Source organism: Myxocyprinus asiaticus, chromosome 10 (assembly GCF_019703515.2).
Source record: "Myxocyprinus asiaticus isolate MX2 ecotype Aquarium Trade chromosome 10, UBuf_Myxa_2, whole genome shotgun sequence".
Classification (NCBI taxonomy): domain Eukaryota; kingdom Metazoa; phylum Chordata; class Actinopteri; order Cypriniformes; family Catostomidae; genus Myxocyprinus; species Myxocyprinus asiaticus.
The window spans coordinates 4856313-5144670 of record NC_059353.1 but is presented as its reverse complement, the minus strand read 5'-3'; the positions used below and the strand labels follow the sequence as shown (position 1 = coordinate 5144670).

Here is a 288358-nt window from a genome sequence, read left to right as displayed (position 1 = left end):
AGTCAGTAAAAGTGTGACATTCTTGAAAAGTAAACCTTTTAAGTAGTTTATCTTGATCTTATACTGTAAGACGTGAATCAGTTGTTTGGTTTAAGCAACATTCAGGAAGCCATTTTGTTGTCATGTGACAAGCAAACCAGAACACAGGAAATGATATAATGGAGGACCCCAGTAGATCCTTATGAAGCTCCTTAAAAATAACTGATAATTTGACCTAATGACATAGCAAGTGGGTATAACACCAAAATAACTTTTTTAAAAAGGTAAATAAAAAATACTTAAAAACATGTACACTTGCATTAACTGAAGGTAAGCAAATGTAAGCGAAGTACTCCAAGGCCCCCCCCATTGTCCAAGACAATATTCAAATAATATTCCGTCCCCAGATCTGCTGATCAATTTCTTTTTAACAGAAGCTAAGAATGTCAATAGATTAATTAAAATAATTAACACGACTGTGATTTTAGAATTTCAATAAAGTATGTTCAATAAAAACAGTTGTACGAAGTTGCTACAAAAAAATACGGAGCGACAATTTGCACTAGGTGTAAAAAGCACCTGCCACACATTGCGGTTATTTGCACTCCAACAATTGAAAACTAGTTAAGTAACCTTCTGTATACAGATTGGGAGGTTGAACAGCTGGCTCACTGGTGTAGTCAATACAACCTGGAACTGAACACGCTCATAACGGTGGAGATGATTGTGGACTTTAGGAGGAACACCCCAACTTTGACCCCCGTCACCATTCTAAACAGCACTGTGGCAGCAGTGGAGTCATTCAGGTTCCTGGGCACTACCATCTCACAGGACCTGAAGTGGGAGACCCACATTGACTCCATTGTGAAAGGCCCAGCAGAGGTTGTACTTCCTTCACCAGCTGAGGAAATTCAACCTGCCACAGGCACTGCTGATACAGTTTTACTCAGCAGTCATTGAGTCTGTCCTCTGCACTTCAATAACTGTCTGGTTTGGTATAGTTTCAATGCTATTAACCACGGCATTACTACAGTAATATGGTGTTAATATATTAACCATGTTTATTTTTCTGGTTTCTATGATTATAATACAACACCATGGTGATACTATGGTTACTGCGGTAAAACCATGGTGTAGGGAGTCTGTGGGACTCTACATAAACACATTGCAGTGACTGACTGTATTTTAGTATTTAATTAGGGGTGTAAATAGTATCTGCCATAGCATCTATCGCTATTTGCACTTAGTGCAAATAGCCTCTTCCAATAAAATGTCAGTTTACATGTTTTACATCTTGATTTTAAGAACTTTTTTGCATTTTTAGATTTATTATAGCAAGTTAGGTTATTTTAGAGCTCATTTACTTATTTTAAATAATTTTGAGTCGAGTCCCTCTCAGTAGTTTGCGAAAGTCCCCGACCCACTGGTTGAGAACCAATGTTTTATAGTAAACCAAATGACATTTTTAAAAGATGATAAAATCTTGTTACTAATGGTATAAACGTTTTTCTAAAAGATGAAAAAACATGAATTAAGATTAGATTTCTAATAACTTTGCACATGCATTTTAAACCAGATTTTCCAAAAGAATTGATCAATTACATTGGAAATCCTCATTCATCACTGACCCATAAGAACAAATTTAAAAATGGCACACATTTTATTCAAGTACTACTGCAATACATTGCGCAGTTAACACAGCGTAAAAGCTTGTTGGAAAAGCACAAGTACTGTTCTAAAAGTAACCAATACAGTGCAGAGATAAGAACACTTTTCCCTTTAAAAACAATCTGCTTATACATTTAAAACAATGCAAATTTAAAGAGACATGTAGACAACTCCAAAAAGTCTACTCAAATGAAAAACTTGGGGGGGCGTTTAAGGAAGCTCTTTGAACCATTCAGAAATATTTATAAAAAAAAAAGAATAAAGACTTGAGAATGCCAGTTACGGTTGAAATCAGGTTGAAAACGGTCACCCACTTTATTCACTCTCCTCCAGTTCCTTCTTTAAACTGTGGAGAAAGAAATCAGAAGTTAAAATGCAGCATTTTATTAGATTTAATAAAATGCATTTTCAAACTAAAAATGGATAAGTGTGAATGGTGCCTATAGGTTGGCAGCTCAATCTTATGAGCAATAGTTACTACTTATAATAAACATACCTTTTCAGATAAGAGTGGACATTGTCATAGCCATGGTACTTGGCCAGATACACAAGCACACCTGTAGCACAGCGCCCCTCTCTGGCACGGCAGAAGCTGCAGTTACAGATACCCCTGCATGGGGGACAAAGCCATTCCTAGAAGAAATAAAATAAATAAAAAATACCTCAGCAACAAGCTCTGCCATGCCTTAAACATCTTTAACAGTTTATAGAATTACACTAGTGATTGTTGCAATGGAATATCTAAGACTCAAGAGCTTTTAAAATGCAGCTGATGTTCCGCCATATTGAAAGTAATGTTACGACAAACTGTTTACAGTCTGTGCTACTAAATAGTGCAGAACAATGACTGACCGGGTTCAGGAGGGCATCATGGACCTCTTCTCCATAGCGGTTTCGGAGACAAGGCCCACAGAACTGTCCTCGTACACCCACACATTCAGGGTTACGGCAGTTAGTCTTGGTGTCAACAGTCTTCTGACGACACTGATGGCAAGTGGAACCCTGATGAACAAAAGCACAACCCACATCGTCATGTTCAGGCTCATTTCACTGGGTTGCAAACAGCTGTTATGCAACTGGATGTCTAGGCTAGTGTTTACATCTGGTATTAAAATCAGTCTCAGATGATCCAATCACAGGTGGTCACAAAATTCTCGATATTAGGTGTACACGGGGCTTTAAAATATGATTTGGTGCATCTAAAGGAGACTCACGGTGGCACGGTTGTAAACCTTCTCTCTGACGTTGACACAGATGTTTTCCAGCTCCGCTTTAGTGATCTCCTCCACACGCCGCACCACATGAGGAATCGTCAGAGAGCTGTTGTAGCTGCGCCGACGTGGCTCTCTCTGCTTAAACACACCAAAGAAACTCAATACTGACTCGTTCACCTTAATGCATACAATTGCAAGAAGAAGCTATCATGAAATAATAAAAATGAATATCCGAGTTCAAAGTTAAACCCAACTAACAGAATGAGTGGCATAAATATTTAAGATGAAAAAAAAAAGAATACGGTGAATGGGGCCAATTTTGGAGGGTATACTGTTAAGTCAGAAATGTGAAGCTTATTTTATAAGACCGCTTACATTTGGCAAGTGATTTTATCACACTAAAATTATGTTAACACATTGTTAACATCTTGTGGCTATACTTTTGAAACAGTGAGTATGTTAACATTTACGGATTGGCCCCATTTACTTTCACCGCAAGTGCCTCACTCTGACCCAGATTTTTTCTTTTTTTAAAGAAAAGGAGGGAAATGTCTAAAAATATGTTTTGTGGTAATCAAGATTATGCCACAAATGCTGTCGATTGAGCTTCACTTGTATTGAACCAAGAATATTACTTTAATTACAATATTTTCCCTTACCTCCTCTTCGTCATCATCATTTCTGTGTCTGCGGACCAAGCTGAACTTGTCATCAAGTTCCTCCTCTGGAGTGGGGGATGGTGGTCCATCCACCAGCGAGCGTGAACGTGTATGAGGGCGAGACGTCCGTTCTGGGTTTCTTCTGCGAGTTGCACTGGTTTCCATTGAGCGGCGCGGAGCACGACGAGGCTTTACACACACACACACACACACTACATAATTACATTCTGAAGGTTAAAAGAACAGGGAAAATAAACCAGGGAAGCCCAGTCCTGAAACCTTACCGTGTTGCCCTGAGACAAAGAAGCCCTCCTCGAAATGAGTCCAGGAACTTTATCCAGTTCAGCCATTAGTTTAGCAAGCTAAAAGAAGATGGAGAGAAAAAGTTAATAAAACTAGTTGCGTGAATGCCGAAACACACCTAAACTGTAAAAAGGTGAGGTATTGTATGTAAACGGTCATCGATATCTAAAGTGAACATAAACAGCGTTTTAACTCTAAAACACCAACAAATGTTTACTTTGGAGCTATATAATGCAAGACTTATTTCTTATGAATAATCTTTTATTTTGCGTAAAAAAAAAAAAAAATTTAACAAAATAGTCATTACCACCATTTGGTATTGAATTTTCAGGCAATGTAACTGATATGTACCATATCCATAATATAAAATTACTCCTAATGTGATTTGGGTCAAACCGCCCACCCTTACGAACACATAAAATTATATATGTTAGATGGGGAAGATCCAAAACATTTTATATATGCATCATATGTAAGAGTGAGTGTATGAGTGCACATACTTACCATAGCTTTGTTCTCTTTAATATTCAGTGCTCTCTTCAGCATAAAGTTTTCACTCTCAGAGTCGGACTCTGGATCCTTTGGTTCAGGTTTAGCCTCAGGTTCAGGCTTGGGCTCGTGTGCTGCAGGCTTTGAAGGACTGGCTCGTTTGTTCGGGAACTTCATGGCTACCCTGAGCGTGAATGATCTGCGAGTTTTCCTGGGAGGTGAACAGGTCTCAGTGTCAGAGTCCATATTCTGAAAAGACATGATAAGGTGAATGAGTGCCACCATTCAAAAGCCATTTTGATAAAGAAGTACAAACTTCAGGAATATTCACTGTGGTTACAAACCATGTCGGTCATGTCATCATTCAGGTCATTGTCAAATCCACTGCACGCCACCTCCTCAGTCACAGGTGGGATGTTAAACACATTTTTACTTGGAGCAGAGCTTCTTGTCTGTCTCGTTGGTCTCTTCTATACATGTATACATTTAAAAAAAAAAATTTTTACCTTTAGCGACTTAATGAATGTTACAGGGTCATTCTACAAAACAACAAACATTTGTGCTCTGTACACACACACACGTACAAAACTAAGCAAAACTACACAAATGAAAGTGCATGTCATACCGAGTTCCCAAAACCATCTGATCCAAAACTGTCACAGCTGTCATCTGATGAGGAGGAGGTTTCCATAGGAACCACAGCGGTGCTCCTGTAACTGCGCAGGTTCATTCTGGTGGAGGTGGGAGATCCCTGCTGCCTCTAAGAAAAGAACAGTATTAAGAGTCATTATAAAGAAAGTGGCATTAATAGTCCAGAAATCACCCCCCAAAACCAGCTTACATCAGTTTTGCCTTGTAGCAGAGAACAGTTAGTCTTAGTTTGCTGTTTGGAAACAATAGTGGCTCTATTATGTGCAAGGAGATGTCATTGCTAATAGTATATCCATTTTATTTGACTCAGGGGCACAGGTAGTTATAATAGTTGTGTAATGCAAACAACTTTAGTGCCAGTACCGGCAAGTTTGGACTTGATTAATCTCGGGGGCAGGAATATTGCTGTAGTCCCTTCCAGTAGTTTTTAATCATATCAAAAAGAATACAGTGAAAATCAAATCTGTTGGTCAACATTTATCAAGACCAGTTTAATCTACATGCAGCTATGTTGACCGCAAGCGTAGCCCTTTCAATGTTAAGTATTCAATGTAAATCTTTTTTTGAACATACATGCAATATTAAATCATGTTTCAGTTTATTTTTATTATATATATTAGCATAGTTGATTTCTCTTTTTTTTTTTTATTTAGTTTGTTTATTTTCTTAAAGTTGTGAGTCTATGCCCTCACCGTGATTTACACCTTTACTCTCTACAACTTCACAAAACCAACAAACACTTGAAAACAATCATGCCCTCGATAACCAGAAAAATCCATAACCCTTCCACACACACACACAAAAGAAAAAAAAAAAAAAAAAAAAAAAAAACACGGACATTACGAGTAATAACACTTTTTGTAAAACGTTTTGTTGAAATGATTGACACGCTGAAAGATCCTATATTTGTTTAATCCAAAATACAAGACGGCCAATAAACAGCACACTGCTTGGGTGAGACAGGAAAAATATATATTTAATTTTACCTTAGAACGCATCGTGTTGTGTTGTAGTTTGCTGGTGTATGCCTGAGCTTCCTCTGTGTCTCTGTGTCTCTGTGTCCTGCAGCGGGGAGTTTCGTCTGAAAGTTCGCGGGTAATTTGTAAAGGAGCGTGGCTCTCTTGCGCGCCACAGTCGAGTCCTGAAAGTTGTATAAAGTTAATAAATTAAAAACATACTTGGTTTAAAATTCTGGAACGGTGTGATCCGTTATATTATAAATTAAATGTGTTTTTGCAGATTAAATGCTATTAGAACTCTGGAAGTACCTGCATGAGGGCGACATCATGTTTATTAGACATTAAATTCGCTTCCAGGATCTTTAGCTGTGCCGCCAAATCTCAGAGCTCATTTGCATAAGGACGCATAAATCGCGCGAAATGCTTTTATGACTGAAACCTTTTGACTGTTACTTCAAAGTTACATTTTATTAGCAGTTTAAAAATCGACGAAATGTATCCAATATAATAATAAATAAATCTTAAAGAATAACAGATAAATGAAATAAGCCTCTATAATACAACATAAAGCTATAACCACATTTGATTGCTGGCAGACATTAATGACACAGTGTGATAGAAAAGGCCCATGAGTATGATTATCATGAAATATTCAGCATATTTCGAAAATAAAACTCATAAAATGTTTCATAAATTGGCAAAAAGCAAAAGGCAAATTCAAATTTAAGCCCTGAGAGTAGTATACACTTTATGATATTTCAATATTAGAAAATATGGACTTTTTAAAAAAAACAAAATTCTGAAAAGGCTTCATAATTTAATACATTTAAGATGTGTGTTTCCAATTTCATGATACACTTTTACCTGTTCTTACAGATGTTCTTGTCAATAAATAAGATGTTTTTATTGAAGTGCATTTACAGTACACTAAAAACCCCCTTAGAACAATTGGGGTTAAGTGCCTAATGAACAATACTGACAAGGTCATCTCCAACCCATTCCTACCACAGCCTTGCATCACTACAAACCCTCTACAACCCACTTTGCAAATCCTCAACATAGGCCACGCCCACCTCCTCTCCCTCTGCTCAGTGGACGACCTCTGGCCGGCTTCACTTCCTGGTGTTTATGATCCTGTTTATTAGATTTCTTATTTCTACTTTAATCCACTCCCCATCACTGACCCCACCCTCTTCAGATGCCCCTTTGTACTTTGGCCCTTCAGTCACCATTGACATCCCTGGTAATCTCAGCCAGATGCCGTTATATAAGACTGGCTGTTTCATGGTCGTCTGGTGTGTAGGAAGCCTCTGGATCCTTTCTGTGTCACCTGATTATACCTTTTGGCTTCTCCTCTTCCTCCTCCAGTGATTTTAATTGTGTGGTCATAATAGCTTTTACTGTTGTAGTTATGTTTAGCTCCTGCGCTAGGTCGGAGCTCGAGCTCGGAGGTGCTCTCTGACGTTGTGCTGGATGGGCTGCTGCCCTTTGACCCCAGATGTATGGTGGAGAGTTTGACTGAGAGCGTGGGGGAGGAACTCCATGAGTCTGTGCACAGAAAGGGCTGCGATTCGGTGATCTCCTCACAGCAGCAGCGTAAAATGATTGGCTTCCGATGACAGATAGAAACTGAGGTAGTGTCTTGTTTTCAGGCCGGCTTGTGGACTCCTGGGTGGCCTGCTCTCTTGTCTGCTTCATTCTCAGACTATAAATCTATCTGGGATCAACACTTGATGGAGAAACACAAATAATAAAAGAATGACAAAAGAACAAACCAATAATACATACAGTATAGGACCCTATTTTCGTACTTGCATTAGGTGCAGAGCTGTGCATTACAACCAAGCACTTCATTTTATCCAATTTTAATGAGAGCACTAAATCTAAGTGCAATTTACATACCTAGGCAACATGCAATTGGCTGTGTATGGAGTGTTCACAATATTTGGGGCATATGTGCGCAAACAATAGGTGTATTCGTAAAAGTATATGGGATGCAAAATTTGCTATTTTTGTAAGAAATAAGTAATTGTGTTTAATACGTCTAAGAACTACATCTATTCTCAGCACAAAGTCTAAAATCAGTCCGTGCATTTGCAGTTGGGCATTCCACCAGCAGGGTGCTATCAAAGTACATGTCCAAACTCTGGAATTACAATTATATCACTTGCGTTTTGCGCACACAATTTGCTCTAACTCACTTACGCCTAAACTTAGTGCATGCATTCACAAAAGTGACGCATAGTTGAACGCTCAGCCTTTCAAAGTATACTCTTTTGACCGCGACCACCATAAGGACGCATTCAACACATATACACTATGACTGCTTTGTGATACTCTTTAGGACAGTCAATGCCAGGTGCACGCACAGATGACATACACAGACATGACTGTCTGGGTTTCTAGAAACAACAGTATGCGCGGACTGTGCACATGAGGAAATTAGTGGCATGCAGACAACCGAAGTTAACAACAGAATTTTTTTAATTAGCAGGATACTAAAGTCAAACTACATTGGAATTAATTGCTAGTCGAGTGTTCCATGCAGAGTGCTATTTGTGTAACGTGTTGCTGCCTATGAATAGCGTTTCAAATAAGTCATTTGAGAGTTTCATCCTGCGTTCTTTGTTTTAATACCTCTCTGTTTGTTCTTCTCTCTCACTATCAGTCTCACACACAGCCAGGTGGAGCGTTGCACAGACAGATATTTACATGTCATGGTATAGAAGGTATAAAACAAATCTCTACCGGTTGGCACTTTATACAGTCGCCATTATATACACTCACCAACCACTTTATTAGGTAGACCTGTACGTGTACTTATTCATGCGTTTATCTAATCAGCCAATCATGTGGCAGCAGTGCAATGCATAAAAGGCCCATCCGCCTCAAGGTTCGATGTGTTGTGCAATCTGAGATGTTATTCTGCTCACTACAATTGTACAGAGGGGTTATCTGAGTTACTGTAGCCTTTCTGTCAGCTCGAACCAGTCTGACCATTCTCCGTTGATCTCTCTCATCAACAAGGCGTTTCTGTCAGCAGAACTGCCACTCACTGGATGTTTTTGTTTTTGGCACCATTCTGAGTAAACTAGAGACTATTGTGCATGAAAATCCCAGGAGATCAGCAGTTACAGGAATACTCAAACCAGCCCGTCTGATACCAACAATCATGCCACGGTCCAAATCACTGAGACCACATTTTTCCCCCATTCTGATGGTTGATATGAACATTAACTGAAGCTCCTGACCCATATCTCCATGATTTTATGCATTGCACTGCTGCCACATGATTGGCTAATTAGATAATCGCATGAATATGTATGTGTACAGGTGTTCCTAATAAAGTGGTCAGTGAGTGTATATCACCATCCTACCCAGCCCTACTCTGTAACATACAATCAGTAGTGGGTAGTAACACACTACATTTACTTGAGTAACTTTTTGGGAAAAAATTTCTTTTTTAGAGTAGGTTTAAAAGTGGGTACTTTTTACTCTCACTCAAGTAAATTTCTAATGAAATTTTTGTACTTTTACTTCATTACAATGGGTGGCGTTCCTGTCATTACATTACTGGGTTTAATTTTAGTTAATGTGTAATTTATTGAGAGATTATAAAATGGGACTTTTACGACAGCGGAAGTTCACACAGCTGCGCGTACTGACACAGACTGTCACTCAAGATGAGTCCATTACTGCTGCAGTATCATGCTCTTCTAACTAAGAGAAACACTTTCTTCACATCGGACAGTAAAAAAAAAGAATAGTTTTGTCATGCAATGCCTTCTTTTAACACCAAGACAAGTGGATATTTCAAGATTAAATTTGCAGCTCCAACTTAAGGCAGCACGCTGTGGTAAGTTTTGGCTCTAATGATAACGCAAGCTTTTCTGTGACATGGTGATGGTCATTTTCATGGTGATTCTGTAAATATGGTGACATCAGTTTTTAAGTGTACATTTTAAAATCTGCAGCAATATATAAATGCGCTTTGTCCTGCATCCCACATGTCATAAGCAGTATTTACGCATTAAACCCGTGCCCTCGCGGGGATACTGGAAACTATCGCAGCTACTTTGGGCTGATTAACTGTATAAATCCATGTAAACATCCAAATTAGGTGTAAATGCCTTTTGCTCTGCTGATCACAATATTGACAACTGGAGCATGAACAGACAGCATTTCTGCACGTGGTTCCCTACGCAGGCTGCGTACTCTGTGTTTAGAGAGCAGCGGTACTGCTGTACAGAACTAATGATCTAAATACTTTCGACACTGAAAACTGTAACTACACTGAACTTACAACTAAAAGCTATGAAAAAGCAAAAGTAGGCATTAATAAAACATGATCTTGCTTTGGTTTATATTTCAGCATTATATGTAATATCCCTGTGAGACATTGTTCACGTTTTCACTGTAATAATTTCTAGAAAGTTTTCTAAACCTCTCTTCTTATTGACAAATTCATCCAGATCTGACAAGAGCCCTTAAAGGGATAGTTCACCCAAAAATGAAAATTCTCTTATTATTTACTCACCCTCTTGACAGATGTGTATGACTTTCTTTCATCTGCTGAACACAAATGAAGATTTTTAGAAGAATATTTCAACTCTTTTGGTCCATACAATGCAAGTGAATGGGTGCCAAAATTTTAAAGCAAAATAAAAAATAAAAAAAATCACATAAGTCAGCATAAAAGTAATCCATAAGACTCCAGTGGTTAAATCCATATCTTCAGAAGCTATATGATAGGTGTGGATGAAAAACAGATCACTTTCACATTCTTCTCCTTGTGTTTTTGGTGATTCACTTTCTTCTCTGCATATCACCCCCTGATGGGCAGGGAGAAGAACTTCTAGCAAAAAAATGACTTAAATACTGATCTGTTTCTCACCCAGAACCTATCATATCACTTCTGAAGATATGGATTTAACCACTGCAGTCATATGGATTACTTTTATGCTGACCTATGTGATTTTTGGAGCTTCAAAATTTTGGCACCCATTCACTTGCATTGTATGGACATACAGAGCTGAAATATTCTTCTAAAAATCTTCATTTGTGTTCTGCAGAAGAAAGGAAGTCATACACGATGGCATGAGGGTGAGTGATGAAAGAATTTTCATTTTTGGGTGAGCTACACCTTTAAATTGATAGCTCAGACATAATTTAATATTTTTTCATCATTTCCCAACCCTCATGTTGTTCCAAACCCATGTGACCTTCTGTATTCTGTGGAATATAAAAGATGTTAGACAGAATGTTAGAGACTGACAGTCTCGGTCACCATTCACTTTCAATATATATATATATATATATATATATATATATATATATATATATATATAAAAATTCACTGAATGCAAATGGTGACCAAGGCAAACATTCTGTCTAAAATCTCCTTATTGTGTTGCATGGAAGAAAGAAAGTCATGCGGGTTTGGAACAACATGATGGTGAATGATGACAGAATTAATAATAATAATTCTGTAATACATGTTAAATGTGTATTATGTAATGGAATGTAGGGAGTTAACGTCTATTATGTCATTTGTGAAAGTAACGAGTTACTCACTACTTGAGTACTCTTTTAATTTTTAATTACTCTTACTCAAGTAATTATTTATGCTAGAAGTTTTACTTCTACTGGAGTAATAATTTTTTTTAAGTAATTGTACTTTTACTTGAGTACAGTTTTTGGCTACTCTACTCACCTTTGCATACAATTTAAAAAAGAAAAAAAAGAAAAACTTGAATAAAACATTTTAATCTGTCACCAAACAATCCCTCTAGTAATCATCAATGTTTTACCTGAGTTGGACCTGCTTCTGTTGTATGCTTCTCTGATGGTTTGTGCCGTTTCAATGACAAGCTCTACAGGTTTGATGATGTCCCTCTCACTGTCTGGACTCCACTGCAGTGTGTGCACATGCCTCGTGCACTTAGGAGATCTCACAATTCTCTGACAGGAAACCAAGAAGAAGGTAAAAATAATGATGCAAATCACTCATGTATCACAGCACATAAGTCCCTTATTCGTCCATGGCAGGTTTAAAAATGATGCCTTCTGATTGGCTGAACAAATACCCATTTTACTTTCTTAACCGGACATATTTTTGAGTAAAACAGGATACGCAATGAGAAAAATGTAGGCTTGATCTTGATTTCATCCATCTAATTGATTGGATCATGAAAAGTGGTTTTCAGGGTATCTGCAGGTATCAGCACATCCAATTTAATACTTTTTAATACCCTTTTTAAGACCTTTACATCAATATTTAAGACCTGTACATCACTTCAACCGCTATCGGGGTTAATGCATATATTTACCCACCACTAGATGCAATATGAAATCACATATTAACATGACACGTAGCTAATGCGAGAGTAAAGGAACATTTGAATATTATTTTATTATATTATTAATAATATTAACATTGTGGGTCCCAGTCAAGTTTATTATTATAATATAAAATTGAATTATTATAATTTTAAGGGTTAGATTTGTTTGATATAATAGTAATATACAGGTGCATCTCAATAAATTAGAATGTCGTGGAAAAGTTAATTTATTTCAGTAATTCAACTCAAATTGTGAAACTCGTGTATTAAATAAATTCAATGCACACAGACTGAAGCAGTTTAAGTCTTTGGTTCTTTTAATTGTGATGATTTTGGCTCACATTTAACAAAAACCCACCAATTCACTATCTCAAAAAATTAGAATATGGTGACATGCCAATCAGCTAATCAACTCAAAACACCTGCAAAGGTTTCCTGAGCCTTCAAAATGGTCTCTCAGTTTGGTTCACTAGGCTACACAATCATGGGGAAGACTGCTGATCTGACAGTTGTCCAGAAGACAATCACTGACACCCTTCACAAGGAGGGTAAGCCACAAACATTCATTGCCAAAGAAGCTGGCTGTTCACAGAGTGCTGTATCCAAGCATGTTAACAGAAAGTTGAGTGGAAGGAAAAAATGTGGAAGAAAAAGATGCACAACCAACCAAGAGAACCGCAGCCTTATGATTGTCAAGCAAAATCGATTCAAGAATTTGGGTGAACTTCACAAGGAATGGACTGAGGCTGGGGTCAAGGCATCAAGAGCCACCACACACAGACATGTCAAGGAATTTGGCTACAGTTGTCGTATTCCTCTTGTTAAGCCACTCCTGAACCACAGACAACGTCAGAGGCGTCTTACCTGGGCTAAGGAGAAGAAGAACTGGACTGTTGCCCAGTGGTCCAAAGTCCTCTTTTCAGATGAGAGCAAGTTTTGTATTTCATTTGGAAACCAAGGTCCTAGAGTCTGGAGGAAGGGTGGAGAAGCTCATAGCCCAAGTTGCTTGAAGTCCAGTGTTAAGTTTCCACAGTCTGTGATGATTTGGGGTGCAATGTCATCTGCTGGTGTTGGTCCATTGTGTTTTTTGAAAACCAAAGTCACTGCACCCGTTTACCAAGAAATTTTGGAGCACTTCATGCTTCCTTCTGCTGACCAGCTTTTTAAAGATGCTGATTTCATTTTCCAGCAGGATTTGGCACCTGCCCACACTGCCAAAAGCACCAAAAGTTGGTTAAATGACCATGGTGTTGGTGTGCTTGACTTGCCAGCAAACTCACCAGACCTGAACCCCATAGAGAATCTATGGGGTATGTCAAGAAGGAAAATGAGAAACAAGAGACCAAAAAATGCAGATGAGCTGAAGGCCACTGTCAAAGAAACCTGGGCTTCCATACCACCTCAGCAGTGCCACAAACTGATCACCTCCATGCCACGCCGAATTGAGGCAGTAATTAAAGTAATAGGAGCCCCTACCAAGTATTGAGCACATATACAGTAAATGAACATACTTCCAGAAGGCCAACAATTCAATAAAAATGTTTTTTTTATTGGTCTTATGATGTATTCTAATTTTTTGAGATAGTGAATTGGTGGGTTTTTGTTAAATGTGAGCCAAAATCATCACAATTAAAAGAACCAAAGACTTAAACTACTTCAGTCTGTGTGCATTGAATTTATTTAATACACGAGTTTCACAATTTGAGTTGAATTACTGAAATAAATGAACTTTTCCACGACATTCTAATTTATTGAGATGCACCTGTATTTCTGTATTATTACTTCACCTTCACTTGGACCTTTTATTTTGCCAGACCTGGAGCCTTTATCTTGGCGGAAAGTGCAGTGTTTATTTAACAGTTTACATTGTTCCTCATTTAAAAATCTGGTTAAACACTGACATCTCTTGCTTTTCTGTGATACTGTGTTGCGTTTTTAGGTTTGTATGATATCTTGGCTTTGACTTTGGCCTTCAGGACAGCCAATGGAACAGTACCCTCCTACTTCAATTCACTTCTCCAGGTCTATGTCCCCTCTCGCTCCCTGTGATCTAAGAATGAGCGATGCCTGGTGGTTCCATTGCAAAGAGGCACAAAGTCACTCTCCAGATCATTCCCATTCTCTGTTCCTTAGTGGTGGAATATCCAACAAATATCATATATATATTGTTCAGCTATCACAAACATAGTTGCTTTTTGTTCCAAATTGCATATAGACTGCGTTTAATATGTACAGAGTTACCATTAGCTATGTAGCAGATATTAAAATTAATCTTCAATTATTTATTTAAAAAAATCATATGAATGTAAAGTTAATTCCACCATATTGGTGGAGTTCCTAAAATAATCTGTGTTGTAAAATATATTATTTTAACACTGTAATACATGTTCGTATTCATTTCAAAATAAGTTAATTCATAGTGGGATTTTTATTTTGAAAAATGATGTCACGGCATCTCATCTCATTGGCTTAGCCAACGCAGAGTGAAAGCACAGGACAGCGCCGGTTACAGCTACATATGCACAAATTCTGACAAGTTCCATCATTTGAGTCAGATGTATTTATTTTATTTTTGGGGGGAGAAACACGATTTTAGTTTAAGCTTTCAAATGATGACACTTTTATATCGAAATTCAAACAATAAATGTTATATTCATGGTTTTTAATGGTGCATGTGACAGATTGCGGTAGCTGGCCATTCAACGCTCTCACACTCCAACTTACAGCACACACAACAAAAAAAAAAAAACATGAATGAACATCTAAGTGTATGTTGAAACTTGTGTCTTCTCTCAAGTAACCGCCCAGTCTGTTAATGATGAAATGTCAATGGAGAAAATTAATGGGGAAAATCTCGAGCCCCGGCGATGTACACTAAACACACATACACCAAGTGAAAATGGCATGCCAACTCTATCCTCTGATATCTGCGAGGCGTGGAAGGTGTTCATTCATAAGGTTTTTATTCATCCTTACACACCAAGGATGGAAATGTAAAAATAATATTACCTCGGGAAATGTAATTTAAGACTTTTAAATGGCCTTCATTTTCACCAAATTGATTTATTAAGTTTAAATACTTTTTAACGACGCGCGGATACCCTGTATATAGAGTGCCCATATAGAAACAAATTGTTTTTATTCCATTGCAAAATATTAAAATATATACAAATATATAAGTACATAGTTTGAGAATGTAGGGTGACCGACTCGATTACGTAATTGACAGTGCGTCACTGGAGTGGGATGGTCGCTGCAGAGCTCTTTTGGTGCATTTTGTCTGCTGCGATTCTCTGATTGGTAGATCTTTCTCTTCAGAATTATGGGTAGTGTATTTCTTCACCAAAAAAATTTTATGATAAATGCAATTTTTTACAAGTTTAAATAACGTGGACTGATAGCTTCAACATGTACCATCGATTAACAACTTTGGAGCTCACAGTAGGTCTGTCTTTAAAAGTTTAAAGTTATTGTAAATAATCAATTCACCTATGGAGAAAATGAATAGGATTTTTACTTACGTAACCTAACTGTTGCACTTTATTACAGGTGGTTATATGGGGTTGGTGATGTCAGCTATAAAGTCAAGTCATTTCAGAGGCTGAGCAAGATTTTGATGAAAGATTATGAGGACAAATGTATTTTTCTTTGGAATAACATGCACTGATGAAATGTTCACATTGTATTAAGAAAGTAAATAGGGTACATTTTGATTTCACAGTGACGTAAAGTCAACAAGAATTAAAAAGTTTTAATAAAAAAAAAAAAACTTTTGACAGGTACATACCTCATAGTTTACTATGCAGTCAACAGTTTGTGTGCCTGATATTCCGACTATCCATTTATCCATCACAATTGGAAGCTGCACAAACAGTAAAGCACATCAGGCATGACAGTATTATAACATACTCAAAGGTCTTTCTACTCATGAAACATTTAAAACTTGTGTTGGTGGAGTGAACATCAATTGTGAGGTATAAACAGCTTTATGACACAATCATATCAGCTATACAACAGAAACTCCACTAATGTCTTGTCTCCTGCATTCCTCAAAACCGAGTGCAAACGTAATGGAAATATAATTGACAGTGATATATTGCATCTTTCACCCTGGTCATCTTTAATACATCTACATCTGGTCTGTTAGCATTAAAGGTCAAGTCTTTGATATACGCTATTGCCACCTCATCTCCATCATGCTCCATGTACATTTTCCATTTACAGTCCTGCTGAGGTCACAGAGACAGAGTGAGATACAAATGAGACATCACCTGATAGGATGAGGTTAAAGTGTAGTGTCTTATGCAGGTAAAAGTGGGCATACATATGATGCTTGTTTTCAACAAACAGATATATAGACCTGTACATTTATTAGCTGTGTGAGTGTAATATAACCCAACAGCACAACCTAGAGGAAACATTGGGTATTATCAAAATGTTTACATTTTCCAAAGAAAATATGAGTAGCGCTTGCCTGGGCAAAACTCACCTGCACAATTCTAATGTGTTATGAGTTTTTTTTTAAATGTGCCTATGCATTATGTCAAAATATCGGATTTTTTTATTTTTTAACTTCACAGTCACAAGGGTCTAAAGAGGTCTTTCTCTGTTTTATATTTTTCAAATGAATCAGGCTACCTGCATGTTGATTAGACCACCTGACTTTGATTTGATGGACAAAAGTTTCTTAAAATATTAATTATATTTTAAAAACTTTAAAAATAATTAAAAAAGTTTAAAAAAAAATGTAAATAGCATAAAATAATGTACACAATATAAAAAAATTGTATGCATAATTTGAGGACTCGAAGCTACGCAAGATCAGAGTCCAGAGAACTGAGCGTGTTCGTTTCTAAGGCATGACAAGAGCCTGAGACCCTAACATCCATTCTCATTCACATTAGCAATGGAGATAAGGCCCCTTACTGCGAGGGCACACTACAAATGACTGAGATGCTGGGCCGAGTGCTACACGCTGACAGAGCGGTAATGATCTGTCCAATCTTCCAGCTTGCTGCTCAGGTCAAAGGTAACAGCTTAATGCACGTGGCCACTGCTGCAACAGTGCATCCAGTTTACACTATACACTTACACAGTCTCACGGCAAAAAAATAAAATAAATAGACCTCTGTATTTTCGTCTTGTTTTACACTAAAAATATTGTAGCATCATTAAAACAATTTACATTTACTTGAGAAGCAAAATTATATACAATATTATGTCTTGTTGACACATCGGTTTGCAGAATGTTTTTAATCTAATTAGCCATGATTTACAGTAATAAAGACTTTTTAAATGTATACCCTACTTTGAGTGTCTTGGACTACCAGTTTAGTATAATAATTTATAGAGGTTTTACAATGCCCCTCAGAGGACAGGGAGGAAATGTATTATCTGTAATAGTTTTGCAATCCCTCACAATAGTTGTGCATTCCCTCGCAATACCTTTATCCACCCCTTCAGAAAGTTAACTATGGTTTACTACAGTAACCACAATTGAACTATGGTATTTGTAGTGAAACCAAAGTAACTACAATATTTACCATGATACTATGGTATTTGTAGTTGGTAACCATATTCTAACCATGCTATTCATAGTAAAACCATAGTAATAGGCTTAATACAGAAAAAACAAAACTATGGTTACAAAACCTTTTGCCAAAAGCCATGGTTTCCACCAAAAAACATGCCCTTATGAAAATTAATAATGGTTTCACTATAGTAAAGCTGCAGTAAACACGTAGAATGATAATGATTTTTATTACCACATTATTACTACGGTTAAACCACGAATATCATAGTTAAAATATGGTTACTACAGTAAAATCATGGTACATTTTGTAGTTACTATGGTTTTCCTACAAATACCACAGTTCACCTGTGGTTACTGTAGTAAAAGCATGGTTAATTTATGTAAGGGATGGATAAAGGTATTGTGAAGCAACTTAAAATAATTAAGAGGGAACCTATTGCGAGGGAATGCAAACTATTGGGAAGAAATTTAAAACTTATTGTGAGGGAACAAACTATTGTAAAGGAACACAAAACTTTTTGCAAGGGAACACAAAACGTATTGCTTGAGTATGCAAAACTTATTGCAAGGGAAAGTAAACTGTTGCATAGGAACACAAAACTTATTGCAAGGGAACACAAACTATTGCGAAGGAATGCAAAACTTATTGCGAGGGAATGCAAACAATTGAGGAGCAACCCAAAACTTATTGTGAGGTGAACTTAAACCTTATTGCAAAGGAACGCAAAACTTAACATGAGGGAACGCAAACTATTGTAAAGGAATGAAACTATTGTGAGAGAGCGCAAAGCATTTTGCGAAGGAACACAAAATGTATTGTGAGGGAACGTAAACTATTGCGAAGGAACACAAATCTTAACATGAGGGAACAAACTAATGTGAAAGAATGCAAAACTACTGCGAGGAAATGTAAAACTTATTGTGAGGGAACACCTATCTTATTATTAAGGAATGCAAAATGTATTGTGAGGGAACGTAAAACTTATTGCGAAGGAATGCAAAACTTAACGAGGGAATGCAAACTATTGCGAAGAAATGAAACTATTGTGAGGGAACGCAAATGATATATTCATTGGAAAACAAGACAAAAAGACTGAGATTTTTTTAATATAGTCTTAAGAGAGCATGAGCGCATGTCAGTGTGTGAGGTGAGTAGGGAAAGTGTGAACAGAGAATCGTGAGAATGTGTTTGGTTGCTTTTGGAAGGGACATAAAGGCATCGCTTCCACGCATGCGCGCACTAATACATTGGCCAGCACAGACCAAGCATTTGCCAAACATTAGCCATGCCTAATAACGGCAGCAGAAACAATGTGCAGTAATGACGGCCAGCGTGGTAAGCTTCTAATGACATCTCATACATAATTCAGCACCTTTCCAGCGACTAAACCCTGATATCCTCATTAACAGCAACACTCAGTGCTGTCAGATGGGCAAAGCACAATCGCAGGGCCTCATTTAGGCATTGAGGAGTGCAGCTGGTTCCGCGACACCGCCAGAAAGAGAGAGAGAGAGAGAGAAGAGAGAGAGAGAGAGCGAGTGAGCGAAGAAGGCAGAGCAGAGCGGGTTTGTTTTATTTAGTGCAAAAAACCTTGCAGTTTGTAAAAACAAGGCTGACACGAAGGCTGACACCAGGCAGAGGAAAATAATTAGCTCTCATTTTCTCAGGCTCCTGTTTCCTTCTCCCTGCTGAGCTTCCTCCGAGCCAAACCACCACATGTCAGGAGAAATGGGAGGCAATTAGCGGCTCCACTTCAGCCCCGCCGCACGCATTGAAAGGGGACTATTTATGATGGGACAATGAACAGCTGAAAGATTAAATAACATTTGCCTTTTAAAAAGAAAATGACTTCTGGCTAAATTTTTGATTAAATTCAAATGGCAAGTGCAGACACAGTCGTTCTCTAGTGTCAGGGGCCTGAACAAAGGCTTCCTGGCAAGAGGGGGTGTATGCTATGCTTCACTTTAGATTAAAAAAATATGTATTTATCTTCTGCTTTTTTTAAGTGAAAGAAAAGTAAAAAAACGAGAGGCTTGGGAAACGAAAATGCATTTAGCGAGACAGTGGTCAGTCTTCAATGGGGCGATAACAGGCATATTTACTGGAGGAAGACAACTTCCAATCAAGAAGCTTTGCAATCCTGACAAAACATATCAGTTAGGAAAAGACATAACATATCCAACAAAAGCCCCTGTTAACACAGGAACTGATGTCCAGAGAGCAATGCAAAAGTAATGACAACAATTAACAATAGGGTTCAGAACCGGGAACCGAGGTTCTTGTTCGGAACCGGTTCCATTCTTTAAAAAATACCGGATTCGTATGATCTTCGTGACTTTCGGTTCCATTAACGGTTGTCCAGCGTGCAATTTTCCGCCGATGTGGCTGGAACACTGTCCTCAAATACTCTGACAGTGTTTCCAGCAGCGCATTTCTGCAGCAGCGCGGCTCACTACTGACTGTTCTACCAGTGTATTTAATTCCCAGTCAAACGAGTCTCGAGCCGGCTTTTTTTACAGTGCGAACAACACATGCACTTCCGGTACAGTTCGATTCCCGAAATAATTATTCAAAGAAGCCAGTTCTTTTGAATCAACAGCGCAAAACATATGGTGCTTCCAGTATAGTCTGATCCCGAAACCATTCTAATGAGCCGGTTCTTTTGAATCTACAGCGCGAAACATACAGTGCTTCCGGTATACAAGCAATCTTATACTGATGTGCAAGTTATGAATGTCCAACTCGAAATTAAATAAGAACTGTTGAAGTCTCACAAGTCTGTCTCTGGAACAGTTACTGTTTATTTAATGATGACCTGTGTCTCTATGTCATGTGTATTTTGTTGATTCATGTCTTTTATTTTGAAACGTTTAGTTCCTGTTTCCCTTGTCATGTGATTTCTGTTTTCCCTCCATGTTCATGTGTCATATTTTCATTGGTTTATTGTTTAATTATCTTGTTATCAGTTCTGTTTGTTCATTGGTTTATGTTCCCCCATGTCCATGTATTTAAGCCTCATGTTTTCCATTGTGTCTTGGTCAAGTAGTGAATGTGAATGTGAGTATAGATGTTTATGTCGAGCCACGTCTATGTCAAGCCAAGTTTATATCAAGTCAGGTTTATGTCAAGTTCATGTTTATGTTTATGTTTAGTTCATGTGTATAGTTAGGGCATTCACTTTTGTAAATAAACTGCATTTGGGTTCTTCATCTTCACGTCATCTTCATCATTGCCATCATTGTCAGCAGCCAACATAGTTACAGAATACTTGACCGAACCATGAACCCAGCAGTTCGGCTTCTGCGCCTACGTCAGGGGAATCGTCCCCTGGAGGACTATGTGGAGGACTTTTGCGATCTGGCCTTCCAGGTGGACTTTAATGAGGTTGCATTCAAAGACTGTTTCCGGTTTGGACTGAGTGAGCCAATCTCCATTCTGATGCCAGCCGGTAAGAGTACCCTTACCCTCGCTCAGTATATCGACCTCGCCCTGCAGATCATTGGTTCCACGTTCACTGTGGGGGAGGCGGATGCCGAGCCAGAGGTCCACGACATGGCCGCCAATCCAGAGTTCCTAGTCATGGTCGCTGAGCTAGCACCATCTTTTGCTCCATGCCACGTCACAGCAACGCCTCAGCCTGCTCCATGCCACGTCACAGCAACGCCTCAGCCTGCTCCATGCCACGTCACAGCAATGCCTCAGCCTGCTCCATGCCACGTCACAGCAATGCCTCAGCCTGCTCCATGCCACGTCACAGCCACACCTGAGCAGTTGGACCTGGAGATGGTTCCCACCCTTATACCCACCCTTCGTTCTCCTGAGCAGGCAAGCTGAACTTTCGGCCCTCCGACCCCACCTGGACCCTCCGAGCCCTGGACTTCGCCTTGGCCTGTCAGTCCCTCGACATTGCCTCAGCTCTGCGTTCCCTCGGCTCCACTGCGGTCCTTCAGCCTGTCGGCTTTGACGGGGTCCCTCGTCCCTCTGGCTCCTCCTTGGTCTGTTGGTCACCTGGCTCCAATTTGGCTCTCCGATCCTCTGGCTGTGCCTCGTCCCTCCGATCTGTCAGCTCCACCAGGGACCTCCTTCCCTATGGCTCCACCTTGGTCCTCAGTCCCACCGGCTCCACCTCAGTCTTCCAATCCCCCAGCTTCGCCTTGCTCCTCCGAGCCTCTAGCACTGCCTTGGTCCTCCCTGCCATCAGCTCCACCCTGGCCTTTCGAGTCTTCGGCTACTCTCCGGGCACCAAGTTCCATGGCTCCACCCCTCGAGCCTCTCACGGCTCTGCCTTCCATGGCTCCGCCCCTCGAGCCTCTCATGGCTCCACCCTCCACGGACTCTGCCATGCCTCAAGACACCCTCCCCACCCCCGCTCCCTACAGAACTTTGAATTTATGTCATGTTTTACGTGTTTTGTTTATGTGTTGGGGTGTCGGGAGCCACCCCTTAGTGGGGGGGATATGTCATGTGTATTTTGTTGATTCATGTCTTTTATTTTGAAATGTTTAGTTCCTGTTTCCCTTGTCATGTGATTTCTGTTTTCCCTCCATGTTCATGTGTCATGTTTTCATTGGTTTATTGTTTAATTATCTTGTTATCAGTTCTGTTTGTTCATTGGTTTATGTTCCCCCATGTCCATGTATTTAAGCCTCATGTTTTCCATTGTGTCTTGGTCAAGTAGTGAATGTGAATGTGAGTATAGATGTTTATGTCAGGCCACGTCTATGTCAAGCCAAGTTTATATCAAGTCAGGTTTATGTCAAGTTTATGTTTAGTTCACGTGTATAGTTAGGGCATTCACTTTTGTAAATAAACTGCACTTGGGTTCTTCATCTTCACGTCATCTTCGTCATTGCCATCATTGTCAGCAGCCAACATCGTTACACTCTATTAAATCAAGCAGTGCAGTTACTGACTGGTTGTTCATATGACAATGTATAATTAATGATACACAAATTTTGTTGTAATAAGTGGAATTTTATAAAAAAAATAAATGCATTAATGAAATATGCCATCACATTTCGTGTTGGTTTAGATTTCTTTATTTAAAATAGAGTAAGGATATATTATTGGATTGTATTTATGTCTCTAAAAAGTCTGCAAACACATCTTTTACAAGAACTGTATTAAAAGTATTTCTGATTTGTTATATCTGCTCTGTACAAATCTGAAATGATCTCATTATTTGGTAACAGACAGCAGAGGGTAGTAAATGCTTTCTTAAAAAAAAAAAAAAAAAGTACTAAAAGTATTACTGGAATCGTTACTGGAACCGTTAAGAGGAATCAGAACCGGAATCGTAAAATTCCTTACGATTCCCAACCCTAAATAACAAAAACATCTACGAGCTTACATACATTAAAGATAATTATTTGTCAATAAAACCACCATAGGCATTGAGGGGCAGGGTTGGGAGGGATACTTTTGAAATGTATTCCTCTACAGATTACAGAATACATGCTGTAAAATGTAATTTGTAATGTATTCCGTTAGATTACTCAAGGTCAGTAATGTATTCTAAATACTTTGGATTACTTCTTCAGCACTGGTAGGTTTTTTCACTTGTTTTGACTATAAAAACTCCGCCAGTACAGTAAGACAAAATACACATTCTCTGAAAAACCTAAATATCTTATGTAGTGTTGTTTCTAAAACAAGGTAAATCAAATTGATCTTGTTTTAAGGATTTTTTGATATTTTTACAGGAAAACAATACAAAAATTATCAAGAATATGATTTTTGCCCTAATATCTGTTGGGCCTCATGTATTCAGATAGAAGACAAAGGCAGGTCTAACAGTCAAAAACATTCCTCAAGCCCCCTCCTTCTAAGTCGTAAATTTTACTGACAAAAATCGCGCCAAAATCAAACAAAGTCCAAAACAGACTACAGATCCATGAAGCCTTGCCCACTAAAGGATCGAGCACTCAACTCCTATTGGATGAGGCACACAACAGAACGTCCCTCAAACATGACATCATCAGGACTTCAAATAATTCTGAAATGCTTCCAAAGTTGCTTCCAGCGACTTAGTTCACCGAATACGGACGTAGCTTTTTGCTGCTCTCCGGTGCAACCTCGTGGCTTAAGGAAGTAATGTCCGACTTGAAACTGTAGCCATACAATCTCCATCTCGCTGGACGAGTTGAGATTACTCTGTGTTCAACCGAACACTCTAACGGATCCGAAGGAGACCGCCGAGCAATTCGCACACAATCAAGTCGACATTTCTGAGTTCTCCGCCAGCCCGCCGAGATATCAACAGCCGTACTGCCCGCCGACAGCGCGAGGAAACGGCCCCCGTCATCACCCGAGCCTCAAGGAACCGGGTCAAAGTTAAATGACGGAGGAAAACACATTCTACCTGTGTCCTCATGCGATTCAAGTAAGAGGTTTACGTCTGGGCAGAGATAGAATATTATAGTGTGTTATTCTTGTGTTTCAAGGATTTTGCTTGTACAGTTTACGGACCGCCATGTCCGCTCATTATTAATACTCAGGGTATTAATTATCACGAATTTGTTTTGCTGTATTGTGGTCCAACCAAATTGGACTGTTGTGCATTTTCGCCATCGCGGGTGAGACAGCAACTGAGTTCATCCATTAAAGAGTCAAATAACAAGGGACTTTTACGAGCCCCGCTCGTAAAACCGCGTCTCTGAGTGATGAACACGGCTGCTTTATCTCCAGCTATCGCGAAATCAGCTTTCGGGCTGTCACTTAATCTCTCTCTCTCTCTCTCTCTCTCTCTCTCTCTACTAACTCACACTGACACACACTGACACACACACACACACACACTGTCACACACACACCTTATGTGTTATAGGATTATTTTTATTTCCATATCTAATCATATCACTGTTTAGTTTGTAGTTGTAAGTCGGAAGTTTATTGACTGCATCGTATTAATTATTAATTGATATTACTGCATAAATAAACTTTGTTTATATTACAAAGAGAAGTGTTTTGGTTTGTTTTGCATACGCCTGTGTCATGCTGACGGGATGTCAGTGCTCGGATTCAAACCTTCATTCATTGTTTTTTTTCCCGAAAATCGATATTCTTCGGATGTCGATTTTCCTAAGAAAACAATCTAATATTGAGACTGTTTTACTATTTGGTTATTAGCCCCTGATTTCAGGGTGGTGCCCCATCAATGTTAATCCTTATTAATATTCTATTGATTTTTGATAATTGATAATTATCTTTGATTGAATTTGAATGATCAACAAGCTAGTGTTAATTTTAATTAATGTTTCATCGATGTTAACAATTAAGGATTATCTTTGATAAGTGTTGATTTTAAAGGATTAAAAAAAGCTAACATTGATTCTCATCAATGTTCTATTGATTTTTGTAATTAATAATTATCTTTGATAATTATTAATTATTGCTAATAACCAAACTTGCTCCTAAACGTAGCACACTACATTTACTGGAGTCCCATATGAGGTTTTAATGAGTTAGATCCAATTAATTAATTTAAATATTGATTAATAACTACAGAAATAATTACCAATTATTTCTGATAGTAACACTGATCTAAACAACCAGTAAAGCCCTACATATCAAAGGTCTTACTAGAAAAAAAGAAATTATGATCTAATGAGAATTTTCTTGATAAAAAAATTTGATCGTGCCTGGTAACGTGCATGTAAAATGGCTAGAAATAGTATTTTAGCTTAGCGTAAAGCTGACAATTTACACAAGGTTTATTTCTATTTCTTCTGCTCCAGACTTACTTCAAACTTACTTCTCTGTCTGCTCATATGAATGTAACACATCATAAGAAAGTGTTTCACCGCTGTTCAAATGCACTTTGGATCGCATCATTTATATGTATAAATGTTTTCCATCTGAAAGGATTAAATATTAAATGAAACAAATGACAATAAAATGCAAAGTAATCTCTTCAGTAATCAAAATACTTTTTGAATGTAACTATATTCTAATTATCAATGATTTAAATTGTAACTGTAGTGGAATACAGTTTCTTATATTTTGTATTTTAAATATGTAATCCCGTTACATGTATTCTGTTACTCCCCAACCCTGTTGAGGGGTGTATGTCTCACCCAATATTCAGGACTCTTTGGACTTGGACCAGTAAGTAACCACTCACACCAGCGTAGCACAACCTAGCAACCAAGTGTAATATCATTTATTTCAATAAGCTGTGAATTATCATATCGGTAACATTGACCGATTAATTATTGGTTTTATTGTATCGACCACAATGAGCAGTGAATTATTGGTTAACAGTATCGGCCACAGTGAGCTGTGAATTATTGGTTATGATATTGGTATCAGCTACAATGATCTGTAAATGACTGTGTAACAGTTAAAGGGACGGGCAAAGAGGAGGCGGAACCAGCTGAACAGCCAACATAAACTTTAATGATATAAATGAAATTAAAACAACGTAAAACATAAGGACACAGACACACATGCAGCGTGGCCACGTGTCTCTCTCTCTCTCTCTCTCTTTCGCTGGCGTGGTTCCTCCTTATATCGCTCTCCCCAGTGCTTACTGCAGTCAGAAACAGGTGTTAGACATTATAGTGCTCAGGTGTGTGCACCCTTACTGCTTTCTCTCTCTCTGGACGAACACGCCCCCACCGCCATATACTGGTTATCGTATCAGCCACAATGAGCGGTGAATGATCGGTTATTGGTATCAGTATCAGCTACAAGGTTTGAACAGACCACCGCTTCCTTTGATTGTTTTCGGAAATGTACGGTCATTGAGAGGCAAGATGGAGGAGCTTCACATTAACAACAGACTGTGTTATAGGAACTGTGAATCCAGCCTCATGGTGTTCACAGAGACCTGGTTACATCAAAACATTCCTGACACACTAGTTCAGCTGGAAGGACGCTCCCTGGTTCGTGCGGACAGAACGAAGGCGGCTGGAAAGAGCAGAGGAGGAGGCCTCTGTATCTACATCAGAGACAACTGGTGTAACAGTATGTTCAGTGTGAAACACGTGATCGAAATATCTTGGATAAATGTTATGGCAACATAAGAAATGCATATATTGCTAGACCAAAACCTCCGTTTGCAAACTCTGATCACAATATTATTCATTTAACTCCAATATACAAGACGGTTTTTAAATCTAGAAAGCCAGAAGTTAAGACTGTTTCTGTGTGGTCCAAGGACAGCATAGAAAAACTTAAGGGATGCTTTCTGTGTACTGATTGGGATATGTTTCACAGTTTGGACATCAATGAGGCTACTGACACTATCACAGAGTATATAAATTTTTGTGTGGATAATGTGCTGGAAAAAAAGTGTGTGACCATTTATCAAATAATAAGCCGTATATCACAAAGGAGATAAAAGACTGCATTAATCGGAAAAAACAAGCCTTTTGGGTGTGAGATTAATACAGAAGGAGTTGAATGGTATGCTAAGAAAGGCCAGGGGAAGACAGAAAGAGATTTTGGAACAGAGTTTTATTTCAACTAATCCTAAGAAATTATGGGACACCTTTAAAGTTATGACTAATATGAACACAAATCATAAGCGTCTCATCACTAATGATAACCTGAGGGAAGCAAATGAGTTAAATGATTATTACCTCAGGTTTGATACACAGGACCGTACACTGGAATGCAGGGAAGTTTTGGAGTCAATTGTAATAGAGGATACATCTGATAGGGGTCACTGTTGAACCACAAAAAGTTTGTTTAATTTTCAGTCGACTGTGTACTAAAATGTCCACAGGTCCTGACGGTATCTCAGTTCTATTGTTAAAATCTTGTGCAGAGGAACTTACTGCTGCATGGTGTCCTATTTTTCAGCAATCTGTGGACTCTCATATTATACCTGATCTCTGGAAAAAATCAATTATTGTTCCATTATCAAAGAAACCAGGTTTGAGTGAGAACAATGATTTTAGGCCAGTAGCCTTGACATCCTGTGTAATGAAAAGCTTTGAGAAGTATATGGTGTCCATTTTAAAGGCAGAAGTTAATCCAGTTCTTGACCCATTACAGTTCGTGTATAGGCAGGGACGTAGTACAGAAGATGCGGCTAATACGGTTACCAATTTTGTTACTAAACATCTGGAAAATACAAAAGCCTATGCACGGCTATTATTTGTGGATTTTAGTTCTGCTTTTAATACGATTAAGCCCCAACTTTTAATTCATAAATTAAAAACATTGAATGTGAACCCATTTTTAATTAGGTGGTATTTATCATTCTTAACTAATCGGACACAACAGGTTAGAGTCAACCATACTTTATCAGACTTGAAAAGTATTAGCACAGGTGTTCCACAGGGATGTGTCAGTTCTCCTATACTTTTCACATTGTATACCAATGAGTGTTCGAGTTGTAATCAGAATAATTTTATTGTAAAATTCTCAGACGATACAGCTGTACTTAGCCTTCTGTATGAGAATTCTGATCCATCAGTATATTTTTTAGAGGTATCAAAGTTTGTAGAGTGGTGTGATTTAAATCATCTTATTTTAAATACAAAAAGACAGAAGAGATGATTTTTGACCCCAGATCAGTAGGCGATCATACACCAGTGATTATACATGAAACATCGGTTAGGCAAATGTGTTCCTACAAGTACCTTGGTATCTATATTGATAATACACTTAGCTGGGGGATTCATGTGGACACAGTTTGCTCTCATGTGCAGCAGAAACTGTATTTTATGCATAGACTTAGGCTGTATGGAGTTGATCAGAAAATGATGTGCTTATTTTATCGGGCAGTCGCGTTTCTAGGTCTTGAGGAAGTTCGGGGCATCATATGAACTTCAAACAAAATGTAGCAATATTATTGCGTAGCCTACATTTAAAATTACATTCGGGGCTACAGTCAAAACATTCGGGGCTGAAGCCCCGGAAAAATGACCTGGCGACGCTGATGGGCAGTCGTAGAGAGCTTAATTAGATATGGCATCACAGTATGGTTTGGTAACCTTATGGTTCAAGCAAAATCTAAGCTTGGGCGCCTGGTTAAAATTGCAATGAAGATTGCAGGGAAAAGGGAATATCAGGCCCTTGAGTCACTGTATGAACAGTTGGTTCTCAGGGAAGCACATACAATTTTAGCTGACCCACTGCATATATTGCACTCAGAGTATGAATTGTTACCCTCTGGAAGATGGTACAGATTGCCAATGTGTAGGTATAATCGTTTTAAAAATCTTTTATACCTACCTCTATTAAAATGTTAAACAATGAGTAAAAAAAAAAAAAAAAAAAATTTAAGGTTAGGGATTTATGTTTTTATTGTATTTATTCTTATTTGTATTGCTATTTATGATCCAATGAACTTGTCATTGTAAATGCACCTTGAGTCCAAAACAAATTTCCCTCTGGGGACAATAAAAGTGCATTTCATTTCATTTCATTTCATAATGAGCTGTGAATTAATGGTATTGTATCATCCACAATGAGCTGTTAATTATCGGTTAACAGTATCAGCCACAATGAGCTGTGAATTATCATACTGGTAGCAGCCACAGTGATCTGTGAAGTACTGGTTATCGTATCAGACACAATGAGCTGTGAATGATTGGTTATTGGTATCGGTATCAGCCAAAGTTATCTGTGAATTATCAGTATTGTATCAGTCAAAATCAACTGTTAATTATCAGTTATCAGTTTTGTTATCAGCCACAAAAAACTGAATTATCAGTTATCAGTATCAGCCACAATGAGCTGTGAATTAATGGTTCTTGTATCAGCCAAAATGAGCTATGAATTATCACTTATCTGTATTGACCACAATAAGCTGTGAATGATCAGTTATCAGTATCAGCCACAATGAGCTGTGAATTGTTATAGTATAGCTGCAGAAATTCCATATCCTCCATCCCTACAAAGAACTCTAACAACTATACAGCAGTGCCCTGGCAACCAACACCCTAACACTGTGATTGTTTGAAAGCACCACTCACATTTTCTTCAGACAATGTAAAAAATCCAGTTGAAGTTTTGTATAGTGCCAACAAAATACTTTCCTAATACCATTAAAAAATTGAAATCTGTCTTGTGAGTGATATAAAAATATAAGACCAAAAATAAAGATCATGTGGATAAATGTTTACAACATAGGCTAAATGGATCCTACACATAATAAAGTGGTAAGTAATGGTGGTGTAATTTACTGTAGGTCCTGTGCCTGCTTTCCAGTGATATCCAAACACCAACTCCAGATTTACAGTTTTCCTTAAGTCCTCCTCTACCTCAGTGGCCAAACCATCCTGAAAGTGGACATTAAGAACATTCAAATAAATTTAGATAGATAAATAGATCTAGTCTCATAGAATGAACGTTACTATAACTACATTTTTGCAGTTTTACATCCCGCCTTCTACTATTCGCTGCAGTTTCCTGGTGAAATTTACACTAGAGGCACTACAACAACTGAGCGTTTTATTCACTTTCACACAAATCATGAGTACAACAGCTGGTTATGACTTTATAAACATGTATTTTTGCACGAAAGTGTCATTGAAGCTACATTTTCATTACGCATTTGCTTTTTTGGACACTATCAGTTAGGTTAAGGTGTTGGTTTAAGGCAAGGATGTTTTGTTTACCTCTCATTTTCTTTTTAGTTTAAAGCTTTAGGTTAGGGAGGTGCGTTTTCCTTGGTAAAACCTCAATCTAATATTCACCTTTAAAACCTTGTCTGATTATGACACTGCTTCTAGGCATGTCATAAAATATTGATATATCGATTATTGTTTGGCATGTTATTTTATCCATTTATTTTTAAGGTATCGATATATTAACATTTAGCAGACAATTTAATTAGAAGCCTAATTTGCATGCTTTACAATTCACTCAGTTGGGCTTCTACTGAATGTTTGGCGTAATAGCATTAGGAGACCACAAGGGGGTGAAATAACATTTACTGAAGCAGGTCGCAAGGCACAGGAATCACAACATAGGATTGGTATTTTAGAGCTCCTTGCACAGGATGCTTATACGCAACAGTTACAAAGGTTTTTGTACTTCAAGAATGAAAGTGACATTCATGAGTTTGCAGGTTAGTGTGTGAAACGGGTTTAAGTGCGCAAACTGAACGATTAGAAATTATTATGGGGGCCTGGGTAGCTCAGCGAGTATTGACGCTGACTACCATCCCTGGAGTTGCAACTTCAAATCCAGGGTGTGCTGAGTGACTCCAGCCAAGTCTCCTAAGCAACCAAATTGGCCCGGTTGCTAGGGAGGGTAGAGTCACATGGGGTAACCTCCTCATGATTGCTATTAGTGGTTCTCGCTCTCAGTGGGGTGTGTGGTAAGTTGTGCGTGGATTGCAGAGTTTAGCATGAGCCTCCACATGTGGAGTCTCCGCAGTGTCATGCACAGCAAGACACGTGATAAGATGTGCGGATTGACAGTCTCAGAAACGGAGGCAACTGAGGGTACGTTTACATGACAACGATGCACTAAAAACAGAAAAGTTTTTCCTTTGCGTTTTTGAAAAGTTTCGCGTACAGACAAAAACGTTGTCAAAATGATCCCCGTTCACACGGATCCGCGAAAACGACTAAAAATGCTGTATTATGCATGCCAGGCCAGTAGTTGGCGATGTCACTTTGTAAAGAAACACTACGCGCCTGCGTACATAGGCATTCTTCCACAGAGCGGTGAATACAAAAAATTATGATGGCGAAAGCATCGAGCAATTTTGTCTGGACTGATGATGAGGTTGCTTTATTACTACAATTACTTTGCTGGAGAAATGTCAATAAACTCAAAATCTTGAGCAGCACAAACGCAGTCCTGTAGTCCGCCATTGTAGTTTTGAATGTCTTGCGTGTTGTTTTGAAGTACTCGCGCGCATGCCTATAGACTGAACTTTCAAGATTATTCAATAAACTCTGTTCATTTTTACCATCACTTTGTCTCCTGCCATCTTCTGTATTCCCCCTGCTGAGTCTTGGGCTGGTAGGAGAGTAAGTTAACATAACAAGCTGTTGATGTTGACTGGTTTTGAACATCTTCTGATGGAGAGAGAGGTCTTGTGTACACTGGATCTAACATGCATTTTCACGGCCTCATGTTTTCATATTCTAAGCATATCATTGAATACTGTACATGGCATCACATCTCTGTCTATAGGCTATATACATAAGCGGTGGGTGAATGAATTGCAGGGTAAAGGTACATCAAATACAATTAAGTAAATAAATAAATAACATTTAAAATACAAATACATTTTTCTCATCTGAATCCATACATTAATTTCAAGATTTTCAAATTGCAGGTTCTGCCTACTGTACAATGTTCACACTCCATACAAAACACTCCAAATGAATAAATTGTTGACTATTGTTATTTGCACAGACACCAGTATTCATATTGATAATTATACATCTCAAATTGATGCCTATCAATCCATCAATCTTTATATAACATGTAATAAGTGTGCACGTGACGTCATCGTTTTCACAAATTCGTGTTTTTGTATGTTTACACGGAGACGATAACGGCATAGTTTTCAAAAACGTGCACTTTGAAACCCGTTTTCAAAAGTTTGCATTTTCAGGCTCCAAAACGTCGTTGTCGTGTAAACGAACAGCCAAAACGCATAAAAAGTTTTCAGTTTTTAGTTGAAAACGTTGTCTTGTAAACGGCCCCTGAGACTTGTCCTCCGCCACCCGGATTGAGTTGAGTAACCACACCACCACGAGGACCTACTAAAGTAGTGGGAATTGGGCATTCCAACATTGGGAGAAAAGGGGATACATTTTTTATGTAAATTATTACGCAATTTCTCTATGCTCCGTGGCACTGCAGATTTTAGAGCAGTCTCGAGAGATGGCAAGACCGTGCTGTGTATGTACCTTCATAGAAAATAATTATTTCTAATTTTAGAAAACACCATGTCATCCACCAGACAGTCTGGTGTGCAACCCCCTTTAATGTACCCTGCAGCTCACACTTTACCAATGTTTTGTTGAGAAATATGTTTGAAAAGACAAAGACTATTGTGCAACGGCTATTCCTATTTATTTCTGAAAAAATCCTGATATATATCAATAATCATTATTTTGATATTTCGATTATCAATGCGTGAAAAAGGCATCGATCCCAAGCCTAAACATTTCTCTCTCTTTTGGCGCCCACCACTGGACATTTCACTGGGAAACTGCAACGTGTAATGAAGCACGTAATTTCGTTTAGCAAAATTGTTGCCACAGTCACAATGTTCATGAGATCAGGCCTGGATGGATGGATGGATAGACAGACCACATGCCTTGATCAATGGGGGAAAGTGGAACAGACTCAGGTAGTCGAGGGTAAGTTTCTCAATTTCAGTCTGCAAAAAAAAAAAAAAAAAGATTTGACAATGTTTAAAACATTACAAGATGGATTTATGAAGGGGTTATGCAACGCACTGACAATCAGCCAGTGACCAGCTGTGTGTGAATGTAACATAATTATTACCTGTTAATGGACTTAGAGCAGCAAAACAACAATTAATACCACTGTGGATCACTTATGAACATGTAATTCATACTCTGGGATATGCCATATACATCTAATGTAATTCATTCAACTAATCATGCTCTCTATGGAGCTCACATACTAATGCCTTACAGGTTCAGATGTGTGCTGACAGTTACTAGCATTTTCCTGGGAAAATGTAATGCTCAGTGGTTGCTCTTTCACAGCTCAAGAGATTTAAAGGGATAGTTCACCCAAAAATTAACACTGTCATCATTAGCTGGGTTTCCATCTAAATGTTTAACATTTTTTAAGCGCATTTCTAAAAAGTTTCCATCCACTACATCATGCACTTTATCTGGAGGGGGCCCGCCTTGTCTTGATGGAGCAGCTGAATGATCTCTTTGCTACGGGGAGAGTTTTATTCACAGGATCAGAGCAATTTTACCTCGTTTTATTAAATGCTGCAAGGAGACACCACAGAATAAGTGTAATATCTGATATAATAAGGGCTGAAATGGATGCGATGCCCATACACTGCCAGCCTCTGCATACATGGGAACGCCCGTGCTCAAAACTGTTCTGGCGGATTGTGAGGACCCACTTTAAAAACCAGCTCTGGGTTAAACTTCGTTATGCCAAGGGAATGAAGAATTGTGTGCCAAGGTTGGACCTTTCGTTAGGCCAGTCACATCGAATGGTCAAAAGTAAAACACATCGTTTGTGAATAAACCATTCAATAAGGTTTCCATCACCTTAATGTGCATTTTAACTAATGCAAAAATCCACCTCCTCCTAGCGCATTAAATGTTATGCAAATTTTGAGAGTTTATTTGCATATCATGCATTTCCAATTTCTTATGCGCAATTTGAAAATGAGCATAAAAATGATTGGATGGAAACCCAGCTATTTACTCACTTCCATGCCATCCCAGATATGCATGACTTTCTTTATTCTGCCGAACACGAACTAAGATTTTTAGAATAATATTTCAGCTCTGTTGGTCCATACAATGCAAGTGAATGGTGATCAGGCATTTTGAAGCTCTGAAAAGTACATAAATGAAACATAAAATTAATCCACAAGACTCCAGTGGGTAAATATATGTCTTCAGAAGCTATATAATAGGTGTTGGTGAGAAACTACTAAAAATTATCCTCCTTGCCCAGTAGGTGGCGATATGTACAAAGAATGTGAAACAAAAACAAAAGAAGAAGAATGTGAAAGTGGAGATTTATAGTAAAACAAAAGGACTTAAATATTGATCTATTGACAACCTTTGTGTTCAGCATAAGAAAGAAAGTCATACACATCTGGGATGGCATGAGGGTGAGTAAATGATGAGATCATTTTAGTTGTTTTGTTTAATTATCAACTTTGTCTCCGTTTCTCCAAAAATTCCTTGGGAGAGATAAAAATAAACACAAATGAGACAAATGCTGACATATGTAGAAATATTTGATTTCTTATTAAACTCTCATGACTTTTGATTGCAGAATTTGGTATCTTGGCAAATTTGAGCATAGTGAGAAATCATTTTTTTTAAATCTTGAGAACAAAATGCATAAGTGAATTAAGGTTAGTGTACTACCTTGAGGTGTATAGTGTGTCCTTTTGATGTCACACCCAGATCTCTCATGTCACTCTCTGACAGCAGCAGCGGTCTCTGTCCAGTTATGTGATTCTGCTTAAACACATCAGCATATTGCTGCAGTTCACCATCACCTGCACGAACACACACACACACACTGTAAAAAGTCTTCAGTATGAGCCTATAAACACTCTCAAATAAAATCTCAATAAAAGAGTCAATAAAAGAAATAAAACAACAGAATCTTACCTCCAAAGATCTGCTGCATCCAGAAATGCTGTGAATGAAAAATAAAAAGATTTAGATGCAAATCTGAAAGTAAACTACAGTTGTGCTCAAGAGTTTGCATACCCTGGCAGAAATTGAGAAATTTTGGCATTGATTTTGAAAATATGACTGATCATGCAAAAAAAGTATTTTATTCAAGGATAGTGATCATACGAAGCCATTTATTATCACATAGTTGTTTGGATCCTTTTTAAATCATAATGATAACAGAAATCACCCAAATGGCCCTGATCAAAAGTTTACATACCCTTGAATGTTTGGCCTTGTTACAGACACACAAGGTGACACACACAGGTTTAAATGGCAATTAAAGGTTAATTTCCCCACACCTGTGGCTTTTTAAATTGCAATTAGTGCCTGTGTATAAATAGTCAATGAGTTTGTTAGCTCTCACGTGGATGCACTGAGCAGGCTAGATACTGAGCCATGGGGAGCAGAAAAAAAAAAAAGTCAAAAGACCTGCGTAACAAGGTAATGGAACTTTATAAAGATGGAAAAGGATATAAAAAGATATCCAAAGCCTTGAAAATGCCAGTCAGTTCAATCACTTATTAAGAAGTGGAAAATTCGGGGATCTCTTGATACCAAGCAAGATTTCAGCCACAACTGCCAGAAGAATTGTTCGGGATACCAAGAAAAACCCACAGGTAACCTCAGGAGAAATACCGGCTGCTCTGGAAAAAGACGGTGTGGTTGTTTCAAGGAGCACAATATGACGATACTTGAACAAAAATGAGCTGCATGGTCAAGTTGCCAGAAAGAAGCCTTTACTGCGCCAATGCCACAAAATAGCCCGGTTACAATATGCCCGACAACACCTTGACACGCCTCACAGCTTCTGGCACACTGTAATTTGGAGTGACGAGACCAAAATAGAGCTTTATGGTCACAACCATAGAGCTATGTTTGGAGAGGGGAAGCATGGTGGTGGCTCACTGATGTTTTGGGGGTGTGTGAGCTCTAAAGGCATGGGGAATCTTGTGAAAATTGATGGCAAGATGAATGCAGCATGTTATCAGAAAATACTGACAATTTGCATTCTTCTGCACGAAAGCTGCACATGGGACGTTCTTGGACTTTCCAGCTCGACAATGACCCTAAGCACAAGGCCAAGTTGACCCTCCAGTGGTTACAGCAGAAAAAGGTGAAGGTTCTGGAGTGGCCATCACAGTCTCCTGACCTTAATATCATCGAGCCACTCTGGGGAGATCTCAAACATGTGGTTCATGCAAGACAACCAAAGACTATGCATGACCTGGAGGCATTTTGCCAAGACAAATGGGCAGCTATACCACCTGCAAGAATTTGGGGCCTCATAGACAACTATTACAAAAGACTGCACGCTGTCATTGATGCTAAAGGGAGCAATACACAATATTAAGAACTAAGGGTATGCAGACTTTTGAACAGGGGTCATTTCATTTTTTTTTCTTTGTTGCCATGTTTTGTTTTATGATTGTGCCATTCTGTTATAACGTACAGTTGAATATGAATCCCATAAGAAATAAGATAAATGTGTTTTGCCTACTCACTCATGTTTTCTTTAGAAATGGTACATTATTACAAATTCTCCAAGGGTGTGCAAACTTTTGAGCACAACTGTATATATTATTCTTACTATTTCTGTTAATAAGAGAACAAATTCTACCAACCACATGCTCTTCTGTCCAGGAGTGTAATCGCCAGGTTTGGAAGAAGCTGAAACACAGAAGAAGAGAGAGACTTACATTTCAGTTAGTTTCTCATATAAAGCTAGCACAATGTTTAAGAAGAATTGGAATATAACACAAGTCGTTTGGACAATGTTTATGGTGCTTGTCCATTTTTTAGTTTAAAGGGGTGTTCACACATACAGCTACTGGAAATCATTCATTTTTAATGAGAGATGGTGATTTCCAGCGTCAAGCGCAACAGTACCCATTGGCAATGCAACAAAGTTGAGCAGTTTTCACGCCTGATACAGCTAGATATTGCAGTCGAATAGAAACGCCTACTAAAAAAACAAAGAACCTCCAGTAGTTTAACTGCTGTAATTGTGACCACCCGTTAACAGTTTGAATCATCAACCAATTCCATAGAAAAGAGCAGCCTAGACATACTGCTAGATAACTTGTTTTGTGTTTCACAGATGATGACAGAAGTTAAATTTTTGGGTTACAGTTATTACTCCTTTGCTTGAAATTTATACTAACAGGGATACAAAGATGGATGGATGGATAGACAAATGGACAGATGGATAGGTGGATGGCTGGCTGGATGAATGAATGAATGGATAGATAGATATAACTTGTTTTGTCAGCAGCAATATCACCCTGGAGTTCTAGAATTGTTACCCACTAAAGCTAAGCAGGGTTGAGCCTGGTCAATACATGGATGGGAGACCTACTGGAAGAGGAGTTAGTGAGGCAAGCAGGGGGTGCTCACCCTGAGGTCTGTGTGGGTCCAAACACCCCAGTATAGTGACAGGGATACTATACTGTAAAATGGCACTGTCCTTCGGATGAGACAGAAAATGACAGATGGATATATGGAAAGATAGATGGATGGAGGGACAGACGGACAGATGGTTATGCAGATATACAGAAAGATAGAAGATAGATGGATGGATCAATGGAAGGACAGACAGATGGATGAATATGTGGATATATGAAAGATGGATTATTGGATGGATGGAAGGATGGATGAATATGTGAATTTACGATGGATGGATGGGATAATGTCTTGTTTTTTAGTATATATTTTTCACAGGTGTGAATCCTCGTGATCACAGGTATGAATCTTTTACCACTGACTTCTCCCGACCTTGCTCTCCAGAGACCTGCACTCGACCACGCCCCAACCCCCCCACATATACGCTTCACATTTCTGCCTTTAAACACTCCAAAAATTGGCCCCCACTTACATTGTAAGTGTCTCACTGTAACCTTGATTTTTGCAGGGTTTTTTTTAAAGAAAAGGTGGGACGAGTTGAAATAATTTGTGGTAATCAACATTATGCCACAAATGCTGTTGATTTAGCTTAACTTGTATTAAACCCAGAATATTCTTTTACCATGAGAGGAGTTTCTCATTAAGACATTCTAACAGAGACTTTTTTGTGTGAAAATATTCTCATCACGTGGCTTGTTGAGTGCGTTTCCGCAGAGACATAACGCATGTGGAGGCTTCACGCTATTCTCCGTGGCATCCACGCACAACTTACCACGTGCCCCACCGAGAGCGAGAACCACATTATAGCAACCATGATGAGGTTAACCCAGCGTGACTCTACCCACCCTAGCAACCGGGCCAATTTGGTTGCTTAGGAGACCTGGTTGGAGTCACTCAGCATGCCCTGGATTCGAACTTGTGACTCCAGGAGTGGTAGTCAGCGTCTTTACTCGCTGAGCTTCCCAGGCCCCCTGTGTGAAAATATAAGTAATAGAAGTTTGTTATCAACACTAAAACTCATGTAGTAACACTTTAAAGGTTTCATTAAACAATGTTTCAACTTAAATCTATAAGGCTGTTTTGGGGATTACTGTAGCAACGTCCATATAAGTGAAATGAATCCCAGAATTAAAAGACTGTGTGTTATACAGTTTAGACAGCAAATACAGACAGAATGAATGAATAAACAAACCTAAATGTATAAATAGTGCTGCAAGCAGCAATTACTGGGGCCGTGCACTTTAGGAGCAGAATTAGCAGCTTAGCAAGCATTGCTGGCCCATCCAATGAAACTGTAATGATAAGTCAACGGAGTTGAGATCCATGTGCAGCTTTAATCATAATAGACGTAGTAATACAGACAGGCAGGGGTTCAGTCACCAGCAACAGTCCTATCAAAGGAAATCCAGAGTGGTAGTAAATAAACAGGCAAGAGGTCAGGGCAGGCGGCAGACAATCACAAGTTATATTAAGGAAATCAAGGCAGTAATAGTAGGCAGGCAGCAACGGGTCAAGACAGGGTAAACGGACCAGGATCATACACAGATAATACAGAAAACTCAGAGACCGCTTAGAAATGTCAGCCAGGGCAAAACAAGACTTTGCAATGACAGAGAGTGAGTGTGAGACTTAAATAGCTGAATAGATTGGAAACAGGTGAACAGGTAATCATTGCCAGGTACGGGGATTATGGGAAATGGAATCCAGAGAGTTAAAGTCAATCTCCAGGTGATGAAGCCCTCTGGTGGTGAGTGGGAGGAACAACAAAGGCGGGATTCATAACAAAGGCCAAAATCATAATTTTAGATCAAGCAGTATAAAGGCAATTGGTACATAGAACCATTTATGATAACTTCTGACCACTAGATGACACCATCCTGAAACTTCATATGGAATCTCAGAGCAAGATCATAAGGTCAAATATACATTTTGGTATTAGTGTCATAATTTTAGCCTAAATTACTGAAAAGAAATGGTCCAAAAAAGCAATTTTCCAGATTTCTGCACCACTAGGTGGCACTGTGCCCAAAGTGCTTAGGTACCCTAAAGGCATGGTGGTGAGGACATATACCAAGTTTTGTTTCAATATGACAGTGTTGCTGAGGTACAGCCTCAGATCATTTTTGCCATCTCTCGGTCGAATTCGTAGATGTTTTATTCAATAACCGCCTTGTCAATCGAAAAGCTTTTTATTACTTTTTGTCAGGAGGATCCTTAGATGATACAGATCCTTAGAAAATTTTGTGCAAATCGTACATACGGCCTAGGAGGAGTTTGAAAAAGTAGGTTTTCAAGAAGTATAGTGGACCATGGCAAATGTGGTATCATCATGCTCAGCATGACCCAAGGAATCTAACAAAACAAGTCCCATAAAAATAGGCCAAAGTAATCCAAAGTTATAAACATTTAATCATATCTTTTGAATACTAGGTGGCGCTGTTCCCAAACTTTTTGAGTACCTACAGGCCATGGCCCCGATGACACATACCCAATTTCTTAATGATATGCCAATGCGTTCAAAATGGCCAATGCCTACTATGGCCCACATAAGAAAATGTGGTATCATTTGACTCGTTTGAATCCTTAAGGAATCCAAAGAGACCAGCCTCATAATTTTAGGCCAAACTATTCAAAAGTTATAAGCAAAAATAGCCATTTTTTTATATCTACAGACCAGGAACAAGACGTGTGTATGTAACGTCTTTTATGAATGAATTATGCATCCCATGAAACATTGTGGGCTGTATTTTCATGACCGCTCTGGGGGCAGCGCTAAGCGCAAAAACCATGCGTTATGTCTTATATAATTTTTAAAGAGCTGATTCTTAGTGGAAATTTCATTAGAGCGTGCCAGCGCAAAGTGCAAGTGGATGGGAGTGTTTGCGCTATCTGCGGGTGTAGGCGCGCAAACTGTGGGTGTATTGTATGTTAATGAAGTGGCGCAAAGCGCAATTTTCTATTTTCCTGAGAAATAGGAAATTGCACTAAGATGTTTGAGATCAGTTCTAGGTCTGCATTTGCAGTTTAGGGATTCCACCAGCAGATGATTTTCAAGAGCTATAGATCACTTTTAATACTAGCCATGATTTGCTAAAAATTATAATTATAATAATGTTTATTTTGTATAGCTTCTTTCCAAAGCTCAGATGCTGTACAAAAATAAAACATAAAACGAGAAACATATAAAGAGAAACATATAACGAATATACATTACAAAACAATTAACAATGGGAGAGAAGCAAAGCATATTTCAAGCAGGTGAGACAAGGGACGAGCAGGAAGAGAGCCAACAGTCCCAAAGAAGCCGATAGAGAACATACAACATATACATCATGGTCTGGAGCAGCACAGGTGACAAACAGAGCAGGGGATGCATTGCATACAGCCCATTTACACTACCAAATTCTTAGAAATAGGTTGTCTTCATTTATATCGACGTTGCTTGACATGAAATGGAATATATAATAGGACGCAGATGATTGGTGGATCTCTCGTCAGGATTATGGGTAGTGTAGTTTTTCAATGGGAATTCAGCTATTAAACACAATTTATTAAAGATGAAAAGGAAATCATACTGACTTGTGGCTTCTACAGAAGTATATGGGTGTTTCTTCAACTTTGGGCAGTTTTAGCACTGCGTACTTCAAGAAAGCATCCATAAAACATGGTTTACACTCTCACTCATTTTTTAAATGAGTCTACTAAAAATGTCCAACAGTGTACTGTATGTACATGCTCCACAAGAGATTTATGTAATTTCTCTCATGAAAATTCCCATCACAGTGTCAATTCCATCACATCTCAAATTCTGTATTGTGTTTAATAGAATTCTATGCTGGAAATGATGCTGATGGAATTTACATTTTTAAAGTTTTTTTAAATCAAACAGCCAACTCTCTCTGTCTTGAGGTTAATTTCAAAGCTAACATTTTATGTATCCTTAATACACACAATTAAAAATATTTGTTATACTTTGGGTAATTGGGAAATGGCTCCCAATAAAAATACTTACAAGTGATATTTACCTTGATTTGTCTATGTTTTCTTGTTTTCTTCATACGTCTCATATTTCCTCTCAAGCATGCTCTTCACTGACACTTTTGTCAACTTGGTTAACAAGTACACTAACTTTTGAAAAAAACTGTTGGGTGTGTTGGAAATTACACCACAACTGTGGGACAATAGTTTGTTTGTCTTTTTTTTATAGATAGATATAATTTTCAAACAATAAACATTGAAATGGTTTTTATTTAAATGATCATTGTTTTAAAAGTGTAATAATTTGTATTTTAATAATGGACTTTCAAAGTTTATATATTACATATAATATTGAAAGTCTGGGTCTAGGCTAAAACAATAAAATGTGCACATAATAAACATGAAAAATACCAAAAATAAATGATGAAGGCCTGGTAAAAAGTTTCAATGAGTTTTAATGAGACCTTCATATGAAAAAAAAAAATATAATAATAATCTGTTTATTTTAATCAAAATCAAGCTCTAGAGCATGAAAATGTCTAAAGTTGAAGAAACACCCACACATCATTCTTTATGGTATCAAAGCTTATGGTAGATCTTTTTTTCTATTATTATTATTATTTACACTTCACTTTTTTTTTTACATTGTAATTAAAAATGTATTTCTCTATGGAGAAAATAAATGGAGATTTTACTTCTGGAGCCTGACTGTTGCGCTTTATTGAGCTTTATATTTATTGAGAAAATAAATGGATGCCCAAACACAGTTTGTCAGTGTCCTAATCGCTGTCGTTGGACCAGTCAAATGCAGCCATGCCCAAAGGCATGGTGACCTGGCATCCCTGTCTAAGCGAGCAGGTCTTGGAAGAGTTCTCTGTTGTCCTCATATGGACCTGTATGCCCAACTGCTGCAGATGAACCGAGAGAAACTCCAGGGGAAACATCACAACAAACCCCCTCATGACGGCCTGCAGCGCCAGACCACCAATCTCTTCATCAGCACAGCCGCTGAACTCACACGTCACCTCTGAACTCGATTCCTCCACACTCAACTCAAACAACAACCCTGAGCTGATTGCTGCGGCCACAGGAAGAACTGAGAGGAACGAGAAAACGAGGAAGGGAATAGGAAATTAGAGAGAGTATGATGAAAAGAAAAAGAGAAAAAACAAAAACAAGAGGACAAACATAGAAAAAGAAGAAAAGGAAGAAGGGAATTTAGTGTGGCTTATAAAGTCCCGGTAGACAGACAAAATCTGAATTTGAAAGAAAATGATTTCAGAAGGAAAGAAGTGAATTTGAAGAGCATGAAAAAGGTGTAGACGAGCAGCCAATGAACACACGTTTACCTAAATACTTAAGACTTCTATTGTTTTTACATAAAGCTAATTGGGTCAGTCTGTATCAACACAACCAGAGGTCCCCGACTCAACATTTAGTTATTGATGATTTTTTTTAATGGAAACCCCCCCCAAAAAATACATAAATGATGGAAACCAAAATGTAAGGAAATTTTTTTTTTCTTTCAATCTATGGACTCACACCATTGGCATATAATGCAACTAGGGGAGCTGGAGTCAACTGATTTTAGTAATAGACCTACCGATATCTATGTAAAAATAAAAATAATGACGCTGTTAACTATGGGATAAGTATAGTATCAAAATTATTCACAACTGCGTAAACACATCCATCAATTCGATAAAAGTCATACATGCATCTTACAATCCACACTCAAATGCCTTTCAACTTGTGTCTGTGAAATTCCGAATTAAATTAATGTGCAGTGATTTGTACAAATAGATTTGTGAATACAAATGTTACCTTTTGAATAAATGTAACACAATTTGCATGTCTAACCAAAGGAAGATGTTCCAGATTAAACACAAAATGGCATTGTGAAGCATTGAATGTGCATTTGTGGAACGCGTGCATTCATTGACATGTTTTTGTGTCTATTCTGTTTTGTTAATTTGAATTTTTAGACTTTTGTTTAGCTGTTTTTACCATGGCTGTTTTTACTTGTGTCTGTTTAATTTATTATTAAATGAATGTGCACCTATTTGTACAAATAGATACATATTTGTGAATATAAATGTTTCCTTGTGAAAGAAATTATAATAGTTAGGTATATTAGAACATTATTATTCATGTATAAAATACTTAAGCTAGAAAATGCAATGTTGGAGCTGCCCTGTGTTGTGCTTATGGGTTGACATGGATGACCAGTCTGTTTTTCAGGCAGAAGACAATATCTTCTTGTTCATACTGCTAAGGTTCCGATTGTTGTGACAACCTGTTCGCTCAAGGATATACAATACATCCCTAACAAACATTTTGTTGCGTCTACATCACATGAAAAATCTGCTGAGGTCAAAACACATGTAACTTGGTAACAACCGATATAAGCCTACCATGTGTGTGTGTTCGAGAGGAGCCACAGGAGCTTCTCCATCCGGCCGGGTGGTATGAATAAAGCACTGAGGAAAAGACTGCACTGTGTCCTGTAATGTGTTTGGAATACTCTCACTCGTGTGAATTCTAGGTGGAGAATTTCCATGACAATGTGGCGACGAGGATGGGATCCTAACTCAGGTTCGCCCTAATCTATAACGACAGATAAAGCTGTGCAGCCAGGGACTGGGTCCATGATTCAGAGTCACACCCCGACGTAGTCAAAGGGGTTTGTGTAGACGGACGCCTGTAACATGTAGATCATGGAGTTCCTGATACGGTATCCAGAGGACAATAGAATTCTGACATGGGTGAGGACACAGTCCAGCAATAGGGAAATCTCACATGAGCTGATGAGCTACCAATGATGGTCCGGGACACATTGGTTGAGTGACTGTCTGGGATGGTATAAGGTAAAAGTAGACTGGCTGTTTGGAACAGCAAAACTCGAGTTGCGGTCCGGGACCGTATAGATTGAAATAATAATTATATATAACAGGTTGTGTGCACAATTACAATTGTGGGGGTTAAAGTCCCTGAGAAACCTGAACCTCCCCTATAAAAGAGGGTGAGAAGCGGGAACCTGAAGCCTGAGGACAGGGTCGCCTCAACAAAGGTGACCTTTCTGGTAAGAAAATTCCACTGTGATTCTCAATAGATGATCATTTTTATAATTGTTATTTAGTTGAGGAAAGACCAGGGTTGGAATAGCCGGTCTGAGACCGCAACAGAAATTCCACTGTTATTCTTAATTAGGGAAATGTAAATCTTTAATTAAGGAAAGACCAACACTGGAATAAAAGGGATTCTAAATAATTGATAAAATGATTTTAACCGACAGGTTACTAGGGCAGGTTTGGAACTGCTAGGGAACCGCCTATCTGCAGTAAAAAGAGAAAACGGGATCGAATTCGAGCAAAAATAATGACATTAATAGAGGTCCAGACCTCTGTCCAGATACGGATGCTCCAAATTGTAAATACATATTAACTAAATACGGACCAAGCAGCTGCGCTCAATGAGAGATCTGGGTAGCCGAATGTGGTTTTCCATAGATTGGAAGTTTTAGCACAAGACAGATGAAACAGATAAAGGAAAAACTGATAGAGAGGGAAAAAGCAAGTTAAGAAAAACATGAGACAATGACTAAGAAAGAATAGAAAAAGCATGAGTTATTTAAGGGTAATTGGAAAGCATTTTCTGATTGGTAAACTGAAGCAAACCTGAGGGACAGGGCCCTCTAACAAAATCTCTCAGTGTCTGAAATATGTAGGTGACCCAGACCTGGACTCGACCCCCTTCGGATGACGTCGGGACCAAGATGAGGACCAACATGATGGTCAATAGGCTGTGGGCGGAGAACCAGCGCAAGACCCAGTTCAACCGAGAGCACCCCAAGCATCACCCCCTGAGTATGTAGAACAACAGCTGTACCCGCCAGCAAGGCGTAGAAAATCATGCTGTGCACGCTAAGAAACTTTTGAACGAGAAAACACAGAAGAAAGAGAAAGCCACTGCTGACAGACTATAAATGGCACAGTTGCAAGCATACAAAGCAAAAGACCAGCCCATGGGAGGAAGAGGGTGTGGAAGAGGCAGAGGCCGAGGGAGGGGCAGAGGAGGAAACAGGGGGGTAGACATAGGCACTGCAGATGGATGTTTCAACTGTGGGGCAACAGATCACTGGATCAGAGACTGTCCAGAGATTAGAAAGGACATTAAGGAGTGCCCAAAGCCACATATACATCAAAAGGAGGACTGACTCCCTGGGGGCTGAGGACAGGGGATGGTGAACCAAGGGCATGGGAGTCAGAATCTAACACACACACACACACACACACACACACACACCAGGAAAACATGATGTATGCAATGCTTTCCAATTCAGCCTATAAAATGATGCCTACCATCACATTGACAGTTGGAAACAAACCAATTACTTTTTAGTGTATTCCGTTGCCACAGAATCTGTAATCATGAACAAAGAATTGATACCCCCTCCCAAATTTAGTAATTGATACATTAAAACGATTGGGGCAACTGGTGATTCAGTAAAAGAGTTTTATACGGTGCCACTTTCGATCGAAGATGATGTGAAGGGCACCATAACACGTTCGTTCCGACTCTCAAAATGCTGCCCAATAAATTTTTTGGGATGAGATTTAATGTGTACCCTAGGCATTATGTTAAAGGCTAACGAAGCAGGGGTAGTACTGACTCTGAAAAGCACTCACACGCTTACACCATGCTAACAAACCCTGTCCCCACCCCCATTCTTTAGGCTTATGAATGGCACCTCACAGAAGCCTCACGAGAAACAGTGGGCAGACAGTTAAACACGCACACAAACACACACCACAGGGAACACTAGGTTTCCCACAAGAGGGCGATTGTTTGTACTGCTTATGTGTCCGAAGGAAATGAGGAAGACTTTGAGAAAAAAATGGTTTGGTGTTCAGCTATCAGAGCCTCTAAGAGCCAAATTTTACAATGTTCCAGGGGCTAGCCCACATATTTCATTATCTAAATCAACTGACGTCAAATAGGAAGATTTAGGATCGTGGGTGCGTAATTGTGTATTCGACACAGATTGGCAAGACACCTCTAAAAAAAGAAATAAAAAAGGGTTCAACACAATGTTAAGCATGCTACTCACAGATTACAGATGCCCTTAGGCATAACTATAGACAGGACTGTTCAGATTGTTGAGGAGACATGTTTAATGGTCAACCACACGTCAGGTGAAGACCCTCCTGAGCTCTCTGAAGTTCTCTTTGGGCCCAAAGTAAATATGATGTGGGATTAATGAAAGGCGCTGAACCGGTTGTGATCACTCCAAAAACCACTTTTTGGCCATAAAAAACTGACAGCACATGACAGTAGTTTGGACTGAAGGTGGCTTTACAATCAATACCCACATTGGGACTGATTGACATAACTAAGCCTTTTGTGCAGACTGTGGACGAAAAAGGAGGTTACATAACTTCTGTTCTGTCACAAGACCATGGGGGAAATTAAAGCCAGTAGCTTATCTCTCATCTAAATTAGACACAGTGGCAACTGGGCTGCCCAAATGCCTTAGAGCTGTTGCTGCTGTAGAAAAAGCAGTGCTTGCTTCCAGAGATTTGGTAGGTTATCAACATTAGACCCTACTGGTCCCACATGCAGTATCTATCATACTGTTAAAACAAAAAACAACTCGCCTGTCTGCAGCACGATGGTTAAAACACAATGCTGTATTATTGGAAATGCCAAACATTACTGTTAAAATATGTACAGTTCTTAACCCTGCCACTTTTCTTCCCACAGCAGATGATGGTGAACCACATGACTGATTGCTTCAATAACAGCCATTTGCTCCCCCAGGCCAGACCTCAAGGATACACCACTCTCCAATGCTGAGTTTGAACTATTTGTTGATGGTTAAATGCACAAGCAGATATTGCAGCAAAGAAAACTGATCAACAGGAAGTTCAAAACCACAATTTTGTTTCTGTTCTGCAAACTGACACACACACACACACCAAATGCAGATTTAATTGATTTACAGAGCAGAGTCACAGCAGAGGAGAAAGCTGCCTGGAAGAATGATGGAAGAGACTGTTCAAAGCAAAACGGTATTTGGGTCGGCCCAAATGGTAAACCATGCCTGCCACGTCATTTATTTCCACATTATGCTAAATTGATACATGGTGTAGACCATGTGTCAAAAGGAGGGATGTTAAGTGAAATAAATAGGTACTGGTTCACAAATAAATATGTACTGGTTCACAAAGGGGTTTTCCATTTATGCCCAAATATTTTGTCAAAAATGTATAATATGTGCCAAATTAAGAAGGCAAAAAGTATTGCCTGGTGATTGTAGACATGTTCTCCAACTGGGTAGAAGCGTACCCCACAGAAAGACATATGCGAGTGCAGTGGCAAAAATTCTAATGCAAGAAATCATACCCAGATGGGGCATTCCAGGGAAAATTAGCAGTGACAATGGAACCCACTTTGTGAATCAAGCCCTACATCACAGCGGTCAGTATTTGAGAATTTATATGACAACACACTGCGCCTACCACCCTAAGAGTTGGGGAGCAGTGGAAAGAGAAAATGGTACACTAAAAAAACTAACTGGGCAAATGTTCTGTTGAAACTGGACTATATTGGGTTCAAGCACTACCACTGGTGTTAATGCTGATGCGGGCAAGGCTCAGGAAATGAAATGGTTTGAGTCCATTTGAAATTTAATTTGGCAGGCCTCTTAACATGGGAATTGGACCACAAAAAAGGCAGTTGCCTGATACTGAACAGTGTGAGGATGAAATGTTGCATTATTGTGCAACCTCTCTGCTGTGCTTTGTGATATTCATAAACAGATAAAAGCAGCGCTCCCCAGGGAGGCAAAAGGGAAATTGCATTATCTGGAGCCAGGAGACTGGGTGGTGGTGAAGGACTGCAAAAGGAGAAACTGGAGGAAGCCTAGGTGGACCGGGCCCTACCAGGTGCTGTTAGTAACCAACTCTGCAGTACAATTCGTGGAGAGGACTACTTGGATCCATGCCAGCCACTACAGGAAGGCCCTGTCAAGCCAAGAGGAGTAGAAAGGATCGGCAAGCACCTCAGTGGGGCCAAGGAAACTCAGCTCACACCAGGCGTGCCTCTAACTTTGACAGAGCCAGAAGAGTCCCTTAGGGGGACCAACGAGGGTCAGAAAAATTGAGGGGGCCCTTGGATTGGGAGTAGGGCAATGATCAGACAAGAACACAATACAACCACATCATAGAAGGGAAAACACACCAAGGACGTGGTGGTATAAACTTTTTGGACACACACAGAACTGTCCAAAGTGTGACCCAGACCTGTATATGGTTTTCCTTCTTATCTGAATGGTCATGAGGTGTCTAGAATGAACAAGTAATCAAATGTGTTTTAAGAAACAGTGTAAAAGAGATCTTTACATAAATTCAACAGATGGATTTGTGGGACTAGCTCTCTTTTTGTCTGAAAATTTATAATTAAATTTATATGATATGATTACTGAATGATAATTTAATTTAATTAATAGCTCAAATAAAACTACTGACTGAAATCATAAAATGGTAGATTACCTTATGGACAAAACTGGAGGACTGTGTTTCGCTAAACCTCACAGGAGATTCATGTTTAACTCTGTTAATGTTTAACAATTCAGATAATAACTAATGTGACAACAGCCCTAAAGAAAATTAGGGATGCATTTGGCCCATCTGAATCTGCAGGATCTAGCCATAATAGGTGGATAATAGAAAACTTTTGAGCCTTGGGGGCCATTATAGCGGAGGTCTTCCTGCCTATGATTGTGGTATTGGGCCTTACAGTACATCCAATAATATGAGTAGCATTAGATTATTTAAAAAAACGTTTTTTTAAAAAAAATTTATTTTCACATTCCAAAGGTTGTAGTAATTTCCCAGTAGATAGACTGACTTACTACAGGTGGAATTTTTACAGTTAGTCTATCCACTGGGAAGTTACTATAAACTTTGGAATGTGAAAATAACATTTTCAGGAGTTTTTAATGATGTTTATCCTAAAATAATCTAAGTCTGTACTCATATTATTGGATTTACTGTAATAATCTCACCTGTCGTAAATTAGTTTATCTACTGGGAACTTACTACAACCTTTGGAATGTGAAATAACATTTTGGTAATTTATTTATTTATTTATTTTAAATAATCTAATACTGTATTAATATTATTGGATTTACTGTAAAAATCTCACTTGTAGTAGCTCAGTCTTTTAACTGGCAACCTACTACAACATTTGGAATGTAAAAGTGTACTTTTAATGTTTTATGCTTAACATGCACGTCAGCTGAATGAGTGATTGGACACCGACTGCATTTAATAGTGAGTGGAAGTTTCAGACTGTCCCTTAAGTACTCTAAGAAATGAAAGCGCATCGGAGCATTTTTAGTCATAATTCTTCAGCCACACCAACTGACAGTTCTGAGCAGGGCCTTTACCACCATAGACATTTGGGTTTGTCCATGGTTAATTATTAAATTATTACATCTGGTCCCCCTCAATCCTGAATATGTGGTTACATCCTTGGTTCTGAGTGCAGTATTTTATGTCTGTATATTATAGTTATATCTGATTTATTTGTTGTTATTATTATTATTTATCATTTGTTATTTACTGTTGTAGCTGTTATAATTCACTGGCATGAATGCTTATCTGTCTTGGATGCACCCTGCGTTAAGTCTGTATATTCCCTGAACCGCATCTTGCTTTGTTCATTGCACTGTAATATATAGAAATGAAAATAAACCGATTCTTTCAATACTCTTTGATAATTTCTAATTTAAAGAATGCACGAAACACTGATGTCAATTTAAATGCTTATTTAAAGCAATAAAACTATAGCTGCCTTAGACTTATTATTAGGACAAAAGGTGTCCCAACCGTCCACGTGACGAGGTACATGGCTTGTAAAATCAGGACTGTCCCCGGTTTTAAAGTGACATCTGGTCACCCTGACTGCGAATGCCACACCCAACTGCAGCCGATTGTCCAGTGCAGTGTAGACCACCAGTGCTCAACTGATCAGCTGCACTGCATGGTAACACATAAATGAATAAAAACAAGTTGTGTGGCACGAAGAAGGATAACAGTGAAAGACATTTGGCATACAGAGCGAGGGATTAATCTTAATAAACATCTTAGTGTGTGTGTGTGTGTGTGTGTGTGTGTGTTTTGGAGAATAAATTTAATATTAACTGAGACAAATTCATGTGAACAATTAAACAGCAGAGAACTTTTATTCTGTCTCAGCATTGAGAAGACGGGGCAGGTTGACCAATCAGAAGAAAGGGGCGTTTCAGGTCCACCCATATGAGCGAATCAAATATTCACAGCATATATTAATGAAATCAAATAATCAAAACGCAGTGTCCCGTGGTTATTGTTCCATTTTTCCTATTTTAACTTACGAAAAACAAGTTACTATTTGTTTTTTTAATATTGGTTTTGTAAACGAACAATGAAATAAGTCGTTTTTTTGTTTTTTCGATTTTGAATTCCTAAATGAATATGAAATGAACAAATGATACACAGATTCCTTTCCATTGGTCTTGCCTTGCACGATCCACACGTAACTTTGTGTAATAAAAGTAGTTACCACTAGATGGCGGTCTCATTTTACAGATGTACCATCAGGCGGAGCGGGGTTTATTCACAAGGTCACTCGTCATGCACAGTTTACAAGCGCCACTTCAAACAAACAGTGTCTGAGATCAGCAGAAAGAATCAAAGGTTTGTCTCAATTTTTCTCATATATAACCAAGGATAATGTCCTGTCACAATGTCAAAGGCGAAAAAAGTCAATTTTAGAGTGTAAGTCCTGGTGACAATACGTTTGTGTGACATGTCAGTAGCTTTCTAGCTAATAGGATTCCTACACCTGGCTCACCGGGTCTTTGATCCATGTCAGTGTTAAAGTTTGTTACTTCAATCTTAACTAAGTTTCTAGACTGAAATTCCTGTCTACACAATAGGAAATATCTGTTCGTGTAGTCAAAGCATGAGTACAGATCTTAGTATTGTAATATCCAATAGGGCTGGGTGGAATGGTGATATATAATATATATATCATAGCGACGGAATAAAGTGTCAATCGGTAGAAATGTTTCTATATTGTCTATATCATGGTATGCAAATCTGTGCATGCAATGCTCCATTTGGCCTAAGGTGAAACTGATAGTGAGAGAGATGAACAAACAAACATGGAGATAGATGAACAAACAGAATGCAGGATGACTCTGAAACAAGTCAAATGCAGGATGAGGAATATATTTTTGCATTAAAAGGTGCAGTCTCACCTTATTTGATGAGAGTCCTGTTTATGATGCATTTGTACACAGCGCGCCTCAGCTGCTGTTAATTAATTACCATTGACACCTTCAAGCTTTCCTACTGACTGGTCTCCCGCAAGCACAATCACAATTACATCAGGAATTAATAAATTACATCTTTGTCAACAGTGCATTTATTTCAAGTAGACTATATAGTTACCAAAACAGTTCCAGTATCTAATGGAAGGCAAAATCCAAAACAAATCAGTGATTGAGGGCTTTGCTTCAGAATCAAAGCAAATGCTTATATTCAAATAGAAAAACATATTTGTGCTTGTGTTGAAAAGCGATGCAGTGTAGATAAAACAGATCAAATATTATTTTGAATATTTATTTATTGATAAAGTTTTTTATTGTAATGGACATGACAGGTCTTCCATTAGGCTACATTGGGCATCATTTTAAATAAAACATTTGTATTATATTTTCATAATTTTTTGAATCACATCCATCAAAATGTCTAGGCTATATTCCATATCATACATATCATTATTGACTAAAAATGTAAATAATATTACCATATACTCTGTTGCTTATATCACCCATTTTTCCCCATTCTTTGACCGTCAACTTCAAGCACTGACTCACCTGCTCCCAAACTAGGGATGGGTGATACCACTTATTTTCTTTTCGATCTGATACCTAGTACTTTTAGGCCAGTATCGCAGATATCGATTCCAATACCGATACCTCTATTAAATTGAATTTTTACGAATTCTTTGGATAAAATGAGTAACTTTATTATAACTTTATATATATATATATATATATATTTATAGGCCTAAACAAAAATTGTTTACCCTTTAAAAATGAGTTAGTATAAGCTACCTATTAAACCTTAAAATTTACCATAGATATTATTATATGGTTAGTTACTATTACTAATACCAAGTTACCATATGGATACTACAGTAATGCTGTTGTAAAACCATGGTTAATTGTATCAAAACCTTGGTTACAGCCAAAAAAAGAAAAAGAAAACATGGTTACTACAGTCGTGGTTACTAGTCATGGTTAATACAATATTACTACAGTAAATTCATTGTAAGTTTTCATAAGTGTATCATTTATTAATGAGGATTACAGATTATCAATGTTTTAACAACTCTGAATTTAAATAAACCTGTAAACATGGTCAAACAAGCCCTTTATAATACATGTCACATCTAGGTTTGTCATTACTTGGTGTGAATAACTCCAGATGCTGTTTTTCTGTCATTACCTCAGGAAAGCACTGCTCTCTCTTTGAACGAGTGCTGTGACTGAAAGTGTGAGCGCTGTCTGTGACTGATAGTGTATTTGAGTACATTTCTACGCATCAAGACGAGCGGAAGCAAAAATAGTTCTGGTGCCGTGCAACAATTTGCTAATATAATTCTTTTTTTCCACTTTGAAGCTAATGAAATGCATTAATGCTCATGTAATCTAAATAATAAGATCACTTGTTAAAAAAACAAACTTCAGAATCTATATTTTTATGTGAGGATCGATATTCTTGATACCACATCAGTATCGGTCCGCCCATCCCTATCCCAAACTCAGTGGTTCCAGCTCCAATACAGGATACATTTTAAAATGTATAATATACTCCTTTATTGTTCTATGATGTGAAGTCAGACTTAAGTAATAATTTCATGGATTCAAATGAAAGTGCAATAAACAGTTACCTATATAATTAACATTGTCTTCTTTTGGCTGCACTTATAATTGTACACCCAAAAATGAAAATTGTCATAATTTGCTTACACATGTTGTTTGACCCTTATTGTTTTCCCTGGCAGAACACAAATTGTAAATGCTGACATTGCTTTTATTCCCATGTAATGAAAGTGAATGGGGACTGAGGCTGTCAAACTCTATAAATACTGCCTAACATTTCCTTTCTTGGGATGTGCGTAAATAATGACAATTTTCATATTTGTGTGAATTATCCCTTTAAATCTGTAACATTTTTGTTCAGTGTTTTACAAAGACATTTGAATTTAGTAAGGTTTTAAAAAAGTCAATATAAAAATGACTCATGCAAGTCTATTGGCTGAAGAGGTATTTAATTTATATGCACATATATAACATTTGAAACTCAGCTAATGAATGCAGGTGCACATCTGCAACTTAATATCCATAGAAAAATGGGAGAAAAATGCTTGCACAATGCTAACCTTTCAGTTTAAAGACAATGTTTTGACCCTGAATTAGTCTTTATCAGGTCAAACAAAATGAAATGTTTAATTCTTTTCTGTTTGGGTTGAAACAATGTCATTAAACTACACATTTAGTGTCAGTTGTCTGGGACTGGAACTGGTACCTGTAGTCGGGGCAAGAGCAATCTGTACAGATTAAAATAATAAGAACATTAAAAAACGAGATAAATCCTGTATAAAATATAATAGAAAGAAACAAGATTGTTGCCATGAAGCCTTATGTCTTACCAGTTGCACAAAAGCCCTGCAGCTGTGTCCATCTTTTTGTGATGCAGAGACCACAATTTCTCCAATCTTTGATCCTCCTGTAACTCACAGCCAAATACCTCCTAAGTGAATAAATGTAATATACATTGTTTGCAAGGTTAATATAACATTTGTATTTCTAATGAATAACACTGAGCCAGTCTGCCATCACAACACAAAAGTGTTAAAGAATGCTTTTGAAATTATTTTTATAGCCTTATTGGAAAAATAGTTTTCATTAAATACATTTACATAACATGAAAAAACAAATCTTACAACAGCAGATCTTGTTCAAACCTTAATATTAAGATATTTATGGTATGTCTGTTGTCATGATTCATGTTTTGTAAAGGCTCTTCTAGCTGTGCCGCTGTTCTTCTGCATTAATGCTTTTTATTTCTCTTAATAAATACAAAACAATGCAGTAAGGTTTGGATAATCTTACAGTGTTATATGAGACCAAGATGTAACAGCTGGATGTGATTTAAATAATTATGAAAATATAATAAAAATGTTTTATTTAAAATGATGCCCAATGTAGCCTAATGGAAGACCTGTCATGTCCATTACAATAAAAAACTTTATCAATAAATAAATATTCAAAATAATATTTGATCTGTTTTGAATCCTATTAGCTAGAACGCTACTGACATGTCACAAAAACGTATTGTCACCAGGACTTACACTCTAAAATTGGCTTTTTTCTGCCTTTGACATTGTGACAGGACATTATCCTTGGTTATATATGAGGAAAAATTGAGACAAACCTTTGATTCTTTCTGCTGATCTCAGACACTGTTTGTTTGAAGTGGCGCTTGTAAACTGTGCATGACGAGTGACCTTGTGAATAAACCCCGCTCCGCCTGATGGTACATCTGTAAAATGAGACCGCCATCTAGTGGTAACTACTTTTATTACACAAAGTTACATGTAGATCGTGCAAGGCAAAACCAACGGAAAGGAAGTCTCAAAATTCAAATGAATGAAACAGAAAACACACAAAAAGACATCAATGAATGCACACGTCACTTGATCCACAAATGCACATTCGATACTTCACAAGAACATTTTGTGTTTCATTTGGAACGTCTTGATTTGGTTGCATCCACAAACTGTGATTTATTTGTACAAAAGGGAACATTTATATACACAAATATGTCTCTATATGTACAAATAGCTGCACATTCATTTAATAATAAATTACACAGACACAAGTAAAAAGACATTTGTTTTAGTCTAATAACATGTATTTGTGAATTTCCCCCAAATTGGTAGGTAGATGTAACCACACTTATGGATGAATTTAGGACTTATGCATTGGTAGTTGTATGAGTGTGGGTCGGCCATGGTAAAAACAGCAAAACAAAATTCAAATAAATAAAACAGAACAGACAAAAGAACATGTCAATGAATGCATGTGTCACTTGATCCACAAATGCACGTTCAGTGCTTCACAAGTCCATTTCGTGTTTAATTTGGAATGTCATCTTTTGGTTAGACATGCATTATACAAAATGGAACATTTGTATTCACAAATATGTCTCTATTTATACAAATCGCTGCACATTCATTTAATTCTGAATTTCACAGACACAAGTTGAAAGGCATTTGAGTGTGGATTGTAAGATGCATGTATGACATTTATCGAATTGATGGATGTGTTTACGCATTTGTGAATAATGTTGATACTATATTCATCCCATAGTACAGTTTTTATGTTATTTTCTTTTTTTTACTTGTAGTTTCACTCCAAAATCATATGTGAAAATTCTTATCTTGACCCCCCCCCCCAAAATAATGGATTTCTCAGTAAATATTGATCCATAGCATTTAATTTCAGTGTCTTCATTGACCTGTTGAGAGAGAAAGAAAGAATGAGGGGCACTTACGGGTGTGTTGGACTGCTCGGTGAGTTTCCTCTCCCACATTTTCAGTCGTCTCTCTCTCTCTTTCAGCTCTTGTTCTTTAGTGCTCAGATCTCTCTCCAGCCACATCAGACACTCTAGAGTTGCCTCGATCTCACACCTACACACATAACAACGCACACCATCATATTCATCAACACAACATCACTCTACATAAACATAACAATACAGAAACAAATGTTTTTGACTTCTGTGATCAGTCAAAATCAAAAGTAACAGTCAGTGTCTGGTGTGGCCACCAGGTGCATTAAGTACTGCAGTGCATCTCCTCCTAATGGACTGCACCAGATTTTCCAGTTCTTGCTGTGAGAAGTTACCCCACTCTTCCACCAAGGCACTTGCAAGTTTCCGGACATTTCTGGGGGGAATGGCCCTAGCCCTCACCCTCCGGTCCAACAGGTCCCAGACGTGCTCAATTTGATTGAGATCTGGGCTCTTCGCTGGCCATGGCAGAACACTGACATTCCTGTCTTGCAGGAAATCACGCACAGAACGAGCAGTATGGCTGGTGGCATTGTCATGCTGGAGGGTAATGTCAGGATGAGTCTGCAGGAAGGGTACCACATGAGGGAGGATGTCTTCCCTGTAACGCACAGCGTTGAGAGTGCCTGCAATGATAACAAGCTCAGTCCGATGATGCTGTGACACGCCGCCCCAGACCATGACGGAACCTCCACCTCCAAATCGATCCCGCTCCAGAGTACAGGCCTCGGTGTAACGCTCATTCCTTCAACGATAAACGCGAATCCGACCATCACCCTTGGTGAGACAAAACCACGACTCGTCAGTGAAGAGCACTTTTTGCCAGTCCTGTCTGGTCCAGCGAAGGTGGGTTTGTGCCCATAGGCGACGTTGTTGCCGGTGATGTCTAGTAAGGACCTGCCTTACAACAGGCCTACAAGCCCTCAGTCCAGCCTCTCTCAGCCTACTGCGGACAGTCTAAGCACTGATGGAGGGATTGTGCATTCCTGGTGTAACTCAGACAGTTGTTGTTGCCATCCTGTACCTGTCCCGCAGGTGTGATATTTGGATGTACCAATCCTGTGCAGGTGTTCTTACACATGGTCTGCCACTGCGAGGACAATCAGCTGTCCTTCCTGTCTCCTGTAGCACTGTCTAAGGTGTCTCACAGTACGGACATTGCAATTTATTGCCCAGGCCACATCTGCATGCCTCCATGCAGCATGCCTAAGGCACGTTCACGCAGATGAGCAGGGACCCTGGGCATCTTTCTTTTGGTGTTTTTCAGAGTCAGTAGAAAGGTCTCTTTAGTGTCCTAAGTTTTTATAACTGTGACCTTAATCGCCAACCGTCTGTAAGCTGATAGTGTCTTAATGACCGTTCCACAGGTGTATGTTCATTAATTGTTTATTGTTCATTGAACAAGCATGGAAAACATTGTTTAAACGCTTTACAATAAAGATCTGTAAAGTTATTTGGATTTTTACAAAATTATCTTTAAAATACAGTGTCCTGAAAAAGGGATATTTCTTTTTTTTTTTTTTTTTGCTGAGTTTATATATATTCACTTGAGGCTAAAAGTTTGGAATAATGTACAGATTTTGCTGTTTCGATAGGAAACTGGTACTTTAATTCACCAAAGTGACATTCAACTGATCACAAAGTATAGTCAGGACATTACTGATGTAAAAAACTGCACCACCACTATTTGAAAAAAGTCATTTTTGATCAAATCTAGACAGGCCCCATTTTCAGCAGCCATCACATGAGTAATCATGCTAAATTGCTAATTTGATACTAGAAAATCACTTGCCATTATATCAACCACAGTTGAAAGCTATTTGGTTCGTTAAATGAAGCTTAACATTGTCTTTGTGTTTGTTTTTGAGTTGCCACAGTATGCAATAGACTGACATGTCTTAAGGTCAATATTAGGTCAAAAATGGCAAAAAGAAACAGCTTTCTCTAGAAACTCGTCAGTCAATCATTGTTTTGAGGAATGAAGGCTATACAATGCTTGAAATTGCCAAAAAAACTGAAGATTTCATACAAGGTGTACACTACAGTGTTCAAAGACAAAGGACAACTGGCTCTAACAAGAACAGAAAGAGATGTGGAAGACCAGATGTACAACTAAACAAGAGGATAAGTACATCAGAGTCTCTAGTTTGAGAAATAGACACCTCACATGTCCTCAGCTGACAGCTTCATTGAATTCTACCCGCTCAACACCAGTTTCATGTACAACAGTAAAGAGAAGACTCAGGGGTGCAGGCCTTATGGGAAGAATTGCAAAGAAAAAGCCACTTTTGAAACAGAAAATCAAAAAGAAAAGGTTAGAGTGGGCAAAGAAACACAGACATTGGACAACAGATAATTGGAAAAGAGTGTTATGGATCTTAACCCCATTGAGCTTTTGTGGGATCAGCTAGACTGTAAGGTGTGTGAGAAGTGCCCGACAAGACAGCCACATCTATGTCAAGAGCTACAGGAAGTGTGTGGTGAAATGTCACCTGAGTATCTGGACAAACTGACAGCTAGAATGTCAAGGATCTGCACAGCTGTCATTGCTGCACATGGAGGATTTTATGATGAGAACTCTTTGAAGTAGGATTAGGGTTAGGATTATTTTTTTCAAACTGTAATAGTCATTTTTCACGTTATTAATGACCTGACTATACACTGTGATCAGTTGAATGCCACTTTGGTGAATAAAAGTACCAATTTCTTTCCATAAGAGCAAAATCTGTATATTATTCCAAACTTTTGAACACCAGAGTGTATATATATATATATATAATATTTTTTAAACTCCACTGGGCTTTAGGTCAAGAATATCAAAAAAACACTTAATGTATAGTCACATATACACATTATTTTGTTTATTACATACTGTATGTAATAACACATGTTGGAAAATTCTTTCTATATATTTCAATCATATTGTCCAAAGATTCAGTGTATGTTACTACATAATTATAAATTATATAATAAAATAACATTTCAATTAAATAAAACAATTTAATAATTAATTTAATTTTAATTCAATATATTTAAATGAAACATGTATATATATAATGTCTAAAAGTCTGAAAACATAATTTAAATGTTGTTACTCAAGAGGAAAAACAAAGAATATCAAACCAATCAAAGTTTTCAATACAAAATATATTTTTTATTCAAATTATCTACTAATATTTACTATTTTATGTTTCCACATGCTCTAACAAGTTAGCAAAAATGGTTATGAGGTCTTATAATTTAAATTTGGTGTTTCTACCTGTCAAAATAACACCACAGAAAGATCTGAAATATATGGGGAATATGGTCAAATGCTGCCAAACAATTAGTCCATATGTTCAAATTTTTTCTGCTGGTCTATAACTGTTTGTGTCAAATTACCCAATATATATATATATATATATTTTTATTATTATTATTTATTTATTTTTTTAAATTGTAGGTGAGAACAGTCAAGCCTGATAGTGATTATTAGTGTGTGATATTTGACTAAACCAGCAGAGGGAGCTACCCACTCTCTTTTGACAACAGTTATTTATAAATGGATGGAAACCAAGATCTCAAACACCTTCAGTTGGGACCATCCCCTTATTTGGCCCACCCTCTCTATTAGCCCCGCCCAATATAACCTGATGGACTCCACTTCCATTTCAAACTTCCTGTGTAAATGATTTCTCTGTCTGTCTTTTTCCTGACAAATGCTGTTGAAATTTTTCATTCATATATGCTCTCAATTTCCCCTTTTTCATACATTGCATTTCCTCTGCTTAGTCATTCTTTTTCTTTCTTTCTTTCTGTCTGTCTCTTTCTTTCTTTCTGTTTGTTTCTGTGTTTAGTTTTAGATATGGAGGGAAAGTTACAATTTCCTAGCTGACCTCCAGAAGGTCTTAATATAGCATCAAATACCCAGAACTTTCAGGACCACCCTTCTCCAGAGTGTGTGAAGGGACAAACAAAGGCTGTATCTCGTTTGGAAGGCTGCGTGCTAGGTAGGACGTGTCCTTTGAAGGCTGCAGTATACCGAGTGTTCTCCTTTAAACAAGCCTCATTTAAACGAGATGACCTTCGTAGGACAAACAGAAACGGAACGTAACAAGGTTGCTATGACAGCACGCCACTCTTTACCAAGCACAAGTGCTTTGAGTGAGAAGGGAACAAAGTCCCTCTGGAAGGGAATGTATGAGGTACATTTTAGGAGAGATATAATGAGGTAAAGAGAAAGAAAATAGATTTTACCGGTGTACTTTTAGTCTAATACTTTATTTTAATTATATATTAATATAATTATACATATTATATACTCTGCACCCATCTACTGAGGAACTTCAACTTAGGAATTAACATTCCTTGCATTTGAACATCATATGAACATAATTTTTTAGACATTTCTGTTGAAGCAAAGAATTGTGGGTTGTGAGTGCCCACGAAGGATACACCTCATGCATTCTCCGAATTCCCATAAAAGAAGTTCGCATTTGAAGGCTGCATTCGAAGTGTCCTACTCGCTTTTCTGAAACTACACAGCCTTGATGACATATGTGACATATGTGAAAAAAATTTTATTTTAACGTTTAAGGATTGGCCCCATTCACTTCCACTATAAATGCCTCACTGGAACCCAGATTTTTGCTCTTTTTACCTTCAAATGAGTTACTTCAAATGGCACTGCCATTCAACTGGTTGTGTTATTATTCAGGTAAGTTGCAATAAATATATTGAACCTTATTCATGAAACTTTCGTAAATACATGAGTAAATTCGGAGTAATTTGCGCATAAAATGGGCCTTCCCGAAAACTTTCCACCGGATTCACAAACGCTTCGTACTCCCCAGATTTGTTTGTGAAATGTGCGTATGTTAGTGAATTCCAAACATTTATAAAGAGGGGGCATGTGCATATTCATTTGCAATTATCATAATCTACGCCCATGGAAACGCCATATAATGAAGGCACCAAACTCGCTAGTAAATGCTGTTAACATCCACAGTATGTGAAACAGTAATGAAATCTTTTTATAAATTAAGTGCATTCACACTGTACAATTTTGATTTACCAAACACAACAGTGTCTCAAAGAAAGTGACTTACTGTCATCGCATATTTTTGCTGTAATATTATGCTCTTTTGTGTATCAAACAGTTAAATTCCAGAAGTAAATAAAAATGGTTTGACATGAGTGTAAAAAATGTTCAGATCACGCCGGGAGGAGGATGTCCTCCACCATTAAACTTCTCGTGTAAATCATTATGGTAATAGTGATATAATTGCAACTGGAAGAATCTTCAGAGAAATTAATAGAATGCCAGAAGATCTTTGACCAAAACGCTGCAAAATATTACAGATTTGCAAGTTATACGACAATGTGCGGGCTTTTTCAATTTTTTCCTCGTTGTATTGTGTATGCAGCTGCCCGCAATGTGTTTATTTATGGATTTATCAGCATTAGCATTGACCATACGTTATCAACTGAATGTGATTTACAGATGTCTATACAAAATTATGAAACCTAAATTATTGAGTTTATATCAAATAAAAAACTGTCCAACCAGTCACGTTAGAGTGCATACATTTTTTTGAGAAAAATCAAGCACTTCTGCTGGAAAAATGATAAGCAGAGTTGGGCAAAAAAATAATACTTTGAAAAAATAAATTAAAGCAGTAAGGAAGCGTTTCTAAATAAGTATAGGCTATGGTTTAAAAAGAAAACAAAGCTTTTTAGTTTTTTCTTGGTTTTTTACTGATTTATGTTATTTTTTATGGTTAATTACACATTTAATTATTAGTTAATTTTTTAATAACTAATTTAATTTCACTTCTATCAAAATGTAGTCATGACAGTTTGCCTGAAAGAACACAACATGTTCGGATGTCTTACACACGATTCACACATGGTTGGGAGCAGGTGAAGGCTACATTTTGTTCGTACCAACTAACGTACAAAAACTTTCATGAATCCGATAATTTACGTCAGAACAGCTTTACAAATGATTTACACAAAAATTAGTTCTGCTCGTGTTTCATGAATGAGGCCCAATTACTTTAACCAGAGGCTATTTAACCCCAGAGATGGAGCACTTCATGGGAGAAATTGGAACACCCAGTGTGGCGGAAAGTTCCGCCTTAAAGGTATAAGAGCCAATCACCTTTTAGATACAGACAACGCCTGTCAGTTAACTCCAGAACATGCATCCACATTTGTTGAACCACCTGAAAAATACAAGTTTTTTTTCCTTCATCTGAGATAAAATCTGGAGATTTCAGTCTTTCCCCATTCAAGTATATAGGAATTGTACTTTTATGCTGCTTGTATCCATAGAAAATAGCTGCCCAGGAGAATTCCCAAGATGGCCGCCAAGTTGACTGTCTTGGCTTGAAAGGAACTTTGCTTTGCAATATTCTCTTCAAACTGTTAATTTGCCATGACAGTAGTTAGCTTGAAAGAGAAAACTCACTGTAGAAGCAGACTAATGTCCAGAATAGCACCCCTTGAGACAACACTGAGACTTGCGTTGAGTTATTAATTGCCTTATGACAGATTTTGGAATGTGTAGAGTATGTTTCAGCCAGTCAAATGCACTGTAAAAATGATTCCATCAATATGTTAAAACGTCTTTCTTTCCATTCATTTAACTCCTCAGAGTGATTTCTGCATGCTTTTTTAAAAGTACAGTGCATCCGGATTTTGTTATGTTACAGCCTTATTCCAAAATGGATTAAATTCATTATTTTCCTCAAAATTCTACAAACAATACCCCATAATGACAATGTGAAAGAAGTTTGTTTGAAATCTTTGCAAATGTATTAAAAATAAAAAACAAAACAAAAAATCACATGTACATACAGTGGTGTGAAAAAGTGTTTGCCCCCTTCCTGATTTCTTATTGTTTTGCATGTTTGTCACACTTAAATGTTTCAGATCATCAAACAAGTTTAAATATTAGTCAAAGATAACACAAGTAAACACAAAATGCAGTTTTTAAATGAAGGTTGTTATTATTAAGGGAAAACAAAATCCAAACCTACATGGCCCTGTGTGAAAAAGTGATTGCCCCCTAAACCTAATAACTGGTTAGGCCACCCTTAGCAGCAACAACTGCAATCAAGCGTTTGCGATAACTTGCAATGAGTCTTTTACAGCGCTGTGGAGGAATTTTGGCCCACTCATCTTTGCAGAATTGTTGTAATTCAGCCACATTGGAGGGTTTTCGAGCATGAACTGCCTTTTTAAGGTCATGCCACAGCATCTCAATAGGATTCAGGTCAGGAATTTGACTAGGCCACTCCAAAGTCTTCATTTTGTTTTTCTTCAGCCATTCAGAGGTGGACTTGCTGGTGTGTTTTGGATCATTGTCCTGCTGCAGAACACAAGTTCGCTTCAGCTTGAGGTCACAAACAGATGGCCGGACATTCTCCTTCAGGATTTTTTGGTAGACAGCAGAATTCATGGTTCCATTTATCACAGCAAGTCTTCCAGGTCCTGAAGCAGCAAAACAGCCCCAGACCATCACACTACCACCACCATATTTTACTGTTGGTATGATGTTTTTTTTCTGAAATGCGGTGTTACTTTTACGCCAGATGTAATGGGACACACACCTTCCAAAAAGTTCAGCTTTTGTCTCGTCAGTCCACAGAGTATTTTCCCAAAAGTCTTGGGGATCATCAAGATGTTTTCTGGCAAAAATGAGATGAGCATTAATGTTCTTTTTGCTCAGCAGTGGTTTTCATCTTGGAACTCTGCCATGCAGGCCATTTTTGCCCAGTCTCTTTCTTATGGTGGAGTCATGAACACTGACCTTAACTGAAGCAAGTGAGGCCTGCAATTCTTTGGATGTTGTTGTGGGGTCTTTTGTGACCTCTTGGATGAGTCGTCGCTGCGCTCTTGGGGTAATTTTGGTCGGCCGGCCACTCCTGGGAAGGTTCACCACTGTTCCATGTTTTCGCCATTTGTGAATAATGGCTCTCACTGTGGTTCTCTGGAGTCCCAAAGCTTTAGAAATGGCTTTATAACCTTTTCCAGACTGATAGATCTCAATTACTTTCTTTCTCATTTGTTCCTGAATTTCTTTGGATCTCGGCATGATGTCTAGCTTTTGAAGATCTTTTGGTCTACTTCACTTTGTCAGGCAGGTCCTATTTAAGTGATTTCTTGATTGAGAACAGGTGTGGCAGTAATCAGGCCTGGGTGTGGCTAGAGAAATTGAACTCAGGTGTGATAAACCACAGTTAAGTTATGTTTTAACAGGTGGGGCAAACACTTTTTCACACAGGGCCATGTAGGTTTGGATTTTGTTTTCCCTTAATAATAACAACCTTCATTTAAAAACTGCATTTTGTGTTTACTTGTGTTATCTTTGACTAATATTTAAACTTGTTTGATGATCTGAAACATTTAAGTGTGACAAACATGCAAAAAAATAAGAAATCAGGAAGGGGGCAAACACTTTTTCACACCACTGTAAGTATTCACAGGTGCATCCTGTTTCCACTGATCATCCTTGAGATGTTTCTACAACTTGATTGGAATCCACTTGTGGTAAATTCAGTTGATTGGACATGATTTGGAAAGGCACACACCTGTCTATATATGGTCCCACAGTTAACAGTGCATGTCAGAGCACAAACCAAGCCATGAAGTCCAAGGAATTGTCTGTAGACCTCTGAGACAGGATTGTATCGAGGCACAGATATGGGGAAGGGTACAGAAACATTTCTGCAGCATTGAAGATCCCAATGAGCACAATGGCCTCCATCATCCGTAAATGGAAGAAGTTTGGAACCACCAGGACTCTTCCTAGAGCTGGCCGCCCTGCCAAACTGAGCGATCGGGGGAGAAGGGCCTTAGTCAGAGAGGTGACCAAGAACCCGATGGTCACTCTGACAGAGCTCCAGCATTTCTCTGTGGAGAGAGGAGAACCTTCTAGAAGAACAACCATCTCTGCAGCACTACACCAATTCAGGCCCGTATGGTAGAGTGGCCAGACGGAAGCCACTCCTCAGTAAAAGGCACATGACAGCCCAACTGGAGTTTGCCAAAAGGCACCTGAAGGACTCTCAGACCATGAGAAACCAAATTCTCTGGTCTGATGAAACAAAGATTGAATTTTTTTGGCCTGAATGGCAAGCGTCATGTCTGGAGGAAACCAGGCACCACTCATCACCTGGCTAATACCATCCCTACAGTGAAGCATGGTGGTGACAGCATCATATTGTGGGGATGTTTTTCAGCGGCAGGAACTGGGAGACTAGTCAGGATCGAGGGAAAGATGAATGCAGCAATGTACAGAGACATCCTTGATGAAAACCTGCTCCAGAGCACTCTGGACCTCAGACTGGGGCGAAGGTTCATCTTCCAACAGGACAACGACCCTAAGCACACAGCCAAGATAACAAAGGAGTGGCTACGGGACAACTCTGTGAATGTCCTTGAGTGGCCCAGCCAGAGCCCAGACTTGAACCCGATTGAACATCTCTGGAGAGATCTGAAAATGCCTGTGCACCGACGTTCCCCATCCAACCTGATGGAACTTGAGAGGTCCTGCAAAGAAAAATGGGAGAAACTGCCCAAAAATAGGTGTGCCAAGCTTGTAGCATCATACTCAAAAAGACTTGAGGCTGTAATTGGTGCCAAAGGTGCTTCAACAAAGTATTGAGCAAAGGCTGTGAATACTTATGAACATGTGATTTTTTTTTTTCTTCCATTTTTTATTTTGAATACATTTGCAAAGATTTCAAACAAACTTCTTTCACGTTGTCATTATGGGGTATTGTTTGTAGAATTTTGAGGAAAATAAGAAAAACAAGAAAAAAGTAATTTTTTTGTGATTTTTTAGCAGTTCCTTAGGCTGAGAGTCTCAGAATGTATCATAATCTATATCATTAACAAATTTGAAAAGTTTTCTTTACAATGATACCAAACACTTGACCTTTTTTTTTTTTCACCCAATTTGGAATGCCCAGTGCGCTTTCAAGTCCTCGTGGTCATGTAGTGATTTGCCTCAGTCTGGGTGGTGGAGGATGAATCCCATTTGCCTCCACATCTGAGACCATCAACCTGTGCATCTTATCACGTGGCTTGTTGAGTAAGGCATAGCGCGTGTGGAGGCTTCACGCCACCCACCGCGGCATCCACGCTCAACTCACCACACGCCCCACCGAGACTGAACCACATTATAGCGACCACGAGGAGGTTACCCCATATGACTCTACCCTCCCTAGCAACCGGGCCAATTTGGTTGTTTAGGAGACCTGGCTGCTTAGGAGACCTGGCTGGAGTCACTCAGCATGCCCTGGGTTTCAAACTAGCGAACTAGCGAACTCCAGGGGTGGTAGCCAGCGTCTTTTACCACTGAGCTACCCAGGCCCCCGTCGAGTTATAAGTCTTTAATTTTGGGTATGCTCCTGAAACATAGTTTAAAGGGTTAAAAATTAGATTTCAGTCAGGCTAAAACAGTAATTTGTCTTTAAAAAATGTCATGTAAACATTTTAGTCTGACGGAAAAAAACATCGGCCTAAGTATTGTGCGCATAATCTGAAAGATAGAGATGACGCCCGACTAGTTTTTCCAACAAGGAATTGTCTGTTTAGGGACCAAAATAGCGTTCCGTATTAAATCCTTACAGGACACACCCAAAACACCCTAGAAAGTTTTTCTTTTTTTTTTTTTACACTTTCCTTGCGATAAACGTTTCTTACTGCCAGAGCAACAAATCCACTATTTTTGCATTAAGCGTTTTCTGCTTCATAAAACCCCATAATATGTTTGCTCTACTAAGACAGGAGCATTTTAGTAATTTTTTTATTTCTTAGCACATTATTAGTCATATTTTAAAAGCAAAGCGTGTTTTGTTGAGCTTCAAAAAATGTATAAGAAATGGTGTGATGCGCTTATAGGGAAGAAAATGCTTCTTGAAGCATTGAATGAAAATGGAAAAATATTATCTTTCTCTCCTCTATCTTTCTATATCCCTGGCACCCCTGTCGCATATTTGGCTGGTAGAAAGTTGGCAACCCTACACGCGACATGTATTTAACCTGACGTCCTTCCTTCAAATATTCGATAAAGCATTGTTTCATGTATACATGGGCGGAAAAATTAAGACCGTGGCTCGACTATGCAAAAACCTGCTGTAGCTCAATTATAACTTACAAACTATCAGTTACAGAGGATCAGGGTTTGGCTGTGAAGCATAGCCAGTTAACTCCTGCTGGTAGATGCCATCACTACACCATTATGTGGGCAAACAGCATCTTTTTCCATTGACAGCTATTTTTAAGTAGCCGTGTATTCTTTTTTTTTTCTTTTCTTTTTTTTTTAGAACAAAATATGGGAATACAACATAAATACAGAACAAACAAACAATAAACCAAAAACAAACAAAACAGGTTTTGCATGTGATTATGTGAAGTGTAGGTGTGAGGTTGTGCTGTGCGTGTGTACATCTCTATTCAGTATGTATGTAAATATATATGTAAGGCAAGCTGTGGAATAAAGAGTAGAGAGGGGGGAAAAAAAAGAAAAATTATGTATATATAATAAACTACGAAAAAATAAAATACAAAAATAAATAAAATAAAATAAAATAAATAAATAAAGGGAGGATGCATACCGAGGAGATATGGGGATGGGCCACCATTCGAGGGGAATCAATTTTTTTGCAAGCGTAATTCTGGGGCTGCATGCACCAGTCTTGGTCTGTTAGCTTTGAGGCCATCTATATGCTTGTTGAAAAATAAATGTTTATACATCAAGAGAGAAACTTGCATTTGTCAAACAACATTTAAAAAGCAGACTGATGCACAGTACGGTAGACTGACTAAACTTTCAATCTGAGTGATATTTTTGAGCTTTATAATATTTGTCTCTGGCATGCCCAGCACTCTCTGTGTGACAAGCACATGTCAGTGCCAGCAAACACAAATTTATGAAGCTCACTAGAATGAGTGTGAGCATTTGGGAGAGATGTGCGACCTAATAGAGCAAAACGAAGAGGAAAAGACAAGCCCTGAAGTGAATCAGGAATTACATGACCTTTGATTGGGTTGATTAAAAATGTCAAACAGGAAGAGAGACAGTCATTTATTAATAAAGACAGCTGTTATTACTGTTCTGACCTAACAACGTGTAGCGCAGCGTAGTTCTAGCGGGAAGACTAGCAGCTGTACATCATCGCACCATTAGCTAGGTAATTCCTAGCCAATCACATGTAAGCCATTGCTTTATAAGTTTGCTCACAATCTATCACATTGCTGTTTCAGTGTGCTAACACGGCAACCTCCACCACCCCACCGCCACCAGTTGAGTCCCGCCCTGCATGGGGGTAGGCTCCTCGCCCCTGCCTCCTATCTCTGGCAGGATCTGACAGTTCCGAGTACAACTTCTTCGGACCACCAGATGGGGCTTACGCCAAAGAAAGACATTACATTTTTGTTTTATATTCATCAAATAAATGTCATCTTAAATTTCACTCAAGTCTGCGAGTCTTCCTGATAGAACTATAATTCACACAATAATAGTGTTCACTTTTACACAGAGTAAATACCAATCTAATTAACCACTATATAATTACTGTCCTAGAATATTGCTACACATTGCTAATGCTTTGCAATGTATGTAATTATCCCAGGTTTACTGTGTGGTTGCTATGCAAAATCAAAACCATAACAATCCATATATTTGCTAAAGCTGATCTAACACAGTCCATCATAACCTATAATAGGTGGATCAAATCTCTTATATGCTTAAGCATATAATAACTGGTACTGCAAAAGATTTGATACACCTACTATAAGTTATGACGGACTGTGTTATTAACTGTTGGATAAGATTGTAAGTAGGGGTATTGTGTGTATGTTTACTTATCTATACTTTGAAGTTAGTTAAATTTGACCAAAAAACAATTCATACATTTATTTCATGTTTTTTTCAGTAGTAATTATAATTAACTTTTTGTAAAAACAATATAAGTCTATGTCTGTCCTCATTTAGATAGCTTAGTAACCGTGTGTACGTGTGTGTGCTTACTTTCGGCTCTGTCAGCCAGCAGCTTCTCATCAGACAGGCGAAACTGGCTGGACAGCTACTTGAAATAGTCAACCTCTGCAAAACATAGATAACACAAATGAAACACACAAAACTACTGAAAACAATAAATTAGTGTCATGCTCTCTGATGGGAGCCTGTCAGATCGTTCTGTTACCTCGTTCTTCTCGACCACCAGCCAGGCCACCTGCAGCCCCTCCAGACCTTTGAAGGGAATTTCACGCGTCAACATCTCCCACAGGACCTGAAAAAACACCACCACCATATGACGAAAAACTAATGGTAATCAAGAGAGAGGCTGAATGAACATCATAAAACACAACGCTTTGACCTATGGGTCAAGGATGTGTGTGTGTCATGGGATTCTCTTATAGCTCAGTCACAGAAGGTCCTGACTAGGGATGATAAAGTAATGACTTTAAGTTCAGTCATGAAATTCTGTAATCAACTAGTGTACTCTCTCTTTGTTTAGCATTTAAATCGCCTTAGTTGTTTGCAGGTAAGCAGAGTTTTCTCTTTGAAACCCTTCTCCTCCTTATAGACATTATTCTGTATGTCTATAAATAATCAAATGTAAAGTTTCCAGTCTTTCTAAAGTACCAGTCATATTGAGAACTCTGCTAAAAAGGTAAAAAGAGTAGGTTTTGTCTTAAGTGTATGTAAACATGTGAGGCAAAAATGAAATTTGTGTCAAAATATTATATCTGTGCATTAGGACTTTTAGAGTAAATGCAGTCTAATAGACCTACTGACAAGAAAAAGAGTTCAAAAGTAGAGCTGTCAAAATTAAAGCATTAATGCATACAATAAATTTAAAAAGTTTAACTTAAATTTTTCTTAATCGCATTTACCGTTAATACAGCATAAACTAGCATAAACACTGGCTTGCAGGGCAGAAACTTTGCGATGTGTACGCCTGGATTCATCGCACTGACACACAACACACACAATGATTCAGTGTCAGCGATAAAATGATGGAGAAAAGAGCTCTAAATGCTATTTGATGTACAAAACAAGCCCAGATGGGACTTGTGATAGAAATCAAGAATTTTTCAGCCTATGTAAGGCACATTTTAATTACCACAGAAGCACGGCAAGTCTTAATTATCACCAAAACGCAGAATGAGACGTGTTTGTTTGCAAGCTCTTTTCATGTGGAGTTCAAAGCGGTGCTGGGCGCTGGCGCTGACGCCCTGACACGAATCGTGAATGCGGCTTGCTGTAACAAAGCAGATAGCCACAGTCTGCAGGGTGTTTTAATATTGTGGAGGATGAGTTTAAGAGATTTAATGTCCATTGCAATGAATATTCAACCTATGTGGAGACTAGTTCTTTCAATAAGTCAAACTCTCACTTAGACTTTGACTCACACTTAAGAAGCGTTTAATATTACTTGAATTGGTGATATTTTAGTGCGTTTCTATCTTTATACTGTGGAAGGTTTTGTTTGGAAAATGTTAATAAAGCATTATATTGTTACATGTTGTTTTGTTTTCTTTCCTAAGATGGAAATAAATTCATTTTCAGTACTTTCAAAATCTGCGATTAATAGCGATTAACTATGAAAAATTATTCGCGATTAATATTTGAATTTTTTGACAGCATACAGCATTGACTAATGTTAATATTTACAACTTTCAATTTAAAAACAATTAGTATATTTTGAAATTAACATTAATCCCTTAAACTCTGGTGCATTTTTGTGCTGCCACCCACAATTTTTCACACTCAAATTTAAAAGCTCATCATTAATACATAAAATCTCATTTTTTCAGACATCCTCCCCTGTAACGTATGTTGGCTGGAACTGCTGACAATGATGACGATGACGAGGACGTAAAGATGAAGAACCCAAGTGCAGTTTATTTAGAGACCGTGAAAACCAATAACCCTGACTACAAACATGAAGCAATAATAACATGAAACTTGACTATAACCAGACTAGACTAGACTAGACTTGACTTGGCTTGACTTGACTTGACCATGGCTTGACTTGACCGTGGCTTGACAAACACATCCGATAACATTCAATCCTCGACAAATAGACAATGCAAACATGAGGGCTTAAATACAAGACATGGGAGAACATAAACCAATGAACAAACAGAACTGATAACAAGATAATTAAACAATAAACCAATGAAAACATGACACATGAACATGGAGAGAAAACAGAAATCACATGACTAGGGAAACAGGAACACATGACATGAAACAGGAACTAGAATTTCAAAATAAAAGACATGAATCAACAGAATACACCTGACATATCCCCCCCACTAAGGGGTGGCTCCTGACACCCCAACACATAAACAAAACACGTAATACATGACATAATTCAAAGTTCTGTAGGGAGCGGGGGGGGGGGGTGTCTTGAGGCGTGGGGCGTGGCGTGGCGAGAAAGGGCAAGGGGCATGGGATCAGGGCAAAGTCCGTGGGAGGTGAAGCCATGAGAGGCTCGAGGGGTGGAGCCATGGAAGGTGGAGCTGTGAGAGGCTCGAGGGGCGGAGCCTTGGAACGTGGTGCCCGGAGAGTAGCCGAAGACTCGAAAGGCCAGGGTGGAGCCGATGGCAGGGAGGACCAAGGCGGTGCTAGAGGCTCGAAGGAGCAAGGCGGAGCTGAGGGATCGAAAGACTGAGGTGGAGCCGGTGGGACTGACCAAGGTGGAGCCGTAGGGAAGGAGGTCCTCGGTGAAGCTGACAGATCGGAGGGACGAGGCGCAGCCAGAGGATCGGAGAGCCAAAGCGGAGCCAGGTGACCGACAGACCAAGGAGGAGCCAGAGGGACGAGGGACCCCGGCACAGCCGACAGGCTGAAGGACCGTAGTGGAGCCGAGGGAATGCCGAGCTGAGGCAATGTCGAGGGACCGACAGGCCAAAGCGAAGTCCAGTGCTCAGAGGGTCCAGGCGGGATCGGAGGGCCGAAAGTTCCCCTTGCCTGCTCAGGAGAACTAAAGGTGGGTATAAGGGTGGGAACCATCTCCAGGTCCCACTGCTCAGGTGTGGCTGTGACGGGGCATGGAGCAGGCTGAGGCGTCGCTGTGATGGGGCATGGAGCAGGCTGAGGCATCGCTGTGACAGGGCATGGAGCAGGCTGAGGCGTCGCTGTGACGGGGCATGTCGAGGATCAGTAATTACGCTGATTTAAGTCTCACCTTATGCACAAAACACAGTAGCAATTTGTGGTTCATTGTAATTCAGACTTGACAAAATTTATGACCAGCTGATAAGAATCATTTGTTTGGGAGGTAACATGTATGGTCCATTAACGGAACCGAAAGTCATGAAAATCATTAAATTCTGGTATTAAAAAAAAAAAAAGAAACGGTTCTCAGTTACTATCCCTAAACCCTACTCCCATCTCCATATATATTTATTACAGTACAACACACACATGCACACAAATACACACTCACCACTCCATACGAATATGTGTCACAAGTCTCAGACACAGGAAGGCTCTAGATAACTTCAGGGGCCATCCACGGAAATATGCCCACCAGAGACATGTGGGTGGTGTGAGAATGAAACTTAGATGCCCCAAAATCACAGATCTGATGGAATGGAGAGTCAGGGTAATTGTCATTTTCATGCTGAGCTAACAAAATGTATAGAATCTTCATTGTGTATGTTTATGAGAAGTCAAATACCTTGAGTACTTTATCTGCTGTCAAGACAACTGGAAATAAACACATTAAAAGAAGATCAGGCCATAAAAACAGTATTCATGATGTGTCTAATTTAACTGGACTTCTGCTGTGTTTGTATCTAAACTGAACTAAAAAAAAATACATAAAGAGCTTCTGCAACACTATATTAAACAAGATAATACATCAATTGTCTGAGTAACAAACCATTGAGGGATTTAAGGTCTCTGTGGATAACTTTGACAGGGGCCTCAGCATGCAGATAATGCCTATGGAAAGCAAAACATAGCATTAATGGATCTAGTAAAATGTCAGTAAATCTGATATGTACAGTATTTAATATGATATAGTGTGTGTGTGTGTGTGTGTGTGTCCAGGTATTCCCTATGTTGTGGGGACCAAATGTCCCCACAAGGATAGTAAAACCTGAAATATTTTACATTGTGGGGACAATCAGTCGGTCCTCATGAGGAAAACAGCTTATAAATCTTACTAAATGATGTTTTTTGAAAATGTAAAAAAGTTTTGTGTGAGGGTTAGGTTTAGGGGATGGAAAATAAAGTTTGTACAGATAAAAACCAATATGTCTATAGAGAGTCCTCATAAAACATCAAAACACAACAAGCTGTTTTAGACCAGTCTTACAAGTTAGTTATCTAAAATTTTGGTCTTAACTTTTTCAGTCAGTTGCATAAAAACTTAGATCGTTCTAATTTAAGACAAAAAAATGTAAGACTGCAGACCGCTAGGCTAACTTTCATTTACATTCCATGTTGCCATGGAAAATAACTGTCAGCTGAGCCAGTGGGGACTTCAGTTGAGGGCTAAAAGGATTTGAGTTGAGACTTTGTAGAAGATTTGACTTCTACGATGGTAACAAAATTGCTTACGTTTTATTTTTTTTTATTTATTTTTTTATCATTTGGTTAAAATCACTAAATTTGTTCATTACAATCGATTTTGAAGCATTGCATTCTTCTAATAGGCAAATATTTTCCAGCAAAGGAAAACTGTGTTGAGCGCCCACTGTCGACCATTTTATTTAAGCTCATTAGTGTCTTTCGTTTCCCACAATGCAATGCCAATTAGACTGTCTTACTAAAGACAACTGTGAGCTTGTTTTATGCAATAGGTGCAATATGGCATCTTTAGCTAGTCAAACTAATTGTTAGACATATAGTAAGTTAATGGCTATGTTTTTGCAACTGGCCCCAGGGACTAAAAACAAAATGTTTTTTATTTTGGTTCGTTCTGAGCAGAAACAGTATTTTTTCGTTCCGGTTCCAATGTTCCGTCACCTCCTTTCTAATTGGTAACCGGTTAGAATGAAATCATAGAATGGTTAATAAACTTTTTTTTTTTTTAAATGTCAGTACTCTGTGCTAAGGGTGTATGATGTACCAGTTGCAGTGTGTAACACACTTCAATGGAAAGGAGGAGGGGAGAACGGACAATATAATTAATATTTTAATAATAAACTTAACCAAAAAGACAAACACACACAGGTGTCAGACAGCTGTTCGTAACTCTCTCTCTGTCGCACTGCCGTCTCCGGTCGGCTTTATCCCTCTTGGGCATAATCACCCTAATTAGGGGCTGGGTGTGCGGAATCACGACATGGCCCCGCCCTCTGCCCTGCCACATTCCTCCTTCGTTCTTTCAGGCCGGGGAGCCCCTGGCATGACGTACATCCCCCCCCATTTCCCTGGGGGGAGGCGTGCCTTTCCAGCCCCGTCTGCCGGCAGGTCATCCCCGCCTTCCTGTATCTGGGAGGGTGACAAGGGGAGGGAAACAACAATAACAAAAACACGGTACATACACACCGTAACGGCCGATGATACCAACTTAATATAATAATATTTAAAAAGAGAGGGAAAGGCCAACGCGGAGCGGCAGCGGGAGAGAGAGAGGAGAGAGAGAGGGAAAAAAAAGAATTTACTCGCCGTTTCTCCGATACGCCATAGCCTGATCCTCAGCCACTCCTCCACCCTCTAGTGGACGACAGCCGCGCCTCCCCGGGCAGATTGGAGGCAGTCCTCCGGCCCCTGGTGGACGGAACGCCCCGCCACGTTTCAGCGGCTGGTAGGGGTCTCCTCCACCCCTGGCAGTGGCCCTGACCACTCCAGGCAGTCGGTTAGGAGCCCCTCCTCCCCTCGCGGTCGGCGGCTATTCCTCCGCTCTCAGGCGGCCGGGCTCCTGCATCCCCCGGCGGATGGCCGCGGCTGCTCCGCTGGGGTGGATGGTAGTGACAAGGACTCTATTATGGCGCATCCCTCCTCCCTCCCAGGTTTCGGCACCAGTGTAACACACTTCAGTGGAAAGGAGGAGGCGAGAACCGGCTTGACAATATAAATAATATTTTAATAATGAACTTAACCAAAAAGACAAACAAACACACACACAGGTGTCGGACAGCTGTCCGTAACTCTCTCTCTGTTGCACTGCTGTCTCCAGTCGGCTTTATCCCTCTCGGGCTTAATCAGCCTAATTAGGGTCCGGGTGTGAGGAATCACGACCCAGCCCCGCCCTCCGCCCTGCCACACAGTGTTACCAGATTTCTCAAGGGACCTGGTCTGGAAATTATCAGCATTAGAAATCATAACAAGCAAAATATACAGTAGCCTATATAAAATAACATCTTTTCAATAATGTATTCTTAATATTAAATATATACCCAAAAATATTTTAAATATTTAAAAAATACATCTGACCATCTAAAATCAATTTATAGCTAAAATCTCTCTCTCTCTCCTGCATGCATATACACATTGTTTGAGCATGTTTGAATTAAAAATCATCTTATCGGGCCGAATTATTTTATTTTTAATTATTAATAATCATTCATAATTATTATTTTATTAATATCTGTATCAATACATGACATCTAACAATAATTCAGTGAAGACCTGGAAACAAATGAGAAATGTACTTTTCCCCTGCATCTGGATTAATCATGCATATATATTTATTATATACAGTAGGGTTGTCACGATACCAGAATTTTGAACTTCGATACGATAAAAGATATTTTTCACGATACTCGATACCAAGAGAAAAAACACCTGAACACGCATAAGAGAACATTCCTTTAGTAAACAATCTTGACTGTAGGTCAAAAGGTGCAGGTGCAAGTAATTTGCATATTATCACTTAAGACAAATTAGCACATGTCTATATTTCAATAACCATTTAACTTAATTTCTATTCAACAAACTTAGAGGAAGAAAAAAAAAAAGAGTGCCTTGGCATCTAATGTGGTCAATTGTTAACACATGTTTTGCTGATTTATTTAAGCTTTTTTGCAATTGCTAGGTTCCTTGAGAGAAACACAAGCATATCGATGTTGTCTTGGGTCAGTCTTGATCGTCTTGGACTGCAAATTAAGCCAGAGGTACTGAAAACGCACTCAGATGTACAGCTTGAAGCTGAAATACACAAATACTTTCTGGCAAACTGTGAGAGCAGACGTAGACTTTTTTCATTTGTTCTCCACCAAACAAGTGGATCCTCTTCAGCACATCCACTTCAGAGTTCCGCCATTTTGCTATATATCAAAAACTCACTGGCCAGTTTTTCTTGTGGGGAAGGCTGTGGAGTTATGGATGGGTTCTCTCCTGCCCACTGTGTTTGTTCACCTTTCTTTTCACATGTTTTGCTCAGTTTGTCTTTTCTTGCTTTCTTGCCCTGTATTTTCTGCTGGCTGTGTTGATTGCTGAAGCATGAGTTCCTCCTTGGCAATATCTATTTGCCCCAGAAGCCTATGCTTGACCTCTGATTCCTTGTTCACAAAACTGTCCTTAAACCTTGGATCATGGAAGGTAGCAGTGTTTAGAACGATTTGTAAAATTCTGTCTGCATACCGCTGCTTCAGATCACTCCCTATTTTCTCCTTTATTTCATGTGCAAGGGTGCTCTCAGTCTCAACATGTGTAACACATGAAAATATCCTCCATGTCAGAGGAAGGACAGAGGAAAGAGTGCTGTGTCTTTCTCCACTTAGTGCATCAGTGAATGTACTCAGTTGGGCAAGCGCATCTCTGACCGTCTCAAGAATGGTGATGTCCGAATCCTTGGGCATGAAGTGCCATTTCTTGCGGTCTTCTGCAAGCACAGAGCAAACGGCTTGTTGCTGCTCCAGGAATCGCTCCACCATTCCATAAGAAGAATTCCACCGTGTGGGCTCATCATGAATAAGTTTATGCACTGGTAGATTTAGGTCTGTCTGCTTTTTTACCAGTTGTCTTAACAACTTGGGTGATCTAGTGAATGAAGACAATGTCTTGCGAAGCCTAGATAAAGCTGCAGAGACTCGATCAATACCTAGTGCTTTGTTGACTGCCAGGTGTAGATTATGTCCAAAACATGGGATCCATGAGTAGTCCTCAAATGCTTTGCGATTGTTTGAGGCATTGTCAGTTGTTATGCCAGCCATTTTGTTCATGTCCAAACTCCATGCATCTTCAATGAGCTCCTCCAGTGCCTCTCTCAAACTCTCTGCAGTATGATCAGTGTTTAGCCCAGCACAGCCTAAGCACCAGGCTTGCATGTCCCATGACTCCGTGATGAACTGAAGAGTTACAGCCATAAATGTGTCTGCTGCTCTGCTGGTCCATAGATCTGTTGTGCATGAATAAAATGGTTTTCCTGCAATTTGCTGACTCAGTACGTCTTGTCTCCGTATACAATTTAGGGATTTCGGTGTTTGAAATAATTTCGACTTGGAAGCTCATATTTACAGTTAAACTGCTCAAGCAGTTGCCTGAAACCATGCTTTTCAACTGTATATACAGGGACCTGATCCATACAGGTGAACTCTGCCACTGCCCTGTTCAATCTCTTTGCCTCATTTGAAGTGCTTTCATATTTTCTTTGCTGCTCAAACACTGCTACTATGGTAGGCTGCATCAATGTAGGGGTCTCCCTCTCAGCTGGTTGCTGATGCTATGAGAGAACAAATCCATAATGAGGTTTTATGGTGGAAAATTAGAAAAAAATAAATACTATAAATCGCTCCAATACTAGAGAACAACATTATAACGTACACATTAGCGCTAAGTTAGCTAGCTCGTTCTCTTAATTTCACATTAATCCATATGTTTTATTGAGGACATGTACTTATAACTTATATGTAAGACATTATTTCAATAACCTACGCTGTCTCTAACCTGTCGGAATTATCTGAAGAGGTCTGGATGCCTGTCGGACAAATGCTTCGCTAAATTTGAGGTGTTGCCTCCTTTGCTTTGTACTGTCTTAAAGAACTATTTGGAAATGGGCTTGGTTGTATCTTTGGCTTTGCCCTGCACATTCGCTTCATAAGCAAAGTATTTCCACACCGCACTCCTGCTGATCTCTTTTTCTAACAGTGCGAGCTCGTGTGCCTTCCATCGTAACCACTGCTGTCTGAATCCCGGCTATCTCGTTGTTTCCAACTAGAGTGTATGGTGTCCCTGCAGGATTTTTTTTTTTTTAAAGCAAAAACACACAATTTTCATTATAGAGTACAGAGTGCTCAGATACTTGCAGTTTTTTCGGTACTACCGAATGCTAACTTAATTAAGCTCAGAACCATTTTTGAAATTTGGTATCACGGTAGTATCAAAGTATCAGTATTTTTGACAACCCTAATATATAGTTGTCTATAAGGTCTTCAGCATGTCACAGAAGGCTACATCCACAATGTGCATTAAAGCAAAGAAATGTGTGATGCAGCAGTTTCCTTCAGAATCAAAGCACATTCTTATCATGTTCAACTAAAAAGAGAGAAGCCTCATTTTTTGTGCAACAGGAAGTGGTGTGATTCAGAAAAATTACTGTAATAAAACATTTATACTTTGGTTTCATGAAAAAAATTATCGGAATGAAATGAACCGGATATTAACTGGTTACCAACATTTAAAAATAATGTTTTTACTGCAGAACAAATTAAACGGACATTGTTGCCTTTTTCGGTTACATTCTGAATAAATTTTTGTTCGTTTTCATTTTTTGCTTTTGTACCTTGGAACATTTTCAGTCCCTGCATAGAATAATTATGCACATTAAAATGCAAACAAATCTAGAACATTTCATAAAAATTATAGATCGACATTGGGGTGAATTCACTAAAAAGTTGCACCAACAGTTGCATGTGGTATTTCAGTGCAGTTACCTCCATCATATTCACTAATTACCTGCAATCCAGTCTTACCAGGCGCAACCTGCTGTAGTACAACAGCACTGCATCATGAGTATTTAAAGAGAGTCACTGTCATTCTTTTCCATGCAAAAACGCCTCCATTTTTTGTCAAATAAGCTTATTATAGATTGACTCTATTTGCCCTATTTGCTGGCTGAAATTAACATTGTGCTGTTAGTGCCCATGAAAAGTATACAGTCAATTGGAAAATCCAGTTTAAAATCCAAAAAGTGAAAAATACAAAGCATAACACATAACACAATCACTAACACATACATATAAAAACATATGATCCCTCTGTAAGCTCTGGACTTTGACACTCAGACCTTAAATCATAATTACTTATCTTAATCATATTATATCTTTACATGTACATGACCTTACTGATATGTGTTGACACATGTGGACACATGACAAATTACTAACATAAGGATAATTAATGCATAACATGTCCATGGACTGTTTTTTTTTTTCTTTTTTTTTTTTAACTCAACATTATGATTTAAGCTCAAAATGTATAAAGATGCATAAGGGAAAGTGTATTTTAGGAGCTGTAATTGTCACCCTTTTTACTTTTTTCACTATTTTTCATCATCTTTTTGCCTTCACTAGTTCATTAGTCCTGCATAGTTACAATGCTTTTTGAAAGTACAAATATTCCAACTCTCAGTCTTAAAAGCTGCGTGAATACTGTAATTAAATACTGTAACAAAATAAAAAGCAAAATGCTGTATAAAATAGCTTTAGGTTGATTATACAATGTCATATTGTAGGACATGTCCACTTCCTAAAGTATTTCATAAACGTTTGTACACTTTGGTGTCCCTAGACTTTTTTATTTTTTATTTATTATTATTGTTATTATTATAATTTTTTTGAACTATTAGATTAGCTAGTTAAGCTGTTAAATGAAATGTTATCTTCATTTGGAACTATTAATGACTATGAACTATAAACACTATATTTATTAAACTACTAATATCGGACCATTATTTGTAAGAAAACATTTGTAAGAAAACAAAAAAATTTGTTTTTTACTTTAATTTATGGGTTTATCAATAACTAAAAACCAACATTTGTTCCCAAACTAACTAGCCCCCATCAGTGATAGCTTAATTTAGGCTAAATGTTACTTGCAACCCTGTTACCCAATCAGATGTAGGTTGCTTTTAATTTGATTAATTGTTACTATTTATTGTTAATCTTATTTAATATTTATTGCTGAAAAATCACACAAATCAGGGTTTAAAACGTCCTGGTTACTTTCGTAAACTCCATGCCCTGATGGAGGGAACGAGACGTTGTGTCGATGTAGTGACACTTGGGAGCCCGAAACACCTCTGATCTTTGGAAAAAGGCCAATGAGAATTGGCGAGTGGAATTTGCATGCCACTCCCCCGGACATAAGGTATAAAAGGAGCTGGTATGCAACCACTCATTCAGGTTTTGTGCTGAGGAGCCTAGACCAGGTCCCGGCCATTACAGCTGGTAGTTCAGCGTTGTGGCAAGAGGGACACAACGTCTCGTTCCCTCCATCAGGGAACGGAGGTTACGAAAATAACCAGGACGTTCCCTATCTGTCACTCACTTGATGTTGTGTCGATGTAGTGACACTAGGGGTCCCTATACAAAATGCCACAACTAGCTGAACTGTGTTACGTGAAGTGGCGGTGTGTGACGGGCAGACTGCTGTGTGCCTCGTAGCCAGTGTACCATGCCATCACGTAACCTCCCCCAACACTCTTTATGAGCGTCGAACAGTCCTTCAGGACAAGTCAACTGCTCAACAAATAGGGACAGGCTGGCCCAGCCGGGGCCTTTTTTCCTTCTCTTTTCTACCCAAAAAGAGTGGAATTTGTTAACTGACTGGGAGCCCCAGTGCCTACGTCGGGGGGGTGTCACTCCCAAAGGGGAAGACACCGTGGAGACCACACCCCGCCCAAAAAGGGGGGGGGGGGGTACTTCAAGTGGAAATACATCACATGGTCTTACCGAGTTTTGTCAGAAGTATGTCATGTGGAGAGTCGCATGGTAGGTCCTACCCAAGGGGCGAGGAGTTTCTACAAGCATGGCGACCGGAGCAGAGGGCCCTCTGGACACAGTAATGCCAAGGCTGGGTCTGCCTGCTCCTGGGGCAGCCCTTGCAGGTTCACCACCTGATCCCTAAAAGGGGACATGGGAACCTTGGGCACATAGCCCGGTCGGGGTCTCCGGATCACATGAGAATAACCCGGACCGAACTCCAGGCATGATTCGCTGACAGAGAACGCTTGCAGGTCCCCTACCCTCTTGATGGAAGTGAGCGCAGTCAGGAGGGCAGTCTTCAAAGAGAGTGCCTTAAGCTCAGCTGACTCCAAGGGCTCAAAGGGAGCTCCCTGTAGACCCTGAAGGACTACAGAGAGGTCCCACGGAGGAACAAGGCACGGTCTAGAGGACTTCAACCTCCTAGCGCCTCTCAGGAACCTGATGATCAAGTCGTGCTTCCCCAAGAACTTACCATCTACTGCATCGTGATGAGCCGAAATAGCGGCTACATACACCTTCAAGGTGGAGGGGGACAGTCGCCCCTCCAACCTCTCCTACAGAAAGGAAAGCACTGATCCAACTGCACATCTCTGGGGGTCTTCCCATCAGGAAGAATGCCACTTAGTGAACAGACGCCACTTCAAGGCATACAGATGCCTCGTAGAGGGAGCCCTAGTCTGAGTGATGCGGTAGGCCACTTAAGTCCTCCACTTCCTGTCCAAGGGCCAGACGTGGAGATTCCAGAGGTCTGGTCGTGGGTACCAGATGGTGCCCCATCCCTGAGAAAGAAGGTCCTTCCTCAGGGGAACTCCCCAGGGGGCTGTCACGAGGATCGTGAGATCCGAGAACCATGTCAGGGTGGGCCAGTAGAGTGCACTAGGATGACCTGCTCCCCGTCCTCCCTGACCTTGCACAGGGTCTGTGCAAGTAGGCTCACTGGGGGAAACGAATACTTGCGTAGTCCAGGGGGCAAGCTGTGTGCCAACGCGCCTATACCGAGAGGTGCCTCGGTCAGGGTGTACCAAAGCGGGCAGTGGGAGGATTCCCGAGAAGCAAACAGGTCTACCTGTGCTTGACTGAATTGACTCCAAATCAGCTGGACCACCTGAGGGTGGAGTCTCCACTCTCCCCTGAGGGTAACCTGACATGACAGCGCGTCCGCTGCGGTGTTGAGGTCGCCTGGGATGTGAGTGGCTCGTAGTGACTTGAGGCACTGCTGACTCCAGAGGAGGAGACGGCGGGTGAGTTGTGACATGCAATTGTAACGTTGTTGGCTGGAACTGCTGACAATGATGACAAAGACGAAGATGACGATGACGTGAAGATGAAGAACCCAAGTGCAGTTTATTAACAAATGTGAACCAAAAAACCCTAACTAGAAATGTTAAATACAAAACAAAACATGAACATGGACTTAACTTGACTTGACTTGACTTGTCTATGGCTTACCAAACACATTCATCACATTCAATACTTGACAACTACACAATGGAAAACATGAGGCTTAAATACAAGACATGGGAGAACATAAATCAATGAACAAACAGAACTCATAACAAGCTAATTTAACAATAAACCAATGAAAACATGACACATGAACATGGAGGGAAAACAGAAATCACATGACAAGGGAAACAGGAACACATGACATGAAACAGGAACTAAACATTTCAAAATAAAAGACATGAATCAACAGAATACACATGACATATCCCCCCCACTAAGGGGTGGCTCCTGACACCCCAACACATAAACAAAACACATAAAACATGATATAAATTCAAAGTTCTGTAGGGAGCTGGGGGGGGTGTCTTGAGGTGTGGGGTGTGGCATGGCGAGAAAGGGCGAGGGGCATGGGACCAAGGCAAAGTCCGTGGGGGTGGAGCCATGAGAGGCTCGAGGGGCGGAGCCATGGAAGGCGGAGCCGTGAGAGGCTCGAGGGGCGGAGCCATGGAACGTGGTGCCCGGAGAGTAGCCGAAGACTCGAAGGGCCAGGGTGGAGCCGATGGCAGGGAGGACCAAGGCAGTGCTGGAAGCTCGGAGGAGCAAGGTGGAGCTGAGGGATCAGAAGACTGAGGTGGAGCCGGTGGGACTGAGGACCAAGGTGGAGCCGTAGGGAAGGAGGTCCCCGGTGAAGCTGACAGATTGGAGGGACGAGGCGCAGCCAGAGGATCGGAGAGCCAAAGCGGAGCCAGGTGACCGACAGACCAAGGAGGAGCCAGAGGGACGAGGGACCCCAGCACAGCCGACAGGCTGAAGGACCGTAGTGGAGCCGAGGGAACGCAGAGCTGAGGCAATGTCGAGGGACCGACAGGCCAAGGCGAAGTCCAGGGCTCGGAGGGTCCAGGCGGGATCGGAGGGCCGAAAGTTCCCCTTGCCTGCTCAGGAGAACTAAGGGTGGGTATAAGGGTGGGAACCATCTCCAGGTCTCACTGCTCAGGTGTGGCTGTGACATGGCATGGAGCAGGCTGAGGCATTGCGGTGACGTGGCATGGAGCAGGCTGAGGCGTTGCTGTGACGTGGCATGGAGCAGGCTGAGGTGTTGCTGTGACGTGGCATGGAGCAGGCTGAGGCGTTGCTGTGACGTGGCATGGAGCAGGCTGAGGCATTGCTGTGACGTGGCATGGAGCAGGCTGAGGCATTGCTGTGACGTGGCATGGAGCAGGCTGAGGCCTTGCTGTGACGTGGCATGGAGCAGGCTGAGGCGTTGCTGTGACGTGGCATGGAGCAGGCTGAGGCGTTGCTGTGACGTGGCATGGAGCAGGCTGAGGCGTTGCCGTGACGTGGAACTCTGGCTCGACGGCGGCCGTGACGTGGAACTCTGGCTCGGCGGCGGCCGTGACGTGGAACTCTGGCTCGGCGGCGGCCGTGACGTGGAACTCTGGCTCGGGATCCGCCTCCCCCACAGTGAACGGGGAACCAATGAACCGTAGGGCGAGGTCGATATACTGAGCCAGGCTGAGGGAACTGCGACCGCCAGGCATCAAAAAAGAAATGGACTCATTCAGTCCAAATCTGAAACAGTCTTTGAGGGCAACCTCATTAAAGTCCACCTGGCTGGCTAGACTGCAGAAGTCCTCAACATAGTCCTCCAGGGGACGATTCCCCTGACGTAGGCGCAGAAGTAAAACTGCTGGGTTCATGGTTGGGTCAAGTATTCTGTAACGTTTTTGGCTGGAACTGCTGACAATGATGACAAAGACGAAGATGATGATGACGTGAAGATGAAGAACCCAAGTGCAGTTTATTAACAAACGTGAACCAAAAAACCCTAACTAGAAACGTTAAATACAAAACAAAACATGAACATGGACTAAACTTGACTTGACTTGACTTGACTTGACTTGACTATGGCTTACCAAACACATTCATCACATTCAATACTTGACAACTACACAATGGAAAACATGAGGCTTAAATACAAGACATGGGAGAACATAAACCAATGAACAAACAGAACTCATAACAAGCTAATTAAACAATAAACCAATGAAAACATGACACATGAACATGGAGGGAAAACAGAAATCACATGACAAGGGAAACAGGAACACATGACATGAAACAGGAACTAAACCTTTCAAAATAAAAGACATGAATCAACAGAATACACGACAGCGATGGGAGCGTAGACCACCTTGGTGGTTGATGTAAGCTACTGTCGCTGTGTTGTCCGTCTGGACCAACACGTGCTTGCCCTGGATCAATGGCCGAAACCTCCGCAAGACGAGCAGTACTGCCAACAACTCTAGGCAGTTGGTGTGCCAACGCAGCCGCGGGCCAGTCCAAGAACCGGCAGCTGTGTGCCCGTTGCATACGGCACCCCAGCCCGTCTTGGAGGCATCTGTTGTAACCACGACTCGTCTGGAGACCTGCTCTAGGGGAACCCCTGCCCGTAGAAATGCCAGGTCGGTCCAAGGGCTGAAGAGGCTGCAACAGATCAGTGTGATGGCCACGCGATGTGTCCCGCAGCGCCATGCCCATCTCGGGACTCGAGTCTGAAGCCAGTGCTGAAGCGGTCTCATATGCATCAACCCAAGCGGTGTGGCCGTCGCTGAGGATGCCATATGCCCCAGGATCCTCTGAAAAAGTTTCAGTGGAACCGTTATCCTCCGTCTGAACGCCTTCAGACCGTTCAGCACTGACTGAGTGCGTTAGTTCGTGAGACGCGCTGTTATCGAGACTGAGTCCAACTCCACACTGAGAAAAGAGATGCTCTGAACTGGGGAGAGCTTGCTCTTTTCCCAGTTGACCCGAAGCACCAGTCGGCTGAGGTGTCAAAGCATGAGGTCCCTGTGTGCGCATAGCAACTCTCGAGAGTGAGCTAAGATCAGTCAGTTGTCGAGATAGTTGAGAATGTGGATGCCCACTTCCCTTAGTGGGGCAAGGGCTGCCTCCGTGACCTTCGTGAAGATGCGAGGGGACAAGGACAGGCTGAAGGGGAGGACCTTGTACTGGTACTCCTGACCCTCAAAGGCAAACCACAGGAAGGGTCTGTGTCGAGGTAGGACTGAGACGTAGAAGTACGCATCCTTCAGGTCTACCGCTGCAAACCAATCTAGATGTCGGACGCTCGCTAGAATGCGTTTTTGCATCAGCATCTTGAACGGGAGTCTGTGCAAGGCCCGGTTCAGTACTCGCAGGTCCAAGATTGGTCTCAACCCACCGCCTTTCTTTGGTACGATGAAGTAGGGGCTGTAGAACCCTTTCCTCATCTTGGCTGGAGGGACAGGCTCTATCGCGCCCATGCTCAGGAGGGTCGCGATCTCCGCACACAAGGTAGCGGCATTCTCGTCCTTCACCGAGGTGAAGAGGATGCCGCTGAACCTGTGCAGGTGACTGGTGAACTGAATCGCGTAGCTGAGTCGGACAGTCCGGGTCAGCCATCGCGACGGGTTGGAAAGCACGAGCCACGCATCCAAACTCCGGGCGAGGGGGACCAAGGGGATAATCTTGTCGGACATACCGGCGGGTGGGGCCTCGCGGTGGGGTGGAGCTCGAGGTGCCACGTTGAGGGGACTCAAGCCCCATGGCTGTGCTCAGTCGAGGGACATCGAAGCACTTACCTGGCTTCTGCCGCCCACCATGAGATTGGCCATGGAGGGGGGAGGAGGAGTCTCGTCCCCAAGGTCCATCGGCACTAATCCCATTTGGGGGCATTCGTGCCACAGCTGGGAGCCCAGGGGCAGGGGGTCAACCACTGGAGCGCCAACCCTGCCAAAAAGGGTGACCCAGGAAACAAGGAAACTGCTCTTTTGCTGAACCTTTGGGTACCGCAGCCTCTGGGGCATGCGGCGAAAAAGGAAACAAAAGATTCTCCTCCTGGCCCTCCACTGGGGGATGGAGTGGTCTGTGCACCAGCTCCAAAGAGATGGGTCTCCTTGCCCCTGGATTGCCCATCTTAAGGGCGCTTCGAAGCTTTCCTTGGGTTCTTGGCCGCTGGCCATGAGACGGGGGGTGTCTGCTTCCTGCGATGGGCTGCACGCTGGGGCCGGGCCACGGGGGCGGGCTGCGGCAGAGCCGAAGATGTTGCTGCAGGAGACGCCCTTGGCGACGAGCAGACGGGGTGCGGGATCTTGAGCCGCGCCGGGGCAGGATGTGCTTTATAGCCTCCATCTGCTTCTTCACCATCGAGAACTGCTGGGCAAAGTCCTCGACGGTGTCGCCAAACAGGCCAAACTGGGAGATGGGGTGTCAAGGAACCGTGCCTTGTTGGCCTCTCGCATCTCTACCAAGTTGACCCAGAGGTGGCGCTACTGGACCACGAGAGTGGACATCGCCTACCCGAGAGACCATGCTGTGACCTTCGTCGCCTGGAGAGTGAGGTCGGTCGCCGAGCGCAGTTCCTGCATCAATCCCGGGTCAGAACTACCCCGTGCAGTTCTTTTAGCGCCTTGGCTTGGTGTTCTTACAGGAGAGCCAAGGCGTGCAGGGCAGAGGCGGCTTGTCCAGTGGCACCATAGGCCTTGGACGGGCGCTTCGGATGCCCGCGCCAAGTGGTGGCGCTCTGCGGGCATAAGTGCACCACTAGCGCCTTTTCCACATGGGGATCACCGAATACCCCTTGGCCGCTCCACCCTCGAGGGTAGTGAGAGCGGGGGAGCTGAAAGATCGGGACCGGGCAGTAAAAGGTGCCTCCCATGAACTTATCAGCTCCTCATGCAATTCCAGGAAGAAAGGAACGGGGGCGGGGCGTGGCTGTGAGCGGCACCGCGAGCCCAGGAACCAATCGTCGAGCCGTGAGGGTTCAGGGGAGAGCGGTGGGATCCACTCTAGCCCGACACTCGCGGCCGCCCGGGAAAGCATGTCCGTCATTTCCATGTCGGCCTGAGACTGGGCGATCGTTCCCGAAGGAGGAAGCCCAGCCGAAGCCTCAGCGTCAGACGGGACGAGCCCACTCTCCGATGCTGCGCTCAATAACTCATCATCTTCCGGGGCGCCAAACGAGATGTCGAACTCGCCCTGAGACGAGCCGGCGATCCCATCCGTGCACGTGATCGGGGCAAGTGAGCGTGCTGGGGAATGGGAGGTCCGTGGGGGGATACCCGGCGGAGATGGTCCCATTGAGGTCCCCAAATCGCCCCCAGTGCTAACCGGCACAGCCTCATACCCGTAGGTAGAAGGACCGAGGAGGAAGGGTGGCTTGCTTTCTTACGAATGCAAGCCGTGACCGCAACGTTGCCATGGTCATGTTTCCGCAGTGAGGACATGATCCATCCACGAACGATTTCTCTGCGTGGGCAGTGCCCTGACACATAAGACCGTGGCCATCGGAAGGGGAGAGATAGCGACCACAACCAGGAATAACACACAAACGGAAAGACATCTTTAAAAAGATGTTCCGTGTGTGCCGCTCTTTTATGAATGGAAAGTATACTCTTTTTAGAATATACTCTTTTTTTCCCAGGGGTGTTCTCTGCACTGTACAGGCACAGAGGGGGAGAAGCCACTGAAATGCGCCGTCAAATCCAGCAGTCTTTAGCGAGGTGAGTTTTTCTAGAGGAATTGAATTCAGTGCACTGAATGCAACCGCTCGGCTCCGAAGAGAAAATCTGAATGAGTGGTTGCATACCAGCTCCTTTTATACCCGTATGTCCGGGGGAGTGGCATGCAAATTCCACTCGCCAATTCTCATTGGCCTTTTTTCAAAGATCAGAGGCTCCCAAGAGTGACCCCTAGTCACTACATTGACACAATGTCGAGTGAGTGACAGATAGGGAACTGAATTCCGACATGTTTCAAATTGGTTAGGTTGCAAAAATAACAAACCTTATATACTGTACATGAATAGAAAATAAAACAGCTCATATAATATGTAGTTTGATGATTTTTCTGACATTTTCTGAAGATTAAGCACCTCCTTTGTCTGACCATTTGTAAAAAAAATAATAATAAAAAATATATACTTTTTTATTATTTTAAGTTTCAGACCCCACTTTACCCTATTCATGGAAAGTGCCTAATAATCTTGAATATTGTTTTGTTTAGGTCTATTTCAGCTCACTGTGAGTACATATCATATCATACATAATGCTCAGGTTATCAGGTTCAAACAGAGATACACATACAGGGGAAATTAATAACCTGGTCATAATCATCTCACTCCTTTACCTGCTCTTAATTACATTTACTTTTCATAAATACAGCCACAACTGTCTCTCAGTGCTGCAGAGCAAACACACTTTACACAACACTTCTACAATCATCACAACTTCCTGTGCTAATTCACTTTCACTCACAGCAGAGCAAAGAGTTTATGTTCAAACAAGCCGAAAGCATGTGAGGAAAATCATTACAGAGAATATTTTAAACCTACAGCCATGCAGATTTTATAGTGATTTTACACATGTAGTGAAGGATCAATATTCTATTAATGTAGCTCATTAAAACGGTTATTTTAACATGAATATTTCTTTAGAAAACATGGAAATAGAAGATACCTTTATCCAAACTTTCTGTGTGTTACAGTGAGAAAGAAAAAAAATGATCATTATCATTATGACTATGATATCAAATCAAATTCATCTCATTTCATTGCGAGAATTGAAAATAGCTCATCCAAGACATGTCAAAGAATGACAACTGAGTATGAACTAATTTAAATGCTTAGGCTTTTTATCAATAGTTCATTAAATAAAGGGAAGGAATATTCCATAAATGTGTCCCCAAATGGATGGAAGACATAAATTTCTGATGTCTAATTTAGGGATGCACCAATACTAGTATTCCCGATCCGATCCGATTCCGATACCTGAACTCTCTGTATCAGAAGATCCTGATCCGATACCAGAGTTGTTTATTTCTTAATCAGTTTAGATTATCTACAGTATACCACACTGTGTGGAACTGATTGGGGGATCTCTTTTAAACATCTATCTACATATTATTTCATTATAAAATAGAGAATAAAAACAATTACATAAAAATGTGTAGCCTATTAAGAAACACTTTATTTTTAAATAGTCTACTTGGTGGTATTTACACTTGGTCACTTCGTGCATTTTTACTGATCTGATTGCTATCTGACTGAAAAAACACATTCCATTTACATTTAGCCACATAAATATATCTCTGCCAAACAAATATGAATCCGATCACCAATTCCCGTGCTATATGCAAATAAAACAGAGTTCACTTCTGTGATTATGTTAATGCCGGGCAGCGAATTTAAAAGAGGTGATTTATTATTTGATTCTAAGAGACTTTGCCCTGCGCTTATCTGTGTGTGTGCGCATGCACTGTATTTTTGCCCTCGGGGCTTCTCGTAGGTAAGATGTGTCATACTGCGCTTATTGTGTTCTTTAGTTTCAGTTTAGCCAGCGATCTGCATCAAATAAATGATTTTTTACCCGTTTTATTTTTTTTTTTTTATTATTATTCAAATGGATTCTTTTTTTGCTCATTTCAGTTGTAATAGAATATTAGTCCACTTTTCGGAACCCAGTCAAATATTATTGTATATTATTAAATATGAAAGTTAAATACTCCTGTAATTTAATATAAAAAATAATAATAATTATAATAAAATAATAAAAATATTGTTGTTATTAATAATAACAATAATAATAAATATTAGGATTTTAATATACAATAGTAATGTATTTCAGTCGTAATTTCTTAACTTTAAAATCCTGGGGCTATTTTGATGGAACACTCCAGGAAGGCGGTGACCTTTAGGCCCTTGTATACTTAGTTTTTCTCCATTCCGGATGGGATCGCATTGCCTTTCAAAGTATACTCTTTTGACCGCAAGCGAATCGATGCATGCGTACTGCAACTGCTTTTTGATACTTTTTATTACAGTCAATGACTGGAGCATGCGAAGCGTCGAGAAAATTTGGACTGCGTGGACATTCCGCACAGACTGTGCTGATGACGAAATTTGCGTCACGCATACTGTGTGCAGAGCGATCAGCAATGTGGACAACCAAAGTATATTTTGGTCTTTTGAGTGTGTGTGTGTGGGCTAGTTCACAGTAGTTTATATACTTTTCATTCAAAATCTGGTAAATTGCATGTTATAGGGGAACCGAACTATCAAGCATCTACATCTGAGGTGTAGTTCGTGTGTAGCGCTCACATATTGCAAGCCATTCATCATACCGTGCGTGCTATGTGTGTGTGATACAACAGAGTACTGCTCTTACTGAAGCACTCTGCTCATGCAGACTTTATATTTATTTAATAAATGCAGCTTTTTGAGATTCACAAAGCTATCATATATTTTCAAGGGGAGCTTGACGGTAATGACCATGACTAACACACAGTGTTGGAATTGGATCGGGCTCGTAGGACAGATACCTGATCCTGTTAAAAATGTCAATATCAGAGATCGATACCAACCAGGTATTGGATCGGTGCATCTCTACTCTAATTTTCATTAAGGTAACACATGGTTTCATCAGTAGATTCTTTGTATGTCTGTGATTTGAATCACTCATGTTACTACATCAGCGAGAATGAGTTTATCGTTGTTACGATTCAGTTTTAACCATTTATAATGCGGTATCTATTTGCAAAAAAATAAATAAATAAATAAAATAATAGTTTTAGGCTTCTGTTTGGCATTTGGTGAGTTTTAATTTTGTTCCTTGTGCACAGTTATGTAAGGGATAATCTACGGTCTGCTGCTCATTATTGCCATATAAACCCTGACAGGGTGATCAGAGTGATCTTGTATGGGTTTATTTAATGAGAATGGCCAGCTGACTGTAGATTATTAGGGGTGGGACGTTATGGTTATCTCACCATTCGGTTCCATATATGATATAAGTTACATGATTCAATATAATTTTGATTAAATATTAAAACACTTACTGTAAATGATAAAGTCTCAAAATGTGTGTGCCCCAGTAGTAAATATATATATATATATATATATATATATATATATATATATATATATATATATATATATATATATATATATAAATTATTATCATATGTTCCCTTTCAAGTCAGCCACTGCGTCAGTAGTTGATGCTATGGGAACTCCTTCCAAGAGTGACAATCTCTGAAGAACTTTAAAATCACGCCAGTGTATTGGCAGATGGTGCTTGATGCTCCGCCCATGATGCACGTATCATTGAGGACATATAAACCAGAGCACAGCGCCATTTCATCTAAGTTTTCTCTTCAGGGTCGCAAAAACATCTCTTGTGCTCTGAACACCAGATTATTTTCTTTGTCTTTGAAACTGCACACCTGAACAGTGAGTGGATTACTACTATCTCCCTGCTTGTGTTTCGACAAACAGCGTTTCCTTTATCACTTCTGCATTTGCAATGTCAATGATATTGTGATTGTTGTTGTGTGTTTTATTGCAGTTTAAAGCACATATAAGAGCCCTTTGTTTAACAACGTCTTTTTCAAGATGGCAAATGTTTTCCTTGTGAGTGTTATGTTCCTCTGTTAAGTCCACATGGAAGCGGCACACTTTGAGACTAATTGTGTCCATTGTGAATGCATGAAACTCAAGATGCTTTGCTCGCGGCTCGCCCACTTTCTGAAGGACGATGTCGGTCCCTTTCCCTCCCAGCATTCTCCTTCTGCGGATCCCGACTGACTGCATGAGGGAGGCGCACAAGGACAAAATATCGAGTGCGGAGAGTTTGAAGAGGACTTGTTGCCTGAGCAAGCCTTTCATGCCTCCCCGGCTGCACTACAGGCATCTTCGCCCATTGAATTCACCAGTGAATATCTGTGCCCCACAATAGGCACATGGTGCGATCATGTTTTGGTGATTTTGATGACAACGGAGCTGCTATATCGCCCGCAGCATCTGAAGGTGAGGTCCTGTCTCACTCAGCTGATGAGTTTGTTTGTATTTCCCCACTATGGGGAGGAATTCCATCCAAAAATCTCTGATGGTACGACTCTGAGTCACGCCGCCTGGTGCTGCTTGACCGTGCCATGCAAAGGTGTTATACTGAGATCCCCCAGTTGAACAGGCAGGTGCGCCCATCCAAGCCATGTCAGCTCACATCTTCGCTCATAGGCAAGACCTGCTTTAAGACATGGATGAGACCGGGCCAGAGCCCGAATCTTTTAAGGAGCTGTGTTGTGCCACTGATCTGGTGCTCTGGGCTACTAAGATCACCGCCCAAGCCATTGGCTGGTCTATCGGTAGCCTGGTGTCCATAAAGCTTCATCTCTGGCTCAATCTGGCAGAGATTCATGATAAGGACAAGGCTGTTTGGCTTGATGCTCTAGTGTCGCAGCAGGGCCTCTTCAGTGATGCTATGAGTGCCTTCACTGAGCGGTTCCTAAAAGCTAAAAAGCTTTTGCCAAGGTGAGGTGCTTTTGTGTTGCAGCAGGCTCTCTCGTGCTCTTCCTCAGGGCAACGCCCTGCTAAGCTTAGTGCTCCTGCCCAGTCAGCTCCCCAGAAAGTGGGGACTGAGCCAGTGGTCAGGCTCCAGCAGCCTTGACCAAAGCCGAAAACCTCCATCTGCGCAAGGCAAGCGTTCCTGATGGTTCAAGTACCATGAAGCAGGGCCCAGAGCCCACAGAAATGTCTACTCCGGCTCCAAAGAATGCACTGACCACTTCTCCGTGCTCCCACAGAGTTTTTCTCGCTCTCCCCGCCATTGTCTGCCGGGATCAAGAATATGTTCACAACACTGTTACTGTTTTTAATGACCAAATTTCAGCCAATCACTAAGCTGATAGGTTTTTTGACTTGTTATCTTTTAGCCAATCGGCTTGCTCACATGTGACATGTTAGGCCAATCGGCTCACAATTGGCTACCTAGTTATCAGGTAGCCAATCATCTTGCATCTCTCTCCTTGTGTTTAATTTAAATGGCTCAATTTTGCAGTTAAACTGGTTTCTCTGTAGCACGCTGTGAGTTTTTTCTCTGAAAATACAATTTGTTCAGGTAATACAGTTTTCTCAGGACAGCACAGTTTTGTGCTGCGTGAATGGGCTTAATTTGTTTTCATAATCCCTTTAGGCTGGGTAAATGCATTAATTCATATGATTCAAATTATATTTGCTCAGGTTGTTCTGGGGCTTTTTTCTATCATCTTGCACAGTAAGGTCAGCTTTGGCCATGACACATAGAGGCATGTCTTAATAAGGTAAACCTTAGCCAAATCTGGCTGGCACACATCGCTATCTTAGGTCATTAGATTTAATAAATTCACACATAGCTAGTTTAAGTCACTAGTTAAATAATCTTTGAGCTTTCCTAGCTAAAGTACACATTATGAGTTAGGTCACTAGTGTTTAAGCTATTCATAAAAGCAGGTCGATGGACACATGGAAATTTTGTTTCAGGAGTGTTACACCATTTCCACCATTTCACACATCCCTAGCTAGCATACACTTGGTGCACATGGCTCTTCGGAGCAGCAGCAGTACATATGTCTTGGCGACATATCTGCTTGGTTGGGGGGTTTGTGTTTATGTGTTATGCATTTGTGCAGCTTCCCTGCTTTGTTGGGGGATTTTTTTATGTCTATTTGTGCAGCAGCATGTTACACATGCTCAATGCAGCATGTCTTGCGTTTTGTCTCATTGTGCAGCAGCAGCAGCATGTCCACATGCTAACTCGGTATGTATGTGTTTTTCTAGCAGTAGCAACTCTCCGTACTTGCTCTACAGCAGCAGCAGCAGCATAGCAGATCTAGTCCGCCAAGACCAATATCCTATCCTATGTCATACCCACGTTCACATGCTAAATCTTTCCGAGAGTTGGCATGACTGAACTGTTGTTGACTCCATGCCAAATGTCTGTCAAAGTCCAATAAAGTTGTCAGAACTCGTTGCAACTGTTTGAGGCTCAAGTACGTATAAGCTCAAAAATATGCTTTTTTCCAGTTCCCAGTCTGAACTCAGTTATACTGCATGACCGCTGTTGTACAGGCAATCCCCTGTGTCCCCTGGCTTGCTATGTGGAGGCGCGGCCTTTCAGGTATTACCAATTGGCTACTGTACACAGTCGAACACAACTACATGCTTCATTTCGCAAGGCGGCCGCCTCGCTTCAATGCCGTTCTGTCCTCCACCGTGACGATGCAGGACGCACCTGTATTGGTCTCAGAGATACAAAGTCTCCTCACCGAGGATGCGATAGAAACAAATACCAGCGTTTGACGCACAGAAAGGCTGTAATAGCCATTATTTTCTGGTCACCAAGAAGGATGGTGGCACATAAATCACCTTAAACTGTTTGCTGTCTTCCTAGCTCTAAGAGCTTGTTGGTCAGTCGTGCAGTGCTTTCACGTACTGATCCGGACAGACAATCCTGCAGTGGTGGCATACATAAACCAAGGGGGGAGTGTGGTCGCAGCCAATGTTGAGTTTGCTGTGCCTTTGTGCTTCATCTCTGGTGGGAGAAGCATCTTCTGTCGATACGTGCAGTGCACATCGAACTGTGGAGTGGATGTTGCTCTACCGTCAGGGAATTAGTCAGGGTGAGTGGAGACTTCAACCTCAGAGAGTTCTGAGGATTTGAGAGGTATTTGGGGAAGCCAAGGTGGACCGGTTTGCTTCCCCGAGACCACACACAGTGTTGTCAATTAACCACCCGGATGTGTGGTCGTTATTTAGAAATATCAGACCGCTAGATGCCACGATTGACCAATGAACAATGAGTATTCCAGAATTCTGTGTATTCCATGTGATAATTGTTTATAATAAACTGATAGCAAACAAAACTGGTTTGACGTCAATGAGCCAGTGACAGGATTAATAAATGATTGTGATTCAGAGACGAGTAGAAAGCTAGAGGGAGATGCATGTTGTACTGAACTGTAACAATTCCATAGTTGGGTGCTTCCAGAATCGCTCCATAAAATTGGATAATATTTCGTTGGCTTCAGAGAAAAAACAAAGAAATTATCAAAAAATATTTCTAATAAGGCTGCTAAAATTTATTTGCATACTTCTTAAAACACTTATATGGCTTTCCATATAAGAACAAGGACATGTTCCTATAATGTGAAGTATATGGACTTGCTGATGATTCTTTTGCATGATTTTACAGAATTTTGATCAGTTAACCCCTCCATCCAACTATAACTTTAAAGATAAATGTTATAAAACTAATTCAAACAGTACAAACCCAAACACAACCAAATCCATTATGCACTAAAATCACTATGTAAAGAACAAAGAAAACAATGAATGTAGCACTTAAAAGTTAATACACTTCACCCTAAAGACAAACACTGCACTCAGCTGAAACTAATATGACTTAATTGTGTGACAATTTTCTCTTAAAGACACAGTCTCTGAATTTCATTTCACAAAAGACACTGTGTGAGAGTAGATGAAGTGGGGCATAATCTGAGTCGTCACACAGAGCAGCAATTAAAATTATTATCACACTGACAATTAAAGCATGTGTATGACTGTGTCTCCCACCTCTTTCTCAATCTTTAGAAGCTTTTTCACTGCCACCTCTTTGTCCTGGGAAAGCCAGCGGGCATGATACACACTCCTAAAACTCCCACCGCCACAGTTTTTGTAGAAGAGGATGTCACTGAATTTGATTTGCACAAAGGAGGCACCCAGAGATGCCATTACATACTGCCACTTTCAAACACACTTCTGTCCTGAAGAAAGAAGAGAAAAGGATGAGAGGAGAATCAGGGATGAAGCTCCTCAGAGGAGATATGTTGTGATTTGATAAGTCACTGAGAGATATGTTCACTTCTAATGCAATCACCACACACACACACACACACACACACACACCACTAGCTGTCAGACAGAATGGACTCACTGACACTAAAAAATTTAACTAAATTCTCACAGACTAGTGTGAATGTAATGTTTGGCTCAATGTGTGTGTATGTGAATGATATCACTGTTCCCTGTCTGTCACTCACTCGATGTTGTGTCGATGTAGTGACACTAGGGGTTCGATCTTGAGAGCCCCAATCACCTTTGCTTAAAATAGAAAAGGCCAATGAAAATTGCCGAGTGGAATTAGCATGCCACTCTCCGCCCCGGACATATGGGTATAAAAGGAGATGGCGTGCATCACTCATTCTGATTTTTTCTTCGGAGCCGAATGCATGTGTGTGTGTGTGTTCGTCCTCTCACCTCTTGCTACGCTGCTGGATTTTTACGGCATATATTATTGGTCACCCTCGCACAGTTGAGTGCTGTGCTTCCCCTAGGTGCTTCGGCAGCCTGAGTCTGCAGGTGCTAAAAGAGTATATTCGAGAAAGAGTACATTTTCCTTCTAAAAGATCTCACGCAAATGCTTGGCGTCTTTTTAAAGATGTCCTTCCGCGTTCACGCTACTGGATGTGGCCATTATCTCTCCCCTCTGGATACCCATGAAATCTGCCTCGAGTGTCTGGGTCGCCAGCACGCCGAGGCGGCTTTCGTGGAAGGGTTGTGTTCTCATTGCGAGAACATGCCCATGAGAACGTTGCAGTCACGGCTCACTTCCTTCTTCGTGAAGCAAAGAGCCACCACGGCTGCTCCCCAACCTGGTCCGTCCTGGGCTGAAGCTCAGCCAGCCGGGTCAGCAAGCACCTCAGGCGATCTGGATGTGGACATGGGAGCGTTTCCGCCGGCTCAGCCCCCACAGACCTCCCATCCCCCAGCACGCTTGTTCTGTCTGGACGAGCTGTCGAGCAATGCAGGCGGTCTGCCTCACGGCAGGTTTATTGTGTCATTTGCGGCTCGCGACAAGGATGAGCTTTCAGTCACGGCATCGGAGGGTGGGCTTCTGCTATCGGAAGTGGATGAATCTTCTGAGCTCCCACCCACGCGTTCGCGGCTGGATGATTGGTTCCTGGGCTTGGAGCACGACTCACGGCCACACCCCGCCCCGGTGCCTTTCTTCCCGGAAGTGCACGAGGAGCTAACGAAGTCGTGGAAGGCACCTTTTACTGCCCGTACACGCTTCACGGGCTCATCCACTCTGACTACCCTCGACAGCGGAGCAGCTAAGGGATATGTCGAGCTCCCCCAGGTAGAGTATGCCATAGCAGTGCGTTTATGCCCACAAGGCGCAGCCACCTGGCACAACCGACCAAGGCTCCCTTCCAAGGCCTGTAAGTTCTCTTCCTTTTTAATGATGAAGGCTTGCAAGGCCACGGGTCAGGCCGCTTCCGCCTTGCACGCCATGGCCATCCTGCAGGTCCACCAGGCCAAGGCGCTAAAAGATCTGCACGAGGGTAGGACCGACCCAGGGCTGTTGCAGGAACATCGCACTGTGACCGACCTCGCCTTACATGCGACAAAGCCCTGGGCCAGACGATGTCCACGCTTGTGGTCCAAGAGCGGCACCTGTGGCTCAACCTTGTGGAGATGCGAGATGCCGAGAAAGTCCGCTTTCTTGATGTGGCCATCTCCCAAGGGGGGCTTTTTGGTGACACCGTTGAGGATTTCACCCATCAGTTCTCGACGGTGAGGAAGCAGACCAAGGCAATTAAACACATCCTGCCATGGCGCGACCCGGCCGCCTTCAGGCCACCGAGGTCCTGCATTCTGTCTGCTTCTCACCAGAACCATTCCCCTGTGGTGCCGGCCCCAGCTCCTGTACCATCGGAGCCCGCACGCCGGCCTCAGAGAAAAAGATCCTCCCACGGGAAGTCAGCTCCACCTGCCCGTCAGCCGGCCCCCAAGAACCCCAGATGGGCTTTGAGGCGGGCTTGACATGGCCCACCCAGGGATGAGGTGACTACTCCTCACCAGTCTGACCCGGGGCATCTCTCCAGCCCCATCATCGCCCCTGGGCCAGCGCGTGGTGAGTATAACATCGCCGAGTGCCCTCTGGGCCTCGGAACCCACATGGTCAATAAAAGAGCAGTTTCCTCATTCCCTGGGCCAGCGCACTCGCAACTGCAGGCACTGGAAGTCTTTCCCGTCAATCAGGCGAATGCAAGTACTTCCTGTTCCCTTGTTCTCCATCGAGAGACAGCTGGCAAACAGGTAAACGTGCTGGTCTCTGGGGCCGCTCGTCCGCCCCAGTCACAGGCCACTGTTGTGGGCTTGCAGGGGCAGCACGTCCCCCCTGGCTGTCTTCCAGGTGGGGCGCCTCCTCTGACTTGCCGCAAACCACCCTGCCCGGGCACGGTAAGTCCAGTCATCCCCTTGGTGCCGCTGTCACGGAGACTGAAGGCCTGGTTAGAGCTCTCCAGCCCCTCGCGGTGGCTCGTCAGGACGATTAGCCTCGGCTACGCGATCCAGTTCGCCAAACGCTTGCCCCGGTTCAATGGCATCCTCTCCACTACGGTGCAGGGCGATGGTGCCTCCGTCCTCCGGGCAGAAGTTGCCACCCTTCTGGTGAATGGAGCAATAGAGCCTGTACCCGTAGCCGAGTTGCGCATGGGCTTCTACAGCCCTTATTTTATCTTGCCCAAGAGAGGGGGAGGGTCGTGCCCAATCTTGGACCTGCGTGCCCTGAACAAGGCCTTACACAGGCTTCCGTTCAGGATGTTAATGCAGAAGCGCATCCTGATCAGTACGACATCAGAATTGGTTCGCGGCCATCGACCTGAAGGATGTGTACATTCACGTATCGATCCTTCCCCAACACAGACCCTTTCTTCGGTTTGCCTTCGAGGGACGAGCATACCAGTACAAGGTCCTCCCCTTTGGTCTGTCCCTGTCTCCTCGTGTCTTTACCAAGGTTGCAGAGGCTGCCCTGGCCCCGCTGAGGGAGAATGGAATTTGCATTCTCAATTATCTCGACAACTGGCTAATCCTAGCTCACTCGTGAGATCTATTGTGTGCGCACAGGGACCTTGTGCTTCAGCACCTTGACCGACTCGGGCTTCAGGTCAACTGGGAGAAGAGCAAGCTCTCCCTGTGCAGAGCATCACTTTTCTCGGTATGGAGTTGGACTCGGTCACTCTTAGGGCCCATTTTATGACCGAATGTGCTCAGTCAGCACTGACCTGCCTGAAGACCTTCAGGCAGAAGGTAGCAGTGCCAGTGAAACAATTTCAGAGGCTCCTGGGGCATATGGCATCCTCGGTGGCGGTTCTCCCCCTCGGGTTGATGCATATGAGACTGCTTCAGCACTGGCTACAGACTCGAGTCCCGAGGTAGGAATGGCGCCACGGCACCCGGCATGTGACCATCACGCCACGGCACCTGGCATGTGACCCTCACGCCACAGTGCCGTAAGACTTTCAGCCCTTGGTCGGACCTGGTGTTTCAATGGGCAGGTGTTCCCCTAGAGCAGGTCTCAAGGCCAAATCAATATTTGGTGTGACCACCTTTGCCTTTAAAACAGCACCAATACTCCTAGGTACACCTGGACACAGTTTTTCTTGGTTGTTGGCAGATAGGATGTTCCAAGCTTCTTGGAGAATTCACCACAGTTCTTTTATTTATTTAGGCTGTCTCAATTGCTTCTGTCTCTATATGTAATCTCAGACTGACACGATGCTCAGTGGGGGGCTCTGTGGGGGCCATGACATCTGTTGCAGGGCTCCCTGTTCTTCTATTCTGATCTTTTCTATTTGCAAAAGTAAAGTTTGGCAGTCTAACATTTATATTTCCTATTGATACACTAAAGCAGATGATATATATAACCATCTTAAGACAAATGCTTTTGTGAAACATCTTATATGCCTAAGACTTTTGAATAGAACTCGCATTATAAATTCACTACTGTAATATTCTATTTTAGTCTTGAAAGTGTGATGGTGAACATCAATAAAAACTTGGTTTATAAATCAACAAAATCAAAATTGATGTTTGTTTACAGGCAAACATCACAGAACATCAGCGTTATGAGATGCTTATAAACTCCTCTTGTTAAAACAGACACAGGGGCATTCTGCATTAGAGGAAATTGTAGCTCTTGTACAGTATTGTTCATGAAATTCGGCAGTGTAATTATGTTTTTTTAGAGGACTGTGCTGGGCTGCTGTGGTGCTCAGCGGGTTTAGCTCAATTCTCACAGAGGGACGCCGCGGCTTTAGTGCAGTCCAAACCGATTCGTGCTACAGTAGCTTGTTTTGCTTGAAAAGAGTGCTTGGAGAAAAAAGTTCATTTAATGATTGATCTAGAATCAGTTATATATTTGAGCTGTTCTATTGTTTGATCTAACATTTTATCAATTCAATTAAAATGATTAAAAAACAGTGGAAACAACATTTAAATTGCAAATCTGTCTTACGTTTACTTGCATCTAGTTACATTAACTTAAATTTAGTTCATTCTATATATGAACACCAAGTTAAGTGAACTTAATTTGACAAGTTATGGAGACGCCTAACTCAATTCAATTAAAGGAACGAGTCAACTTATTAGGGTTTTCAGTGTACAAGTGTGACTTCAGTGTCCAAATATTGTTTTTGGCCACTGAATTCTTTTCTGATAGGCCATCTGATTTTCAGTGTATTTCCTCCTTTTATTCTTAACAAATAATATGACAGCAGCATTCCTCCATTCATATCTCAACACATGGCCTCTACACTGAATAACAGGGATTTTTCTCATTCATGTGAGAGTAAAGGCCTGTGTATTCACACATGTCCCCTACATAATGCAGCATACAGTAGACAAGAGGGCGAGTTTTAGCTCTTTGATGAAAACAACTCATCAACTAAAACCTCATTAACATGAAATCACTGAAACAGATCCATTTCACTTTATTTCTGGTGCCCTATTTGCTTGGTAATACATATTAAAGCATTATTACATTATAACTACAATGTAAGTACATATTATTAGGCCTATCCTCATCAAAGATACACTTTACATGAATTGAAAGCTCCAAATGAGCGCTACCTCATTTTTAGCTATCACTAAAAACATACAATGGTAAAAATTGTATTCTGGACATGTACTGTACCATGGTATTCTTTGAAATACCATACATATCTTGTAAAACATTGGAACATTAACAAGGTAATGAAAACAGTACCCCTGTATGTCAAAGTATCACTGTATTACCATGTAATACCATCACTGTACACTATGGTACCGGCATGCACTTGTTATACAGAATGTATCACATTTTAAGTGGTGAAGTTTGACAGGGTCAAATCAGTTGGCTAAGTTGAAACAGGATGCATCTTCACAAAAACAATTCAATGTAACGTATAAAATATAAACAGTATACAATATTACAGCGAGCATACAACGTGCAAATATAACCCTGGCTGTTTAAACCACACGTGCTTTAATTTGTCAGACTTTAAAGCTTTAGAAATTCAATGCTGCAACAATTCAATAATAAATGACCATTACTGGGAGTATGCAATCCCAAGCATTCCCTGTTTGGAATGAGATGATCGGGAGCAGGTCCAGGCAGATCCCATCAGATCCACTGATACACGAGCACTTACACTATCACACTGTCTTTGTGGATACAGTAATAGTGTTATTATTACAATCAATGTAACAACATTACACACAGCACACATACCCGCTCCTGTGTTCCGCTGTCAGTTTTCCCGAGACAAAAGGACGGCAATCATGAAGATCTTGCAGTAAGCTTGTGACTCGGTGTCAGATATTTCTAGTGTACGCTCAATTCGTCCTGATCTTAGCTGTAAACACACATAGACACAGCCCGCGCCGTACTGACGCTGCAGAAACAGAAAGAAACAGCGCCGCCTGCCGGACGTGTGCAAACACAACTTTAAACCTGTTGCGGACAGACACCCGAATGTACAGATTTTGAAAGTTATAATTCGTGCAAACGATTAAGCTGCAGTCCTAAATATATATTGTATATATAACTAATTAACCCTTGTGCGTCAATTTAACAAAGTTACTCAGAGGTCCTTAGAGGACAAAAATGTCTGCGTCAAAAAACTGCCATAATAATATTATGATATATTAATATAATTTTCCACTTTCAGTGAGTACATTTTTTTAACAAACATCAATCCTGATCATAACTACCAAATATTCATTCATTTTCAGGATTTTAACCCTTTAAATTCCCGTTTGTTTATATAATGCCACTGTTGTTTTTTATTTAAAAAAAATAATAATAATATTATTATTATTATTTATGTATTTTTTTTCAAATACTAAATGCTAAGGGGATTTTTTTTTTTTTTTTTTTTTTTTGGATTATCACAGTCTGTAATATGTCAATAATTAGCAATAACTATTTTTTGTGCAGTGTCAGATTTAAAAAAACAAAAAACAAAAAACTCTCAGGAACTTAGAGGTCAAAAATGTCCATGTCAAAAAACTGCCATAAAAATATTATATATTAATATTATTTTCCACTTTCACTGACTTTTTTAACAAACATCAGTACTGATCATAACTACCACATATTCATTCATTTCCATGATTTTAACCCCTTACGTAAATGCCAGTTTGCTTACATAATGCCACTGTTGTTTTTTTTTTTTTTTACACACAAGCACACATTTCTCAATACACACATACAAAACACACTCTGACATCAATAACAACACACCCACACAATTTTAGCTGCATCACTTATTCAACTGGCCTGCAGTGCTCTATAATACAGCAAACAGAAAATAGGAAAAAAGCATGTATTTGCTCCATAGGCTAAACATGAGAAAAATGTCACCGTCTGGTGGAAAATATAACGATGAATGAAAGCATAATATCATAGAATTCATGATTTTATGCTTCAATGGCACTGGGATCAAATACTGTAGTTTTAATGGGTTTCAATGAGGACATTTTTGTCCTTAAGGTCATGGGTGTAACTATTTTGTGTACACGGTGTATTACAGATGTATTATAGATGTATTTTAGGAACTGAGGTTGAAATATCAAAATTCCCCAAAAAATACACACCTTTGGCAAAATGTATGCCCTTTAGTGTAACCATCAAAATGATCCAAAAAAACAAAAATGAAAAAGACAAAAATGTCCCGAAGGTCGCACAAGGGTAAATTATATATTAAGTTATATATAATGTTAAGTTATAAAGCTATATTGTTGTACCTTAGCTTATTTATAATAATTACTGTTATTACTGTTTTTTTGTATAACTCAAACAAGAAAACAAAAATGATTATTACTTATTTATTTTTATTTTTCTCTCCCCTTTTCTCCCCAATTTGGAATGCCCAGTTCCGAACATGCTCTAGGTCCTCGTGGTGGCTTAGTGACTCGCCTCAATCTGGGTGGTGGAGTTGCCTCCACATCTGAGAACGTCAATCCGCGCATCTTATCACGTGGCTTGTTGAGCACGTTACCGTGGAGACATAGCCCGTGTGGCGGCTTCACACTATTCTCCACGGCATCCACGCACAACTCACCACAAACCCAACCGAGAGCGAGAACCACATTATAGCGACCATGAGGAGGTTACCCCATGTGACTCTACCCACCCTAGCAACCGGGCCAATTTGGTTGCTTAGGAGATCTGACTGGAGTCACTCAGCACGCCCTGGATTCAAACTTGCAACTCCAGGTGTGGTAGTCAGCGTCTTTACTTGCTGAGCTACCCAGGGCCTTCAAATGATTATTATTAATAATATTTTTATTATTATTATTAAATGGGGTTATAATTATCTAATAAAATTTGTTCTTAAAGATATATTGTATTCATACAGTAATTATGTTAGTAATAAATAACATGACATAATATGATAGAATAGAATAGAACAGAAAATAATTCGATTACAATTTAAGTTGTATATTAAGTTATATTATATTACATTATGTCAACAATTATTACTATTATTATTTTTATATAACAAAACAACAACAACAATTATTAATATTATTATTAAATGGCATTATTATTGTGTATTTCTTTAAAACAAACCTTTAAGTCTCTAAAAAATTAAAAATAAAATTCTAAAAAATATACAGTATATTCATAACAATGTTAGTAACATATATAAAGTGACTTATTACAAGCACACGATTAAGCTTCAGTCCAAAATATATACCATATTTGGAATTAAATTATATTTTAAGTTATATTTAATGTTATATTAAGTTATAAAGCTATATTGTTATAACTTTATTATTATTATTATTATTAAATTATAATTATGTATTATTCATAATTTGATCTTTAAATCTCAAAATAATTAAGAATAGAATTCTTAAAAATATATATGTTAGTAAAAAGAAATATAATGAAATAACAAAAACATATTATAATATAATATAATTTATTATAATTTGATTATGATTAAGCTTCAGTCCAAACAAATATATATATATATATATATATATTAAGTTATATTATATTACATTATAATGTTATTGTTATAACTTAACAATAACAATTATTACTGGTACCATTGTTTTTGTATAACAAAAAACAACAACAATTATTATTATTAAATGGTGTTATAATTATTTCATTAAAATAAACCTTTAAGTATCTAAATAATTAAAAATAGAATTCTAAAAAATATATATGCAGTATATCCATAGCAATACTTACATATACACCCACAGCCACAACATTAAAACCACCTGCTTAATATTGTGTAGGTATTCGTGCCGCCACAACAGCGCCAACCCGCATCTCATAATAGCATTCTGAGATGATATTCTTCTCACCACAATTGTACAGAGCGGTTATCTGAGTTACCGTAGACTTTGTCAGTTCGAACCAGTCTGGTCATTCTCTGTTGACCTCTCTCATCAACAAGACAAATGCCTTTAACTCTTGAACGGTATGAGATATTTTCACAAAACTCTGGAACTTGTGCACTGAGGCAAAGCCTGACAGACACAGATGGAACATTGTTATGGACCATGCGCGACACGGACTGGTTAAGCCGTTGCGCACCATCTCCAGGACACGAGCGGGGTCTGAGTTGGAGTGGCAAGTGGGGTGAAAAAAACCTAGATCTTTTTTATTTGGAATGGCTATAATAGGGAAATTTAAACAGATGGGTGTTGCTTAGTTTACCCAAAAGCCAATAACTCCTAAACAAAGGATCCGATTGGAATCAAATTTAGTACACAAATGAAACGTGATTCCAAAGAAGCAAGCACAATTTGGTGTTTCAGACAATAGGTTGTGCTATGACAGTCAGACATGTTAAAAACATTATATCTCTATCGTTATTAACCTGAGATTGCTGAAAATTATATTGCTTTATCTCTATTTTAAGTGCTTACAGGCTATCAGAATAATTCCTTTTTTTAAATCCCCTTTTCTCCCAATTTGGAATTCCCAATTCCCATTACTAGTAGGTCCCCGTGGTGGCGCGGTTACTCACCTCAATCCAGGTGGCGGAGGACAAGTCTCAGTTGCCTCCGCTTCTGAGACAGTCAATCCACGCATCTTATCATATGACTCGTTGTGCATGACACCACGGAGACTCACAGCACGGGAGGCTCATGCTACTCTCCGCGATCCACACACAACTTACCATGAGAGAGCAAGAGAGCAATGGAGAGACCCATTGAGAGCAAGAACCCCTAATCGTGACAACGAGGAGGTTACCCCATGTGACTCTACCCTCCATAGCAACCGGGCCAATTTGGTTGCTTAGGAGACCTGACTGGAATCACTCAGCACACCCTGAATTCGAACTTGCGACTCCAGGTCTGGTAGTCAGTGTTAATACTCGCTGAGCTACCCAGGCCTCCTATCAGAATAATTCTTAAAATGTTTTAGCACATGCACTTAAAGGCCCTATGCGGCTTGAACCCCGGTAATTACTGTGTGCAGCAATATTTAGGGGACCAAGCAGCGAAGCTGCTGGAACCCTATTGTATTTGTACTGATTTTTAGGGGTTCAAGCCCGAAGGGCTAGAAACCCTATTTTTTGTAATTTTTCTGCTATAAAACTGATCATGCAGACCAAACAGTAAGGCCTAGAGACTTGAAATATGGAATCAGTCCGATTGGCCCATGGGTGGTGTTATAGTGAACTATAGCGAAAAAAAATACCAAATTTTTGACCATAACTCTTGAACCATAAGGGCTAGAAACAAAATTATTTTTTACTGTAATTCCTATGATCATTTTAAGCTCTGGCCAATTTAGGATTGGAAACAAACCAGTGCAGAAAGATTCAGCAGAGTCCCAATATGAAAAGTTATTAAAAAATTGTATTCATCGCCAAACAGTAAGACAAAACGTACGTAGTGGGTGTGGCCTCTTTTACTAAAATGGTTATAACTCATATAACTCTATGAATGAGATATTGTCACCAAATGTGGCACATTTATGTATGGGCTCATTCTAAGGACATACAAAAAAAAAATTGGTGGAGCTATAATAATAAAAAATGTCAAAATGGCTCTAACTATGGAACTGTCGATCTGATCGACTTGAAATTTTGAATGCAGTGTCTTTGTCCAAGGCCTATGAGGACAGTCGCATATCTTGAAAAGCATGGCTGCCACTGACCAATCAGCTCTCAGCAGCTTTTAAATAGGGTTAAATAAAGCTGATCGGAATGAAACCTGGTAGGCGTATTAGTCCCTTGGCCCAAGAGGTCTGTGCAAAATTTGAAAACATTGGCCACCAGGAGGCGCTATCACGTTTTACATGCGTGCAAATCATTATATTGACCTCTGTGTTTCACAAAGAAACATGTTGTTCTTAATGTAATATAGATCTCCTCATTCTAAACAACTTTGCCTCAAGAACCACTGGTGTGAATCAAATCGTCCATTAAATATTTGAGATTATTTAAAAAAACTACTTTTTTGAACTAGTCCTTGGCCGTTTGCCTGATAGAAACAAGACCATTGCAGATAGATTATCTGGAGTCCCAATATCAATAATTATCAAAAAAGTTGGAACTTTCCATGCATCATTGCAACAATACGCCAAAACGTATGGAGTGGGCGTGGCCACTTTTTCTTAAATGGTCAGAACTCTTGAACGGAATGAGGTATCATCATCAAATATCAAATATTTATGTAGGAGGTCAGTCTGAGGACACATGAAAAAAATTGCCCACCTATGCCTCTTGGTGGCGCTGTAACAGTCAGGAATGTAAAAAATACCATATCTTTGTGCTTCCTAACCTGATGTTTCTGAAAATGAAGGCACTTCATCACAGGGGCAAATTATGACTAGCAAGGGCCCCGGGGCCAATTTTCTTTTATTTCATAAATATTTTTAAGGGAGTAGGAACTTTCTTTGCATAATTTCCATGAAAAAAATCACTTACAGCACCTTTAATCTGCTTTAAAGTGCTCTCTTCTTTTTTTCTTTATTTCTTTATTTGTTTCTTACTGTTAAACCTGTAAAAATTTCTAACTCCAAACATTTAAAACTATTTGAAACTTTCAGACAAGGTTTTGTCAGACCAACGTTGTAGTTTAATCAATACTTTTGAACCACACAGTAAAATATCAATATTTTCTTTTTCCCAACCACCTCAGCCAAGTTATTTTTTGCAATGTCGGGCAAACATGCAGTTGTAGCCATGAAAAGTATAATAAATGTTTTTGTTCGACAGCACTTTTATACAAGAAATAAAGCTTAACCATATAAAGCCTAACATATGAAATAATAGTCAGAAAATTATATTTTTTAAACCTGTTTAAAACTATTTTTCTATCAAATAATGAAATTTAAAGCACATGTTGCTTGAATTCAATAAATATTTTTCTGAAATATCAGTAAAAATATAAACGTTATTGTTAATTTTACTTTATCAAAATCAGCAAAGGTTTCACTTAAAAAAGATGAGAGCATTAAAATATGAAGGTAGCTATTTTGGCAATTATTTTACAAGGTGTTCTATTTCCAGAAGAGCATGGCAATTTTCACCAGTTGGCATTATAAGATTAAAGAGCTGCTCAAAAAATGTAATTAGAAACAGGCAGGCAAAAGGGTCCTATAAGAGGACTGGGGCCCATCATAGTCACAGGGCCCTGTCGAGGGGGCATTGTATAAACTGTAGGGCCCACATATTTAAGCATATACAAATATTTGTTTTCAAAGTTGATGGGCCATGAGACCTTGCAGCCCCTGGGCTCCCCCGGGCCCCTGGTAGTCAAGGGCCCCAGAGCACTGGCCCCGCTGGCCCGGTCCATAATTCACCTATGCTTTATCATTGTTTTAGGTGTTAACAGACTGTCTAATTAATACTTGATATCTGTTACATATGTGCTTAAATGACCTTAAAGACTTGAACCCCGTTAATCGCTGCTTGCAGCTATATTTAGGGGGCCAAGCAGCGAAGCTGCTGGAATCGTATTGTATTTGTACTCATTTTCTTATTTTTCTTATTCTTATTTTATTTTATAAATTTTGTTGCCCTAAAAGTATCTGGCCGTCAGAGACTGTAAGTTGTGGAGACACCAAACTTGGCAGGATGGTTCCAAATCCCCCCCACTACTCAGGCGCACAAACGCACACCCATCTAGGTGGTGCTATAATAAACACTTTTACTTTTTGGCTCATATCTCTGCAACCATAATGGCTAGAGGGCTAAAAAATGTGTATCTCTGTTTTCATTTCTGTCTATAATTGTTTTCCGTCATTTAGAATTTTTTGAAAAACTTACTTTTTCAAACTCCTCCTAGACCATTAGTCTGAACGGCACAAAATTTGGTATACATCATCTACAGACCCCCCTGACAAAAATGTTTCAAAAGAATTCTGGTCCATCAAATCTTTCTGAAGATATTAGCGATGCAATTCCTTCAGTTTAACTCGATTTGAGTAATTGATCAATATCTACTCAATGCAAACTCCAAACGAAACCAAACTCATAGTCATAGGTGCACATAGTCAATAGGACGTTTAGATGTCAGCAAAGTTTCATACAAGTCCACCCTTAGGGGGCGCTACAACTAAAAAAAACTGTGATAACTTTGCAGCCGTTTGAGCGACAAAGTAAAAATTAAATATGCATCTTCTTTAGTTCAAATGCAAACATATTCTTAAAACATCAGTTCGACAAATTAACAAAAATGGCTGCCAATGGCCAATCAAATTTCAGCACCTTATAACTCGTATTGGGAATGGCCGAGGTCTATGGAAATTACTATACACAAACAGGGTATCTCCACAAAGCTGCATATCAAATTGTGACAATCGACAATACAGTGGTGCTATAATTAGCTAATTTGTGTTTTTGCTAATAACTCCGGAAATGTATAAGCTACAATAAAAATTTATAGCTTCTCTGAATCCACCAGTGCCCCCAAATCATATGGTCACTTGAATTTCCATTTCCACAAGAAAAGTTTTCTTTTTTTGATTTATTTGGATAACCTACTTTTTCGAACTCGTCCTAGGCCATTTCCCCGATTCTCATGAAACTTGGTATACATCATTTACAGACCCTCCTGACAAAAAGTTATCAAAGTAATTTTGGGGCGTGGCCTAAAATTAGCCTGTATCTTGTGAGCGCAATTTTCATAACAAAACTTTGTACACATAGACAAGAGAAGACTCTTAGATAACATGCCGAGTTACGTACATTTTTTATGCTAGGGGGTGCTATAACTTAAGAAAATCCCAACTGTACTCAAAGCAGTTGAATTAACTCCAAAACCATATAGGATAAAATTATTTTTTACTTAAGTTATATATTATGTTATATAAACTTACTGTATATTAAGTTATAATGTGATATTTTACAACTTAACAATAACAATAATTATTATTATTGGTATATAATATAATATAATATAATATAATATAATATAATATAATATAATATAATACAATACAATATATGGGCAGTATGTGCAGTTTTTGAGCATTTGATAGAGCTTAAGCGGAACCTATACTACGGGTCAAAAGTTTTGAAACACTCATTCTTTATTATAATTTTTTTTCACATTTTAGAATAATAGTAAAGTCATCAAAACTATGGAATAACATAAATGGAACTATGGGAATTATGTAGTGACTAAACAAAATCCAAAATAAATCAAAACTGTGTTATATTTTAGCATCTTCAAAGTAGTCACACTTTGTCTAGAATTTGCAGACATGTACTCTTGACATTTTCTCAACCAGCTTCTTGAGGTATCACCCTGGGATGATTTTTAAACAGTATTGAAGGAGTTCCCATCTATGTTGGGCACTTATTGGCTGCTTTTCTTTATTATTTGGTCCAAGTCATCAATTTCAAAATGTTAGTTTTGTAATGAAATAAATTAATATGGTGGCACAATTATATTTTTGTCTACAAAACTAATTTCAAACACTTAAGCATACACCTTCAGATCAAAAGATTTTTAAGATCATGAGAAACATTTCAGACAAGTGTTTAAAAACTTTTGACCGGTAGTGTATTTATAAAAGGATATTTTTGTTAAAGCTGTAAATTATGAAAACTCAAAGTTGGACAAAGACATCAAATAGTCATCAACACATTGTTAAACACATCACATCGAAAAGGTCAATTTATGTAAAAAAAAAAAAAAAAGAAAAGAAAAGAAAAAAAAATAGACTTTGACAATTTCAGTACATATGCATCTTCTGGCAAATTTATTTACACAATGCACACAGAGGTATAAACTTTGCAGGCAATCCTTATGTCAGTATTTAGTCTATTTACTTCATGCTTATAATTATATAAATACCTTAATATAATTTACATTAAAAATTCCATAATCAACATTTAAAAAAAATCTCATTTAAAAACAAAATGCTTTGTTATTATTGATCTCAGATCAACAAATTCTACATGCTCAGAAAGTCCTTCTTAAAAGAATGGTTAACCCATAATGAAAATTCTGTCACCATTTACTCACCCTCCTGTCATTCCAAAAGTCAATGACTTGTATGACTTAATCAAAACACTTTTTAAGAGTTTAAAGCTGACAAATTGTTAAAAGATCATTTTGAAAGAGGCAACATCATAACTGTGGCAAAATATAACAAAAGTCACAAATGTAGGTCCAAACATCCTACAGAATGATTGCCTTCTGAAATAAAGCAACATTTTCAAACGACCAGCCCAGAACAACAGAAAGCCCTTGTTTGAAGCATGTTCATCTGTAGTGTGAATATGCTACAGGGGAGGAAGCTATAGCTTATTGACTGGCAGAGGAAAAGCAGCACTGATATAGTTGTTCATTAGTGGTATGAATGTAGCTCAGGTCCGGGGTGGCTCCAACCGATGAGAGAGCTGTGATAAGGTGCACTGGTTGTCAATCACACTTATGTGACGCACATACCTCTGCACGTCCTGATGGTTCTTACCGGTCACCTGAGGTGCTTCTTGATCTGACAAATGACAAAAGATAGGGAAATCTATTGAGAATCAGCTGAATCAGTTCAGTGATTAGCTGTTTCTATACTATGAAATGTAGGGGGTGAATATGAGAAAGTGGAACAATCTCCTGGCACTTTAAATGATAATCCAAATGCCATATAACTTAACATTATACCTTTATAGAAAGTTTAGGATTAAGAAATACCAAATACTGGGAAAAATAACCTTTGAAGACCCTCTTTTGACAAATGCCAGATTTTTTCAGGCAATTCTTTTAAAGTGGGACAGTTAATTCCCCCATTTTGATAACTTGACATGCTGTCCCACTTTACCAGTATCACCCTGTCCCACTTTGCCAGAGGCATATTGGTAAAGAGGTCAAATTATTCTATATTAGATCAAATTACTTTGTAGAGGTAAAATTATTTTATAGAAAATATCTTCAAATAATTTGGAATTACTGTCTACATTTTTAACAAAGAATTTAATTTCTTTTTTTACTATAAATTCTCCTCCTTGCCCAGTAGGTGGTGATATGCACGAAGAATGCAAATCGGCAAAAACAAAAAAGAATTTAAAAGTGAAAGTGGAGATTTATAGTTAAAAAAAAGAAAAAAAAAGGACTTAAATATTGATCTGTTTCTCACCCACGCATATAATATCGCTTCTGAATATACATTTAGCCGCTGGAGTCGTATGGATTATTTTTATGCTGCCTTTGTGATTTTTGGAGCTTAGAAGTTCTGGCCACTTACATTGTATGGACCTACAGAGCTGAAATATTCTTCTAAAAATCTTCATTTGTATTCTGCAGAAGAAGGAAAGTCATACACATCTGGGATGGCATGAGGGTGAGTAGATGATGAGATAATATTCATTTTCGGGTGAACTATCCTATTAATTGTCCCTCTTTACCCATATTCCCCCTATTTGCTGTATTTTATTGTGCTTGCTAAGGCAAGCAGCACTATTGCTGTTGCTCTTTGTTCATTATGACTCAAATGTCAGTCCGTTCCTCACACAAAGCTACTGCTACAGAAGACTTGGAATAAAGTACAAAGGGTGCAAAAGCACCGATAAAGTATCATAAACGATACTTTAATGGTGCTTTTCCACCCTTTTTTTAAGATACTGTAGAAAGTCCCAGTCCTTATTGGTTGGAAAAAAGCACATTCGTTAGAGTTTGGAATGACATGAGAATGAGTAAATGATGACAGATTTATAATTTTTTTCTTTAGAGAATATAAAAACAATTTTTACTTATTAACTGACTTACCGAAAGGCTGGCTTCTGTAGTGTCTCACGATTCTAACTGTATTAGCAATCATTCTCTGGAAAACAGGGGAAAAAAAAAACATTCTACAAGTCTCATTTAAACAGTTAGAGGTGGTGAGAGAGATTCTTAGAAAACTCACCATTTTTTCAAAGTTCACCAATCTTTCAATAAACGTCTTGTTACCCTCATGTATGAAAGTCATGTCTGAAAGGGCAAAAATGAGGTTAGCCAATTTAAGCATCTGTATATTTTAAGGTGTGGTTCCCTTTAAATTATAATTTTTGTCTCCTGATTTTCATTAGAATCTTCAGTTAGCATTAGCAAGTAATGTAATCTATGTCTGTATGTACTGCATATATATAATTTTTACATTAAACCATATTTTGTATTTTAATTTATTCCAATTTTGTTCTATTTTTGCACCTTACCTCATTTAATTTGTTTATTTTTTAACAGATTTTCTTGTATTCGCCCTTCATTTTATTTATTCCACTTGTATTTATTTTCTATATTATCTATTTTTGTTCTATAAGTAATACAGTATCAGGGTTGGGGAGTAACGGAATACATGTAATGGGATTACGTATTTAAAATACAAAATATAAAATCTGTATTCCACAACAGTTACAGTTTAAATCATTGGTAATTAGAATACAGTTACATTCAAAAAGTATTTTGATTACTGAAGAGATTACTTTGCATTTTATTGTCATTTGTTTCATTTAATATTTAGTCCTTTCAGATGGAAAACATTTATACATATAAATGATGTGATCCAAAGTGCATTTGAACAGCGGTGAAACACTTTCTTATGATGTGTTACATTCATATGTGCACACAGAGAAGTAAGTTTGAAGTAAGTTTGGAGCAGAAGAAATTTAAATAAACCTTGTGTAAATTGTCAGCTTTACGCTAAGATAAAATGCTATTTCTAGACATTTTACATGAACCCGTTACCAGACACGATCATATATTTTTATCAAGAAAATTCACATTAGATCATAATTTCTTTTTTTCTAGTAAGATCTTTGATATTAGGGCAAAAATAATATTCTTGATAATACTTTTTTATTGTTTTCCTGTAAAAATATCTAAAAATCCCTAAAACAAGATCAGTTAGATTGATCTTGTTTTAGAAACAACACTGCATAAGATATTTCGGTTTTTCAGAGAATGTGTATTTTGTCTTACTGTACTGGCAGAGTTTTTATAGTCAAAACAAGTGAAAAAATCTACCAGTGCTGAAGAAGTAATCCAAAGTATTTAGAATACGTTACTGACCTTGAGTAATCATTACAAATTACATTTTACAGCATGTATTCTGTAATCTGTAGTGGAATACATTTCAAAAGTAACCCTCCTAACCCTGTACACTATATTTCTGTACTATACTGTAAATACTTTGGCAATATTGCCAAATGTTAACTTTAACTCCAAAGTTGCAATGACATTTGTAACAACAGCTGGGTTTTAAGGGTTTGCAGTTTTGTTTACTTGGTTTGTAATGTTTACTGGAGTATCATAAAGCTCACCTTTAATTAATAAAGGCATGAAAGGGATGATTGGTGGTTCTAACTTGGCCATTGTTAGTCTATATGCTCTGTGATTCCTGGAAGGATCCTAATGAGAGAAAGACAGAGAAGATATCTTTGATTTTCAGTAGAAGATAAAATAGCTGAATCTTTAAGTGAATAACATATCAAATGGTTGGTCAATGGATTTACAGTGCCCAACCACTTTTTCAGCTGTCTTGGTTGTGGAAGAATTTTTCCCATTAATTTCTCCAACAGGGATTTCATAAAATCCTTCATAAAGGAGTTATAAGCCATAAACCAAACCAACTAGTTCCAAGGTGAATCACAACATTACAAACTTCGATTTGAAGCAAAAAAGTATCTAAACAATCGGAGGGAATGAACTATAAAATTCATATAAATACAACAAATATATACACTTGCGGCCAAAAGTTTAGAATAATGTACAGAAGAAAAAGCCACTTTTGAAACAGATAAACAAAAAGAAAAGGTTAGAGTGGGCAAAGAAACACAGACATTGGACAACAGATAATTGGAAAAGAGTGTTATGGATCTTAACCCCATTGAGCTTTTGTGGTATCAGCTAGACTGTAAGGTGCGTGAGAAGTACCCGATAAGACAGTCACATCTATGTCAAGAGCTACAGGAAGTGTGGGGTGAAATGTCACCTGAGTATCTGGACAAACTGACAGCTAGAATGCCAAGGATCTGCAAATCTGTCATTGCTGCACGTGGAGGATTTTTTGATGATAACTCTTTGAAGTAGTTTAAGGAGTTCTGAACTTTTTTTTTTTTTTTTTAATTGTAATAGTAATTTTTCACGTTATTAATGTCCTGACTATACATTGTGATCAGTTGAATGCCACTTTGGTGAATAAAAGTACCAATTTCTTTCCATAAGAGCAAAATCTGTACATTATTCCAAACTTTTGGCCGCCAATGTAAGCAGTTTGAGAGTGTAGTGAGAGTGACCCGACTGCGAAATTCACAGTGCATCATGGGAGTGGGTGGTCGCTGCAGAGCTCTTTTGGTGGACTTTGTTTGCCACAGTTCTCTGATTGGTGGATCTTTCTCTGCTGGATCATGGGCAGTGTAGTCCTTCACCAGATATTTCAATATTAAAACGATTCTTTAAAAATGAAGTTGAAAAAACACAGACTGATTGCTTCAGCAGGAGCATATACCATTGATTAACAACCTCGGAGCTCAAGGTAGGTCTGTCTTTAAAAGTTAATAAGTTATCGTTAAAAATCAATTCGCCTACAGAGAAAATTCATGGGATTTTCACTTCTATCAGAAAAGACTCTGGATGATTTAAATTATTACGAATGTAATCCTACGGTTCAGCACTCAGATACTTGCTTGAACATCAGATCCTGCCAGAGGCAATGACGGCAGGGGAGCAGAGCTTACCCCTTAAAACAACAGAAGTATGTGAACAGTAGAGACAGGAGTGTAGGCTTATAAAGCGGAGGCTGTATTGTGATTGGATGAGATGCCTGATTGAATGAAAGCACAAGTCTTCCTGTTAGAACTACCGACTCTTCGACATGTTAAACTCACCATCAGATTTTCAAACTCTCCATAAAACTTCTTGAACTTGCTGGGCAGTTTCTGTGAGAGAGCAAAATGTTTAAATATATTGAAATTGAGAGATCTGAATCAATGTTACATTTGCCAGGCCACTACATTTTTTCATGATGTGTATGTGTGTCTGAATAGGTATGTATGTATTGTCTGTGTGTCAGTATAAACAGCTTACCTCCCATGTTTGACTGAGTCTGCAGACAGCTGGGTTTCCCAGGCCCATGGCAATGGCAAAGAATGAGTTCAGATTCTTAAACTCTTTACAGCTTAAAAAAAAAGAAGAGCAAACTCACACAAATCAGTTAAACACAGTCTGTGCTAAAAACACTGGAGAGTTATGTGTATACTGACTTAAAGGGATAGTTCACCCAAAATTTTTAATTCTGTCATCATTTACTCACCCTCATGACGTTCAAAAACCATTTGACTTTCTGTCTTCAGGGGAACACAAAAGGGAGGTGTTTTGTAGAATGTTCATGGTGCTTTTTTCTAGGACTAGGTGACATATTGAGTATTCACAATATAATCGCAATGACAATAAAAGCAAAAACGTGAGTATCGCAATGATTTAATGCGCTTTTTATTTGGCCACTACGTTTCCTAAAGAGCGTGTCATTACTAATTTCATGATCCTTCGTGAGTTAATCAAAATAACATTAATATTGCAATATGGTCATATGTGATTTATAAACCACAAAAGGCCGTGATTAAAGACAAATAATACATGATCTGTCTGCGCTTCCGAGTGAACAGACGACGTGCTGATCTGTGTGCACACACGGGGCTCATGATACACTGTTTTCAGCAGTCCAAGAGTGGTTCCCATGCATTGTGAAAACAAAAGCTATTATACAAATCTAAAAAGGTGACACAGTAACACAGAAATGGAGATGGCGGCTGTTACGTCCACGCATGGAACTGGCATATGTGTCTGTTTGTGTTTCTCTCCTCTCCGTTTCTCACTCTCTATTCATTTTCACAGACACTCGTCATTGGTCCCGGTTCCTGTCAATCTTGATTAACCATCGCCCTACTCTAGCCAATCAGAGTAGACCACATCGTTATAAAAGAGTGTGCCAAAGCTAACATGGAGTTCACTTTGCTCACCTGCTCATAGCTATTCACAACTCTGTTCAAATTGTTATCAATTTGCTAACATTTGTCACTTTGTTAATATAGTGCTGTGTTGGTATTGTATGTTCACTTACTGTTGTTACCAGTCTCTTGTGGTGTGGTCCAATGTCTTCAAACCTGTTATGTGTAAACCTCTGTGTTATCATAGATGGGAAAAAGAGGACAGGCAAGAACTGTCACGTGACATACATTGCGCAACACTTAGGCTCTTTGACTTTGTATAGATTCACTAGGTTTAGGGGCGAGTGCAACCCTCTGTAATTTTTATTTCTCGAATAGTTAGGGTAGTATAGATAAGGCATCGCTGACGCTGAAGACTCTTTTCTTTATTTTCTCTAGTCAGTTTAGAGGTATAAACATGAGACAGAGTGTGTTTTGTTTTGCTTTGTTCTTTTCTCTGGCACCGTCCACTTCCCTTTTCCCCTTTCGCTTAGTGTGTCTTTGTTAAAACCTTTTTTTGTTTAGATTTGTATATATTGTAAATATTTCTTATACACTTTATTGCACTTACCATTTAAGTCATGTTGTATAAATAAACTCAACATTTTTGGTACATCTTGGTTCCATCTTTGCTTCCCAGCACTCAAATAGTTTCCATCTTTATTTTTATTTAAATGTTATTCCGCTGTTACCCCTAGACACAAAAGGGGGTCATAACATTATTGGGGGCTTGTCCGGGATTTTCACCACGAGGATAAATACACACTTCACTTTCCTTTTTTTGCCAAAATAAAAGCTCAAGCTGAAGTAAATATGACAGAAATATATTACTATTTTATAAAATAAATCTAATCCCTAAATAATAATAATATTAATAATTCAGTATTATATAATAATAATACAATTTACTGTGTCCCACAATAAAAATTCAGTATTATAACAATATTTAAATGGGTTCCAAAATATAAGTTTGTAAATTGTTTTGCACACCCTGTTCATTCACAAATTTTTTAAAGGTAAATAATGTTTTTTTATAACTATGTGTTGTTGTAATAGGTGCATATAAAAAAGTTAATTTAGTGAAAAACGGTGTAAAAACTGACTTTACTATTTTTAACTAGGTTTCAACATCATGCTTCAAAGCTGTTTGATTTAAAAAAACAAAAAAAACTAAAAAACTTTTAAGCCATTTCAGAGCAAATGCATAATTATTGATTATATTATTCAATATATATTACTGATATATATATATACTCATATATATATTTATATATAAATATCATCAATAGGCTGAAGAATACTGAGATACAGTTTCTGTAGCCATATCACCCAGCCCAACTCTTTTCTATTCAATGAAAGCGAATGGGGACTGGGGCTGTTGAGTTCTAAAAATGATGAAAGAGCACCATAAAAGTGTCATAAATGTAGCTCATACAACCTATGCACTACATTCCAAGTTTTATGAAGCCATATGATAAGTTTGTATGACGAACAGACTGAAAGTCATTATTCACTGAAAATTCTCTTTCGTTGTAGCCCCTTAAAATCACATTTGCACATATTCAAACACATCATGTCACAATTGGTTACAAAACACAAAAGAACCAATACTGTTTGTGTCATTGATGTCAAACCTCACACGTCTTGACATGCCGGAATATGTGCAAGCGCAAATGATTTTTAAGAGCTTCCGTGGAGGGAAAGATGTTGGCCTGTTCCCCACACAAAGTTACTGTATGACTTCTGAAGACTTGGAATACAGTGAACCAGTCGTATGGACTATGTTTATGGTCCTTTTTGTAGCTTGACACCTCCTGGTCACTGTATGCTTTCATTGTATGAGCAAGAGCAGTGTGTGCATGCTGCTAAACGTCTCCTTTTGTGTTTTTTGAGTGAACTATGTCTTTAAACTTTAATACACATCTCACAATCTCTACTGCAGCACACATTTACACTACACTACAAATAAAACAAGATTTGTACACACATCCAGCATTAACCCTCTGGTGAACAAAATGATTCATCACACACGTGCACATCATGCTGTTTTATAAGATGATGTAGTCTCACTGTGCAGCGATCTTGATGAACTTCTTGAGCAGTTGGACTCGTTTGCTGAGTGTGGGACACAAACACACCTCTGTCACGACCCACAGCTGGATCTCATTAAACCGCCGCAGGAACAGGTCCAGATTAGCCGTGGTCTTCTTGAAATGCTTACGCCCAAATGTGTGATAGATCAGCTCATGCTAAAACAGAATTGTGTTCCATGGAAGAAAGAAAGTTATATTGAGTAAATTATGACAGAATTAAAATTTTGGGTGAAGTATCCCTTTAATAAAGCTGCAGTAGAAATCTGCATTCATAAAAAAAAAACTTCTAGTAGAAAAAAATACGCTGATCTGAAGAACATATAATGAAACATCAATAACTGTTCATGATAAGAAAAGTGTTCTTTGCTTAAGGTATTTTTAAAAGTAGAGGGACAACACTTAAAATGACAACACATGTTCAGAGGAATTTTAAAACAAAAGCGGAACTGTGTATGTACCTCATGTACACAGTCAAAGAGCTCCCAGTCATAGAGGGTCATCTGATGAGCCAGATCTTTAGAACTCATGAGCTCAAACGTAGACATGGATCCTACAGATGGTCCCTCCTGCTCAGGTAGTGGAGACTAAATGAACAATCAATCAACAGATCAGTCAATCAACCAGCCAAAATGTCAATGTATGTGTGTGAGTGCAGTGCCTCTCACACACCAAAGAGTTGAGCTGATCTCTCGGGCAGACAAACAGACGGCCATTAATGCTCAGTGAAGAGAAGACAGACACATCACATGGCTTCAGAAGCACTTTATCTGGCAAAAGCACACATTACACAGTGTTATAACACAAAGTGATGAAAGTATTCTACTCATACTTTTGTTTAGACTTTCTGTCCACATATATAAACAACCATTATCACCTAATTTTACATTCAGACATCAACTTCAACCAGCAGCCAGTCGCATCAGTTGCTGAAACACCAATTCTAGTGTTTTTCACTTTTTAAATAGCACATCATTACAAACACACACTGCCCTCGACTCGAGCTGACACCAGGATCATGAAGGGTGTTATTGCGTCTGGTTGTCATAACAGTGTATTTGCTTATTCCATTAACAAAATTGAACCTTCACCCTCCTCTTCATCATGCAGTGTGACAGCAGTGATGCATCTGCATAATAATAAGTGCTGATGCCAAAGATATATACACATACAAACAAGCATACAAATACTGTATACTCATACCCAAACAGGCCACTTCTAAAGCAACACTGTAAACAATGTTCCCTATCTGTCACTCACTCAACGTTGTGTCGATGTAGTGACACTAGGGGTCACTCTTGGGAGCCCCAAACACCTCTGCTTTTTTGAAAAAAGGCCAATGGGAATTGGCGAGTGGAATTTGCATGCCACTCCCCCGGACATACGGGTATAAAAGGAGCTGGTATGCAACCACTCATTCAGATTTTCTCTTCGGAGCCGAGCGGTTGTATTCAGTGCACTGAATTCAATTCCCTCCAAAGACGCACCTCAAAACTGCTGGATTTACAGCGCATTTCAGTCACTTCTCCCCCTCTGCACCCGTGGAGTGCAGAGAACGCCCCTGGGTGCTTCGGCAGAGCGAAAATAAGAGAGTATATTCTAAAAGAGTACATTTTCATTCACAAAAAGAGCGGCACACACACGGAATGTCTTTTTTAAAGATGCCTTTCCATTTGTGTGTTATTCCTGGTTGCGGTCGTTATCTCTCTGCTTCTGACGGCCATGATCGCTGTCTTACATGTCTGGGCACTTCGTTCGTGGAGTCATGTCCTCATTGCGAGAACTCACGCCGACACGGAAATGACGGACATGCTTTCCCGGGCAGCCGCGAGCGTCGGGCTAGAGTGGAACCCTCCACTCTCCCCTGAACCCTTGTGGCTCGACGATTCGTTCCTGGGCTCAGGGCGCCGCCCACGGCCACGCCACGCCCCGCCACCGTTCCTTTCTTCCCGGAAGTGCATGAGGAGCTGACAAGATCGTGGGAGGCACCTTTTACTGCCTGGTCCCGGTCTTTCAGCTCCCCTGCTCTCACTACCCTCGATGGTAGTGAGGGTGATCCCCCAGGTGGAAGCTCCCATCCAGGGCCTATAGGTTTATGTCGTCCCTGACGACTGTGGCCTGTGGTGCCGCTGGACAAGTCACCTCCACCCTGCATGCCATGGCTCTCCTGCAAGTACACCAAGCCAAGGCACTAAAAGAACTGCACGAGGGTAGTTCTGACCCGGGATTGATGCAGGAACTGTGCTCGGCGACCAACCTCGCTCTCCGGGTGATGAAGGTCATGGTACGGTCTCTCAGCCAGGCGATGTTCACCCTGGTGGTCCAGGAGCGCCACCTTTGGCTCAAATTGGTAGAGATGGGAGAGGCGGACAAGGCACGGTTCCTTGAAGTCTTCACAACCACCGTCCACCGTCCCATTTTGGCAGGTATGGCGCATCAGTGGTGGACCCCCTGCCCCTGTGCGCCCAGCTGTGGCACAAACACGCCCACACGGGATTGGTTCCAGTGGACTAGGGGGATGAGACTCCTCCTTCCCCCTCCTCGGCCAATCTTATGGTGGGCAGCAGGAGCCAGGTAAGTGCTTTGATGTCCCTGGACTCAGCACGGCCACGGGGCTCGAGTCCCCTCAATGTGGCACCTCGAGCTCCGCCCCACTGCGAGGCCCCCCGCTGGTACGTCTGACGTGATCATTCCCTCGGTCCCCCTCTCCCGGAGTTTGACGCATGGCTTGCGCTTTCCAACCCGTCGCAATGGCTGACCCGGACCGTCCGACTCGGCTATGTGATTCAGTTCACCAGGCGCCCACCCAGGTTCAGTGGCGTCAACTCCACCTCGGTGAAGGGCGAGAATGCCGCTACCTTGCATGCGGAAATCGCAACCCTTCTGCGCAAGGGCGCGATAGAGCCTGTCCCTCCAGCCGAGATGAAGAAAGGATTCTACAGCCCTTACTTCATCGTACCGAAGAAAGACGGTGTGTTGCGACCAATCCTGGACCTGTGAGAACTGAACCGGGCTTTGCACAGACTTCCGTTCAAGATGCTGACGCAAAAACACACTCTGACGAGCGTCCAGCATCAAGATTGGGTTGCGGCGGTAGACATGAAGGACGTGTACTGCCACGTCTTGGTCTTACCTCAACACAGACCCTTCCTGCAGTTTGCCTTCAAAAGCCAGGCGTACCAGTACAAGGTCCTCCCCTTCGGCCTGTCCTTGTCCCCTCGTGTCTTCATGAAGGTCGCAGAGGCAGCCCTTGCCCCGCTAAGGGAAGTGGGCATCTGCATTCCTCAACTATCTCGACGACTGGCTAATCCTAGCTCACTCTCGAGAGTTGCTGTGCGCACACAGGGACCTCATGCTCCGGCACCTCAGCCGACTGGGGCTTTGGGTCAACTAGGAAAAGAGCAAGCTCTCCCCGGTGCAGAGCATCTCTTTTCTTGGTTTGGAGTTGGACTCAGTATCCAACTGTATCCATTCTGGCCCGTGGCTGCGTTGGCTCATCAACTACCTAGAGTTGTTGGCAGTACTGCTCGCCCTGTGGAGGTTCTGTCCGTTGATCCAGGGCAAGCACGTGTTGGTCCGGACAGACAACACAGCGACTAGCATACATCAACCGTCAAGGCAGTCTACACTCCCGTTGTATGTCACAACTCGCCCGCCGTATCCTCCTCTGGAATCAGCAGTGCCTCAAGTCGCTACAAGCCACTCACATGCCGGGCAACCTCAACACCGCAGTGGACACGCTGTCACATCAGGTTACCCTCAGGGGAGAGTGGAGACTCCACCCTCAGGTGGTCCAGCTGATTTGGAGTCGATTCAGTCGAGCACAGGTAGACCTGTTTGCTTCCCGGGAATCCTCCCACTGCCCGCTTTGGTACGCCCTGACCGAGGCAACCCTAGGTATAGATGCGCTGGCACACAGCTGGCCCCCTGGACTACGCAAATATGCATTTCCCCCAGTGAGCCTAGTTGCACAGACCCTGTGCAATGTCAGGGAGGACAAGGAGCAGGTCATCCTAGTAGCAACGTGGTTCTCAGATCTCACGCTCCTCGTGACTGCCCCCCAACAAATTCCCCTGAGGAAGGACCTTCTTTCTCAGGGACGGGGCACCATCTGGCACCCACGACCAGACCTCCATGTCTGGCCCCTGGACGGGACGTGGAAGACCTAAGTGGCCTACCACCCACGGTGGTAGACACAATCACTCAGGCTAGGGCTCCCTCTATGAGACGCCTATATGCCTTGAAGTGGCATCTGTTCGCAAAGTGGTGTTCTTCCCGACGCAAAAACCCCAGAGATGCGCAGTTGGAACGGTGCTTTCCTTCCTGCAGGAGAGGCTGGAGGGGTGGCTGTCCCCCTCCACCTTGAAGGTGTATGTAGCCGCTATTTCGGCTCATCAAGATGCAGTAGATGGTAAGTACTTGGGGAAGCACAACTTGATCATCAGGTTTCTGAAAGGCGCAAGGAGGTTGAATCACTCCAGACAGTGCCTCGTCCCCTCGTGGGACCTCTCTGTAGTCCTTCAGGGTCTACAGGGAGCTCCCTTTGAGCCCTTGGAGTCAGCTGAGCTTAAGGCACTCTCTTTGAAGACTGCCCTCCTGACTGCGCTCACTTCCATCAAATGGGTAGGGGACCTGCAGGCATTCTCTGTCAGCGAATCATGCCTGGAGTTCGGTCCGGGTTACTCTCACATGATCCTGAGACCCCGACCGGGCTATGTGCCCAAGGTTCCCATGACCCCTTTTAGGGATCAGGTGGTGAACCTGCAAGCGCTGCCCCAGGAGGAGACAGACCCAGCCTTGGCATTGCTGTGTCCAGTGAGAGCTTTACGCATCTATCTGGATCACACGCGGAGCCTTAGAAGCTCCGAGCAGCTCTTTGTCTGCTTTGGTGGACAGCGGAAAGGAAGTGCTGTCTCCAAACAGAGGATCACCCACTGGGTCATTGACACCATTGCGATGGTATATCAGGCTCAGGACATGCCAGCCCCTGTGGGGTAATGAGCCCACTCTACCAGGAGTGTGGCGGCCTCCTGGGCCCTGGCCAGTGGTGCCTCTTTGGCAGACATCTGCAGGGCAGTGGGCTGGGCAACACCCAACACCTTTGCGAGGTTCTTCAATCTCCGGGTTGAGCCGGTCTTGTCCCGTGTATTGGCAGGCACGAGCAGGTAAGTTCCGGGACAGCTGGCCGGATATACCGCTTGCGCATAGCACCTTTCCCCTCCCTTGAGGTGAAGACATGCGCTCTTGACTTCCAGTCGTGTTCACAGACTGTAATCCCTGGATGACTTTCCTCCTTAGCCCTCTGGCAGATGAGTTTGCGTAGAAACTCGCTGACCAGCACAGTATGTGCGCTAATGAGCCCCTGTACTGAGGTAGGTGCTCCACATGTGCTGGCTCCCTGAAGGCGACCCCATGTGATATCTTCTGCAAAATTGTTTCCCTGATGGCAAACTGTGTCTTCCTTGGGCAGAGGCCCTCTGCCCCCGGTCACCATGCTCTGTAGAAACTCCTCCCCCTTTGGGTAGGACCTACCATGGGACCTCTCCACGTGACATACTTCCGACAAGACTCGGTAAGACCATGTGACGTATTCCACTCAGAATACACCCCCCCCCCCTTTGGGTGGGGTGTGGTCTCCACGGTGTCTTTCCATTGGGAGGGACACCCCCCGACACAGACACTTATGGCTCCCAGTCAGTTAACAAATTCCACTCTATTTGAGGAGAAAAGAGAGGGAAAAGGGGCCTCAGCTGGGCTAGCCTGTCCCTATAGTTGGGCAGCTGACTTGTTCCTAATGGACTGTTCGATGCTCATAAGAGCGTTGGGGGAGGTTACGTGATGGCCTGGTGCGCTGGCTACGAGGCACACAGCAGTCTGCCCATCACACACTGCTAGTTCACGTAACACAGTTCAGCTAGTTGTGGTATTTTGTATAGGAAGCCCTAGTGTCACTACATCGACACAACGTCGAGTGAGTGACAGATAGGGAACATCCTGGTTACTTTCGTAACCTCCGTTCCCTGATGGAGGGAATGAGACATTGTGTCACTCTTGCCACAATGCTGAACTACCCACTGAAATGTCCAGGACCTGGTCTCGGCTCCTCAGCACAAAACCTGAATGAGTGGTTGCATACCAGCTCCTTTTATACCCGTATGTCCGGGGGAGTGGCATGCAAGTTCCACTCGCCAATTCTCATTGGCTTTTTTTCAAAAAAGCAGAGCTGTTCGGGGCTCCAAGAGTGACCCCTAGTGTCACTACATGGACACAATGTCTTGTTCCCTCCATCAGGGAATGGAGGTTGCGAAAGTAACCGGGACGTTTTGTTAGATGACCTAAGCATGTACTTCATGTGTAAACTAATCTAAATTTGAGACTTTTAGGACCAGTTCTACATGTAGCAGCATGAGTAAAGGTGACTCTTTGTTTGTTTTGTGAGGTCAGCACTGGGTCACAGTGCAGTATGTGTGTGAACTGGCAGTGAGTCTGGAACATCTGTATCACACAGACCAAAACGGAGCAGCAGCATTGAGCATCATTGCTATGAGAAGATGGGTGTCACACAGAGCTCGGACTGTCAGCCAGAGGTCAATGAGAACTGCAAACATGGGGTTAATAAAAATTAATCAAACACAAATGTAAAGATAGGAAATGCCTGTCGAACCAGAAATAAGAAAGGAAAGGTGTGTATTTTCACCTCCAGCTGAGCTCATGTGAATGAGCAGAAGGTCATCACCTGACCCCAGTTTATCGGTAACCACGGAGATGACCTCTCTGACAGATGCAGCGACAGGCACTCTGATAGTGGTGTAGGTGTGATCACTGCAGTACACTTTAAAGAGGACTAAAACAATACAATGCACACAATTAATCGGAACAATCCAATGTTGAAATCATTTTTAAAAGAATAAAAGAATAAAATAAGCATTTTTAAATAATTCAAAATATTTTATATTTTATAAATAACGTTCTAACATTTCAATAAATATAGTAATATAATATGATCCTTTTAAGTTTGCCAGAAACCTGCTGGAAGAAAAGAGTGGGAAGCTGGTGATGGCAAAAGAGGAACTAGAAGACCACGTGGAACAGCAACTTGGTGACCCCTACAAAGACAACCCGCTTGGCTCCCCTGGATATGTCCCATGGCCAGTAGAGACAGTAGTGGAATTTGATGTAGATCTGCCTACACTGAATGAGGTGAGGCAGGTGGTCGAAAAAGCCAGGGCAACTTCAGCCCCAGGCCCAAATGGGATACCATACAAGCTGTATCAGAAGTGCCCCATGGTTCTTAAAATGTTGTGGAGACTGTTGAGGGTTGCCTGGAAGAAGCAGTGCATACCCGTGGAGTGGGGAAGGGCACATCTTCATACCCAAAGAGCAGGGATCCACTAGCATCAGTCAGTTTAGGAGCATTGCTCTATTGAACGTGAAGGGAAAGCTTTTCTTTCGGTGGTAGCAAGGAGGATGTCTGACTACCTCCTGAAGAATGGATACATAGACACAAGCTGCCAGAAGGCAGGCATACCAGGTTTTCATGAGTGTGTGGAACATGCATCTGTAATATGGGAGCAGATCCAGTCTGCCAAGAGTGATAAGAAATACATCCACATTGTCTGGCTGGACTTGGCAAATGCCTATGGATCAGTTCCACACCAGCTTTTTAGCTATGCACTGGAGTTTTTCATGTATCTGAGTGCATGAGGAGCTTGGTGGACAGCTACTATGGGACCTGAAGATATGTCATGCAACAGGACTACACAACGCGATGGCAGCAACTGGAAAAAGGAATAGCAATGGAATGTTCAATCTCTCCCATCCTGTTCACAGCTTCATTCGAGATCATCCTAACTGGTGCAAGACAAATGGTCCAAGGAATCCGTACACAATCTGGGGTGAGATTGCTAGCTCTGTGCAGTTATATGGATGATGTCACAAGCATCCTCCAGACTGCTGCATGTACTAACTGGCTCTTGAAAAGGCTGGAAGAGCTATTGGCACGGTCCACAATGAAGATTAAGCCAACAAAATCACGTAGTCTTTCTATTAGAAAGGCAGTGAGGGATGATTGGATTTCGTTTGAGGTGGAGGAGGAAAGAATCACAGTGGCAGAGCAGCCTATTCGAAGTTTAGGGAGAGAATACACAGGAGATCTTTTTTAGACAAACACATGGCAGAGTTGGTCCTGAAGCAACTGAAAGAGGGCCTGGATAAGATAGACAATTCTCATCTCCCAGGCAAATTCAAGATTTGGTGTTACCAATTTAAATTTTACCATTGTCTGATGTGGCCACTTTAAATGTGTGAGATTTCTGCAGCAGCAGTGGCAAGGATGGACACCAAGGCCAACAGTTATTTCAGGAAGTGGCTAGGCCTGCCACATTGTATCTCAGATGTAGCATTGTTTGTAAGAAATGCTTTACAACTGTCTCTAAAATCACTCACTCTGGGCTACAAGCAGGAAAAGACCAGGCTTGTTTTTGGAACAACGGGAATCGACAAACCAGGCAGTGAGGGCAGGTCAAGTCCAAGTCCGAACAGGCAGAACTTGGAAAGCAGAGGAGGTTGTAAACCAGGCAGTTTCATGACTGAAGCATCAAGAGATTGTTAGAAGAACACAGTCAGGAAGAACAGGCCTTGGATGGGGGGTGGCTCCCAAACTGTGGTCAGCAGCCTCCCAAAAAAACAGAGGAAAGCAATGGTAGTTATGGAAGTAACTAGGGTGGAAGAGGAAGGGTATAAGGTTAGGGCAGTTAACACAGAGTGTTAGGATGGGCTGACCTGTGGAACATACCCCAGGCCAGGCTAAGTTTTCTAATAAGATCCACCTACGATACCCTACCAAGCCCTGGGAATTTGTCTCTGTGGTATGGCAAAGAGGAAAGTTGCCCCCTCTGTGAGGCCCCAAGAGCAAACTTGCAGCACATATTGGTTGGGTGCAAGACTGCCCTGGCACAAAGACTGTACAGGTGGTGGCATGATCAGGTCCTGCGGAAGCTGTCAGAGATCCTAGAGGTGCATAGAGGAAAGACAAACAAAGGCAACCATGCTCCCCAGAGGCAGGGTGTTGATTTTGTTAAAAAGGGAGGTGCCGCACAAGGCACAGCATGGAGGGAAGCCAGATCAAGCTTGGTGCCTGGAAGTGATTGGTCAATGATGGTTGACCTTGGCCATCAGCTAAAATCTCCTACCGAGGTTGCCATTACCTCCTTAAGGCCGGATGTAGTGTTGTGGTTGACTTCAGCTAGGAAAATAGTAATGATTGAGCTTACTGTTCCATAGGAAGAGGGTCTGGAGAAAGCCTATGAGAGAAAGAAGCTAAAATATGCTGATCTGGCCGCAGAGTGCAGGGAAAATGGATGGAGGACTGCCACCTACCCTGTGGAGGTTGGTTGCCGAGAATTTATGGGAACATCAATGCAGCACCTATTTAGAGACATTGGCATCGTAGGAGGAAGGAATTGGCAGAGGAAGCTGAGAAAGGGAGTTTCTGGCTGTGGTTAAGAAGGAAGGACAAAAAGTGGGGGGTTCAGAAGTAGGAAACTGAGGAATAGGGAACCTGGGTGATATGTGGTGAGGGCTTATGCTGAGGTAGTATGCCATATGGAACCAGTGGCACTGAGTTACCGAGAGATATGGTGCCAGTGCCAGTAGGGCACTGAGAACGCATCTTGATGCCAGTTGGCCAACGAGCTGGCGCATATGGTCGGGTCAAGGTATTATGACATATAGAACCCTGATTGCAAGTAATTTGTGAAGGAAGGATGTCTGGATTGGAAGACAAGGATGAGAGGCATTGGAGGGGATCCGGTGTACAGCTGCAGGGGTTGGCAGGGAGATGTCCCTGACCACTGCCCCACCACCAGGAGATGTTCTGGGATTAATGGGGCAAAACACTGAAGATAGGTGGCTCCTGGCTAATGACCCCGCAGCTGGGCTGAAGGCACTGGTGGAGGTGCGGCGGGCAATAATTCCCGGCAGGTTATTACAGCTACCTGTGCATCTGCTTAATGATTACACAATTAATTTATTGATTGCTTAAAATCTCCGCATGTTCACTTGTTATTTTTAATTTATTTATTTTTTGTTATTAACCTGTAGCATTGTTAAATGTTTAATGATTATACTTACAATTAGTACAATTATTTTGTGAAATGTGATTTTACATATATTTACATATATATCTATCATAGGTCACTCTTGAATTGTGTAGCAGACACTGGCGCACCCTGATGACTCACTCTCATCTGTGCTCCAGATTGGCTGTCGCTTCTGCAGCCTGTCATTCCCCATACTGAACTGACGCAGAAGAACTTTGTGCTGAAATGAGTGAGAATCATATGACACTGATTCAGTACTGATTCAGTTCCATCACAAGACAAACTGTAGAATCACTGGATTTGTGTTTATTTTCCTCTCACCTTTTTCTGTGAGGGCCTGCCATCATCTGAACTGTGCATACATGCAAAGTGAATGATAGTGAGTGATAGTGGCATGAGATATAAGCAAAGTAAAAGCTTTCTGTGACTGTTAAGTGAAAATCTCTCTTATATATAAGAATTTTTCTCACTTTTGCTTGATGATCTTCTCCAGTTCAGACAGCTGATCTTTCAGAGCTGGGATTATTCTGTAATCTTCACATACTGTCTCATAGAATTCCTGCAACACAAAGGCACTATTTGAGAAAGAATACTCTGGGCTGAAACTCAGATTTTTCTTCTTTGTGTATTGACTAGATTTAAAGGGGTCATAAATAATTTCTGATTGCAAAATTCAATAATATCATCTGATATTCATATATTTAATTAGATGTAATAACTTAACCGTGGTTTTATTGTAGTAACCATAGTTTAACCATGGTATTTGTAGTCAAATCATTGTAACCACAAATTTAATCAGGGTTACTACAATTTTACTATAGTAAAACCATGGTCACTATGAGGATCCTACAGTATTACTGTAGTAAAACCATGTTTAATTGTATCAAAATGTCTCAGTTACTGATGTAACCTTGGTTCCCTGAAAGGAGGGAACAAAACTCTGCATCAGTAGCTGATGTTGTGGGAGCTCCTCCTACAGACCTGATGTTGAAACACTATCCCATCATGACAATTTGATTGGCTGATGATGCTTGGTGCTCCGCCCTATGCATGCTTCATTGCAGGTATTTTCAGAAAGTGGAGGAACAATAAACCATATGGCTTGATGCCTAGACAGAGACATTAGCCATACTAGGTAGTGGTCCAATGTTTCAACACATCTTCTCACTTAGTGGGAAGAAGGGGAGCAGGGCAGTCACATGGCAAGGGGTTTGGTACTATGACACTAGCCAACAGGGTAGTATAGCATTGCCCTCATGCTCCCATTCACACCAGTAAGAATAGAGAAAACACAGCTGTTGTCTAACACCTAATACGACAACACTAACCAAGTGGTCAGTAATCACTGGATAATCAATCCTCTTCTTCTGTGAAAATCTAGAAAGATACATGCAGGTTATAAAACCTGGCAAAGGTGTTAGGGGAAGCCCAACCTGCAGCCAGACACGTCTTCTAGTGACACGCCTTTTGTCCATGCCCAAATTAGGCCACATTCCTGGTGGAATGAGCTTTAATACCCACAAGACACTGTATGCCTTGCGATTTATAAGCAAGTGCAATGGCATCCACGACCCAGAGGGAAATTCTTTGCTTAGAGTCAACAATCCTCTGGGAACAGCCTCCAAAGCAAAGACATAGTTGTTTCAATACCCCAAATTGTCTCGTTCAGTCAATGTACATGCGTAATGCCCTCATAGGTCAGAGCATGTGTAGTCTCTTAGCCTCATCAGACTCAAAGGGAGGAGAGAACAAGTTGGATAGAACACCTGCAGGGTAACAACCTGAGCCCTAAAGAGTGTTGCCAGCACTGTGGGCACATAACCCTCTCTAGGCTTGAGAATGGCCTTTGACAGGCCCGGTCCAAACTCTTAGAAAGAGTTGCTGACCAAAAGGCCCTGAAGGTCCTCAAAACATTTTACTGATGCCAAAGGAGTAGCAGCAAAGTCTTCAAAAGATTATGCGTATGCTTAATGCCTACAGTGGCTCAAACAGGGAACCCGTAAGCATGTTAAACACCAGTACTAAGCTCCAGACTGGGATGGAAGCGGAATGAAATCTGCTGTCCAGAGGGTATTTCCCTATAGACTTCAAAGGTCAGGAGTGGTCAATATTGAAGCGAAATCAACCTTGACTTAGGATACAGTGAGTCCTGCATCCAAACGCATTAAGGAGAGTATGGTCTGCACAGGGCATTGCTTTGGGTCCTCATCCCTGGAAGAGCACCAATCAGTAAAGAGTCGACACTTTAAGGAATACAGCCACCTTGTTGAAGGGGCACTAGCCTGTAGTATGGTGTTTAGCATCGGTTTGAACAATCATATTTTGTTATACAAGCCCCATTCTGAGGCCAGACATGCAGTTTCCAAAGCCCAGATCATTCCTCAAGCCTTCAAGATCAGATTTGTTGGCTTAAACAGCAACTAGGAGGCGAAGTTGACTGTGTCGCCAAGCATAATGAGGTACCATCGGGCTTAGCCATCACTGGAGAGGTCTCATCCATAGCAAGCCTAGCAGGGTAATGGTAGCTGCAGCAGCCATAAAGCCCAGTGCTCGATGGTACTGACAAAACGGCAGGGTTCTCCCCAACTTGAACCTTGTGAAGTGTAGGAGAATGGACTGCACGTGTTCATCAGTCATGATTACCGAGTTAAGCTCCATTCTTAAGGAAACTTGCTGACTGGCCACCAACATGCTCTTTGTCCAGCTGACCTTGAGGCCCCAATGTATGAGCAACAGGTCTCTGTGCTCGCACACTTGTACCTTCGATTGAGCTAGAAGCAAATCAAATTTGAGGTAACATGGCCACCGCTCAGCTTCTGCAGAGTCTGTGTCGAACTGACACATTTTGTACATGTGGTAGGACCTTTAATTGGAATGCAGTCCCCTGTAGGGGGAAATCTAAAGAATGGCCTCCAGCAAGGGGTTATCTGCACATACAGTATGTGTCTTGCAAATCACTTTATGTCTAGCATGGGCCATAGCCCACCGACCTACTTGGAGACCAGAAAATTAGCAGCTGTAGAAGCGATTCTTTGCCTTATACGCCAGTACTTCCTCTATTGCATCTTTGGCGAGGAGGTATTATAACTCTGAGCATAAAATCACAGTGTCCCACACTGTACGGTGAACAACAGAACGCCTTTGAGGTGAGGCGGTCACCCTACGAACTGAAGCAAATAGCCGTGTTCAACTTTTGGTCAGTTCCCAGCTGGAGACCCACTTGCGAGTCAAATGCGATGTGTGTTGAGTTTCATGTGTTCGCCATGAACACAATCATTCTCAGCAAGATTTGTGTCAGCGAGGGCTCAGCTCAGGCTATATACAGTATTCATACTGAACCAGCAAAACGCTTAATATGGAGAAAAAGGAGGTAGGAATGCTTGATCCTGCGACAAAGCCTCCTAAAATCTCTGCACTCTATATCCCATTCTCTCGTGTCTTACTCATACTCTCCCTCCGGAGCTGCAGAAGAGCAAGCGGAAGGAGAGGGGAGCAGCTTCGGCTTTCAAAACAAAAGAAAGCCGCTAGAGCCAAGCACTCACAGTTAACGCAATCAGTCTAAATGAGTACTGCTAGAAAACAGCGCTCATGCCAGTGATTTATTGCTCTCAAGGTGGAAAACCATTGTGAAACATTGCTGGTTTAAGAAACGTGTTTCAGCAAGTGACTCTTTTAGTTTTCTTCCAATATACTTTTTAAGGAGTCCAGTGTAAACACTGCAAACCTGGAATAGTTCAGCTAGCATTAGCTACTGACACAGTGTTGAAGTTACCTTCTTGAAAGGGAACAAAATATTACATTTAAAAAAGAGGGTAAAGTCCCTTTAAGACTGCACAGGGTTTAAGTGAATCACTGAATCATTTACTGTATGTGAACTAGTTTATTTACATGAACCGTCCAAAAGAAAATTAATTGAATTTCCCAACACTAAATATAAAGGAATCGATAATTTTTACCAGTTTATTTACATGAACTGTCTGAGCCAATTCACTTAAATAGTTAGGTTTTCCCAGCACTACATGAGAGAGAGAGAGAGAGAGAGAGAGAGAGAGAGAGAGAGAGTGACAGCGAGAGGACGGTTCAGGTGAGTGCGATGGATTACTCCCTCGGTTCCACTGCTGTGTTCAAAATACAATGTGACAAATGTAATGTTTTGTGATGCTACAGCACTACTCAGCAGAAAATGTAGCGCGCTACTGGAAAAGCTTTACTACTGTGAAAATAGTGGAACTACTGTCACGCCACTGGAAAATGCAGTTAGTAGCATTGCTAGTAACGCTTTACAATGAGGTTCCATTTGTTAATATTAGTTAACAACATTAGTATAAATGAACTAACAATGAACAATTCTTTTTCATCATTTACTAATCTTGGTTAATGTTAATTTCAACATATAGTAATATATTTTTAAAATCAAAAGTTGTGTTAACATTAGTTAATGCACTATGAACTAACAATAACCAATTGTATATTTATTAACTTCAACAAAGATTAATAAATGCTGTAAAAATATAATGCTGTAAAAAATATATTGTTCATTGTTAGTTCATGAACCTTAAAGCATTAAACAACGCTAATGAATGGAGCCTTACTGTAAAGTGTTACCGCATCACTAATTTTAGTTAACTACTCCTCAACACTGAAAAAAATATGTAGTAAAGATCATTGTGCCAAAAACAGTCAAATTTTAGAGCTTCTTTTTTGCTGCTGTGCCTTTAAGAAACACCGCCTTGACATGTAAAATGAGCAACAACATCGAACATGATCGAGTTTTTAATCCTTCAATAACAGCCTCTCTGCTTTATACTGGGACACATTTACAAGGCAATCCACGGCAAATGTGCTGCTCAAACTGTTCCGATTAGCTTAAAATGATCAGGGATCTTGTTAAAAATAAACCTCAGCCACTCATTTCTAACACTGGGATTCTTTAGAAGGAACTGCAGAGAGGCAGGTGCTACTCACAACCAGAAACAGCACAAAGTTTGACATCTATCCTACTTTCTCCTTATTACCTCACTTTTCAATAGGTGTATGTGTTGATTTGGGTGGCATCTGTTAATGTATTAATCTCGCTGATGAGTAGTTTTGCAGCTTTGTTTCAATAAATGGTCTGGACTGAGGAGAAGTTTTGAGTAATGAAAGTTACAGGATGTTTTCATGGTACAATTAACACTTTTATCTCCAAAAACCAATTAACATTTGATTCTTCATCATATAACCCATTTAAGCCAACAAAAATTGGAAAAGAGCAGACCTGAGTCAGGCGAAGGTGCTGACCTGGAGGAAGTTGTATGAGCTGTCCTCCTCCTGCAGATGGTCTGTGTTGATGGCAGCCCACTCTAACACCAGATGAATCACCCTGCGTTTGTTATTGAGTGTGTAATCCATCTGCTCCTGTTCACTGCCCTGAGATGCCTCAGCATGATAGGTGCATCAGCGCTAAGGACTTTAGAAATCAAAACCAAACCTCAGTGATTCTTTCACTCACCTTCATGTCATTTCAAACCCGTATGACTTCCTTTCTTCCACAGAACACACACACACAAAGGTATATATATATATATATATATATATATATATATATATATACACACACACACACACACATACACACACACATATATATATATATATATATATATATATATTATATATATTAGGGGTGTAATGGTACATGTATTCGTCCCGAACCGTCACAGTACTGACGTCATGGTTCACTGCATGCAGTCAGACGAAGAATAACATCTGAGTCAGTCACAGGTGATCCACTCCAATCCAGAAGGGGGCGCATGCGGTAATGCAACGCTGTTTGCTAACCACCACAACAGGAAAAAGAGCACAAGAAGAAGAGACCATCTATGCACCAACCCAAAACAAGAATGGCTTCTCCTAATGCACAAGTTTTATTTTTCATTATTCTATTTATTTTTTACTTTTATAACACGAGATATGCTTTTCAGTTTTGTAGCTGATTGTGACCAAATACCTTTTGTTTTTTTATCAACCCAACAAAAAAATATCGCCTATGCAAGAGTGCATTCTGTTTACTGCTTAGTGCTTAATACACTAAAGGAGGCTGTACTGTACCAACTACCTCAGGTGGGACTAAATGCCACTAGGTGGAACAAACTGTAATTTGCACTACTGTCTGTTCAAAATAAATGAAAAGAAACCTAGCATTTGTGATTTGTTGCTTTTTCCTGATGTACCGAACTCGTATCGAACTGTGACCCCAAAACTGAGGTACGTACCGAACCGTGACTTCTATATACACACACACATACACACACATACTGGCGGACAAAAGTTTGGGATTTTGCTGTTTCGGAAGGAAAATGGATCTTTATTTGTCCAAAGTGGCATTCAACTGATGTAAAAAACTATTTGAAAATAGTGATTTTTTTATCAAATTGTTGGGCCTCATGTATTCAGATAGAAGACAAAGGCAGGCCTAACACTGTCGTAAAACCTAACTCAGGTCCACATACCAGGTCATAAATCTTACTGATAAAAACCACGCCAAAATCAAACAAAGGGAGTCCAAAACAGACTACAAATCCCATGAAGCCTTGCTCACTAAAGAATCGAACTCTCAACTCCTATTGGATGAGGTACACAACAGAACGGCCCTCAACCATGACATCATCAGGAGTAGAAATACCTCTGAAATGCTTCCGGGATTTGCTTCCAGCAACTTTGCTCGCTGTGCGTAGATGCAGCTCATCGCTGCTCTCAGGTGCAGCCTTGTGGCACAAGGAAGTAACGTCCGACTTGAAACTGTGGACATACAATCTCCATCTCGCTGGACGAGTTGAGATTACTCTGTGTTCCACCGAACACTCTAACGGATCCGAAGGAGACCGCCGAGACTGCCTGCAGAAGTGAAGAGATAAAAGATTTCTCTTCCATCATCAATCAAGTCAACGTTGCTGATTTCTCCACCAGCCCGCCGAGAATCAGCAGCCATACTGCCCGCCGACAGAGCGAGGAAACGGCCTCCCGCCATCACCCGAGCCTCGATGAACCGAGTCTGAGTTAAAGGACGGATGAACACACATTCTGCATCCTCATGCGATTCAAGTAAGAGGTTTATATTTGGGCAGAGATAGAATATTATAGTGTGTTATTCTTGTGTATCAAGGTTATTGCTTGTACAGTCTACGGACCACCGAGTCCGCTCATTGCGGCTAACACTCAGGGTATTAATTTTCACGAATGAGATTTGCTGTATTGTAGTCCAACCACATTGGACTGTTGTGCATTTCCGCCATCGTGGGTGAGACCGGCACACTGAGTTTATCCATTAAAGAATCAAAGACCGCGGAACGCTTTACGAGCCGTCCACCTGAGTGATAAACTAACAGCTGCTTTCTCTCCCACGATCGCGAAATCGGCTTTGGGACCGTCACTTTATTCTCTCTCTCTCTCGTACTAACCACACACACACACACTCTCACACACACACCCTCACGTGTTATAGGATTATTTTGATTTCCATATCTAATCATATCACTGTTTAGTTTGTAGTTGGAAGTTGGAAGTTTATTGACGCATTGTATTAATTATTAATTGATATTACTGCATAAATAAACTTTGTTATACTTCAAAGAGAAATGTTTTGGTTTGTTTTGCATACACCTGTGTCATGCTGACGGGATGTCAGTGCTCGGATTCAAGCCTTCATTCATTATTTTATTCCCGAAAATCGATATTCTTCGGATGTCGATTTTCCTAAGAAAACAATCTAATATTGAGACTGTTATACTATCTGGTTATTAGTCCCTGATTCCAGGGTGGTGCCCCGTCAATATTAATCCTTATTAATATTCTATTAATTTTTGATAATTGATAATTATCTTTGATGATTGTTGAATTTGAATGATCAATAAGCTAGTGTTAATTTTAATTAATGTTTCATCGATGTTAATGATTAATGAATATTTTTGATAATTGTTGATTTAAAGGATTAAAAAAAGAACACTGATTCTCATCAATGTTCTATTGATTTTAATAATTAATAATTATCTTTGATAATTAATTATTGCTAATAACCAAACCCGCTCCTAAACGTAGCGCACTACATTTACTGGAGCCCCATATGAGGTTTTAATGAGTTAGATTTAATTAATTAATTTAAATATTAATTAATAACTAAAGAAATAATTATTAATTATTTCTGATAGTAACACTGATCTAAACAACCAGTAAAGCTCTACAAAATCTAGACAGGCCCCATTTCCAGCAGCCATCACTCCAACACCTTATCCTAATCATGCCAAGAGTAATCATGATAAATTGCTAATTTGGTACTAGAAAATCACTTGCCATTATATCAAACACAGTTGAAAGCTATTTGGTTAATGAAGCTTAACATTGTCTTTGTGTTTGTTTTTCAGTTGCCATAGTATGCAATAGACTGGCTTGTCTTAAGGTCAATATTAGGTCAAAAATGACAAAAAAGAAACAGCTTTCTCTAGAAACTCGTCAGTCAATTATTGTTTTGAAGAATGAAGGCTATGCAATGCTTGAAATTGCCAAAAAACTGAAGATTTTCAGTATACGCTACAGTCTTCAAAGACAAAGGACAACTGGCTCTAACAAAGAGATGAAGAGTCTACGCTCACTCTCCCCTGAGTTCTAATTACACGCACCTGCACATCATCAGCGCTCTAATCAAGGACTGCATATATACCCCGCTCTCACTCACTATCATTGTCTATTGTCATCAATGTTATACCTGAGACTACAGACTATTTGTTGGTACTTACCTGTTTGCTACTTATTATGTTCCATGTTCTCCTTGTCTTAGTTTGTTGTTGTGCATTCCCATGTTATATCCCCGGTGTTTGGATGATCCTGTGTTGTTTACATTTCCTGAAAGGCTCAAAGGACTTAATGTGAGTTACCGATCATCTGTACTTTGTTACACAACCCTGTGTGGATCTTTCTCACCAGACTGTTATCATCCCATCTGTTCCTGGATAATCTCACCTGTCGTTTACATTGTTGAAACACTTCAACTGTTCAGTAAACCCTGCTACTGAGTTCATCTCTCTGCTTCTGTGAGTTTCTCCATGACAGAAGAACAGACCAACCTAATGGACTCAGCAGGGACTTCCAATCATCGACCAACACAGACGAGTGTTATATTAGAGGAGCTGGTTAACAAACTCCGTCGAGTTGTATCACCATCTGGGTGCAGCGGAAGATTGCAGCAGATTCCTGTTGCAGTGTTTGCTGATGCTCGAGATGCAATCTTAAAGGTTCGTTACAGAGAGCGAAAATCACCTATGTCAACTCATTACTTACAGGGCGTGCATTGCAGTGGGCAAACACCTTGTGGCACAAGAATGTACCAGTCACTCAGTCATTAAACGCCTTCCTCACACACTTTAAGGAGGTCTTTGGATTACCCGTTGGTGATTCGTCGGTGAGTGAACAACTTTAGCATCTCAAACAAGGAAAGAAATCTATTACAGATTATGCCTTGCAGTTTTGCAAGCTTGCAGCCGTGAGTGGCTGGAATGAACCTGCCCTGCTAACAACCTACCGACAGGGACTAGAACCTTCGCTGCGACTGCAGCTGGCAGCTCATGACGACTCCATCGGCCTCGAAAACGTGTGTCCCAGCGAATGAAGACTTGCATCAGTGAACAAAATGCTTTGTGATCCCCGTCTGCACAACATAATCCACGCCCTCCAGAATCTGTGGAAGAACCCATGCAAATTGATTCATTCCGATTATCCCCACTCGAGGGTCAATGGAGGATACAAGGACAACTATGTTTGTATTGTGGAGCTGGAGGGCATGTGATCGCTGAATGTCCAGTTAGTCCCTCATGACTAATGGTGAGTCACACCTCTTCCTTGCCTTTGATACATGCTCCATTGTCAACTATGGTTTCAGTGACTAGTCCACATGTCTCTCTCTCAGCCAAGGCCCTCATTGACTCCAGGGCGGCTGGCAGTTTTGTCTCGGAAAAACTCTGCCACCAGCTCCAACCCCGATCTCCATCCACTCAATAATTGGAAAACCTCTGGGAAAAGGAATCATCACACATCGGACTCAGTCAGTTATGCTTCGAGTGGGTTACACACATTCTGAGGAGATTTCATTTCTGATTCTGGAGGGTTCCACAGCTGATGTTATCCTGGGACATCCTTGGTTACAACTACATTCACCGCAGCTCTCATGGACTACCAGAGAATTTGTGGCTCGGGGTAAGGAATATTTCCACAGTTGTTTACAACTTCCCCATCCTGTATGTTCCAGCAAAGCTTTGTCTGTGTTTGCCACTTCTGTTGAGAATCCTGCTAATGAACTTCAAGTTGACGTACTCCAGGAATATCATGCTTTCAAGGATGTTTTCAGTCCACAACAAGCAGCCAGTTTACCACCTCATCGACCATGGGATTATGCCATCGACCTTATGTCAGGATCACCATTGCATAGGGGATGGATCTACCCACTTGAACTTCCTGAGCAGAAGGCCACGAAGGATTACATTGATGAGGCTTTGAAGCAAGGTTACATCTACCCTTCTACTTCCCTTGCCGCTTCCAGTTTCTTCTTCGTGGCCAAAAAGGATGGAGGTTTACGACCCTGTATTGACTACCATGCATTAAACAAAGTGACTGTCAAGTTCAGGTATCCTCTTCCCCTGGTCCCAGCAGCTCTAGAACTCCTAAAAGGAGCCACTGTGTTATCCAAGCTAGACCTGCATAGTGCCTACAACCTTGTTCGTATCCGGAAGGGGGATGAGTGGAAGACTGCTTTTGTGACACCAACTGGCCACTATGAATATCGGGTTATGCCTTATGGCCTGGCTAACACCCCCTCCATGTTCCAGAGCTTTATGAACGAGGTGTTCCGGGAGTATCTTCATTGATTTGTAATTGTCTACATCAACGACATCCTCATCAACTCCCGGAATGAGATCGAACATTGTCAGCACGTAGCATCTGTACAAGAGAAACTTAGAGAACACCAGCTTTTCTTGAAACTAGAAAAGTGTGTTTTCATCAGTCATCCATCCAGTTCCTTGGATACATCATTAGTTCCAATGGCGTGGAAATGGACCAGGGGAAGGTAAGTGCAGTGCATACCTTGCCAAAACCTACCACCATACAGGAGCTTAAAAGATTCTTAGGGTTTGCAAATTTCTATCGACGTTTCATATGCAACTACAGTCTTGCTCCATTAACCTCTCTGCTCAAGTTTAAACCCAAGTCCCTGATCAGAATCAGTCTGCCTTGGAGGCCTTCCAACACCTGAAAGAAGCATTCATGACAGCTCCCATACTAGTCCATCCTGACCCGGAAAAACCATTCATTGTGGAAGTTGATGCATCCACCTCCGGCGTTGGAGCTGTGTTGTCCCAGCGGCAGGGGGATCCACCCAAGCTTCATCCATGTGCCTTCTACTCACAGAAGCTTACACCGGCAAAGCAAAACTATGACATCAGCAACCGGGAGCTGCTCGCTATCAAATTGCCGCTGGAGTGGCGTCACTGGCTGGAGGGATCACGTCATCCGTTCCAGGTCATTACAGATCATCGCAACCTAGAATCCCTAAGAGAAGCTAAACGGTTGAACCCCCACCAGGCCCGGTGGGCCTTGTTCTTTACTAGGTTTAACTTTTCTGTATCTTATCGTCCAGGGTCCAAGAACACTAAGGCGGCTGCTTAATCACGACTGTATGTAGCAGAACCTCCTTGTGGAACACCGGAGTCCATTCTACCTCCACCGTTAATCGTCAGTCCCATCCAGTGGGCTCTGGACGGGAAGAAACTGCTCCGCCTGGGTGTCCTGAAGGACGCAGACACATCCCCTCATGCCTTCGGACTCCCCTCATCACATCCGTCCACTCCTCCCTGGGCTCTGGTCATCCTGGCTACCATCAAACCCTCTCGCTTCTCCAAAATCGCTACTGGTGACCTCGTATGACTCCATACGAGGAAGTCCAACGATACATTCAAGGCTGCCCGGAGTGTGCCGTCTCTAAATCTCCATGCCATCTTCCATCTGGTAAGCTCCTTCCTCTGCCCGTTCCTCAATGCCCCTGGTTACACTTGGGGGTGGACTTTATAACTGATCTACCTGCCTCAGATTCCTTCACCTGTGTATTAGTTGCTGTTGACAGATTCTCCAAAGCCTGTCATTTGTTTCCTATGAAGGGTCTCCCCGCAGCACTGGAAACTGCAGAAGCCTTATTCCATCATGTCTTTTGGAGCTACGGCCTCCCAGAAGACATAGTGTCAGACCGTTGTCCCCAGTTCATCTCGCGAGCATGGAGATCCTCCTTCTCTCTCCTGGGGGTATCAGTAGTTAACATCCACAGAAAAACGGGCAGATGGAGCAGAAGGATTCAAGAGACTGGCCGTTTCCTGCGAACCTACTGCCATAACCACCAGAACAGCTGGAAACGTTTCCTACCCTGGGACAAGTACACACAGAACTCTCTCTGTCAACCAGCCACCAGACTCACCCTGTTCCAGTGTGTGCTTGGTTTTCAACCTCCCCCTGTTTCCCTGGTCGGGTGATCCTTCTGACATTCCTGCTGTGAGCCACTGGTTCGAGGAGAGCGAGAGGGTCTGGGACTCAGCTCAAATCCACCTGTAACAGGCAGTTCGGCACCAGAGGAGCCAGGCCGATGCGAGAAGGTCAGAGACTCCTACATACCATCCTGGGCTGAAGGTCTGGCTCTCCACTCGGGACATCAGGCTCCGGCTGCCTACTGTCATAGATCCACCGGGCTCTCTCCCTCACTGCCGACTCTACACTCACTCTCCCCTGAGTTCTAAGTACACGCATCTGCACATCATCAGCACTCTAATCAAGGACTGCATATATACCCCGCTCTCACTCACTATCATTGTCTGTTCTCATCAATGTTATACCTGAGACTACAGATTCTCCAGTTCGTTGATACTTACCTGTTTGCTACTTACTATGTTCCATGTTCTCCTCATCTTAGTTTGGTGTTGTGCATTCCCATGTTATATCCCCGGTGTTTGGAACATCCTGTGTTGTTTACGTTTCCTGAAAGGCTCAAAGGACTTAATGTGAGTTACCGATCATCTGTACTTTGTTACACAACCCTGTGTGGATCTTTCTCACCAGACTGTTATAATCCCATCTGTTCCTGGATAATCTCACCTGTCGTTTACATTGTTGAAACACTTCAACTGTTCAATAAACCCTGCTATTGAGTTAATCTCCATGCCTCTGTGAGTTTCTCCATGACAATATAGAGTGTGTGTGTGTGTGTGTGTATATATACATTATATATATATGTAAAAAGAAACAATGTTGAAAGCCCCTGGTCACTTCATTGCATGGAAAAGAGCACTGTGAACATAGTATCACATTTTGTGTTTAACAGAAGAAAGTCATATGGGTAAAGTCATATTTGGAACAAAATGAGGGGTTAATAATATTCTAATATTTGAGTCCCACACAAAAGCAGACAATATTCCTGAAACTGGCATGCAGTATACCTAAAATCCAGCTTTGGACACATTGGTACCCCCTGAAGGTTTAACTATGTGAATGCAATTCTTCTGTTATACCGACTGGGGACACAAAATGAATTTAGATCAACAGAAGGCACATCAACTTTGTCAAACATCATCCAGCACTGATAAAAAGGAGTGTGCGAATGTGTTGTAAAGGATATTGGGCCATGAGGAGAGGACACAGCTGAGCATTTGGAACAAAAACACAGTGCATAAGCAAAAAGTCATCCAGAGCCGGATCTACAGAGAGAGAGAGAGAGAAAGAGAGTTGGTTAGTTAGTTAGGTGAGTTGAAGGCAGCTACAATCTCTAACATGATGCAAATAATGTACAAATGTTAAGAAATCATCATTTTTACATCCATTTTAGGGTTTACAGCATTCCATCATCATGACAATGAAGTTGTAAAATTGGATATATCTACACAGAAAAGTTAAGTAAATTATTTTAGTACACTAAAATCATGTTAACACACTTATAATATTTATGTCTTGTGGCTTTACTATTGAAACAGTGAGTATTTTAACATTTACGGATTGGCCCCATTCACTTCCATTGTAAATGCCTTGCTGTAACCCAAATCTTAGCTTTTTTTAAAGAAAAATAAAGAATTTTTTGTGGTAACAACATTATGCCACAAATGCTGTCGATTGAGCTTAACTTGCATTGAACCTGGGAAATTCCTTTAGTTCTATGGTGATTATTGTCTACCAGTTGGCACTAGCTGTGCTGTTGTTTTGAGGTAATATGAGAGTATTTGTCGAATAGGAAATTTGTCTGCTGGAGATGAGATGTCCTCTTCTTCAACAATAAATTGTGGTGTTCCGCAAGGATCCCTGTTAGGGCCAATTTAGTTTTCTCAATATATGTTAACCTTTTGGTTCTGTAATTCGAAAATACAACATAAAGTTTCATTGCTATGCACATGATCTACAGTTATATATTTGTCATTGAATCCCAATGATCTGAATAATTTAAATGTTCTTCAAGCATGTTAGAATATATAAAAACCCTTATAAAAAATGTAAAGTTCTGGCAAACTAGATGCAAACTTGCCATAAATTATTTTCACATGCAAATGAGCTTTGCAGCTCTTCACTGGTAATGGTGAACCTGAAGCAAACCTTTGGCAACAATGGACAATTTGCTGCAAATTTGCCATGAACTCTCGGTTTTTGTAAGGGAAGGCATGTACATGGCATGTAATTTTCTTCAGTTAAATACTTTTATTGTATATAATACTTTTATATAGGTTGTTATAATCGTTCATGGTTTTAAAAAAAATGTCAGATTGAGTCAGCACTTAATCAAGTGGTCCCGAATATTCAGAAGGTGATGAGAAATTTAGGCATCTATTTTGACACAAATCAGGAAGTTAGTTCAGTCATGTTTTTATCAGTTAAGGAAAATTTCCAAGGTGAGACAGGTTTTGAGTTTTAGGGATACAGAGAAGCTTATTCATGCTTTTATTTAATCTTGCCTAGATTATTGTAACGCCTTGTTTTCAACTTCAAATCAATGCACTTCAGCACGGCTACAATCAGTGCAAAATGCTGCAGCCTGACTTTTGACATAAACTAGGTCTTTTAATCATATTAATCCAGTTTTAGCTTCTTTGAAATTGTTACCAATTCATTTTAGGGCTGATTTTAAGATTTTATTAATAAAATATAAAGCATTACTTGGTTTGGTGCCAGATTATTTAGCAGAATTTATGAAAGACCTTATGAAACAGTTAGACCTCTTATATCTTCTTGTCATGAACTGTTGGCTGTTCCAAGATCCAAAACAAAAGGTGATAGAGTGTTTATAGTGCAGGCCCCATGATTATGGAACAGCCTGCCCTGGGATATTAGATCTGCTGAATCTGTGAACTCATTTGTATAGACTTGCTTTTGGTACTTTAGTGAATGTTTGTTTTTATCTTGTGTCTTATTGAGTGTGCTTTGATTTTATGTTTTGAGAAGCATTTTGTGCTAAATTGCTAAAAAGTGCTATATAAATAAAGGTATTATTACCTGACTCTATGAATTGGGAATCAAGTTTCATTGTCTCCAGGAGGTGTTCCAGAATCTTCTCTGGAGTTCCTGACATCACAGTGTACCTGGAAAACAGGTGAGTCCAACCGATCAGATCCTTACTTGGATAATCAGTAAAATATTTTGATTATATCAGGGATGAATAATTTAACATGTTTCAGGTTTCAGGGTGTTGATATACAGTGGCCCCGAATAGTATTTTGACACTTAAGTCACACTTAAAAGTGTATAAATATCATTGCTGTATGGTTTATAGTTTATCCTTAGTAGAGAGTCTACATTTCTGATATTAAATTGAGAGAAGACAGATGTACTTGAGAGGAGAGGAACTGGAGCTCCTGCTGTTACTTCTCTCCAAAACTAACACGTCCTCTTCATGCTCTTTCAGACGCACTGTGTTTGCCTCCACATCCTGAACACAACAAAAACATATAGTTAGTTGAAATCATACAGTATGTAATAATAATATATTCCTATGTGGTCTATTACTGACTCAAGAAGCAGATCTGTTATTTAAACAAATACTTTAAATATAATAATAAAATTATTACATGTTTAAAATAAAATAATTCAGCCCACATAAGATAAAATTTAGTCCAAACACGCCCAAGCAGTGTGCGCATGCAGGAGAGGGAGATTTAGGCTCTTAATTATAGATGGCCAGATGTATTTTTGAAATACTTCAAAAATACTTATTTTACTTAAAAAACTTATTTTACACACCACTTAAGTGTGTGTACACAACAATAAAGGATGCATATCACTCCTTCCCTCGAGCAGCTTTGGAACTCTCTGATCCCTGTCTGGTTCATAATCATCTAAACCTGTAGTAAGGACTGTAAAAGATGGACCAATGAAGCAGAGCTGGAACTACAAGCCTGCTTTGACTGCACTGATTGGAGTGTTTTTGAGGCTGCAGCCACAGACCTGGATGAGCTCACAGATACTGTGACATCATATATCAGTTTCTGTTAGGATATGTGCATTCCTACTAAGACTTATTTAACATACAACAATGACAAACCATGGTTTACAGCAAAACTCAGACAGCTTAGTCAGGCCAAAGAGGATGCTTACAGAAGTGGGGATAAAATCTTGTACAATCAGGTCAAAAACAGACTGACAAAGGAGATTAGAGTGGCTAAAAGTAAAAGAAGCTATTCTGAAAAGCTGAAAAACAGTTTTCAGCTAATGACCCTACATCAGTGTGGATAGGCCTGAAAGACTTTACCAACTACAAGAAACCATCCCGCAACACTGTAGCAAATCAACTATTGGCTGACGACCTGAATGTGTTTTACTGTAGATTTGAAAAGCCCAGTCACATACCCGCTCCGACCTTCACAGCACACAAACATTTATACCTCCTGCTACTCAACCGGCACTTAAAATCTGTGGAAAGGATGTGTGCCGGGTCTTCCAGAAACAGAAGACAAGAAAAGCACAGGACCAAGTGGTTTCACCCACTTGTCTAAAATCCTGTGCTGACCAGCTGGCCTCCATCTTCACACAGATCTTCAACAGATCCTTGGAGCAGTGTGAAGTTCCCTGCTGCTTTAAACACTCCACAATCATCCCCGTCCCAAAATCACAGGACTTAATGACTAGAGAACCGTCGCTCTGACGTCTGTGGTCATGAAGTCATTTGAGAGACTGGTGTTGGCCCACCTGAAGGACATCACTGAACCTTTCCTGGATCCCCTGCAGTTTGCCTACCAAGCAAACAGGTATATGGATAATACAGTCAATATGGGACATACTCTGTCAATATGAGACATACATACTTCAACATCTAGACAGACCAGGGACTTATGCAAGGATACTATTTGTTGACTTCAGTTCAGCTTTTAACACCATCAACCCCGCTCTCATATGGACTAAATTAACCCAGTTCTCGGTTCCTGCCTTCATCTGTCAGTGGATCCCCAGCTTTCTGACGGACAGGCAGCAGCTAGTGAGAATGGGGAAATTCACCTCCAGAACATGTACAATCAGCACTGGTGCCCCCCAGGGATGGGTGCTCTCTCCACTACTCTTCTCCCTGTACACAAATGACTGCACCGCCAAGGACCCCTCTGTCAAGCTCCTGAAGTTCGCAGATGACACTACAGTCATCAGCATCATCCAAGATGACGATGAGTCTGTATACAGAAGGGAAGTTGAACAGCTGGCCATCTGGTCCAGTCAAAACAACCTGGAGTTGAACACACTCAAAACAGTGGAGATGATAGTGGACTTTAGGAGGAACACCCCAACATTACCACCGCTCACCATTCTGAACAGCACTGTGGCAGCAGTGGAGTCATTCAGGTTCCTGGGCACTACCATCTCACAGGACCTGAAGTGTTAGTGAACAGTTAAAACTGCCCCTAAATACTTTCCTTTTGTCAATACAACCACTTGCAATATTCAATCCATCCATTCCTACTTATATCCATATTTCATTTATATTCTTTAACATATCCTACCTCTTCTTTAATACATCACATCACCTGCACATAATTGTATATCTGTATATAAAATATTCGAACAACATTATTGCTGTATTGTATATTTCTCTATTTTATATGTTATATTTTATTCTTTTATTTTTATGTCACTATATGTATATATGTTTAAATTTATATGTTTGTATGTATGTATATATGGCGGCATTCTCTTTGCACTGGAAGCTTCTGTCGCCATGACAATTTTCTTGTGTGTGTAAGCATACTTGACAATAAAGCTCATTATGAATCTGATTCTGAAGTTACTAGTGTTGCTAATTTTAGGTAACTAATTCCCAACACCACTGAACACTATACACTCTAACTCATCCATTTAAAAAAATGCTAATTTTTTTAATTTTATTTTTATTAATATATTAGCACAATTTACATTTGTCTACAAAACTAATTCCAAGCACGTACCATAAGCTTTTAAATCATGTGAAACATATTCAATAAAAAAAATTAAAATAAAAATCCAACCCTTTGCCTAATGTTTATATGATTAATAGATATAAGTTGATTCAATCATTTATTTACATTTATGCATTTGGCAGACACTTTTATCCAAAGCGACTTACAGTGCACTTATTACAGGGGCAGTCCCCCCCAGAGCAACCTGGAGTTAAGTGCCTTGCTCAAGGACACAATGGTGGTGGCTGTGGGGATTGAAGTTCTGATTTGAAGTAAATCTGCTTACAAGTTCTGTGCTTTAGACCACTACGCCACCACCACTCTGGGCATGTTGATTCAGTTATATTACATTAATAAAATTTTGGGCTGGGATATCACCAAATGTTACCACATGAAATCCATTTTAGAATACTGTAATGGGGTAAGGGATGGGCACGGATGTGGCGGGAATCGGCTAAACAGTCAACGTAAAGTTTAATGATAAAACTCAGCATAAAACAAACATAAACAAACACAGACACACATGCAATGTGGCCGCGTGCGTCTCTCTCTCTCTCTCGAACTGGCGCCTCTGGCTAGTCTTTATCCCCCTCCCAGCTGATTAGCCCGATTCAGGGCCGGCCGTGTGTCCTCACAGCCCGGCCCCACCCTCCTCCTCGTCACAAATACCTAATGAAACATTTTTACTGTAGAAAATTTGTTTTGTTTTGCTCTTCAGCACACATTGTGAATATTGACCCCTGACCTTGAGGATTCTGTTGAAGTCTTCTTTATCCACTCTCAGGAAGTGACAGTTGTCCTCTCTCAGTACAATGGATGCCGCCCGAGGAGAATCATTCACCAGAGCCAGCTTTCCAAAGTCATCACCCTCATGAAGTGTGCACACTACACCCTGCAAAGAGACACATACAGGTAGGTATAATAATTAGGTATGCTAGGGGCCTTATATGTACAAAAAAACATGTACAAAAAGGGATTTAGATTTACTAAGCTGGACATTGAAAGGGGTAATGTCATGAGGAATCAAATTTTCCATGATATTTCGACATATAAGAGGTCTTTCTACAATAAAAACATACTGTAAATTTCAGACTACCCTACATCACTAGGGGGTCCATTAATTCATGACTGCCTCTACAGCAAAAAACATCAACGCTTACTTAAAATCATCGCACCCTTTGCCCCGCCCACTGGTGCTCAGTTCGTACTCAGAGCAGGACATAGGCCTACTGTGGTCTAACTATTCCTGAACACCAAAGGGGACCCATCTGGACTATTTTGGATTATTTTTGTATATATTCATGCACTAGACAGACATATTTGACCGCTTGATACATATCTCGGGCCACTTTTAAAATACGCAGTGTCAAGTTACAACTCTGAAAAGGAAAAGCCATTATCTTTTATCGAGCTTCTCTGTCTCTTGCTGTAATCCCTGTTCATTGTCTTCCGACTGAGTTTCAAATATGGCTGATTTTTACAGACTGCAGGCTATATCATAACAGTGGCAGTTAACTTTGAAGTTTTAAGGAGGAACTTAGGAGGCATTTAAGGAGCATTTCAGACAGAGGGCCAGAGACAGGGTGGAAAATGATCATATATTACTAAATTATGACTGTTTTGGTGTAAAAAAAAAACCTTAATAACATTATCAGTGGTTCCCTATCTGTCACTCACTCGACATTGTGTCAATGTAGTGACATTAGGGGTCACTCTTGGGAGCCCCAAATACCTCTGCTTTTTTTAATAAAGGCCAATAAGAATTGGCGAGTGGAATTTGCATGCCACTCCCCTGGACATACGGGTATAAAAGGAACTGGTATGCAACCTCTCATTCATATTTTCTCTTCGGAGCCGAGCGGTTCTATTAATTGAAGCTGCATTAATCCGCGAAGTTCATTCACCTCATCTGCTGGATTCTACGGCGCATTTCAGTGGCTTCTCCCCCTCTGCACCCGTGGAGTGCAAAGAATGCCCCTGGGCGCTTCGGCAGAAACCACTAAAAGAGTATATTCTAAAAAGAGTATATTTTCTTTCTAAAAGAGCGGCACACACGGAACGTCTTTTTAAAGATGCCTTTCTGTTTGTGTGTTATTCCTGGTTGCGGTCGATATCTCTCTGTCTTACGTGTCTGGGCACTGCCCTCGTGGAGACAAAAACATTGCAAGAACATGACCATGGCAACGTTGCGGTCATGGCTTGCACCCCAGCAGCTCCCCGCACCGGTCCTTCTACCTACGGGTTTGAGGCCGCGTCGGTTAGCACTGGGAGCAATTTGGGGACATCAATGGGACCACCTCCGCCGGATATCCCCCCATGGACCTCCCATTCCCCAGAACGCTCGCTTGCCCCGATCGGGCTCTCGCACGAGACCGGCGGCTCATCTCAGCGTGAGATCGACTTCTCGTTCGGAGCTCCGGAAGACGATGAGTTATCAAGCACAGCATCGAAGAGCAGGCTTGTCCAGTCTGATGTAGAGGCTTCGGCTGGGCTTCCTCCTTCGGGAAGGGTCGCCCAGTCTCACGCTGACGCGGAAATGACGGACATGCTTTCCCGGGCAGCCGCGAGCGTCGGGCTAGAGTGGAACCCTCCACTCTCCCCTGAACCCTCGCGGCTCGACGATCGGTTCCTGGGCATGGGGCGCCACCCACGGCCACACCCCGCCCCCATTCCTTCTTCCCCGAAGTGCATGAGGAGCTGACAAGATCGTGGGAGGCACCTTTTACTGCCTGGTCCCGATCTTTCCACTCCCCCGCTCTCGCTACCCTCGATAGCAGAGCAGCCAGGGGGTATTCAGTGATCCCCCGGGTGGATAAGGCGCTCGCGGTGCACTTGTGTCCGCAGAGTGCTGCCACCTGGCATGGCCGCCCGAAACTCCCATCCAGGGCCTGTAGGTTTACGTCATCCCTGACGGCTAGAGCCTACGGTGCCGCTGGACAAGCCACCTCCGCCCTGCACACCATGGCTCTCCTGCACACCATGGCTCTCCTGCTAAAAGAACTGCACGAGGGTAGTTCTGACCCGGGATTGATGCAGGAACTGCGCTCGGCACCGACCTCGCTCTCCGGGCGACGAAGGTCATGGTGCAGTCTTTCAGGCAGGCGATGTCCACCCTGGTGGTCCAGGAGCGCCACCTTTGGCTCAACTTGGTCGAGATGGGAGAGGCGGATAAGGCACGGTTCCTTGACATCCCCATTTTCCAGGTTGGCCTGTCTGGCGACACCATCGAGGACTTTGCCCAGCAGTTCTCAGCGATGAAGAAGTAGACCGAGGTTTTACAACATATCCTGCCCCGGCATGGCTTAAGACCCCACACCCTGTCTGCTCGTCACCAAGGCCTTACTCCTGCAGCAACAACACCGGCTCCACCGCAGCCTGCCCCCGTGGCCCGGCTCCGGCGTGGAGCCCTCCGCAGGAAGCAGATGCCTCCACAGGAAGGCTTCGAAGCGCAACCCAGGGGCAAGGAGACCCAATTTTCTGGGGCTGGTCGACAGACCACTCCATCCCCCGGTGGAGGGCTGGGAAGAGAATCGTTTGTCGCCGCATGCCCAGGAGGCTGTGGGCCCAAAAGCCTGACAAAAGAATGGTTCCCTCGTCTCCTGGTTCACATATCCGGTGCACGCGGCTGTCATCACGACCACTGTCCACCGTCCCATTTTGGCAGGTATGGTGCTCCAGCAGCGGACCCCCCGCCCCTGTGCGCCCAGCTGTGGCACAAACACGCCCACACGGGATTGGTTCCAGTGGACTACGGGGACGAGTTTCCTCCTCCCCCCTCCTCGGCCAATCTTATGGTCTAGCGAGCGTCCGGCATTAAGATAGACGGTAGACGGTAGACCTGAAGGACGCATACATTCACATCTCGGTCTTACCTCGACACAGACCCTTCCTGTGGTTTGCCTTCGAAGGCCAGGCATACCAGTACAAGGTCCTCCCCTTCGGCCTGTCCCCTTGCATCTTCATGAAGGTCGCAGAGGCTGCCCTTGCCTTTAGCGGTAAGGGAAGTGGGCATCCGCGTCCTCAACTATCTCTACGACTGGCTAATCCTAGCTCACTCTCGAGAGTTGCTGTGCACACACAGGGACCTCGTGCTCCGGTACCTCAGCCGACTGGGGCTTTGGGTCAACTGGGAAAAGAGCAAGCTCTCCCTGGTTCAGAGCATCTTTTTCTCGGTCTGGAGTTGGACTCAGTCTCGATGACAGCGCGCCTCATGAACGAGCATGCACACTCGGTGCTGAACTGTCTGAAAGCATTCAGATGGAGAACAGCGGTTCCACTGAAACTGTTTCAGAGGCTCCTGGGGCATATGGCATCCTCAGCGAAGGCCACACCACTCAGGTAGATGCATGTGAGACCGCTTCAGCACTGGCTTCAGACTTGAGTCCTGAGATTGGCATGGCACCACGGGACACATCGCGTGACCATCACGCTGATCTGTCGCTGCCTCTTCAGCCCTTGGACCGACCTTGAATTTCTATGGGCAGGGGTTCCCCTAGAGCAGGTCTCCAGGCACGTTGTTGTTACAACAGATGCCTCCAAGATGGGCTGGGTCACCATATGGAACAGGCACACAGCCGCCGGCTCCTGGACTGGCCCATGGCTGCGTTGGCACATCCACTGCCTTGAGCTGTTGACAGTACTGCATGACACGACTCGCCCGCCATCTCCTCCTCTGGAGTTAGCAGCGCCTCAAGTCGCTACGAGCCACTCACATCCCGGGCGACATCAACACCGCAGTGGACACGCTGTCACGGCAGGTTACCCTCAGGGGAGAGTGGAGACTCCACCCTCAGGTGGTCCTGCTGATTTGGAGTTGGTTCGGTCGAGCACAGGTAGACCTGTTTGCTTCTCGTGAATCCTGCCACTGCCTGCTTTGGTACGCCCTGACCGAGGCACCCCTCGGTATAGATGCGCTGGCACACAGCTGGCCCCCTGGACTACACAAATACACATTTCCCCCAGTGAGCCTACTTGCACAGACCCTGTGCAAGGTCAGTGAGGGCAAGGAGCAGATCATCCTAGTAGCACCCTACTGGCCCACCCAGACGTGGTTCTCGGATCTCACGCTCCTCGTGACAGCCCCCCCCCTGGCAAATTCCCCTGAGGAAGGACCTTCTTTCTCAGAGACGGGGCACCATCTGGCATCCACGACCAGACATATGGAATCTCCACGTCTGGCCCCTGGATGGGACACGGAAGACCTAAGTGGCCTACCACCCGCAGTGGTAGACACGATCACTCAGGCTAGGGCTCCCTCTATGAGGCGCCTGTATGCCTCGAAGTGGCATCTGTTCGCTAAGTGGTGTTCTTCCCGACGTGAAGACCCCCAGAGATGCGCAGTCAGATCAGTGCTTTCCTTCCTGCAGGAGAGGCTGGAGGGGTGGCTTTCCCCCTCCACCCTGAAGGTGTATGTAGCCGCTATTTCGGAGCATCACGATGCAATCGATGGTAAGTATTTCGGGAAGCACGACTTGATCATCAGGTTCCTGAGAGGCGCTAGGAGGTTGAATCCCTCCAGACCGCACCTCGTCCCCTCATGGGACCTCTCCGTCGTCCTTCGGGGTCTACAGGGAGCTCCCTTTGAGCCCTTGGAGTCAGCTGAGCTTAAGGCACTCTCTTTGAAGACTGCCCTCCTGACTGCGCTCACTTCCATCAGAAGGGTAGGGGACCTGCAGGCATTCTCTGTCAGCGAATTGTGCCTGGAATTCGGTCCAGGTTACTCTCACATGATCCTGAGACCCCGACCGGGCTATGTGCCCAAGGTTCCCACGACTCCTTTTAGGGATCAGGTGGTGAACCCGCAAGCGCTGCCCCAGGAGGAGGCAGACCCAGCCTTGGTGTTGCTGGGTCCGGTGCAAGCTTTACACATCTATTTGTATCGCACGCAGAGCCTTAGAAGCTCCGAGCAGCTCTTTGTTTGCTTTGGTGGACAGCAGAAAGGAAGCGCTGTCTTCAAACAGAGGATCGCCCACTGGGTCATCAATGCCATCAAGATGGCATATCAGGCTCAGGACATGCCACCCCCTGCGGGGTTACGAGCCCACTCCACCAGGAGTGTGGCAGCCTCCTGGGCCCTGGCCAGTGGCACCTCTTTGGCAGACATCTGCAGAGCAGGGGGCTGGGCAACATCTAACACCTTTGCGAGGTTCTTCAATCTCCGGGTTGAGCCGGTCTTGTCCCGTGTATTGGCAGGCACGAGCAGGTAAGTTCCGGAACAACTGGCCGGGTGTACCGCTTGCGCATAGCACCTTTCCCCTCCCTTGAGGTGAAGACGTGCGCTCTTGACTCCCAGTCGTGTTCACAGACTGTGATCCCTGGATGACTTTCCTCCTTAGCCCTCTGGCAGCTGAGTTTGCAGAGAAACTCGCTGACCGGCCCAGTGCGTGCGCTAATGAGCCCCTGTACTGAACTAGGTGCTCCACATATGCTGGTTCCCTGAAGGTGACCCCATGTGATATCTTCCACAAAAATTGTTTCCTTGATGGCAAACTGCATCTTCTTTGGGCAGAGGCCCATCTGCCCCCGGTCGCCATGCTCTGTAGAAACTCCTCCCCCTTTGGGTAGGACCTACCATGGGACTATTCCACATGACATACTTCCAACAAGACTCGTTAAGACCATGTGACGCATTCCACTCAAAATCCCCCCCCCCCACCTCTTTTTGGGTGGGGTGTGGTCTCCGCAGTGTCTTCCCCTTGGGAGGGACTCCCCCCGATGCAGACACTTATGGCTCCCAGTCAGTTAACAAATTCCACTCTTTTTGGGGAGAAAAGAGAGGGAAAAGAGGCCTCGGCTGGGCTAACCTGTCCCTATAATTGAGCAGTCGACTTGTTCCTGATGGACCATTCGACACTCATAAGAGCATTGGGGGAGGTTACGTGATGGCCTGGTGCGCTGGCTATGAGGCACATAGCAGTCTGCCCATCACACACCGCCAGTTCACGCAACACAGTTCAGCTAGTTGTGGCTTTTTGTATAGGGACCCCTAGTGTCACTACATCGACACAACGTCAAGTGAGTGACAGATAGGGAACTACCCGCTGAAATGGCCGGGACCTGGTCTCCGCTCCTCAGCACAAAACCTGAAAAAATGGTTGCATACCAGCTCCTTTTATACCTGTATGTCCGGGGGAGTGCCATGCAAATTCCACTCGCCAATTCTCATTGGCCTTTTTTCAAAAAAGCAGAGGTGTTTGTCAATGTCAAGGTCAATGTGAAAAGAGCATTTCATGACCCCTTTAATGTGAATTCATACTTAAATATTTTACAGTATAATTGAATGTACACGCACAATTTCCTGGCAGAGTTTCTGCATGCACTAGCCCTATAACTGGCTCAAGTGTGATTGTTTCCCCCACATTAAAATTTGAATTGGTCTGTTCAATGTGAAAGCATTATTGAAGAATGACCAATCTGACCTTCCCATAGATCACCACGTTAACAGAGCCCTTCAGGATGACGTACCACGATGTGCCCTCCTCTCCTTGATTAAACACTAGAGACACAAGAAATCAATATTTAACACAAAACTAATCTGATTATAATCTCACAGAGACATATAATAGAACAAAAAATACAGATTAGTCAACAGCAGACCGATAATCTTGGATTATCACACTGAAAATCAGTAATTGTTTAAATCAGTTTAGCATGCTCTGAAGGGTTTGATTTGATGAATTTGTGAGGTTAAACAGGTTAACGGTACAGTAGCTTTGACACTTACACACTGTGCCTGCTTTTGAATGGGACTCAAATATTAGAACGCCAGTCAATTCCCTCTTCACCTGAGGAGAAAAGAGAATAGAATTTTATCAGTAATGAAACCAATGTCACCATGTAATTATTTAAACAAAACAGTTTGACAGAAAAAAGCCAGCTGTTCTTGCATTAAATAGTTTACTCAAAAATGAAATTCTGTCATCATGTACTCACCCTAATGCCATTCCAAAACCGAATAAACACAAAATAAGAAGTGTTTGCCGAATGTCCAGAGTGCTCTTTTCCATCCTTTAATGAAAGTAAATGGGGACTAGGGCTGTCACGATCCAAAAAGAATATAAAAGTAGTCCATATGACTCGTAAGCTATATTCTATGTCTTCTAAAGCTATACAATAAGTTTTTGTGATGCAAGATTGAAATTTAAGTAATTATTCACTGATAATCTGAATAACGACTAAAACGATAACCTCTCCACCGTGGCTCTCAAATCTCATTTGTGCTCGCATATATCCTAATATGACATGTCACCGAGTGTCCAACAAGGTTTGATTTCAGTAATGATGTTTGCATCCAAGTTATGGATTTCCTTTATGCCCAAAATCGGAATATCGCAAAAAAAAAAATAGCTATTAATGTGGTTAAGAGAACAAAATCATCACTTCTAGGAAAATTTAAGCAAAACAGAAATTAAAATGGAAGTTGATGCCACTGTGGCTCTTTCATTAAATGTAATGAATTACTTGTTTAGAGCACGCAGACAAAACGCTCTTACAAACGTAATTTTTGCTGGTGTTCAGTGGCAGATGCCTTATGTCTTGAGTGAAAGCATGTTACCATTCTGGGAGGTAATAGCAGCCAATCATTTTGAGGACAGTTTTTAGCTTTACACATGAAAGGTCACAAGATTTTTATGCAAATCTAGATTCTACATAAATTCTATAGGAATATATTTGGTAAATGTTTCTATGCACATGTCTTCTTGGCGAATAAAAAAGTGAGCGTATATGTTTTAATGCGCATTTTGCAGATTTTATTTGCATCTGGGTGTTTCTATCCAGAAGATTTGATGCAATATGCCAAGATGTGAATGGAATCCAGCTACATCATTGGTTCTTGCATGTATTGTCACTGAAGTCACACCTGGCTCAATCCATATTGGAATTTTGTAGTGAATTATTGTACATTTCAGTCTTTTCCTCACTTAAAGTCATTGTATGGCTTCAGAAGAATAATGTACTGTAGTACACAAGTCATATGGACTACTTTTACAGTATGGTACTTTTTAGTTCATTTTGGAGCTTGACAGCCCCAATCCATATTCACATTCATTGCACAGAAAAAAAGCAGCGCTAAGATTTTCCCAAACTTCTCCTGTCGTGCTTCACAAAAGAAAAAACGTTTTATAGGTTTGGAATGAGGATAAGTAAATAATGGCAGAACTATTCCTTGATCTAATGTAATGTGGTTTATTCAAAACTATAAGCTTATTTTGAGCTGACTTACAGTTGTGGAAAGATGAGATAAGGCTTTAATATGCAGCAGCTCCTCATAAATGATCTCCAGTTCATCTAATGTCCTCTGGCCAGGCCTGCAGAGAAGACAATGATGTCATCCAATTGAGATGACTTTGAAACTTTTTCTGACATTTTAAAGTTTTTATAAAGTTTAGTTTTGGTGCATATATTACTTCCCCAAGCACTCTTAAAGTGCATGTTGTAGTCTAATCTCTCATTAGAGAGTTTCAGGCAATCAGTAATTTGGGAAAGTTGAGAGAAAATCAGGCAAACAGAGGCAGACGCACATCTGATCTCTGTGAGCCAGTTATCTGTAAGAGCCAGAACGCACTGTTTCTGCAGGATCATTCGCAGATGGGCATCAGGTCCAATCTGAGAGAGAAGGAGGAGGGTGTCCTGCAGCTCTTCATCACTCTCTTTCTTCTCATCCTCACTGGGGAGGGAAGTGTCCTCCATCTTGTCTTCCAGGAAGTGATAGAACAGATACTTATCTTGGAAACTCAGCTCCTGGTCAACTACAGAACATTATAAGCCAGTTAAGAGAGCACATACAGGTAAACTTATAAAAGCATACAAAACACAAATCACAAAAGGGGACTATTGACTTCACCGATCCACTAACAACCACTAAAATAGAAACCCCAGCTAGACGGGACTCATTTCGGGCCGGTTCGCGTAAATTGTTTTTCTTTTAGAAAAAAACAATTATTTTTGCAATTTTGTTTGCTGACTCTAGTGGTGCAGAAAATACACACTTCAGCTTTGAGAGTTGCTTAAAACTGCTGTGTAGACAAAGTGCTGAAATATTGTGCTGTGATTTACTGCATTTATGAAATGCTCACCGTGGTTTAACACTCCCTCCTCCAGCAGCACCTGCCACATGCCCACTGCCTGAACACGAGAGTGAACACAGGACGTGTGCTGCAACAACCAATCAACAAGCTCTGTGCCTATACAGCACTGCCTACAACTCAAATACATAAGAAGGTAGAGATTATATGCAGTGTTGGGTGTAATCTGATTATAAAGTAATTAGTTACAGTATCCTAATTACTTTGTTAGTCAAAAAGTAGTTACACATTACATTTCTACATCCTATGCTACATCCATGCTTTTAAATCACATTTTCCTTGATCTTTTGAGATAAAACAGTTCACTGACAACAAAAACATGTAACTTTCTGTAACTTTCAAAACATTAAAATTTCTACTCAATGCAAAAAGAGCAATTATTGAAAGTAGGTGAAAAATCGCAGCCTGATATCCAGGGCCACATTAATGCACGGGTTTTCCTGGGCTTAAGACCTCTTATGATGTAAACATAGAGAGGGTACGTGATGGCTAAACCCATCTGTGTAGCGCATGACCATTGAGTGAAAACGTTCCACTCTACTAAATGTGTCATAATCAGACAAGGTTTATAAAGGGGTCATGAAATGGAGAATCAAATTTTCCTTGATATTTAGACATTTAAGAGGTAACTGTCCTACAACCCCAATTCCGAGAAAGTTGGGACAGTATGAAAAATGCTAATAAAAACAAAAAGGAGTTATTTGTCAATTATATTCATCCTTTGCTATACTGAAAGCACTACAACTACACATTATATGATGTTTTTCTTTGTGAATCTATTTTTTTTTCTTTATATTATTTTTTTTATGTACAGTAATTTTAAATCAGATGATTGCAACACGCTCCAAAAAAGTTGAGACATTTTAAGACTAATAACAATTTGATGAGTTCAAATAACAAGGTGATGTGAAACAGGAGATGTAAAACAGGTGAGGCAATCATGTCATAGTATATAGGGAGCCTCCAAAAACAGCCTAGTCCTTCAAGAGCAAGGATCATTCGAGACTTGCCAGTTTGCCAAGAGATGCTTCAGCAAATAATCCACCACTTTGAGAACAATATTCCCCAAAGACAAATTGGAAAGATTTTGGGCATTTCACCCTCTACGGTGCACAATATAGTTAAAAGATTCATTGAATCTGGTCAAATTTCGGTGTATAAAGGGCAAGATGAAAACCATTTCTGAATGCGCGTGATCTCTGATCCCTCAGACGTCACTGTCTTAAAAATCATCATTCATCTGTAATGGATATCATGAACATGAACATGGGCTTGGGATTACTTTAGTAAACCTTTGTTAGTCAACACCACTCACCGCTGTATCCACAGATGCAAGTTAAGACTTTACTATGCAAAGCAGAAGCCATACATCAACACTGTCCAGAAGCACTGCTGACTTCTCTGGGCTCAGTCTCTTCTGAGATGGAAAGTAGAATAGTGGAACTGTGTTTTTTGGTCCGAAGAGTCCACATTTGAAATAGTTTTTGAAAAACACAGCCGTCGTGTTATCCGGGCCAAAGAGAAAATGGACCATCCAAGCTGTTATCAGCATTAGGTCCAAAAGCCAGTGTCTGTTTGGGCCAGGGGTGTGTCAGTGCCCATGGCATGGGTAACTCGCACATCTGTGAGGGCACCATTAATGCAGACAGATATGGACAAATTGTGGAGCAGCATATACTGCCATACAGCACCGTCTTTTCCAGGGACGTCCTGGAATTTTCAGCAGGATAACTTCAAACCACATACTGGCCGAATAAGAAGAGAGTGCAGATGCTAGATTGGCCTGCCTGCAGTCCTCACCATCTCCAATTTAGAATGTGTGGTGCATTATGAAGCGCACAATACGGCAATGAAGACCCCATACAATTGTACAATTGAAGACCTGCATAATGGATGAATGGGGGAAAATTCCACTAGTGAAACTTAACAAACTTGTGTCTTCAGTGCCTAAATGCTTAATAAGTGTTATTAGAACAAATGGTGATGTTTCACAGTGGAAAACACTCGACTGTCCCAACTTTTTTGGAGTGTGTTGCAATCATCTGATTTAAAATTACTGTACATTAAAACAAAAAACAATGAAATTCACAAGGTAAAACATCATATCATGTTTAGTTGTACTGCTTTCAATATAGCAAAGGGTGAATATAATTTACAAATCACTCCTTTTTGTTTTTATTAGCATTTTTCATCCTGTGCCAACTTTTTCAGAATTGGGGTTCTACAAAAACATACTGTACATTTCAGAACTCAAAACTTCCTCCACAGTCCAAAAAGAGCATTTATAGTTGCCACTCTGCTGGAAAGTCTCATTTTGAAATTGGTGTGTTTGTGATGTCACGAGACATTACTCATTCGCATGTACACAGCCCAAAACATGCATCATCATCGTGGGTGCACTGTAAAGGAGAGAATGGCTCAAGTTATCGTTGTGAGGTGAGGGTGACCAGTATCAGACATTATTACGTACCTGAATGTGGAGAAACGTCACCGAGGGATCCCAGCAATAGAAATAAATGGTTTAAGTTTATTTTTAATGATATGCCTGATTGCTACAATGGGCGATTACTTGTTAGTTCAACACATTTTACAGCTGACTCTTTTGTGAATCACTCACAATATGCTGCAGGCTTTTCAATGTTTCTTTTATTGAAAGATGCAGCAGTGCCAACTTTATTGCACCCTGCAGTAATGCCGGTATATAAACCATTTATTTCTAATCTTTCATTTATCACTGTGTTTGTGATAAATAGTAAAGCATCCTTTATCGTTAAGTAATCTCTGATTAGGACACCAACACCAAGCGTATCATTACTACACTGTTGTGAACCCTTTAAGGTGAATATTAGATGGAGGTTTTAATGAGTAAAACGTACGTACCTAACCTAAAACTTTAGCCTAAACCTAACCAATAGTGTCTTAAAAGATTAATGAGAGGTGAAGAAAACAGACATCACTAACCTTAACCAACACCTAAACCTAACCAACAGTGTTCATCAAGATAAATGAGAGGTAAATAAAACAGACATCCTTATCCTAAACCAACACCTAAACCTAAACGATAGTGTTCATAAGGATAAATGAGAGGTGAACAAAACAGACATCCTTAACCTTAACCAACACCTAAACCTAACCAATAGTGTTCTTAATGATAAATGAGAGGTGAACAAAACAGACATGCTTACCCTAAACCAACACCTAAACCTAACCGATAGTGTTCTTAAAGATAAATGAGAGGTGAAGAAAACAGACATCCTTAACCAACACCTAAACCTAACCGATAGTGTTCATAAAGATAAATGAGAGGTGAACAAAACAGGCATGCTTACCCTAAACCAACACCTAAACCTAACCGATAGTGTTCTTAAAGATAAATGAGAGGTGAAGAAAACAGACATCCTTAACCGACACCTAAACCTAACCAATAGTGTTCATAAAGATAAATGAGAGGTGAACAATACAGACATCCTTAACCTTAACCCACACCTAAACCTAACTGTTAGTGTTCATAAAGATAAATGAGAAGTGAGCAAAACAGACATCCTTACCCTAAACCAACACCTACACCTAACCGATAGTGTTCAAAAAGATAAATGAGAGGTGTACTCTGGAGCGGGATCGATTTGGAGGTGGCGGGTCCGTCATGGTTTGGGGCAGTGTGTCACAGCATCATCGGACTGAGCTTGTTGTCATTGCAGGCAATCTCAATGCTGTGCATTACAGGGAAGACATCCTCATGTGGTACCCTTCCTGCAGGCTCATCCTGACATGACCCTCCAGCATGACAATGCCACCAGCCATACTGCTCGTTCTGTGTGTGATTTCCTGCAAGACAGGAATGTCAGTGTTCTGCCATGGCCAGCGAAGAGCCCGGATCTCAATCCCATTGAGCACATCTGGGACCTGTTGGATCAGAGGGTGAGGGCTAGGGCCATTCCCCCAAGAAATGTCCGGGAACTTGCAAATGCCTTGGTGGAAGAGTGGGGTAACATCTCACAGCAAGAACTGGCAAATCTGGTTCAGTCCATGAGGAGGAGATGCACTGCAGTACTTAATGCAGCTGGTGGCCACACCAGATACTGACTGTTACTTTTGATTTTGATCCCCCCTTTGTTCAGGGACACATTATTCCATTTCTGTTAGTCACATGTCTGTGAAACTTGTTCAGTTTATGTCTTAGTTGTTGAATCTTGTTATGTTCATACAAATATTTACACGTTAAGTTTGCTGAAAATAAAAGCAGTTGAAAGTGAGAGGACGTTTCTTTTTTTTCTTCTTTTTTTTTGCTGAGTTTAGTAACATTCATTCTATGAGACTAGGTTGAAAAAACAACTTATTCTGAACTTCTGCAACTTTGTGACATCACACATATAAATACATCAACACAAGACTGTCCACACTGAAAAGTCAGCGAAGCCTGTTGGGCAATTAAAATCTTGGCTTGTCACGGTGAAGTAATAAGGAGAAAGCAGGATATACACAATATTATTCTTAAACATCAGAAGAACCTGTATAAGGGTAAAATGAGGGAAAGTCAGTCAAAGTTTGTGCTGTTCCTGGTTGTGTGTAGCCCTTGCCACTCTGCAGATCCTTCTGATGAATCCCAGCGTAAACGAGCAGTTGAAATTTATTTTGAAAAAATTATTCCTGATCATTACAATCTGATCTTAACAGTTTATTTGGCACATTTCCACTCAAGTTATTTTTTATTTTTATTATTTTATCAATTATTTATTTCAATAATAAAGAATATATAGTATGACCCCTTTATATTTGATGTTTTTAAATATTAAGGACATTCAAATACATTTTAAAACTACTCCCCCTTCCCAACCCACTCACCTGTATGTTTTCAGGTGGTACTTCCTGTCTCTGATCATGTGAGGTGCTCGGGACAGGATGGTCTTTCGTAACACTTTACCTGCCTGCAAGATCTTCTCTGATGCCATCTGAGACAGAGTCAGAGATAAAAACACAGCCACACAGTTCACCGATGTGATTGACAGCTGTCAGTCTAATAACAGGATGGCTGTAATACCTGTGTAATAGATTTGGGGTGAAGTTTGATGTGATTTTGAATGAATGATTTCTGGAAAACAAAACACAAACACATTTAAAATGGAAATGCCAGAAAAAAATTAAAAATGAAGGAATGGGTCTTTATGTTAAGCAGTTTTAGCAATATAAATTCACAGTGAAATATTGTCAGACAGTGCTATTGTATGTTGTTTTTGGCTGACTGTGTATCATCACATTTCCCACAAGACCTTATCATTAATAACATCATGACTCTCTTACATAACTAGTTTCACTGTGTTTATGTCTGTTTAAAAGACATTTGTTGGAACTGCTGTAATCTTATTATTATAGTAACACTTTACATTAATGTTCCATTTTTTAAGGGTTATAAAGTGGTTATTTAATCACTAATAAGTTATTTACAAATGCATTATAAATAACTGACATGCAATTATAGCAACATGCATAAAAAGTGAAACCTTTATCCAGTACTTGGCAAATAGTGAGCATTTTAACTTACAACTATAGTGTAAATTATTAATTAATACACTTAAACATATTTGGTAAAAACTTCAAATGCCCTAATTCATTATTTCTGCAGCAAAAATCAACTATTGGGATTATGTCATTTTGTTTCTGTCTACTTTGTGTATTTATTCATTATTGTAATGTCTTGACTTGTGTTGTCACTTTCCTTGTCTCATTGATGTCAAAATAATGGTTTTAACTAGTCCTAGTTACCTAAAGTCCTCTGCAAAAACACTTCATGCATATTCACAGCATATATCATATAATAAAGCCTGATGACCATTAAACCATACTGAACTTTATGTACATAGGTTTCTAATGTTGAAAACTCCTTAATAAATGCTTCATATACACTTTACATTAAAATACATTTTCATAGGCTACTAATGTTGAATAAGTGTTATTAAGCATTTATAACATGTCAGGTAAAATGGTTCACTCTTTGGCAAGTATTGGATGAAAGTCACCCTTTTTTATAACTGCATAACAATGTATTTGTCATTAATTAATCTCTTTATAATCCCCTTAACAAAGGGAACATTGATGTAAATGTTACCATTATTAACTGCCTCAACAGTAAGGCTCTCATGGCAAAACACATTGCAGAATTTCAATGTCCAGCTATTCATTTCTCCCCTATCAACATAATAAACAGCCATAAAAATGCATTTCATCATGTCAAGTAGGACTCGTGTCACACTGCAGTCTTTATGAATGAGTAAGTATCCCAAGCAGCTATCCCAGCATGCTTTGTGCAGCAGGCCTCCTGTCACTCTGGAGAAACAGCTCTGGACTCGGTCCAGTGTGCTGCATTCTAAACCAAACCTTTTGAATTATTCATTAACATCTTCACACGGGCTGAACATCTACACCAGCACGTGACCCACAATCAAACTCCACACACTGAGCCCAAATGCACAATGAGAGATGGCCTTTAACAGAACCTCTCTCTGCAGATGAAGGTCAATGTGATTCTGTGCTGTATGAGAGTCTGAAGTACTGCACTACACTATCCTGTACTGTAAAATTAGTACATCATTTAAAGGGGTCATATCATGAAAAATCAAATTCCCCTTGTTCTTTTGAGATAAATGAGTTCAATGTATGATGTTAACATACTCAGAACTCAAAACTTCCTCTCCAGTCCATGAAAGACCATTTATTGAAACCAAGCTGCAAAAATTATTTGTTCTAAAAAATCTGTGACTCTGCAATGTCACACAGATGAATAAATTAACATGACATTACCACATCAACGATTTGTCATTGGAAGTTATTGGACTTACAATTATTGCAGACAATAATATGGGCGGAGATCCGATCAAAAATTACCATTGCAAAGAGCCTGGTTTAAAGGATGGGACCTGCAGCCTGTAAGTAAGCATTGCTACTCATTTCACATGTGAAAAGGTTACACTAAAAAACATGATTTAGTAGGGAAATCATTATAGCAGAAAAGATTAAGTACCAATAAGTACTGAATAAGTTAGCTTAAGCATGAACTTAAAAATATAGAGTAAATTCTACATTTGTACTCAATTCCAACATATAATATTATTTATGATTGTTTTTAACTTTACAATGCGTAATCATGCTCAAATCCTAAAATAGAAAGTCTAGTCATATTTACAGTTGAAGTCAGAAGTTTACATATACTTAGGTTGAAGTCATTAAAACTAATTTTTTAACCACTCCACAGATTTCATATTGGCAAACATCTACTTTGTGCATGACACAAGTAATTTTTCCAACAATTGTTTACAGACAGATTGTTTCACTTTTAATTGACTATATCACAATTCCAGTGTGTCAAAAGTTTACATACACTAAGTGAACTGTGCCTTTAAGCTGCTTTGAAAATTCCAGAAAATTATGTTGAGCCTTTAGGCAGTCAGCCAACTAGCTTCTGATAGGCTAATTGGAGTCAATTGGAGGTGTACCTGTGGAAGCCTCTTTGCTTGGCATCATGGGAAAATCAAAAGAAATCAGCTAAGACCTCAGAAAAAAAAATTGTGGACCTGTCTGGTTCATCCTTGGGAGCAATTTCCAAATGCTTGAAGGTACCAAGTTCATCTGTATAATCAATAGTATGCAAGTATAAACACCATGGGACCACGCAGCCTCAGGAAGGAGACACATTCTGTCTCCTAGAGATGAACGTAGTTTGCTGCGAAAAGTGCAAATCAATCCAAAACTGTTTGGCCATAATGACCATCGTTATGTCTGGAGGAAAAAGGGTGAGGCTTGCATGCCGAAGAACACCATCCCAACCGTGAAGCATAGGGGTGGCAGCATCATATTGTGGGGGTGCTTTGCTGCAGAAGGGACTGGTGCACTTTACAAAATAGATGGCATCATGAGGAAGGAAAATTATGTGGATACATTGAATCAACATCTCAAGACATCAACCAGGAAGTTAAAGCTCAGTCGCAAATGGGTCTTCCAAATAGACAATGACCCCCAAGCATACCTCCAAAGTTGTGGCAAAATAGATTAGGGACAACAAAGTCAAGGTACTGGAGTAACCATCACAAAGCCCTGACCTCAATCCGATAGAAAATTTGTGGGCAGAACTGAAAAAGTGTGTGCGAGCAAGGAGGCCTACAAACCTGACACAGTTACACCAGTTCTGTCTGGAGGAATGGGCCAAAATTCCAGCAACTTGTTGTGAGAAGCTTGTGGAAAGCTACCCAAAACATTTGACCCAAGTTAAACAATTTAAAGGCAATGCTACCAAATACTAACAAAGTGTATGTTAACTTCTGACCCACTGGGAATGTGATGAAAGAAATAAAAGCTGAAATAAATCATTCTCTCTACTATTATTCTGACATTTCACATTCTTAAAATAAAGTAGTGATCCTAACTGACCTAAGACAGAGAATGTTTTCTACAAATGTCAGGAATTGTGAAAAACTGAGTTTAAATGTATTTGGCTAAGGTGTATGTAAACTTCTGACTATCAACTTTATTTGATAATTTGAGTACATTTCACAGGTAAATGAAATAAGTCAATTTTACTTTTCAAAGCTGGTGTTCTCAGTAGCACCAGGCTTGAACAATAAATCACTTGCATGGTTTTACGGTTTGCAAGTTTTTTACACAATTTTTATTGTTGATTTTGTTGTTATATTTAGAAACTTCATGTTTTGTGCAGTCTGAAGTTCATTTTCTACTCAAAATGACCCTTTCATGATCAAAAAAATTATCTGTTGATTGTTACCGTCATTGTGTTTTGTGCACCAAGTGCTCAGGTCTGCGTGCGCAGCTCTGGATCTTGTTTCTATCCCCATTTAAGCTAGATGATGTTGTCTAATGTACTAAAAAGCATGCATTAAGCTTCCCTGTGGAACTTAAGGCTTCCGTGTGCCATGTGGTACATGACTAAGTGCGATAAAAAAGCACTGAAATGTTAGTACACTTTTAAAAGCATGGCTTAATTTATTGCTACATTGTTTAAGTAAAATGTACAAACAAAGAGTGAGTAAAACTGACTTGAAACAGAGTATGGCAAAGTAAAATTTACTGGAGAATTTCTAATTAAAGCCACTAAGAACTGTGTGTAGCCTTTACTTTAAAATATGGTCTGTTAAATTTACTAGCAATTTCTGAGTGGAAATTGTTTCCTTATTTAAAAAAAAGTAAAGTAAACCCCACTCCAATTTTTTTCAGTGTAGTCAATCATAACAAAGGGATTTTACATATAAGCCTTTACATAGTACAGCAGCAACAACGGACCATTCCATGCTACTGAGAGTCAGGGTTGGAAAAGTCATGAAAAACAAATTTTATATATATATATATATATATATATATATATATATATATATATATATATATATATATATAAACCTTAACTAACATTTTAAGAAGATGTAAGGGAAAGGCTATAATGTATGATATGGCCCTATCATTATGGCCATCCTACTCTAGTCTTGAATAGCCAGACCATTGACCAATGGAAAAATAGACCACACTGCAGCTTATTCTGTCCAAGGGCCGCCAACTTAGACAGGAAGAAATGTGGATATCTAGTTTATGCTTGGGAATATTTAGATAATGTCCTACAAAGCATCTAAAAAAAATCCAGCCAATTAGATTAAAGCTTGGCAGGTAGAAAGTGTGGACTGTGTATGACTTGAAGGAAAAGTGTATTCTTGCATTACATAACAATGGAACATTCTGTAAGACTGATTCTGCTCTCTGTTAACCAAATGCACTGTGACTTAAAGTGAATTTAAAAAAAAAACAACAGTATTTTGCAAAGCACACAAACTTAATTGTGGCTGATATTGCTAGAATATTTGGATGAACTCCAACAAAGCAAAACAAGAATAAGAAAAAAACAAACAAAGGACTTATGATAGTAAATATGAGAAATGCACAGAGCTGTGACAAACTGTCCGAGCACAAAATGACCTGAGGTCAAAAGGAACAGGAGCGCCACACATAGACACAGAAATTGAAAAGAGAGGATTCCTTAGCTGCCTAGTTTATGTTAACATGTCAAACAAATGTTGTTTTCTTGTGTTGTTGAGAAGGAAGGATGTAGTATTATCAGAACAGATGCAAACAGAAGAAAAGACAAGAATCAAACTCTCTTCATCAAGTGAGTCAAGTTCATCTGACACATAAGACACTGTCTAGAATGGATTTTAAAGAACTTTCAGGAGAAATTCTTTCTTTTCAGTACACATTTTCAGATATTTTTCATGTCTGTCTGCAGTATAATGTTTTTTAAAGAATTATAATGTAGACAGCCATTAACATGCACAGACATACACTGCGATATAATTACTTTATACTGTTCACCCAAATCCATCAATCATTTACTCATCTTCCTGTCATTCCAAACCCGTTCGCCTTTCTTTCTTCTGTGGAACACAAGAGAAGATTAGCAGAATGTCCTGACTGCTTTTTTCCATATAGTAAAAGAAAAAAGGGGACTGGGGCTTTTGAGCTCCAAAAATGACAAACAAGCACCATAAAAGTATCATAAAAGTAGTACATACAGGTACAACTATTCAGCCGAAGAAAGAAAGTCAGATGGGTTTGGAACTTTCATTTTGGTGTGAAACTGTTGTTTTAAGACTTTGAATGGTCATCGAGAATTAAGAAGACAATCACAGAGACTGTCAGCAGATGATCATGACCCTAGACGGTTTTCATGTGGCCTGATTGAAGGATGAACATCGGAAGATTTCAAAGATGGAAGCTTGTGTTTGTGGGTAAAAGCAAACCTTATTGAAGTGTTTGGACGATGATCCTGGGGAATTGTTGCTCAGATTCTCTTTGTCAGGCATTCCTATGGAAAAGAAAAGAATACATAAATTGAAGAGCATATATTTTAAAAGCTATTTTCAATCATTTTAACATTAATCATTTAGTCAGAAGTCAGAAGGAGAGTAAAATACTCTCCATTATCAACCTTGAAACATCAAAGATTATCAGAAACACTGATGGAAGAGGATTAAATTAAGTGTAATCTTCAGTAATGGGTCCTGAGGGGTCGCAGGGAGCAGGCCTGGGTCACCACCAGCAACACGAAAGCTTTCTACTTCAGGAACAATAACCCTCTTAGACTATCTGGTCTTGGAACGCTTTTCTCTCACATAAAACACCACATCCTCTTATATAAATATAGAAGTCATGTGGCTTTAATTCAGATTGTTTCTAGTTATCCTTCATTGAGTAAAAAGAGAAGTCATCGTGGACTCTTTGAAACACCAGCACACAGATAGTTTTCTAAAGAACCAAGGCATTTACTAAAGTTCTTCTATGGTATCGGGCTGTAAAACCCTTTATGTTTCTCAGAGCAAATTCAGAGCATATCTGCATATTTTCAGAGCATATGACACTGAAAAAAGTGCTAACCTACAATTGTTTCCCTTAAGCATTAATTTTCAGTTGATCTAACCCATAAAAAATACAAATACCTAATTTGTCAGGTCACTTTAATTAGATTAGTACATTTTTTTAATTGAAAAACAGTTAATTTAGATGTTACCACATGAAGCATATTTTCAGGTTACCTGACAAAATATTTTTTACAGTGGCTTCAGATTATATTTGATTTTCTTTACATCATCTTGTTAAATGGTTTCAAATGCCATTTGTGTATGTATTCATTAGGGCTGAAACGATTAGTCGACGTTATCGACAACGTCGACAATAAAAAATTGTCGACAAAAATTTTAATTGTTGAATATTCGTTTGATCTCATTTAACGTAACATGAGATCACATTAAACTCTAATGATGACACGTGAGAGCAGCACTGCAGCTCACGCCTGACTGAGGAGAGGAAGAATTACACAGCTCACAGTAAGCACGTTTAATATTACCTTTTAAGTCGGGGCACAAGCTGAATAATCGGTTACGAGTTAATGATTAGTCGTTGCAATAATCGTAGAATAGTCGAATAATCGTTAGATTAATTGATTATCAAAATAATCGTTAGTTGCAGTCCTAGTATATATATGATACATTTTGCACATGAAGATGGTTTGATGTCACTAATGCAGACTGCCATTCTTTTGTTTCATGTGAACAGTTGCAACATGGTAAATTTGAAAACATGGAAGCTTTGAGGGGAAGATTATCAGTGTTTCTCTTCCGGCCAAAAAGCTCAGGAAAATCCATGACATCACACAGAGGTTCAGAAACCTTTTCTAATCAAATGCTTTCTAGAACGAGAACGCATCCTCCCCCTACAACTGTTCAGCACGCCTGGCTGTGTTCTAACTGGCACTGATCATGCCTTCGCAGGGCACTTCGAAGGGGACAAAATCCATGCTGTACGGTCGTTCCAAATATATTTTCCCATAAGAATCACTTAAAAAGTGAGTTCTGACTGACCGTTTTCACCTTTCAGCCATCTGAAGCTCTTACAGTGGAGGGTAATTGTCTTCAAAAGGAATAGGGCAAAGGGATGATCACTTCTGAATGGGACGCACCAATGCGGGTGCTGGAAGCGAGGAAAATTGTTTGAGCCTATTTATGTAAACTGGAAGTTTCTTGGGATGTACAGCTCGAGTAAGTGTTTTTTATTCTTTATGCTTAGAGTATTATGATTCAAAACATGTATATATTCTTTTTAACTTGCTTGTTTCTCATTTAACTTTACTGGCACTCCAGACTCATTGTAAGTAAAGAGCGCAAAGCGCTGTATTTGTTTTAGGGCTTGTTGTGCAGTAACGGGTTTAGGTAGATCATCGTTCTGTTCTCAAGTCTTTGGAGTTATATATGTGCCACAATTCTGCATGTGCAAAATTAGATTTTGAGCGCACAAAAATGTTCTGCGTGTGCAAGATGAAATTTTGAGCACACAAAAAGTTATTTTGCACGTGCAAGATGATATTTTGAGTGCAATAAAAAAATTCAGTTTTGTAAAGAAATCTTTTTGCAATATTGGGCTTGAATACATTTTATTTGAATGTGAATTTTGTTTTCTCCTCCTACCCACTCTGCATGCAAAATAACTTTTTGCGTGCTCAAAATATCATCTTGCGCACTCGGAAAATTATTTGTGTGCTCAAAATATAATTTTGTGCACGCACAATTGTGGCACAAATATAACTCCATATAATCAGCTCAGACATGAGCAGCACACTTTGGAAAGAGGTATGTGTGTGTATGGCTGTACACTAAAGCCTATTGGCTATTTTTTTTAAATGTGACGAGACGTTCGACATGTCCCGCACCCACTTCCTGTTTCAGTAGGAAATATGTCAAAATACCAAATCAAATCGCGCTCATCAAAGCACTTCACGTGGACTTTAAACACTGAGCAAAGAATGTTTGTTCTTACTATCAGTGTGTAGTCCACTCTCAATAACACCATAGGGAGGAACCAGTAAACCAGCCATACACGGACGATACTTCTGAAAGACAGAAATACTTCAATCACGTATGACAAATAGCACAAAAAACATTGTATACTGTACAAAGATACATAAATGATTAAAAACGGACTTATTAAAACACAACAAAATAATATGAAAAGAAAGTATGACATACCAGGTCAAAGAGTTGGCCATATATTTTTACATTCCCTAAAGAAACTCCCCACCACAATGCTAAGGTGTTGTGGGTGGTTGCCAATGTATTGCTATGTGTTTGTAAGGGTGTTCTGAGTGGTTTTAGTGGTTTTCTTACTAACCCTATGAGCAAAAATAATAGTGATGCTTGCAACATGCACTCACTCATGCTCAGTGTTATCTAAAAGCTCTATAGTCATCTGAGACAGATCTGACAGCATGAGCTACACACATTACACACATGAATAAAACCATGTACACATATCACATTAATATTACACACTCATTACACAGACCACAGAGCAAAAATTAAGCTTTTATTTAAATCATTACTGTAATACAGAAAAAAGGTAATGCTTTACAGTAAAGTTTTGTTAAAATTAGTAATAAATGCTTTAAAATATTGTTCATTCCAGCCAGGACTCCTAAGCAACCAAATTTGCCCGGTTGCTAGGGAGGGTAGAGACACGTGGGGTAACCTCCTCGTGGTCGCTATAATGTGGTTCTCGCTCTCGGTGGGGTGCGTAGTGAGTTGTGCATGGATGCCGCGGTGAATAGCGTGAAGCCTCCACACACGCTATGTCTCCGCGGTAACACGCTCAACAAGCCATGTGATAAGATGCATGGATTAATGGTCTCAGACGTGGAGGCAACTGAGATTCGTCCTCTGCCACCTGGATTGAGGCGAGTCACTACACCGCCATGAGGACTTAGAGCACATTGGGTATTGGGCATGCCAAATTTGGGAGAAAAAGGGGAGAACAAAAATATATTGTTCATTGTTAGTACATGTTAAATCATAGTGTATTAAATAATGTTAACAAATACATTTAATTTTAAAACTCTATTAGCAGGCCTAACATTAACTAAGATTAATTCATTATTTCATGTTAACTATTGCTTATTGAAAAGTGAAAAGTGTTACCTCCAAATACTGTAATACGCTACATTTTAATTAAAAAAAGTATTAATAAAGGCAGTGCAACACATACAGTACTATCAAGATGTATAAATATCTAACCATTAAATAATATATTATTATTTTATTCATATTATAGTAATGATTTTATTAGGTAATCATTTATATATATATATATAGAGAGAGAGAGAGAGAGAGAGAGAGAGAGAGAGAGAGAGAGAGAGAGATATTACAGTAATGAGAATATTTGGGAAATGTGCTTAATTGTCATGAAAATATTAAAATAAATACAAATGTCACAGCACAATACTTCTTAATGGTCGTATTTCTTTAAAATATTATTTATATATATATTTTTTCCTTTTCATTATGGGGTGAAGTATGCTCAGAACATGATCTTCACAGGTTATAACTTGATATAATATAATATAATATAATATAATATAACTTTATAAAGTCTAAACATATGTAAGGAAAGCAGAGGAAGTATTTGTATGCAGGAATGCATTATCTGACTGTGTGATCTCTTTAATCAGGTTTGACTGCATATCAGAAAAGATTACACTGCATGGATTAAACCAATATTTCTCAGTCAAACAGCATTCACACAGGTCACGCAATTTAACATGTCACACACAAATGACAATTTGAAATATTCCTCTCTTTTTATTTTCAGTGCTATTACAGGTGCCACTCCTTATTTGTGACATATACAGTATACTGACAGTCAGATGAGAAATGCACGATAATCACAGACCACACAGTCAAACTTACACAAAGACAGTTGACCATTTAGATCTACCACAGACATCAGTTTCTAAATAGACAGACAGATAGACAGACAGATAGTGCCATTGATTGAGGCACTTAACGTCAGTTACTTTATATTGCTTTGGACAAACAGCATCTGCTAAAGATAGACCCAAGAGAGAGATTAGTGCCCATTTAGCATCAGTGGGCAGAGCAGAACATCCTGCTCATCTAGAGAGGTCAGATAATCTATTTAAGAGTCCACCACAGACATGATTCATTCATCCCTAAAGACCATATTCAATATGTCATTGACTTCTGCTTTGATCAATACAACTCGATCCACAACAGAAGACAACAAAGCCAACAAACAAGAACTTTTTGGTGAAATCAACCTACGAATGGCTTAATTATAGTTGTCTTAGTATTTAAATATTAATACACTTTAGCTTTAAATATCACTGTCTGAGACTTTTCATAGAGGAAACAGTGAGGAAATACAACACAGCAGCAGCTATTGGATTATGAGTAATAAAAATCCATTTATGAACAAGGAATGTGACAGACTGAGCTGATTTTATCAGAGGGAGGGAGGTGCCAATAAATGGACCACTTAGACGCATTAACCAGGACACCTGGGACAGTTAACACAGCCTTAGTGTTGAGCAGATGCGAATCGTTCTCCGGGGATTTTAGGTCTCTCTGTGACCTCTGTGGAAACCTTGAAGCAATGGCGTTCCCCATAATAAGGTGTGTCATGCACCTATGTCTTTTTTTTTTTGTTTTGTTTTTTGTTGAGGGGTCACATAAATTTTTTTTGACTCCACTGATGGTTAGGTTTAGGGTTGGGGTTTGGTTTAGAGGTTAGGGTTAATAAAGGGTCGGTTAGGGTTAGGGTATTTGCGTCTAATGGCATTTTTTGTCATATGTCACTCCGAGACATCTTGCAGGTCACCTGCCACAGTGGCAAGCAGAAAAGCAAAAGAACCCACCTCTGGCATGAAATACCCACTTTTGGCAGATTGACATGTGTTAATTTCAAACCCTGGTTATTTCAAATATGTCAAATAAAGGGGAAAGCCCTTTTCTTATGAATATAAAATGACATTGACATGACTAAATTGAGTTTTTGACTCTACATATATACTGACCATATACAGCATGAATATGCTATACACAAAGACCTAAACTTTGTACAAACAGCAATATAACAACAAATTAGCCCACACTGCCTGTAGCTTTAGTGGAGAGCTGTGATTGGAGAAGACGTGACAGCCCAGGGGTGCTTGGTGGACACTGATGTACAATTACACACCCTGATGAACATACACACACAAACAAAATTGCATACGTATTAATACAGTCTTTCTGCAGCATTACATATAAAAACCATTATAATTGGGTCACTGTGGCTAAGCAGCGCAGTCCATTTAAACAAGCAGCCTGCTGCTCAAGACAGCGAGTTTAAGTTAAATTGAATTTCCAGTAGTAGGAAAACACAGACCCTCAATACACACAATACAAAATAACACACACAAACACAGCACAAAGCTGGAAGGAGACATCGAAATACTGTATGTGAAATACATGTAAATAAATGTCACTCACTCACGGCCACTCACTCCAACATATGGATGAGACAAAATCAATGCAATCACATTAGACAAGCACACATGACACACAACACAACTGATAACTGACACACATGTGCTGTATAGAGTGATATTAAATGTGGCAGGGTTTGTTTCTTTAAGTTGAAGGCATTCAACCTGACCACAATGAGGAGTAATGAAGCGTTCATGCTCAGGGTGTGTGAATATCTCAAGCATACACTTACATAACCCTCTACACTTACACAAGCTTCTGAAGAATCAAACCTTACAAACAGACAGAAACAGCAAGATATCAATCCGTTCTCCAGATTAGGACAATTATAGTTACACTATAGTCTTACACATATCTGTGATCCTGTAGAACAAATTTCTGCAAAAACCTTATTCTAATACTGGGACTACTTATAGTCATCTTTACAACATGTTTATTTCACAGCTGATTATAAATTGTTAGGATGAATGCACAAAAAAAAAAAAAAAAAACTGCTGACTATATTGCTGACTATACTACAATGGTCGCACTGTAGATTTAAAAGAACTGACTCATTAGATTTGTTTGTTCAGGAATCGGGCTACACTGGTCGAGCTGTATGTTTCATGCTGTAGATTTAAAAGAACCGACTCATAAGAGTCATTCGTTCAGGAATCGGGCTACACTGGTCATGCTGTATGTTTCGCACTGTAGACTCAAAAGAACCGACTCATAAGAGTCATTTGTTCGGAAATCGTGCTAAACTGGTTGAGCTATATGTTTCATGCTGTAGAATCAAAAGAACTGACTCATAAGAGTCATTCGTTCGGGAATCAGGTTAAACTGGTCGAGCTATATGTTTCGTGCTGTACATTCAATAGTACTGACTCGTAAGAGTCATTCGTTTGGGAATCAGGCTACACTGGTCGCGCTGTATTTTCCGCACTGTAGATTCAAAAGAACCGACTCATAAGAGTTATTAATTCGGTAATCGTGCTACAGTGGTTGAGCTATATGTTTCGTACTGTAGAATCAAAAGAACCGACTCATAAGAGTCATTCGTTTGGGAATCGGGCTACACTGGTCACGCTGTATTTTCCGCACTGTAGATTAAAAAGAACCGACTCATAAGAGTCATTCATTCGGTATTCGTGCTACTGTGGTCAAGCTGTATGTTTCGTGCTGTAGATTAAAAAGAACCGACACACAAGAGTCATTCAATTGACTATTTTTATTTCTAAGTAGGAATTTTAGGACAAAAAACATCTGAAACAAAGATGATACGAGATATTAAAGAGATCTCATTTGTGATTTGTCTTTCCTATGGGAAGTGGTTTTTCTTTGCTCTCAGCAGTCTCTGTCACTCTTTCTTCCAGATTCTGACATCAGTCTTGAAAATGGTTTTGCATCTTCCTTTCACTGTCTCAGAAATGCTTCTACTACCTTGTTTACTCGCATATAATTACTGAAGTTAAGACTAGTTTGAGCTTTGGGAACATAATTAAATCTCGACTTTGTAATTTCCTCATTAGTTCTGCTTTTCAAGCTCATCACGTATTACATGAGTACAGTAGATTACATTGGTATTAATGCAGAAACCTAATATATCAACAGGAAATTAAAGCATTTCTCACTGAACTAAGCCATTGTGGAGATGGTTTGCACAAATCTTGTAAAAAAAAAAAAACAAGAAAAAATGCTTATGAAAGACCGAAGACCAACTCTCTGATCTATGCCACTCTTACGCCACACTGATCATAAAATACAGAACCAATACAAGTGTCCCATCGCCATGATAACTGCAGCCCGCTTTGTTCACTGAGATAATTAGAGTTTAACTTTGGAGTTTTTTGACTGTACATTGAAGGAATGTCTCCAGCATCGGCGGTGCATCGCTGTGAAGTCAGACCATTAACACACGCCCTTATTTAAACTGTGATTGATTACATGCTGTAAACAAGAATATAGTTCTTTGAACAGATGCAAAAAGGTCTGATTGACAGTAACTCGGCAGATACATTCGATAGCAACATGTCAACTTCCTGCATGATCATGCTGGAGATAAAGTGAAACAAATGTATAAATCAGGAAGAGGGTAAAACAAGTGTTAGACTGTTCTATTCTGCAGTGTTGGTTTACTTATTAGGACATGAAAGCTAAAAAGAACCATGTAAAAAGCAAATCTGTAGTCTGCAATCTGGAGGCAAAAAGCACAATAATGACACAACTGAGATGTTGGAAAAGATAGTGTATGAGATGAGACCAAGACAAAGTTGTTTGGTCAAAAATCTAAGAAATATCTGTGGTGCAAATCTTACACTGCCCACACTGCCATATATATTTATGGGGGGTGGGGGGGCGGGGATTTCAATCCAAATAGAATTCTATGGCAGTACAGTGTTTAAAAATTGTGGTACAAACAAACTGGAGCAAAGTTGGCAAGAATCATACCTGAACAACCTGGGTAGGGAGGAGAAAGAAAAATGGAGGGATAAAGCAAAGGAAAATAATAAATAAATCATATTTGCACAACAGCCAAGTAGGTGGCAATATGCACGAAAAATGCAAATCTGCAAAAAAAAAAAAAAAAACAGTAGAAGAACTCTCTTGAATGCACATAGGAGGGTTGTGTGAAAGTGGAGATTTATAGTAAAAAAGGACTTAAATATTTATCTGTTTCTCACCCACACCTATCATATCGCTTCTGAAGACATGGATTTAACCACTGGAGTCTTATGAATTACTTTTATGCTGCCTTTCTATGCTTTTTGGAGCTTCAAATTTCTGGCCACCATTCACTTGCATTGTATGGACCAACAGAGTGGAAATATTATTCTAAAAATCTTTTTTTGTTTAGCAGAAGAGAGAAAGTCATACACATCTGGGATGGCCTGAGGGTGAGTAAATGATGAGAGAAATTTCATTTTTGGGTGAATTATCCCTTTAAGAGACAAACCCACAATGTAAATTTTACCTTCAGGTAAAGAAACTAATTAGTACCTACAAGGAAATTAATTGTATTTTAGAATACATTTTATTCCACTGACGATTAGGTTTAGGGTTGGGGTTTGGGGGTATGGTTAATTAAAGCTTCTCTGCATAAATCCATTATAGAGCGCAACAATCTGGTTCCAGAAGTAAAAATCCCATTAATTTATCCCATAGACTAATTGATTTTAAACGATAACTTATAAAACTTTAAAGACAGACCTACCATGAGCTAGGAGGCTGTTCATTGATGGTGTATGCTTCCGTTGAAGCCATCCGTCTGTGTTATCTCAACTTAATTGTTTAAAAATCATATCTGAAGGGGCCTGGGTAGCTCAGCGAGTAAAGACGTTGACTACCACACCTGGAGTCACAAGTTCAAATCCAGGGTGTGCTGAGTGACTCCAGCCAGGCTTCCTAAGCAACCAATTGGCTCTAATGTGGTTCTCGCTCTCCGTGGGGCACGTGATGAGTTGTGCGTGGATGCCGCAGAAAATAGCATGAGCAACTTATACTTATAATCAACAACCTAAAATCAATAGTTTTATATATTCCCATTGTTTTTTTATTCAATGACATTATTCGCAATGCTTCATGAGATTGAAGTTTGTGCCCCCATGAAAGACGGTAAGTACACATCCTTGTATCTTTGTCTTTTTGCCTGATTTTCATATACTATTTTGCCTCAAAACAAAGTTTGTGATGTTGTGATTCACCTCGGAGCTGGTTGGTTTGTTTCATGGCTCACAACTCTTTTATGAAGGATTTTATTAAAAGTCTATGGAAGAAATGAATAGGGAAAATAAATCTGGAACCCAGACGGCTGAAAATGTGGGTGGGCACTGTTGCGCTCTATTGAGTGAGTACATTAAAAAATCCATATTCAAAACCCTTTCCATGTGTTACTTCGATTCACTACGGTAAGCCTTCAATAATAATTCATATTTTGAGCTGTCGAGTCAGAATTGTCGCAAAATTGCAGGCTTAAATCATTCGTCCCTGCGTGTTTACGTCATGTCCACAAGGAAAGAGAGAAAGAGCTGGCTACAGTGTCACGCAAAGTCTCGTGTGTGTCGGCTGAGGAAGCAACGGCTGTTTAAGGCAGTTCAGGACGGCGGCGGCAAGACATCAGTTTCCAGATGGATGTTTAACTGTTAACTGTTTGCTGAAGTTGTTTACTTGCTATAATGCTTGGATACGTTTTCTGATAGGGTTGTTGAAACTTATTTTGCTTGTCATGCTTTAATGAATCGAAAATTACTCAGGGAATATTGTGTTTACTGATCACGATGTATTTAGTACGCTACATTTTCCGGTGAATTTATTGTAACGTGTTTACTAATATTCATGACTTCTGAGTATTTTATAGCATTACTGTAGTTTCGAGGTTCCCGAAATGTGTGTAAGTATGTGCCGCTATTTTCTCCTTTATTTTCCCTAAGTCAAAGAAATGCACAAGTTTGTGTCACTTTCCATTGCCCTTTTAGCAGATAGTCTGTTTAAATGTCTTTATTGGTAGGCTACAAGTTACTAGAAGGTAGATTCCCATGATTGGTATACTAATCTCAAGTTATTTATAATGTATAATATGATATTATCAAACACATCCATTATGAGTGCTTCAATTGAGCTGGCATCAATACCCAAGTAAGACAATAAGAAATTCAACATCACATTAATGTGCCATCATGAGAGAACTACATGAAATTGACAGAATCTCTCTCTTTCATGTTTGAAGAAATACAAATGCATCTGATAATTGTGCTTCACTGCAATTTATTGCCCTGAATTATTCACTCAGATTACATAATTCACATCAGAACCATTCTCAGTGTAACCTTTTGTCCTCAATCACAACATACCATAAGATATCTCATCTAATCAAAACTTCCTTTTAAAAATCAAACTTTAAAAATCAAACACCAGTAACACACACACACACACACACACACACACACACACACAAATCTGTGAGTACAGAAAAATCTCCTTATTTCATCCTAACTACAAAAATAACAACAACAAAAATACTTTCAGTAACCTCTGAGTAACAGGACCAAATGGAAACCCCAAAACAAAGCAAGTCAGACATAATGACCAAGAGAGACTTACCTACAGTAGTGAATGCCCTATGAGTGAATAACTGAAACAGTCAGTGCTACTCTGTCTATTCCTCTCTTACACACATACTCTCACTTTCTCTTTAGCTTTTAGTGTCTCAATACCAAGAGCATTTCTATACAACTGCTCAAGCATGCTTTAGTGTCTCTATGTGTATAGGTGGCGAGCAGCATCCAGAAAGTGTCTGAGTGTGTGTCAGGGAGAGAGCTGAGGTGAGTGTGTATGGGGCTGAACAGGCAGCTGACCCCTCCTCCATTTGAGAGTGGAATGGTTGCTAGGTGATATGAGTACTACAATAATTATGGTCTGATGACTACTGACTGCCCATGCCCACATACTCACACATATGCATAAACATAAATACACACATATACAGACTGATATACTTAGATATTTTTTTTTTTTTTGCCCAAACAGGCTGAAGGTCTCAAGACTTCAGAAAGAACTCATATTTTCAACTTATTTAAGATGAACACTCACACAAACAAAGTTACACATAAAAACAAGCCTGTTCACAACCTTCTCTCAATAATTCAGTGTTTTCAAGTTATTTAAGAATAACTCAGAAAGTGAGAGTACTCTGCTTACTGATGTATAATAAATGAGACACTGACTCATTCGCAAACATATGAAAAATCACCTAGACACTGGACCACTTTATCACAGCTTATGTAGTAAAACCAACACAGCCAAGCACAAATTTAGAGGAGACCAGTTGTAGTTGTCACACTTTATTCCCCATTGAATATATCTCAGGGATTATTTTTAAAGGAATAGTTCACCCAAAAATGAAAATTTGCTGATAATTTACTCACCCTCAGGCCATCCAAGATGTATCTGAGTTTCTTTCTTCATCAGAACAGAATTTAAGATTTTTAGGATTTCATTTCAGGCCTCCTCCTTTAAACAATGCAAGTGAATGTACTCCATTTTTTGACGGTCCAAAATGCATATTTAGGATGAATCATAATAATCCACACGACTCCAGTCGACAAATAAAGTTCTTCTGAGTGCAAACGACTGATTATTTTTAGAAACAAAACAATACTTATATACTTTTTAACTACAAATGTTCGCTTCCATACATCTCTGTGAAGTGCGCTCATGACAGGGATGACTTAAGCTCGTTGGTAATGTCACGTGTCACGTGGAGGAGGAGGCAGGAAGCGCGTCATTGTTTACAAGAGAAGGAGCGCTGTACAAAAGTTGAATTGTCTTTGCTGTAGATTTGTATTTGTTTAAGTGTATTGTTCAAAATGTTCGTTTGGTGTGTGTATCCTGGATGCTTCAAACTTCAGAAACCCCAAAGAAAATGTACGCCGGGAAAAATATTAACTTTTCATCGATTGCCTATACATGATCATGAGCGATTGAAGCTCTGACTTATCACGCTGAACCTGGATATCAGTACATCCCTACATTCTTTCAAATATTGGAGGGTGTGCTGTGAACATTTTACCCCTGAGGTTTTCAGACCATCTAAAGACACAACGGGTTGATATCTGAATTCATTGGCTGTGCCCTTGATGTTTTTCCAGCAAACTCAGGTATGTGTGAAAACTTTGTCATGTCACACCTCCCTCGGGCTCTGCAACTCCCTCAGCGCTCCGCTCATCACCCGATTTCTAATTCACCGCATCTGCACTCAATTCACTCGCTCATCACTGCCTGCATAAATACGTTTGTGAAGCTTCTCTTCTGTGTGATATCACCTGTACCATTGATCTCATTGTGAAAACCCTGTAAATCCTGTGAATCTCAGTAAACGGTCTCGCACTTGGTTTCACTAACTACAACTTGTGTGGCTTGAATTCCTGACAGTCATATAGCCTATATATTTCTGCTAAAGAAAAAGCACATGTAGATAATGCAATGGCATTGTTCTGAAATAAAGGATGGTTATTTACTGCAGTAATGTTTTTTTATTATTATTTGGAAATAATTTTTTAATTTTATGACTGTTTTGGTTTGTGAGCGGCGCTTGGTCTGTGCAAGTTTCTCTTGTAAACAATGACGCACTTCCTGACTCCTCCTCCACGTGACATGTGACATTACCAACGATCTTACGTCATCCCTCTCATGAGCGCACTTCACAGAGATGTACAGAAGTGAACATTTGTAGTTAAAAAGTATATAAGTATTGTTTTGTTTCTAAAAATAATCAATCGTTTGCGCTCAGAAGAACTTTATTTGTCGACTGGAGTCGTGTGGATTATTTTGATTCACCCTAAATATGCATTTTGGACCGTCAAAAAATGGAGGACATTCACTTGCATTGTTTAAAGGAGGAGGCCTGAAATTAAATCCTAAAAATCTTAAATTCTGTTTTGATGAAGAAAGAAACTCAGATACATCTTGGATGGCCTGAGGGTGAGTAAATTATCAGCAAATTTTCATTTTTGGGTGAACTATTCCTTTTAAGTTTAAAGTTTTTAAGTCAGTTTCTGTGTATGAACATGCAGTACCTTTAAGTCTCACCTACAGAAAAGCTATTGAATAATTCCACCGTTATTGCCTGGAAAAAAAAGATGCCATTCGTGAAACCCCCTGTCTCACCACAGTTTAAAAAAATGCAAGGGAGAGTGGGTGTGGTCAGCAGCCGAGTGAGGGGAGAATGGGGAGGGAACACAGTAATTGTCTACCTGATCCAGTCAATCAGCTTTATTTCACTAATGCAGTAAATTGCAACAAATATTCTTACAACTGCTCATAATAAAATGCACAAATAAACTATACAATCTTTTGTAAGCTCACAATACATTACACAGAATCACACTGGTCATTTTATATATGTAATTTATACGCAAATAAATGCCAAGCCATGTACTCTGTATTGAAAATATGTGAATGATTTTTACAATTTTATTAATCTTTGAGACTTATTCCAAGACATTGATTCACAAATAGAAGTGCTTATATTGGTTAATATATTCATGACCTCAAGACTAGATTGTTGTAATGCATTACTGGGAGGATGTCCTGCAGGTTTCATAAATAAACTTCAGTTAGTGCAAAATGCAGCAGCTAGAATGCTGACTAGAACCAAGAAATATGATCATATCAGCCCAATCTTAGCGTTGCTACAATGGCTACCTGTTAAATTTCATATTCATTTTAAAATACTTCTAACTACTTACAAAGTTTTGAATGGTCTAGCTCCACAGTACTTATGTGACCTTCTATTACGCTATATCCCATCACGTTCACTAAGATCACAAAATTATGGCTTGTTAATAATACCTAGAAAATCAAAATCCACAAAAGGAGGTAGATCCTTTTCCTATTTGGCTCCTAAACTATGGAATAGTCTTCCTAACATGGTTCGGAACTCAGACACACTCTCTCAGTGTAAGTCTAGACCAGGGGTCAGCAACCTATGGCACGCGTGCCAGCATTGGCACTGTAACACAACTTCACAGCAGAAGGGAAGGAGAACACAGGGAAGTGGGTTTTCCAGGCTCAGGTAAGACTTTTAATCGGCCACTTCAATGCTTTACAACTTCACAAACTCATCAGCTTCACAGGCACGTAGACTCTTAAACACATTAGCTTCACAGGCACATAGTTACTTAGACACATCAGCTTCACAAACACAACAGATTAATCGCAACAGCTTCAGGAGCACCGTGGCCTTCCTTGTGCCAGACTCTCTCTCTTCCTCTCTGCTGGTCGCATGGCTGCTTATATGCCGCTCTCCCCATGCTCACTGGAATTAGAGACAAGTGTTAAACATAAACTAGCTCAGGTGCCAGCGCCCTTACCACTTTCTCTCTCTCTGGACAGACGCTTGACCACCCCCCACTGCCACATATCCCCACTGCCCAACTCAGGCCGGGGAGACATCCGGCCTGTCTACCACTCCCCCCCATTTCTGGAAAGGAAGTCGGCGACAACCAGATGCGTTCCCGGTCTGTGGACCACCTTGAACTTAAACAGCTGAAGAGCCAGATACCAACAGGTTATCCACGCGAGACACTCCTTTTCTTAGTCTCCCTCAGCGAGAGCTTGCGGCTAATGTACAGCACCGGGTGCTCCTCCCCCCCCCACCACCTGTAAGAGTACAGCTCCCAGCCCTCTGTCTGAAGCATCCATCTGTTAAATGATAGAGAAATCGGGTGAATGTAAAAGCGGCCCCCCACAAAGTGCGGCTTTAACCTGCGTGAACGCCTGTTGACACTGCTCCGTCCACTGGACCGGGTCTGGAGCTCCCTTTTTAGTGAGATCAGTCAGCGGGCTGATGACATCCGAATAATTAGGCACAAATCTCCTATAATAGCCAGTCAGCCCCAGGAACTGTCTCACCCCCTTTTTGGTCTTGGGCCTCGGCCAGGTCGCAATCGTCGCACCTGCCCGTGGCCTAAGTGGAACCCCAGATACCGTACCTCCACCTGCCCAATCGCGCACTTCTTGGGGTTTGCTTTGAGTCCCGCTTGTCGCAGCGATCTCAGAACCACCCTCAGATGCTGCATGTGCCGCTAACAATCATTGATGTCATCTAAATAGGCAGTGGCGTAAGCCGATTGCGGTCTGAGGATTCAGTCCATGAGACACTGAAATGTAGCCGGGGCTCCAAACAAACCAAAAGGAAGCTTCTCAAATTGGTGTAATCCAAACGATGTGGAGAAGGCTGTTTTTTCACGGGAAATTGGTGTCATGGGGATCTGCCAATAACCCTTTTTCAAATCCAGTGTCGAATAAAATCGAGCAGTACCTAACCGATCAAGCAACTCATCAACGCGAGGCATTGGGTACGCGTCAAATTTAGACACCGCGTTGAATTTTCTATAATCCACACAGAACCGTACAGACCCGTCGCTCTTAGGAACTAGAACAACCAGGCTGGACCAATCGCTGTGGGATTCCTCTATTACCCCATATCGAGCACTGAATCCAATTCTTCCCGGACAATTTTCTTTTTGTGCTCGGGCAATCGGTAGGGACGGCTACATACCACCACCCCTGGCTCGGTCTCGATGTGGTGCTAGATGAGGTTTGTACGACCCGATAGAGGGGAAAACACATCTGCAAACTCCTATTGCAATTTGGCAACCTCTGCAAGCTGATACGGTGAGTGGTGGTCTCCACAAGTGACCGGGGTGAAATGATTGTGTTTTGTATTCTCCTCCGGCCCGAGCTACACCCTCTCCAGAACTACCATTGCCAATGGCACAGGGACCGCCTCCCTCCACAATTTCAGGAGGTTAAGGTGATATATTTCACATGCGCCCCCTCTATCGGTTCGCTTTACCTCATAATCGAGATCCCCCACTCGTTGTGTGACCTCAAAGGGTCCTTGCCACTTGGCGAGTAATTTGGAGCTCGATGCCCAATAATTCGTAAAGCTCATGTAGTGTCCATGACATAAAGTTTGTGCCCTGATCTGTGAGGATTTCTTTCAGAATCTCCACCCGGGAGATTATTTTGAAGAGTGCCTCTGCAACACTACGTGCTGAGATGCTGCATAGAGGTTTTGCTTCCAGATATCACGTTGCATAGTCCATTCGGACCAATACAAAGCGATGTCTGCATGCTGACTGCTCTAATGGCCCAACGAGGTCCATGCCAATTCTCTCAAAGGGGACCTCAATCAAAGGAAGGGGTCTTTTGGGGTGGCCGGTGGATTCACCAGCTGACATTCATGGCAAGCCGCACACCACCTGCGGACATCGCCGCCAATGCCCGGCCAATAAAATGACCCGCCATGGGATTATAATGAGCCGCCTGGAACACCATTTCCCGACGGCTCCGTGGTATTAAGAGCTGGGTTGTATCTTCCTCTGTTTGAGCGTCCTGCATCACTCTATACAACCGCTCATTTCTAATTGCGAAATAGGGATATGAAAGTGTGACATTCGGCTGGAGTTTTTGACCATCAATCACTCTCACTTGGTCGAAGGCACGCTTGAGGGTTTCGTCTCACGACTGCTCCAAAGGGAAATCCCCTTTGGGAAATCCCCTGAGGATGGGAGGGGCTGCAGCCTCTCCCCCCCCACGTCATCCTGACATGGAGCAGACGAAGATGGCCCTGGCTCCGATCCCCTGCCAGAGCATCGCACATTTCACATATCATTGCTTTAGTGCAGGACCCATCCACGCATATTCCCTTTAATACATTTCTAAATTCAGGCCAATTAGTCCCCAAAATCAGCGGATGGGTGAGACGGAAACTAACCAGGCCTCCACTCTATGTTTTGTTCCCCAAAATGTAATCACAAGGATCACCACAAGTTAGTTGTGAATATCCCCATGCACACACTTCACCCTCACCCTTTTGGTTGTGCCCAAAGCCTCACGTTGAACCAAGCATTGGTGGATAGTGGTTTGATTACAACTCGTGTCCACCAATGCTTGGTGAGTACCCCCCTTGACTCTTACCGGTATCCGGTATGCTCTGGCCCGATCGGGGGCAGCCTGCGAAGTTTCGGGGACCCGGACCACCGTCCCCAACTCAACCACAGGGAACTGATCCCGGAAGCGTCCCGGATCCCTGCAACTCCAACAGACCGGCCCAGGCTCCACGCCCGCACCTGCGTCGGTGGACACTTCCACCTGAGGGAGAGAGTGGCGGGGCACTGGCTGCTGTAGGCAGTGCAAACCCCTGCACGCGGGGAACTGGCTCCGGTGGTGGGACTCCTCGCCTCCGCGGGGCAGAAATGGGCTCTGGGGAGAGAGCAGATTGAGAAAGAAGAGGGGAGGGGGAAGAGAATGGGGAAAACATAGAGGGAGGGGAGAGAGAGTGGGAGGGCTCTTCCACCCTCGGGTACGCCGTCATCTGGTCCTCTGCCAATTGGACTGCTTCATCCAGTGATGCCGGGCAGTGACACTGGACCCATTCTGCCGTCCTCTCCGGTAGTCGCTCCAATGCCACCTGGTCGATAATCCCCTCGATGCCACGGTCCCCCGCCAGCAGCCATTTTCAGCAGGCGTCTCAAAGTCGTTGGGAGAATGCAAACGTGCGGCCGGACTTTTCCAATTCCATGGACTGGAAGAGCTGCCGGTACTGTTCTGGACTTCTGCCAACCCGTTGCAGTATGGTCTTCCTTAGGACACTGTAGTCCAGGAGACTAGCCGCCGGCAGTTGTTGGGCTGCGAGTTGGGGCTCCCTGGACAACAAAGGAACAAGCCGGGCCGCCCATTGAGCTCGGGGCCAGCCCCAGATCTCAGCAGTCCACTCAAAGAGATGAAGCTCAAGCTGAGGTATCAGACTCTGGAGACTAGCTAGTCCTCAAAACAAACATAGTGGAGACTGAAGTTGCCATTTGTTGCCACCACACCCCCGCTGCCACAGGCACACAGAGGGGTAATCACTGGCACGCCAGCAACGGCGAGAGAGGAGTAGACTATTTTATTTATTTAAATTCCACACCTGCATTTTAATCTACATCTTGATGTAATCCTTCATCATGATCACGCAGCGTGTTTTCATGAGCTGAATGGGAGGCTAAACAAAAAGTTAAAATGTGACGAGTCTGCAGTATACCCAACAGACTCATGCAGCGATTGCAAGCCATTTGCGCATAACGAGCCGGCAGCGCTTCACTGTTGGTTAATCGTGTGAGTAAACGCACTGCTTCGCTTCGGTCAGGCTGCGTAGATGACAGCCTACATTCCGTGTTTCATTTGTTTCTTTTTGCTTTCAGAAAACACGTGATGTAATAAGGAAAACACCACTATTAATCCTTGAGATTTCCAACCCAGCATACAGGTACACCCTCCTTAAACTATGGTCACACTCAAAATGACATTAAACAATTAAAAGAGAAAACATAAACCCACATGGTGCGGTTCAAAAATCTGAGTCTATTCAAAATATAAATTAAACTTGGAAATAACATTTTTGGATTTTGCAGGTGCGATTCACCAAAAAGGGCTAAGTAGTTGATCGGCTTGTGATGCGCGAATGGCTTGCACACGCAGCGCGAATCTCATCAGACTTTAACAGTGTTTATCCTCCCATTCAGCTGACGAAAACAAGCTGCGTGATCATGAGGAAGGACTACATCAAGATGTAGATTTATATGCAGGTGCAAAAAACTTCATGTAAATAAAATAGCCTGCTTCTTTCTCGCTGTTGCTTACGTACTAGTGATTACCCCTCTGTGTGATTTTGAAAAATGTATGACATAATATAAGAAATATTTAAGATTCCACACAGTTTCGTGATCAGTTCTCAAATAAGCAAATTTGTGACATTAACCGTGTTAACTCATTTTGTACAAAAGGACAGGTTTTCTTTCATTAAACCACTTTCACAAGAAGCTCTGTGAAAATGCACATATTTTTCACATGCAGGTTTTGCACAAATATACGCTAATATTATTCTATTTTTTTCTCTGTCTTAACCTCGGGATACATATCCTGAGGTTACCAGAGCCTGCCAGATCCAGCTCTGGTCCTGCCTGATGTTCGACTCCCACTACTTCATGTTGCAGAGTTATGATGCCTAACTGCAGCCTGTGCCAGCCAGATATCAATTCAGTCTACTACAATGGACTTCACAGAGGATAACTAACTGCAGTCTGTGTCAGCCAGATATCACTTCAGTCTACTACGATGGACTTCACAGAGGATGAACTGATGCCAGCACCAACCGTCAGACATGGGATACTTCACTGGACACTGCCTGAAACTTGGATTTATGATGGACTCCACTGGAAATTAATCTGCCACAAGCTTACAGTCTAACTGCAGTGCACCTTACTGACCTCTGTCTGCATCACCTTGGTCAAAGGATGGACTCCGCTCTTAAAATGAAATACATAGATAATAAATACATTGCAGCCTTCATCAACCAAATAATTAAAGACAATTCATTTGTTTGCACTTTCGAAGTTAAGAATGTAAATTCTAGGGGGGCCTGGGTAGCTCAGTGGTAAAGACGTTGGCTACCAACCCTGGAGTTCGCTAGTTCAATAGTTCAAATCCCAGGGCGTGCTGAGTGACTCCGGCCAGGTCTCCTAAGCAACCAAATTGGCCCGGTTGCTAGGGAGGGTGGAGTCACATGGGGTAACCTCCTCATGGTCACTATAATGTGGTTCGTTCTCGGTGGGGCACGTGGTGAGTTGAGCGTGGATGCCAAGGTGGATGGCATGAAGCCTCCACACACGCTATGTCTCCGTGGCAACGCGCTCAACAAGCCATGTGATAAGATGCGTGGGTTGACAGTCTCAGATGCAGAGACAGCTGGGATTCATCCTCCACCACCCGGATTGAGGCGAATCATTACGCAACCAAGAGGACTTAAAAGCACATTGGGAATTGGGCATTCCAAATTGGGAGAAAAAAAAAAAAGTAAATTCTAAGACTTTAGTCATTAATCTTAGTTGATACAAAAGCTTTTTGTTTAAACATTGGCCCCTAACACTTACTTAGTTTACAAATTTTAAATCTTGACTTATACTATACATAAATAACTAATATTGGCATTATATTCAAGCTGTTTAGCCAGAGGGAAACTGGCCCCACAGTGAGCCTGGTTTCCCCCCAGGTTATTTTTATCCATTAACCAACATCTTATGGAGTTTTGTGTTCCTTGCGACAGTCGCCTTAAGCTTGCTCACTGGGGGTCTAAATAAAAATATAATTATCTTCTGTTATTTATTTTAAGGCACAATTTACAATCATGTTTTTTTTATTAACCCGCACTATTATGACTCGAAGACATTACTATATTACAGCATTTTCTGTTAAAGCACAATTTTCTGTAAAGCTGCTTTGAAATGATGTTGTGAAAAGTGCTATACAAATAAAAATGACTTGAATAAAAAATATTGGTTTATTATATATGTAATAAATGTTTGTTGCTCGAACATTTAGAAAGTTTCACAATTGACTGAAAGCCTGTCCCTCTATAAGCATCATGGGGAAGCTGTGCAGTCTTGAATACTCACGGTCCAGTATCAACTCACTCAATAGCCGCGTTTCCACTATCAGGCCAAATGAGGGCGTGCTAGTGTGTGCCAGGGCCAGCTGCATTCCCACTGCCATTTCCGGGGCTTCATCGTGCCTCCTAGGGGCTTCCTCTGGGCCAACAGCCAAGTGCCTTTGGCCTGCCAATTACCCTTGGGCCAAAGAAGGCCTATCTGGGGTTTGAAGTGGGGTCACTGTCAAAGGCGAAGTTTCGCTTTACACCAAGCAAAGACCAAAGTAAGCAAACAAATGACAACTTCAGTCTCCACTATGTTTTTTTGAGGACTAGCTAGTCTCCAGAGTCTGATACCTCAGCTTGAGCTTCCCTCTTGCTTGTGAAATGGGTGTGGTGTGTGACGTTGGCACCAGGACTCTGTATTAAGGTTGGGTTTTAGGGCAACGCTGCGGGACTGCAGATCGATTTTGGTTTCATGGCTCGAGGCTATTGGCCCCAGCTGACCAGTTGATAGCGCTGGCTCACACTGGCCCAATAGTGGAAAAGCAGCTAATGAGAGTTTAAAGCTCTTGTCTTATGAGAATGTCACGTGGTGTCATTAATAATCATGAGATTGCACCTTCTCATAGGATAATGCCATGCAGTCTCATAAATACTTATGAGATACTGATGACACGATTATGCACTATAGTGTGTGAAAACATCACATTGTGTGACGTTGATTCGATGTTGATTTTAAACACAGAAGGAGAAAATAGTACAATCCCTAAATTAATCACTTTCCTCTTAAAATTTGAATTAATGGATGCTAAATTGTCTTCTATCATGTGCAACACATACATATCTGTTAACATCGCAGAAAACATAGTTTAGTGTTTCATGACCCTTAAAGGGGTCATTTCATGAGGAAAAAAAATGTCCTTGATGTTTTGAAATATAAGAAGTCTTTCTACTATAAAAACATACTGTAAATTTTAGAACTCCAAACTTAATCCCTAATGCAATAAAAGCATTTATTGAAATCAAGCTGCAAAAATGCCTCGTACTCAATTTCCTTAACTACCCTATATCACTAGGGGGCCCATTAATTTATGGTCATCTCTACAGCAACAACATCAACGCCTACTTAAAATAATCACATCCTTGGCCCCGCCCATTGGTGCTCCATTCGTACTCAGAGAGAGAGCAGGACAAACAGGCCTAGTGTGGCCTATATATTCCTGAAAACCAAAGAGGACCCATCTGTACTATTTTTAATTATTTTTGTATAAACATGCATTAGAAAGACATTGTCATGCATCTCGTGCCCCTTTTAAAAGATGCGGTGTCATGTTACAACTCTGAAAAGGAGATGCCATTCGGTTTCATTCAGATGCTGTGCCTCTTGTTGTTTTTAGCACAAACTCCTTATGGACATTAATTGTTAGTGTATGTAAACGTACTAGAAGGACGTCTTTGACCATTTTGATACGTTTCCGGCAATGTGCAATTTCAGTGCAGGATGATACTGGAAACTGGTTGTGTGTGTGTCTAGTTCACACGGTCCTTTGGACTATGTACTGTATGTGCGTCATGTGGATGTGTTCAGCGTATTTCAGTGTGGATTGCATGATTTTTCGGCTAAAATCAGCGTGGACTGCTTGTGAACCAGTCATAAAACGATTCAAGCGTTGCAAAGGAACCGTTATTGAAGGATGGGGCAGTTAAAAACACTTGGACCCGATCGCAAAACAATAAGTAAACAGTTTCATTCATGAATATTTCAAATGTCATGAGTGTTTTATAGTTTATGGTGCTGAGTGTTAACAGTTGTGCTTGAGATGAGCAGTTTAATATATTCAGAAGCAATGTGTTGTGCGTTATGTGTAAACCCTGAAATTTTGTTTTATAATTTTGTGGAGCTTGTTCATTCTCTTCCGATTCAGTTTCAAATATGGCTGTATTTGAGGGGCTGAACGATGTTAGCCAATCATAACAGTGGCTGTTTACATTGAAGTCTTAAGGAGGCGCTAAGGCCAAAACCAAAATTAAAAACTAAAATTATCAGTGGACCTCAGGAAAGATAATAAAACTGTAAAAAAAGAGCATTTCATGACCACTTTAAACCCACAAAGTTATTCATTGCAAAGGTAAAAGCAGGACAAATAAATAACTCTCCTCAATCCAGCCCAATTTTAGATGAAAATACTGGAGCAGCAAAGAGTTGTTCGATTTGTGCAGTTCCTATGGACACAATGTGCCTGCAATGGGGTTTAATTCAGAAGTCTGGGCCATGATAGGATCTATGTTTGTCTCAGAATAAAGGCCAGCTGTCCCTCTGGAGAGACATGCTGCTTCAAAAGAGACAACTGTCATTCAAACAAACATCACAATCACCAGCACAGAGCTGCAGGCTTTGAAATAGAAATGAGTTACTTACAGGTGCTGCTGGTTTTTGACAAAGCCGTCTTTTATCTATGAATATTGTATCCTCAAAATGACAATGATCAGCCAAAAAAGGAACACCAGGTATTATTGATAACACCATCGGAGGTTAATTAATGATAATTATACATAAATGTTATTTGATTTCAAATTATGGCAAGTCATCAAAACAAAAACGCTGCCTCAAAATTGATAGCTGGCCTACCATTATTATCAAATATGGAAAATGAGTGTGTGTCATTCGACATGACCACCGAGCGTGAAGTTAGATTTATATATATTAAGAGTTACATTTATATATTCAGGATTTAAATTTAAATATTTAGATTTATAACTGAATATTCAAAGATTCATTTATTTATTCAGGATTTATGAGTATATATTCACATTTACAACTGTATGTTTGGATTTATAAATATATAATCAGATTAACAACTATATATTCTGATATATTCTGATTTATATTTACATATTCAGTTTAATAAATATATATTTAGATTTAAATAAATCTGATTATATATATTTAAATATATACACCGATCAGCCACAACATTAAAACCACCTGCCTAATATTGTGTAGGTCCCCCTCGTGCCACCAAAACAGCACCAACCCGCATCTCAGAATAGCATTCAGATATGATATTCTTCTCACCACAATTGTACAGAGTGGTTATCTGAGTTACCGTAGACTTTGTCAGTTCAAACCAGTCTGGCCATTCTGTGTTGACCTCTCTCATCGACAAGGCATGTCCGTCCACAGAACTGCCGATCACTGGATGTTTTTTGTTTTTGGCACCATTCTGAGTAAATTTTAGAGACTGTTGTGTGTGAAAATCCCAGGAGATCAGCAGTTACAGAAATATTCAAACCAGCCCATCTGGCACCAACAATCATGCCACAGTCGAAATCACTGAGATCACATTTTTCCCCATTCTGATGGTTGATATGAACATTAACTGAAGCTCCTGACCCGTATCTGCTTGATTTTATGCACTGCACTTCTGCCACATTATTGGTTGATTAGATAATTGCATGGATGATTGTTGGTGCCAGATGGGCTGGTTTGAGTATTTCTGAAACTGCTGATCTCCTGGGATTGAGTGGACCCTTTATTTTGCAAATCCTGGGATTTTCACATACAACAGTCTCTTGAATTTACTCAGAATGTTGCCAAAAACAAAAAACATCCAGTGAGCGGCAGTTCTGTGGATGGAAATGTCTTGTTGATGAGAAAGGTCAACACAGAATGGCCAGACTGGTTTGAACTGACAAAGTCTACAATAAATCAGATAACCACTCTGTACAATTGTGGTGAGAAGAATATCATCTCAGAATGCTATTCTGAGATGCGGGTTGGTGCTGTTTTGGTGGCACGAGGGGGACCTACACAATATTAGGCAGGTGGTTTTAATGTTGTGGCTGATCGGTGTATATATATGTATTTATAACTATATATTGAGTATTTATAACTATAGATATAACTATATATTGAGTATTTATAATTATATATATATATTCATATTTACAATTAAATTTTCAAATTTCTAATACATATTTGGATTTACATTTATATATTTAGATTTGTAACTATATATATGTGGACTTACTACAAGGTTGCAAACATATTATGTATTAAATGTTGCTTCCTTTAGAATGTTTGGTATTCACTGTGCTATGTAATTACTCTTTAATATTATTATTTTATTTCAAATAGTTATTTTATTGAAAGATCCATTTTCCAGTTGGTATGGCATGGTTTATCAAAATCTGTTAAATTAATTTCTGAATAATCATCAATCCAATCCAATCTGTAATTTGACTGAAACAATCTCCAGATCATGATAGAGGATACAGTCACCACAGAACTGCAGACATACATCTCACCAGCTCTTCTTCTGATATACTTTCTTTCAACTCTGCAAACATCGCTCCATACACTTTTCCACGAACCACTGGTTTTCACTGTTTGTCTTTTTGTGTACTGTAATCTCTTCTGCTTGTTCATAATCCTCAAGAGTGCTTTCTGCAACATGCCCAACAACACTTATATAACTTTCTCTTATAAGACAACTTCTGTGTGTATTTTGGTGCTGGATGAGACTACCAGATGCTGAACAAGAACTTAACTGGATTTACTTGTATTAAGAAAGCAACATTTAAGTACTTGCCATCAGTAGTCAATTTCTTAAAAAGAATTCAAGGGGGATGGGTTGGCCAAACATCTCAAAAATTCTGTCTAAAAAATTTTTTAGAAAGAATTGTCATTTACAGGTATGTCCATTTTCCACTAAATTGTGTGATCTGAAGCTCTAAAGTGCTACATGCATCCAGAACAGGGGAGGCCGCAGTTATGATTTGTCATGCCAAATATGAACATTAGATGAAGTTATTACATCATGCATACTTCGCAGACCACATGACAGGAACTTCCACATACCATGCCATATTACGATATTATCTTCATAATCTCCATATTAAGCATAAAAATAACATTTTGACTGATGGAACATACACTGATGAGCCAAAACATTATGACCACACACAGGTGAAGCGAATAACTTTGATCATCTCCTAACAAGGTCACATGTCAATGTCTGGGTAGATTAGATGGTAAGCGAACAATTAGTTCTCGTAGTCAATGTGTTGAATGCAGGAGAAATGGGCAGGAATAAAGACCTGAGCGACTTTGACAAGTGCCAAATTGTTCTGGCCAGACGACTGGGTCAGAGCATCTCTGAAATGGCAAGGCTTGTGGGGTACTCCCGGTCAGCAGTGGTGAGCACTTACCGACAGTGGTCCGAGGAGGGACAAACCACAAACCGGCAACAGGGTGTTGGGCGCTCAAGGCTCATCGATGCACAAAGGGAAACAAAGGCTTTCCCGTCTGGTCCAAACCTATAGAAGGTCTACTGTGGCACAAGTCACAGAAAATTTTAATGATGGTTACAGGAGGAATGTGTCACAACACACAGTGGATCGCACCCTGCTGCGTATGGGGCTGCGTAGCCGCAGACCGGTCAGAGTGCCCATGATGACCCCAGTCCACCATCGAAAGCGCCTACAATGGGCACACAAGCGTCGGAACTGGACCTTCGAGCAGTGGAAGAAGGTCCCCTGATCCAATGAGTCTCGTTTTTCTTTTACATCACATGGACAAATGTGTACATATGCACTGTTTCCCTAGGGAAGTGACGGCACCAGGATGAACTCTGGGAAGTAGACAAGCCAGTGGAGGGAGTGTGATACTCTCTGCAATGTTCTGCTGGGAAACCCCGGGTCCGGCCATTAATGTTGATGTCAGTTTGACATGTGCCACCTACCTAAACATAGTTGCACACCAGGTACACCACTTTATGGCAATGGTATTCCCTGATGACAGTGGCCTATTTCCGCAGGATAATTCGCCTTGCCACACTACATACATTGTTCCTGTCTGACACTGTGTGATGGGATGCACCTGTAAGTAATAGAGACTAATTACCATTGCCTTTACAGATGGTGTGCACCTCTCCCCAAGGAGACTGGTCTCTAGCCTCACCTGTGCATGCAAGATGGCGTCCTCATAGGTCCAAGAACAGAGCGGGTAGCAAATTAGATGTGTCGCAGGAGCCACTCCCCAGAACACCCAAAGGGGGTTAGATGAGTTGCAGGGAGAACAGCACGTGTAGCCAGGATGCTGGCCCACCACGCCCTCACACACCAGGTCCAGGGAAGCCAAGCCACTATAAAAATGCCGCTGCCCCTTGCACCCAAGAAAGAACGACGGATGCTGCCCCGATTTAACTGGACCTTACCCTATCTTCACTCCCCAACCTTCACATAGCCCCACTGCACCACAAGGAAGTCAGAATACCCTTTATTTCGGACACTAATTCCCCATGGACACTTTATTCCCCTTTTTGGACATTTTCTGTTATTATTATTTAAAATAAATGCCCCTCTGTGGCCTGACGCCACTCTCTCTTGCTCACCGCGCCACAGCATGAAAATGCAGACAGTGATCAGCACCTAGCATGCACAGAATAGTCTGTGGAAAAAGAATATGGAAATTGTGAACATCATTACATGTCTTGATGCACCCAGTATATTAGATGCTTTGAGAAAAAGATGAAAGATATGGTTTTAAGAGAGATCTGAGGCCTGAGCTAGACACTGTGACCTTACTGCAACCTCAGTCTATAGCACAACATCATGAGGCTTCTTCACTCCATGGCTGTATTTAAAAAGATACTATAAAAAAAAGTTTTGATGAATTGTTAGATCAGAATATCACATTTCAGAAGTACAAACTGCAGAAAATCAACTAAACTATAAAGTATAAAATAGTAATTGTAAAAAGTAAGTAGTGCAAGCTCACATTGCTCCTTTCACTATCAGTTCAGCAGCTCTGGTTTTTAGAGGTACACAAGACACTCATTCTGGATTTATATCCAAAACAAGTAACTAATATCACAAATACACAAATATGATGACATTAATGAGATAACAGTGCCATGTTAAAAAAAATCCAATGCGCATTTGACTCACTCTTACTATTTGGAGATATAAATATGCAGGATTTATAATTATATATTCAGATTAACAACTATATATTTGTATTTCTAACCATATATTTAGTATTTACACATACTATATATTCAGATTTTTGACTATATATTCAGATTTACAACTATTTATTTAGGATTTATAAATATATATTCAGATTTATAACTATTTTTTTGGATTAAAAACAATTTATTCAGCCTTTTAACAATATATTTGCATTAACACCAAAACATATGTAAAAGATACAACTATATATTCAGATAAGAGAAATATTTTCAGAAAAAAAACTTAAAAAAAAAAAACTAAATACAACCAGCCAGACACAAATATAGGCTAATGATGAGAAAACACATCACCTTATTAGAGGACTCCAGAAAACTTGTTGGTTCTTAATTTCTCTCAGATTCCCCAGTGTGTCTTTCTCTTATACACACACTGCCAGAACTCACCTCATTCTGTCCTGTTACTGAGACAGAAACACACACGCTACACACAATATCCATATCTTTCTTCACCCTTCTTCTTTTTCTCTTGGTTTTCTCTCTCTATCTCTCTCTCTCTCTCACTCTCTCTCTCTCTCTCTCTCTCTCTCTCAGTTTTCAGTTTTAAGGTGCTTTATTGGCATGACAAACATTGTTACATATGTATAGCCAAAGCATTTGCAGTTGCATACAAATAAAACAGTGCAAAACAAAGACAGTGCAAAACTTGCTATAATATAAGAAAAAAAAAAACTAAATATACAATGTATTCTTGACAAATAAGGTAAAAAGGATCATGTTACATAATACAAATGTACACAAGTTTAAAGTTACACATTAAGGAAAAATAAAATATTACTAAAAAACTAGAAAGAGATAAAGTATGTTGGAGATGCAGACTTGGGTCAGTTCACTCACTGTCTCTCATTCTGTGGCAGACAGACACATATTGTGCTGCTGTCACACAGCAGTCCTTGTATTCACCTAATAAGAAGGGCACTTTTTTATTGTTTGTTAAATGGTAAAATGTGCTGTAATTATGTTTAATTTTGTGGTAAAAATTCCTGGATGGTTGTGTATTTTGTGCATTCTGTTAGAAAATGCAGCTCTGTCTTGATTTAGTTTTGGTCACAGTGTGGACACAAACTTTCTTCATGTGGCAGCCATGTTTTCCTGTGTCTGCCCGTATCTATAGTGAGGTTGTGTCCACTGAGTCTGTACCCTGAAGGTGGCTATCAGTTTTTTGTCTGTCACTGTGCACATATAGTCTGCCATGGTCTCTTTTTAGGGCCAGATAGCATTTGAGTTTCCCAATAAGTTATATAATTATGTTTTATTTGTGCTGTAATTGGTTGTTTCTAATTAGTTTAGCAGTATTGTTCTGGTCCAGGTCTCCAGTGTGATGAGGGATAGTAGATGCTGGTGAAGCATCAGGACTAAAGCTCTAGACCAGCTGAGAGAGGGGACTGTTTACTTTACTCAACTCTTCATATTGCAGGGCTTTATAATGGTATAAGTGGGGGTCACTGAGTTTTAAATGTTTCCAGAATTTGATTGCCCGTTTTTGTATTTTTATAATTAGTGGATATTTGACTAATTCTGCTCTGTATGCATTATTTGTTGTGTGTCTGTTGCGTTCCCTGGGATCTGTGTCTTTTCTTGAAGGTCATTTGAGGTTTACTGTCAGGATTTCTCTAGCAGGCCCAGGTTCTGCTGTAGACCCTGTTCAGTGGGAGACAACAGAACCAGGTCATCTGCATATAGCAGGCATTTGATTTCTGAGTCATGTAGCGTGAGACCAGGGGATGATGCAGATCACTCCAGACTGGTTTCCAGATCGTTGATGTTGAACAATGTTGGGCTTAAAAACAGCAACCCTGTCTCACTCCACGCTCCTGGGAAAGATATCTTGTTCTTTTTGTGCCAATTTTGACGCCACGTTTTCTTTCAGTATACATTGATTTAATGAGGTCATAGGTTTTCAGCTATGCCACTTTCAATAAGTTTGTAAAATAATCCATTGTGCCAGATTGAATCAAATGCTTTTTTTAGTCAATAAAGCATGCAAGAATTTTCCCTTTATTTTGGACATGTTAAATTAAAGTTTGTGATGTGTAAATATGGTCAGAAGTACAGTAATTTGGTAAAAATCCAATTTGACTTCTGCTCAAGACATTGTGTGTTGTGACGAAGTCCAAAAGTCTCGAATTAATTATACTACAAAATATTTTTCCCAGGCTGCTACTCACACAAATGCCTCTGTAATTATTAGGGTCAGATTTATCTCCATTTTTAAAGATGGGCGTAACCAGTCCATGATTCCAGATGTCAGTCTACACTCAGAATCACATTGAATAATTTAAAAATGGCTGATTGGAATTTAGTGCTGGTATATTTTAACATTTCATTCAATATCCCATCAGGTCCAGATGAATTTTGGGGATTTAGAGTTTTAATTTTGTCTTTAAGTTCCTTTTCAGTAATAGGAAAGTCTACTGGGTTTTGATTATCTTTGATTGCCAGTTCTAGTATTTCCAATTGTTTAGTTATTTGATTTTTCTCACAATTTGTGCCAGTTTCTACGTTATTAAATAATGTTTGGAAATGGGTTTCCCATATTTCTCCATTTTGGATTGCCAATTCTTCCAGGTCAGTTTTTTTCAGGTTGTTCCAATTGTCCCAAAATTGGTTTGTATTGACTGACTTCTCAATTATTGTCTGCTGCTTTTGGGTGTATTGTGCTTTTTTGGTTCTGAGTGTATGTTTGTATTGTTTTAATGTTTCACAGTAAAGAAGGCAAATCTCTGTGTTATTTGGATCTCTATGTTTTTTATTAGACAGCATTCTGTGTTTTTTACGAATTTCCTGACAATCTTGTTCAAACCAATTTTTGTCATTTTTTGATATGTAATTTTGTCCAGTTTTTGTTTTCAGTTATGACTGTTTTGCTGATTTCTCAAATATATTATTTATATCTTTCAAAGCCAGATTAAAACCTTCTTTAGTGTGAGCATAGGTGGTATCCAGAAAGTTATCTAAGAGCAGTTGTATTTGGCTGCTTATTGCTTGCTGGTACACCTCTGTGCTGTTTTCAGCCCATCTGTATGGTTTTCTGATATTGTACAGCTTGTTGGGCTGCGTGTTATTACAGTTTTTCTCAATCACTTTGGCTCAATTCTCGAATGAGAATAATTTTTTTTCAAAACTGTAAGTTCAAATCTCTGAACAATTAGTTTCTTGTTCACACCAGATTTCTTATTCATTTAAGCAAATTGCACGTATTTTGACGTGTGCAAAAGAGTAAGTACAATCGTCTACAATTTGCACAAAAACTAAATGCACATGGCTTGCTGATCAAAACTGATGAGTTGATTCTCAGTGAAATTGCCATACTCTTCACAACTTCTAAACATTCTTTTATCATGTGAGCCATCACATGCAAAATGATCCATTCAATTATCAAAATCTGTCAGACATACATGTATATGACATGGAATGTTTGTGATGTCTACCAGTTTTTTTTAATTGGTTTGGTGCAGTTTTCACAAGCAAGTGGTACATTTTCAAAACTCTTAGTACTAATCTCACAACAAATCATCAAAAATACACTTTTTTCAAACATTTCAGCATATTTTCAATTGTTAGTACAAAACACAAAATCACAAAGCATCCTTTTCACTACACATAATATGTGTTTCATCTATATCAACTATTCATTCACAGTAACTGCCTTTCATAATCTTATCCATATCAAACTTTTGATTTGCATCTCTTATCATTCAGTTTAATACATTTGTCTATCATTTAATTCAACTGATCTTAATGTTTAATCAATGAATCATTTATTATGTCCATAGATTTTCAACAGGTCTGATTGTTGTTTGATAATTTGTAAGTTACAAATTGCTGTAAGAGCTTTCAGTCAAGAAAGACCAATTATAATAATCCCAAATATTACCTAATTACTTTCACCCGATGATCACAATTAGATACCATATAAGTAGAACTGTGTGTGAGAATTTGCAATGTTCAAACATGGAGCAGGATAGACTTGTAGAGAGAGGAAACCTGCATCAAAGAGGTGGTGGTGTTCCTCAACAAAGAGGTGGCCATGGGCCTAGACAAAGAGGTGGTGGTGCTCCTCAACAAAGAGGTGGCCATGGGCCTAGACAAAGAGGTGGTGGTGCTCCTCAACAAAGAGGTGGCCATGGGCCTAGACAAAGAGGTGGTGGTGCTCTTCAACAAAGATGTGGTCTTCAGAGAAATGTAGGCAGAAGATAGCGTACTGTCATCCCAAATGAAGTCCGGGCCATCATTGTTGACCATGTGGTTAACAGAGGCCTTACCATGGCAGAGGCTGCCAGGTTAGTTCAGCCTAACTTACAAAGGTCAACCGTCAGCTCTATCATCAGAACTTTTCGCCAAGAAAACCGGTAAGTCTGCTACAGTAACTATTCACTATACTTTTACAATATAGTACTGTAAATGGCATTACTGTATAGAAGAACAACATGTAATTGTCACAGTTTTATGTCATTTATAGTGGTAAAATATTGACAGCATACTGTTTTACTCTCAGAATTAACAGGAGACAACCTGGTGCTGGTCGCCCACATGTTCTGACTGACCAGCAGGAGTTGGCTGTGGTGGAAATGGTCAGGGCAAGGAATGACATACGGCTGTCTGAAATCAAGCAGGCTATCGAGGAGAGCAATGACACCTTTTCCAATGTGGCAACATTTAGCCTTCCAACTATTGCCCGCCTTTTGAAGAAGCACCAGGTTTCTATGAAACAAATTTACCTGGTGCCTTTTGAGAGAAACAATGCCCGGGTGAAACAACTGCATTCAGAATATGTTCAGGTACAACACTAAATCGGTGTACAGTATGTTCAGCTTTTACTGTATGTGATAGACATGCAATTTACAGTACTGTACTACAGAATAACAATGTCAACTATTATTTGTAAAAGAGCTAACCAAATTATTATTTTAGAGGGTGATGGAGCTGGATGCTGCTGTGAATCATCACAAGTATATTTTTGTTGATGAGGCGGGTTTCAATCTGGCAAAAACCTCATGGACGTAACTATATTGGCCAAAGGGCAACCATCCAAGTGCCTGGACAATGTGGGGGAAACATCTCAATGTGTGCGGCTATATCTGAAGATGGTGTGGTAGGCCGTAGACCAGTTCTTGGATCATACAACACTGAACACCTGATAGCTTTTCTAAATGAGCTTGAGCAGGCCTGTCAGGGTGAAGATGTCATCTATGTTATTGTGTGGGACAATGTCAGTTTCCACCATGCAGAGCTGGTTCGGGAATGGTTTCAGGCACATCCTCGGTTCATGACCCTCTACCTTCCCCCATACTCCCCTTTCCTCAACCCAATTTAGGAATTCTTCTCTACATGGAGGTGGAAGGTGTATGATCGCCATCCCCATGAGCATGTCACCCTTCTTCAAGCCATGGATGAAGCTTGCAATGATATAACTGCAGAGTAATGTCAAGCCTGGATGCGTCATGCCAGAAGGTTTTTCCCACGGTGCCTGAACAATGAGGACATTCACTGTGATGTTGATGAAAATTTATGGCCAAATGTTGAAGACCGGCTTGATGTTAATTAATATTTTGTGTATTTCAGATCACCATTTACAGTTTTTTTTTTTTTTTTCACAATGCAACCACAGTATTGTTGTAAAAATTGTAAACTACTTTTGATGTGTTTGATCAATTTGTATAAACATGTTTTATATATATATATATATATATATAGAGAGAGAGAGAGAGAGAGAGAGAGAGAGAGAGAGAGAGTAGATAGATAGATAGATAGAGATATATATATATATGGCTTTTGTCAGTTTGTTTGAACGTAAGTGTAACATCCATTGTGATGGCTGTGTATACATTTTTACAGTAAAGTAACATTCATTCAGCACTGAGGGTGATTTGAAACCTGTACCTTGTATTGTTTGCTACTGAATGAACTGATTGTTAAAAGAACTAAGTTGAAAGAAGATCTTACTGTTGTGTTTTGGTGATTAAATCAAATGTTCTCATTACATATCACGATGATCTTGTGTTTTGAAACAATGATTATGTGGAATGAAAATATGTGCAACTAGAATGAAAGCATGAGATCAGGTTTTGAAAGAATGACTAGCGGTGTTACAAGTGTGATCAGTTTAAAGTTTTGTACTAAGAGTTTTTAAAAATGTACCACTTGCTTATGAAAATTGCACCAAACCAATAAAAAAAACGGTAAATCTCTGGCCAGACTGACAAGAGCGACAGGATATCCACCAAGAACATGGGAACTTGTAGCATTATGTATTGTGAGGAGGTACAATTTATTATTTTTTATAGAACTACCGCAGGGTTTTTCATTTGTTGCGTTTTTTTTTTGTTTTTGTTTTTTTTTTCATGGATATCATTTTGTGGCAATTTTCTGTTCACTATATATGACTTTACATGTAAGAAATGTGTAAAAATGCAATGCAGATGTGAATTTTCTGTTTACATATAACATACTGCTACAAAAATAGATTTACTGTATGCATACCTGTGTACTACAGTATTGTACAGTATTGACTTTTCACAGTAAACATTTACATTTACATTTATTCATTTGGCAGATGCTTTTATCCAAAGCGACTTACAAAAGAGGAATACATTGTAAGTGAATCATCTTAAGGAGACAGTGGTATGAAAAGTGCTGTATTACAAAGTTTCACTAGCATCAGAATAGTAGTATTCAAGACAGATTAAAGTGCCACACAATTTTTTATAATTTTTTTTATTTAGTGACTGGTTAAGTACTCATGGAAAAGATGTGTCTTTAGCTGTTTTTTGAAGACAGAAATTGAGTCAGCTTCACGGATGGAGTTGGGAAAGTCATTCCACCAACATGGTACAATGAAACCAAAAGTCTGGGAAAGTGTTTTGGTGCTTCTTTGTGTTGCCTTTCCTTAGCCGACCGCAGGCTTCTGGTGGGAACGTAGCTCAGCTGAAATGATTTTAGGCATGCTGGAGCAGACCCAGTGACTGTTCTGTATGCCAGCATCAGAGCCTTGAATTTGATACATGCATCAACCGGCAGCCAGTGAAGAGAGACAAGGAGTGGTGTAACATGCGCTCTCTTTGGTTCATTAAAGACCAGACGTGCTGCTGCATTCTGGATCATTTGCAGGGGTCTAATTGCGCATGCAGAGAGGCCTGCAATGAGAGCATTACAGTAGTCCAGTCTAGTTATGACAAGTGACTGAACAAGAAGTTGTGTGAAATGTTCAGAGAGGAAGGGTCTTATCTTCCTGATATTGTAGAGTGTACAGGTAAACTTTTACCTACTGCTGAAATCGGTATCTAAATAGCTCAGTGTGATACACAATAACATTCAGCTAGACAAAACTGACATTCTTGTATTGTACAGTAAACAGTCAGTGTAAACAAAAAAGTAAAACAAAAATTAAATTTATATACAACAAATGGTGAAAAAACATCTAAACATTTTGACCAGTACGGCTCATACGTTGACAAAAAAAACTTTTCATTTTGGTGGCATTGGCCAATTTACTGACACAATAACTACTGTTGGTTCTGAAGCATTAATTACATGTTTTTGGTGAGTTACTACATTTTGCAGACATGCAATAGAGTTGTGATGTCCCATAAAACAGTTGTGACAATTGCACTTACAGTTGGTAACAGAATGTTAAGACTGTTTCAAAAATGAGCCAAAGCGATCGAGAAAAACTGTTATGTTAGTCCTAGTCTCTCTCTCTCTCTCTCTCTCTCTCAGCTTCAGGCTGCTCATGTCCCTCTCTGACCTGTTCCATTAAAATCTACCCATCAGGCACTGGGTTTCTGATCGCCCACGGGCCGCAAGAAACAAAAAGAGAGAAATAAGACAGAAATAACTCAAAAGCACTGATGTCTCCACCTTTAAAATCACTGCAGACTTATCACATACTGTTTAATTCCATATACTAGCAAAGCTCTCTCATCCACATTAACAAAAAGTACACCAGACTGAGTGACTGACAGACAGACAGACAGACAGACAGACAGACAGACAGATAGACAGACAGATAGATAGATAGATAGATAGATAGATAGATAGATAGATAGATAGAATACTGAACCCATCAGCAATGAGTAAAGTGACACCTCTGACACAATTAAGCCACTCTGTTTAGGCGCATTCACATTTGCATTGGCATGGTGAAATACAGTCATTAACATAGTTGTGTCTCGTTAGGAAGGCTGTTCTTTCAGGTTGTTTTTGCAGCTGAGAAAAGAATTGCTGTCTATGGGCACTTTGTTCAAACCAAGCTGAAAATGCCCAAAAAGTGTTGTTTGTTGGGTTGAAACAGTGCGTTTCCAAAAGAGATTTATTGGAGATTTGAGCTTCTTTAAATTTCCATAAGGATTATTGAATTAGGATAAACTCAGGATTTGACATATTTTATGATATTTCACGGATCACAATCATTGTTATCACATCTGCTCTAATGAGACCCATTTACTCCACAGCTGATGTTGGTAGATTTTGAACTTCGCAGGCTTTAGAAGAGTTTTAAGCATGTGAGGAGGTTGTTCAACATTTAAACATCATATTTTCTGGTACTTTTTTCAGAGAAATGATGTACGTTTCCATTGACGCAAAGAATTGTGGGTCGTGAGTGCCAACGAAGGATACACCTCCTGCATCCTCTGAATTCCTGTGAAAGAAGGTCGCATTTGAAGGCTGAATTTGGAGTGTCCTACTTGCTTTTCTGAAACGATACTTCTGTGACGTATGCAGCCGACAAATGCAACCTCCAGAGAACACAGCCTTCGAAAAGAGACACAGCTAATGGGAATCCGCGTCATCTTGAATTTCGCGCAATGGACTTCAGGTGGCGAAGAATTTCCCTTCACGGATTTTTGGTGAAATTTGACAGAGGAATTTTCAACGTTGACCAATAGGAAGTGTGGGTGGTGCTTCGTACACAGCTACATTGAATATTCACAATGGACAAGAATATCATTTTAGCAGTGACCTTCTTTTTAACTTCACCTCTCACAGTGTATAAACTGCAGCATTAAAAAGAGGCTGCTAGGCTCAACGTCTGCCCACGCCTTCTTTGTTGGCGGGATTTCGCCGTGTAAAGGTAAATGTGACCGCGTCTTAACTCTCTCTCCAAATTAAAGCGTGCTTCACGGGGGAATGTATATGTTGAATGAATTTAGATTTATGTATTAAGATTTAATATATTAGACCTATATATTAACACATTATAAAATGGTTTATTTGAGAAATTGGGGAACCTTGTATATTTTGAGCAGCATATTAAAAATGTATTATTGAATTTCTTAGCATTTTTTTTCCATGCTGTACCTGTATGTGATGCTGAACCTCTGAAAATTACTATTATTTGCACTACTATTTGCAGAAGTGTCTGTAAGTGATTCTGACACTTTAAAGACGCATTTATTATGTGACGAGTCGTTCATATATACTGGTTAAAATGTTACTGTAGACTATCACACAATGTGGCTTGCACTTCATTACATTCTATTCAGCTTTTAATTTAAATGAATATAAAAGCTTTTACATTTTAGATGACTAAACGTTTATTTGTGCTTTTACAATTAATAAACCTGTGTGTTCTTTTTGTGAACCTATTTAAATTTACTTACACATTATTCAGTTATTTTTTCCAGCAGTCACCTCAAACTTTTGCAGCAGCAGCAGCAGTGTTTCTTATTGCTGTGTAAATGTTCAAATTCTTCATACTTTCATAATTATCTCTGAACCTCAGTTGAGGCGTAATCCCGCTGAATTTCTCACAAGAAGCAAATTGCGCCGACTTTCTCCAAGCTTCACACATTAGCTGTTCGTGGCAAACGTCATTCATTTATGTGCACGCACTTCAGTGATAAGCATGAACTCAGGTTCAGATAGAATTGTGAGAATCACCTTACAAACATTTCTGAAAACAGCATTTCTTTCAGAGGTTCTCAGCATGCATACAGGTACAGTTAGTACGTAAAGAAATGCAAAGAAACGCAACATTTTTATATTATATATATATATATATATATATATATATATATATATATATATATATATATATATATGCTGCTCATAAGATCTAATCAAATAAATGATCAAATCATTCAAATAAACAATCTTATACACAATCTTATAATATCTTAATATATATGCCTAATATTTTAAACCTAATACACAGATGTCAATATATGTATATATATATATATATATATATATATATATATATATATATATATATATATAAATATATAAACTGCTCAAAAAAATTAAGGGAACACTTATATAAATTGTTCCCTTATATTGAAGATCAAAATCTTTACTGTACATTGTGTAATTCGTTGAGAACAAAATGACGTAACAACGGTCAATGGAAAACAAAATCACCAACCGACTGAGGGCTGGATTCAAACTCACACTGAAAATCAAAGTAAACAATTGAAATCACAGGCTGTTCCAACTTGCGTGAATTTCATTACAGCAACTCATAATGTGACTCAGTAGTGTATATGGTCCTGATGAGACGGCGGATGGTGTCCTGGGGGATCCCCTCCCAGACCTGGATCAGGACATCAGTGAGCTCCTGGACAGTCTGTGGCGCTACTTGGCGGCATCGGATGCACCGATACATAACGTCCCAAAGGTTCTCAATTGGATTCAGGTCTGGGGAAAAAGGAGGGCCAGTCAATGGCATCAGTGCCTTCATCACCCAGGAACTGCCTACACACTCTGGCCACATGAGGCCGGGCATTGTCCTGCACCAGGAGGAACCCAGGGCCCACTGAACCAGTGTATGGTCTGATGATGGGTCTGAGGATTTCATCCCGGTACCTAACAGCAGTCAGGGTACCATTGGCTAGCAGGTGGGCGTGCGACCCTCCAAGGATATGCCTCCCCAGACCATCACTGACCCACCGCCAAACCGGTCATGCTGGATGATGTTGCAGACAGCATAACGTTCACCACGGCGTCTCCAGACTCTTTCATGTCTATCACATGTGCTCAGTGTGAACCTGCTCTCATCTGTGAAGAGAACGGGGCGCCAATGGCGGACCTGCCAATTCTGGTTTTCCCTGGCGAATGCCAATCGAGCTGCACAGTGCTGGGCTGTGAGCACAGGTCCCACTAGAGGACGTCGGGCCCTCATGCCACCCTCATGGAGTCTGTATCTGACATTTTGGTCAGAAACATGCACACCAGTAGCCCGCTGAAGGTCATTTTGTAGGGCTCTTGCAGTGCTCCTCCTGTCCCTCCTCACACAAAAGAGCAGATACCGGTCCTGCTGCTGGGTTGATGCCCTTCTACGGCCCTGTCCAGCTCTCCTCGTGTAACGGCCCATCTCTTGGTATCTCCTACATGCTCTTGAGACTGTACTGGGAGACACAGCAAACCTTCTTGCGACGGCACGTATGGATGTGCCATCCTGGAGGAGCTGGACTACCTGTGCAACCTGAATGGGCTACAGGTACCGCTTCATGCTACCAGTAGTGACAAGGGCACTAGCAAAATGCAAAACTAGAGAAGAATCAGTCAGGAAGGATAAGGATAGAGCAATTGTCTGTGGCCACCACCTGCAAAACCATTCCCTTTTTGGGGGTTGTCTTGCTTTTGCCTCTCCAGTGCACCTGTTGTCACTTTAATTTGCACCAAAACAGGTGACATTGATTCACAGTCGCTTAGGCTTCCTAACTGGACAGATTGATATCCCTGAAGTTTAATTGACTTGGTGTTATACTGTAATGATTACGTGTTCCCTTAATTTTTTTGAGCAGTGTATATATCTCTGTGGAGCGATAGATACAGGGGGAGTGACTTTATTCTGTCAGAGATGACTCTTTACTCACAGCTGATAGTATTATGTAAGTGTAATTTAATATTCTTATAAATTAATATATCCTACAATTGAATATTTTAAAAGTGAGCACTTGGAATATGAGAAGATAGTATGCATTAATAAGACTTAATAAGAATTTTTTTTTTTTTAAAGCAACATGACAAGCAATAAAGAAGTATTTGGTGTGCTTTTAATGAACTTAATTGAAATACTGTATGTACATGACCAGCAAATCCACACATAATATATGAGTGATTAAGCTTTTCATATTTTAAAGTCGATCATTATTGAAAGACAATGCATTTATCCATCTTACTTGAAACAGTGGTGGCCAAATATTTTGGCACCCTATGAGCAAAGAAGGCTGCATCTTTTGTTCAAAAAATTCACAAAAATCTCACCTTTAATTGAAGTAAAACAATTGAAACAGGGGAAATTTCTCATTATTAAATCTCCAAAACATGTTGGTCACAATTATTGGCACCCTTAGAAATTCTTATGAGTAAAATACACCGATCAGCCACAACATCACAACAGCTGTTTTGGCGCACGAAGGGGACCTACACAATATTAGGCAGGTGGTTTTAATGTTGTGGCTGATCAGTGTATATCTTAAGTATATTCCCATTCATATTTTAAACTTTTTAGTGCACCTGGTTGACTAGGAACATGAAATTGTTCAGCCATGACTTCCTGTTTCACAGGAGTATAAATATGAGGTAACACACAGGCCAAACTCCCTTAATCATCAATCACAGTGGGTTAGACTAAAGAATATAGTTCTGATGTGTGGCAAAATGTTGTTGAGCTTCACAAAATCAGAAGTGGCTATAAGAAAATAGCCAAAGCATTGAAAATATCCATTTCCACCATCAGGGCATTAATTAAGAAGTTCCAATAAACCGGAGATGTTAAGAATCGCCCTGGAAAAGGACGTGTGTCTATATTGTCTCCATGCACAGTGAGGAGGATGGTTCAAGTGGCCAAAGAATCTCCAAGGATCACAGCTGGAGAATTGCAGAAATAAGTTGGGTCTTGGAGTCAGAAAGCCTCCAAAACTGCAATCAGACATCACCTACATCACCACAAGTTGTTTGGGAGGGTTTCAAGAAAAAAAGCCTCTGCTGTCATCCAATAACAAACTCAAGTTTCTTCAGTTTGCCAGACACTACTGGAACTTCAAATTGGGCCTGTTTCTATGGTCAGATAAAAAAAATAAAATAGAGCTTTTTGGCAGCAAACACCAGAGATGGGTTTGGTGTACACAGAGATGAAGTACCCAGTGCCCACAGTTAAATGTGGTGCTGGATCTTTAATGTTGTGGGGCTGTTTTTCTGCCAGAGGTCCTGGACATTTTGTTCGGATACATGGCATCATGATAAAAAAATCAAACCTGGCTGCCTCTACTAGAAAGCTTACAATGGGCTCTGGTTGGACCTTCCAGCAGGACAATGATCCAAAACAAACATCAAAATCTACACAAAAATGGTTCACTGACCACAAAATCAAGGTTCTGCCATGGAACATGAACCCCATAGAACACATGTGGGGTGAACTGAAGAGGAGAGTCCACCAACATGGACCTCTGAATTTGAAGGATCTGTAGAGATTCTGCAAGAGGAATGGTTCTCCAACCTCATTAGGCATTATAAGAGAAGACTCAGAACTGTTCTCTTGGCAAAGGGAGGTTGCAAAAAGTATTGAATAAAAGGGTGCCAATAATTATTGCCAATGCGTGGAGAAAAATATTGATTTAATAATGAGATATTTCTCCTGTTTTAATTGTTTTACTTAAATTAAAGGTTAGATTTTTGTGATTTTTTTGAATGGATAAACAATGCAGATTTTTTTCACAGCCTTCTTTGCTCATATTTACCAAGGGTGCCAATATATTTGGCCGCAACTGTTTTTTTAAATAGTTTATTTTAGGTTTATTTTTTCATATATATTTTAGAGTAGGTAATGATCAGGAAAACAATTAAAATGTCTTTAAAAAAAATGCGAGACTGCTGAAAATCAATTTTTATCATAAAGAAATAGGCCTGATTATCATTAAAAGACGATTTTGTGAATTTCTGTAATTGTTTCTTTGAAGTTGGCAGGTTATGTTCCCAATTAGAGATCTCATGTCTGTGAGCAAAGTGAGTCTCCAGAAATAGTAAGAGTAGGTCATTTTTCACCTGTTTGAGTTAACATTGACTAATGATCTCATAAACATTATATACTGTAATAATGTAAGTTAATGTCTTAAATGAAAATTATTTTAATGTTTTACAGAAAGTCAATCATATCTGCCAAAGAAAGCGTAACATGTGTTTTACTGCCCTCTGCTGGCTAGAAGTGGGAAAGCAGTGACAATCCGGCTCTAAAGTCCTCTCTGTACATTTGATCTGCATATTTAAAAGCAAACACATAAAACACAGTTCCCCCAAAAAATATAATTATTGTGAGTGTTTGTGTATGGATAAACCTTATCCAAAACTAGAAGTTAGGCAAGTAAGACATGCTACCACACACTGCCGGAAACATTCAAGTGTTTTATTTCTGTACCATATAATGTCAGTGCTCAGAGGTCTGTCGTACCTCCCACAGGCTCCTGAACTCCCTCTGCTCAATCCGCAGTAGTTCACTAAACTCTCGGGTGACTATGGTGGCATGGCGTGGCGTGTTGTCCAGAATAGACTCCCCGAAAGCTGTGCCAATGCCCAACGTACAGATGGTGACAGCATCCTTAAAATCAGGAAGAGAATGGGTTAGTTCAAAACTATATTTCGAAGAAGACAAGAGGAGGGATGGAGGTTATATATAGAAATGAGCCATTTGAGATGTTTCTGATTGAAAGAGGGTTGGATTTTTTAGATTAACACACACACACACACACACACACACACACACAGAGAGAGAGAGGGAGGTCAGTGCTCCTTTTGACCCATATGGTTTGTAATGTAAGCAGCGGCTCTGTTAGAAGAGTTGTTCTAGTTTTCTGTGCTGTAGTCTATAATAAGCACCTGCACTCAATTGAGAACTTCCACAGTAAGCTGAATGGTTTTGTCTGTAAGGAGAGATCATATTAGACTTGCATACCCTGACTATTGACAGTCAACATAAAGTCTGGTCCACATTATACTTTATTTTGGCCAAGAACCATCCACTTACAGAGCAAGAGGCCATCTGACTGACATGTAAAGCAACCAACCACAATTTGTTTGGTTTTTACGAGCTGTTTAGGGGCTGTGTTAACTGAAATGTTTCATACCACAAGAAAAGGCCAAAATGGACAAAATCCGAAAACACCAAAATATAGCGGAAATATCAGGTTGAGAGAGTGCTTTCCATTTGCATCAATGCAATATGCATCAGACAATCAGTGAACGGACTGTTGCCATGCTATCTGAGGCCAAAGCTGTTTTCGCATACTTCCAGAGTATGTACTGCATTTGATGAAGAATGTACTTCTCAGGCTCGGCAGTTAGTACAGTACGTTCTTTAGGTATGCAGTTTAGTAGTATCACTTTAAAATCTAACAGTGCTAAATAAAATGAGTTCATTTCACTCAAATATTTCTAAAAATGTATGTCACTTAATAGATAAAAGTTAATTGAAATCATGAACTGATTATATTAAGCAGAACTCGATCTGAATTTTTATGTTCTTTTCAAATGAAATTACTATAGTTACAGTATTTTATTTAGTCTATCAGCCTATGTTTATGGTTGACATGCAACCTTTTCACTGTTTTCTAATTTATTTTGAATATTCTATGAATAGAAATTACTTACGAATTAGTTTAGACCTATCCATGCCGCTTTTTTAGTAAACGAAGAATGAGTCAAAATTATTTTTGTGGTAGTAAACATGGTCAAAAATGCTGTTAATTGAGCTTAAATGCTTTTGAACCAGGAACATTCCTTAAATGTGAAGCGTTAACACCATAATTTTCTCATGGGAAAAGAGTGAAAATGCTGTACTTTTTCACAGTTTAATTTTTTTTCAGCAGGAACTTCCCATCACCACAGTTCACTCACTCACTTGCAGCAACTGTGAACAGGTAGATACGCGAGGTAAGCTATGTCTCTATATTATAACTTTTTAATGCAAACATCCCATTGCTGTACTTTTTCATCTTAACGTTAATCAGCTATTAAACATTAATTTGGCTATTGTTATCTAGCTATTGTGACATAATGTTATTGAATCTGGACAGGGGGATTTCCATTTCCCAGCATGCTCAGCGTGTAGTAGTTCATTATATTGATACTATATTTAATATAATAATGTAACTATATTTTTCAATTTAATATTCTCAACATAATATATTTAAGGCAATCCGTTTCCTTAAACCATTTGCATTCTAACTTCTATGAATATTTAGACATTATTAGATATATTAACAGAACTCCAACTGATTTATGTTTTCTTAAAGAAATGAATTAATGCAATAAACTAAAATCTTTATACTTAATACTTAAATTTAAGTGTAGTTAACTCAATTTAAATACATTTACATTACTCATACATATAAGTTTTAAAACTTAAATGGTTTAAGGCAATATGAGCAAAAAAAAAAAAAAGAGTTAACAGAATACATTCCACGACATACTTCATCTGGGAACATAAACAACTACGGGTTTTTTTAAAACAAGTACAAAAGTTACTTGGTATATATAGCACTTACAGTTGAAAAGAGCCGTTCTTGGACAGTTTTTTTTTTATTCAACATTTTGAATCTGATAAGGATTCCTCTTAAGGATTCTGGTTCCTTAACGATTCCTTTCACAATCATTTTAGTACTTTTGAGGAAGAAATATTTGGAAATAAGAAATCCAGTTCTTATTGTTTAGGGTGTACTGCCCTCAGCAGTCTGTTACCAAATGAGATAATTTCATATTTTAACAAAACTTATTTATTATAAAATTGTAATAAAATTTAAATAATGACAACAACACTCATAATGTGTATACACTGATGAGCCAAAACATTATGACCACCTGCCTAATATGCTGCTGGTCCTCCGCGTGCCGCCAAAACAGCATCGACCCGCTGAGGCATGGACTCTACAAGACCTCTGAAGGTACCCTGTGGTACAGTATCTGGCACCAAGACATTAGCAGTAGATCCTTCAAGTCCTGTATGTTGCGAGGTGGAGCCGCCGTGGATCGTTGTTAGTCCAGCACATCCCATAGATGCTCAATCAGATCGAGATCTGAGATCTAGGGAATTTGGAGGCCAGGGCAACACCTTCAACTCTTCATCATGTTCCTCAAACCATTCCTGAAGGAGGTGTGCAGTGTGGCAGGGCGCATTTTCTTGCTGAAAGAGGCCACTGCCATCAGGGAATACCATTGCCATGAAGGGGGTGTACCTGGTCTGCAACGATGTTTAGGTAAGTGGCACTTGTCAAATTGACATCCACATGAATTGTCGGACCCAGGGTTTCCCAGCAGAACATTGCCCAGAGCATCACACTCCCTCCACCGGCTTGTCGTCTTCCCACAGTGCATCTTGATGCCATCACTTCTCCAGGTAAACAGCGCACATGTACACGGCTGTCCACGTGATGTAAAAGAAAACGGGACTCATCAGACTAGGTGACCTTCTTCCACTGCTCCAAGGTCCAGTTCTGACACTTGTGTGCCCATCATAGGCGCTTTCGACGGTGGACAGGGGTCATCATGAGCACTCTATCCGGTGTGAGGCTACGTAGCCCCAGATGCAGCAGGGTGCGATACACTATGTGTTGTGACACATTCCTACCGTAACCATCATTACAATTTTCTGTGACTTGTGCCACAGTAGACCTTCTGTCGGTTCCGACCAGACGGGATAGCCTTCATTGCCCTCGCTCAACGATGAGCTTTGGGCGCCCAATATCCTGTCGTCGGTTTGTGGTTTGTCCCTCCTCGGACCACTGTCGGTAGGTACTCATCACTGCTGATTACGAGCACCTCACAAGTCTTGCCGTTTCAGAGATGCTCTGACCCAGTCGTCTGGCCATAACAATTTGGCCCTTGTCAAAGTCGCTTAGGTCTTTATTCCTGCCCATTTCTCCTGCATTCAACACGTTGACTACAAGAATTGATTGTTTGTTTACCATCTAATCTACACAGACATTGACATGTGGCCTTGTTAGGAGATGATCAACATTATTCGCTTCACCGAACAGGCTTATGAGTGGTCATAATGTTTTGGCTCATCTGTGTATTTAACTAGCCTACACTAGGGCTGCCCCCTGAGAGTCGACCAAACGTTAGTCGATGAGAAGAGTCTTGGTCGACCAAGTTTTGATTGGTCGGTTGGTCGCAGAGCTGACGGTGGTTCTGCAGACAGTGCAGAGCAGTGTCTTCATGGTAAGTAGTTAACTAGTTTGTGAAATACATACTGAAAAGTTATTAAATAATGACCCCATCATTTTCCCTTTTTAATATAACTAATATAACGTTAACCCTGTCCCTGACAACCATGTCACTCATGTTTATCATATTTGTATTGTTATGCCAGCTATAGTTTGTCAGTGCAGTAAGTAATGTAGCAAATTGAAAGGTAAGCATTAGAGCAGGGATCGGAAACCTTTTTGACATGGAGTGCCATTTTTTTATTTTCCTAGTTAATGGCTGTGACGACGTCCACCCCAACAACACAATACTAACATTTTAACTTAGGAAGAGTTCAGTAATGAATATTTGGTGGAATAACCCTGATTTTCAATCCCAGCTTTCATGTGTCTTTGCACGCTTTCCACCAGTCTTTCACATTGCTGACTTTATGCCACTCCTGGCGCAAAGATTCAAGCAGGAATTTATCAGACACTGGAATGGAATATTGTGCGCCGTTTTGCGGCCCTCTTCAGCCTGTCATGAGCCGTTCAGCTTATCATGGCCCGTTCGCCCCATTTCTCGGCTGGCCCACCGGGAAAAGTTCCAGTTCTCCCTATGGACAGTCCGCCCCTGTGTAGAGATACTGATTTAAGAAGCATTTGGTGTGGTCTCTTAATTTTTTATGTGCATGTATGTGATTTTCTGTGACGAGACAGGAGAGGAATGAGGATCTAAATGCAGCCTTTTTAATAAAATAAAGGTAAACCAGGTAACTCAGAACATAATGAAACAAAACATAGGGAACAAAGCACAGCATAATACAGATGAAGACTGACAAAGAAACCAGGGGAAAACAAGGGCTTAAATACACAAGGGAAAACAAGGGAACGAGGAACACCTGGGGAAACAATCAGGGGAAAACCAATCATGAAAAGAAACTACAAAGGACTATAAAACTAACAGGAAACAGGAACAGGGAACTAAACCAGAATTTCAACATAAGTCAATACAAAAAACAGGGAACACGTGACAGGTCGGGCTCTAGTTTTTGTACTATTTTATGTTTTAATCACAGATGTATAGGCTGCAGAGTTGCGTTCACAATGAACTGCTCTGTGGAAATAAAGTGAACTGAACTCAAAGCACCTCCTGAGCTGAGATGTCTGAGGTCATTTGCAGCACTCGTAGACGATACTGTTCTTGCAAAACAAAAGAAAGAGTGAGAACCTTTTACATGCGTGTGTTCCACGAGACTGCAGGCCTCCGTACAAACAGCGTGTCATACATGCACATAGACGCTTTTCTGTCATCTGTTCTTGATAATATAATAAAGTGTGTTTCTTCAAGCGCGTGTCTGTGTGTCTACTGGCAAATTATTAGTAATATTAATTTGATAATAATAATAGCCTAATAATAATAATAATTTAATACATTAATGGGAAAACGAGCCAAATATCGTTTTAACATCATTAAAGGCATCAGCTATTGGCGATCACTCTGACCATCGTTGATCCCCGAGATCATCGTCTGTCGGCACAACCCTAATGTGCATTTCTCTCTATAAATGAACAAAATGTTCAGACAGTCTCCTTGCTGGTTTTTCTGACACATTCAGAATCATTACCTCTTTTCTCGGTGTCGCTGCAGCTCGCTTCGTGTGTGTGCTTGTAAAATATATATTTTAAAGGCTCATTATTATGGTTTAGTATTTCTCTGTAATGTAGAACAGTGTTAGCAATGTTATGTATAACCTTCTTTCTAAGCCCTGGAACTCAAACCATTTTCTGATGCCCCCCAAAATATATATTTAATAATTAAATTAATATCATAAACGCGCGACAACTAGTCGACTAATGGCTTAAATTAATGCCTACTAGTCGACTAGGAAAGTAGAGTTAAGTTTGTGTTGATATTTGATGAAAGCCTTAAAGGGTCATGAAACAGCCCTCATTCAGCTCAAGTCCACCTCATAACTGTTTTGAAAATGCAACTCAACTGGGCGTGGACAGCTGTGACAACAAGGGCCCCTACCCTAGTGGGTGGGGTCAGGCGGGGGAGAAAGAGGGGAGCAATCTGTCATCTCATTTGCCCATGCCGACTCTTACTAAATATAAGGATAAAGTATGACAAATTGTAAGATTTGTATAGCTGGCAAAGTTAAAGTCTAAATATGCTGAACGGCGTCAGTTTTTCCCCTTTAAGGATCACAATACCGCCTGTTTCAAACATTTTCAAAAGATACAGCCATTGGAGTGAGGGAAGAAGGAACACAACTGTCTGATCCAGTCACTCAGCATTATTTCACTAATGCAGTTAACGGCATCAAAGATTCTCACAGTTGCTCATAACAAAATGAATGCATAAAGTATACACTGTTTTGTAAGCTCACAATACATTACACAGAATCACACTGGTCTTTTATATCTGTAATTTAATGCACAAGTAAATGCCAAGCCATATGTACTCTGTATTAAAAATATGTGAATGTTTTTTACACTTAAATAACTTTTGAGACTTATTCCAAGACATTCACAAATATAAGTGCTTAGATCAGTTAACACACTTACATTAAGGATGGATGGATGGATGGACAGACAGACAGGGTTTGTGTGTCTGGGACAATCAATGTAAACCGCGTCTCAAATGAGCCCCAGTCAGAGACAGTCCACCTCACCGCATATCTCAAAACACTCATGTTAATAAATACGTGCTGCACGAACATTTCAAATGTTTTGGCAATGATTGAAAGACTATCCTGTCTGTCTTTCAGCAGTGCGCAGTGGGGGGGACTTGCATCAGTATTGACACCGAGGCTCTTGAGAGTTTGAAGCACTGGTCATGTGGTTTAATTAATAATCATGAAACAGCCCGTTCTAATAAGATAAGGCCACGCAGTCTCATTAATATTTATGAGACACTGATGACGCTATGATGCACTATAGTACAGGGACACGTCACATCATGTGAGGAGCTCTTGTGCTTCTATGGGAGACTGTTAAATTGCCAATTTTTTCACATATCTCTTTAGATCCATTCGAAACCCCAGTTGGGAAACTGTGCTTTTTATCACATCCTTCTTCACGTAACTTTAGAATTAGGTCTCTTTTCCAAAAGAAGCTTGAAACAATTCCATATGTTGTGTCATACTGGGAGAACTTTGTTAAAAATGTTGATTGGAAAAAAGTATGGACATTGCCTCTTAAATAAATAATAACTAACAAAGTAAGGGAAGTATCGTTTAAATTATTACATAGATTTTACCCAGCCAAAGTATATTTAAAGAGATTTAAATTAGATATAGATACAAATTGCTCTATTTGTGGTGCCCCTAATGAAACTGCTCTACATATCTTTTGGGACTGTCCTTATACTCAATTATTTTGGATAGATTTTTGTAAGTTTATTAACCAGAACTTACTCTTGGGTTTTTCAATGTTCTTTAAGGATTTGCTGTTTGGTTTCTATAGCATCAACAAAGAAAAAAAGAATGAGTATTTTCTTATTAATTTATTATTGCCACACTCACATTCATCGATGTAAATTCAGTCATCAAAAACCCTTATTTATTATTTAAAAAAACAAACATTCGAGCAATAAATCCAAACTATTTCACCTTCAAAGAACTCCAAAGCCCTTAATATAGTAAACCTGTGCTACCTCTTTAAATTGTTTTATTAAACTTTGGTATGTAATACATTATATATGTATATTTGGTGCTTCTCGCTTATATTTGTATGTACTACTTTTATTAAGTTTGTACATCTGTATTTGTTATTTATGTATGTTTTTACTTGGCAATAAAAAATGTTCACAAAAAAAAAAAACGTTGAAAAAAACATGTGACGTTGACTCGATGTTGATTTTAAACCCGGAAGATGAAAATAGTGCAAAAAAATCCCTAAATTAACCACTTTCTTCTTAAAATTTTAAATAATGGATACTTACTTCGTCTTCTATCCTGTGTAACACATACATATCTGGTAACATCTCAGAAAATGTAGTTTAGTGTTTCATGACCCGAACATCCAGTCAGTAATTAATCCGGTTTCACAAGTTGGAAATGAATGACTGGCGGTACAGTAAGTTTTTGAGTCACTAAATAACTTTTTACAAAGTTACAAAGTGTATCAAGATTGAAAAAATAAATTCTTTTTTTACTGAATATTGATGGAGCAACATAATTTGTGTGAAAACCCTACACTTGGGGTAAAAGGGCCCCACCTTTGGGGTAAAAGGCTCCCAGGGGGGTTATAGTTATATTGTGTAAATATAAGGACAATAGTTAAAAGGGCATTTTAAACATTTTTCAACTAATTAAAATACTTTTGAAACAGCAAAATGTTTTTACCCCAAATACTATCCTTTCACTTATTAGACAGTTACTAAAAACATTTGATTGAATCACCTTGAACAAAACTGAAAATGACAAATAAGTATTTTGTCTCAAAATAAATGTGATAATTTCAGGGATTCTCTCTAACTCATTATATCTTACAGGTGTCAAGTCAACCTGCTAAATAATGCAAAGCAATAATAGTTCATCATCATTCATAATGACAAAACCAGTGAATGTAAAAGATACAATTCAGCCAACCACTTATATGTTCTATTGTCATTTCTTTGGCTCAGAACAGAGCATGTGAGCGGAGCGGAGCATTGAGTGGAGCGGTGATAATTCCACCTGAGTGGAGAGCACCTTTTTGAAGATTCCACTCCGCTCTCTCAGGCCTCAGCGCCACTCGCTCAATCCAGATTGTGCTTTGTGATATGCTGGTTTGGGATTCAGCTCAAACATTGTTTTAGTGAAGTTGCAAACCTTATAGCCTAAATAAATGCAAAGTATAAATCAAAGTTAAGAATGAGGAAATCAAAAGGGAGTGTGGAGAGACCGTGAGAATTAGCAAATATTCCTTTTGAAATCATACGTGTCACACTGCCAGAGAGCACGAGGATGTGCTACATGAACATGGTAGCGCAGCAAAAGGTGAGCTAGTAGACTACACTACTGTTTGATAATAAATTAATAGATAAGTAATGTATCTTGTTGTTTTGCCATCATGTCAGCGCAGATGCGAGCCCGGTTATGCAGGGTTGCGAACGTTAGAACACCCTCAATTGAATATGTAAGCTTTATAATACTGTATATTGGCAAAGCATTTTTCCTTGAATCCCGGCGAACACACACAAAATCCCTGCATCAAAACCAATAAACATGTATGATCTTGCAGATCAGTGTGTCCTAATTTGCAGGCGGAGCATTCTGCTTTCATACCTCCATTGTACAACTGAGCATTTGATTGGTAAAGATTTCCGCTCTCGCATAGAGAATTTCTATTTTATCTCACTTAATCGACCGACTGTTGCTTTCGATTTCTGCTTCGGGATAAAGTGGCACATAACTGCCGGTCAGTTTCCCAAAGCCAAATCCACACCTTAACGATAAGTGAAACTGACTCTAGATTAGTAGTTGCAGATAAAATCTCCAACATCACTTGCTGCACTCATGCGCAGAGAAAAATCTATAAATGATTATAGCCTACATTAGAAAAAAAATAAAACTTTTCTTAAACGAATGCAGTGTAATTTGTGAATTCAATTGTTTTTTTTTTTTGGGATCATTAAACAAGATTTCATCTAATTTACAGTACTGTGCAAAAGTTTTAGGCACTTGTGAAAAATGTTGCATAGTGAGGATTTCTTTGAAAATACTGACATAAATTGTTTTCATTTGTCACTTAATGTCATACAAAGTCTAATAAACATAAAAAAGCTAAATCAATATTTGGTGTGACCACCTTTGTCTTTAAAACAGCACCAATTCTCCTAGGTACACCTGGACACAGTTTTTCTTGGTTGTTGGCAGATAGGATGTTCCAAGCTTCTTGGAGAATTCACCACAGTTCTTCTATCTATTTAGGCTGTCTCAATTGCTTCTGTCTCTTTATGTAATCTCAGACTGACACGATGTTCAGTGGGGGGCTCTGTGGGGCCATGCAATCTGTTGCAGGACTACATGGTCTTCTGTTCTATTCTATTCTATTCAATTCTATTTGCAGAAGGAATGTTTGGGAGTCTAAAATGTATATTACCTATTGACACACTACAGCTAAAGATATAAATAACCATCTTAAGACAAATGTTTTTGTTAAAATGCTTTTGCACATTACTGTATATATTGGACAAAATCTGACTTTATGCAGGACGAATATTTTTTATTTGTTAAATTCATGGTTAAACCCTGCTGTACATATAAAGAGCGCATGCACAACACATGATCGTTTGACATATAAAGTCCAGATTCACTTTATAATGCTTTAAAAATATCAAGGAAAAACAAAGGGGGCACATGGTATCTACTAATATAATCATTATTATATAAATATCCACAGTCCTTTAGATTGCGATCTGTACATATACATTTGTAGGGAATATTAATAAAGCAACAACACTGAAAAAGAGAAAAACATTCACTGCTGTTTTCTGGATAACTTAATACATCCTTTAAAACTGAACACAAAATGAGGAAGAGAAATTACTCATTTTAATTTACAGACCCAAAGTCTATTAATGTATCAAATCTACAGTATAATCATTCCGTGAAGACAACTGAAAAACAATTTTGAATTTCACTTTTACCCGCAATATTTTTCCTGGTACCACTCCATGTTTTCATTATTGCCATAAACGACTCGAACAAACTTTAAAGTTGAACAGATTGTGTTTTTCTGGGTCGGATGTATCACTCAGGTCCAGTTTAAACTGAAAAGCGCAAATTTGCGCATGTGCGAGGTTCCGTGCCAACACACATATGTTTTATCACTTGTAGAGCATGTTTGATGACTTGTTTAAAGTAAATAGAGGTAATTAGAACTGAAAACAAATGTTATGGCATTATTTAAAGATGTTTAATGACATATGTGCTAACAGAGAAATATTTAACTGATTATAAATGATAATGAAGGTCTGGTAGACCCGATTATCTAACAGCAGTTGTAAACCAGTCCAAAATAAACAGAAAGAATTTATATACTAAAACACAACAATACAATCACATAATTTCAGATGTGTACGTTACTAATCATTTGATAATTTAATAAATGTTGGCCTATAGTCTATATTTCACCCAGAGGGGCACCTCAGCCCATGTGGGCAAAGGGGCAGAGAAATTTAATGTCAGAGCGGGATTTGAGCGAACGCTTTTTTACCGGTGAGCGGTACTGAGCGGAGCGTCTGCTTGGGCCGTGAGCGGTTGAGTGGAGCGCACACGCATGGAGCGGGTTATTGAGCGGAGTGTCACACAGCTCCACTTTGCTCACATGCTCTGGCTCAGAAACAGGATAAGTGCTGTTATCTAGTGTATAAAAGCAGGACTGATGTGATAATATACCTGATGGTTTGCTGTTTCGGAGACTTTGACATCCAGCGATCCAGACAAGACAGCATACCAGTTAGTGCCAATATCACCCTGTCTGTACACTAACACACACACACACAGAAGATCATATTATAACATCAGACTTTGAGTCAGATCACAATCACATATGTGCCTTTACAATTAATATTATTCTGTCAACCAATGTTTGTTTTCATAGCGTTCTAAGCATGTTTTCAATCAGATAAGGGGTGCCCCGAACTCAGTGTCAGATGTATATTTATTACTTTTTAATTCTTATTTTTAGTTTTCATTTTAAAATGAACTTTTAAAACTAACCATTTATTTTCTTTATCATTTTCATGAAAAGCACTTATCATTGTGTATGAAATGTGCCTTATACTGTAAATAAACTTGTCTTGACATGAATATGTGTATGAATTGAGAATGAATGCATGCATGTGATGGTTCTGTGTGTATGTGTGTGTGTGTGTGTGTGTGTGTGTGTGTGTGTGTTTGACTGACATGTAATGCCTTTCTCCAGACATTCATAGAAACCACACAGACAGATCTTCTGGAGTAGAGTGGGGTGGAACTTCTCAAAGGCCTTCACACTCTTCAGACGGGCCAAGATAATGTCCACATCCTCCCCTGAGCGTTCCTCTGGTCTATACACACAGAAACACACATACAAAACATTAACACAAACACATTCAAGGAATTCTTCACACAAAAATGAAAACCTGCCACTGAAAGTGACAAAAATGTCCCCGCAATTTGAAAATGTGTGGTCAAAAATGCCCCCCTAATGAATTTCTTTATTTCGTATTTGTAACATCAGATATATTTCTTAATATTCTATTCTAGGTTGAGTATACTAATTATCAAATGAAATTAATTGATGTTCTTTTAATTTATAGGTAACAGCTTATCTGATTATCCCTTTAAGCTCTGAAGGTGTTTTTAATGAATCTGGTCACTGGTGCTGTTAGAATGTTTGGGCTCCCTGACCGCTTTGCATTTTGGGCCCCCTATCTTATTGCAACCCGTACAACATTTTTTTTTTTTTAATTAAACGTGAACATAAGCATGATTGCATATTCAATAAAAGACACTAAAAACAAACTTGAGTTTGAAAAGTTCATTAAAATAGCTTAATGCTTTTAATAGAAATAACTATACGACTTCCGGGTTGAAGCATGTAGAGGAAGGATGTGCATAAGAGTCTCCCGATTACTTAAACATTTAAATTACTTTAAAGCCCTTTTTATTTAATGTAGACTACTTTCTACTGTTTGTATACCGTTTTCTTAAATTCTTGTGGAAATGCACAACTCAAGTTCGAAAAAATGACTCTGATTCAAAGAAAACTATGCTAAGTAGTAAAGGTATGCACATGGCAGCTGCCTCTGCTAACAACGAGCTAGTGCCCATGAGCATGCTATCGGTGGAGCTAGAATGGCAACGCGAGTATCTGAAGGAAGACATGAAAATGCTCATCCAAACCTCTCTAGCTCCTATTCAGTAATCCATTGCTGCCTTCCAGGAAAAAGAACATACTGGATGGATGTATTACCTCCGCTGAAGTCACAGTTGGTGAAAACTTCAAAGCTCTGGCTAAAGCAGAGGCCTCTATCTCAGAGTTAAAAGCGGTGAATGATACGCTCATAGACCACATTGATGACCTGGAAAACTGCTCACGCAGAGCAAACCTCTGCATAATTTATTTATTTTTCCTCCCAATTTGGAATGCCCAATTCCCAATGTGCTTTTAAGTCTTTGTGGCTGTGTAGTGATTCACCTCAGTCTGGGTGGTGGAGGACAAATCCCAGTTGCCTCCGCGTCTGAGATCATCAACCTGCGCATCTTATCACGTGGCTTGTTGAGCGCATTGCCATGGAGACATAGCGCTTGTGGAGGCTTCACACCATCCACCGTGGCACCCACACTCAACTCACCATGCGTCCCACCGAGAACGAACCACATTATAGTGACCACAAGGAGTTTACCCCATGTGACTCTACCCTTCCTAGCAACCGGGCCAATTTGGTTGCTTAGGAGACCTGGCTGGAGTTACTCAGCACGCCCTGGGATTCAAACTAGTGAGCTAGTGAACTCCAGGGGTGGTAGCCAGCGTATTTTACCACTGAGCTACCCAGGCCCCAAACCTCTGCATAATTAATGTGCTGGAGGATAGTGAAAATGGGAATGGAATGGTGACTTTTGTTTCCACTTTGCTGAAGGAGGTTATGGGGGAACAAGTGTTGCAGATGCCACCTGAACTTGAGAGAGCGCATCGTACACTAGCACCTTAAACTTGAGGGACAACAACCCTGACCTATCATTGTCTGTTTCCATCGCTATCAAGACAAGGAACGTGCTATGGACTGGGCCAGGAAACATGAACTGTGGTATAAGGAGAACATTTTGAGAGTTTATCCTGACTTGAGCACGAGGCTCTCCAAGAAGTGTTCAACTTTCAAGGGCATTAAAGCTGACCTCAATCAGAAAGGAATCCAATTCAGGCTTCTATATCCTGCCCACCTGCGGATCTCTTATGTAGGGGAGAACATAATCTTCGAATCAGCGTCTGAAGCTGATGCCTTCTATGCTTAGCGGATAGAAGGAAAAAATGCTACAGATAAGTAAGATGGCTGACTTAGCTAGAAAATAAATCCACTGAACTACTCTTTTACTGGTTAGTGCTGGGCTAGCTGGATGGCTGAATGCTAGCACCCTCTGGCTTTGCTTTCTTATCTAGCCAGCTACTGAACTATAATCATGATTTATGTTAAAATGACATTCATAGTGTGTTTTTTTTTTTTTTTTTTGTTCTCTATGGGTGCCAATGCCTGTTCCCAAACGTCGTAAATTTAAACTTTTCAGTCTTGGTAACATACTTGATGTAGCTAAACTAGCTAGCTACAGCAGTTATCTTTAGCGCCCAGTTATGTTAGCCTGTTTAGTGCTTCATGGTCTGCATAAATAGCGTTTGGACATGTTTAAAGATCTGCATTGGAGTTGCGGTTCGCACATATGGTCACGGACTCTTGTTAAAACCTGATAAACGTGTGGACTTTTCATCCATTCATTGGGACAGTATCATATTCTCTTGGAGGGGGAGGGCATGATTTTCTCTTTACATTTTGTTGGGAGTTCTCTGGAGCGAAGTAAAAGAATAGGTTACTTAGGATGTGTTACCGGATGGGTATGAACAAAGGGATTCTGATTTTCTCAGTAGCAGAGGCAAATACAGAAGGGGGTGTTTTGGGCTGTTCTACATTAATGACTGCTGTTTTGTGTGTGTGTGTGTGTGTGTGTGTGTGTGTGTGTGTGTGTTTCACATTCATTGTTTATTTGTATGGTGTTGTATGAATCTAGAGGACAGCGTGGAACTTGGTCTGTTACATTTCAAGATTAACAGTCATAGTCATTGCACCGAAGCTTACTTCACTGAATAACCACCGATGGGGGGGGGTCATATGAGCACTGGGGGATCAGTTGTCAGATTCGCATCCTGGAACGTAAAAGGACTGAATGGTCCAGTGAAAAGGCTTAATGTATTTCTTTCAAGAAACACATTTACGCAACTCAGACCACTTTAGATTAAAAAGGGATGGGTAGGGCAAATGTTTCATTCCACTTTCAATGCCAAAGCAAGAGGCACAGCTATTTTAATTAACAAAAAATTTCAGTTCTTTGCTGCTGAAATTATAGCTGATCTGCAAGGATGCTGTGTTATCGTATCTGTTAAACTTTTTTCTACTCCAGTCCTCTTAGTGAATGTTTATGGCCCTAACTGGGATGATGCTGCATTTGTACATAAGCTCATCTCTAAACTACCTAATCTGAATATGTACTACCTGATTCTGGGAGGTGACCTTTTTGTGTGATGGACCCTGTCTTAGAGCATTCTAACCTCAAGGTGAATACTTTGTTTACCATGGCCAAAAAACTTTCAGAGTTTATGAGCCAAGCAGGTTGTGTAGATCCCTGGCAATTTCATAATCCTCATAGCAAGGCTTTTTCTTTTTTCTCTAATGTACATCATTCATATTCTAGAATTGATTATTTTTCTTTCATAAAAACCTCCTTGGTTCCATAAACCAAGGAGGTTTTTATCAAAGAAAAATAATCAATTCAAGACCATGCACCTGTAACCCTTGTTTTTTAATTTGCGCTTAATTACACTAGCCGCCCTTTATGGCGTTTTAATACAACATTATTAAGCGATAAGATATTTTGCAACTTAATATCAACCCCTGTAGACAACTTTCTAAAATCAAATGTATCAGACTCAGTCTCCCCTACTCTCCTCTGGGAGACACTTAAAAGTAGTTCTTAGGGGAGAAATTATATCATAATCTACTCATCAAAACAAAGCCAGGAAAGAAAAGCAGCAACATCTTATTGATTCCATACTTGAAGTGGACAGCCTCTACTCCATAACTCCCACTACCAAACTCTATAAAGAAAGAATAGCTCTTCAAACTGAATATAATCTGGTTTCAACCTCTCAGACAGAGTGGCTCATTCTTCGGTCAAATGGTTTATTCTATGAACATGGGGAAAAAGCGGGTCGACTTTAGCACACCAACTCAAATCTAAATCAGCCTCTCAAATTATTCCTGAAATTAAAAATTTCTCAGGGGAAAAGACTATGAACCCTTTTAAGATTAATGATATATTTAGAAGTTATTACTCCAATTTATATAAATCGGAGTCGGAGATCAATCACTGATAGTTAATTTCTTTGATAAAATAGAGGTTCCTACTCTTTCCCCTGACCAAAGGGAGGAGATGGACCAACCTCTAGACCTTGAAGAAATCACTCATGCGATTTCTGCAATGCAGAGTGGGAAGTCCCCTGGGCCTGAATGCTTCCCAATCGAATTCACTAACTCTTTTATTGAAACCTGGCAAAGACATGTCTTAATGCAGTTCTTACCATCCAATTTCACTGCTAAATGCTGATGTGAAAGTACTTGCTAAAATATTAGCCCTCCAACTGGAGTCACACTTGGTTACCATCATCTCAATGGATCAGACAGGTTTTTATTAAAGATCGACACCTATACTCTAACATCCATCGACTACTCAATGTGCTTCACACCACTCCATCTCCTATAATCCAAGAGGTTGTTGTCTCCCTAGATGCAGAAAAAGCCGGGTAGAATGGGAATATCTGTTTTTCGCTATGAGAAAATTTGGATTTGGTGCCACATTTATTAAATGGGTTTGTTTACTTTATTCATCTTCACAAGCCTCGGTGATTATGAACAAATTACGCTCCCCAAGTTTTGTACTATCAAGAGGCACGTGACAGGGTTGCCCTCTAAGTCCCATTTTGTTCACTTTGGTCATATGGTCATATGGACTACTTTTAAGGTCTTTTTTGTCATTTTGTATCTTGACAGCTCCAGTCCCAATTTACTTTTATTTTATGAAAAAGAGCAGCTTAAATATTCTTCAAATATCTCCTTTTGTGTACAGTAGATACCTCAGGTTTGGAGTAACATGGGGCAAAGTAAATAATGGCAGAATATTTTCACCTTTAACGAACTATTCCTTTTCTGTACCACACACACACAAAATCTGTTAATGAAAATATTTTGCATTGTCAAGACAAACTTTGATGTTGGCTAGACAAAGCCTTTTCTGGATGGATGGATGGATGGATGGATGATTTATTACTTTTTTTATAATTATTTTGCACAATATTTACAAAACAAAATCACTCAAAAACATTTGAAAACAGAAAATGTGCAATAATTACTGACAAGGCTCTCAGATAATGCAGACAGCTAACACTTGGTCCATAATATTACCAGATAAATCAGCCTGGCTCAAAATATTTTAGTCTCTATGATATACTGGTCACTAAATATGACTTGGGCCCATCCTTCAATCTAAGTGTATACGATTTTTCACCCATTTTATCGTCCGCCACCATTCTTAGAAAAGCAATAACACACCTCTCCTCAGCAAGCCTCAATCAAATTAATGACTGAAGTATCATTATAATACTTTGCGTTAGGGGTTTGATTGTAGGATCAGCAGTTGTTGTATCTGCACTGCAAGAGGGACTGTTCTTAAATCACGGTTTAACTTTTTGGTCACTTTGACAGTGTAATGTGGCTTATGATGTAGAACTGTTTGCACAATAAATTTATTTTTGGTCTCTTAAACACGCACACGCACATGCTTACATGTGTAGCTCAGTTTGCACAGGTGTGTCTCACCTCCATGTGGACTGTGCATCTTGGAAGCAGACTTTTTAAACTGGAATCTGATCTTAAGGGATCATCCACCCAAAATGTAAAATTATGTCATCATTCACTCACCCTCATGTTGTTCCAAACCCAAATTAATTTTCTTAATTTTTTTCTTGACGTAGCCTCAAATACAGCCTCAAATACCATACACTTTTATTCATACAAATCAAGAATTGCACCTGTTTAAGTTTGCAAGACAGCTTTGACTGCTGCCTTTTTCTTGGCCTAGTGTGTGTGCAGGGGCGGATTATGACTAGCAAGGGCCCCAGTGCCGGGAACTGGATGAACCATCAAAGTAATATTTAATGAAAACTTAAACAAAAAGACACAAACATAAACACACACACTGCAGCTGTGTGTGGCTCTCTCTCTCTGGAACTGCCGCATCCGGCTCATCTTTATCCCTCTCCTCAGCTGATTAGCCCGATTGGGGCTGGGCATGCGCACTCATGGTCCGGCCCCATCCTCCTCCTCGTCACACACCTTAAAAGGATAGTTCACCCAAAAATGCAAATTCTCTCATCATTTACTCACCCTCATGCCATCCCAGATGTGTATGACTTTATTTCTTCAGCAGAACACAAACAAAGATTATAAGAAAAATATCTCAGCTCTGTAGGTCCATACAATACAAGTGAATGGTGACCAGAACTTTGAATGTCCAAAAATCACATAAAGGAAACATAAAAGTATAAATGTAATCCATAAGACTCCAGTGGTTAAATTCATATCTTCAGAAGCCATATAAGATGCGATAAGTAGGGATGCACCGATACCACTTTTTGTCTTCCAATCCAATTCCGATATCGGAAATCTCAGTATCGGCCGATACCGATCCCAAGCCGATACCAGTGTTGTTTTTTTGCATAATCAGTTTAGAATATCTTTACATTATTGTGTGGCACTAATTGGGAGTACTCTTTAATATGTAAAGAAACACAAACCTCTAACCTCACATTATTTCAATATAAATGTATAGTGTAACTCGATGTGGGGAGTAATACGAGTACCTTATCTCCCGGTGCAAATTCCCGCAGCCGAGTTCCCCTGTTATACAGTCGGCTCTGTCGTTCTTGAGCTTGGAGCAAATTCTCCTGTGTTAGTTGCCACAAATTGTGGAGTTTTGCTCTAAGATCAAGAACGTACTGAATTTCGTTTTTACTGTTTGAAGGTCTCTCCTCCCAAGCTTCGCGTATGACATCAAGCACGCCGCGTGGGCACCGCCCATACAGCAGCTCGAATGGGAAAAACCCAGTGGAGGCTTGTGGGACCTCTCGTACTGCGAATAACAGGGGATCGAGCCATTTGTCCCAATTTCTAGCATCCTCGTGCACAAAATTACGAATCATATTTTTAAGGGTTTTATTAAATCGCTCCACCAATCCATCTGTTTGTGGATGGTAAACGCTGGTGTGGATTGATTTAATGCCCAATAATTTGTAAAGCTCACGTAGTGTCCGTGACATAAAGGTTGTGCCCTGATCGGTGAGGATTTCTTTCGGGATCCCCACCCGGGAGATTATTTTGAAGAGTGCCTCCGCAACACTGTGTGCTGAGATGCTGCGTAGAGGCACTGCTTCCGGATATCGCGTTGCATAGTCCACTAGGACCAATACAAAGCGATGTCCGGGTGCTGACCGCTCTAATGGCCCGACTAGGTCCATTCCAATTCTCTCGAAGGGGACCTCGATCAGCAGAAGGGGGCGCAATGGCGCTTTTGGGGTGGCCAGTGGATTCACCAGCTGACATTCGCGGCATGCCGCACACCACCTGCGGACATCGCCGGCAATGCTCGGCCAATAAAAATGGGCTATTCAGTGTTCAGTGTTTTCCTTTCCCCTAGATGACCCGCCATGAGATTATAATGAGCCGCCTGTAAAACCATTTCCCGACGGCTCCGCAGTATTAAGAGCTCGGTTGTATCTTCCTTTGTTTGAGCATCCTGCGTCACTCTGTACAAATGCTCGTTTATAATTGCGAAATAAGGATATGAAAGTGCGACATTCAGCTGGAGCTGTTGACCATCGATCACTCTCACTTGGTCAAAAGCGTGCTTGAGGGTCTCGTCTCACGACTGCTCCAAACGGAAATCCCCTGAGGATGGGCGGGGCTGCAGCCTCACGTCATCCTGACGTGGAGCTGACGAAGACGGCCCCGGCTCCGCCTCCCCTGCCAGAGCATCGCACATTTCACATCTCATTGCTTTAGTGCAGGACCCATCCACGCATATTCCCTTTAATACATTCCTAAATTCAGGCCAATTAGTCCACAAAATCAGCAGATGGGTGAGACGGGAACTAACCGCGTCCTCCACTCTATGTTTTGTTCCCTGGAATTTAGTCACAAGGGTCACCATAGGGTAGTTGTGAATATCCCCATGCACACACTTCACCCTCACAGTTTTAGCTGTGCCTAAAGCCTCGTGTTGAATCAAGCATTGGTGGATAGTGGTTTGATTACAACCCGTGTCCACCAATGTTTGGTGAGTACCCCCCTTGACTCTTACCGGTATCCGATACGCTCCAGCCTAATCGGGGGCAGCCTGTGGAGTGTCGAGGATCTGGACCACCATTCCCAGCTCCATCACAGGGCATTGATCCCGGAAGTGTCCCAGATCCCCACAACTCCAGCAGACTGGCCCAGGCACCATGCCCGCACCTGTGCCTGCGGACACTTCCACCTGAGGGGGAGAGTGGCAGGGCACTGTCAATGCTGTTGGCATTGCAACACCCTGCACGCGGGGAACTGGCTTCAGTGGTGGGACTCCTCGCCTCCACGGGGCAGGGACGGGCTCTGGGGAGAGAGCAGAGTGAGAGAGAAGAGGGGAGAGGGAAGAGAATGGGAAAAACACAAGGGGAGGGGAGAGAGAGTGGGAGGGCTCTTCCACCCTCGGGTACGCCGCCATATGGTCCTCCACCAAATCAAACAGCCTCCTCCAGCGACGCCAGGCGGTGGCTGGCACTGGACCCATTCCACTGTTCATCGCGGTAGCCAATGGACAAGCTTCTCCAGTACCACCTGATCAATTAATACCTCGACGTCGTGATCCCCTGCCAGCAGCCATCTCCGGCAGGCGTCTCGGAGCTGTTGGGTGAAGGCAAATGGGCGGCCGTCATCTCCAACTTCATCGACTGGAAGAGCTGGCGATGCTGCTCTGGACTGCGGCCAACCCGCTGCAGGATGGTCTTCTTCAGGTCCTCATAAGCCAGGAAGTTTGCCCATTGTTCACGTGGCCAGCCCCAGATCTCAGCGGTATGCTCAAATAGATCGAGAAACGCTTCTGGGTTATCTTCCGCCCCCAACTTCAAGAGCGTGGGTGGGGGCATGGGGCTGTGGTTGTCTGGGGACGCAGCCGGGGCTCTCTCCTGGCTGAGAAGGCTCCGGATCACATGCCGGTCCTCTGCTTGAGCCCGAAAGACCTCGAAGAACCGGCGATCTTGATCTTGCTGGAGCTCAAGCAGGGATTGTTGGTGGGACTAGTGTAAGCCAGCGAGGGATTTGAGGATCTCTGCCAACTGGGAGGACTCCATGGGGCGTACTTCAAGATCCCGTGTTTCGGCACCAGTGTAACACGGAGACACAGCAGAAGGGAAGGAGAACACAGGGAAGCGGGTTTTCCAGGCTCAGGTAAGACTTTTAATCGGCCACTTCAGTGCTTTACAACTTCACAAACTCAACAGATTCACAGGCACGTAGTCACTTAAACACATCAGCTTCACAGGCCTTCCTTGTGCCAGACTCTCTCTCTCCTCTGCTGGTGGCGTGGCTGCTTATATTCCGCTCTCCCCATGCTCACTGGAATTAGAAACAGGTGTTAAACATAATCTAGCTCAGGTGCAAGCATGCTTTCTGCTTTTTCTCTCTCAGGACGGACGCTTGACCACGCCCCCGCTGCCACATATAGCTTATTAAGAAACACTTTATTATTAATTAGTATACTGGATAATGTATCAGCAAAATTAACAGTAATTCCAGTCTTCAAGTCTTCAATTTAGTTGTAAGACATCAGTCCACTTTTCATTCAAACAGTTATTTTTTGGAACCCATTCAACTTAAATATTGTTATAAACTGTAAACAAATACTAATGATGACAATAATAATAATAATAATAATAATAATAATAAATTGTTATTAATATTATTATTATTGACTTTTAATTTGAATTTTAAATACAACATTAATATATTTAAATCATGCACTTTTTAAACCCTCACGCTTTTATTTTGACATTCTAAACTCTCCAGGAAGTCCTGTATGTGTCTGTTTGTAGGCAAGTTCACAGTAGTTTAATTCGCTTCTTATTCAAATTCTGCTAAAATGCACCTCCGGTGCCATTCTAAATGCATATTATAAGTGAACCGAACTATTGAGATGCTACATCTGAGATGCTGTTCTTGAGTAGCGCTCAAATATTGGGCACCACTGTGAAGGCTTAAAAAAGGCCGCGAGTGCATCACCAGCCTGTGCGTGAGTTTTTGTCAACAGAGCAGCACCATTCACTAACGCGCTGGCGCTGCGCATACTATATATCTACTTATTAAACACAGCCTTTTGCTATCGCACGTCTTCAAGTGGCATTGAATAAAATGCACGAGTCATATGAACTGCTTTAATGGTGTTTTTATGGTTCTTTTATGTCGTTTTTGGAGCTTTACAGTAACGAACATGACTAACCCATAGTATCGGATTTGGATCGGGCTCGTCGGACCGATACCCGATCCATCTAAAAGCTTCAGTATCGGAGCCGATACTGATCCAGGTATTGGGATCAGTGCATCCCTAGCGATAAGCGATATAATAGGTGTGGGTGAGAAACGTCATGGTTACTGGTGTAACCTCCGTTCCCTGATGGAGGGAACGAGACGTTGGTGTCGATGTAGTGACACTAGGGGTCACTCTTGGGAGCCCGAGACACCTCTGGTCTTTGATAAAAGGCCAATGAAAATTGGCGAGTGGTATTTGCATGCCACTCCCCCGAACATACGGGTATAAAAGGAGCTGGTATGCAACCACTCATTCAGGTTTTACGCTGAGGAGCCGATATAAGGTCCGGCCATTTCAGCGGGTAGTTCAGCGTTGTGGCAGGAGGGACCAACGTCTCGTTCCCTCCATCAGGGAACGGAGGTTACACCAGTAACCATGACGTTCCCTATCTGTCACTCACTCGACGTTGGTGTCGATGTAGTGACACTAGGGGTCCCTATACAAAACGCCACAAGGCTGAACTGTGTTACGTGAACTGGCGGTGTGTGGTGGGCAGACTTGCTGTGTGCCTCATAGCCAGCGCACCAGGTCGACACGTAACCTCCCTCAACATAGTTATGAGTGTCGAACGGCCCTTTTTGGGGACAAGTCAACTACCCAAAGATAGAGACGGGCTTAACCCAGTCGTGGCCTCTTTTCCCCTTCTCTTTTTCCACTCCCTAAAAAAAGAAGGGGGATTATCTGACTGGGCCGCCAGGTCTAGTCGGGGGGTGTCCCTCCCAAGGGGAGGACACCGCGGAGACCACACCTCGCCCCAAGAGAGGGGGGGATATTTAAGTGGAAGAATACATCACATGGTCTTTCCAACCATGTGGAGAGCCTTCAAGGTGGATCCTGCCCAATGGGGGAGGAGTTACTACAACATGGAGACTGAGGGGCTCTGCCCAAGGAAGACGCAGTTTGCCAGTAGGGAAACGAACTAGCGGAAAATATAGATCGCATGGGGTTAGCCTTACAGGGAACTGCCACATGCGGAGCACCTACCCCAGAACCGGGCTCTTAGTTAGCACGTGTACTGGGCCGGCAGCGAGTCTCTCTGAAAACTCGACTGCCACAGGGCTCGGAGGAAGTCAACCAGGGAACAACTTTTGTGAACACTACTGGGAATTAACAGCGCATGTCTTCAGCTCAAAAGGAGGTGGAAGGCGCTATGTGCAAGCGATACACCCGGCCGGCTATCCCGGGCTTATCCGCTTATGTTGCGTGCCACTACCTGGGATGAAACCGGTTCCACCCGGAGGTTGTAGAACCTTGCAAAGGTGTTGGGTGTTGCCCAGCCCACTGCTCTGCAAATGTCTGTTAGAGAGGCACCTCTGGCCAGGGCCCAAAAAGCCGCTACACCACGGGTAGAATGGGCTCGTAGCCCTACCGGGGGCGGCATGTTTTGGGCGAGACATGCCATAGTTATGGCGTCAATGAGCCAGTGGGCGATCCTCTGCTTGGAGACAGCGCTTCCTTTCCGCTGTGCACCAAAGCAGACAAAGAGCTGCTCAGATATTCTAAAGCTCTGCGTGCGATCCAAATAGATGCGTAAAGCGTCACATCGGGGGCGGATTTGTGCCACAGCTGGGCGCTCAGGGCAGGAGACCACCGCTGGAGCGCCAACCTGCCAAATGGAGTGGTGGACGGTGGTCGTGATGCCAGCCGTACACACCGGATATGTGACCCAGGGAACAAGGAAACCACTCTTGCGGACACAGCAACGACAGGGCTGGGTCTGCCTCCTCCTGGGGCAGCGCTTGCAGGTTCACCACCTGGTCCCTAAAAGGAGTGGTGGGAACCTTGGGCACATAGCCCGGTCGGGGGTCTCAGGATCACGTGAGAATAGCCCGGACCGAACTCCAGGCACGTTTCGCTGACAGAGAACGCTTGCAGGTCACCTACTCTCTTGATGGAAGTGAGCGCAGTCAGGAGGGCAGTCTTCAAGGAGAGTGCCTTAAGCCCGGCTGACTGCAAAACTCAAAGGGGGCTCTCTGTAGACCCTGAAAAACTACAGAGGTCCGATGAGGGAACAAGGCGTGGCCTGGAGGGATTCAGCCTCCTGGCGCCTCTTAGGAACCTGATGATCAGATCATGCTTCCCTAAGGACTTACCGTCGACTGCGTCATGGTGTGCTGCTATGGCAGCAATGTACACCTTCAAGGTGGAAGGGGACAGCCTCCCTTCCAACCTCTCTTGCAGGAAGGAAAGCACTGATCTGACTGCACACCTCTGGGGGTCTTCCTGACGGGAAGAACACCACTTAGCGAACAGACGCCACTTAAAAGGCATACAGGCGCCTCGTAGAGGGAGCCCTAGCCTGAGTGAACGTGTCTACCACCGCAGGTGGGAGACAGCTTAGGTCTTCCGCGTCCCGTCCAGGGGCCAGACATGGAGATTCCAGAGGTCTGGGCGCGGGTGCCGGATGGTGCCCCTTCCCTGAGAAAGAAGGGCCTTCCTCAGGGGAATTTGCCCGGGGGGAGCTGTCACGAGGAGCGTGAGGTCCGAGCACCACGTCTGGGCGAGCCAGTAGGGTGCTTACCAGGACGACCTTCTCCTCGTCCTCCCTGACCTTGCACAGGGTCTGTGCGAGCAGGCTCACTGGGGGAAAACGCATATTTGCGAATGCCAGGGGACCAGCTGTGTGCCAGCGCGTCTATGCTGAGGAAGGCCTCGGTGAGGGCGTACCAGAGCGGGCAGTGGGAGGATTCTTGGGAGGCGAACAGGTGCACCTGTGCCTGACCGAATCGACTCCAAATCAGCTGGACCACCTGAAGGTGGAGTCTCCACTCTCCCTTGAGGGTAACCTGTTGTTACGGCACGTCTGCCGAAGTGTTGAGGTTGCCCGGGATGTGAGTGGCTTGCAGCGACTTGGTGCTGCTAACTCCGTTGGAGACGGCGGGCGAGTTATGACATACAGCGGGAGCGCAAACCGCCTTGGCGGTTGACATATGCTACCGCTGCCATGCTGTCTGTCCGAACTAGCACGTGCTTGCCTTGGATCAACAGCCGGAACCTCCACAGGGCGAGCAGAATTGCCAGTAACTCGAGGCAGTTGATGTGCCAACGCAGCCGCGGACCCGTCTAGAGGCCGGCGGCTGCGTGCCTGTTGCCAACAGCGCCCCAGCCCGTTTTGGAGGCGTCTGTCGTGACCACGACGCGCCTGGAGACCAGTTCTAGCGGAACACCTGCTCGTGGAAAAGAGAGGTCGGTCCAAGGGCTGAAAAGACGGTGACAGACCGACGTAATGGCCCGCGGTGTGTCCCGTGGCGCCATGCCCGTCTCGGGACTCGAGTCTGGAGCCAGTGCTGAAGCGGCCTCATATGCATCAACCCGAGCGGGGTGGCCACCGCCGAGGATGCCATATGCCCCAGGAGCCTCTGAAAAAGTTTCAGTGGAACCGCTGTTTTCTGTTTGAATGCCTTCAAACAGGCCAGCACCGACTGGGCGCGCTCGTTCATAAGGTGCGCCGTCAAGGAGACTGAGTCCAACTCCAAACCGAGAAAAGAGATGCTCTGAACTGGGAGGAGCTTGCTCTTTTCCCAGCTGACCCGAAGCCCTAGTCGGCTGAGGTGTGAGAGCACCAGGTCCCTGTGTGCGCATAACCCGTCTCGAGAGTGAGCTAAGATTAGCCAGTCATCGAGATAGTTGAGAATGCGAATGCCCACCTCCCTTAACGGGGCAAGGGCAGCCTCTGCGATCTTCGTAAAGACGCGAGGAGACAGGGACAGGCCGAAAGGGAGGACTTTGTACTGATACGCCTGACCCTCGAACGCGAACCGCAGGAAGGGTCTGTGTCGAGGAAGGATCGAGACGTGAAAGTACGCATCCTTCGGGTCTACCGCCGCGAACCAATCTTGATGCCGGACGCTCGCTAGAATGCGTCATTGCGTCAGCATCTTGAACGGGAGTCTGTGTAAGGCCCGGTTCAGTACTCGCAGGTCCAAGATTGGCCGCAACCCACCGCCTCTTTTCGGTACAATGAAGTAGGGGCTGTAAAACCCCTTCTTCATCTCGACTGGAGGGACAGGTTCTATCGTGTCCTTCCGTAGGAGGGTAGCGATCTCCACGCAAGGTAGCAGCGTTTCCGACTTTCACCAAGGTGAAGTGGACACCGCTGGACCTGAGCGGATGCCCGGCGAAGTGAATCGCGCAGCCGAGTCGGACAGTCCGGACCAGCCCTCGTGACGGACTGGAAAGCGCAAGCCATGCGTCCAAGTTCCGCGCAAGGGGGACCAAAGGGACAACATCATCGGATGTACCGGCGGGTGGGGCCTCGCAGCAGGGTGGAGCTCGAGGTGTCACACCACATCGTGGCCGTGCTGAGTCCGAGGACATCGAAGCACTTACCTGGCTCCTTGTGACCACCCCCGGAACAGCCTGGGACGGGGGAGGAAGAGGCCTGTCCTCATGACCCGTGGAGACTGTCACATCGGGGGCGGATTTGTGCCACAGCTGGGCACTCAGGGCGGGAGACCGCCGCTGGAGCGCCAACCTGCCAAATGGAGTGGTGGACGGTGGTCGTGATGCCAGCCGTACACACCGGATATGTGACCTAGGGAACAAGGAAACCACTCTTGCGGAGCTCGTGAGTACTGCAGCTACTTAGGCATGCAGCGCAATTAAATGCAAAAGGTAACAAAAAGATGAAGATCTGCTTACCAGCTCCAGAGCAGCGGGTTTCGTTGTCCCTGGGTCGCCCGTCTCAGGGGCGCTTCGAAGACCTCCGTGGGTTCTTCGGTACCGGCTGTGAGATGGGTGGCGTCGGCTTCCTGCGGTGGGCTCCATGCCGGGGCCGGGTCGGAGGGGCGGGCTGCGGCGGAGCCGGTGCAGTCACTGCAGGGGGACGCCCTCGGCGATGAGTAGATGGGGTGCGGGATCTTGAGCCACGCCGGGGCAGGATAAGCCGGCTAGCATCCATCTACTGCTCTACCATCGAGAACTGCTGGGCAAAGTCCTCGACGGTGTCGCCGAATAGGCCCGCCTGGGAAATGGGGGCAGCAAGGAATCGTGTCCTGTCAGCCTCACCCATCTCGATCAGGTTGAGCCAAAGGTGGCGCTCCTGGACCACTAGTGTGGCCATCGTCCACCTGACGTGACCTCTGTCGCTCGGAGAGCGAGGTCGGTCGCCGAACGCAGTTCCAGCATCAATCCCGGGGCGGAACTACCCTCGTGCAGTTCCTTTAGCGCCTTGGCGGACTTGCAGGAGAGCCATGGCGTGCAGGGCGGAGGCGGCTTGTCCAGCAGCGCTGTAGGCTTTGACCGTCAGAGACGACGTAAACCTACAGGCCTTGGACAGGGGCTTTGGGCACCCACGCCAGGTGGCGGTGCTCTGCGGGCATAGGTGCACCGCGAGCGCCTTTATCCACCGGGGGATTGCCGAATAACCCTTGGCCGCCCCACCATCGAGGGTAGTGAGAGCGGGGAAGCTGAAAAGATCGGGACCGGGCAGTAAAAGGTGCCTCCCGTGACCTTGTCAGCTCTTCATGCACTTCCGGGAAGAAAGGAACGGGGCGGGGCGTGGCTTTGAGCGGCGCCGCGAGCCCAGGAACCAATCACAGAGCCGGGAGGGTTCAGGGAAGAGCGGTGAAATCCACTTTAACCGACGCTCGCGGCTGTCCGGGAAAGCATGTCGTCATCTCCGCGTCAGCCTGTGACTGGGCGATCGACCCCGAAGGGAGGAGCCCAGCTGAGGTTTCCGACTGGACGAGCCCGCTCTCCGATGCTGCGCTCGAGGGCTCATCACTTTCGCGGGCTCCGAATAAGAGGTCGAACTCGCCATGAGACGAGCCGGCAGACTCACCCGGAAGCCCGATCGGGGCAGACGAGTGTGCTGGGGAATGGGAGGTCCGCGGGGGGATACCCGGCGGAGGCGGTCCCATTCTTACGAAGGCGAGCCGCGACCGCAACGTTGCCATGGACATATTCTCGCAATGAGAACGTGACCATCCACGAACGCTGTCTCCGCGTGAGCAGTGCCCAGACACGAAAGACAGTGATCGTGACCGTTAGAAGGCGAGAGATAATGAGCACAACCAGGAATAACACACAATCGGAAAAGCATCTTTAAAAAGACGCGTCTTTAAAAAGACGTTCCGTGTGTGCGCTCTTTTAGAGAAATATATACTCTTTTAGAGGGGAAAAATGCTCTTTCAGAAAATATACTCTCTAGTTTTTCTGCCGAAGCGCCCAGGGGCGTTCTCTGCAGTGCACCAGTGCAGAGGAGGGAGAAGCCGCTGAAATGCGCCGTCAGATCCAGCAGGTGAATGAACAGTAGTATTCAGCTCAGCGAGCATGACCGTTCGGCTCCGAAGAGAAAATCTGAATGAGTGGTTGCATACCAGCTCCTTTTATACCCGTATGTTCGGGGGAGTGGCATGCAAATACCACTCGCCAATTTTCATTGGCCTTTTATCAAAGACCAGAGGTGTCTCGGGCTCCCAAGAGTGACCCCTAGTGTCACTACATCGACACCAACGTCGAGTGAGTGACAGATAGGGAACAGCTATCTTTTCTAACTCATCTGAATGATGGGGTGCGTTCCATTCAGAAGTGATCATCCCAACACACTGTTTCCTTTAAAAACTTTACACTCCATTGTGAGAGCTTCGAATGGCTGAAAGGTGTGGGGCTCAAAAATAGTGGTCATTTGGTCATTTTTTGGGAAATTCTGTTTGGAACGACCCTACAGCTTGGCTACCATTATTATTCTTCCATCAAAAAGCCCTGCTAAGGCATCATTTAAGCCTTTTCAAAGTGTCCAAAAATTCCCTAGACTACATTACATTGACAGAATATTTAAATGAGCTATGAGTCTGTTTTGGAATGTTCATCATTTCAAACTTCAGCTCTCAAAACTTACAAGCCTTTTACTCCGCTTTAAGATGCTCTCTTTCTTTCTTTCTTTCTTTCTTTAAAAATGTCTAACTTCAAACTGGGCCCAATTGGCCCTGTCCGTAATTCACCTGTGTGTGTATGAGGTGTTAATCAGTCGCTACTGTCAATATCCCATTATTCCAGGCTGCCTTAAACCCTAAACATTCACATGCAATCGATCTCACGGCCGTTCTACTGAGAATGGAATCTGACTGTAGCTGCTACCTTAAAAAGAAGAGAGAAATCTTCTCTAATCTCTGGTCACTGATCAATTTGGCTGTTATACTGATTGGGTTACATTGCTGTTAAGAAAATGTAACATTTAATGAAAAATATTAATAAATCTTTTTTGACATCATGATTTGTATTTGGAGACCACATTAGATCTAATCACTCAACTACTTTCAGCCTCAATAGTTACATTTATGCTGTTCATATAATTCAAAGAGTGATCTACTCTGAGATGGAGCCATTCACTGCAGGGAAGAGCAGGTCTGAGCCCATTACAGTGTGTCATAAATACATTAGAACACAAATCTGTGCTTAAAGTTTGATCATGAGACTATAATGTTAGGTCCTTTTTATGTTAGGTTATATGATGGGCAGTGTTCATAGACTCACATCATTACTATCATTTTAAAAGCATAATTTTTGGTTAGAAAAATATTTCTTTTTTTTATTATTTCCCCTTTTTCACACAATTCCCTATGCATTTTTTAAGTCCTCGTGGTCACGTAGTGATTCGCCTCAATCTGGGTGGCGGAGGACGAATCCCAGCTGCCTCCACATCTGAGACCGCCAACCCACACATCTTATCACTTAGCTTGTTGAGTGCATTGCCACGGAGACATAGCGCATGTGGAGGCTTCACACCATCCACCATGGTATCCACGCTCAACTCACCACACACCCCACCGAGAGCAAACCACATTATAGCGATCACAAGGAGGTTACCCCATGTGACTCAACCAGGCCAATTTTTGGTTGCTTAGGAGACCTGGCTGGAGTCACTCAGCACACCCTGGGATTTGAACTAGCAAACTCCAGGAGTGGTAGCCAGTGTTTTTTACCACTGAGCTACCCAGGCACCAAAATATTTTAGTTCTCTAGCTAGTGTTAGCATTGCTCTTCTTCGTGTACTTTAAGTACCAATTTAACTGTGGTGTTAGATGCTATACTGCCATACTTTATATCAACGTGGATCAGCATGATAGTCTCTGCTGCCCTCTCCAGCTCTGGAATAACATTTGCATCGGGAAAATGTCAGAGTTTGAGGTAATATCTAAAGTTATTTATTACTACTATAATATAATTGCTTTGCCTAAAAACAAACATCAGAAATCATGTGAACATGCTTCTACTGTTCAGAATAGATTATTATTGTCCCTCATATCAGTAATCTTTGGAGACTGTCTACGTTTTGCATTATTTCTAAAGACAGTTATTACCTTTATTAGAGAACTGCTAGCATAAAATGAACCTCATTATCTAGCGATACAGAATGTCAAGATAAAGGAAAGATTAGAATTGTTTTTGATGATCAAATTTAGGATATCCATGAATACTGTTTTTGATGAACTCATTTTGTTTCCAAGCAATCAAAGTCATGGTTTACACAAAATCCACAACAATCGCTGTACCAAGCTATTTTGCACTTAACGAATGAAGACGTGGGTGCCTTACCGTTACCGATGTTTATTGTAGTTTTTGCCTTTGCCGGTCTTTCTTTCTTCTTGCTTCAGAACTTTTTTTGCTTTTTCAGTAGTACAGCTACTGAATCTCCCATTGTTAAAAGCACAATAATAAGTACTGTATGTTCCATTGTGTTCTTTTCGCTCTTCGCATCACCAAATAACAAAACTGTGTGCTACATAAACATCGTCAAGAGTATCCACATAGGTGGCAACCAATGAGTGCAAGGATTCTCTTCTTCGACATTTAGTGAAACACTGCGGGTCATGTGATTTCAATATGGCGAAACACATTGAAGGGGGTATCCTGCACCATGTAGAATAAAACACTTTTTATAGAAAACTATTATGAGTACAGTCTTCATCTCATGTGAGTGTACACCATTCAGATCAAACTTCACAAAAACAATTAATTCATTAATGTGTCAAACTTTTTAAATTGGCTCCAAACTAATGAATGCACCTTTAAGTCTTTAATTTAAATGTTTTACTATATGTAATTAGTATATGTCATGCTCCAATTAAAAAAATTAAAAAGAATAAACTAATGTGTTTTCTTTTTTATTAATAATAAACTATATAATCAAATTATATAATAATAATAAATATATCTGCAAGCAGCAATTACGGGGCCAAGCACCAAAATGGTAAGCATTGCACAGCATTAACCACAACCCAAAGATCACATATGACATACAGCACAAGCACACACAATATTACACATCACCTCAGGATGGATTTGAACCTACAACTTTCCATTCAACAGGTCACTGAACAGTCCACTGGACCACAACACTGATAGTCACCAAAGGGACATAACAAGCATAGAGCAATCACAGCCAATCATCGTAGTCACCATAATCAACTTCGTATTCATGTAACTTTACAACAAAATCAAAATCAAAATTTGATTGGAGAAAAGTCCAGCAAACATTTAAAAGCACAATGCAAAGATCTCCATAACAACAGAAATTTTATCTGTATGAATTATCAAGGTGGGGATTCAAACACACAACCCTTGAAACTATAAACCAGAGCTTTAACACACTGAGCCACTTAATTGACATGGCAGGCTGATGGCAAAGAGACATTGCAAGGTTAGAGTCAGCACACAAATGTGGATTATCTTTTGAACTATAGGTGGCGCTGTCTCAAAACTGCTCAGATATTCTCAGGACATGATGTTAATAAGGAATACAAATTTTCTTTTAAATCTGACAATGCTTTTAAAATATATATCACTTTTTAATAAAATTCAATGTGGCAGAGGGACAGTATGGCTGACATGAGATACATTGGTATCGTTGAAATCCGCATGACCTAAGGAATCCACAGACACCAACCCCATGATTTTAAGAAATACGGTTTAAAAGTTACAGGCAAAAATAGCATTTTTGTTTTACATACTTTGACCCATAGGTGGCGCTTTCTCCAAACTTTGCGTGTACCCTCAGATCATGGTCCTGATTTAGCATACCAAGATTAGCTTTGATAGGACAAACCGTTGCTGAGATACAGCCTCACATCCAGTTTTACATCAACCTTGTTAACTTTGCGCTGCCGTAACTTTTAAACAAAGGCGAAAATCAAAATTCTTTACTATCATTTATGTTCTGGAGATTATTTTGAGCCATTGTTTGGACAAATTGGACAAAGTTTGAAGGATGTTAAACTTTTAAACTGTAAACATCATTATCCAAGATGGCAGCTACTGTAATGGGCAGAAAAATCTTTCTAGGACAAATGGTTCAAAAGATACGTGCAAAAGAAAAGTTAATTTTTGAACTGATGGTGGTGCTATGGAGTTTGTCCTAGAGGTCCCAAATTTGCTATGGGGACTATTCATGACCACCCCTATCAGTGTGTCAAATTTTATAATTTTCCTACGAATGGTTCTATGGGCTGCCATAGACTTCCATTGGGGAAGAATAATAAGAATAAGAATAAGAATAAGAATACTAATGGATACAATAGGGGCCTGCCCTAAATATATTAATAAATATATTCATTTATTAAATAATGTATATGATAATTACAGCTACTGTTCTGTTTATATTTTTACAGTAACATACCTCAGGTACCAATTATAATAATCAGTGAATTACGAGATCAGGCTGGAACTACTGTACACAGCAATTACAGTAGCTAATCAGGTTTTTAAAGTGGCTGTGACAGAGTTGCCAGTATGTTAATGTAAAAAACAAAAAGGTTTCACCAGTGTTGTCATGCTCCAGTAAAAATAAATTAAAAAAAGTTTTTAAAATAATGTGTTTTCTTAATAATAATAATCTTAAAGGAGTCATATCGTGTTTTTTTCCCCCCTTGAGGTTCCCTTACAATGTTGGTAAAACATGTAACGATAACATTGTTTCTGCAGTACCGGTAGTACCGAGCACCGACTCAATCCGGTACCAGCGTGCAGTATGACTGACACACCACAGCTTTAAAATGCTCATTTTGAGCGTTTGCTCTGTTACTCCTTACACTGAAATGGACAATTAATCAAATCACGGCATGTCCTAGTGTGATTTATTAAACCGCTAAAGGCTGTAATCTTAGTGTGGATGAGTTGCGTACTTTAAATAAATGTATAAATCTGACCGCTCAAACACTAGAAACCCCACAGACATTGAGAATAAATCATGTTGTATGAGATGACAGAGCAGAGCACTAATCTACTGTGAACCACTCAGCACATGTAAAATATATATTTATATAATTAAAATCACAGCATTTGCGCTTTAATCTCAACTCAGCTTTATTTATAGCATTTAAAACAACTGAGTTGACCAAAGTGCTTCACAGTAATAAAATTTAAAACAACATTTTAAAATTACCACATACACAAACACCAGTAATCAAAAATACAATCACTCCAATACTGTGTCCTCCATTTCATTTGTCAGACTCAAAGGCCAGTGTAAAGAGATGAGATTTCAGACGTGACTTAAAAGTCTCTGTGTCACAAACCGTTTACCCAGAAAGCGAAGCCTCCGACAAAAAATACACATCATAATAAAAGCATGTTTCAAAATATAAGCTAGAGCCCTGAAATTGAAGACATTGTGACAGAAATATATTACAACTGTATAGTAAAATGTAATATTCACTGTAATTATAATAATAATTAAGCAATATATCACAAGCAAGACAGCTGTTGAATAAAACTTTGGCAAAAAATTGCGATGACATGCTGAAAAGTTGAAAATTCTGGAAAATAATAATTATAATAATAACAAAAAAGAAAGCATGATTTGGTAAAGAATAAAACAGATTTCAGTAGAGCGCTTCTTAAAAACACTTAAACAATGCATCCTTGATTGAGAAACACTTGAAGGAAACATCAGAATCAGAATCAGAATGAGCTTTATTGCCAAGTATGCTTACACATACAAGGAATTTGTCTTGGTGACAGGAGCTTCCAGTGTACAACAATACAAAAACAGCAGCAAGACATAGATAATAATAAAAAATAAAAAATGAAAAATAATTATACACATATGTATAGACACACACATGCATACATACACACATACACATGGGTAGTGCAAATCTAATACAATCTGTTATGTACAGTGTAAATACAAATCTGTTATGTACAGTGCAAATGTTTTTTTGTTTTGTTTTTTTAGAGGAATTAAATGGCAGAAGAGTTTGGATGTGTTGGATAAATATAAGAAAGACTAAACTGTGTACTGCACATAGTTATTGCTCAATGTGGCAATTTAACTGTTCATGAGATGGATAGCCTGAGGGAAAAAACTGTTCCTGTGCCTGACGGTTCTAGTGCTCAGAGCTCTGAAATGTCGGCCAGAAGGCAACAGTTCAAAAAGGTAGTGGGCAGGGTGAGTGGGGTCCAGAGTGATTTTTCCAGCCTTTTTCCTCACTCTGGAAGTTTATAGTTCTTGAAGGGGGGGCAGGAGGCAACCAATAATTCTCTCAGCAGTCCAAACTGTCCTTTGTAGTCTTCTGATGTCTGATTTCATAGCTGAACCAAACCAGACAGTTACTGAAGTGCAGAGGACAGACTCAATGACTGTTGAGTAGAACTGTATCAGCAGCGCCTGTGGCAGGCTAACCTCAAGTATAACCTCTGCTGGGCCTTTTTCACAATGGAGTCAATGTGGGTCTCCCACTTCAGGTCCTGTGAGATGGTAGTGCCCAGGAACCTGAATGACTCCACTGCTGCCACAGTGCTTTTTAGAATGGTGAGGGGGGTCAGTGTTGGGGTGTTCCTCCTAAAGTCCACAATCATCTCCACCGTTTTGAGCGTGTTCAGCTCAAGGTTGTTTTGACTGCAAAAGACAGCCAGCTGTTTAATCTCCCTTCTGTATGCAGACTCATCGTCATCTCGTATGAGGCCGATGACAGTGGTGTCATCTGCAAACTTCAGGAGCTTGACAGAGGGGTCCTTGGCGATGCAGTCATTGGTGTAGAGGGAGAAGAGTAGTGGGGAAAGCACACATCCCTGGGGGGCACCAGTGCTGATTGTACAGGTGCTGGAAGTGAGTTTCCCCTGTCTCACAAGCTGCTGCCTGTCCGTCAGAAAGCTGGTAATCCACTGACAGATAGACAAGGGAACAGAGAGTTGCTGTAATTTATTCTGGAGTATAGCTGGGATGATGGTGTTGAAAGCCGAACTGAAGTCCACAAAAAGGATCCTTGCATATGTCCCTGGTCTGTCCAGATGTTGCAGGATATGATGCAATCCCATGTTGACTGCATCATCCACAGACCTGTTTGCTCGATAAGCAAATTGAAGGGGATCTAGAAAGGGTCCAGTGATGTTCTTCAGGTGGGCCAACACCAGTCTCTCAAATGATTTCATGACCACAGACGTCAGGGCGACAGGTCTGTAGTCATTAAATCCTGTGATTTTTGGTTTCTTTGGGATGGGGATGATAGTGGAACGTTTGAAGCAACATGGGACTTATTGAAGATCTGTGTGAAGATGGGGGCCAGCTGGTTAGCACAGGATCTAAGACATGCAGGTGAAATGCCATCTGGGCCCTGTGCTTTCCTTATCCTTTGTTGTCGAAAGATGCGGCTCACATCATCTTCACAAATCTTAAGTGCAGGTTGAGTAGCAGGACGGGGTAGGAGGGGGGTTGCAGGAGGTGTTGGTTTTTGTGTGAAGTGAAGGTCAGAGTGGGTGTGGGGTGTGAGATTGGGCCTTTCAAATCTACACTAGAACACATTCAGGTCGTCAGCCAGTTGTTGGTCCACCACAGGGTTGGGGGCAGGAGTCCTGTAATTTGTAAGTAGTTTCATGCCACTCAACAATGATGCACGGTCGTTAGCTGAAAACTTGTTTTTCAGCTTCTCAGAGTATCTTCTTTTAGCCACTCTGATTCCCTTATTCAGTGTGTTCCTGGCCTGATTGTACAAGACTTTATCCCCAACTCTGTAAGCATCCTCTTTGGCCTGATGAAGCTGCCTGAGTTCCACTGTAAACCATGGTTTGTCATTGTTAAATGTTAAATAAGTCCTAGTAGGAATGCACATATCCTCACAAAAACTTATATATGATGTAACAGTATCTGTGAGCTCGTCCAGATTGGTGTCTGCAGCCTCAAAAACACTCCAATCAGTGCAGTCATAGCAGGCTTGTAGTTCCAGCTCTGCTTCGTTGGTCCATCTCTTTACAGTCATTAATACAGGTTTAGCAGATTTTAATTTCTGTCTGTAGGTTGGAAGAAGATGAACCAGACAGTGATCAGATAGTCCCAAAGCTGCTCTAGGAACAGAGCGATATGCATCCTTTATTGTTGTGTAGCAGTGATCCAGTATATTTCTGTCTCTGGTTGGGCATGTAATGTGCTGTTTGTATTTGGGCAGGTCACGTGTGAGGTTTGCTTTGTTAAAATCCCCAAGAATAATAATAACTGAGTCCGGGTATTGTTGTTCTGTGTCTATGATTTGATCAGTCAACTGTTGCACCGCTGTGTTCAAACACGCGTTTGGCGCGATATACACACTCACCAGAATAAACGAGAAAAACTCCTGCGGTGAGTAGAAAGGCTTACAGTTAATAAAGAGCGCTTCCAAATTAAGACAGCACATCCTCTTTAATGTTGTTACCTCTGTACCCCAACTTTCACTTATGTAAATGCATGTTCCACCGCCTCTCGTTTTCCCCGTTAACTCCGCAATGCGATCTGTTCTGAACAGCTGAAAGCCCGGCAGATGTAACGCGCTGTCCGGAATGGCTTCACTCAGCCAGGTTTCTGTGAAGCACAAGGCAGCAGAGTTTGAAAAGTCCTTGTTTGTCCGAGTGAGGAGATGTAGTTCGTCCGTTTTTTTAGGGAGAGAGCAGAGATTCGCTAGATGAATGCTCGGCAGCGTTGTTCGAAAGCTCCGCCGACGGAGTTTGACCAGCGCGCCTGCTCGTCTCCCTCGTCTGCGTCTCATAGCGTGTTTAAACAACACAGCCACGCCTCCGACTAAAATGTCAAACAAAACATCAGAATATTCAAAATCCGGGAAAAGATTGACTGGTGTATGCTGTCGAATGTTCAGCAGTTCATCTCTGGTAAAACTGACTGAAAAAAGATTACTAAACACAGGACAAACAAACAAAAATAACAAAACAATAGAAGCGCTCCACACCGAGGCGGCCATCCGCGGCGCCATCATGATGCATTTCTTTTAATTTATTATTTACATTGAAATGTAACTTTTTAAATAGGTTAAACAGGTGTGTTCAATAGCACATTGTGAATATTTGTACAGTGGTACCAAAATTGGTATTGAGAACCGTGAAATTTCACTGGTATCTGTACCGACTACTGAAATTTTGGTACCGTGACAACACTGTAGTACTACATGACCTTTTTCTACCCTGTCTTTGACCCTTTGTCTGAAAGGTTCAGTTTCTACTACTTCTGCTTTAAGACACACTTACTGTTATGATTGGCTAACATCTTTGCCGAGCAAATGCCCTCCAATATTACACGTGTGGAACTGTTTTTTGTTTTGTTTTGTTTTTTTAAATGAAAGAATGAAAACGTGCAAGCGATTGACAAAATCACCTAAAAGTACCCAGTCCAGGCAATCGTTGATAGCTACAGCATATATCCCAATTTATGTGAAGCACATAGAGCTGCACGATTCTGGATACATTTAGAATCACGATTTTTTTGCTTAGAAGAAAGATCACAATTCTCTCAACATTTATAAAGAAAACAATGTTTATGTGATTTACATAACCTGGACATAAGGGTACTAAACATAGTAACGTAATGTACTAGGGGTTCTGACTAAATGTTCTCTGCCTCATCTATGCAAAAATGCAATAAAGTTGTAAATCAAACATATTTTTTGGACTCAAGATGGCGCCGAGTATGGCTGCTGCGTTGCGAGCTCCGACACAACATGGTAGTGTTTTGTTTGTTTTGTTTACAATTCTTATGTTTTTTGTCTTGGATGTTGTCTGCCTTATTGTCTACGACAGACAAACACTTTGGGACGTTGGTTCAACAATTTCACACCGTAAACCGGACTTCAAATTCCTCAATGCCAACCTGCTGTTTACAAACACGCAAGCGGAGCCCTTTGTCTGGGCAGTCTGGACACGGAAACGCAGGAGGAAAAGGGGAAACAGAGCCGGCGTTCTCATCAGAGTAAGACGCCGCGCAAATCGACCCCCGCTACCCAGTATTCTACTGGCAAATGTTCAGTCTCTGGATAACAAGCTCTGCGAGCTGAAAGCGCGGATCTCTTTCCAACGAGAGACGAGGTACTGCTGCATTATCTGCCTTACGGAAACTTGGATGTCTGCGGAGATTCCAGACTCAGCCATTGAACCCACGGGGTTCTCCGTGCACCGAGCAGACAGAGCGAAAGACCTCTCAGGTAAAAGCAGAGGTGGTGGTGTATGTTTTATGATGAACAAATCCTGGTGTGATCAGATGAACGTACATTCTATCAAGTCTTTCTGCTCTCCTGATCTGGAATTTCTCATGCTTCTGTGTCGACCATTCTGGCTACCGAGGGAATTCACAGTGGTCATTATCACTGCAGTGTACATCCCGCCACAAGCCGACACAGACCGGGCACTCAAGGAACTGTATGAGATGTTCATTGTGACCATCAAATCAGTCACACCAAAATACCACCAGCACATTAGTTTCAACACACAAGGGGACCGGGATTTGGACCATTGCTACTCTCCCTTGCGGGATGGCTACAAATCCCTCCCCCACCCACCATTTGGCAAATCGGACCACTCTTCCATTCTGCTTCTGCCCGCTTACAGGCATAAACTGAAACAGGAAGCACCCACCCTCAGAACGATCCAGTGCTGGTCGGACCAATCAGACTCTACGCTACAAGACTGTTTTGATCACACGGACTGGGAGATGTTCCGGTCCGCCTCTGATGACAACATCGAGCTTTACACTGATAGCATAATGTGTTTCATCAGAAAGTGCGTGGAGGACGTCGTTCCGACCAGAACAACACGGATCTATCCGAACCAGAAGCCATGGATAAATAGCGATGTTCGCATGGCACTTAATGTGCGGACCTCCACTTTTAATTCCGGGAACGCGGATGCGCATAAACAAGCCAGTTATGAACAGCTATCAGAACAGCAAAATGCCAGTACAGGAACAAGATTGAAGGACAGTTTAACACCACCAACTCTAGAAGGATGTGGCAGGAAATTAACATCATCACGGACTTTAAAGGGAATAAAAACTCCGCCATGAACACCGCTGCCTCTCTCCCGGATGAGCTAAATGCTTTTTATGCTCGTTTTGAGGGATATAACACCGCCCTCGCGGAGAGAGCTCTCGCGGCCGAAGCTACAGAGGTTAGTTCACTCTCCGTCTCTGTAGCGGATGTAACCTGATCCTTCCGATGGGTGAATATCCGCAAAGCTGCGGGCCCAGACGGCATTCCGGGCCGCATCATCAGAGCGTGCGTGAACCAGCTGGCTGGTGTTTTACGGACATTTTCAACCTTTCCCTCTTTTTGTCTGTAGTCCCCACATGCTTTAAAACATCCACCATTGTGCCTGTTCCAAAGCAATCAAAAATCACTAGCTTAAATGACTGGCGTCCTGTTGCTCTGACCCCCATCATCAGCAAATGCTTTGAGAGACTAATCAGAGATTACATCTGCTCTGTGCTGCCTCTCTCTCTAGACCCTTTGCAGTTTGCTTACTCCAACAACCGCTCCACTGATGATGCCATTGCATCTACAATACACACTGCTCTCTCCCACCTGGAAAAAAAGAACACTTATGTGAGAATGTTGTTTGTAGACTACAGCTCAGCATTCAACACCATAGTGCCCTCCAAGCTAGATGAGAAACTCCGGGCTCTGGGCTTAAACAGCTCGCTGTGCAGCTGGATCATGGACTTCCTGTCAAGCAGACACCAGGTGGTTAGAATAGGCAGCAACATCTCCTCATCACTGACCCTCAACACTGGAGCCCCACAGGGCTGTGTTCTCAGCCCACTCTTGTATTCCTTGTACACACATGACTGTGTGGCAACACACAGCTCCAATGCCATCATTAAGTTTGCTGATGACACGACGGTGGTAGGTCTGATCACTGACAATGATGAAACAGCCTACAGAGAGGAGGTGCACACTCTGACACACTGGTGTCAGGAGCACAATCTCTCCCTCAATGTTAGTAAGACAAATGAGCTTGTGGTGGACTTCAGAAGAAAAGACAGAGAACACAGTCCCATCACATCAATGGAGCACCAGTGGAGAGAGTCAGCAAGTTCCTGGGTGTCCACATCACTGAGGAACTCACATTTACATTTATGCATTTGGCAGACGCTTTTATCCAAAGCGACTTACAGTGCCCTTATTACAGGGACAATCCCCCTGGAGCAATCTGGAGTTAAGTGCCTTGCTCAAGGACACAATGGTGGTGGCTGTGGGAATTGAACCAACAACCTTCTGCTTACCAGTTCAGTGCTTTAGTCCACTACGCCACCACAATAAAATGCAATAAAACACTGTTATTTTACAAAAGTTTTTTTTTAATATAAATATTAACTATTTAAATTAAAACAATGAGGCCTTCAGTGTTTCTCTTGTTAAACTTGCTTCAAGCTTTTAAAGCCAGTAATTAAATAGAGAACAGAGTAAACAGTGCTTTAAGTTTTTCAAGCAACAGTAATTATACATTAAAAAAATTATAATATAAAAACATTAAAGTAATTTAATGCAAAATGAAACTACTTAAATATTTGACACTCTTTCCTGTGTGATTAGTAGATTTACATTAATACTGATTTGATGCAGTAAGAATGCCTGAATGCCTATAACAGACATCATGCATCTTATTTACATTTAGACTTTGCACAGATCAAACATTTTGAAGAATTTGTCTCATCTGCTTATACATTAACGGCTGTGTTTGCTTTAATATCTCATCAAGACAGTGCAGATTTTATCCCGTCTGTTTACACTGGTAATTCATTAACAGCTGTGTTTACATTAATATCACCTAAGAGGGGTATTTTGATTAAGAACAAAATTGTTCACTGGGTGGAGTCAGTTTCCCCCTCAATTGATTCACCGGTCGACCAGTGGAGAGGTATTCCTTTGATCAAATCGCTGCTTCATTGAAACGCATTAATTGTGGCCAAAATAGAGGACGTCCTGGCTAAAATGAGACATCTTTGGCAGCATTACAAGCGTATACTTCACCACTGTCTTTCGCTGCACTCCATGCAACGCTTTCTTTCTTACATAATAAAAATAATTGTATCTCACATCAATATTTCGTGAGCAATAATGTATTTCTTTGGTAAACGTGTAATAAGCATGATGCGCTCCGGGCTGGAGTCCTGATCATGGTTTATTTTGCGATGGAAAAACCACAGACTATACAATTACTTACATATCAAACAAACACAAACAGATGAAACTGTAGTATTAAATTTGTTACTCACCAGCATTAGTCATGTCAAAATAGTTGCCACTGCTTCATCTTTCAATATATGTTTCTTTGCAAAGTCTGAATCATAAAAGTTCTCAAAAACATCCTTAGAGAAATGTGCCGATCAAAGTTTAGTCCTCATTCCTCACGCTGGGACAAAAGGGTATGCAGAGATGTAGTTTTTCCACAACCAGGAACACAACATCGTCTGGGGACCTTACTCCACATCTAAGACTTTTTTTTGCTTAAAAGCAAACTACAGTAGCAATAGTAGCACTTCCTGTGTTGGGCTCCATCAGCCTCTCTCTCTATGAATTCACCGCACAGATTACATATTTTGTGGAGGCGGAGACTATTCAAATGAGCCCCATTCCTATGTTGATTTCAAAATGAGTCATTTTTGCACAGTAGAAACAATAAATGCTCTTTTTGGGCAAGAGAGAAAGTTTTGAGTTCTGAAACTTACAATATGTTTTTATCATACAGTGACCTCTTATACGCAGAAATATTAAGGAAAATTTGATTCCTCATGACATGACCCCTTTAAAATATTAGTATGAATAATAACAATAATAATGATAAAAATATTATTATTATTATTTATTATTATTATGTACAGGATAATTACAGCTGGTTACGGTACAATTCATATATTTACAGTAATATACCTCGGGTACCAATTACAGTAATCAGGGAATTACTGTTCACAGCAACTGCAGTAGCTCGCAGTAATCATGTTTTTACAGTAATTAACTGGCAACAGTAATAATAGTGGTAATAATAATACCTAACTAATTATATAAATTCATTAATAATGTATAATTACAGCTAGTTACTGTACAATGAATATTCTAATAGTAATATACCTCAGGTACAATTTACAGTTATCAGTGAAATACTGTACACATCAATTGCAGTATCTTACTGTAATCTGGTGTTACCAGTATGTTACTGTAAAAAGCACAGTAAGGTCTAACAGGGCATTAAGCCGGGATATGAGAAAATACTTGAACATCCAAGAAATAACACACCAACTTTAAATGTCTGTTTTTTTTCCTGACACCAGGCTATAGAGCTGTTCAGCTGTGACATCAATTTGTAGGCGAACCCGGAAGTCTAATTCACCAAGGGTGCCCTCTGGATTTTCCAATGGGTTTTTATAATGGAGTTTTTTAACGTAATTTATGTTGTAGAACAAAATGTCCACGTATCATCAAGTAATGTGTACCACTAACCTTATTTTTCACACAAGTTCAAAAACCCCATTATAAAAACCCATAGGAAAAACCAGAGGGAACCCATGGCAAATTCTCTTCTGGGTTTTTGGACTACAAGCTGAATAGCTCTATTGGATAGTTTCAGAAGACATGGAGTACTGCACAAAAGTGGTGCTTTTTTGTTCTTTTTAGGACTCAACAGCCCCATCCACTTTAATTGTATAAAAGAGCAGTCTTGAAATTCTGCTAAACTTCTTATGTGTCACACAGAAATATCATACAGATTTGGAACAACATTAGTGCAAATAAATAATAAAAGAATATTAATTCTGTGGTAAACTGATTCTTTAACTCTTCTGTATACTGTATTAAAGCCCTTGTAAGCAGAAAGTGACTCTTCATGAGTCTGCAGTAACACAAGCACTGCAGCACTGGTGACCTCCTCCAGGTGACAAACAACCATTTGCCAACTATACACAATACACTTTCATTCATTTAATATATTCACATAGGCTACTGCAGTGAATCAACTAATATCACCTTAAAGCTATAGCACTGAGAACGTATACATCACTCATACACTCTCTGACAATCGCATTTAGCATTTCTATGAAATGAAAGTTCAGATGAGATGAGAATACGAAAGTATTAATATGAGAATCAGAGGTGTTGATGTGTAAAGGACTGCTGAAGGTGATTGAGAACAAGCAGAAAGACGGATTAAGTTTCTTGAGGGTAAAAATCATCGTACCGTTTATCCAGACAGAGGATCCATTCAGCGGAGGCAGAGGGAAACAGCATGCCGACTTCCCGTGTGATAATGTTGGGCTGGAGCCGGTGTGTGCTGCGACCATTTTCGGTGGAATCATGGACCGCAGTTTGCATCGTCTGCACCAGAACCCACTTTACTGAGACCGATGGAGTCCGAATCTGACTGATCACCAGCGCTGATGCTGCCGCTGCTGCTTCCCCCCCACAAAACTGAGCCCGGGGCTAGTTGTCACAAGGACGATATACCTCAGTGAGGGTTGATTGAAATTCCAGTTGCACAAATGCTCGTTTTCGGGTTATTCCTACAATTCAAACCCTTTTAAGTCCATAATACAAGTTTTGGTAGGCTATTTATAATGTTTAATTTCACCGATTGCGATTTTAGGGTTGTTAAAGAGAATAAAGATTTATGATGTTACACACTGTTGTGGACCGTAGTCCAATTTTAAATAACTGAAATAAATGTATTGCATTATTGTGGTTTTCTTCATGTCCCCAAAGCTCCAAGTCAAACATCTTTGACAACAATAAGTGCAAAAAAAGAAGAAGAAAAAAAAAAAAAGAAATCGTAAACCGACCCTGCCAACCTGAAAATATGACCTTTCAAAACAGATGCCTATTTAAATTATTATCATACTTTTAAAGATTTGTCATCAACATATCACATTATTAGGGCTGGAAAGTGTCATAATGATGTAAGGCCTCAAACCTGCTTATTATGTAAAATAACATACCTACAGGTTTCATGTAACTGTCTTGCCACAGTTCTAATATGAAAATTGCTTTAAAAAATGCTGAGACCAAATAATAAAAAAAAAAAATGCAAATAACCATGTAATTGTGCATAGTTAAGAAATAAACAAGCTTATGAATTTTTACAAGGGAGAAAATCCTTTCCGTGTACTTTGTTGTTGACACCAAAAGGCATGTGTCCAATCAACTTGATCAGTTCAATGTATTCGTCCAAACAGCTACGTAGCTTAATTAGGCAAAAGTCAACGTGAAGGTTATGTGGCCTCCATCTTCAGAAACCACAAACAAAACTATGCAAGGTAAAAATTAATACAAATCTACTGTGCTGGGTTGCCATTTGATGTCCAATGTAAAATCTGGGACCTGCAGCAAACCACCGGTGTAGGTCCTCTCTATGGAGCTAAAATACTGACAAAAGTATTTGAATCTGAAACGTCTTCATTTGAATTCCAGACATGTGACATTCAAATTAAATGAGTTTTTTGTGTGTGTGTGTGTGTGTGTGTGTGTGTGTGTGTGTGTGTGTGTGTGTGTGTGTGTGTATTTTATACATTTAAAGTTTTATACAGTAGATTTTTTAATCTTGGCCAATGCTAATTTCTAAAAATACATACGCTGACTACTGGGTGGCTCAAGTAATTAATATAGTTTTGCTTTACCTTTGGCCTAGTTTGTTTACAATCTGAATTACTGAGATCTGAATGTAAGACATTTGTATTTGGAGTTCTGAATTTCTTATTAATCTGAATATGTGAACCTTTAATTCTATAATCTGAATTTTTACAGCTAAATCCACCTCTAATAAACAAAAAATCAGCTATTTTAAAATACAAATTTATAAAATACGCCATAAAAATCATACATTTTGTTAAATGTCACATGTCTACAATTCAAATTAAGTTCAGATTCAAATACTTTAGTCAGTTCTAGCTCCAGGCTATCTTTGACACCGAGGAGTGCAGAGGTGCAAAGTAACAAATTACAACTACTCTCGTTACAGTACTTGAGTACATTTGTCAAATTTTTATACTTTATATATATATATATATATATATATATATATACAGGTGCATCTCAATAAATTAGAATGTCATGGAAAAGTTCATTTATTTCAGTAATTCAACTCAAATTGTGAAACTCGTGTATTAAATAAATTCAGTGCACACAGACTGAAGTAGTTTAAGTCTTTGGTTCTTTTAATTGTGATGATTTTGGCTCACATTTAACAAAAACCCACCAATTCACTATCTCAAAAAATTAGAATACATCATAAGACCAATAAAAAAAACATTTTTAGTGAATTGTTGGCCTTCTGGAAAGTATGTTCATTTACTGTATATGTACTCAATACCTGGTAGGGGCTCCTTTTGCTTTAATTACTGCCTCAATTCGGCGTGGCATGGAGGTGATCAGTTTGTGGCACTGCTGAGGTGGTATGGAAGCCCAGGTTTCTTTGACAGTGGCCTTCAGCTCATCTGCATTTTTTGGTCTCTTGTTTCTCATTTTCCTCTTGACAATACCCCATAGATTCTCTATGGGGTTCAGGTCTGGTGAGTTTACTGGTCAGTCAAGCACACCAACACCATGGTCATTTAACCAACTTTTGGTGCTTTTGGCAGTGTGGGCAGGTGCCAAATCCTGCTGGAAAATGAAATCAGCATCTTTAAAAAGCTGGTCAGCAGAAGGAAGTATGAAGTGCTCCAAAATTTCTTGGTAAACGGGTGCAGTGACTTTGGTTTTCAAAAAACACAATGGACCAACACCAGCAGATGACATTGCACCCCAAATCATCACAGACTGTGGAAACTTAACACTGGACTTCAAGCAACTTGGGCTATGAGCTTCTCCACCCTTCCTCCAGACTCTAGGACCTTGGTTTCCAAATGAAATACAAAACTTGCTCTCATCTGAAAAGAGGACTTTGGACCACTGGGCAACAGTCCAGTTCTTCTTCTCCTTAGCCCAGGTAAGACGCCTCTGACGTTGTCTGTGGTTCAGGAGTGGCTTAACAAGAGGAATACGACAACTGTAGCCAAATTCCTTGATGCCTTGACCCCAGCCTCAGTCCATTCCTTGTGAAGTTCACCCAAATTCTTGAATCGATTTTGCTTGACAATCATAAGGCTGTGGTTCTCTCGGTTGGTTGTGCATCTTTTTCTTCCACACTTTTTCCTTCCACTCAACTTTCTGTTAACATGCTTGGATACAGCACTCTGTGAACAGCCAGCTTCTTTGGCAATGAATGTTTGTGGCTTACCCTCCTTGTGAAGGGTGTCAATGATTGTCTTCTGGACAACTTTCAGATCAGCAGTCTTCCCCATGATTGTGTAGCCTAGTGAACCAAATTGAGAGACCATTTTGAAGGCTCAGAAAACCTTTGCAGGTGTTTTGAGTTGATTAGCTGATTGGCATGTCACCATATTCTAATTTTTTGAGATAGTGAATTGGTGGGTTTTTGTTAAATGTGAGCCAAAATCATCACAATTAAAAGAACCAAAGACTTAAACTACTTCAGTCTGTGTGCAATGAATTTATTTAATACACGAGTTTCACAATTTGAGTTGAATTACTGAAATAAATGAACTTTTCCACGACATTCTAATTTATTGAGATGCACCTGTATATATATATATATATTTAAATAATAAATACATTGCAGTACTTTTACTTGAGTTGATTAAAAATGAAGTATGTAACTTCACTACATTTATTTTTCACCACAATTACAAAGTACATAAAAAATTATACATGCGCATCTTTGCACAACAGCGTGCTCCAAAGATAGGTTAGTGCGAGTGATCTCAGGCTTCACTCCAATGCGGCGCAGACCATAAAACATATGCGATCCATTTGAATTCATACAGAGAATGCTGTACTTTAAAGTACTATGGAGGAATTCAAACATTGAAACGGCTAGACAACCTCAACATTCAAAACAGCACCGACGAAGAAGGGAGACACTGCAGTGCAACAATATGAATAACAAGGCTTTTCAAACTTCACATCATTAGCCATCCCAAAATGTTTCAAGTTTTACTATGGTAACCAGTTCATGAAATGGGCCGGTGCTCACCGGAGCACCATACATACAATTATGTGCAATGCTTTTCACAGTAACAGGAATTATTCTTGTGTAGGCAAGTACTCTCTTCTCTCCCTTCTCCACAAGACAGTCTGCCCTGCCAACTAGGCAAGAACTATAATACTGTAATGCATATTTCATCATCTTATTCTGGAAAGGAACCATTCATTCAGATATGAAAGGATTTATGAAATTTGGATTTAAGATTACGAGGTAAAAAAAAAAAAATATGCATGGATGAATCATTCACAATAAGATCAATAACATGCATTTAGAAAATAGATGAATTTTCATTTCATGCCAACTTTAACATGATAGCACAGTGTAGTTTGACAAACAAATAAATTGCAGGAATAACTTGTTTACTTGCAGCTATTTGTCTCAAACAAAATTTTTAAATACCTTTAAAAAGATATGCCACAAACCTTTCCAGTTCTTTATAATCATGTTTTTTTTTTTTTTTTGGTGTTCACATCAATTTCTGAATTTGCCAAAATGCTTCTTAATATAGCCTATACTTATTACCTTTTGAAATGTAATGCATTCAGTCTTAATCCATCTAGTCCCTTTCTTGAGATCACAGCAGGAAAAACAGTTTTAATGTCAAATAAAGTAAAACGCATTTACCATGTAAAAAAAAAAAAAAAAAACATTTTTTAAATCATATTTTCATAATATCTGGGTAGCTCAGTGGTAAAGACGCTGGCTACCACCCCTGGAGTTCGCTAGTTCGAATCCCAGGGTGTGCTGAGTGACTCCAGCCAGGTCTCCCAAGCAACCAAATTGGCCCAGTTGCTAGGGAGGTTAGAGTCACATGGGGTAACCTCCTCGTGATCGCTATAATGTGGTTTGTTCTAGGTGGGGCACGTGGTGAGTTGGGTGTGGATGCCACTAGCATATAGCTCCACTGTTAGCATAGGATATCCTTGATTTTATTTTTGGATTATATTCGGATAGTATTGGCTGTGTTCACTACTGTTTGATTATAATAAATCTTGTTATATTATAATAAGTACTCCTGTTTGTTTTTGTTTGAATGTTGTGTTGAAGCCAACCTCTGCCACGTGAAGAACTCCCAAGTTACCTCAGAGTACTATTATGTTATTGGTGTTAGAAACTAACTGTAACTAGATTACTATTAGATTTGTATACCAATAATTTAACTAGTTTTTTCCCCTTGTTGATTATTTTGATTAACAATTAAGATACTCAACCTACAGGGTAGATTTTGTTTTATGAGACTCAATCAGTAACTTGCTATCATTTTTCTCTTTTCAAAGAGTGGTGCCCCGAGAATAGAGTTTAATGAATTAAATTCTATTTAATTACTATTTAGTTATTTAATTGTTATTTGATTATTCCATAATTAATAACAATTAATTATTGATCATTTCTGGAGAATAGTTTAATGAGTTAAATTCTATTTAGTTATTTAATTGTTATTTGATTATTCCATAATTAATAACAATTAACTATTGATTATTTCTGGAGAATAGTTTAATGAGTTAAATTCTATTTAGTTATTTAATTGTTATTTGATTATTCCATAATTAATAACAATTAATTATTTATTATTTCTGGAGAATAGTTTAATGAGTTAAATTCTATTTAGTTATTTAATTGTTATTTGATTATTCCATAATTAATAACAATTAATTATTGATTATTTCTGATAGTAAAACTGATTTAAACAACCAGTAGCACCTACACAGATCATAGTTTAGATTCGCTCTGTTTAACTGAAACCTGGCTTAAACCTGATGTATATATTAGTTTAAATGAGTCTACTCCCCAAGGTTATTGTTATAAACATGAGCCTCACCTGAAAGGTCAAGGAGGGGGTGTTGCTACAATTTACATTGATGTTTTTGGTGTTACTCAGAGGTCAGGATATAAGTTCAATTCTTTGGAACTGAAAATGATTAATGTGACGTCAGTAAAATTAAACTCTGTCATCTTTTGTTCTTGCTACAGTATATAGACCACCAGGGCCGTATTCTGATTTCCTTAGAGAATTTGCTTATTTTCTGTCAGATCTAATAATTACTGTGGATAGAGGTTTAATCATTGGTGACTGATTCTACATTCACATCGATAAAGAAAATTATACACTGGGATTAGCATTTATCAATATTCTGAACTCTGTTAAGAGTCAGACAAAATGTGACAGGATCAGCTCATTGCCATAATCACATGCTAAATTGAATTCTGTCATATGGAATTGATGTTGATAATATAGCAATTCTGCCGCAGAGCGATGACATCTCAGATCATTCCCTCGTCTCTTGTATGTTGTAGCCCCCCCCCCCGATTAAAGAAAATTAAAGAGAAAAGCCCCACACCATGGTACAATGATCACACTCATGTTCTCAAGAGAGTTGCTTGAAAAATGAAGCACAAGTGGAAGAGTACAAAATTAGAGGTCTTTCATGGTGCATGGAATGATAGTTTCTCTAGTTACAGAAAGTGTCTAAAAGCTACCAGGTCTGCATATTTTAGCAAACTCATAGAAAATAACCACAATAATCCTAGGTGTTTCTTCAGTACTGTGGATAAATTAGTAAGGAATAAAGCTTCGACTGAACCAGATATTCCATCTCAGCACAGTAGTATTGACTTTATGAATTTCTTTAATGATAAAATTGAAATCATCAGAAACAATAATGGAATTATGCAACCATCTGCAATAGCTCAGAAGACAGTGTCTCATATTATTCCCCACAAGCAACTACAATCCTTTGCTGTGATAGGACAGGAACAGCTAAACAAACTTATCAAAACATCAAAATCAACAACGTGTATGTTATATTCAATACCGACCAAGCTATTAAAAGAGGTGTTTCCTGTAATCTCAGAACCTCTTCTTAATATTATTAACTCCTCATTATCCTTAGGGCATGTCCCAAGAAAATGTAAGATAGCAGTTATTAAACCGTTTATCAAGAAACCTCAGCTTGATCCTGGAGAGTTGGCTAATTATAGACTGATCTCAAATCTCCCATTTATGTTGAAAATACTAGAAAAGGTAGTGTCCTCCCAGCTATGTTCATGTATATATGAAGAATTTCAGTCAGGATTTAGGCCTCATCATAGTAAAGAGACTGCCCTTATCAAAGTTACAAATGACTTGCACTTATCTGATCAAGGCTGCATTTCTCTTCTTGTGCTTTTAGATCTTAGTGCTGCCTTTGACACCACAGATCACAAAATTCTCTTGGATAGGCTTGAGAATTAAGTTGGCATTTGTGGACAGGCATTAGATTGGTTTAGGTCCTTTTTATCTGACCGCTACCACTATGTCTGAGTAAAAGAGGAATTGTCAGATTAAACTAAAGTTAAGTATGGAGTGCCACAGGGATCAGTTTTAGGGCCTCTCCTTTTCTCCTTATATATGCTTCCCCTGGGAGACATTATCAGGAACCGTGGAATTTGTTTTCACTGTTATGCAGACAATACCCAACTTTATATTTCCTCGAAACCTACAGAACTTTACAATTCTCCAAGTTAGCAGAGTGTATTAATGATATCAAAGATTAAATGGCTAGAAATTTCCTTCTACTCAATTCCAACAAAACAGAGGCAGTAACTATTGGACCTAAAACCTCTAAAAATAAGATGTTAAAATACAATTTGACTCTCGATGGATGTACTGTCACATTGTCTCCTAAAGCGAAGAGCTTAGGTGTTATATTTGATAGCAATCTGTCCTTTGAAAAACACATTTCCAGTGTTTGTAGAACAGCATTCTTCCATCTCAGAAATATTGCTAAGTTACGACACATGCTCTCTGTTTCTAATGCCGAAAAATTAATTAATGCATTCATGACCTCAAGACTAGATTACTGTAATGCATTACTGGGAGGATGTCCTGCAGGTCCCATAAATGAACTTCAGTTAGTTCAAAATGCAGCAGCTAGAATGCTGACTTGAAACAAGAAATATGATCATATCAGCCCAATCTTAACTTCGCTACACTGGCTACCTGTTAAATTTCGTATTCATTTTCAAATATTTCTAACTACTTACGAAGCTTTGAATGGTATAATGCGCTGCATTAGTTTGGTCTGCCGGAACTAAAACACTTCTTGTATTCTATAACCCCGTTTTAAAGTGAATGCAATCTATGATAATGTTATTCTATTTGTTTCCCTGTCTTAACCTCGGGATACATATCCTGAGGGAACCGGAGCCTGCCAGATCCAGCTCTGGTCCTGCCTATGTCTGACTACAGTCCTGTCTGATGTCCGACTCCCACTACTACGTGTTGCTGCATTTTGACAACTAACTGCAGCCTGTGCCAGCCAGATATCACTTCAGTCTACTACGATGGACTTCACAGAGGATAACTAACTGAAGCCTGTGCCAGTCAGATATCACTTCAGTCTACTATGATGGACTTCACAGAGGATGAACTGATGCCAGCACCAACCGTTAGACATGGGATACTTCACAGGACACAGCCTGAAACTTGGACTTAAGATGGACTCGACCAAAAATGAATCTGCCACAAGCTTATAGTCAAACTGCAGTGCACCTTACTGACTTCTACCTGCATCACCTTGGTCAAAGGATGGACTACACTCTGAAAATGAAATACATGGATAATAAATTAACTGCAGCCTTCATCAGCCAAATAACAAAAGACAATGCATCTGTTTGTACTTCTGCAGTTAATTAAGAATGTAAATTCTAAGACTTTAGTCATTAATCTTACAGTTAATACAAAAGCTTTTTGTTTAAGCATTGGCCCCTAACACTTGCTTAGTTTACTAATTTTAAATCTTGACTTGTACTACACATACTGTAAATAACTAATAATATTCATGCTGTTTAGCCAGAGGGGAACTGGCCCCCACAGTGTGCCTGGTTTCCCCCAAGGTTATTTTTCCCCATTAACCAACATCTTGGAGTTTTGTGTTCCTTGCCACAGTCACCTTAAGCTTGCTCACTGGGGGTCTAAATATAAATATAATTATTTTCTATTATTTATTTTAAGGCGCAATTTACAATCATGTTTTTTTTTTTTTTTTATTAAACCGCACTTTTATGACTCAAAGACATTACTATATTACAGCATTTTCTGTTAAAGCATAATTTTCTGCAAAGCTGCTTTGAAATGATGTGTGTTTTGAAAAGCGCTATACAAATGAAAATGACTTTTTTTGACAGTATAAGAAATATTTTCAATATCTACTTTATTGTCACAAAATAAAATGCCTACTTGTCAGTATGGTATGGCATGCCACGGTTATAAATACTGTAGCTTTACAGCTCTCTTAGCAGTTAATTACAGTAATGCAAAGCGTTTAAGAGATACTAAATTCATTAAAAAATACATTTAAATAAAATATTATTTATATATTGCTGTACTGTATATACTATAAATAGGTGGCCTACTTACCTACAGTACTTGAAAACTTTTTAAAGAAATTGATCCTTTCTTGTTACCAAGGTTGTATTAAATTGATGAAGTTACAGTAGACATTTATAATAAATGCTGTATTCTTCAAACCTACTGTATATCCAGGAATCCTCTACCTGCAGCATTGCAAGTGTTTGGCATGTACTGTTCATTAAAGCTGTCTGTTTCGGACCTGTGAGGAGCCTGTTTCTCAAACTAGACACTGGTATTGTCCTCTTGTTGTTGTGAATCTGGGCCGTCCACTTCCCTTTCTGTCCTTGTTAGATCCACTTTGATTTATTCTTTCAAATAAGTGGTGCATGATAAAAGGCATCTCCTCCCTAAAAACAGTAGAATGATGAATTTCAGAAAAAAAAAAAAAGAGAGTTTATTTTTGGCCATTTTTAGACCAAAATGTTATTTGCAAGTGTCAAGCTATTTGGAAGAAATGTAAGTGTGCACAAAACCTCAGCAACTTTCAACTGTTCTAATAATAAGAAAAACATAATGAGTACCAAATTAACATATTTGAATGATTTCTTCAGTATTAGGTGACAGCATTTTAATAATGACTGCTGAAAATGGGGCTTGGTCATCCAAAAATTATTTTAAAAATAAACAATAACACATATTACAGTATATTATAAAATGTAAACAGTATAATGTAATATATTATGTAAAACAGTATAATAATGATTTACAACATTACTAATGTTTTGGGCAGTATTTGTGATTAATTTAATGCATCTTTTACTTCAGTACTCTTTCACCACATTGCTGTTTAAGTGTAAGGCCAGTGGTAAGTTTGTGTAACTCTGTGAAAAAAAATGAGTTTTTCTTTTTTTCTGTGGTCAGAAATTCTAGACACAAGCACATTCACAGGCAGTAGCCCAGTCTCATTATAAAGATGTGCAGTCAGCAACCAAGAGGAAACAGCCATGCAAAAAAGAGAGAGACAGAGATATTGTAGTTTCATGAGTGAGTTTCTGAAAGAAATGTATTCAAAAATATAAATAAAACCTATTAATAATATACAATTCAGTCAGTCAGTTTCTCTTTCTCTTACAAATATGAAAAAGTTCCTAAATTTCCCCAAGGAAAGATTCAGCATTTTACAGAAATTGTGTAAGAAGAACAGCATTAGTGTAAACTGTGACCTCCACATTTATAGCTGCATCCTTGGGAACAGATGGACAAAAGAAGACATTGAATTTACAATATCAGTTATTAACGGTCATTGGTAGATTGTGAGGGAACAATTAACACAGTCATAGCCTACAAAACTAGCACCAAAAGTAATAAGGTTAATTTATAGAAGCTGAAGTGTAACTTTTTCAGTGTTTAAATCCTTTCTCCTATACCAACATAATATGCAGACAACTATAAGCCAATCGTAGACTCATTTTTTCAAAAACTCTAAACACTGTGTCTCTGTTGTGCTATAAAATTGTATTTAAAACCTTGTCCAGCCTGACACAACAACACTGACTCAACCACCCAGATTACAAACGGGAGTTTCATCTGGAAAGCTTCACATTCTAAGTGATTTTAAGAGTTGTAAGTGATTTTATCCGTTCTGAAACTTCCACGAGACTGAGCTGTTGAATTAGACACGCCCCATCATTCCAAAACACCACCCTCCAAAGATAGAGTTGAGATGTCACATCACGGTTGTCATGGACTAACATTTTCTGCATACCATTCCATAAAAAATTAAAAATCTGAAGGTTGTTTGGGAACAATGTTTATTTTTGCAATTCCTTACAGTGGCACTAGGGGCACAGAAATTACACACATCAACTTTAAGGTTTACACGGCTCTCTAGTGGTCTGATATTTCTGAACCCATCTGGGAATTGTGAATCATCTTTCCTATTTCTCCTATCACTCTGTGGTTTCTACAAGTAAGCTAATAAAATATTTCAACTCAAAGCAATGTTTCATGTTCATTTATTAATTTATTTGGCAAGTAGTCTTGTAATTAGTGGGATAATGAGCAGTCAGACGTTATTTTTTGCAAAATAAACACAGAATTGAACAGAATTCTGATGCAAAATATACATAGTATATATACTGTATATATATATATATATATATATATATATATATATATATATATATATATATATATATGTATTAGGGATGGGCATTTTGGTCATTTTGTCTACTCGAGTACTCGGACTAATTACTCAAGGGGCAATTACATGTTCATAACTGTATATATAATAATATATCTGAAAATCATCTATGGCTGCTGCATTGCATCTTGTTGTTCCAGTGTATCATCTATTCATTATTATAGGCTATTATAAAAAAAAAAAAAAAAACATGTTACAAAATGTACATCAAAATATAATGCATCATATTTTGTCATTATGTGAAGATTCGCTGCCCAACTCAATGAAAGAATGTGCCCAATGCACATCTGTCTGTTCTTCCTTCAGGTTACCGTAGTAATCTTAGTAAGCACGCACCAGTTTTTTTAGTAACTGTCTAAACCGTCTATTTTCATATAACAGAACACACCATATTATCGCGTTTTTAATATGCGTGTTAAGTTGAAGTTCAGTTTTGAAGACGCTGCATTCTGTTCCATTTAGCTGCGCTCTGTCTAACTGTTTGAAACCCTTGCCTGCTGTATATGCGCTGCTTCAGCACATTGAGTTCACTGCCACAAGCCTGGTGTGTGTGTGTGTAATTGTGTGTGTGTGTGTGTGTGTGAGTGAGTGTGTCCGCGATGCTCAGTATTGTTGTTGCTGTGATGATTAATGAAGTGTTCCATTCAACTTGAAGAATCTGAATTTCCACCTTTCAACTGGGGAAAGTGCAACAGAATGACACTTTACATCGGACATCTAACTGGAAACTCGTGCGGAAATCTTCAAGTCTTCAAATCTTCGTTGAGATTCAGGTGTGTGTTACGTCACGTAGGGAAGGGAGGTTTACAGTGAATGACAAACATTCACTTTTATTAAATAATATCCATTAACGAGTCAAAGTTCTTTTTTTTTTTTTTTTTTTTTTTTTAATACACTCTTTTTATTGGTTTTCCCATTAGCAATACAGCATTAAAATACAATTACAGTCTTACAGTACCAAATATAAACATTAATCTTACAGCATAGAATAAATAATGAAAAATGAAAACATTCATATAGTTTGTACCATTACAATACACACATATGACAGGAATTCACCCCAATACTTTATAAATAAGTCTCGTCTTTTCTTCAAGTTAAACGTTATTTTTTCCATGGGCACATAAGAGAGTATTTCTTTTATCCATATACAAGTAGTGGGAGGATTAGAATCCTTCCATTTTAAAGTTATACTCTTAGAAAGCCATCATTAAGAATCTGAAATTAATGCCTGTCTGTTCCTTAAGAACTGTCATATCACCTAAAAGGAAGATCCGAGGCTCACAAGGGACATCAATATGGCAACACTGATAACAGTCTCCTTAATCCCTTTCCAGTATTCATCCAATTCCAGACATGCCTACAGCATATGTAGAAGGTTTCCTATTTCTATTTTACATCTGGGACAAAGCTCTGAGTAGCTACTTTTAAAAATATGCAGCCTCTCTGGGTATAATACACTCTATGTATAACATTAAATTGAATCAGCTTGTGGCGACTATTAAACGATAGGGTCTGGGCATTCTTACATATTGTTTCCCAGTGCTCGTTACTAAATGGGAGCTCGTTACTAAATCCATTTGGATTTAGCACCACAGATATCGTCAGTAGTTAATTGGGACAATCTTTTGTATGTGAATGAAACAAAACCTTTAAAATCTTTTTTTTTATCCCTCAGAATATCTTCTAGTGGAGTGAAAGGAATATTTAATGAGTGACCACCTTGCTTAGCGAGAATATAATGCAGAATTTGCAAAAACTTGAAGAAATACTTAGAGGGTATCAAAAATTTCAACTGTAGTTGGTTAAAAGATAAGAGTGTATCTCCTTCATAGAGCTCACCAAATGTTCAAATACCACCCTTGTACCATTGTTGGGTTATTCCATCCTTAAGAGCCTGTGGCAGTTCAGGATTATAATGAAAGGCCGAGGATCTAAACAACATCTGTTTGCAACCTATCTTCTTCCTAATATCTGCCCAGAGTTTACATGTTCCAGTGAACAGTGGGTTTGATGTTAATTGCTTTATAGGTTTTATAGAGAGAAATGGAATCGCAGCAAGATCTATTCCTTGGACGTGTGCTGATTCTATTTGTCGCCAAGCAGGGGGAGAGATTTGGTTTATTTGCCAAAACCAAACAATTCTTAATTGGGCTGCACAATAAAAAAAAATAAAAAAATCAGGTAGTTGTTGATTATAGAGCATCTTGATGCTGTTTAGAAATTTAGGTCCAAACTTCATTTTCTGCAGGACCGAAAAGAGGTAGGACCATTCAACTCGATCAAAAGCCTTCTCTGCATCCAGAGAGATGGCTATCACAAGATATTCCACCTGAGAGGCAGAGAATATAATATTCAGAAATCTTCGTACATTATCATATAGTGAATGATTCTGAATAAAGCCAATCTGGTCCGTATGTACCAAATGCAGAATCAATTTTTCTAACCTTCGTGCAATAATTTTAGCAAATATTTTATAGTCTGAATTAAGTAATGAAATCGGACTATAAGAGCCACACAGATTGGGGTCTTTACCCGGTTTAGGGAGAAGTGCTATCATAGCTTGCTCCAGAGTGCCAGGCAGCTGTTGCTGTTCTATAGCGTGAATATACATATTTTTTAGTGGGTCAATCAGTTTAGCTAGAAAGGCTTTAAAGAAATCCATAGAGAATCCGTCCACACCAGGCAACTTGCCAGCAGAAAGGCAGGAGACAGCCTCCTGTATTTCAATCTCAGAGATGTCTCTCTCTAGGTCTTCCCTATCCTCATCAGAGAGTGTTGGTATCTCTAATCTATTAAAAAAAATCCTGTGTCTTTGCCATATCAGTGCCTTGAGACGTATATAATGACTTGTAAAATTGCATAAATTCTTGGTTAATAAGTTCTGTATTTTTGATAACAGTGTTATCTGATCGTCGGATTGTATTAATTGATTGTATTAACTTTTCCTTATGGATCTGTCAAGCCAGTAGTTTCCCTATTTTGTCCCCATATTCATAATACCATTGTTTAGATCTAAGGACAACATACTCAGCCTCCCTAGTACAGAGCATATCATACTCTAGTTGTACTGAGCATAGCTTCTGGAAAGCATTGTCTCCTCCACCCAGAGAGCACTGCCTCTCCAGTTTTTTAATATCCTTAGAAAGTGAGTCTAATTGTCTTTGGTATTTCGTCTTTTTACTAGCTGAGTAGGCAATAATTAACCACCTCCCATATTGCTGCTGGAGAAGCTGAGCCAGCATTGAAGGTCATAAAGTTATCAATATTAATATCCAGCAACTTCACGCATTCAGAGTCATTAAGGAGAGCATTACTGAATCTCCATCGCCTTGTACTGGGTTTAACCTTAGGTGAGGCAATTGTAAGGACTAATGGGGAATGATCAGATAGAGTTCACGGGAGATATTCACATGAATCAACTAGGTATTCTTGTCGTTTATGTAGAAGGAAAATATAGATTCTCGAAAAACTATTATGGGGTTGAGAATAAAATGAAAACTCCTGCTGAGTCCCATGTAAATCCTTCCATATATCAATCATATCCAACTCCGCTATCATATGTTTCACCACTTTTGCCGATGCAGTCAAAGTAAAAGGTTTCATAGATGATCTGCTGGATCCATCACCAGATTAAAATCACCCCCCATAATTGTGCAAGGTAATGGTAACTTAAAATGTAAATTGTGAAAGAATTAAGGGATATCCTGATTGGGGGCATAAATATTCACTATTGTGGCTGTCTAAGAGGCAATACGTCCCTTTAGGATAATACAAATTATCAATTAAACAAATTATCCTTTTCCATCCATTCTAGATTAAAGGGAACCCTTCTGTTTATCAAAATAGCAACCCCTCTTGAGTGAGAATAATAAGACAAAAAGAAAACTTGTCCAGGCCATTGGCATGATAATTTGCAGTGATCTACCTCAATCAAATGGGTTTCCTGCAATAACACAATATATATATATATATATATAATACTTTCTTCCTCTTTAAAGTGTTATTAATACCATTTACATTCCAGGATAGACATTTATACATTTCCAAGTTTTTAACATGTTAATATTTAAACATATTAAGAATCTTTAGATAAACAGCAAATAAGGCACCCCCCTTCCCAATGAACATACCTGACTTAAGTAACTCACGTAACGTTGCATACATTATAAAGTGTGCACCTTCAAGCTGAGCAACCCCCAGTCAGTAGAAACAGCAATGCAAACTACACCATCCAGAAGTCAAACGTGGAAAGTGATACAAACATAGTGAACAGTTCTGGCACATTCCATCCGAGTAAACAAATAAAGTATTACAAATCAAGTGACATTACCTACAGTTTCTCGTTAACCCACTGAAGACAGAAGGGACGGATGATGAGATTTCAAGTATGCTTCAGCTGTATCCTTTAAGCCGAAATATCTTGAGCCTTCAGGGAGGTCAATCCGTAGTGTTGCCGGGTATACCATACTGTACAAAATTTTGTGGTCCCGAAGTTGTTTCCTGAGGGAAGTGAAGGCTTGCTTCTTTTTATAAAGGGCTATAGACATGTCCCGGAAGATCATGATCTTGGAGTTACCGTAAGTGAGATCTTTTTTCTCCCGTGCAGTCTCGATTATAGTGACAGTGTCTCTATAACGGAGCAACTTGATCACTATAGCCCAGGGTTTATCAAGCTCTGAAGACCGACTGCGAAGCGTACGATGAGCTCACTCAATTTCAAAAGGGCATTCTTGGTCCAGGCCGAGGATTTTAGGAAGCCATTCTTCTACAAAAGAGATCACGTTTCTCCCCTCCACCCCCTCAGGAAAGCCGACAAGACATAGATTATTCCTTCTAGAATGGTTGTCGAGATCATCAATCTTGTCTCTCAGGGTGTTTATTTCATTTTCTGTGCATTTTTTGACCTCTGTGACATCTTCACGAACATCCGTGATGGCTCTTTCAAAATCGTCTTGGCATGATACAAGTTCTGTCAGTTTTTGTCTTGTTTCCTGGAGATCATTGTGTATTTTGTCCACAGAATCTCGTATTTCACACAGATGGCCATCTATCATGTCTTGTAAATTCGAGAAGCCTCTTTCCATCTCCTCTTGAAACCACGTGGTGGGTGATGCAGTGCTAATCGTTAAAGCTAGCACTGAGGCTTCTTCATTTGAGGTTTCTTTTTTTGTGTAATTACACTCTCTTTTGATATCATAACGATAGCATTGCAGCGTCATATATCAGTTTGGTTGCTATGAGACATCTCTGACAATCAATGTACCACTCAAAATCACAACGTAATCAATCTCAAAATTAAAAATAAGCTCCCTTGATACGTTTGTGTTTAGTTGTCAGGTAAGTGTCACTGGATTTCAAAGTGAAAGTGAAGTGAAAAGTCACATCATGCATGATCACCATCGATCATTGTTTTCATGATCGATCATTGCTGCCACATGTGCTTGTGCCCATCCCTAATATACTTGTAGAAGTATCAACAATAAGGAAGTGGGAAGCGGGGTGGCAGTCCAAGTAAATCAAGCTTTAATGGTTTCCCAGTCTAACAAACAGTCTTTGGCTTTTCAGCTTCACAGCAGTGCATTTACTCTTCAGCTTCCCAACTAGGTATCTACTCTAGCTTTAGTCATAAGAAGCAACATAAACTCGTAAATAATTTAGGTTAACAGCTTTGCAGCGTTTAGCTTCACGATCTAGCAGGTCTGTGTGACTGGGACTCTCTCTATCTCACTGGTGTTCTCAGCGGCCTTTTCAAGCCCATCTCTGTCGTCACTGTAATGAGAAACAGGTGTTACGCATCATTAATCACCAGGTGATGGCCCTAACTGCTTCCTCTCTCCCCAGTGACAGACACAGGACCTCGTCCCGCTCCACATATCCCCACCGCCCGACTCAGGCCCGGGCAACATCCGGCCTTCTAACTCCCCCCCATTCCTGGAGAGGAAATCAGCCACAACCATCTGTGGCCCCGGCCTGTGGACCACCTTAAATTTGAAGGGCTGAAGTGCCAAGTACCAATGAGTGATCCGTGCATTGGTATCCTTCATGCGGTGGAGCCACTGGAGCGGGGCGTGATCCGAGTGGAGGACGAAGGCCCGCCCCAGCAGGTAGTAGCGGAGGGTTAGGACCACCCACTTGATGGCAAGACACTCTTTCTCGATGGTGCTGTACTTAGTCTCTCTCAAAGAGAGCTTACAACTAATGTACAGCACGGGGCGCTCCACACCCTCCACCTCCTGCAAGAGCATGGCCCCCAACCCCCTCTCTGATGTATCTGTCTGTAAAATAAAGGGGAGAGAGAAGTTAGGAGCATGTAAAAGTGGCCCACCACAGAGTGCAGTTTTCACTCTCATGAATGCCTGTTGGCACACCTCTGTCCACTGGACTGGATCTGGTGCCCCCTTTTTAGTGAGATCAGTCAAGGGGCTGGTGACATCAGAAAAATTAGGAACAAACCTTCTGTAATAGCCAGCCAGCCCCATGAACTGTCTCACCTCCTTTTTGGACTTGGGACATGGGTAGACCGCTATCGCTGTGGTCTAATCAATTTGGGAACATACCTGCCTATGACCCAAGTGGAATCCCAGATACCGTACATTCACCTACCCAATTGCGCACTTTTTCGGGTTTGCCATGAGCCCCCCCCCCCACCTCAGCAACCTCAGGACGGCTCTCAGATGCTGCATATGCCTCTACCAATCATTATATAATGATATCATCTAAGTAGGCAGCAGCATACGCAGCGTGTGGCTGGAGGATTTATCAATGAGGCACTGGAATGTGGTGGGAGCCCCGAACAAACCGAACGGAAGAGTGACGAATTGGTGTAATCCGAACGGTGTGGAAAAGGCCATTTTTTCTTGGGATAATGGAGTTAAGGGGATCTGCCAATATCCCTTAGTTAAATCCAGTGTCAAATAAAATTGAGCCGCACCCAATCAATCGAACAGTTCGTCAATTCGGGCATTGACAATTTTAGACATTGCGCTGAATTTCCGGTAATCAACACAGAACCGGACTGACCCGTCACTCTTAGATACAAGAACAACCGGGCTCGCCCAATCGCTGTGCGATTCTTCTATTACCCCCATCTCGAGCATTGCCACTAATTCATCCCGAATCACCTTTTTCTTGTGTTCGTGTACGCGGTATGGTCGACTACGCACTACCACTCCCGGTGGGGTCTCAATATGGTGATGTATGAGGTCCCATGCTGCTTCAAACATTCCACTATCATCCCCATCCCAAAGAAACCAAAAATCACAGGACTTAATGACTACAGACCTGTCGCCCTGACGTCTGTGGTCATGAAGTCAATTGAGAGACTGGTGTTGGCCCACCTGAAGGACATCACTGGACCCTTTCTATATCCCCTTCAATTTGCTTATCGAGCAAACAGGTCTGTGGATGATGCAGTCAACATGGGATTGCATCATATCCTGCAATAACTGGACAGACCAGGGACATATGCAAGGATCCTTTTTGTGGACTTCAGTTCGGCTTTCAACACCATCATCCCAGCTATTCTCCGGACTAAATTACACCAACTCTCTGATCCCACATATATCTGTCAGTGGATTACCAGCTTTCTGACAGACAGGCAGCAGCTTGTGAGACAGGGGAAATTCACTTCCAGCACCTGTACAATCAGCACTGGTTCCCCCCAGGGATGTGTGCTCTCCCCACTACTCTTCTCCCTCTACACCAATGACTGCATTGCCAAGGACCCCTCTGTCAAGCTCCTGAAGTTTGCAGACGACACCACTGTCATCGGCCTCATCCGAGATGACAATGAGTCTGCATACAGAAGGGAGGTTAAACAGCTGGCTGTCTGGTGCAGTCAAAACAACCTTGAGCTGAACACGCTCAAAATGGTAGAAATGATTGTGGACTTTAGGAGGAACCCACCAACACTGTCCCCTCTCACCATTCTAAACAGCACTGTGGCAGCAGTGGAGTCATTCAGGTTCCTGGGCACTACCATCTCACAGGACCTGAAGTGGGAGACCCACATTGACTCCATTGCGAAAAAGGCCCATCAGTGGTTGTACTTCCTTTGCCAGTTGAGGAAGTTCAACCTGCCACAGGCACTGCTGATACAGTTCTACTCAGCAGTCATTGAGTCTGTCCTCTGCACTTCAGTAACTGTCTGGTTTGGTTCAGCTACGAAATCAGACATCAGAAGACTACAAAGGACAGTTCGGACTGCTGAGAGGATTATTGGTTGCCCCCTGCCCTCCCTTCAAGAACTATACACTTCCAGAGTGAGGAAAAAGGCTGGAAAATCACTCTGGATTCCACTCACCCTGCCCACTACCTTTTTGAACTGTTGCCTTCTGGCCGACACTTCAGAGCTCTGAGCACCAGAACCGTCAGGCACAGGAACAGTTTTTCCCCCAGACTATCCATCTCATGAACAGTTAAAATTGCCCCTTTGAGCAATAATTAATGTGCAATACACAGCTTAGTCTTTTTATATTATCCAACACATCCTACCTCTTCTGCCATTACATTCCCTTGCACTGTACATAACTGATTTGTATTTAGATTTGCATTACGAATGTGTATGTATGTATGTATATGTATGTATATATATTCATATATATGTATATGTGTATATGTATGTATATGTATGCGTGTATGTGTATGTGTATGTGTGTGTATGTATGTGTGTATATGTATGTATATGTATGTGTGTATGTATGTATATATATATATATATATATATATATATATATATATATATGTGTGTGTGTGTGTGTGTGTGTGTGTGTGTGTATATATGTATATGTGTATGTGTATGAGTATATGTATGTATATGTGTATGTATGTGTGTGTGTGTGTGTATATATATATATATATATATATCTATTGTGTATTCTATATATATATACTTTTTTCTTTTCAATATTTATCTATTTTTTATTCAATTTTAATTATTTTTTAAAAGTCTTGTTGCTGTTTTTGTATTGTTGTGTACTGGAAGCTCCTGTCACCAAGACAAATTCCTTGTATGTGTAAGCATATTTGGCAATAAAGCTCATTCTGATTCTGATTCTGATTCTGATAATCGAGATCCCTGACTCGCCGTGTAACCTCAAAGGGTCCTTGCCACTTGGTGAGTAATTTCGAGCTCAATGTGGGGAGTAATACAAGTACTTTGTCTGCCGGTGCAAATTCCCATAGCTGGGCACCCCTATTATACAGCCGGCTTTGTGTCTCTTGAGCTTGGGGCAAATTCTATTGTGACAAACGACCCAGTGTGTGTAGCTTTGCTCAAAGACCAAGGACGTACTGAATTTCATTTTTGCTCTGGGAAGGTCCTTCCTCCCACACCTCCCGTATGACATCAAGGACCCCGCGGGGCCGGCGTCCATACAGGAGCTCGAAGGGGGAAACCCCGTGGAGGCTTGCAGGACCTCCCTGACTGCAAATAATAGGGGGTCCAGCCATTTGTCCCAATTTCTAGTGTCCTCGTGTACAAACTTACGAAACATGTTTTTTAGGGTGTGATTAAATCGTTCCACCAGCCCGTCAGTTTGTGGGTGATAAATGGTGGTGTGAATTGATTTAATCCCCAGCAATTCATAAAGTTTGCGTAGTGTTCGTGACATAAACATTGTGCCTTGGTCGGTGAGGATTTCTTTCGGAATCGCCACCCAGGATTGAAGAGTGCCTCCACAACACTGCGTGCTGAGATGTTGCGTAAAGGCACTGCTTCCGGATATCGCGTTGCATAATCCACGAGGACTAATACAAACCGATACCTGCGTGCTGACCATTCTAATGGCCCGACAAGGTCCATACCAATTCTTTCGAAGGGGATCTCGATTAACGGTAATGGGCGCAATGGAGCTCTTGTGGTGGCCGGTGGATTCACCAGCTGACATTCACGGCATACCGCACACCATCTGCATACATCCCTGTGAATGCCCGGCCAATAAAAGCAGGCCATTAAATGATGTAGTGTTCTTTCTTGCCCTAAGTGACCCGCCATAGGATTGTGGTGAGCCGCCTGGAAAAGTGTTTCCCGATGGCTCCTCGGGACTAATAACTGGGTTGTATTTTCATGGGTTTGAGTGTCCTGTGTCACTTGATACAACGGTCCCTAATAATTGAAAAATACGGATATGTGAGGGCGACATCAGGCTGGAGCTGCTGGCCATCGATTACTCTCACTTGGTCAAAGGCATGCCTAAGGTTTTCGTCACGCGACTGCTCTAGAGGGAAGTTCTCCTCCGGGAATTCCCTAAGGACAGGAATGTCGGAGGATTCCCCCTCGCGTCATTCTGATGCTGAGCAGACGCGGACGGCCCCGGCTCCGCCTCCCCAGCCATCGCGTCACACATCACACACTGTGTAGTCACTACCAGGTATTTGTGATCATCCCCATGCACACACCTCACCATCACCTTGTGTTTTGTACCCAAAGCCCGTGCTGAACCAAGCCATGGTGGATCGAGGTTTGATTACAACCCGAATCCACCAGGGCTTGGTATGTACGCCCCTTCATTTTTACCGGTATCCTGAATGTCCCTGCTCGACTGGGGGTAGACTGTGAGTGTCGGGAACCCGAATCCATGTCTCCACCTCCATCACTGGACCAGGCTTCCCGGCTGCACTAGTGGCGGCGGACACATTAACCTGGGAAGGACGACAGAGAGGGGTAGGGGAGATGGCTGGTGCATAGTGCAGCCCGCAAAGGCGGGGCGCCGGCTTGGGTGGACCCACTCCCCATTTCCGGGGAGCGGGTGTAGGGTGAGAAGGAGGAGAGGGAGGGGCAAGAGGGAGTGAGAGAGAGAGAGAGAACTGGACTGCGGCTCACCGGCTTCCGGGTAGGCCGCCATGTGGGCTTCGGCCAGCTGGACGGCATCACCCACTGACATGGGGCGATGGCACTGGACCCATTCCGCTGTTCCTCAGGGCAGGGGAACGGTTAGCTGCTCCAGCACCATCAGGTTAATAAGATCCTCCATGCCTCGCCCTTCCTTGGCCAGCACCCAACTGCGGCAGGCATCGCGGAGCTGTTGGGCAAATGCAAATGGGCAGCCGGCATGGCTCAAGGTGAGGGAGCAGAATCGCTGACGGTGTTGTTCGGGGCTACGGCCAACCCGTTGCAGGACAGCGGTCTTCATCTTGATGTAGTCCAGGCGGTCCTCAGCTGGAAGTTGGCGGTTTCCGACTGCTCAAAGAAACACAGGTACGCCTCCGGCTCGTCCTGGGGGCCCATCTCTGGGAGCAACAGCTGTGGCTTCATCGCTGCTTCCGGAGCCGCGGTGGAGGAACCGCCTGGAGCTAACCAGCTCCGCAAGGCCTGCCAATCCTCGGCTTGGGCTTGGAAGAACTCCTGGAGGTGTCGTCCTTGCATGAGGAGGGCTTGGTGGTGAGACTCCTGGATGCTGGCCAGGGCACAGATGACTTTGTCCAGCGGTGAGGGGACCATGGCAACCAGTCTTCTTCCTTATTCCTGGGTTTTGGCACCAGTGTAGAAGTATCAACAATAAGGAAGTGGGAAGCGGGGTGACAACCAAGTAAATCAAGCTTTAATGGTTTCCCAGTCTAACAAACAGTCTTTGGCTTTTCAGCTTCACAGCAAGGTATCTGCTCTTGCTTTAGTCATAAGAGGCAACATAAACTCGTTAATAATTTAGGTTAACAGCTTTGCAGTGTTTAGCTTCACGATCTAGCAGATCTGGGTGTCTGGGACTCTCTCTGTCTCACTGGTGTTCTCAGCGGCCTTTTCAATCCCATCTCTGTTATCACTGTAATGAGAAACAGGTGTTATGCATCATTAATCACCAGGTGATGGCCCTTACCGCTTCCTCTCTCCCCAGTGACAGACACATCACCACGTCCTGCTCCACAATACTGTATATACAGTACTGTACAAAAGTCTTGGGCACATGAGATTTTTCACAAAAACATTTGTCTTATGATGTTTATTTATACTTATCTTCAGCTTTAGTGTGTCAATAAGAAATATACATTTTAGACTCCCACAGAGCCCCCCACTGAACATTGAGTCAGTCTGGATTTACAGTCAGAAAAAGTCACACGAGAGTCTCATTCACTGTTAGGTTTAGGGTTAGATTTAAAGGTAAGGTTAAGGTCAGGGTTGGTTTAGGGGTAGGTGTATGATTTCTGTGGGACTGCAAAAAAAAAAAACACAATAAATCAGGAATGCAAACTCATGAGCGATGAAAAAGCTGAGGAAGTCATAGCAGGTGTTCCTGCTTAAAGTAGCTTAACCCTTTCAAGTGATTTTAATAAGGAACATTTAGAAAATTTATACGAACAATCTGGGTAAATTAGCTTCAGAAAAGGTGACTTTAGCTGAAAGGCGAGTAGTTTGCATCCCTAATAAATACAGTGTGTGAAAGTTGCATGCGACTCTCACGAGACTTTGGGCCACCCGGGGTTACCTTCTAGACAAAGCCCACCCAAAGGAGTCCAAATGGGCAGGGCAGCTGGTCTGTACATATGAGTGAACACAGCTGATTGTTCAAAGTAGTCTCTCCCCTTTGTGTTTTCAGCGGTAGCGGGAAAAGACCTGGTATTTTCGTACTGGCTGGACAGAATTATCTAGTTTTGTCATGTATTGTACTGTTATTATGAATTGTTTTATTATTTCTTCTTAAGTAAGCAGTAATTCAACTTGCATTACTGTATAGCACTGTATAGCCTGTTATAAAAATGAAGATTGAACAGATGGTAACTTAAGATCAAGAAGAGTACAGGTGAGTGTACCGTGAAGCGGTACATAGACTTTATTCACAGTAGCGCCATGATTGAATTTTGATGGGAATGAAAATGAGGTTGTCGCTGTGTTCGAATTTTCATACTTCCCAATTATATAGTATGCCAAACACAGTATACCAATGGAGTAGTATGTTTGAATCCTCATTATTCATAAAACAGTAAGCGAGAAATACCCAGATGACCTACTATTTTCAGCGAGATTCTGAAGTGTGATCCCATAACCTCTCTGGAATTGAGGAGACATTACATTAAAACGCTGTATTTAAAAGAACTGTATTTGGATGTCTCTTCTCAATTATATAGTATTTAACAAGTGTGTGTGTATGTATATATATATATATATATATATATATATATATATATATATATATATATATATATACACACACACACTGGTGGCCAAAAGTTTGGAATAATGTACAGATTTTGCTGTTTCGGAAGGAAATTGGTACTTCAAGTCACCAAAGTGGCATTCAACTGATCACAAAGTATAGTCATTACTGATGTAAAAAACAGCACCACCACTATTTGAAAAAAGTCATTTTTGATCAAATCTAGACAGGCCCCATTTCCAGCAGCCATCACTCCAACACCTTATCCTTGAGTAATCATGCTAAATTGCTAATTTGGTACTAGAAAAATTTTGCCATTATATTAAACACAGTTGAAAGCTATTTGGTTCATTAAATGAAGCTTAACATTGTCTTTGTGTTTGTTTTTGAGTTGCCACAGTATGCAATAGACTGGCATGTCTTAAGGTCAATATTAGGTCATAAATGGCAAAAAAGAAACAGCTTTCTCTAGAAACTCATCAGTCAATCATTGTTTTGAGGAATGAAGGCTATACAATGCTTGAAACTGCCAAAAAACTGAAGAATTCAAACAAAGGTGTACACTCCAGTCTTCAAAGACAAAGGACAACTGGCTCTAACAAGGACAGAAAGAGATGTGGAAGGCCAGATGTACAACTAAACAAGAGGATAATTACATCAGAGTCTCTATTTTGAGAAAGAGACACCTCACATGTCCTCAGCTGACAGCTTCATTGAATTCTACCCGCTCAACACCAGTTTCATGTACAACAGTAAAGAGCAGACTCAGTGGTGCAGGCCTTATGGGAAGAATTGCAAAGAAAAAGCCACTTTTGAAACAGAAAAACAAAAAGAAAAGGTTAGAGTGGGCATATATATATATATATATATATATCTCCTTTTATACCTGTATGTCAGGGGGAGTGGCATGCAAATTCCACTTGCCAATTCCCATTAGCCTTTTTTCAAAGATCAGAGGTGTTCGGGGCTCCCAAGGGCGACCCCAAGTGTCACTACGTCGACACAACGTCTCGTTCCCTCCATCAGGGAACGGAGGTTATGAAAGTAATCAGGACGTTATCTTTAAGAATGTGTGTTCATAATGTAATACATTTCTCATACAATAACCTATTACGTTATGCGGAAAAACATTATCACATTATGAGCTCAAGATTTTATTGCGTTTTGAGAAAATTATTACATTATGAAAATGTTATTACATCAATATTGTAATACTTATTACATTTTGTGCAATCATTACGAGTTGCTTTAGTCCAGTGCTGGGCAGATTACTTGTTAATTTTAATCAGGTACCGATTACAAATTACATGACAAAAAAATTCAGCAACATAATCTCATAGATTACATTTTGGGGTAATCTAATATAATTTTTTTGGATTCCTTTTGGATTACTTTTGACCTAATTCTATTTTATTTGATGTCACATGCATTTGAGCAGGATAATCATTTTAACATAAAAGTACATAGAGGAAGAAAATGTATACTATTCTTTATTACTGACAAAAAGAGCCTCACAAAAAAAGCTCCTTATGACATTTTTAAAAAGTACATTCAACTTTACATAAATAAATCTAACAGTAATGACAGTGCATGGCCAAAGTTTATAAATCATAACACTGAGACATCAAGTTCATTTTAAGTGCATAAAACAATAGCTGCATTACGAACATTAATGACCATAAAATCAGCATGAAACGATTATAAAATGAATGAAAATTAATGACCATAAAATCAACAGCAACAATGTTGCCTAGGTCAAAGCTTTCATCTAAAAACACAGAAACATTTTTAACTCTTACTGCTTACCTATTCCAAAGCTGAGGTGCAAGATATTATCTTTTGAACTGCAAGAATGTTCTAACAGAGCAGAATATTTTAAAACAGCAGAGTTCCACAGATTCACACAAGGAACAGTTGTGTCAGTTTTATGTAAAGTTTCATGCAGTGGACTCCACTGCATCAGCAGCAACAGTAGAGCAGTGGGCTTTGTTCCATATTACTGCACATTTTGCAGTTGATCTATTGTGTACCCTGCAGGCATGACCCTTAGAGATGGCATCCACTAGATCCTTTGAAGCAATTAAGTTCAATGTGTGAGCTGCACACTATTGGTGAGCTAGTAAGAAATAATAATAGATTTTTAAAACATATATAATTCATTTTAAGTGTGTAAAACAATAGAAACATTACAAGAACAAACAGTAATGAACCTGAAATCAACAACAATAACTTTGCTGGGTCTAAGATAACAGCTCAAAACTCTGATACAATTACATACTTTTAATCATTATGAAAAATGTTATGATGTTGCCTTGTTAATATGTAATCATGTAATCTATATAAAAGTAACTGTAGTCCGATTATGAGTATTTTAAAATGTAATTTAATCAAATTACAAGTACTTGATTTTTGTAATCTGATTACATAACCCAGATTACATGTAATCCGTCACTACCCAGCACTGCTTAAATGCCTTTGCACACCAAACGTGAATGTTCGGCGCGATTTCTCACCGCAATCAACATTTCTCACCTGGAGCGAACATTTGCGCAGAATCGCACAGCAACAAAGCAAACCTTTTTTCTATGGTGAGTGTGTCGATTTCTTTTTTCTTCGACTGATGAACAAATGCCCTGACCAATACTATATAAGCGTTAGATCATGTGCCAGAAGCCGTTGCAGTTACCAGAACCAAAGCAACAGGTGGCACTAAAGCACAGAAAACTGTTTTGACCACCAACATTAAACTGTGAAGTTACTTGAGAAACAAACCCTGAACCAGCAGTGAAGATGTTTATTTCATCTGCATCAAATGCCTTAAAAACTGGAAAAAAAATGTAAAAAAAAAATTCTCATATGGGTTCATTGCTGCATCACTGCTTTGTATCCCCTTTAAAAATGATCTGATTTTATGTGAATTGTCTTCATAGATTATTTCATATTGCTGCATTGTTTGGCCTTTGCATTTAATCTTACGTGAGTTCTCTTATATCTTTAATATAAAATATATCGTGGCATATTTGCCTCTGTATCACTTTTTTAATAAACAACATATTCTTCCCCAAATATTAATCATATTAATACTATTGCTGTGACTTGCCTCTGTGTGCCTTTGAATACCAAAAACACAATCGTTATTGCTGTGCTATTTATAATAATCGGTACCAGTATTAAAAGTATCTAATAATGGGTCAGACTGAAGATGGGTTTTGTTGGGTGAGATCGCCAGCTTGCTCATTGGGGGTCTAAATGCAATTATTATTTACTTATTTTTTCTAAGGCACAATTTACAATAATTATATATATATATATATATATATATATATATATATATATATATATATATATATATATATATATATATATATCAAACAGCACAATTATGACTCTCAGACATTACAGATATTATAGCTTTTTCTGTTAAAGCTGCTTTGAAAAGCACTATACAAATAAAAATGACTTGGCGTATTGCTTGCACTCTTGGAGCGTTTAAATTTCATCACTTTTAATTAGTAGCATGCAGGGTTTTGAGCAAATATAACACAAGAATGTACATGGCAATATGATACAGTCAAACATTTGTTTTAAACATTTGTTTGAACAGTCATTATGAGCATTACACAGTGATTTTAAACAAATGCACTTAACAGTAGCATGTAATTAATATTTTTCCAAACCATTTTTTACTCTCAATTCTTTCTAATCACCCCTTAGACTGTGTCTACATGATAATACTGTCAGTCAATTTGTCCAGCAGGTAAACTGAAATAGTTTATGAAGAGTCTGGAAAGTTTTCTTCCTCATTGAGCAAATCAACAACACACTCGTCATTGCTGCTTCAGCTGTTAGAAAGATGCGTTGTATTTTTGCGATCTGCTCGCTAGAGAATCGTTTGCTTTTCTTGTTTGTTTTGCAAACTTGTCAAGTGGTTAGTTATTCTTCTCACCCGGTGATGGGCGGAGGGCAGACCAGCTCAAAGGTGCGTTTAGCCATCTACCATACCGGGGTAAAATTGCTTGTCATGTAGCAGCACCATTTGTAAAGGTGTGAATGTGCTAACGGCGAACATTCGTTTCGCTTGCTATGGGAAAGGGCCATTTGTCTGTGATTCACCTCTCATAATCGTGTCGTGTTTGGTGTGAAAAGGCCTGCAAAGATGAAAGAAAATGATCTGCAAAAATGTAATGAGTACATTTCAAGTTTGAATAAAATTGTAAGGAGTAAAGAATAATTTGTTCTCCAGAAATGTAATTAAGTAAAAGTATGAGTATTCAGTTTAAATTACATTCGAGTAAAGTACAAATCCCCAAAAATAATAATGTATTTTTACTCAATTACTTTACACCCCTGCATATGAGTATACTTTCCCAGGACCCAGATGATTGCCATTTTTGGCTGTTATTAATGTAACTATTATTAATATTTTATATTTAGCACTTTAAGGTGCTAAGGAATGTAATACATGAATATAACACAACTGCTGGCGCAGCCATTTCCTAATATGATAACCGGTAAATTGTATTAACAGAATGAGGGCACACCTATTACAAATGTTAACACCCCCACTTGCTCTCATACCGTACAATACTATATACCATTATAATAATGGTATATCTTGTGTTGGATTTACATACCAAACATGAAACTCTGGAATTTCTCTAATTTAAACTTTGTCACTGGTTTAGTCATGACATCAGCCACCATTTCTTCAGTGGGACAATACTCAATTGTCACTTTGCCATCGAGTGCTGATCGAATGAAATTATATCTTATATCAACATGTTTACATCTTTGACGACACACTGGGTTCTTTGATAGAGCAATGGCACCTTGGTTATCCTCAAAGATTTGTACTGGCACATAAAGACAGTCACTTTCCATGTCGTTCAACAACTGTACAAGATACATGCTTTCCTGTGTGGTTGCAGCCAGTGCCATATACTCTGCTTCACATGTAGACAAAGCAACTGTGGACTATTTCTTTGACTTCCAGGAAATCAGAGGACCATTTTGAGTAAGACTCTGCCTGTCATTTAGATCTGACGCCCAATCAGCATCCCTATATGATACAAGTTTAAGTTTTCCATCACTTTTCCTGTAACATAGTTTATGAACAATTGTACCTTTTAAGTACCTCATCACATGTTTAACTGTAGACCAGTGTTGTTCATTTGGTTCAGACAAGTATTGAGATAGTTTGCTGACAACCCAACTTAGATCAGGTCTAGTACATGTCATCAGATAGATCAAACTACCTACAGCCTCACGGTACATTTTAGGATCAACAGGATCACCATCACTGTTGTAATCTAGCTTTTGCTCACATGGTGTCGACCTGGGTTTACAGTCTGACATATTGAATCTCTCTAGTACCTTTGAAATGTACCTTTTCTGATTCATTTTTACGACTGCTTCATTTTGATGGAAATCAATTCCTAGGAAATATTTGAGTTTTCCCAGATCTTTCATTTTGAGTCTTGCCGTCAGCATCTTTTTCACGTAATTCAGTAAATCATTGTTACTGGCAGCTATAATCAGATCATCAACCCAGATTATTACTATCACTCTCTCTTTTTCAGTTTGTTTACACACAGTGATTAGCTGAATTCTGAACAAAATCATTCTCACTGAGGTAGTCATGTAACATTTTGTTCCAGTTTCTACCTGACTGTTTTAAACCATACAGTGACTTGTTCAGTTTACAGACTAGTTTTCCACCTATGTCTGACCTCACTTCAAATCCTTCTGGCTGTTCCATGTAAATCTCACAGTCAATTGGAGCATGTAAATAGGCAGTTTTTACATCCATCTGGTGGAGATCAAGATCATATTGTGCCGCCATTTGCATCAAGGCTCATACTGAAGTGATATTTGCTGTTGGGGAGAAAGTCTCTTTGTAATCTACACCCATCACTTGGCTATAGCCTTTTGCTACATATCTGGCCTTGTATGTCTTGGTCATATATGCATTATTTTTGACAGCACAGACCCATCTACCCCCCACTGCATGTTTACCCTCTGGTAGCATAGTTAGGGTAAATGTGTCATTTTCCCAAAGGGAGTCCATTTCTTCTTTCATGGCCTTAGCCCACATCTGTGACTCACTTGAACTCATAGCTTCCTTGAATATTTGTGGTACGTCACACACTTTGTAACAGTAGTCAACATTGGTTAGAATCTGCTCATCACATTCAACATCAGAAACATAATCAATCAAATACTGGGGAGCTCTCCTATTTCTCTTAGGGTAACATGTACTGTGATCACCTCCCTCTGTCTGGACACTACCCTGATTCCTAGTCTTAGTTTGAGGTTCATGAGTCTTTTCTGGGGTCCGATCAGTCACATTCTCTTTTGACTGGGAGGATACATATCTTTCCACATGAAAATCATCATCTGGCATTGAAATGTCAGTCTGGTGTTCGGTAACACACTTTGTGACAAATCTCACAAGCCTGTGCTTGAGAACTTTCCCTGTGTCTTGATAATAGACCAGGTATGCAGGGCTGTTTTTGTCATACCCTACAAAGATTAATTTTTCACATCGTGCATTCAATTTATTTTTGTCATGTTCGTCTGCATAACATACTGAACCAAACACCCTCATTTTAGAAAGATCAGGTTTTCTCCCTGTCAGTGCATAGTACGGGGTTTGCTGTATTCTACCATTGTAGCACCTGTTGCGAATTACTGCAGCAGTCATTACAGCATAGGTCCACAACATCTTAGATAGATTGTTCTCTAGCATACATCTTGCCATTTCAAACAGGGTTCTCCAATTTCTCTCAGCAGTCCCATTTTGATGGGGTGAATATGGTGCTGAGGATTCATGTCTAATACAATTCTTGCTTAGTAGTGACTAAAACTCTTTTGCCATAAATTCCGTGCCGTTATCTGATCTAACACACTTTATGGTCCCATAAGGGGCTGTATCAGCGATGAACTTTTCAGTAGCTTTTACAGTGTCACTCTTAGCTTTTAGAAAGTACACAAACACTGCACCTGAGTAGTCATCAGTAAATGCCAAAGCATACTTGAAACCATCTTTAGCCTCAGGGTCAATAGGACCAGCTAGATCCGTGAGCACTAGTTCAAGTGCAGTCTTAGCTCGTGTATCAGGTTCTCTGTTTCTACTCTGAACAAATTTACCTTGTGTGCAAATTTCACAGTTTAGGTTAGATTTATCAATCTTACCCTTGATTTTCCCTCAACTACATCCTGCAATTTGGAAACATCTTCATAATTACAGTGACTGAGGATTTCCTGCCAGGTTTGAATGTCATAACATCTGTTACAACTATCATTGTCTTCATTGACAGTGTTCAGATAGTACAGTCTATTGTACTCTTGTATGTTAAACTTAGTACCGTTCTTGTGAATGAGTTCGTCCTGTCCTTGTTGAAAGTTGATCGAAGCTCCATTTGTCCTGATGTCCCTCGCTGTCAATCAAGCACACCTCCGCATCACCTCTTCTCAGCGCCACTCCACTTGCTCTGGCCCCGTCTGCAAACTCAATGTAGTGTTTCTCCAGCTGGAATTTGTCGTCAAACTTTTTGAATTGTCCAATGTCCGTAATAATGTGCGATGTCGCACCCGTGTCAACCATCAGTCCCTTTCGTTGTACTCTGTAGAACTGTAGGACACTGAACGTGTGTTCGTCATTGTCCTCTTTATCAGTGGCTTGTTTAACATTGTCTCTCTTTTTGCGTCTGCAATTTTCACCTTTGTGCGTTGAGCTTTTGCAGTAACTACACCACAGTCTTTTGCGATTTTTGTTCGGGCAAGCATGGGCTTTATGCCCCTTTTGACCGCAGTTATAGCACGTAATGTCCGAGTCTGCGAGTCGTTCTCTCCCCCACCGTTCCGGGGCTGAGGCACTCGCTATCATCACGTTTTCTTTACTTTCAAAACTCCTCAACTTGGGTTTGAACGCTGCAAACGTTATGTTTACATCACTTTGTGTGATATGGATGGCAAACGGTTTAAATGAGTCTGGCAAACCTTTCAAAATCATCGCGATTAACAGTCCATCACTGAGACTCTCTTCGGCATTTCTCAGTGCTGTGATTGCGGTTTCTGCTCGAATAATATAATCCGAGACGCTCTCATTTGCCATTTTTGCAGCGACGTTAACTCTGTGTACAGGCTAATTATTCGCGGTTTTCCTTTACCAGCATAATAGCCCCTCAAAATCTGTAGAGCTTTCCTACCGTCATCCGCTGCATCTCTCATTACAAGAGACAAACTTTTGTCATCCATATATTGAATCAGCTCAGCATATGCTTCCTCGTTTTTATCGGCAGCATCTTATTCCTCACCATCACGTGCGGGGGGCTCTGATAAAATCGTGTCCTTCAGCCCTAGCAAAAGCAGGTGGCCTAAAAACTTTGTCTCCCAAAGTTCGTAGTTCTTTTCATCTCCATCAAAACACAATCTGTTCCATCAGTTACCTGCTTCTCTTCTGGGCCCATAACCTGTTGGCGCAGCCATTTCCGAATATGATAACCGGTAAATTGGATTAACTCATACGGAGGCAAAAAACACGCTTACTACTCGGTATTCCGTTAAACCGGACCGGAACGTTTTTATTTGTATTTCCATTTATGGAAGACAGGTTACATACACTTGACGTGAGCAGTATGAGGGCACACCTATTACAAATATTAACAACAATGTAACATTCTTGCACTGGAGTGAGCGGTGACATTGTTGTCATTATGTTATTCCACCAGGTGGCAGCACTGGAAATCATTCAGTGTTCGTTTTTTCTAATGTTGTGTAGAGCATTTATGTGTTTAACCTACTGTCAAATAATAGACTATTTATTTTTCATATTTTAACCTTTATGTTTCTCAGAATAACGTCAAATACAGTCAGATTTACCCTGCTATTTTATATGCATCAGCACTGCTCTCCAAAACCAGCATCTACTGTATATAGTACATGGTTGTGACATGCACATTCCACAAGGGCTATCTCAGTATAAGATCTTGAGTCAAAAGTCCAAACCCTAGTTCAAAAGTGAACACAAATAAACCACACTTTTATACACACAGACTTTTATACACACAGGCATGTGTCAACTACATAAAGAAGGTTGATTTTAAACAAAATGTGTTCTCAGTTCTCAAAGGTATTTTTCATAAATGTCAGTTCAGGGCAAGTTGTCACATTGCAATTAACAGAATCTGTGAATATTGTGGAGGTGTTCAAGAAAA

General features: G+C 40.6%; 1 protein-coding gene and 1 pseudogene across 2 annotated transcripts; both read right to left on the bottom strand.

Annotated features, from left to right (window-relative positions):
• Positions 1–1626: 1626 nt before the first annotated feature.
• LOC127447315 (mitogen-activated protein kinase kinase kinase 20-like) lies at positions 1627–102059 on the bottom strand (annotated as a pseudogene).
• Positions 102060–110914: 8855 nt separating this feature from the next.
• On the bottom strand, positions 110915–287084 carry LOC127446825 (rap guanine nucleotide exchange factor 4-like). Of its 2 annotated transcripts, none has more exons than XM_051708088.1 (31): positions 286508–287084; positions 222719–222861; positions 222209–222297; positions 211091–211237; positions 171212–171284; positions 168643–168707; positions 162894–162944; positions 162698–162804; positions 157847–157968; positions 157336–157519; positions 156994–157078; positions 155494–155554; positions 155189–155265; positions 148516–148662; positions 145185–145282; positions 144850–144935; positions 142994–143072; positions 134593–134743; positions 129783–129871; positions 129634–129664; positions 129454–129532; positions 125910–126056; positions 119885–119982; positions 119674–119799; positions 119193–119371; positions 116224–116314; positions 116025–116075; positions 114459–114546; positions 113066–113130; positions 112927–112981; positions 110915–111661 (listed from the first exon to the last, which is right to left on the bottom strand). In XM_051708088.1, exons 1-31 carry the CDS (start codon positions 287026–287028, stop codon positions 111531–111533), a joined length of 3516 nt encoding a protein of 1171 aa, XP_051564048.1. In that variant the 5' UTR covers positions 287029–287084; the 3' UTR covers positions 110915–111530. The 2 variants fall into 2 exon arrangements, with proteins under 2 accessions (XP_051564048.1, XP_051564050.1); XM_051708090.1 differs by lacking the exon at positions 286508–287084 and adding an exon at positions 254657–254834 and having other exon boundaries at positions 157847–157974.
• Positions 287085–288358: the final 1274 nt, after the last annotated feature.

Bases quoted from the DNA above. Each gene is read 5' to 3' on its own strand.
- LOC127446825 (XM_051708088.1), bottom strand. From the start codon at position 287,028: ATGATAGCGAGTGCCTCAGCCCCGGAACGGTGGGGGAGAGAACGACTC. The intron at 157,520-157,846 runs GTGAGCATTTCA...AATGTTCTGTAG, and splicing joins GGAGGGAGTGTTAAACCACG to TTGACCAGGAGCTGAGTTTC. The intron at 144,936-145,184 runs GTACATCTGTCT...CCTGTTTTCCAG, and splicing joins TCCAGTTCCTCTCCTCTCAA to GTACACTGTGATGTCAGGAA.